Source organism: Micromys minutus, assembly GCF_963924665.1.
Source record: "Micromys minutus genome assembly, chromosome: 29".
Classification (NCBI taxonomy): domain Eukaryota; kingdom Metazoa; phylum Chordata; class Mammalia; order Rodentia; family Muridae; genus Micromys; species Micromys minutus.
Genome location: NC_137964.1, coordinates 2,356,541 through 2,643,745, shown reverse-complemented (window position 1 = coordinate 2,643,745; position 287,205 = coordinate 2,356,541). Strand labels below are relative to the sequence as shown.

The window sequence follows — 287,205 nt, the reverse complement described above, 5'->3', positions numbered from 1 at the left end:
TCCAGACAGAAGATAAAAGGTGACCCTCTGCACCCATTCCCCTCGGAGGCGGGCTGCTAGTCTACAAGTCTGGCATCCACCGTTCAGGCCTTTCAGTCCAGGCTGGGGGGTTGGGGGGAACAGGAATAGTGTGAGTTGGAGATTATACTGCAGTCAGGGAGACAGGAAGAAGACTGGGGCTGTGATCCCAGGAAGGGCTCTTGTCCCCCTTTTGAGGACATCTCCACTCCATAGAGGGCAGCTCTGTTTTTGCCAGATCTGAGTTTTTCGGGGGGGGGGGGGGAATTAACTAATTTATTTCTGAGACGGTGTCCCATGTAGTCCAGGCTAGCCTCAGACTTGCTCCGTAGCCAGGGATGACCTGCTGGACTCCTGATCCTTCTGCTGAATTCTGGAATGACAGGCACATACCACGGTGGGTGTCACGGGCTACCCGAGCCCCGCCTCTTTTCTACAGAACTGGAGCAATGCTTCTTAGGTGAGTTCCCCAGAAGTCTGAGGTCAGCCAGAAAAGCTGAGTGAGGGGAAATACAGATGGTCAGCTCAAGCCTCTTGGGAAAGAAACACACCCCAATTCCTAGTCTTACCCCTACCCCAGGCAGGAAGCAACTTGTTATGTCAACAAACAAACAGGGCAAAGCCACTGGAGCTGCCAAGGTTCAGAACCGCTGGGAGAGGGCCGCTCCACTCCCCTCCTCTGAGAGGCTGGAAGCTCAATGAGGGTGGGTCTCTGGCTACTGGAGAGAGCAAGAACCCAAAGAGATACCAGCAAGTCCCTCAGTCTCTGAGGGTGGCCCTGATGGAGCTGGCACAGTCTCTACCGGTCTATCTCTGCCAACTTGGTCTATCTCTACCAACTCAAGAGTCTGGGTTGGCTGTTCTGAACCTGCTAGATCAGGAAGGGGCCTCCCCATTAACTGATTAGTACGTGCTAATTAGCCCCAATTTGTACCCTCAGTCAAGGAAAGAGCGTCCTGAAGCTACTACACCTATGCTTCGGAGGATATGGGAGTGTTGGCTGGAAACCCCTTCCTCTTCCATCCATGCAGCCCCAGTGACAGTTGCCAACCGTGGCGCACGGACACGGCGCACCGCACCAAGCGATGCGTTGCGGCGTGCGCTGCGCCCAGCATCGGCGGACCCTGGGACTCACGCAGGGCCGACCATCCTGTCCCCATCCCCACCCACACCTCCCCCCCGGGGGGGCCCTGGTGAGTGGCCGGGCCGGTAAGGGTTAAGCCCACAGAGCTGGCGGCGCGGCCTAGAGAGGCGGCGGCAACCGGCAACCGTGGCTAAGGCGAAGGAAGGCAGCGGCCACGGTGGTGGCGGCGGGGGCCCGGGCGCGGGGGCGCGGCGGGCGGCAAGGGCGGGGGACAGGATGCGGATGCCGGGGGGACTTCCTGTGCCGGCCCCCCAGCGCCCCCGCCCCGGCCCGGCCGCTTCCCGCACGGACGCACAGCACCAGAGGGCGGGCGAGCGAGGGGGACCCGGCCGACCGCGGCCCCCGCCCCCCGGGCACCTGTGGCAGGTTATCGTCCCGGACCCTTGTCACCCGGTTCCCACCGAGCCAACCTAGGGCCCTAGTTTGGGCCCTGCTGCGTGCCATGGACCACCCGGACCAACCCTGATCCCTGCTCTGGATTTGGAGCCCTGCCTCCCTTCCCTGTCCCTACATGAGAGAGTCTTCACCAACTTCTGCCTGGGAACTCCACTCTGCACCTTGTCTTGGCCCAGGGCGACCTCGGCAGCTCTGACAGCGAAGACCCTGCAGGGTGCCCGTAAAGGGTTCTCCCGGGGGTGGTCAGAGTCTCCGTGGCTCATTCTAGATGGAAGTCCCTCCGGAAGGAGCTAGCTGAACAGCCGTGGCCTTCACCTTGTAGCCACTGGTGACCACACCTCCCCTAGCGCAGAGGCTGCCAGCAGCGGCGGCGGCGGCGGGAAATGCAGTTCCAGGTGAGGCCTGGCGGGAGACCCTTGCAGGCTCGCAGAGGCGCTTCTCTAAGGAGGGCTTCTAAAGCTAGAGGGAGCCGTAGTCACCTGGCATGGGGGAGTGGGGACTCCCGAATGTGCAAACCACTTCTTAAGAATGGACTTAGGACAGGAGCACAGGCCTGCAGAAGGCTCTGGACACCTACCTTCCCAGGGACCTTAGGTGACACTTGACCTATGTGGCCTTTGAAGCCTGGGGGATGGTCACGTTTTGTAAGGGGACCGGAGCTGTGTCCGTGGGTACCCTCAGGCATGCCATAAGCTTCCCAGCCTTGGGAGAGATTAGTTCCCACAGTCAGGGGCAAGAGGGGCCAGTGGTCAGCAGAGGTGAATCCCCATGTACACCCATCAAATAACAGCTCTGGCTATTCTGTGTAGGAATGGGGTCCAGCCACCCCTCCGCCACCCTTCTGAACAGCTTCCTTTGTTCCTCTTAGCACAGCCGGCTCCGGGAGACCTGGTGTGACCGCCAGGATGCAGCTGGGCCCAGCAACCCAGACTTTCGTGTTGGAGCTTCGCTGTCTTGAGGATGGGGGTCCAGGGCCTGACACCCTCTCAGGTGAGGGTTGGGGTGTGGAGGCAGTGGGGTCCCCACAGTTCAGACCACCACAGAGGGACCCCAAGTGTGACCAGCACACTCACCCCTGCTGACCCCAGCTACCTTGAAACTAGTCTTAGGACCTGTTGAGATGTCAAGCTGATGTCTCGCTAGGGAAAGACGCCTTGACAGATTCAGTAGCCTCAGCCCTGAACCCCACGCCTGGGCTGGTTCTAACCTGCTTTTCCCAGGTGTCCCCTGCCACCTGGGGTTAGAGGGGTTTTCCTCTGTCTCTAATGCCTCGGACACTGGCTGAATGGCTCCTTTCCTGTCCTCACCTCTATCCTGGTCTCATTTCCTCAACATCTGTTCCCATCTCCTCCCTCCACCTGCCACCAGAGGCTCCCAGGGTGTGGAACTTCCCAGTCCCCTCTCTGAGACCCATGCAGGGGTGGGCAGCCTTTAAGGGTGGACAAGAGTCAGTTTTCACATTCTGTGCCTTGAAGGTGACAAGTGACAGTGTGGGGGCAGGCCTGAATAGAGTTGAGAGGACCAGGAAGAGCTGTCAGGGGACAGGTGACTGGAATCCCAGAACTTGGGCGGCTCAGGCAAGAGGGTCAGAGTTTGACAGTTTGACCCATATAGTGAGCTCCGGGATAGGACTATATACAATGAGACAATATTACACACTGAGTGAGAGAGAGAGAGACAGAGAGAGAGACAGAGAGAGAGAGAGAGACAGAGAGAGAGAGACAGAGAGAGAGAGAGGAAGAGAGAGAGAGAGAGAGACAGAGAGAGAGAGGGAGAGAGAGAGACAGAGAGAGAGAGACAGAAAGAGAGAGACAGAGAGAGAGACAGAGAGACAGAGAGACAGAGAGAGAGTAAGAGAGAGAGAGAGAGACAGAGACAGAGAGAGGGAGAGAGAGAGAGACAGAGAGACAGAGAGACAGAGAGGGAGAATATCAGGAAAATTAGAATAAAATTAATTGAGGCCCTATGAATTGAACAAAGACTCTTTCTGCTTATAAATTTAACTCTAGCAGGCATACACTTCAGGTGACATCTAACTACATAGTCAATAAAATGCTTCTGTGGAAACTGCTGTCCCCGGAAGTCAGAGTGACCACGTGACCAAGCTAGAAATGAGGAGATTCACACCGAGGTGAGGTCTGTCCCTGCAGAGGAGGCACGAGGAAGGAGTGCGTGAGAGGTGCTGGTCTTGCTCTAGGGACAGTCCCATAGCTGTCTTCAACTACGACCCAACACCCAGCTGCCCTGTAGAAGTGTCTCTGAAAAAACAGTGTGCAGCAGGGGCGGCTCAGTGGGGAGAGCGTTGGCCCTGCAAGCTCAAGGTCAAGAGTTTGTAGAATCCAAGTGGAAGCATAGTTGTTCATGTCTGTGATCAGAACGCTTCCGCTGTGAGACGGGAGGCAGAGGCAGGAGGATCCTTGGAGACTCCAGGGCCAGCTAGCTTGGCTGGCCTGTGCGGTGGCAGAGGAGAGACCCTGCCTCAAAATGGAAGGTCAGGTCCAACGCCCAAGGTTGTCCTCTGACCGCTAAAGGTGTTCCCATGAGCACATGCATGAACAAACACACATGCACATATACACAAGACACACTGCTTTTAAAAATAAATTCAACAACGGTGATTAGAAAGTTTGTTTTTGTAAAATATAATTACGTGCAACTATCTGTGTGGGGGGGTATGTGTGATGTGCATATGTGTATTCATGTTTCTTGTCCGCATTTGGGTGCTCATACGCGTGGGTGTGTATGGACTTTCGTGCACATGCATTTGGAGGCCCCAGATTGATGTTGAGTCCAACTTGATCATTTCCCGCCTTATTCAATGGGCCAGGGTCTCTGAATTAAGCTCAAAGCTCGCCTATATGGCTAGTCCTTCCAACCAGCTTCCTCCAGAGATCTCTCCTCTCCACCCTCTGAGACTGGAGTCACAGGTGAGTTGCTGTGCCTGACTTTTCGGTTAACTTCTGAAGTACAGACTCCCTGCCTGACCCCTGGCTTCCCTGATACTTCATGGTTTCTAGAAATGACTTGCAAGACCTTTATAGAACTGGCTCATTATTCACAGACAAGGCGAATTTCACTTAGTTAAAGTGTGGCCATTGTCTGATGGTGGTGGCACGCACCTTTAATCCCAGCACTCGGGAGGCAGAGGCAGGCACATCTCTGTGAGTTCAAGGCCAGCCTGGTCTATGGAGCTAATCATAGGACAGCTATAGCTACAAAGAAATCCTTTCTCAAAAAACTAGATAGATAGATAGGTAGGTAGATAGGTAGGTAGATAGGTAGGTAGATAGACAGACAGACAGACAGACAGACAGTGTAATTGTAAATAAATGGGTTCAGAACTCAGCCAACAGAATAGCTGGTCTCCCTACACAGGGAGAAAGAGATGGACACATTTCAGGGAATGATGTCAGGAACCCCAAGAGCTAAGCATGGGACTTGTTTAAAGGGTGCTCAGTGGGAGTCTAAATGGGGTAGCCAGGGGGACTCTGGGAATGTTTGTCCTGTCACTTGCTCTCACATTTTTGAGTCCCTACTCAGAGCCCCTTCAAGTATCCTGAGTACATCCTTTTGGGGGTCTGGACCAGATCGCTGCCTATCAATTCTTCTGTCCTGGCTTCCTGCCATTTCCACTACAGGTGGCAGTGGTGGGAATGAAAGCCAGGAGGAAGAAGAGGTTCAGAAGGGGAGCAGCCATCCACAGCAGCCAGTGCTCCCATTCTCAGTCGGGGCCATTAACTATATTGAGCCAGAGCAGCAGGAACCACAGGACTTGCGAGTGCACCAGGTCAAGCATCGTTCAGAACTGGAACAACAGCACAGGCACAAGCTGTTGCAAAAGCAACAGTCTCAGCACCAGCTGTTAGGGTCCCAGCCAGAACTGCAACAGCAGCAGGATGGGCAACAGCGGCTGTCTCCGCCACAGCAAGAACAACAGGAAAGCTGGTCCATGCAGCAGCCAAAACCACAGCTGCAGGTGGTGCAGCTGCAGAGACTTGGACAAGAGCAGCATGCATTGCTGCTGCAGCACCAGACTATGCACCTTCCAAACCAAGCACAACAGCTGTTTCAACAGCAGCAGGAACAGCTGCAACAGCAGCTTCTCATGCAGCAGCAAGTACTTGAACTTGCACCGCAGCAGCAAGTGCTGCTACTGCAGCAGCTGGTACAGGAACAACTGCCATTGCAGCAGCCAGTACAAGAGCAACAACAGGCACAGCACCAGCAGCTTCTCCAACAAGAACAACTATTGCAATATCAGAGGCAATTGCTGCTGCAGCATGTGCAAGATCAAGCACTGCAGTTACAGCAAGTGCAAGAACAACAGCTGCTCCAACAGCACCAACTGTTGCAGCAGCAGGGACAGTTGCAACAGCAACACTTGCAGCAGGTATTGTTGCTACAGCCACAGGGACAGCTACAGCAGCAGCTATTGCTGCAGCAGCAACAAGCACAGTTGCAGCAGCATCTATTGCAGCAGCAACAGGCACAACTGCAACATCAACTATTGCTGCAGCAGGAGCAGCTGCAGCAGCAACAGTTGTTGCAACAGCAGCAGGAGCAGCTGCAGCAGCAACAGTTGTTGCAACAGCAGCAGGAACAGCTGCAGCAGCAACAGTTGTTGCAACAGCAGCAGGAGCAACTGCAGCAACAACAGTTGTTGCAACAGCAGAAGGAGCAGCTGCAGCAGCAACAGTTGTTGCAACAGCAGCAGGAGCAGCAGCAGCAGCAACAGTTGTTGCAACAGCAGCAGGAGCAGCTGCAGCAGCAACAGTTGTTGCAACAGCAGCAGGAGCAACTGCAGCAACAACAGTTGTTGCAACAGCAGAAGGAGCAGCTGCAGCAACAGTTGTTGCAACAGCAGCAGGAGCAACTGCAGCAGCAACAGTTGTTGCAACAGCAGAAGGAACAGCTGCATCAGCAACAGTTGTTGCAACAGCAGAAGGAACAGCTGCAGCAGCAACAGCAGCTGCAGCCTCCTCCACTGGAGCCAGAGGAGGAAGAGGAAGTGGAACTGGAACTCATGCCAGTGGATGTCGGGTCTAAGCAGGAGCTGGAGCAGCAGCGGCAGGAACTGGAGAAGCAGCAGCGGCAGGAACTGGAGAAGCAGCAAGAGCTGGAGAGGCAGCAGGAACAGCGGCAGCTGCAGCTGAAATTGCAGGAGCAGTTGCGTCAGATGGAGCAGCACCTGGAGCAGCAGCAGCAGCTGGAGCAGCAGCAGCAGCAGCTGGAGCAGCAGCAGCAGCAGCTGGAGCAGCAGCAGCAGCTGGAGCAGCAGCAGCAGCAGCTGGAGCAGCAGCAGCAGCAGCTGGAGCAACAGGAGGTGCACCTGGAGCTGACCCCGGTGGAGCTAGGCGCCCAGCCGCAGGAGGTGCAGTTGGAGCTGACCTCTGTGCAGCCAGAGCTGCAGCTGGAGCTGGTTCCTGCTTCGGGAGGTGCAGCACCGGCTCCAGCCACCGTCGTGGTGGCCCCTCCAGGTTATGTGGTGCTGCAAGAGCTCATGGTGCTGCCCGCTGTGGCCAAACCCACTGTGGTGGCCATCCCGGGCCCCGCGGGGAGTGCGGCTCTGACTCCCGCCAGACAAAGGAGGAAGCGGCGAGCCCGGGACAGGCCAACCATCTGTGGGGAGTGTGGCAAGAGTTTCAGCCGCAGCACGGATCTGGTGCGACACCAGGCTACTCACACTGGGGAGAGGCCGTATCTCTGCAGCGAGTGCGGAAAGAGCTTCTCGCAGCATTCCAACCTGGTGACCCACCAGCGCATCCACACCGGAGAGAAGCCCTACGCCTGCACCCACTGCTCCAAGCGCTTCAGCGAGAGCTCCGCACTGGTGCAGCATCAGCGAACCCACACCGGAGAGCGGCCCTTCGTCTGCGGCGACTGCGGCAAGCGCTTCAGTGTCTCCTCCAACCTGCTGCGCCACCGCCGCACCCACTCGGGTGAGCGGCCTTTCGAGTGTCAGGACTGCGGCGAGCGCTTCCGGCACAAGGTGCAGATCCGCAGGCACGAGCGCCAGCTGCACGGGACAGGACGCTCCCGAAGCCTGGGCCTCCCGCGGTCCTCCAGGACTGTGCCTTCCACAAGGTCCCAGCAGACCTCTGCATCTGGGAAGCACTGAGAGGTGTTAGAGCCATTCACACACACCCCGACCCTAGTTCCTGGCCTTAACCCCAGGCTGAGGACTTTCTGGGTATCTTGAGTTATCCTTAGGAAGGGAAGACTTTCATGTTTTCCCAGACCCCCTCCCCTGCAAGCACCAAGTTCACAGATTTACCCTCCCACCAAAACCATCTCCAGGTGAGGGAGAGAGACTGTCCAACTTGGTCCTTTCCTGGGAAAATAGGGCTGAGAACTGTTTGCTTCATGGCAAACAAGACGTGAGGTTTGATGCAACCCAACACTAACCAGCAATGAAATGAACAGAAATAGAACCCGGAGTGAACAGATCATTCTGAACACTCAAAGAGAGACTGGGAAGGGAGGAGCTGAGGATGGAGCTCAGCCTACTGTAAATCGTTTGCCTAGCAGAAAGCCCTAGGTTTCATCTCAAGCACCGTACAAACCTGGTGTGTGGACGAATGTGGCCCCAGCACTTGGGTGGAGGAGACAGGAGGCTGAGATTCCAGGTCATTGTCAGCCACGTAGTGAGTTGGAGGATAGCCTGGGCTACATGAGACCCTGCCTCCAAACAAACAAACAAAAAACTGGTCTTCAGGTTGTCACAGTGTAGTGAACTTGGTCAAGGCAGAGAATTTTCATGATGTAAATCTTGAAAGCATTTGTCAAGACGAAACGTACAAGGGTGGACGTAGTTCTGGGGCAGATGTCTGGCCTGTGTTCATAGACCAGGTCACAGTGGCAGTCGGGTTGGTGTTCAAATAAAAGCCAGAAAAGACGTGCTCTGGGTAGAAGGTCAAACCCTGCTTCCCAGGGAGTCCAGACTACAGGCGTTAGAAGCAGATTCGGGGCCTCTGTTGTAATATCCCCAAGCCATTTGTATGTCCTTACTGTCCCCTGGTATAAGAGCCCATGGCTGGAGCAGAGGAGCTTGTAAAGAACTTCCAGGTAGCCCCACCAAGCCTAAGCTGCCTAGATGTTGCCTAAGTTGTCAGCACCATATGACCCAGGAACCACAATCCCCAGGGCCAAGCTATGGGGAGGGGTGGCTAGAGGAGCCCCTGCCTCCTGGCCGGGGGTGTGGGGGAAATGTTGGGGACAAGGACTGGGGGTATCAGAAAGGCTGTAAACCATGCTTACCAAATCACATAGGGCAGGGACTGTCTGAGCTGTAGGTGGTGTTGGAAGGTGTGCATGTGGAAGAGGTTCTCCATGGTGCCCAGCCCCTTCCTGCCCCACCTGACCTCACTGCCCACTGTGGTTGCTTGGTTCCTGCCCTTTCTCTGCCCTCCCTGCAACTCCTTCAGTAACACAGCCTACCAAATTTTATACATGTGTTGGCAAGTGAGAAACAAAACTTGGAAAATAAAGTGGATAATACCGTGTATCCCGTCTGCGATGTGAATTTTACATTTTATGCCTCGCCTTGGAACCTCTAATCTTGTTTGTTTCTTTGAAACAGAGTCTCACAGAGCCTGGGCAACTTCTCTTGTTTGTTTAAAACAGCCTTGTGCAGCCCTAGGCTGGTCTCAGATTCACAATATTAACAGAAGATGGCCTAAGACTGACTTCTGATTCTCCTGCCTCTGCCTCCTGAGTGCTGGTGTACAAGTGCTGGAGATCTAACCTAGGGAGGTGTGTGCGTGTGTCAGGCAAGCGCTGAGCCAAGGGAGGTGCTTGTGTCAGGCAAGCACTGAGCCAACTGAAATGCATCCTCAGTCCCAAGCTCTGGATTCTCTTTTAATGAGAGTTTAAAAAAAATGTAGACCAAGTCATCCTTGACCTTGCAATAATTCTCCTGCCTCAGCCAGCCTCTTGGCATGTGCCACCTCATACTGGGATTAAAATAAACCCATGTGTGTGTATGTGCTCGTAAGACAGCTTTATGGAATCGATTTCCTCTCTCCACCTTTGTAGATTCAAGGGACTGGAAGCAGGAAGCCGGGCTTGTGTGACAGACAGCCTTGTGTGCTGACCCATCTCGCCCCAACCCCCTTTGTTTTTGAGACAGGGTCTCTCGGATGAACTTCGAACACATCCGTTGGCTGCGCTGGCTGGCTAGTGAGCTCCTGTGTAGGTGTTGGGGATCTGAACTGGGGTCCTGCTGCTTGCACAAGCTCTTTGTAGACTGAGCCATCTCCCTAGCCCAGAACAAATCTTTCCAAGAATGAAAATGCGTGGGTGTAGGCCGGTGGTTCTCACCCTTCCTGATGCTGTGACCCTGTGTTACAGCTCATGCTGTGGGACCCCCATAACCAACCATAACAGTATTTCCATTGCTACTTCTTAACTGTAATGTTGCTACTGTTATGGGTTGTAATGTAAATTCCCAATATGCAGGATACCTGATAGACGACTTCCGTAAAAAAACGTTATTCTACCCCACAGGTTGAGAACCATTGATCTTGCGCAACACTATGAACACACTGCCTCTGAATACGTTTGAAGATTTGTTGTTGCTGTTGTTATGGTTGTTTTGAGACAGGGTTTCTCTGTGTAGCTCTGGTTGTCCTAAACTTGCTTTGTAGACCAAGCTGGCCTCAAACTCGAGATCCTCCTGCCTCTGCCTCCTTCAGGAAATCCTACCGGAGTGTGCCAACACAAGCGACAATTTTTATCTTTTAAAAACACGTATTTATTTATTTAATGGATACGAGTGCTTTATCTGCGTGCGCATCTGCAGGCTAGAGGAGGCATCGGATCCCATGACACATGGTTGTGAGCCACCGTGTGGTTGCTGGGAATTGAACTCAGGACCTCTGGAAGAACAGAAACTGCTCTTTACCACTGAGCCATCTCTCCAGCCCCTGTTCTCATTATTTTGACTATGTGTAAGTTTGTGTGTGTCTGCACATGGGTGTGTACACATGGGTGCAAGTGGTGCCAGAGAGGCCAGAAGTGCCAGGTACCCCGGAGCTGGGGTTATAGAGGGCTGGGAGCTGCCTGAGGTGGATGCTGGGAGCCAAACTGGAGAGCAGGAAGTGTTCTATACCACCGAGCCAGCTGTCCAGCTTCCCCTGAACACATTTAAAAAGCAGGTCCCTCTTTGTGGCACCCCCTACTGCAGGTCAGATGTAAGAACTGAGTGATTCTTTAACTTGAGTAAACCGAGGTTACCCCCACTCACGTGCCTTCATACACCACACACATTCTCATCTCGTTTTTTGCCCTTGATGATGGCAGCAGATGAGACCTGTTCACAACACACTTGGGGGAAATGAAAGCCAAAGAAAGGCAGATGGGGGGGGGGTTCCAGGTTTGGTGGCACACACTTGTAATCCCAACACTTGGGAAGCAGATGCCAAAGGACAGTGAGTTCATGGCCAGCCTGGGCTACATAGCAAGATCTTATCTCATACAAAAGAGAGAGAAAGGCAGCCAGACATGGTAGTTCATGCCTGTAACCCCAGAACTTGGGATGCTGAAAGAGGACCCAGAGTTGGAGGCTAACCTGGGCTACATCGTGGCACTTTATATCAAAAAGAAAGTGACAATTTATAAATACTATAAGTACTGGTGTTACCCAAGAGAAGCAGAAGGCTGCAGTAAAAATAAATACAATGCAGTTTCCAAAGTACTGTTACATCATTGCAAGATTCAGAGGCTTGCAGAAAGCAGTGGACACAGGACCCCCTTGCTCTTTGTTTAAAAGGCATCCATAGACGAGAAACTTCCCCATCCCTACCCCTGCCTTGGTGCTGTGGTCTGGGGAAGAATGGAACTTAAAGCTTTGTTGATGCTCGACAAAGGTCAACCTCTAATCTATGCCCCCACAGTCCCCCATGAGAGATTCCAGGCAGGAGCTGAACCTCGGAGCCACCCACCCCCTTACTGGTTCCAGACAGGGGCTCTGCCACTGAGCCATGTGAGTTCTGGGCAGTCCTCCCTATCCTCTTCTTATTTTGAAACATGATTTTGTCCGGGTTGGCCTGAAACTTTCTCTGTAGCCCAGGCAAGCCCAGGATTCCTGATCCTCCTACCTCAACCTCCCGAATGCTAGAATTACAGGTCTCACGCCCAGCCTCCAATAACAGTTCTTTCCCTCTGCCTTTAAAAAGACCGCTGGTAGAGTGCTGAGTGACTGGCTGAAAATCAACAGAGTAGAACTTAAATTGTCCCATGTTATGAGGACTGGAGGGCTAGTCCCTAGAGTTCTATCTCAGGATATGTCTGCTCTGAGGTCAATAACACCCTTGCTTTGCCTGTGACTTAGTCGAGCAGTTCTGTTACTGCTGACTCAACCTTCACAGGTTGTTGCAAGCTCTCTAGACGGGAATAATTTTATTTTAAATTTATGTATGTGTATAATGTGTCTGAGTTCATCACCACATATGTGCAGGTGCCCACTGCGGCCAGCAGAGGGCGCCGGACTCCGTGGAACTGCTATTGCAGGTGGCTGTGATCAGCCAATGTGAGTGCTGGGAACCAGACTTCAGTCTGGAAGAACAGCAAGAACAACCACACCGGCGCTGGTAGATTATGAACTGTGTGTGTGTGTGTGTGTGTGTGTGTGTGTGTGTGTGTGTGTGTGTGTGTGTGTGTGTGAGCACGCGTGCGTGTGAGCGTGTGTGTGTGTAATGGAGACCTCAGGCAATGGGTGAGAGTGAGGTGAGAAAGATTTCTCAGGAGACAGGCTTCACTGAGCAGCTCCTTTAATTGGGGAAACAGAGGCTATTTCAGCCTTTTGGCAGCAGCGATTTACATCATTACCGGGGCTGAGGTTCTAGGACCACCTCATCTGCATGAAGCAGAATTTCAGGTACTTGCTGACATGACTTTCTGAGGAAAAGGAAGGTTTAACCTGTCTGCAATTATGTGACCTCCTCTGGAGGAGATGAAGGTAGGGGTCATAGACTATGCGCTCTGTCAAGCAGGCGGGGGTGGGGCGGGGGCAGTGGCAGGGAGGGAGTAGTTCTCACTCCTACTGTTCTCAAGATGAGATTCCCGGTGTTGGATGTGACTTGACCCCACTCCTGCTCCCTGGTCCACAGTGCCCAAGCCCCACAGAAAGGAATCGTTTTAAAGCAATTGTACCAGAACAACATCTATGAAATCTAGTGGACTTCAAAGGGAAAATATACATTTTGGCATCAATGCAATTTTCTCGTTTATATATGTGTGTGTGAGTGTGTGTGTGTGTGTGTGTGTGTATGCGCGCACACACACACATGATATGTACAAGGCAAAGGACACAGAAGCCCCAAATACACTCATGTGACAGTTAGCTGGCCTAGTGGCACAGCCTCTCATCCAAGCTCTCTGGAACTTCAGGCTGGAGGATGGCAAGCTCAAGGCAAGCCTGGGCTATGGAGAGACAGCTGCTGTCGCCTGCTCTGCCCTCCACACTGGCCTCGGTCAGTGACGGGACTCCTGCCAACCCAGCAGTTTTCTGGAGGCTTGCTCTTTGTGACCACTTTCCTGCCACTCACCAAGCAAAGGGAGGACACAGGCAGCCAGGAAGGAGCCGGTCATTTCAGCACGAGGAAGAATTCAGTTCACATACAGTAGCATCGGGCTGATTCCAAGTCTGCTGGAATCCCCCAGATGCAGACAGGAGCTGTCCTCGGAAGCCACCTACACGCCCTGGCTGGTTGTTCTGTGACAGAACTCTTCCTGGGGAGACACAACACATCTACTCACCCTAGGAAAGGGAACCCACAACAGACAAAAGTACAGACACCCCTAAAGTACAACCTTGTGCACCAGTGAGTTTCATTGAAGTAACTTACAGGACTGTGGGTGTGGGGGTCACTTACAGGAGCAGAAATGACTCAAAGACAGCTGCATCGCTAAAATGCAAGTCCCTTGGAGCAAGTTCAGTCTCCTTCATTAGGAAAACTCCAGCCATCAATCCAGCAAAACAGCAAATGGCAGTCCAGCAATGCAAACTCGGCCGCAGGAACCACCAGCCCTTGTGGGGGCTCTTGTATTCATTCCCTCTCACAAGTCCCAGAGTTCCAAACCAACTATCTGCAGCTGGCGAAAACACGCTCCTTCAAGAGCATAAGACAATCGTACTTAATGAGTGGACAATCTGAGGCAGCCCCATCTCCTACACCTAGGATTATAACAAAAATATTTACATAGCTGAGTTTTTAAAGAAACCAAGATTCTCACTATATGTCCTCCTATTAGTTAAAAAATGGCTTTTCTCTAACATTAATAAACTATATACAATAAGAACAATTCTGAGAACTATCAGTTAGGAATTATATTTACAATATCCAGTCCATTTGTGTTTGGCAACCTTGGAGAAAGTACTCCGCTATTTATCCTATCTTGGTAGGTCCAAAGTTCTGTACCGAAAGCACTTTCTTATAACTTGCATTTGTCAACTTAAAATCTTTTTAGACCTTAACACATTTTCTTAGATCCTAAACAACTTAAGATTTTGTCTTTAAATTTTCAATAAGGGAAATGGTGAAACCATAACTTCCCAGTCTCTGACCTCATCGGAGACCAGCGAAGGAAGTGCAGAGCCAGCAGCTCCCACAACTGAAAAAATGGCGGAAGCTGGCTGCCGGGCAGCACCACGGTTTGCTCTATGGCTGGGGTGTCCAGCCTTTGGCCAGCAGGTAAAGAACATCTGACAACTTCTGCGAAGCAGGGAGTCTGAAGAGGGGTTGGCCAACCTTGTCTCAGCAAAGCTGACCAAGCGACTTCCCAGTGTCCTACTCTCGGAAGAGTTTGCAGATCTAGCTAAAGTAGATCTGAACACACAAATGCTGCTTGTTTGTAGCTGTTTACTTTCTGCTTAACTTTGAAAACATAAACACGAGGCTAACATAAAGCTTATTTCTGTAATTAACTAAACTAGTACCCAACATGACTAAAAATGAGATTGTTTATAGGTGGCCGACTACTAACTTGCATTTCTTAATTATTTTAAACGGTTTGCAATAGTAGCTTTCATAAGACTAGAGCTTTACATTTTCAATACATTAAGAAAGAGCCAATATATACACACACAGACACACACACACACACACACACACACACATATATATGGCATGTTATAACAAATATAATCTTAGATTTCTATAAAAAAAATCCATACCAATGTAAAATATTTGAGACTTCTTGCTGCTTTCTTAGTGTAAAGGGAGATAAAACAATCCACCCTCTTTGTTCTCTTTTAAAGGAGTTGCAGTAATTTTTAAAATCCCATCATCGCTGTTCCCACCTCCCTTTTCTTGTGTCCCCATATGGCTATGCAGAGACATTCTCAGTGACCCAAATGCTCTTCAGATCAGTGGGCTCTTTATTGCTGTTATTTTGTTTTGTTTTGTTTATAACCTGGTTATTCTTGTCTGCAATGCCTCGGACTTTTGGCTGTGGAGCCTCAAGCTAGGGTCCCAAAGTTTCCCGACAGCAAGTGATTACCGTGTCCGCTCCTCCTGGACCCGCATGCACCTCCTCTCCGGGGTTACCTCCCCGGAGAACGGAATGTTTTAATCCCTGGGGGAGCTGTTATACAACACCTTCTCACTTCTTCTGAAAGGATTCCTGAGCCTTGGAGGGGGTAGCTATACATGTCCACCTATGACTAAGAAATGCCCGCCATCCCAAGGCGACAGTCCCTTGTTCTCAGGAGCTTCGCCAGTGGTTGAATTGAAGGTGGTAGCAGCAGTGCCTCATGGGCTAAATCCGAATGTTTAAAAGGCAGTTTGACAGGCGCATCACATTCATCTAAGAAAACCATAGAAGTTGCTCCCCCCCCTGCCCCAGTACCTATGATCCCCTACATTTTTTTGTCCTGGCTTACAGTACAACACAGGAACTTCCTCCTGTGGAGTGAGACTTAAATCCACCTGGAAGAAGGCTGTTAACCCAGCCACAATGGCACAAGCCAGCTCATCCTGCCTGGCACGGTGGTGGTGTTTTAGCATATATGGTCCATAGCCAAGTAGGAATCTTGGTGACTGTTCTCCGTCAGCAGCCTGCATGGACCCCTGTCAGTGTGAAAGCCAGGCAGCAGGGTGGGGGGTTTCCAGTTCAGTCCCGGCTTTAATTTCTCTGTCTTACAGCCAAAGTATCCCCAGCAGCGTCTTCAGTAACAGGGATTTGCCGTCTAATTCCCGCATACAACCAACAGCGGTAGCAAAAGCATTTTTGGTTTATGGGATCTCAAGGGCATCTGTAGTCGACAGCTCACAGGGAGGCAGCCCACCCCTGGCAAAGTTACTGCTTGTGGGAGGGTCCTTTGTCCTGTGTAGGGTGGTAAGGCAGGGGAAGCAGCATTGTACCTAGTTCTCTCTCAGTGACTTTCCAAATCTGCAAACACTCAGAGGCATCATGGCACATATACAACACTTTTTCCAGGGGACGGGCAGGACAAGGCAACATCCGGAGTTGCTGTCCCTGATAACCCCGACGCAATGCTCTGAAAGGGTCTACTGTCTGCTGTTATCTGCTCTCAGTAATTCCAGTGAGCCCAGAGGCTCACCACTAACAAGGCAGGTCTGACACAGCTCGGGTGTTCCCTTCGTTTGTAGCAGTTCCTTCCTCCACAGGTCAAGGCTGGGAACCTTGGGTAAGTGGTCTAACCTAATCACCTCCTTATAATCTTGAGTCATCCTCTCTGAGCCGGCATGTTTCCATATCCCGGAGCTCTTTCACCGAGCCTCCCTCCCTGCATTTCTTTACCCCTGATAAACTCAATGGCCCTCAATTAATCTACAGGGCCAAAGGCGAGTATGACCCCGCCCTTCTTGCTCAGAGTGGCCCTAGGCTGCCACTGTAGCTATTCACCACACCTGACTCAGGGAAGCCCTCACTGGACAAACTGTCTCATCCCCCAGCACAACCTTTTGCTGGAGAGAAAGATTCCCTCCCTAGTCTAGGGAGGTAATCACCCACTTGTGTTGCTCTGTCATGGACGTCTTCCATGAAAACTTTATACTTTTCTAGAAACTCCTCAGCACAGTTTGGCTTTCTGTCATTTTCTGCCCTTAGGAACTCTGGCTGGGACACAAACGTTGCAAATTTGTCTGTGTTGCCCAGACACAGCTGTTCTTCCTTGTTACTGTCTTACTGTGTCTTCTAGGTGGTGCCTTACTTATAAACTCTTTCCACATGCTGCTCTAAGTCACTTAGACTGGCTAAAGCCGGACCTACTCTATAAACATCTTATGCAGCAAAGCCACCAAAACTCCAGGCCAGCCTTGAGGTCCCTGCCCAGATCAGCTTTTTCCTTGGCATCTCCGTGAACACCTCTCTCTGGTCCAGTGAACTGGGGTTCAAACACAGCCCCTCTTATTCCTGGTTCCCTCCACAGCATCTCCCTCTCCTTTCTGTTCCTTAACCTCTGATATTTGTAGGTCCTCAGACAGGGATGTTCTTAATGGCTTTGCTAAGTCCATCACGGACCAATTTCCTTGCTGCTATCACGGGTTAGGAAGCCTTTAGGAGGGATGGGAAATCCCATCGTTCAGTGAGCCTGCCCGCACGCAGCCAGACTGATCTCATCCACTCCCAAGCGCCATAGCGTCAGGGGCCAGGCTCTTCCGCTGCTTATTGAAAAGTCTCCCTGGGTTCCAGCAGCCCAGGTACCAACGACTGCAGTTTCTTGCCCTGGACCGCTGTGTCATAGAGTATAGATCCCCCCTTTCATTCTGTTAAAACTCAGACCTGAGGGGAAATTCTGTTGCTTTTGCCCGGTTTTCTTTCTCCTCACTGAATCTTCCCTGGGTTCCAAGTTCTTAGTTCCTAACTAGGGCTCTAGAGCACAGTGCTAACTTGAACTCACTTTTTCTTCTGCCCCCAGCCTTAAGAAGAATCAAACCAGCACCCCCACCTCACCTTTTCATGAACGCCGTTTACTCACCAGGGCAGAGGCTAACGTGGAGGGTGATACCGTTCTCCCTTTACACAATCCCGTTCCTGCTTGGCTGCTGTCTCAGCCTCCGATGTACTCCTAACCACACGCCAACAGTGGCTTTGAACCTCTGATGTTGCTGTCCACAATCTCGACTCTTGCACACTAGCACAAAAATTTCCTCTAAACTGTCAGCTGTTTCCAGGGCGTCTCCATACTCACATGGTGGGCTCCACTCAGAAAGCAGGCATGCCACCTCACGCCGCAGAGATGAAGGCTGCCATCCTGGCTTTCTGCCCACAGACCCTAGTAATCCTGATGGCTCAGCCTCAGTTGCAGGTCTCCTTACATATAATTAGAACCACGCAACCAGTGTCATACCTAAAGACACACTAACACACACCACACAAGAAAAGATGACTCTATTGGAATTTCCTTTGCAGATGCTTCCTGTCTCAAGTTTCTCAGCAACAGCCTCATTTGCATCCCTTGCTACCCACGGGCAAGACCAAGCACTCAATCCTACCCAACCTCATCTTTGGTTCTATTGTGTCCCTGTTCCGTCTGGACACCAATTATGATGTATAACAAAACTTTTCCTGGGCAGACACAACACATATATCTTCTCACCCCTGACATGCAATCTGGTGAACCAATGAGTTTTCTCGGGATTACTTACAGGGATATGGGTGAGGGCTTACTTACAGGAGCAGAAATGTGAAGGGTGATAGTTTAACAAAAGCTGGGAACCCGGAGCTCACTGTCCGTCTGCAGGCAACTCAACAGGCTGAATGAAGCCTTTCCAAACGACTGGCTCTAACAGCTCTCTAGGCAGCTCGGATGGTTTCCACCTCTGCAGCTTGTTAAGTGTAACAGCGTTCCTTCTGAGGGTTTGCAGCCTGTTATGTCTAGAGGTCTTTCTTCTGAGGGAAACTCTCAGCTTTAATTATTGACCCTGGCAGGGAGGGGCCTGGTGAATCTGGTCAGTTTCAGGGATCTCTGGAATCTATTTTGAGGTGTTTACATACCTGCTTAAGGGACGCTATGATTTGTTTATTTTATGGGGTCCTATATCTCTACCTGTCTTCCAATTCTTATTCCACCCGGGTCCCTTTCAATCCCACAACATTAGGTAGGGGAGAAAGAAGGGAAAGGGGGGCATAGACTCCTATGGGCTACTTCCTGCTGATGGGGGCATTGGGTTCTTTGGGGCAACATTAATCCTTTTTTTTTTTTAAATCAGAATATTCAACAGTTCACCAAAACAGCAATTCAGCAGCAGCAGGAACCAGCAGGGACCAGCAGGGACCAGCAGGGACCAGCAGGGACCAGCAGCCATGGAGGCAGCAGCAGGGAGGAGCGGCAGCCACACAGGCCCTCTCAGGCTTTTCCCATTTATACCCTCTCCAGAGTCCCCAAACTCTGCAGAGGCAGAGTCCCCAGATTTTGCAGTTGGCAAAACTTATGCCCCACTAGAACAGGAGGAAATCATAGTTGGGGGCTGTGGACAGCCCCATACCCCACACCTGGGATTAAAACAAAATATATTCACGTAACAGAACTGAGGTTTAAAGAAACCCAAAACTCTCGCTAGAACAGACTGTTTTAAGGAATATCCACACCAGCTCGGTTTTTAGGACCTGCACAGGGAACCAAAAAGCCTGGCTCGGGAGCACGTCCCCACGTCCCCAGATCAGACAGACAACTGTAGTGCCAGTTTGTCTAGCCTGTACGTAGATTTATTCAATGTTGCGTGTATGAGTGTGTTGTCAGCATGCATGTATGCACCATGAGCATAACTCGTGCCAACAGAAGTCAGAAGAGGGCACCGGAGCCCCTGGAACTGCAGCTACAGATGACGGAGGTGCTGGGAACCACCCCCGAGTCGTCTGCAAGGGCAGCACGTTCTCCGAAGCACCCCAGCGATCTATCCAGACCCTGTAGTGCCCGTTGGAAAAAGAAAGGACGGTGCTCATGGCTACGATGTAGCTCAGTTGCTAGGTTGTCTAGCATGAAAGACCCTGGGTTTGGTCCCCAGCTACTACAACTAGGGAAGTGGCTCAGTGGGAAGAGCGTGTACCACACAGGCATTAGGGGCCGAGCTTGAATCATCAGAACCCACATAAAAAGCTGAGTATGTTCCTGAAAGCCCAGTGCTACAGGGAGTGGAGACAGGAGGATTGCTGGGAATTGATGACTGCCAGCCTACATTCACAGAAAGACTCTGTCTCAAGGGAATAAGGCAGAGAGTGCTAGGGGGACAACTGACATCCTCTTGCCGCCTCAGTGTGTGGGGACACAGTGTGCACATATCACACAGACACACCCAGGCAAGCACACACACATACACACACTGAGACACAGGCACAAACAAACACACACAGGCACACACTCACACATAAACACACACACACACACACACACACACACTCATACACCAAAACACATACAAACACAGACAGTAAAAATGCTAAAAGCACATTTACTTCAGGGTTAGAGACCTGAGGAGAGAATCAGCATTAGGAACACAGCATGGGCCGTGAGCTGGGGCAGGGCAGGTGTCACCAGATGGAAAATCACCAATGGGGGTTCTGGCTAGACAGACCAAGGATGGCGCTTGTGCAGGCAGGTGAGGCTGACAACTTATCAATCATTTAGGGGTGTGGGAGGGTTTCATCAGATATTGAGTTTGGGGCTTACGGGATAAACTGACTGAACAAGATCTTTGTCACTATGGGGATGGCAATGATGGCGTAAAAGCAGAGGTTGAGACAGAGTTGAGGACTCTCAGGGGGCCCCTTAGGCGTTCCTGTGTCTTTAGGCAAATACTCCACCCGTTTCTTTCTCGGAATTGGTCCAATCCTGTCTGGTGGACCCTCTGGCCACTTTGATTTATATGCAGTGAGAAAAGAGGTGGCCTTTGTCCTTTCTGCTCCCCCGGCCACGCCCGAGGCCCACGCCATGCAGTTGCTCTCAGCTGGGGTGTTACAGTGGGCTCGGTTGCTGGGCAGGGCAGTAGGGGGACAGATGTGGCCGTGCTAGGAGGCGGTGGGACAGGAAGTGGAACTTCATCCAAATGGAGGACGGTCCTGTTTCTCATGCTGGTGTCAACAGGCCACACCGCAGACCTGGAACACTCGGGAGTCTAAGGGGGAATCTGGTTCACGTCTTCATAACATGTCACTTTGTCATCAGGGTTGCCTCAAGAGCTGTGTGTGTGTGTGCACGTGTGTGTAGAAGCCAGAGCATACTGTTAAGTGTTTTCCTTGGTCACACTCAGGTTAGTTTTTGAGGCAGGGTCACTCACTGAACCTGGAATTCACACTCAGCGGACCTGGCTGGAACCAAGCTCCAGTGGTCTTCCAGTCTTCCCTGGAACTCTCTTCCTCATCCCTCCATTATCAGACAGGGTCTCTTATTCAGTCTCGAGTTTGCTGGGCTGTCTACACTTACTTCCAGCAAGCCTGTGTTCCTCTAGTCGTCCTCTTCCCTGCGTTGGAATTACATGCGCATGCCACAATGCCTGACTTTTCTGTGGGTGCTGAGGCTCCCAGCTCCGGCCCTCGAGCCTATATGGCAGCCCTTTGTCCATTTGTCCCTGTACCACCTCAACGGCTTTTACATGTCTTCTTGCTGCTCCCCAGGACTCCTACGTGACACCTCACCATCTTGGCAAACCATGACCTCTCTGTTGTCCACTATGTTGAGGGGGTATTTGAATCACCCCGAGCTCCCACCTCATGCTCTCATCCGGGGCCCACTCTGGCCCAGTCTCTGGCCACCTGTCAGGGAGGCACAGGGACCCTCTTGACTTTCTCTCAGCCCTCTGCATGGGGGTTTTGTGGTAGATAGACCTCATAGTCAGCTTGTGGGTTTTCTTGATTCCCTGAAGGGGTGGGCTCTGCCTTCACTGCTTTGTGACCACTCCCAACACCTGTGTCTGCTGGTGACACTGGGCAAAAGCTTAAGCCCAGGATGGAGGGACAGCTCTTTCCCAGTGGGGATAGATATGTGATGTGTGCTTATGTGTTCATGTGTATTTGTTCCTGTGGAGGTCAGAGGGCAACCTTGGGTATCTTACCTTAGGAGCCTCAATATATTTTTTTTAATTAAAATATTTTAGGATTTTTGATTGCATGTGTGTGCATTTGTGTACATGGGAGTGCAGTGCCCACAGAGGCAAGCAGTGTAGGTTCACCAGAAGCTGGAGATAAGGTAGCCGTGCGTCAGCCACCTGAAATAAGTACTGGGAATGGTCCCAGGCCTCCGTAATCCGCTCCATCTCTCCAGTCCCCCACTTTGCTTTTTTTTTTTTTTTAAAGGATTTATTTTTATTTTATATGCATTGTTGTTTTTCCTGCATGTGTGTCTGTGTGAGGGTGCATCTGGAGTTACAGACAGTTGTGAGCTGTTAGGTGAATGCTGGGAATTGAACACAAGTCCTCTTGAGAGCAGCCAGTGCTCTTAACGGCTGAGCTTCCTTCGAGTGAGGTCCTCACTGGAACATTCGCGTCACTCACTGGACCAGGCTGCCCAATGAGCACCAGGGATCCTTCCAGCTCTGCTCCTCTGGCACAGGACACGTGGGCACCACCATGCCTGATGTTTCACATGTGTGTTCAGGAGGAAACTCAAGTCCTCACACTTGCACGGCAAGCCCTTTACCAATAGAGCCCCCCCCCCAGTCCTACATCTGTTTTTCCCGCTTCTGCTCTCTTGGGGTGCACAGGCCTAGGCAGGCCCCATCCCCAGGCAGGCTGCCAATCCCCTCTCTTCTCTATCTCTGTAAGCATCTTGTGGCAGTTGGACAAGTCCATGATCCGGATGGGCTCGACCTCCTTTCTTCTTTCTCAGAAACGCATCGTCCTCTTTAGGTTTCTCATCGAGTGAGATTGGCTTCTCTTCCCGTCCTTGGGTTGGAGCCTATGAGGTATGTTACAGGGAGACAGGTGATTGGCAAGCCTTGGGCATTTCTACACTCAGCTCATGGGAAAAGCAGCACTGGACAGGTGGACGAATATGTGAAATCCTGGCATTAGGGACCAGGAGGTCAAGTCTATCCTGCGCTACGTAGTGAAACTATCTGCTCTAACTACTTTTTTCTGCTGCTGTAACAAAACATTCTGACCAAAAGCATCTTAGAAAAGGATGTATTTTGGCTGACAGCTTACAGTCTGTCATCAAGGGAAGCCAAGGGAGAAGCTGGAGGCAGGAGGTAGAAACCATGGAGGAAGGCTGCTTACAGGCTGGTCCAGCTACCCTGTTCTACACAGTTCAGGTCCATCTGCCTAAGGGTGGTGCCGCCCATCGTGGGCTGGGCCCTCCCACATCAACTGGCAATCAAGAAAATGCACAGGCACACCCACAGGCCAATCTGATGGAGGTAATTCCTCAGCTGAGAGCTCTTTTCCTAAGTGCCACGACTTGACTGCCAAGATGAGCCATCACCCTATCTCAAGCCAATCAGTCAAACAAAACAAAAAGTGGCACACACACACACACACACACACACACACACACATACACACACTCTCTCTCTCTCCCGTGATAGTGTGATGATGCAGCCAGGATCCCTCACTAGAATCTGCCATGCTGTTTGAACTTCCAGTCTCCAGAACTGTGAATTAAATACACTTGTTTTCTTTACTCCCTTCCCCTCCAAAAAAAAGTAGCCTCAAATTCCAATCGTAGGTAATACTAATGTCCTATTTGTTTTGCTTTCAAAGGAATTAAGAGATGGAATCCAAAGCCTTGAGTGAACTCTGCATGCATTCTATGCACACCCCCAGATCCTCACTAGTGGTTTCTAGGCAACTGCTCTTCTCCTGAGTCACACCCCCAGCTTCTCATTGGTGTGAATTCTGTGTAATCAGCCTGCTTCACTTCAGCCCCTCACTGGGGGTTATAAGTCAGGCCCAGTAACGCTAAGCTACCCCCCCAGCTTTTAATATTTTTGGAGATGGGAGGTCTTACTAAATTTCTCACGTTGGCTTTGAACTCGGGACCCTCCAGAGTATCTGGGATTTCAAGCTTGCACCTGCGTCTGGCTGCAAGATTCTTGTAACACATGGTCTCCATTTGAAGATCTGTTTCCCCACTTTCCCAGCTGCTCACTTGACAACAGGGCCCAAGAACGAGGGGAGAGAGCACAGCATGGAACATGGCAGGAACACACACATCCATGGAACATGGCAGGAACACACATTCATCACCCACTTTGGGTTTCCCAGAGGGTAAGATTGGCTCCTCTTCCCTTCCCTGGGTTTCTAGCTTTTCAGTTATTCTGCAGGGAGGCAGATGATTTGCTAAGTAACCCGACTGCATAAAAACCCAGGGTGTGTAAGAACGTCATCAGAGGTAGCTCTCGTGCACACATGTAGCTTCTGACCACGTGCGCCTGCAGGAAGGAAGGGTGAGATTCTGGTCCCTAGAGAACCCACAGGTAGAGGCAGGGGTTAGAGCTTGCCCTAAGATGAATAAGGCTGTGAATCCTAAAGCGTCCAGTCTACATGGTCTACAAAGAAAAGCAGGAGAGTTTCACAAAGACTTTTCAATAGAAGGGAGAGGAGGGCAAGAAAGAGGGAGAGAAGGCAGAGGCTAGAACCCTGGTCTCCCCAGGGTCATGTCCAGGGTCAGTTTCTATAGGTATCTAGGGCATTCACTTCAGACAGATGGCCATTTGAGGCTACAGAGCACTGCCCAGAGTAGCTGTAAATGTATCATTGGACTGTCAAGGTTTGACCTGTCTAAAGCCATGCAAGGCTACTTCCCAACATTCTTGCCAGGCCTCAGGACAGATTAGGGAGTTGAAGAACCTAAATCAATTCTGGAGTCAATCTCCAAGCGTTCCTGCATTTGACTGCTGTAGCCCACCGTATTCCCTCATGCCTTGAATAGGCTGCTCCTCTGTCTGCCACCCCCTTATCAGCACAGTCATGCACTCACAAGTAACGCCAGAAGGGATCAATGTCCTGGCCACAACCTTGCCCATATCAGGGTCAGACAAGCGCTGCCTGAATATCCACAGAGGGTCACTACCCTTCTCCACCATCACGAGATCCAGGGAGGGTCCGGTGGACAGGAGGACAAGCTCCGGGCAAATCCTGGCACGCACAAAGGCAGACCCAGCCTGTCGTCCGGAGGGAAGAGATGCTTGCTGAGGCTGGCATGATGCTGTGGACATCTGCAAAGGTGGGCAGGGGTCTCTTGAAACGTAGAGAAGCAGGTAATACAGGAATGCTCATTGTGGGTAGCTATAACCATCTTCCATGTACATGGGGGTGCGGCGCAGCAGCTCCCAGTCGACACTCAGAGCTCCGTGACGCCCCATGACCGGAAGTGCCCCCCCGTGGGCGCGGACAAGGCGGGGCCGGCGGGCGGCACTTCCGGTGCCCACGCGCCGCCGCCTCCTCCGCCGTCGCGCAGCTCGCGGCCGTCACTTTGTGTAGTGCGGGGGGGTCCCCGGTGGTCACAGCCCCCCCACAAGTCCGTGTCTCGCTCCGGCTTGGCCGGGCCCGGGCGCGCGCGCGGTGAGTGGGGCGCGCGGACGCGGCAGGTGCGCGCGGGCGGGACGCGCGCGCTGGGGGCGGTGGCGGCGGCAAGGCTGGCCGTCATGGATGCTCGGGAGCAGGAGGCCTCGGGTGTCCGTGGGGAGATCGCGGGACTGCAGGGTCCGTCCTTGGTGGGGTCGGAGCTGCAGCTGCAGGAGCTGAATCTTCCAGGCCCCTAGATCCCCCAATACCGGCTGGGCCTGCGCGGCACGTCACAGATGGCTTAACACCCCAGAGGGGCACAGACTCCAGCGTGGGAGGGGGCGGGCCTGAAAAGACGTGCACTGCACCTTTGCAAGGTGCTAGCGCCGCCTTCCCCATATAGGGGCGGGAGCTGGGCCAGAGCCGCCCCCGCCCCCTGGAGAGACACCTTCCAAGGAGGGTTGTCACCACTCTGGCGCAAGCACGAATGCTAAGTAACCCCCACCCAGAGGGAGGGAGAAGAGGGAAAGACTTTGTTCTGCGCCCTACAGCCAGTTTTGTGACTTTAAGGGGTCGTGGCCCAGTCCGCTTGTCTGTAAATGGAAGCTGGCTAGACTGCTCTCTGCTAAATCTGATGCCCTCGAGGTGGATGGTGGAATTTATGCCTAGGTTTGGCAGAATCAAGGGTGTGTTATGTGGACACAAGGAGGGAGAGAGGAGGTGCAGGTACCAGCGAGGATCAGCCCACCTTCTCAGCCTGGGTGGGTGGCTTTGGCATTTTGTCTTGGTTCTGTCTCTACTGGCTGGTCTTGGAGGCTAGCTGGCCTGGTTGAAGAGCTTGATCTGAAGGCTATCCACGGAACAACCCTGGAGAATAGGATCTCCAGAAACTGGGCAGATGGTGAGGATTGTAGTGAACAGGGAAGGACATTCTGGACAAAAAATCCTGAAGGGACCTAAAGTCAGTGGGGGACTACTGAGCGGGAATGAAGGTAATTAGATACAAGTGTGCTTGCACGGTCCTGAACACAACACAAGCTCCTTCACATGGGTTCCCCTGGACTTGGGACTTTTCTGGAGTTCCTAACTTTTCAAACTTTACCATTGTGTCTTTGCACACTTCCTTCTTATGGACCATGCTACACCCCACTCTGAATGTCTGCAGCCCTGTGCCCCAGGCTCAGGTTTTAGTGGAAAGATGGGTTGAAGTGCCCCAGGGGTTTTGCCTGATGAAGCCATGAACTTTGTATTCTAATGTGGGATGAGAGGTAAAGGAGAATGGAACAGGAAAGCATTCTAGGGGCAGATTGGCTGAGTGGGGCTGAGAATATCTCAGGAAGAGGAGTACACCCAGGGCCTGAGTTGCAAGAATATAAACGGATCTACCCATGGTCATACTGGTTTTCAGAACTTGTGTTCTGAATCCTGGGTCAGAGCACCTGGAGTATCAGGCTTTTCTTGGCTTCTGCCCTGTCTTCCCATGGACATTAAAAACCTTAGAGGCTTTTAATAGTTTTTTCCCTCCTTCTTGCTCTGTCCTGACAAGAGGCAACTCAAGGGAGGAAGCATTTGCTTTGGCTCACAGTTTAAAGGTACAGACCATCACAGTAAGAAAGACACAAAGGCCACAGCATGAAGCAGCTGCTCACATGCCATCCGCAGTCTGGAAGCAGAGGATGCTGGGGCTCAGCTCACTCTCTCCTTTTCATTCAGACCAGGGCCCCAGCCTAGGGAATGGTGCCGCCCACATTTAGGGTGTGTCTTCCCACCTCAGTTAACCTAATCTAGCCGTTCCCTCACAGACATCCCAGAGGCATCTTCTCTTCTGTAACTTCAGATCCTGTCAAGTGTACAACAGTAACCATAACAGGGCTTGTGCATAGACTCGATTTTACCCACCGTCCTCTTTGGAAACAGACTCTACGTGGCTTCTGGGGTGGGGTTTAGTTTGGTTTACCTTTCCCTCAATCTGTGGCTGGCCTGTTGTGGAGTGTGACAATGATTTAAAAAAAAAAAAATCCAGTGTCCATATCATTAACTATAGATCTCTGGGCTATGTCTTTAGTAAGTACTGGAGTGACTACTGTGTTTCTGGGATAGGAATTAGGGGGAGGAAGTTGGGATTCTTCATCACTCATCAATTGAGTACTCTTTAGTAAAGAAAATGTGCCTGCTGCCTGGGAGGAGACAAGGCGGAGGTGGGCTGCCTCCTCTTCCTCTTCTTTCTTATGCATGTAGATAACAGGTCAACATAGCTGTCTTCCTTGGTCATCATACTGAGGCAGTGTCTCTCTGATCCCAGACCTTATCAACTCAGACTGCCTGGCCAGCGTGGCCCGGGGCTTAGTTTACAAATGGCTCTGTGTTCTGTATTGTCCCCCACCCCACCCCCTGCTGGAGGATTGAATTCAGGTCTTCATGCTACTGTGGCAAAGACATGAATTGCCTCCCCAGCTCCAGTTCATCTTTCCTTGGGTCCTTGCAGACAACAGTCTGGCTCTGGGAAGTCTGAAGTTGCTACTGTGGTAGCCAGACAGGTGTTACTTCTGTGGCTGTCTGGGCTCAGCTTGACTTTATAGCCTTAGGCCTGAGTAAGTCCTTCACTAGGTCTAGGTCTGAGGTAGGGATGGTTGGGACATCTCTTTCTTAGTGTTCTCAGTACCTCTGTCTCTGCCTTTAAGGAATCTTTCAACACCAAAGAGCCCTGGAAGCCTCGTATGCTTCTCTTAAGCCTAGTCATATGGCCTCAATCTTTGAGACAGGTGCTTCTGAATCTAGCTTGAAAAAGGGGACTTGGGGTGTCAGGAGTCCCAGTCCCTGGATTTGACACTGACAGGGATGATCAGAGAGTTCCAGTTGCTAAAATATGGGCCAGGGTTCATTTAGTTTTGTTTTGATTGCTGTGACTGTGTGTGTGTGTGTGTGTGTGTGTGTGTGTGTGTGTGAGAGAGAGAGAGAGAGAGAGAGAGAGAGAGAGAGAGAGAGAGAAGTGTGTGGAGGCTGGAAGTCAGTGGTTCCATCGCTGTCCACCTTGGGTTTTCTGAACCCGGAACTCACAGAGTTTGCCCCCTCAGCTGACCAGCAAATCCTACGGAACCTCCCATCTCTGTCTCCACGGTACTGGGATTATTGGCATGTACCTCATGACCAGATTTTACATTCTAAAGAACAAACTCAGGTCATCATGCATGTGAAGCAAGTATATTACTGACTGAGCCACCTCCCTAGTACCAAAGTATAGATTTTAATTTAAAGAATTTATGATGTTTTGCCTCCATGTATGTCTGTGTACTACGTGTATGCCTGGTGCCCACAGAGACCAGAAACTGACATGGGATCCCTGGAACTGGAGCTAGAGATGGTTATGAGCCACCATGCGGGTGCTGGGAATTGAACCCAGGTCCTCTAGAAGAGCAGCCAGTGCTCCAAACCGCCGAGCCATCTCCCTAACCCCTAGAGCATAGAGGGTTAGATACAGGTGAACCCAGCTAAACAGGCCGCTCATGTGTGTCCAAAGGAATGCTAGGCACAATGGTCCGACTGTTCTCCTGGCCCCAGGCATCTGTTTACCTGCCAACCGTCTGGTTTTAAGCATCCTGAGGCAATGCTGTCTGCTGGAGGTGTCTGGTGTGGCCCGGGATTTCAGGATCTTTTTGGAACCTAGCATTCTGGGTTTCTGCCTTGTTTTGCAAAATAGTCCCATTGAGATCTGAGATACATACAGGGCAGGTATTGGGTGACAGGGTGTTGAAGGGAGAAATAGGAATAAATTCATGAAAACCACAGGGCTGGGTGAGATGGCTCAACAGCTAATGACACCCACTGTCAAGTCTCATGTCCTGAGTTTGATCCCTGAGACCCGTGCGGTAGGAGAGGACTGACTCCTTCGAGATGTCCAGTCCCCACGTTTGCCAAGGCATGCACCATGACTCCACAAATTAAACAACAACAAAAACATAATAAAAAAGCAAATACAACTGCCCTGCCCTGGAGATCCATTGGGCTGTTCTTTTGTAGACAAGAAACAGTTCAGTGGCTGCAGGACTTCTGCTCCCATCCCCTTAAGCCCGTGGCTCTAGGCTTCAAGCCAGATGCAGCTAGACTGAGTCTGTGGCGTCACTGAGGAAGAAGGACCCTGTGAGCCTCTGAGGTGTTGACATTTCAACCATGTTTATTCTCTGATCCCCAGTGTGAAGGAGTGTCACCTCACTGTCATCAGTGACAGCCAGACCATCTCTGTGACAGATTTGCACAGCACTCCTGGAGACAGGGAAAGACCAGCAGCAGAGTAATACATTCTCATGGCCCTCCCTCTCTTCCTTGACTTACAGGCGCATTCTGAAACAAAACAAGATCCTCTTCTGGCCCTGCAGCCCCCCCCCCCCCCAAGCCTGTAAGTGCCCATTGTCGACAGTACTGGGCCTGGCCTGGTTCGTGTGCGCCGAGAGCTGGGTAAGCCTCTTGGCTTTCTGTGTGGAACAGGCTGCCCCCTGTAGGTTATGCTCACCCATCAGTAAACATGGATCCCTGGGGCTCTGTTGCCTGCATTCCATGCTTCTGGTTCTTGAGGGTAGACTGGGTTGGAATAATGGGTGACTCACCCAGGAACAGGTTGGAGCTACAACTAGACAGACACGTGGCTGCTGGCAATTGAACAGAAGCCACATCCCAGAGGCTGGTGGGGAGGGAGCTCCTTAGGTAGTGTTTCTGGGCGCGCCAGTTGTACAGCCTCCGATGGCAGGCAGAACTCAACCCCACCACCCCAACCCCCAGCTCTTGTGGCCTCCTCTGCAAAATGCTTCTGTGTTTCAGGCCGCACGGAGGCTCTTTCCCAGGGACGATGGCTGCCCTTTATGCTGTGTCAGACTCCCCAGCTACCCAACTGGAACCAGCAGAAGATGGGTCAGAATGTGATGCTGACCCCGAGGAGGAGGAGGAAGAGGAGCAGGGGAGAGAGAAGGAAGAGGTAGTAGAGAAGGAAGTGGCCACACAGGTGGCGGAGGTGGAGGACAACTCTGCAGACGGTGGTGGTGGTGATGATGGTGATGTGGAGGTACTGGCAGAGGAACAGACTCTGAGCTTAGGGACCCAGGAGCGGCTTAGCAATGGTGGTGATACCGAGTCACCAGCTCTTCAAGGAAAAGGTAAGAATGAGGACTGAGAGGCTGGGGCCATGAGGGGCGACTGGACCCATATCTGAAGTGTGGGAGGATCCAGGAGCCCCACCCTGCTTGCCAGCCAGGTACCACTGGCTCTGAGCATTCTTCCTTTCAGCCCTGCCGGCCTCCCAGGTATGTCCCACTACCCAGGATGAAGATCTGGAGGAAGAGGAGGAAGAGGAAGATGATGAGCATTTCCTCACTCAGGTGAGCTGCTCTCTACATGTGCAGCACTGGTCAGCCTCTCTGTCCCCAGTGGCCTTACACCGTGGTCTAGAGCCCTCTGTGGGTGGTGCATCAGTGAGGACAAGGCATCAGGTTCCAGGCCCAGCCTTTCTGTGCTGATGGTTTTTCCCAGGCTGTCATATTATCTCAAGCAGTCTAGCTACCACCCACTCAACTGTAGAGGGCATGGCTGCCCCACCCCCCACTCCCAAGTCAGGTCGGGGTCTTTTAGAATGACTATCCCTTTCCTGGGGTCTGTTTTTCCTCTGTTAGGTCAGGTGTTGGCACCCATATTCAGTTTGGTTGGTACCACCTGTCCATCCTAATCCTAGTCAATGTATTTGCTGGGACCAGTTAGTGTGACAGGGAAGGGTCAGAAGGGTACTCTGAGTCTGAGGTTTTCATCTCTGGGTAGAAGATGGGTCCCTGTCACAGCGTGAGAGGCCCGAGAGACTGCAGTGCCATCTGGACACATGTAGTCCCACCAATGATGGGATGCTGGGCTATGTCCCCACTGTGTTTTCCGAGCTTATTTCAAATGGGTGTTGGAGGCAGGGCATCCCTTCAGCCTCTCTCCTGGGGCTCTGTGTTCCTTAGGGCCTGGTGACTTTTGAAGATGTGGCTGTGTACTTCTCTCTGGAGGAGTGGGAGAGGCTGGATGTGGACCAGCGGGACCTCTATCGGGAAGTGATGCAGGAGAACTATGGGATCCTGGTCTCCCTGGGTAAGGAAGGCCTCGGGAGGCACCGCTCTGAGGGCCCTGAGGGCTTAGCTTCACGGGCACCAGGGTTCTGGAGCGACCAGCCCATTTTGGCTTCTGGGTGCAAGGGGTCTGAAGTAGGCAGAGACATGCTGTGAAGCTGTTGGTCCACCAGCCTTTCAACGGTACAGCCTCAGAAGCGTCTAGGTAGGAGCAGAAAGGGCGGGTATCCTGATGGAAGGTGCATGGGTGGGTGTGGAAGGAGAGCTGGGTAAGGAAGTAAGGCTTCTGGGTTGGACTATAGGAGCTCAGAGCAGAGGTGGGAAGGGCAGAGAGCAGAGGATTTGAGTGTGGACAAGGATGGCTTGGACCCCATTGGGACAACCATCCCTGCAGCTATCATCTGTCCCTCTCCTGGGCAGGATACCCAATCCCTAAGCCGGATCTGATCTTCCACCTCGAACAAGGAGAAGAACCTTGGGTGGAAGACGGCCCTCATCCTGAGGAGGGAGATGTTGTCACTGGTGTCTACACGGGTGAGTGAGACACCAGCTTTGTGGGGTTTCCGCTAGTGTCATTGCTCAGCGCTGGGCCCAGCATTAGCCTTTACCAAAGCAAGCACTCTGCAAACCTGTACCTGGTCCCTCTACCTCCCCAATGCGGTTAATGCTAGTGTTTTGGGGTCTGGAGTGGCTATGAGGAGACAGGGAGGCTGCTGTGAGGAGACCCTGCCATCAGCTCCTGGTCTTCCTGGTCCAGTTTCACAGAGGTCTAAGGGCTAGTGTATGTCCTTAGAGAACCTTAGGAGCCCAATTGAGGCTGGCTGGCCCACGAACTCCAGGGATCTGCCTATCTCTGTCCCTCCAATGTGTGCCACCATGCTAGTCCCTCCCTTTCTATCTCGCCCTCCACTGCCTTGCACTGGTTCAGGCTCTGAGCCCCACATTATTCATATGGAGATTAAAGATTCTGAACTAAACCTGTAGATTCCAGCCTGAGCACGCTGGGCTCCCAGACACATGGAATATGCCGTGGGTTCTGCATGACTCACAAGGACTTTGATGGAGACTCTTGCCTGAAAGGTGTCTCTTTGAGGGCTGGGGTATCATCAGCCGAGGGTGGGGTTATCATAGAAATTATATTAAAACAAGAAGACAGGAAACCTCACTCTGGTAACATGCCTGTGAGTCCTCACAGCAGCTTTCTGAGGGGGAATGAGGAATGTAGCCTTCTTTCAGATGAAGCCCCAAAATAGGGAGTATTCTTGAGGACCCAAGAGGGACTTAGAGAGAGTGGGACACAAGCCAACAGTGGCCAGCCTGTTGAGAGTAGGTTCAAGGTGTGCCCTTGTGTTCCCTTGAAGGGTCCATGGGAAGGGTCTGGACCTTTGCAGTGCAGGTGACAGCAGGTAACAGGTGCCACACAGCCGTACACCTGGACAGGAACTGGAGTCTCTGAGAGGACTGGCTAACTGGGTCAGTGGCTCTGTGTCTTCTGTGGCTAGCCATGGTGTTGGAGCTGGTGGCCTGAGATGTCTCTCAGCCCGGCCCTGTCTGCAGAGTATCAGTTGGCAAAGGATCCATGAGCATGTTTTAAACAGTGGTTTCCCAGCTTCCCAATGCTGCAGCCCTTTAATACAGCTCATCGTGTTGTGGTGAATCCCCAACCAAAACATTATTTTCACTGCTACTTCATAACTTTAAGTTTGCTGCTGTTATGAATCATGTGAATATCTGTGTTTTCCGATGACCTAAGTGACACCCATGAAACAGCAGTTTGACCCACAGGGTGAGAACCACTGTTTTAAAGCATATATCTTAAGCTTGGTGTGTGGGTACATGCTTTTAAGCCCAGCACTTAGGAAGCAAAGGCAGATGAATCTGCTTGGGTTTGATTCCAGCCAGGGCTACAAAGTGATACTGTGTCTCAAGAATTAAAAAAAAAAAAAAGAAGAAGAAGAAGAAATCATTCGTGGGGTCAGAGGACAACCCTGGGCACCAGTTCCCGGCTTCCACCTTGTTTGCAACAGGGTGTCTGGGTGACTCACCACTCACACAGGGCCTGCGAGCTGGCTGGTGGGCTTTCTAGGATTCTCCAGTCCCTCCCAAGGATTAGTGATTAGACTCAAGAACTGTGCCCGGCTTTACATTGGCACTAGCGATTTGAACTCAGGGCCTCATGCTTTCATGGTGAACACTTTACTTGATGAGTTATTCTCTCCAACCTCAGGGCATGTCTGATGAGTCACATGACTGCCCATAGGGGATCCAGACGTGATGGCAGGATCAGGGGGAAGCTCTGGCATAGTGAAGTCCTCGGGTCTTCCTTCTTTCCTCTGAGGATACTGAGCAGTTCATTGTCTGCCTTTCTCTCTTCCTTTTTATTCGTCTCTGCCCAGCAGTGCCATCTGGGAACAGACTGGCTGAGTCTGTCAGGACAGATACGAACTGTCCCTAGGCTGGCCATCTGGATTTCTAAATTAGTCTTGTAAGACTGTAATTTTCTCTCCTCGGTCCCTTGTGAGTTCAGCTGCACATGATGTGTGGGCCCCTGGCCACATTCCTTCACTCAGGTGTTGTCATTTTCTCTGTGATACTCAGAGTCCCACTGCCCTTCAGCCTGGTCTCTAGGTACCCACCACCTTCGACTCTCCCCTCCTGCACGGTCCAAACACAGTCATCCCAGGACCCTTTGTCCGTATGAACACTCAACTGGAGCAGAGAACACAGCTGGAGAAAGCATGCTCTGAGCAGCTGCTGCCACGGGTCTGTGTTACGGCCTTAAGCAGTCCCCACTCTCTGCTGCAGGCTTCTGCCCGTTTTCCTTTCCTGATGTGTCTGTCCGTGTGTGCACTTGTGCATGCATCCAGAAGTCAACACAGGAGGTCTGCCTTATAGAGACAGGGTTTCTCACTAGGATCTGGGGCTTCGTGATTAGGCTGGCTGGTGCGCCCGGGGATTCTATCCATGCTCGCCTTCCCAATCTAGATCATAAACACACTACCACACTGGGCTTTTCACATGCATGCTGGGAATTGAACTCAGGGCTTGTGCCGAGTGTTAGGATTTCCCATCTTCCCAGCCCCATTCCAGGAAGTAAAGGACAGAAAGGAAACACAACACTCAGGACTGGGTCAGTTTAAACATTACGGTGTATGCAGTGGATACATATGGATAGAGATGAGGTTCAAGCAGCATCGAGAATCCAGAACTAGCAAGTAAGCACAGCTGGGGTGGGGGTTGGGGCGTGTGTGGAGCCCCTCATGTGACCCTCCTCAACAGAGAGCAGCGGTTGTCATGCTGTGGGTCGAGATCTCTTTGGTGTCACCTATCAGATTCCTGTATAGCAGATATTTCCACTATGATTCATGACCAAGCAAAATTCATTATGAAGTCACAGTGAAATAGTTTTATCATTGGGGGTCTCCACAATATGAGGAACTACATTAAAGGGTCAGTGTTAGGAGAACTGCTTCTTTAGAGAGTCTCTTGATGAGGTTTCAGGTAGCTGTGCCCTGGGGGATCCTGTGGAGTCTTCTAGTCCTAGCCAGGGTACAAGGGGCTGGAGTCCTGTTGTTTCCCAGGTCCCTGGGCTTGGTGCAGGTGGGGTGAAGAACGGAGAGAGCACCTGGAGCAAAGGGGTAGAGAGGTGTCCGGGTGCTGGATGGATGCTCTGATGAGGGATTACTCTGCCCAAATCCCTGTGACAAAGGTATTGATCTGGGCATACCTAGCTGCAGTTAACACTAGGTATGTTATTGAATCTGCATACCACCCATCAAACATCAAAGCCAAAGAATTGCTGGTCTTTTAGAGGCCACTCACCAGCAATTGGGGGCCAACCCAGTGCCCATCCCCAGAGAAGGGCTGCCTGCCTCCAGACCTGTTCACTTGTTCACAGCTTGGCTTGGAGGTTACAGAAGTGTCTTAGTCAGGGTTTCTATTCCTGCACAAACATCGCAACCAAGAAGCAAGTTGGGGAGGAAAGGGTTTATTCAGCTTAGACTTCCACATGGCTGTTCATCACCAAAGGAAATCAGGATTGGAACTCAAGCAGGTCAGGAAGCAGGAGCGGATGCAGAGGCCATGGAGGGATGTTGCTTACTGGCTTGCTTCCCCTGGCTTGCTCAGCCTGCTTTCTTATAGAACCCAGGTCTACCAACCCAAGGGTGGTGCCACCCACAATGGGCTGGGCCCTCTCCTCTTAATCACTAGCTGAGAAAATGCCTTACAGCTGGATCTCCTGGAGGCATTTCCTCAACTGAGGCTCCTTTCTGTGTGATAACTCCAGCTTGTGTCAAGTTGACACAGAACCAGCCAGTATAAGGAGCCTCTTAGAGGTCGATTTCTAGGCTGTAGTTCAGACACCTCCCTGACGCTGCCAGTATCTATAGACTTGCACACCATTTTAGTATCCTTCCTCCCTTGGGGACTGTCCCCAATAAGGAAAGGAACTTTCCCTGAGCTCATCTCCAATTGGAGATGGGGCGGATGGCATGAGGCAGGTACATGTTTTATTTGGACACTTCGGGATAACAAATTGCTAACAGACAGAAAATGGCAACCTGACTAGGGACCTCTGCGTCTGTAACACCCTGTCAGGACCAATGGTTCTCCACTGCTGTTCCTGTCAGGCTGCCTCCAAGACAGCCAGTGCCCCACCCTGTAGCCTTGGAAGGAACTGGTTGCTCAGGGCCTCTGGAGTAAAGGGCCCAGCCTGACTCATGCAGTCCTTGGAGAGTGCAGCAGACTTGGGGCATCTGCCATGGGAGATCCCCAGGATTATGCTTTAGAGGAACAAACCAGTGAGACTCATACCACCAGCTGCTGTGACTCGGTGACATCTGTAGACATGGGGGAAACTCGTGACAGCCACAGTTCTGAGGCTGTGTTCCCCTCCACCAGCTCCTCTCACCTTTCCCTTACCATGAGCAGGAAACCGGCTTTACCAGGGTCTGGGTGTCCCAAGCTCAGGACATCGCTTGTGAAGATGGTCTTGTGGCCATGCTGTGTCATTTGGCTAGACAGTGGGCTTTGAGCCCGTGTCTTCCTGGAGGCCTCATCCCCTTCACCTACAGTCAGATCCTTGGAGCAAGACAGCCCTCACCCCAACTTTACTACCTGTGGGTCTGGGTTTAGCCCTCAAGGTCACCTTGATGCCCTCTGCCTTCTAGCAGTTAGTCAAGTTTCACAGCAGGCCTAATGAATCCTCACCTGAGACTTACAGATGTTACAGATGTGGCTGGTACTTGAGATGGCGTTGAGCAAACACTCTGAAACAGGAAATGGGGGAACAAAGCTGATCTCCTTTGGGGTTCTCCTCTCCCAGAAGCCCAGTAGCTTCCTGAGGTGTCACCTTGGGATAGAGCCACCAGAGTGGCCTCTAAACATCACCGAACACAATGCAGGCCTCATGCTTGCTGGGCGGTGGTCACTGCCAACCCAAGGCAGCAGTGAGATCGCTCAGGCCTCTCAGGATTATCCACCCTACAGAGCTTTGTGTGGTGGAGTAGGGCGCAGGGGTGAGACATTCCTGCTATTCCCAGACTCTAAAGTCCCAGCTTACGCTCTCAGCTCTTGCTAGAACTAGGTCCTTGAGAGTTGCAGACGGGCTCAGAAACCCAGGGGACTGTATTCGTTCCTCCGCATTAGCTTCTCTGCCTTACTGAACTCATGGGCACACGGCTGGCCACTTCTCATTACTCTGGTGGCCGTGTTGGCAGCTGGAGGTAAACTCAGTTTAACCAATGTTTCTATTTAAAGCCTCTAAATTATATATTAGCACAATAGTAAGAAGCTTAGTGTTACAGACTAAGAGAAAATGAACCCATTTCCTTGCCATATGGACAGCATGCTTATTCTTATCTGTGGCGAGGCCCGTGCAGCTCTTGGTGGCTTCATGTATGTGGCACTGTGCTATCGTTCCCTGTGGATAACATCTAGAATGCAAGGAGGGCTGATGGGGTGCAGTGCTTGACATTAGAAGCCAGCCCTCACTTTTTGAGACTTCTTGGCCCAGTCCCTGGCTTCTGTGGTCCAGGCTCATCCAGGCCCGTGACAGTCTAAATGGGACAGATGTTTTCCCTCAGATGCAAGTGGGTGGGAGCCCAGCCCTTCCAGTTGCTACATCTGAGATGGGTATGATGAATGACCCGGGGAGGCACACAGGTGCTCTAAACACTTCCAAGTGCTGTGGTCCAGTGTCACTGTCTCTCCTGGGCGCATCATGGTGGTGTTGTTAACAGGCTCATTTCATGAATGAGGTGGCCCTACAGACCTGATTCTAGAGCCCTAGGTCCCAGGAAGGGCAGTAGAGTTAGGCTGTGTATCCCGGTGGGATTGGCATGAAGTCCCAGGGGTGCTCACAATACATGCACCCTCTAAGCTGCCCAGGGGTTCTGCAAATGCAGAGTTCAGGAAAATGAAGCCCAGGGGTGACCTGTAACAGGGAGGAACTCAAGGCCTCATATGCACAGCTCCTGGGGACTCTAGGATGAGTGCCCACATGGTTCTCCCTGGCTAACCATTTGTGTTTCTGCTCTCCGGAGTAGAAAGGAACTAAGTCCCTAGCTGAAGACAAATAGAGATGTGCTGAAGGGTGGGCTTGCTGGATGCTGGGGACTGCAGGGCCCCAGGTTTCTCCCCAGTGTTTCTCCTGCACACAGGAACCCGCTGATAACTACCCACACAGTCTCCTACCCTCCACAGACTGGAAAGCCCCAGGTAAACCCCACCTTTCCTGGCCATGTGTGCATATTGGACTTCCATGAAGTCCCTAACTGGGGGAGGCCGGCGTCTTTCCTGCAGTGGAGCTGGCCAGTATTGGCTGTGGTTTGCACCACACCCGACTTTAACGAAGCAGGTCTGTTTCAACAATTTCAGGATCTGGCTGTCATGGAAGCCAATTTCCCTGCCAAGACAAGCTGCACCATTCTCTTCTCTTTTTACTCTTTAGGAGCCTGGTTCTGGAACGATGACATAGAGGACCACGAGGAGGAAGATGATGAGGACTTCCTTGCTGAGATGGCGGAAGAGGAGAATGAGCCCCCCGGGATGTGGTCTGCAGCCTATGGAGTGGGGGATGTACCTGGGACTTGGGGCCCCGATGACTCAGATGCGGTGCAGACCCCAGAGGGTTGGGGACCCAACCCTGGCAGCCTTGGTATTTTGGCGGAAGAGGTTGAGGCAAAACATTTCCTATCCGGCCGGGAGCCTGGGGAGAATTTTCTGGTGCCCTGGGCATTTCCCGCAGTGACTGTCCCCATCGGATGTCCAGAGACCACTTGCGATGTGTGTGGCAAAGTGTTTCCACACCGTTCGCGCCTGGCCAAGCACCAACGTTACCACGCGGCGGTCAAACCCTTCGGTTGCGAGGAGTGCGGCAAGGGCTTTGTGTACCGCTCGCACCTGGCCATCCACCAGCGCACTCATACCGGCGAGAAGCCCTTCCCATGCCCGGACTGCGGCAAGCGCTTCGTCTACAAGTCGCACCTGGTCACGCACCGTCGCATCCACACGGGCGAGCGACCCTACCGCTGCGTCTTCTGCGGCGCGGGCTTCGGGCGGCGGTCCTACTTGGTGACCCATCAGCGCACGCACACCGGCGAGAGGCCCTACCCGTGCCTACACTGCGGCCGTAGCTTCAGCCAGAGCTCAGCGCTTGCCCGCCACCAGGCCGTGCACACCGCTGATCGTCCTCACTGCTGCCCGGACTGCGGTCAGGCCTTCCGCCTGCGCGCCGACTTCCAGCGTCACCGGCGCGGCGGCGGCTGCACAGAACCCAGCAGCGGCGATGGCGCACGGATGGCTCCACACGAAGTGGGAATGGCTCCCAACGAGGTAGAGATGGCAGTCGCGGCTGTAGCCACGGCGGAACCCGAAGAAATGGAGGCCGGGCCCGCAGAGAATAAAGAGCCTGAGGCTGGTGTGGCAGATGGAGACACTGAGGTTGAAGTTAGACAGGACGAGCAGGTGGTGGTCGCTGCGGCAGCAGAGGCGACTGTCCCCGACAGCAAGAAGGATCCTGAGCCAGACAGGAGGTTCCGTGAGATGGGCAACGGCCTGGCTGAAGGCGAAGGGCCTTCCTCGCACCCGTTTGGCTTCCATTTCCCCATGCATCCCAAGTCCTGGCTGCATCCGGACCGCTTCTCCATTCTGGGGTTCCCCGAGTTCTCCGAACGGCTGCAGACCGATGGGCGCCTTCTGTCCGGCTCCCTTGGCCCCCCGCTATCACTGCAGGGCATGGGGCTGGCTTGCGACCCGTTCCGCAGCGCAGGCCCGGGAGTCGGAGCCGATGGTGGCCTGCGAGCATTCGCGCCCGCCGTCGGCTCGTTGCTGTCGGAGCCCCCGCCTGCCGCGCTGGCGGAGGAGGAGAGCCCGTGGATCTGCTCGGACTGCGGCAAGACGTTCGGGCGGCGCGCGGCGCTGGCCAAGCACCAGCGCTACCACGCGGGCGAGCGGCCGCACCGCTGCGCCGACTGCGGCAAGAGCTTCGTGTACGGCTCGCACCTGGCGCGCCACCGGCGCACACACACGGGCGAGCGGCCCTTCCCGTGCCCGGAGTGCGGCGCTCGCTTCGCCCGCGGCTCGCACCTGGCGGCGCACGTGCGCGGTCACACGGGCGAGAAGCCGTTCGTGTGCGGCGTGTGCGGCGCGGGCTTCAGCCGGCGCGCGCACCTCACGGCGCACGGGCGCGCGCACACGGGCGAGCGACCCTACGCGTGCGCCGAGTGCGGCCGGCGCTTCGGCCAGAGCGCGGCGCTAACGCGGCACCAGTGGGCGCACGCCGAGGAGAAGCCGCACCGCTGCCCGGACTGCGGCAAAGGCTTCGGCCACAGCTCGGACTTCAAGCGGCACCGACGCACGCACACGGGCGAGAAGCCGTTCCGCTGCGCCGACTGCGGCCGCGGCTTCGCGCAGCGCTCCAACCTCGCCAAGCACCGGCGCGGCCACACCGGCGAGCGGCCCTTCCCCTGCCCAGAGTGCGGCAAGCGTTTCTCTCAGCGTTCGGTGCTCGTGACACACCAGCGCACGCACACAGGAGAGCGGCCGTACCTGTGCTCCAACTGCGGCCGGCGCTTCTCGCAGAGCTCGCACCTCCTCACGCACATGAAGACGCACCGCGGGCAGGGAGGCGCGCCGGCTCAGAACACCTCCGCCAAGGCCCCGGCGCCTGCCAAGGCAGCACAGCCTCTGCCTCCACCGGGCTCGGGCTCCGGAACGCTGCTGGAGTTCGCGGGAGGAACTAGCTTCGGCTCCGATCCCGCCGCGTTCGCCGGGCCCTCGGGCACCTACGAGGAGAGCATCCTGTGAGGCCTGTCGAAGCGCGCGGTGTGTCCGCCGGCCTCTTCGGAGGATTCCCACTCTTGGGTGCTCAGGTCCCTCCCGCCCCAAGTTTCAGATCTCGCTAGGGTGCGCAGGGCCGCCATCCTGAACAAGACGGACCCATCCCTGGATCTGTGCTGCAGGGATGGCGGGCAAGACCTATATTCATCACGGATCCGGTTCAGGTGGCCCGTGGAGCCCCGCTGCTTTAGGAGTCCGTCACGGGCTCTCTGGTGCATTTGGGTGTTTTGGTGGGTTTGTCCTTACCCATTCTCCCTGGGAGATTTGGGGACCATCTTCCTGTCACTTGAGTGAGTCCAGTTAAGTTTTCAGAACCTAGTTTGTGACAGGCAGGATTCTCAGTAAGTTTTCGGGGAGATGGAGGTACCAACAGAGAAAACGTTTTGTCGACTGTAGGCATTATTTTCCATCTCTTATATGACCCGAAGAGTGCTGGAGTTGAGAAAGCAAGATACCAAATGGGTAGCCAGGTTGCAGATATTGTCAAGGGCCCTGGGGAGTTGGAAGCCTTATTCTTTTGAAATCCTCACTCCAACCCCTAAACACAGGTCTGACAAGCCCTGGCAACAACATAGATTTGGTATTACTAACCCCTATCAGCCTCTAGTGGCTGCAAATAGCACACATGGACATACTTGGGGTGCCTGGTGTGGGTTCCTACAGACTTCTGTTTCCTAGCAGATCCCTCCCCTAGAGCAGGTGGCTGCGGAGCCCACAGCACTGGGTGGATCCAGGAATCTTCCCTCATCTGTAATAAGGACCCTACATCCAGTGTCTCTGCCACGGATGGGTCCGTGGCCCACGGAGGGATTGGTGGCTTGCACAGTGGTTGTTCACATAAGGGATTATGTGGACCTGAGCTCACAGCACCTTACTCTGCAAGGCCCCTGTACAGAGAACAGCTAACTTCCAGCCCAGACTGTTGGCATCTGTGGTGCGGCTCACAGGAGCCCCTCCCACCCTTCATGAATTCTGGGCCAGTGTGGCTGGGGCTAGAGAAGTCAGATTTCCACCCAGCTGCATTCCCTTTTAGACCTAGATCCTTTGTTGTAGCATAGACATGACCTTGGGGCCCAGGAGCTAACACGCAGGCTGCTAGGTGTTGGGTGGGTAGTCCATGGGTGGGAAGAGAGAGCGTGGGTGGTGATGGTCAGAATGTAGCCTGACCTGGTGAGGTCGAGTGGGGAGGAAGACGTGGGTCCTCGTTGTTTGGCAATGGATATCTGTCCCTTTTTTCTCTTTCCATGTCTTCTGGGACATGAGCTTCAGAACAAGCCAGGACAGGGTGGTTCTCGAGGGTACCATCCCGTCCCTCTTAGTCTCCAACCATTTCCACCCTGCCCCCTCCCGTGGACAGGAGGACCTAGCTTTAATAAAGATGGAGAAATGCGTTTTCAGACTGGACTCTGATTTTGCCTCACCTTGGTGCCTATTAGCGACACTCTCCCTGGAAGGCCCATTTCCTTTCTGACCTTGTTTGCCCCTTTGAGAAGCCAGAATCGATCTGGCTTCAGGGATTGGGCCTGTGTCCACCACATCTTGCTCACTCTGCCTGGAATTTGGAACAACACCCTGGAGGCATGACTGACTGGCTAACCTTCCAGGTTTAGAGAGAGGGCCTAGTCTCTTTTCTGGGAACGCAGACCCCTGGCCTGGTCTTTTCTCAGGGACTCCAGTGCTAAATAGGTTACCTACTCCAGATCCACAAGGGCATGACCACCCCATTGGGCTCAACAACCCACTTTAAACTGCTGCTCTCAGTCTCCCAGATGATCTTTCCCCAGTGGGTTTGAAAAAAAAAATACAAATATTACTTGAGACATGAGGATACAGGAAACTAGTATTTCCGTTAAAATAATAAACAGGCCAGGCAGGGATGCAGTTCAGCTGGTACACAGTTTGCTTGGTTGTCCCACTTGTCTCCAGAACTCCATAAACCAGGAACTCTTGCCATCCTAGCATCCGGGAGATGCAATCAGGAGGATCAGGAGTTCATCATCTTCAAGTCCATGAGTTTGAAGCCAGCCTTGGCTACACACAGAGACCCTACCTCATAAAACAATCTAATAACCCAGACTGCCAGGAGGCAGATGCTTTGTAAGATGGAAAGATGGTTGAAAGGCCAAGCAATTTCTTGATGAAGCTCACCATTGACTGCAGCTGGAGCTTTTCATGTTGTGTCAATCCTAAGGCTGGGAAAAAACAAAAGGTCTCGTCATTCCCAAGGAGGGTGAAGCCCTAGTGGCCTGTGAAATGTGGCCGACTAAAGGTAACATTTGGGGGACTGCGCCTGGCTGATTCCTCCCCTGGCCTCCATTTTTCATCCTGATGTCCCTATTTTCTCAGCCTTTGTCTCTGTGGACACTTACCTCCTCTATCTCTTTTCTGCTTATTTAACAGTTTTAGATTCAAATAAAAGTTTATCTTCCTTGTTCATTATTACCCGCCCCCAGATTATAAGGTAGACATGAACTAAGAACTCTGATGGTATGAAATGTCTGTTTACCTTCATCTCCCTGACAAGACTCATCCTATCCAGTACCCAGGCTCCTGGGCACACACACGTCCATATGGAAATGGTTCAGATTAACAATGTGCTTTAGATACTGTTCGACAACTTGCTTTTTTCCCCACCTCAGTGTACTATGTAGAGTTCATGGTCATACATGCCTATATCCTAATACTTGGGAGGCAGCAGTTGGAAGATCTTAAGTTCTAAGCTCCAGAATAGAACAGGATACGCAGCGAGCTTAAGTCTCAACAACAGGGGGCATGAGAGGGCTCAGCAGTCAGCACTGGCCACTCTTCCAGAGGACGTAGTCATATCCCAGCACCCACGTGGCAGCTCCCAAGACTTCAGTCCCAGGGACCTGACATCCGTTTTTGGCCGCTGCAGACATGGTGAATGTATGTGGTGCACAGACATACAGATAGAACAGTCATGCACACAAACAGAAGCACCAGAACAAGTTAAGCTACATTCACTTCATCCGTGTGCCTATCTTCCCCAGTTCAGAAGTATTTGTCTCATTTTACCCGTTACAATTAGAACATGTGTCTCCTGGGTTTTTGTCTGTTTTAAATATGTGGGGCTACATAGATGGCTTGGGAAGTAAGGGCACTCTTAGACAAACTAGCTTCAGTTTCCAGCATGGCTAACAATCATTTGCACTTTTAATTTTAGGGGATCTGACCCCTCTTCTGACTTTTGGGGGATCCTGCATACATGGTACACAGACATACACTCAAACTGTGGATGTATATGAATATGTTTGCACGTGTTTGCAGGCTCGAGGCCGATGTTAGATGTCTTCTGCAGTCACTCTCCACTCTTTCTTTTCTCCCTCCCTTCCTTCCTTCATGTCTGTCTTTCTTTTTTTCAGGCAGAGTTTCTCTGTGCAGCCTGAAACTCACTCTGTAGTCCAGGATGGCTTCTGGCTTTGAACTCACAGAGATCCACCTGCCTCTGCCTCCCAAGTGCTGGGATTAAAGGCACACGGCCACCACCATCTTTTTTTTTTTTTTTTTTTTTTTGAGACAGGGTCTCTCACCAATTTGCTGGCAGGATAGTGCAGTCCAGGGATCCTCCTGTCTCCCAACCCCAGGAAGAACTGTGGGTCAAACTCAGATTTCATGTCTGCATAGCAAGTACTTCATCGACTGAGCCGTTTCTCCCCAACACCTTGAATGTTTCTCTAAAGGCTGTACAGAGAGAGCCTTATGCAGTAAGACTCCAGTCAGGTGTCCTTTAGCGCCTGTTATCTCTCATTCCTTCTCAAAGGATGCGTCGCCTGCTCTGCAATCCCTGACCGTCTCTAGTCCATGTCCGCATGGTTCTTGCTTCTACGCCAGCTTCAGGTGGTTAGCAACAAGCCAGATGCTTCCACAAGCACCATGAACTGGACATTCAGCTGAGGAGGGGGCTAGAGAGATGGTTCAACTGTTATCAGATAGTTGCAGGCAGTTCAATTCCCAGCAACCACGGGGTGGCTCACAACCAGGCACAACTCTAGCTCCAGGGGACTCAATATTCTCTTCTGACCTCCACGGACTTCTGTACACATGTGGTACACATATGTACAGTCAGGCTCGTGCTCGAGCACACACACACACACACACACACACACACACACACAGATTAAATGCCCTTCAAAAAAAATCCAATGAAGGCTGGAGAGATGGCTCAGTGGTTAAGAGCACTGACTGCTCTTCCAGCGGTCCTGAGTTCAAATCCTAGTAACCACATGGTGGCTCACAACCATCTGTAATGGGATCTGATGCCCTTTTCTTATGTCGGAAGACAGCTACAGTGTATTCACATAAATATTTTAAAAATCCAATGAATAGATTTTGTTTTCATTTTTGTACGTGTAAATGCACATGGCCCTACATTTGGGACTCTGCATGTGTAAACCAGAAATTGCTGTCTGGAATCATCCGAGATCACTCCTCCACATTATTCATTGAGGAAGGGTCTCTCAATTGAGTGGAGCTGTCTAAAACAGCTAGCCAGCCTGCTCTGAGAGATCTCTTACATTTGCCTCTGAGGCTAGGATTACAGGTGGGCCACCACACGCTCCTAGCATTTATTTGGGTTCTGAGGACTTGAACTCTCTTTTGCTTGCAGAGCAAGTATCTTAGCCACTGAGATATCTCTTCAGCCCAGCTTATTTTTCACAGTCATCTGCGTGGTAAGAGAGATTTCCTTGTAGGTTTTACGTTAAGTAGAAGCATTCTATAAAGCTTGCCATAATTTGGGGGCAGTCGTGTGACTTCCTGGCTAGAGTTGTATCACAACTGCAGAGGTGACAAGAATGAACTGGACAAATCTGGGACTCACACACCATAGTCTTGGTGGTAATGCCATGTCTTTTCTGTCTATCACGGGTTGCTGAGATGGCTCAGTCAGCGAGTTGCCTCCTGTACAAGTGTGAGGACCCGAGTTCCAATCTATAAAACCCATGTGGAAAGCTGGGGGTTGGGCAGAACAACAGGTAGATCCCAACTAATTTAGACATGTATCTGCAGGCTTCAGGTCCTTGTCCCCCAAATAAAGGAGTGATGGAGAGAAACCTGGTATCCCCCTTGGACCTCCACATGCACAGTGATGCCTATTGTCAGCAAGTTATGATACAATTGTGGGACCTTTGTGCATGTGGCTATCCACTGCAGGCTGGTTGGTCTGCTTGTCTTGCCTGTTTTCCAAGTGCCAGGATTACAGGTGTACACCACCATGCCTTGCTGTAGATATTTCAATAAATATGCTAACAACCTTTTGTTTCAATCCCAAACTAAACCACTTAGCAGACTTTAGCAAACTCACAATTATACAAGGTACGGGATGCCGAGCAACAAAATGCTGAGTCTCATACATGAATGTGACCTTTTGTATAATAGATAAATTGTTCAAAAGATACGGGCTATCAGGAGAATTATCTGAAAATGAACATTAGATCCTTACCTTATACCATATATCATCAAATAATATAAGCAATAAGCCACAAGTGAGCTAAACTACCCAAATAAACTTGATGTATTAGAAAATGGAGTAAACCTGAGGTTGTCAGTTTCGAAAATTACATGGGTCACACTGGTGGCTCACACCTGTACTCCCACAGTTCAGAGATTAAGGCAAGATTACCACCACGAGTTCAAGGCCCATTAGGGCTGCAAAGCAATGCTTGTATCTCAAACCGGACAAAAGAACTCAGTGGGCAGAGTGCTTGCCTCGCCACTGTGAGGACCTGAGTTTGAATCCCAGAACCCATGTGAGAAAAGCCAGATGCAGCCATGGGTGGCCACAGCTATGGGTGGCCGCCACCACTGCGGCCTGCTGTGCAAGGAACAGGACTTGAGTGCCACCCCCAGGTCCCATGTACAAAAGCTGGGCATTTGGGAGACCTACCAAGGGGAACTACATACAAGTGACTCCTGACACAGGCTGGGGCCAGTGAGACCATGTCACAGCAAACAACAGAGACAGTACCCAAAGAACAACACTTGAAGTTGTCCTGGGGCCTCCACACACATGCACACGTGTGCACATATGAACACACAGGGGAAAAAAATCTTACAGGCCAATGACAGGACAGCTCAAGGAAGAATACACATTTGTTTCAAGTTCATTTTCAGTGCTCAGATTATTCACATACAAATTTACAGACAATAAATCTCTCTATTGACGCATCAAAATAAATGATTTGCCTAAAGTCCACTTCTGAATTGCAGAACTCCTACAAAGTGTAATGCGGCACCACGTAGACTGTCCTCTTGTTACTGACAGAACGTTCCTAAGTCACCTGGTTTAGAAACAGTTTCCTAGAAAAAAACATGCTGCTTTAGTGGCTCTGTGAAATCATTCAGGTCCCAGGTTACTCCACTTTCTGTAACAACCGTGACTACACACGGTTGGCAGTCACTGCATCCAGACAAGGCGATGTTCACTAAGCTTCTGCTTCTTTGAGGAGACCCTTTCAAGAAATGATCTTTGATATCTTTTCTAACTCTCTGAACATGGGTCCGAGAAAGGATTAGCCCCAGCAATTAAAACTTCCCAGGAGCTGCCTCCCATCATCCGAGGAGGAATGCGCTCAGATGACTTGTGAGTCACGGTGGGAGCGGCAGAAGGCACCGGGTGAAGTCTGCCACGGTCGTCTATGTGCTCATCTCCGAGGGACAGGACAGCAGAGCGTGTCCACAGCCACGGCACACACTGCACTACCCAGCCACTATGCTCCGCGAGCAACATCCACATACGTGAGCCAGCAGCATATACAAATGACAGTATCTTAGTTGTTCAGAGTGAGTGCCGGAGCGACTTCTCACCTTTGTAGACTCTGGCTTAGATTAAAATGATCTATTCAGGTTTCTCTTTTATAGATATATTTCTGTCTTTGCTATAGTTGGGGGGGAAAAGCCTGGCTTCTTTACAGAGGATAGAATCCTGTGACAATGATCAAATGCATCTTAAAATCCAAGGAAAAAATAAGAGAAAAAGCAAGTTCCTAACTTCCAAATAATACTTCAGTGACAGTGCAGATGAAGATGGGGAACTTAGAAAGGGAAATCTCACGTTACAAAGTAAAAACACGACACTTTTCCAAGCTTGATTAAAACTGAACATGAGACTTCTGTGATGGTTACTGAAACAGAAACAAGAAACCCCAAGCCCTATGTTCCCGGGGAATCATTTACCAGTTTAGTGCGGCAAACTTGGCTAACCAGACTGACAATTTTACATCCTGTATTTAGAGGTGTACTTATTTCTAGCAGAGTATTTCTTTTAATTTTTTAAAAAGATTTATTTATGTATGTGAGTACACTGTAGCTGTCTTCAGACACACCAGAAGAGGGTACTGGATCCCATTACAGATGGTTCTGAGCCACCATGTCATTGTTGGGATTTGAACTCAGGACCTCTGAAAGAGCAGTCAGTGCTCTTAACCTCTGAGCCATCCCTCCAGCCCCTGTTTTAAATTTTTACAAAACATCCTTTAGTATTAGCAGTTTCCAGAGGAGTGGGCTTCCCACATTCCTTCAGTTGAGTCGGTTCCCTGATGAGCAGGTTGAAGCTATGCTGAAACACACTTAGACATTTGACTTCTGTGTAGTCTGCTCTGTGCTCTTTCCACAACCGTGGTTCCTGCCCTGTGAGTTTCTGATAAATCTATTCCATATAGACTTGTTCGTGCTCATTTGTGTGAGCTCTCTGACACAGGTATCCTTTGGTATGTGGGAGTGTGGTTCTGAGACCACCTGGACACCAAAGTGTGCAGATTAAGTCCCTATGTAAGATGACATCGTAATCGTGTACACCCTACATAACCCTCCCATGTACTTTTAACTCACCTCTAGGTTATTATAACACTTAAAACCATATAAATGCAATAGAAAGAGCTGTTACACTGTACTACTTAGGGAGTAAAGAGAAAAAATAATCTGTACATATGCAGTACAGAGAAACCCTCTTTCCTATGTAGTTCCGGTGGGCTGAATCCTTGGAGATGAAACCTACGGGTACTGAGGGCCAATTGTACAACAGGCTCAGCAGCAGACAGGAGTTTCTAGTCTCCTGAGGTCTCGAGTCTGACTTTAAAGGAGCCTTCCCACATCAACCCCACTCCCGGTCCCTCTCCTATGAGTTCTCTGATGGCTATTGAATGCTGACTTGTGGTAGAACTTCTTCCCACACTCCATACATTCGTAGGGCTTCTCTCCTGAGTGGGTTCTGTGATGCACGGTGAGGTAGGACATCCGAGAGAAGGCTTTCCCGCACTCGTTACACTCGAAGGGCTTCTCCCCGGAGTGGATCCTGTGGTGGATGGTGAGGTAGGACATCTGGGAGAAGCACTTCCCACACTGGTAACATTTGTAGGCCTTCTCTCCTGTGTGTGTGCGCTGATGTCGGTTAAGGGCTGAGTTCTGGCAGAAGGTCTTCCCGCACTCGCCGCACTCGTAGGGCTTCTCCCCGGAGTGGATCCTGTGGTGGATGGTGAGGTAGGACATCTGGGAGAAGAACTTGCCACATATGTAACATTCATAGGGCTTCTCCCCTCTGTGAATTCTCCGGTGTCTACAGAGGGCTGAATTCTGGTAGAAGGTCTTCCCACACTCGCTACACTCGTAGGGCTTCACTCCTGAGTGAGTTCTGTGATGCACCGTGAGGTAGGACAACTGTGAGAATAGTTTCCCACACTCGTTACACTCGTAAGGCTTCTCTCCCGTGTGCACCCTCTGATGCCTCATGAGGGCCGAGTTCAGGTAGAAGGTCTTCCCACACTCCGCACACTCGTAGGGCTTCTCCCCCGAGTGGGTTCGGTAATGCACGGTGAGGTACGACAGCCTGGAAAAGAACTTCCCGCACTCGTTACATTCGTATGGTTTCTCGCCCGTGTGCGTCCTCATGTGGGTGGTGAGCGTGGACTTGCGGCAGAAGCACTTGCCACACTCACTGCACTTGTAGAGTTTGACGCCTGTGTGGATCTTCTGGTGGTCGTTGAGCGCTGACTTCTGAGAGAAAGTCTTTCCACAGTCGTGACAAACGTAGGGCCTCTCTCCTGAGTGTGTCCTCTGGTGCTGAGTGAGGTGTGTCTTCTGGCAGAAGGATTTCCCACAGTAGCTGCACTTGTAGGGCTTCTCTCCCGAGTGGGTTCTCTGGTGCTGAATGAGGTGCAGCTTCTGGTAGAAGGTCTTCCCGCACTCGGTGCACTCGTAGGGCTTCTCCCCCGTGTGGGTCCTCTGGTGGACAGTGAGGGTTCCCTTCTGGCAAAAGGACTTCCCACACTGATTACACTTGAAGGGTTTCTCTCCTGTGTGCGTTCTCTGATGGATGATGAACTTTGACTTTTTGCAGAAGGACTTCCCACACTGCTGGCATTCATAGGGCTTCATTTCCATGAGAGAGTCCTGGTGGGCACTGAGGTCTGACATCTGCAGAAAAGCTTCTTCAGACACATTCCAGTCACAGGGCTCCTCTGCTAGGTGACTAAAACACACAGTGCTCTTTGGGAAGGGTTTCTGGCACTCAACATATTCAAAAGGCTTCTCCAAAAAGTGAATCTTCTGATAAACACCTTCTTCACTTAGGGTGTACTCATCTCCATCTCCCTGAAATTCATAAGACTCATCTCCAGGGTGCGTTTTCTCAAGCTTACTGTGGGGGAGGGGCTTCCCACACCCCGCACACACATTGGGCTGCAGCTTGGCATAGCTTCCGTCACTACGAATGAATGCGGAGACACACATCAAGCTCTTCTCACAGGAGTCGCATTTAGGGAGGACTTTGGCTGAGGGGACGAACTTTGTTTCTACGTCAGTGTCTTTACTAGAAGCATCGCGCAGGCTTCTGTAGCTGAGCACAGCTGAGTCTGACTGGGTCTCTTCCTCTTCCTGGACTTCCTCCATCAGGCTGCTCACTCGCCAGAGCTCATCTGAAAAGAGGCAAAAATGAACCAACATGTGTACATCTTCCTACTTAAGACACTGAGACTGAGACAGGGCCTCTCATCTGGTGTCTGCCGCACAGCACCACCAGGGCTTGCTCACTCTTTTGGAATAACACTGACAGAGCCCACTGGTGAGGAGGAGAGCAACCAATCACACACAGCACCTCTGGCTACTTTGGAGTATTTTGTTCACAGACCCAGAGCAACAACAAACAGGTAAAGGTGATGCTGGATAAAAGGCTGATGGAAGAAATCTTAGCAAACAGCAAGAGCCTTCAGGACAGCCAGGAACAACGGGAGAGCCTTCAGGACAGCCAGGAACATCATTGCACAAGAAAGAGAACAAGATATATGGAAACAGGAACAAGCACCGTTCCCTGTATCAGTTCACACTGGAAGAGAGAGGTTAGAATCTACGGCATGGCTGACCACACTGCCACACTGTACAATGTCTCTATTCTGAATCCTTCCATGATATTTTGAATTTCCTTCCCATGTGTCATGTAAGTTTTACAGCTAAACTTTCCTCATGTTTAGAACCCGGGACCTAGGCATTCACCTGGAAGGAGAGTTCTGGACCACTTATGTTCAATAGGAAGTATCAGATGGCACAGAAAAAGATGTCAGCCACTAAAAGTGTTGATTTAAGAAAAAATATTCTACCAGTGCTGTGGTTTAAGACCATGAAATTTACTACTGTTCTTATCCTGACCCATATCATGTGAAGGGATGTGGGCCACCCAGGGGAAGTATCCGCATGGCAGCAGGAAATGAGGGCTTTATGTTACAGGGTTGCTGTGAGATTGTAGGAGTCGAAGTGCTTAGAACAGCACATGCACAAGACACACATTCAAGATCGCTCGAGATTGTTCATCCCACTTTTAATCTACCAATGACCGTGGTGGCCCACTGTGCTGGTTTGAACGAGATGTCCCCTGTAAGTCTTGAGCATTTAAATGCTTGGTTTCCCAGCTGGTAGCTGTCTGGAGAGGATTAGGAGGTGCGGCCTTCCTGAAGGAGTGTGTCACCAGGGGCAGCTTTCAGGCCATTTTGAGTGAGCTCTCTGCCTCCTGTCTGTGGACTGAGCTCTCAGCTGTGCCACCTAGTGCCATACTCCTGCTTGTGACAGCAATGGACTTTCCTTCAATGTTGTCTTAGTCACCATGTTTTATCTCGGCAATAGAACAGAACTAGGACACCCATTCCTACACAACCCGCCGCAGTTTCCTGACCCTGAACTTGAGTTTCATGGAGCATACGGACCCCTCAGTGTGCTTCTCCAATGGTGATGTTGTTCTCACTTATCTTAAAAATAATGGAATAGACCAATCTTATTCGATGTCATGCAGATTAAGACACACATTATTAATTTAATCTCCTAAATTTACAGCCTCCCAGAATCCACCAGTATCAAAAAAATCAACACATCTCTACCTGAACCCAGTGCTGACCTGAAGCCAGGATTAGTCAGAACTGAAAACATTCTGTTCCAGGAAAAACAAGCTACTAATTCAACAAAGATGGCCGCGAAATGCACGGGAACCAAGATTTGCTTTGGCAATCAATAGTAACATCATTATGTCCTATCAAGTCGGCTGAGACAGCTCACAGTGCCACTGTCCTATGCTAGGATTTCCGGGAAGCCAAAAATTCTTGGCACCCCGGCACCCACAAGTCTCCATCCCTACTGCTCTGCTGTTTGACTTCTTGCCCACGTTACAGCAGAGAGAAGACTGAACAACGGCAGGGGTCGGGAAGGACTGAACTTCCAGGGGTAGAAACTTGAGCTCAGACTTACAAACCTTACTACTCTATCCTAACGTAATCTATCCTAATGAAACATACAGCCTGCAGACATGAAAAATCCATGAAGAGAAGACAATAAGACCACCGACCAAAGGAGGTCAGTGAGTGTTCCAGGAAACCACTGCTTTATAGGTAATATGGAGCCGGTGCTGTGTTAAGCCTTGGAAGACAAAGAACTTAAATAGGTTTATTTTGTAAAGGATATCTCCCTCCCTAGACTGTGGAGAGCCGTTCTGGCACCCCTAAACAGTTGATGGTGGAGTATTATTAATTTTATCCCAGGACATTTTGGGGCTGGCCAAGGCAGGAATCTGGCCTCTGTGCTGCGCCCGCTAAGGGTTATTATCGAGCAGATCTGCATCTGTAGCTCTAGGCAGGTTCTAAGAATAAGGCTTTAAGGAAGTGCATTTACATCTGTAGTTTGCTGCTGTTTAGAAGGCAGCAAAGGAAAGTACATTCGTATTTGATGCTCCAGGCTGTATCCTTAGCAATGCAGGGTAGATTTTGGAATGTAGGCACAGCAGTATCCATTCTTGTCTCTGACCTTTTCACCTGACCTCCAAGATTGTTAACTCCTGAAAAATACATGTTTTAATTGCATGTAATTAAAACAGTTTTAAAAGAGAGGACAAATAAAAAAGTTTCGCTTCTGCAACAAGGCTTTGGCCTCAAGTTTGCAGAAGTCATATTGCAGCTTTAACTAACTTATCTTTTTCTTTCAATCCTCATTCCATTTCCGGGTGGACCTCTTGGGAGTTCGAGCTGGTCTCAGACACTAGATATCTCAGATGGAGAGTCATTCCAAGCCAATTAGGATTTACAGGACACCTTTCATACTTACATTACAACTATATAGAGGGTAAAGTAAGATATTTCCTAAGGAAAAATAGCCCATGACTCTGGAGACCAGTTCCACCTGATGAGCAGATATTCTAAGAAACTGTGTGGGCCATGGTGGGGAACAAGGACAGTGTGACCAAGCGGCCAGGGAAGACGAGAAAAGTGCTCAGCCACCGTCGGCTGTGAGTTCAGGATCAATTTTCACATACAGCAAGAGCAAAAGAAACACAGGCAATTATCAGAGAACAGATGGTAGGAATTGTACAGAATGGCTGCTACCCTAGCGTTGGGTCGGCAAAACCAGACCGAGCTGATGGTGGAGCAGCCTCTGTGGCATCATCCAGCCGGGACGCAGGTGGAGCACAATCCTCTCCAGAGACTTAGGGAGGGAAGACAAATGACTCAAATGCCATTTGTGTACATGACACAAGGGCACATCCTTTAAGGGCCTGGGAATAAAGCTATGAGTGGCACATGCCTTTACTTCCAGCACTCAGGAGGCAGAGGCAGGCAGATCTGAGTTCGAGGCCAGCCTGGTCTACAGACAAGTTCTAAGACAGCCCGGGAAACACAGAGAAACGGGTCTCTAAAAACCAAAACAAAACAAAACTCTATGTATGAGCCGTGGGACTGGATTTCACCAATGCATGCACTGCTGAAGAACAAGAAAAATGCCAACAGAGGGAGAGGCTGGGGTCACACGGGTTAAGATAGAAATTCTTTAATCTGACCGTAAAGAAAATAAAGAGGTGGGAGGTGAAATGGCTCACTTGATAAAGGAGCTTGCGGCTTAACCCTAACAACTTAGGTTCATTCTCTAGATCCCACATGAAGGTAGGAGAGAGTCAGTCACAAAGTTGTCCAGTGACCTAAGATGTGTGCTGCTGCTAAACCCAAACACACATGCTCCCAATAATGTTAGTAAATAAAACTAACTTAACTGGAGAGATGGCTTATCGACTAAGAGCATCAGTTGCTCTTCCAGAGGACCTAGGATAGGCTCCTAGCACACACCTGTATCTCCAGTCTGAGGACAATTAACACCTCTTCTGTCCTCCACAGGCACCAAGCACACAGTACACACATATACATGCAGGCATATATACATGTGGAAGATCAAAATAAAGGTTAAAAGAAAAGCCCTCAATGGTTACCAAGCGCTGAAGCACCTAGAAGGCAGGCCTCGAGGCACGTCTGTGGGGATTACCCAGGCAAGGTGGCTTGATGGGAGGGAACCAGTCCGTCCCTGAGCCCCACCTCACATCTCTCTCCCCTCCTGACTGCAGATGCAGTGTGAGCAACCACTTCAAAGTCCAGTTGCTGTGACCTCAGGACCGTGACGGACTATATAGGCCCTTGATCTGGAGTCAAAAAAAAACCCTTTTCTCCCTTAACTTCCTTTTGTGGGGATTTTATCCCAGCCAAAGAAAGTGACTGATACAGAGCCCCAAGCATTTCAGTCAAAGAGAATGAAAAGAAAGCCAGGGAGTTAGCAACCTAAGCGTGAAGAAGGCTGTCTTTTGGTGATATACTTATGCATGCCCAATGAGAGAAAACCACAACAATGATTAACTCAAAATGACTTCTGTTCTTTCTCCCCCCAAAATCCAAGGTCTCTCTGTGTAGTCAGTCCTGACTGTCCTGGAACTTGCTCTGTACATCATCCTGGCCTAGAACTCACAGTGATCCACCTGCCCTGCCCGGAGCGCTGGGATTAAAGCCGCACACCTCCCACCGACAGCTAGGAACCTTTGATTTCGGGTAATGATAGCCAGGGGGAAAACTATAACCACTCTCATGGGGGAAGGAAGACAACTTTAGAGGCGACTAGCTACCTCAGAAGTCTCTAAAGCTTGGGATGATGAGAATGTTCCTGAGAGGAACTCCCCAACTACCGTCTGCTCGCTGTCCCACGAACACACCTGGGTCGCTCTGAGGTGAGAACGCTTCTTCTACTGTCCACGGCTCCTCTCCTTGTTCCAGCTTGTTGATAACGTCCGGTTTGATAATGTGATACCCTGTTAATGAGAAATGAAAAACCACTTGAGCCTGCTTGCGCGACTTCAGGGTTACGCCACTGTGCCAGCTACGCACCCCAAGAACCCCAGGGCTTTATTTTCACAGAAAGGTCAGGACCTTCCGGTGGTCAGAACAACTCAAAGTTAAAGGCATGCGCTCTGGTGGACATCCCACATCTGAGCACCTGGGAAGCACGTGGTCCTCACCCACGGAGACGAGGTTGCTGTAGGTCTCCAGCATCACATCCCTGTACGTCCTCCTCTCCTCAGAGTCCAGCTGCTGCCACTCCTCCTGGGAGAAGGCCACAGCCACATCCCTGAATGACAGTGGGCCCTGCAATGACATGGTCAGAATCAGATCACACAAAGGCACTTGGACAAGATCTCACTGAGCTCCCTGGTAACATATGCAGTTAAGCATGAACACCGGACACCTTACTTTATGTTACTGACTGCGAGAGGAAAGCATGCTTACCAAAAGCACAATGCCTCGAGACTCTGAGAATATGAGAGTTTGGACTTCCAGAAACCCAGCACATGCCAGGTGGGCATGGCTGCCCACCTGTAGTCTCAATCTTGGAAGTCCAGACAGAGGCTCTCCAGAGAAAGCTGGCTAGGAGACCAGCCATACTGGAGAGCGTTGAGTTGGAATAAGAAATCTTTCCCCAATGAGTAAAGTAAAAGTGTGACTGATGAGTCCCAACAACAACCTGGGCCTCCACATGCACTGATGCATGCAAACCATGCATATACACAAATGCACGTCAGAAAGAAAGGAAAAGCCCCACTGCCTTGGGGCTCATTTATACACATTAAAAAAGCACTGGGCGGGGCTGGAGAGATGGCTCAGCGGTTAGAGCACTGGCTGCTCTTCCACAGGTCCTGAGTTCAAATCCCAGCAACCACATGGTGGCTCACAGCCATCTCTAAGGGGATCCAATGCCCTCTTGAAGGTACAGTATACTCATATAAATAAAAATAAATAAATCTAATAAAAAAAAGGAGCATCGGGCTTGAACTGTAAGCCAGGAACAAACCTGGCTGCTGGAGACTCAAAAAGCAACAGAAGCAGTTCCCACCACTGAGGTGCTCAGGCCCAAGGGACACCCATGCAGTCCTAGGTACACCCTGCGCTTCCAGATGCTCTCCATCTTGCCCGAGTATATGAACTAAGATGGTGCCCCACCCCTTACTTCCCTGGCTACTCCCCATGTCCTCTGCTGCTAGCTCTTCTCTCCTTCGGGAGTCCGGGCACCGGCTGCTTTGATGGAGAGCCTGCCTGCCTGGACTCATGAACGGTTTAGCTGGCCTCTAGGTACCAACACTTCCCACGTTATAACTGCTCATCCAAGTCCCTCCTGCAGGCTAGACACGCTTGTCCCCATGCTTCAACATTCTGTACTGCACACCCTCTCAAGCAATCCCAGAACTTGTTCTCACATTCCCCTTGTCTCCTTCTTCCTCAGCTGTCACTACAGGCAGGCTGACACACCCACCTGGCATTTCTTAGGGGTTTCTGAAAATCTGAACATCAGTCTACACACTCCTGGGGCAAATGCTTTAACCACTGACTACCTCTCAGTGCTTAACGTTTGAATAAACCGCTTCATTCACAAACACCAGTGGGATCATGGACTCTATGGGAAACACTTAGCACCATGGAGTAGATTCCGGTGCTATCTGTGCTATTGGTTACCAAGTATATTATAAACATCCACTAACCATACAACAGTGATGCTTCAAGCCAGTGACCTGTGAGCCTCTTTTCAGAAGAGAAAGACGTGAAACCATTGCTTTGAAAGACACAGAGTGTCTTATAAAGGAAAACATGAGGTCCATTGAGAAGGCTCGGCAGATGAAGGTGCTTGCCACCAAATCTGACAACTTGAGTTCAATCATGGCCTGACTCCTAAAAGTTGTCTTTTGACCTCCACACACCCAAAATGCCATGTGCACATGGACACCCACAAAATAATTCAAACAAACAATCAACAACAACACCCAAACCCAAATAGTAAGATAACACTCGACCACAGACAGATCATGAATGTGAGCTGACAGAATCTGCCTTCAAGTGATGGATTCCTCTTATATTACAAGTACCCAGGGACCAGCTCTTTACTGGGAACACATTCAGGATAAACTCATCCACAATCTGTGTGTTTTATTTGAGACTCTCCCACTAAGGGAACACAAATGAACCTCGGGGAAGGAACCGTCTACTCTTTGGTGAATGCCGACACCTAGGAGATTACATTGGCATTTGCCATCGAGTAATTAACCAGTAACTCTAGCCAAGGGGACGAAAGGTTATTTGAGGGTGGAAAAAGTCAAATGGGCCTGTCACTGAACTTCTGGGTCACTGAAAGTCATCACCAGGGCCAGGGATGGTGGCATACGACCCTGGCTGAAGAGCTCCAGGCTGCCTGAACTACATGCCGAGAGTCTTGAAGCAAGCAAGGATGCAAAAACAAAAAATTGAAACAAACCAAAGAGAGACTACCCAGACCGAGGAGAAAACTGAATGTGGTGGTAGAAAATGGGATCTGAATGCACTGCATCCTTGGGAAATTACAAGCAGGGCAACAGAACGGAAAGGAACAGGAGGTGGCGCAATAACGGGGGAAGGGACCAACTTATTTAGATGCATGGAGTCCGTTAGGTGTGGTCTGGACATATTCCACAGAGGTGCTCAGCAGGCAGCTGGCTGATCCATACGTTAGCCAACACAGAGCTGCTGGGGAAAGCCAGGAGAGCCAGATCTAAGCAGGGTAAAAAGAGCCACATGGAAGCAGAAGACATTCTAAATCTAGGAACAGGGTAGCAAGACAGGCATCACAAAAAGAGAGGAGCCTACAGAGGCTGCTAAAGGCAGTGTGTGTGCGTGTGTGTGTGTGTGTGTGTGAGTGTGTGAGTGTGTGTGAGTGTGTGTGTGAGTGTGTGTGAGACTGTGTGAGTGTGTGTGTGAATGTGTGTGAGTGTGTGTGTGAGACTGTGTGAGTGTGTGTGTGAGACTGTGTGAGTGTGTGTGTGTGTGTGTGTTAGAATACCACTGGAGAGCTGGGGCTGTGGAGTCCATCAGAAGCCAAGGCAGCAGGAGCCACACCATATCCACAATCAGGAAACAGAGAGGGAGGAAGACATGTTTGCTGCAGCTCAAGTCACCTTTTCCCGTTTAAGCTGTCCAAGATGCCCAGGGAATGGTCTTGTCCAGAACAAAACAGGCTTCTGTGACGAAGACAATGCCCGGCAGGCATGCCCAAGAGGCTCATCTTTAGATCTGGTCAAGGTGTCAACAACAGCATCATAAGGACTTGGTATGGCTTATGCTAGCCACAGATATGAGCTCAACAAAGCTTACTACTGTCCACTGTTCTGTCTAATTCTAACTTCTAACTATCGCATTTATTTTCCCCTTTAGATCTGAATTGTCCTTTGCCTCTTCCGGTGCAATAAACCAAACTAGACAGTGGAAACAACACCAAACTTACCAAGGATGTGTTCATCTTCTGCTGCAGCAGGAAGAATCTGCAGGACTAACGCAGTCGGGCCTGGGGAAGGAAAAACAGCGTCATCCCAAGTGGGCGTGGAAAAGGGGGAATCTCCTGCATAAGAACCTCCTGGAACACTCCCAGAAGAACACCTATGGATGATGGCCTCCTCGCCTTTAAGAGAGACTGGAGAATTGCAACCGTGTACCAGGACATTCGGGAATGAATGAGTGCAGCTGTCGAGGTGAATTAACAAGAAATGCTAATTAAGTAATTGACACTTGGTATGGGATACAAAATACTCACAGGCTGCTTTGAAAACAAAACAGTTAACCTGGTGGGAACTGTATTTATATAAAAGTACGTGATACTGTGACCACGACTTTAATACTACAGAAGGAAAGCCGGCCAAAGACTTAGCACGCCTACTAACAAACCTACGCGTGACCTCGCTTATGTCACCACCATCGCAGACCCGCAGTCTTCCCCTATGAACATATACAAACACAAACTTTTCCTGAACTAGACCATAGGATGCTGCAGGGATAGGCTCGGGAAAACTAACAGAAAGAGCAAGGATGCTGAACGCATCATGAGACCCTGAAGCTCTGGGAGAAAGAAGTGTCAAGTGAGGTACCAGTGTGGACAGCGCCTCTGCAGCTGACCCCTCCTACGCCTGCACGACTCCGACAGTCTACGCAGCTCAAAGCCGTCAACACGACCATTGCTACCGTCCCAGATCCCGCAAGCTGAGGACAGCAGGGAGCCAAGGCTTGGTGCAGATCGCTCAGGACCCCGCCAGCAGTCTCAGGCCCCCGCCAGCAATCAGACCGACCTAGCCTTCCCTCCCACGGCCCCGATCTGCACCCTCAGGCCTCACCTAAGAGGCCGCGCCGGGCCCGGGTCTCGACGCCCCGTCAGCCCGGCCCTTGGCCTCCTCGGCCTGCAAAGCCGCGTCCGCCCGCTGCTGAACCGGACGCACCGGCCTCGGCTCCGCAGGCTCCCGACTTCAGCTGGTGAAGGCTAAACCTGCAGGTGCGAGCGTCGAGACTCAGACCGCAGGAAACAGCGCAGCGGTCGTGCGCTTGCGCGAGCACGCACACAAACAGAGATGCGCACGCGCAGCAGCGCCTCGCACTGGGCTGGTCCCTGTGGTCTTCCTCTCAACCTTGTTGGGGGAGGGGGACCTCCCAGAAATCTTACGCTTCTAGGGATCGTCGCACAAGTCTCCTCCTTTTAGCAGCTTGTGGGCGCTGAGTTGAGAGCAACAGTAATGGGAGCCCAGCGGTCACCATCGTGTTTGTCCTCACTCCCTTTGAACCTCCGGGAATGCCTGAGGGGTTATATCCAGTTACCCAGACCTCTCCGGGCCAGGGGCTTTTAGATAAAAGGTAGATTCTAACAGATGAAAGAAAGAAAACTGTGTCGCGCTCTGTTTAACCGAAGTGCTAGAAGTTTCCATCAAACACTAAGCACTAGAAATGCCCAGCAACGGTTTTGCTGGATCACACAACACATGCATAAAAATTCTAAAAGCAACCAGAAGGCACATAAAGTGGGAGGGGAAAAAGTGTTTATCAAGCCCATTTAATTTTTGTATTAAGGAAAGATTTCATATATACAAACATACGGAGCAAGGGCTACCAGTCAGTAGGCTGAGATCCTTCTGCTTGCTCAGATAGAATTGAGTAGCCAAGGAAACATTCCATCAGTGTGGGCCGTCTGGGGTCCTGCAGTCAGTCTTTGTTTTTCCATTTTCATCACCTCACCCTCCCACAGCTCACCTGCTGAGCCAGTAATACGGATCAAAGGTAGGTGAAGGCTGCTGGAGAGAAGGCTCTTGTGGAGCCTCAGGCTGTAGCCGGGGCAGAAATGGCTGCTTCCCTCGAACACATTCCAACAGCAAGCATCTGTGAACATTGTGCCCCTTCCCCAGGGGGAGCAGTGTTGGAAGTAGCTGAGCTTCTAAGAAGATATTCTGGTTGCTCTGAGGACAGTCCACCGGACTGATTGGCTAATGGCCTTCTGTTTCCCACATGCAGAAAGAGTCTTGCAACTATTGATTATAGAATCAAATGCTTAGCTTCTTTAAAGGAAAAATAAACGTTAGCATGGGTGCTCATAGTAAAAGCTTATTATTAACATCAATAGTCATTCAATACTATTTAATAGTGTTCTATACTCAGCTAAATACCCTTGGGAGAGCTGGTCGTTCCATCTGCTGAGAGAGAGAGGGAATGTCTCTGTGTGTCTGTGTGTGTGTCTGTTTGTGCCATATCTGTGTGTATGTGTATACCTACTGTCTGTCTCCCAATGCTATACAAACACTTGCCTACTAAGCTACATGTAGCCCTTTTATGTGTCCTTTCTGTTTTGAGCTGGCTCACTAAGCTACCCAAGCAGGCTTGAACCTACTCTGGAGCCCAGGCTGGCCTTGAACCTGAAATCCTGAGTAGTTGTGACAGTTCTGCACTATCACTCACAACTTGCTAGGGAATTTTTAACAAACAGTTAAGATGGGTCAGGGCTGGAGAGGTAGCTCAGCAGTTAAAGAGCATGCACTGCTCTTCCTGGTGCTCAGAGAACCCAAGCTTGGCTCCCAGCACCAGTGTCTGTCCAACTATAACACCTGTAATTCCAGTTCAGAGTATCTGATGCCTGTGGTTTACAAACATACACACACACACGTACTTGCACACGCATGCCACATATGAGCACGTGTATGCACTCATGCGAATACATGCATATATACATTCACACACATACATTCACATGTGTGAACACACATGCACAAATGTGTGCACATACATACACACATACACACTGTCCATATATATTTTTTTCAATCTTCATAAATTACCAAAGTGGGTCAGCTAGATGCCATGTAAGCCTGTAACTGGACTTCAATTCCCAGATCCCATAGTGGAAGGAAAGAACTCCCAAAAGTTGTCCTCTGATCTCTCATATGTGCTGTGTACACACTCATATAAAACAACGGTAATAAATCAATTTAAAACATAAAACTACTATGAAAACCAACATAAACACATTTGAAAGCCATGTGGTCTTAAAGACAGGGAAAACAAAAATCTCCCATACTTCAGCAGATGTTCCTCAGTGAGTGTTTGTGCGTGAGAAGCAACCACTTCAGAAATCTCTGTCACTATCCTTCCTGTCCATCTTAAGGCTCATGGTTCTGGGCCACAGGCAGCTAATGTTGGCTGTCAGCCTCTGCAGTTCAGTACCGGTTGGTGGCAAAATGTTGAGTTTCAGTTGTCAAATTGATTGGGTTTAGAGCCACCTAAAAGATTGCCTTAGTTTCTTTTCATGTTGCTTAGATAAAACAGTCCAACAAAAGCTACTTACGGGAAAGAAGCTTTCTTTTGGCTCACTATTCAAAAGTGGTCCATGATGCTGGAAGGAAGTTGACTTGGCTAGTCACATCGCATCTACAAACCAGAGGGATGACTATGTTTAACTTTCCTCTCTCTGTTTATATAGTCCAGGATCCCAACCCAGGAAAATGGTGCTCTCCAGTTGAGTGGGTCTTCCTAACTCATGAAACTAATCAAGATAACTCTGCATGGGCTCACCAGGAGACCATCCCAACCTGGATAATCCCTCATAGGCTTGCTTGTAGGCTTGTCTTCTGGGTGATTCTAGATTCTGTCAAGTTGGCAGTTAGCACTGACCATCACAGAGACACACCACTAGGTGTGTCTTTGAGGGAATTTTCTGAGAGTTTTTTTCTGAGGCAGGAAGATCCACCTTGAAATTGGCAACACCACACCATGGACTTAGGGTCTTGGATGAGATGTGATCCCCACACACTACTGCCACCACCCCTTTGCCATGATGGGCTACAGTTCTCCAACTGTGAGCTCCAATAAACCCTTCTGTTCTGAAGTTGCATCTGTCAAATATTTTGTCCCCACAATGTCCTCAAGTGATGGAACTGTTTGGGGTGGTCTTGGAAACTTAAAGCATGGGCTCTGGATGGAAGAAGTAGGTCCAGTGGAAGCCAGGGGGATTTATTGGGACTACCTGGTCCCTTCCTGTCTTCCTCTTTCTATTTCCTGTCTGCCGTGCAACGAGCAGCTATCCCCGACCACACATTTCTTCTTCACAATAATCGTAGAACCGCACAGCAGAGGGGCCATGCACTGAACCCTTTGAGATGATGAGGTCAAATATAATGTTCCTCTTTCAGGAGTCTATGTCAGGTACAGTGTCACAGGAATATAAAAGCAACTCACAGAAAAAACTGGTGCCAGGAAAGTGGGGCAGTTGCTGTGATTAAAAACTGACCTTGTGGGTTCTAAACCTGTGGAGCTGGCTTGAAAGAGAAATTTGAGAGTCTCGAACTATACAGTAGAGAAGTTTAAGGATGTATAAACCCCACTGGGTAAGAGATCCTGGAGTGAGTTCAAAACATAAGACTTCCAGGAAATACACAGTGTAGACTGCACGCAGTTTCAAGTGAGAATGAGATGTTTATTGAAAATTGCACAAGAAGCCATTTATATTACATTCTGCCAAGAAACTTGTGAATATTTTGTCTGTGCCCTGAGACTTTGTGCTAGTTGTTTATTTTTGGTTTTATTTATGTATTTTTCACAGGGCTCCAGTATATATCTTTGTCTGGCTTGGAACTCACTATGTAGACCAGGCTGGTCTCAAACCTGTGAAAGACCATTCTGTCTCTGCCTCTTGAGTGCTAGGGTCATAGACAAGAGCCACCATGCCCACTTGCTCTGAGGTTGTGGAGCTGTGATAGTTGGAGTTGCCACAACTCTAGAATTATCTTACTTTAACTGGTGTCAGGAAACTCATCTTACTCGTGGGTAGGGCTATTCCCTAGGCGGGAGATACTAGGCTATATAAGATTGGAGAAAGATGGCTAAACACCCTTGTGTATCATCCACTCTCTGCTTCCTGACTGCGGACGCAATGTGACCAGATACTTACTTCAAGCTCTTGCAGTGGGAATTCACTGACACAAAGGACTATACCCTGCCTACAAGTCAGAATCAGTACTTTCTCCCTGTTGCTTTCCTTGAGGCATTTTTAAAAAAATTATAGCAACAGACAAACAAACAAACAAGCCCAAACATTCAATGCTGTAAAGGAATTTTAGGGACAGCATAGTCGTTAGACTATGGCCTGGTTATCATAGGCTGCTTTTTAGCCAGGTTTAAAAGTAAAGTAAGAGTAAATGCGGAGCAGAAAGACTTATGAAAAGGTTTGTGGTTTGGTCAGAAATGTATAAAGATGAGGTTAAAACAGAGGTGGTTTGTGAAAAGCAATGCTGTGGCTGGGAACATCCTACCCAGCACCTGATGCTGTTTAGCATATCCTGTTCTAAAACTCTCAGCAGTGGAGCAAAAGTGGGAATGCCGTGACTGCAATCACACCTCCCAATGTCAATGGGCACTTTGCATGTTACCACAGCAGGCAGAGGATGGGAGCTTGTAAGCCACTGAGTGTCCTTGGCACTTTGAGTCTTTCTGGTCATCTGTCCTGTGACCTATCATGGGTTGCCTTCTTGGGCACTTTGATGGTTAGATTTGTCTACTTGATACAATCTAGAATCATTTGGGAAAGGAGTTTTAGCAAGGTGGATTGTCCTTTGAGCACCTCTGTGGGAGAGCATCTCAATTAAGTTAATTGATGTGAGCCCACTGTGGGTGGTACCATTCCCTGGGAAGGGAATTCAAAACCATTTAAGAATAAAGGAGTCAAGCTGATCACAAATAATGAGTGAGCATATGTGCAATTGTTTCTCTTTGCAGATGGGCTGTGCCTAGCCTTTTGACACCTTCTTGACTTCACAATGATGGATAGTAATTTACCGGGGGTTTAGCAGCTTCCTTTACTTAGTTGCTTTTTATCAGAATATTTAATCAGAAATATAAATAGGTAGACACTGAACATCTGCTCCTTTGCTAAAGGATGCCACCCTTCTGCCCAGGATCTCTCCTTCCTCTGTGGCTTAGAAACACTCCATTTGGCAGTGAGTCTCAGGACTCGCCTCCCTTCCAGGAATCTAAATCCAGAGATTGTTACTTTTTATATATTTCCCCTCTTTGCAAACTTGACCAGCCAGAAAAGTCAGTGTGAATCCGGAGGTTCTACTGTGATCGTAGGCAGGAAAAAAATTCTCCATTAACAAGCATCTTCTACACCCAAGGGCCTCACTAGATTTTAGGAGTCATAGAATTGGAAGATTTCTTCAAGGGTTAAAGACCATCACACACCATAGGACAAATGGAAACTTTATAGGAGCAGGCCCAGCAAAGCACAGAGATACTAGGGGTAGAAGGCCAGGCTCAACTTTCCTCTGAGGGCTTCATGTTCACACGGACATTACAACACTGGTTCAAAGTTCCCATCAGAGAAGAAACTCCAGCCTGTTACCACTGTGCCATGTCAGATCTTCATCAGGTTCCTCATGAGCCCCTCACGGACCCTATCCTGCTATGTTCATCTCTAGTGGTCTTGCTTTCTTTAGAATCCCCATTGCATTCTCCAACTCTAGATTTCCAAACCTGCACATTCATCCTCGGAACCCATCAACCCATCAGTTACACATGTTGTCTTTCAAACCGGTTGCTAGGCTGGAAGGCTGATGACCTCACAGGCTTCCGCCCCTCCTGATTGGAAGAGCCAAACTCTGTGGAGCTAGGCAGCAACACCTTCTCAGGGCTGTCCTCCACAGTTGACTTCTCCCTAGAATATAGGAAGAACCAGGAGTGGATTCAGCCAGAGTCTGGGAAGAAGGCGGGGTAGACACAAATCTAGAATTTGATAGAAGGGAGGGAAGAGAGCTATGGCTTCCAGTGAACCTTCTTCACAGTCTGAGGAACAGTGTCCTCAGCTGAGCACCACGATGGCCTCACCAGTGATGGATGATATCATCCCAGGACTATCAGGTGAAGTTACCAGGGTGAGAAGAGACATGATTGGGTGGCAGGAAGGAGGAAGGCCATGGAAGTAAATAAAGAACGTGGTTCCCTGGATGCCAGGAGGAGAGGGCAGGCAGATGGGATGTGGATGTCACATAGGTTGAAAACCTATAGAGCAAGGAAGGGGAATGAGGAGTATAAAAAGATTTTTCCTCAGGAGGCAGATTTCTGTGTTTGAAGCCAGCCTTGTCTACAGAGCAAGTCCCAGGACAAACAAGAGAAACCCTGTCTTAAACAAAACACAAAAATAAATAAGTATATTTAATTAAGTTAAAGAAAAAAAAGCATTCGAACCAAATGGAGAAATGAGGTATAATGGGGAAGAGACTGAGGTTTCAAATGGGGGTGCACAGAGGGAAGGAGAATCTACCATGTTTCAGGGCTCTGTGAAGAGAATGCAGCCCCTAGTATATACGCTGCAAAGAAGACAAAGAGAATGGTCTTGGAGATGGAATGAGTGTAGGAGACAGGATGACCCCTAATCCTCAGAACAAGCAGAAACATCAATCTGTCAGTTACACATGTTTTATTTCAAACTGGTTGCCAGATTGGAAGGCTGATGACATCACAGGCATCCGCTCCTCCTGATTGGAGGAGACACACTCCATGGTGGCAGGCAGCTCGGTGGACAACAGCATCTTCTTGGAGTTTTCTTCCACTCCCGACTTCTCCCTAGATGGGGGAAGGGACTCCAGGCGTGGATTCAGTCAGAGTCCAGGAGGAGGGCGGGATAAATCAGAGTCTGGGATTTGGGGAAAGGGGAATACAGGCTGGGAGAATCGTGACTGCTGGCCAACTGTCATTGTGTTCTGAGGAACAGAGTCCTCAGCCTGGCATCACCAGGCCCTCACCTGGGGTGGTGGTGGATGGGGAGATCTCAGGACTGGCAGGTGAGGGGACAGAGTGAGAAGAGATGTGAGAGGGAGAACATAGGGAGGAGAGCACAGAAGGAAAGGAGGGCCCAGGATGCAGGGTCGGAGGCAGGGAGGACAGGGCAGGAGACTCAGGTGTCGCACAGACTAAAACTCTGTAGAACAAGGGAAGGGGTTAGGCAACAAGAATCAAAGACAGGACAGAGAAGAGGGGACACAACAAGAGACATTCTATTTATGGGACAATATGTCTCTAATGAAGAATCTTGAAGGAATGAGAGAGGGGACAGGCACAAAGTGAGGGAGCAGGTAGATGCCACCCCAGAGGGAAATGGCACTGTGGCTTGGGGAAAGGCAGCAGCTGAAGAGGTTTGGGGTGTTTGGAGTACTGTGGGGCAGGGTGGAGATCCTCAAGCCTGAGCTTGACACTGGGTGGGCTTTCTTCACATAGAATCAAGGGTGGAAGCCAGTCCCCAGCCTCCATCCAACAGCCCAAAGAGGAAGAGAGACTTGTCATCAGATTCTGAGGATGACCTGGCAGAGCTACTGGAACCTGATCCCCAGCCAGTGTGGTCAGTGGAGACACTGTGTGGGCTCAAAATGAGGCTGAAGAGGCAGCGTGTGTCTACAGTGCGGCCTGAACACCACAAAGTCTTCACCAAGCTGCTCGGTAAGAAATGCCCACACAGCTCGCTCCTTAAGCAAAAGAAGGAACTTCCAGTCAACCCCCTTCCCTGTGGAAAGTCTGCCCTCACAGCCCCGCACTCTGTCAGCCTGAATGACTTATGTTGAATTTGTTCTCAGGGTCACATAGGTGCCAAGGACATAGCTAGAGTGGATGTCGATCCACATGAGGGCGAGAAAGTTGGTGCTCACCAGGCCTCTGTAACTTTGCTCTTTCTGACTTTGCTGGGCTGAGGTGTCTTCACGCACACACAAGCACAGTCATGTTCCAACCCTCATATGACAGCAAATGGGACTGTCAGCATACGTGCTTCTGGCTCATGGAATGGTGCATTTGCTATAGTGAGGGAATATCACAGTCTATTGAAGCATCTTGGTCCTGTTTACCACATTCCCAATTCTAGCTTGATCCCAGAGCCCCATTCACAGTAACTATATCTCAGTGTGATATGACATGCCTGCCACTGATACTTTAACTTTGCTCAGTGCCTGTCTTTGCAGTAGCAGATGCGGTCATTGTGTATTCCTCTTCTCCTGTAACTAACAGTGGTGTTGATCTTTTATTAACCCAAGCCAATTCTGCATCCCTAGATAACCGGTAACCACAGATTCTTAAAAAGCTCTCATGTGGAGAAAGAGCCTGAGCTTCACAAGCCAGGCCTCCAGTGTCTGCACTCCTCTTAGTATCCCTGTTAGACACGCTCCATTGAGCTCTGAACACCATGTAGCTTTTCTAGCCTCAAATTCCATAATCCTTGCCTTAAACAACCTGTCTAGTACATCTTGGCAACAACACTACTCCTGGCATTAATCAAAAGTACCTACAGAAACATGACATTTACACACACACACACACACGGCACCAGGCACACAGTATTTGTTATTAGATCGGTTTACAGGATATGGTGTGGACAGTCCAACAATGTTAGGTCGCACACTGGTCCTGACCTGACCTGACCCCTCCCCAGGGAGCCAGTTCTCCTGGATCCAGCTCCCAAAACGTTCCTGTTCACACTGTAACAAGTGTGCTTCCTTCACAGAGGATCCCGTGGTGAAAAGATTCCTGACCTGGGACAAGATGTTCAGGGTGTCAGACAAGGTGAGGGGTCCTGCTCTGAGCTGGCCTCTTGCTCCTGTCCTGCCTGGGGAAGGACCCCACTAACCCACTCTCCTCTGCCCCTCAGTGGTTCCACCTGAAGCCACACGGTCCTGGCCCTTGATACCCTGCCAATGTCTCTCTGCAAGGACTGGCAGCTTCATACAGAGTGGACAGGAGGCTCCTGCCTCACTGGGGACCTTGGAATCTGAGCCCAACGCCACCATCTTACCCTGGGAATTGTCTCTTCTCCCCCCACAGCTCTCTGGGGTCCTTTGCTCCAGCTGGACAAGCTTCTCCTTGTCCCTGCTGGCCTAAACCCTCCCTCAGGACTGACCCAGAGCCAGCCATGCTCATACAGGCTGCAGCCAGCCATGCAGTCATGCAGGAGCAGCAAGGGCACCTGCTCATGCCCCTCCACCTCCCCTTGCCCACACCGCAGGCACCAAAACTCCAAGCTCCTCTCTGAACCTCATGCCTACCTCTGCCACCCTTCCTCTGTCCCTACATTCCTCCTCTCCAGGGTGTGACCTCTCCTCTTGTCTCCTCTCTCCACCAGTATCTCCTGTCTATGGTCATAGCTTATTTCAGCCGTGCTGGGCTCTTCTCCTGGCAGTATAGGCCAATCCACTTCTTCCTGGCTCTGTGAGTATTTTCATCTCCTCCCATTGCTCACTGCCTTGGTGTGGGGCCACAAAACGTGGGCCTCTGGACTCTCCTTGCAGCATACATGTTCGTAAACTATCTTTACTAGTGAAAACTAACTTATACCAGTGAGAAATTTAACAAGGGCTGGGAAATGTTTCAGTTGGTAATGTTGCTTGCAATACACACACAAAGACTTAGGTTAAGATTTTAGGCCCCTGGCTGGAGCGATGGCTCAGCAGTTAAGAGCACTGGCTGCTCTTTCAGAGGTCCTGAGTTCAATTCCCAGCAACCTCATGGTGGCTCACAACCATCTGTAATGGGATCTGATGCCCTCTTCTGGTGTGTCTGAAGACAGCTACAGTGTACTCATACATACAATAAATAAATCTTAAGGAAAAAAAACCTGTAGTTTCCCATTACCAATTAAAAAATAACCTTAAGATTTTGTTGCCCCCACACAAGAAGGTTGTCCAGGTGTTAGGAATTCCAGTGCTAGGGATTCATGTAAAGGAGGATCATTGGGGGTTTAGAGCAGCACCCCTCACCTAACTGATGAGACTGAGGTCTCAGGATGTCACCCTGCCTTATGAAACAAGGTGGGTTGCTTCTAGGAACAAGTCAAGCTTGACTTCAGCTATGTTTAAATGTACAGTTGTGTAGCCCGAACCGCCAAACACATAGTGCATCCACACAATCAAAAATTCATAGAAAAAAGAAACAGGAAACACACAGTCCTTTGTAGGGAATTAACCCTGTCCTCAAGCATGAAGGTGGTGCCTGTGTCCCTTCCTTGACTCTCTCCCTCTGAGTCTTTCTTCTACCATACAAACCAAGACCCCTGTCAGCCACTGAAAGGGGAGGATGACCAGGAAAGGAATCCAGTGTCAGTCCTGAGGCTTAGGTGCTGAGACTGACCTGATTCCAGGGTGTGTACCCAGCATAAGCCCAGGGAAGTGGAAAGGATGGAGAAGGGAACCCTGGGATCATCTCGTGTCTAGTGGGACAAGGACAGCATTGGAATCTGGAGGCATTTGTCTCCATCAGCTCCATGTGACAGGTGCCTTCAGATGGACTCTGTCCACAGTGGGATGGTCCCCATGATGCTGGAAAGGACTACTGCCATCCCATAAAGAAATGCCCCCCCAGCATTGTTTGGATCCTGCGTGGTAAAGAACCATAAACTCCCTGATTTCTTCCACAGGTACCTGGCCAATGACATGGAGGAGGACAACCAGGCCCCTAAACAAGACATTTTCTACTTCCTCTATGGGAAGAGCTATGCCCAGCGCCCCATGTTCCACAAACTGCGCTTCCAGTTCATTCGGTCCATGAACTGGAGGAGCTGGGTGTCCCGGGAGGAGTGTGAAGAGGTGTGGGGTTTGGGGGGAAGCATGGGGTGCAGGGTGCCAGGCTGGGCAGATAGAGAAAGGAAATGGGGTTGAATGTGGGAGGTGGAAAACCTTGAGGCTAAACAGGCAGAGTAGAGGGTGTCCCTGAGGTGGGTCAGCCATTGCTCAGGGAGTTGTTTCTCCAGATCCAGGCTTACAATCCAGACCTCTGGGTGTGGGCACGAGATCGCACCAACCTAGAACCCTAAAACTATGAAGGCCTGAGGTCACCGGCTTGAGGAAGGTATGTTGCTGTCCTTTGAGGTGTGGACTCCTGTCTGTGGTCTAATAAGGAAAGTCACTAAGCCCCCACTAAACCACCCTCATCCCCCACTCACCCCCACACATTGAAACAGCCCAGCATTGCTGTGTTTAAAGACAGGATCTTGGAGAAATGGACTATGTGATAGAGGCTGTCTTAGTCCAGCTTGGGTCAAGTTGACACAAAACCAGCCAGTACAATTTACCCCTTGTCAACTTGACACACAAACATATTTCCATTAAGCCTCAACCCTTACTTTCTTATGCATCCCCAAGATCTAAATAACCTAAAGAGTCCCACAGTCTTCACAAAATTTTACATATTAAAATTTCAGTCCCTTTAAAATATCCAATCTCTTTTAAAATTCAGTCTCCTTTTCAATTCAAAGTCTCTTAACTGTGGGCTCTGTTTCTTCCTTCAAGAGGAAAAAGTATCAGGCAACAGTCACAATCAAAAGCAAAATCAAACTCTAACCATCCAATGTTTGGGATTCACTCACAAGTTTCTTCATTCCTCCAAGAGCTTGGGTCACTTCTCCAGCTCTGCCCTTTGTAGCACACACTGTCTTCTAGGCTTCACCCGCCTGTTCTCCACTGCCGCTGCTGTTCTTGGTAGTCATCTCATGGTACTGGCATCTCCAAAACACTACTGTCAGTCCTGGGACATTAATTGCAACCGAGGCTGCACCTTCACCGATGGCCTTCCATGGCCTCTCACAGTGCCAAGCTTCAGCTGCTCTTCATGACCCCATCATTCCTTTAAAACCAGTACCACCTGGGTGACTCTTACACATTACCAAGTCCAGCCACAGCACAAGGAACAACCTTGGCCATCTCTGGAACACAGCTTCTTTGTGTTCTCAGAAAACACTTTTCAGAAGACTTCACCTCAATGATTTTGGTGTCTCCTTAATCACCACTAATTTCTTAGCTCCAGCTGACCAGCATCAATAGTCCTAGTAATAAAAAGGTTTTGCTTTAGTTGTTCTGGTATCTTGTTAATCACAGCTGATTCTTCAGCCCCAGATAACCAAAACCACAGAATCTTCAAAATCAAAACAGCAACAGCCCTGGCAAGACTCTTTAATCTTCCCTCTTGAAATTTCACAAGCCAGGCCTCCATTTTCTGCACTGTTTTCAACATTATCTTCCAAGCTACTACTGAACATCCCACAGAGCTCTTAATATCCCAATGTCTCTCCTAGCTCAAAGTTTCAAAGTCCTTCCACAGTCCTCCCTAAAACATGGTCAGGTTGCCACAGGAATACCCCACTTCTGGTCCCAATTTGTCTCAGTCAGGGTTTCTATTCCTGCACAAACATCATGACCAAAAGAAAGCTGGGGAGGAAAGGGTTTATTCAGCTTACACTTCCACATTGCTGTTTATCATCAAAGGAAGTCAGGACTGGAACTCAAGCAGGTCAGGAAGCAGGAGCTGATGCAGAGGCCCTGGAGAGATGTTACTTACTGGCTTGCTTCCCCTGGCTTGCCCAGCTTGCTTTCTTATAGAACCCAGGTCTACCAACCCAGGGATGGCTCCACCCACAATGGGCTGGGCCAGGGATGGCTCCACCCACAATGGGCTGGGCCCTCCCCCTTGATCACTAGTTGAGAAAATGCCTTACAGCTGGATCTCATGGAGGCATTTCCCCAACTGAGGTTCCTTTCTCTGTGATAACTCCAGCTTGTGTCAAGTTGACACAATACCAGCCACTCCAGAGGCCATTCAGATGAGCTCAGAAGTGGGCACTGTTACAAGGACTTAGACTGAGTAGACATCTTTCCACCATGTTTGTTTGACCAGCCCAAGGGCTAATTTCAATCTGCCACTAGGTTTACAGATTTGGGCAGAAGATGACAAAGATACTTGGTTTTCATCCCATGTTAGTGGCCGAGTTCCAGATAAAAGATTGCAGGGTCACTTCATAGGTTAGGGAGAGCAATCACTGCAGAGGCTCATGGATCAAGATGTTAACATGGTACTGATTTTTACAGCATGGTTAGATGTTCAGATTTTAAGCAACTGGTGAGGACTGAGATGTGATTTGTTCCAAGCTATATTCTGAAAGTGAACCTTAGGTGTCTGCTGTGAAGCACAGTGCTGCTGTCTGTGCCTGGCATTAAGCAGATCAGGTAACTTCGAGAGCCAAAGTTACCAAAGGTTGAGAGTCACAGTTGAACAAGATTCATCAGGGTTCAGATTAAGAATCAGGCTTAAGGGGGTAGAGAGATAGCTACGTGGTTAATAATAGTTGCTGCTTTCTCAGAGAGCAGGATTTGACTCCACATACTGAGTATGGGTGGCTCATAACAGCCTAGAACAGACCTAAAAGTCTTTAGCAGGGGATCTGAAGTTTTCTTCTGGCTTCTGTAGTCACCTACACACACACACACACACACACACTTTTAAAGAAAGGATCAAGTGTTAAGAGGAATGGTGGTTCTGCACTAGAGCCTCCATGTGTTAGCCCCGGCATCTGAGCCCAGCACCACAGAACAAATAGACAAAAGAAAGAAGGGTTAGAGTTAAGTTCACACTTGCCAAGTGCTCCAGCTCCAGTTAGGACTGACTATGACATAATCGTTCCTGCTTAGAGAGTTGCATGTACAAAGTCTGACATGGCTTCCTGCTTCCTTCCAGATTCGTGTCTTGAAGAAGATGCTCTATGCCAGCATTAAGGACTAACTACCTTCTGAGGGAAACCTACAAGAAGCCGGACTCTTTTAGGAGTGGAATGGAATCACCACATTGTGCTCCTGGTAGCTTGGACACTTGTAGTGGGTTCTGGACGGGGCCATGAGAAATCAGGATTCCTCCAGGTTCCATTCTTTCCAGAGGCACCATTTAAATGTTATCCCAGATGTCCTCAGTCCCTGCCTCCTCAACCATAGCAGCAGAAGGCCTGTGGTTTCCTATAATTGGTCTCCATTTCTCAGGCCCTTTGAAGGAGGCACCTCAGGGTTCAGATATGGAGGGAAGAACCTTCAAAATACAGTATTTGATTTATATAATTGTAACTTTATATAATTGTAACTTTAACATATCACAAATTTTATTGAAATATTAGTATATATAACAAGTTGTTGTATTATTAATAAACTTTATTATATGTTGACTACAGAACAATTAGCATATTAAACATTTTATGATAGTTACTGTTTTGAGAACATGCTGTTCTCATATTTTATAATGCCTCTTATAACTTTTATATATGCGTAACTACTTCACTCACTAGAGGAATTTTGTCTTTTTTATCTATTAAACTTATATATCTATTTGTCTTATATCTAGGTACCATAACCCTATATCCTATGAATATATTTTTGTTTATTTGGTATTTTGTCTCCATTGTTGCATATGAACATTAAACTGTGGCACTTTAAAACACTTGGACATATTTGTATATTATTTTTAAGAGGGTTTGTGTTTGAAAGAAAATCCATGTTATGAGGTCCTTCTTCTGGTGACAGACAATAAAGATGAAATGTTTTTCATGTTCTCTATGTAAGTCACAGTGATGGCTGTGTTCTCTCTCTCTCTCTCTCTCTCTCTCTCTCTCTCTCTCTCTCTCTCTGTGTGTGTGTGTGTGTGTGTGTGTGTGTGTATGTGTATGTTATGACTTCATGCTCACCTGTGTTTAGTTTAGTGTATATGTAAGGATGTTTGTGTAGGGGCAAGTGGAGGTTTTCAGTTGGTTTCTGATGTCTTCCATGATAGCTCACTACCTTATTCATTAAGGGAGCGTCCCCCTGAGGACACAGAATTCTCCAATATACTGAGTCTCTCCAGCTTCCTCTGAGGACACACAGCTCCCATCTCTGCTTTCCCAGAGCCAGAATTACAGAAAAGCTACCATTCCCACCTGGCATTTACAGGGTGTGGGGATCCAAACCTGGTCTTCAAGCTTGCTACTCAGAAGGCAAGAGCTTTAAGCATTGAGCTATCTCCTTATCTGTTACTCTGATCTCTCTGATGCCTTTCTCTTGTGTATCATTTGTCTGACGTGACTGTGTGTCACATCACTGAAATTAATGAAGAAAAAAATGAATGAATTTTTCTACAAGGGCAGAGGGCCTAATATATAAAAAAGACTATATAATAATTACCAACCTATAGCAGATAAGGAGAGATCTTGTGTGTACATCTCTGTGTGTATTTGTGTTCATGAAGATGTATACACATGAGCATGCAGATGAGGGCAGAAGTTGGCATCCGGCCTTTTCTTCTATCTCTCTACACGTTTTTGTTGTTTCCTTTGTTTGTTGTTGATTTTGGTTTCTGTATAGCCCTGGATGGCCTGGAACTCATTCTGTAGACCAGGCTGGCCTTGAGCTCAGAAATCTGCCTGCCCTGTCTCCCAAGTGCTAGGATTAAAGGTGTGGCCACCACCACCCAGCTACACATTACTTTTTAAAAGTTCTCTTTACATCCTGATCACAGCCCCCTCTTCTCCTCCTCTCAGACCCAAGCTTACATGACTCTCCCCTTCCCCTGTTTCCCCCTCCACATCTCAGAGAAGGGGAAGCCCTCCCATGGGTACCAACCTGCCCTGTCACTCAAGTTGCAGTAGGATTAAATACATCCTCTCTCACCGAGGCCAGACAAGGCAGCCCAGCTAGGAGAAAGGGGATCCAAAGGCAGGCAACAAACTCAGAGACAGCCCCTACTCCGATTGTGAGGGGACACAATGAGGACCAAGCTGTACATCTGCTACAAGTGTGTAGGGGGCCTAGTGCCAGTCCCTGCGTGCTCTTTGGTTGGTGTTTCAGGTTCTGTGAGCCTCCATGGCCCATGTTAGTTGATTCTGTAGGTCTTCTTGTGGTGCCCATGATGCCCTTGAGCTTCCCCAATTCCCTCCCCTGTTCTTCCACAAGTCTTCCCGAGCTGGTTTCACTGTGGACTGTAAAGCCATAATGAATGTGCCCATCTAGGCAAGGCTGAACAGACTACATTTTAGGAAAGATTCTTGCTATTAATATGCTTTTCCTGTTATTATTAAACATATATATTAATCATTAGGTAGTAGCCCACCCTTTTGGTCAGATTTCTGCAGATCAATGAAGATGTGCTGTCTTATAGTGATGCTATTTAGACAAATAGACAATTTCTTAATTTTTCATGATGATCCTATAAGAATTTCTAAAATGATATTAGTAATTAAGCTCTTTTATAATCGGACTGATATTAAGTCCTCTCTGATAATCAAAACTGCAATGAGAACTCTGCCAGTCTTCAAGTGTCACCAGTTAATTGCTTCTGAGATAACAAGTAGGCATTTACAACTTAGAACACATTCCAAGAGGTTGTAAAACAATTAACCAAAGGTCATAAAAGGGAATTAACAAGTAATTGTAGGTGCAAGGACAGAAGATAAGATATTGACTGGGTTTATCTATACAAAACTTCACTAATAACTTAGTTACAAATATTATGGTTTTTAACTCTTTATGAACTTGTTGCATGAGTGACAGAAAATTAATGTTTAGCCAGATAATTACTCTTAATAAAAACATGTGTAAACAACTCTGTTGTAAACTTTTTATTCAGTTCATAATTTTAATTTGTGTTTGAACTTCTGTGAACTTTTATTAAAACAATCAAAAAAGAATACTTGAAAAAGCCATATAATCTATGTCCCTAGAAAAGACTAGGAACAATTGCATTGCATGGTATTATTTTATCAGAGCAGGGGAGAAAACAAGACTTGGAGGAGGAAGAGCGACAGCGGAGTACAGTAACTTAGAATTTAAAACGGAACTTAAAAATTAGGAGAGCAATACGCAGAATGCAGAGAGAAAGAGGGACAAAGAAGCTGCAGAGAAAGCAGAAACAGCAGGTAGGTTTCTCTTTGCCATGGGACAGAGCAAGTCTTTTCTTAACAAAAAGGCAGGCTTTCTCTTACTAAAGATAAAGCTTTCTTCTTACAGACTTGGGTTTAATTTATTTAGCAATAAAAGGGTAAATGTGTTTTCTTTCTCCTTGTAATAAAGATTGTAGATCATTTTTCATCCAGAATGAACAGGTTCCTTCTGCACTGGTACTTGATCTTCACTCCATATGCATATATGTAAGTATCGATGTGTGTATGTAAGTATGTAATTATGAGACAAGTAAGTAGCTGAACCCAACTGGAATGCATGGAGGTGTATGAATATGCGTGCTTGAGTGTGTATATAAATGTATGAGAGTTTATGCATGTAAAAGTTTTTCCTTCTGCAAGTAACTCTTTTCTCCTCATTCAATAGTTTGTTGCTCCAAACCTCCCTCCCATCTGACAAATGAGAGGCAAGGCTTCTGGGCAAGAGAGAAAAATGTCCTAACAATTAATCTTTTACTTAATCCCCAGTTGTTGGGCTACAGGTGTTAGTCACCCAAGCAAATAGTTTTTAACCTCGGAATAAGCAAGTCATTAGGGTTTTCTTAGAAGCCAACAGCTTTCAGCATTTAGCATAGTTAGAAAATTTAGGCCAGAGACCATCAGCCTCCTCCTTCTTCTTCTCCTTCCTCTTCTTCCTCTTCCTCCTCCTCCTCCTTCTTCTTCAGATTTATTTTATGTTTAAGTACACTGTAGCTGTCCTCAGACACACCAAAAGAGGGCATCAGATCCCATTACAGATGGCCATGAGCCACCAGGTGGTTGCTGGGAATAGAACTCAAGACCTCCGGAAGCACATTCAGAGTGCTCTTAATCACTGAGCCATCTCTCCAGCCCAAGACCATCAGTCTTTAAACCTACCTCTATGTTCTGCACTTTGTCTTTCTTCATACTGTTCTAGTGCTGAGCTAGCTTCCAACACTGGATGAGGCCTCTCAGAATACAGTTATGCTAGGCTCCTGCAAGCATAACAGAGTATCATTAATAGTGTCAGAGGCTGTGTCTCTTCCATGGGCTGGGTCTCAAGTTGGACCAGTCATTGGTTGGCCATTTCCTCAATCTGCTCCATCTTTATCCCTGCACATCTTGGAGGCAGGACTAATTTTGGGTCAAAGGTTTTGTGGGTGAGTTGGTGTCCCAATCCCTCCACTGGAAGTCCCACTTGGGTACAGGAGGTGGCCACTTAAGTCTCCATGTCTCAGCTGCTAAGAGTCTCAGCTTGGGTCACCCCTTAGACTCCCAGAAGCCTCCCCACCTCAGATCTCTGGCTCTTCCTAGAGATGCCCTTCCTCCGATTTCAGTTCTCTCTCCTGGCCCTCTCTGCCCCCCTTCTCCCCACACTGATCCCCACATTATTCCCCCCCCTCTATCCCCCCTCCCACCCAGTTCCCTATTCCCTCCAATGTCTATTTTATATCATTTTCTGAGTGAGATTCAGACATCCTTCCCTGGACCTTCTTTGGGTATGTTGATTATAGGATGGTTATCCTGTATTTTAGGACTAATACCCAGTTATTAGTGAGTACATACCATGTGTGTCTTTCTGGGTCTGGGTTACCTCACTCAGGATATTTTCTAGTTCCATCCTCTTGTGTGCAAATTCACAATGTCTTTGTTTTCAATAGCTGAGTGGTATTCCATTGTGTAGATGTACCACATCTTCTTTATCCATTCTTCAGTTGAGGGACACTAGGTTGTTTTCTATTTTTGACTATCACAAATAAAACTGCTGTGAACATAGTTGAGCAAGTATCCTTGTGGTATGGTGAAACATCTTTTGGGTATATACCCAAGAGTAGTATACCTGGATTTTGAGGTAGAACTAATGCTGATTTTATAAAAAAAATTGCCAGACTGATTTCCAAAGTAGTTGTACAAGTTTGTACTCTTCCCAGCAATGGAGGAGTTGTCCCCTTGCTTCACAACCTTGGCAGCATGAGCTGTCACTTAATTTGTTGGCCTTAGCATTCTGATGAGTATGAAATAGAATCTCAGGGTTGTTTTGATTTGCATTTCCCAAATAACTAAGAATTTTGAACTTTTAAGTGCTTGTCTTCCAAAGAGATTTTTCTGTTGAGAGTTCTCTGTTTAGCTCTGTAACCCAGTTTTAATTGGGTTACTTGGTTTGTTGTGTCTAACTTCTTGAGTTCTCTATATTTTGGATACTAGTCCTTTGTTGGATATAGGGTTGGTGAAGATCTTTTCCCATTCTGTATGCTGCTGTTTTCTCCCATCAGTGCTGTCCTTGGGCTTACAGAAGTGTTTCGGTTTCATGAGGGTCCTATTTATTAATTGTTGATCTTAGTGCCTGAGCTATTGGTGTTCTGTTTAGGAAGTTGTCCCTGTACTAACATGTTCAGGGAAGTTTCCCAGTTCTGTTAGATTTAGTGTGTCCAGTTTTATGTTGAAGTCTTTGATCCACATGGGCTTGAGTTTTGTGCAGAGTGATAAATATGGATTTATTTCTATCCTTCTACATTTAGACATCCAATTAGACCAGCACATATTGAAAAGATGCTTTCTTTTTTTTTTCATTGTACATTTTTGGCTTCCTTGTCAAAAATTATATCTCCATAAGTATTTGTGTTTACTTCTGGGTCTTCACATAGAGTCTACTGATCAACCATCTGTTTTTATGCCAATGCCCTGTGGTTTCTATCACTATTGCTCTGTAATGCAGTTTAAAATCAGAGATGGTGACACCTCTAGAAGTTCTTTTATTGTTCAAGATTGTTACAGTTATCCTGTTTTTTTTTTTTTTTTTTTTTTTTTTTTTTGTTATTTTGTTTTTTTGTTTTTTCCCATATGAAGTTGAGAATTGCTTTCATGGTCTATAAAGAATTGCATTGGAATTTTGATGGAATTGCATTGAATTGGTAGATTGTGTTGTGCCTCATTCTTGAGCCCCAAAAGACCATCAAGGAGCCGACTCTGATGCAATCACACTAGGGTCTCTTTATTTCACGCTTGAGCTCGGACTTCCTCACTGCTGACCTGGATGCAGCAAGACAGGACGGTGAAGCAGCCTTGAGCCTCCAGCCGGACAAGGTTTTATAGGACATGGAGAGCAAGTAAGAGGGGTTCCAGTCAGGGAGGCATCTAATTGAATGTGATGAGCTGACAGGTGCTCTGAAGCAAAGCCATGAACAATTACAAAGGGTCTGAAAGTGCATTTGAAACAACTAGACTAATCTTGGTTGACTGTTGTTAGGAAGTAGCTATGGAGTAACTCTGGGGTATGGGCCAAGGACAAGCCATGGGGTCCTTCCTGGTTCAGGTGCAGGTTAAGTTCTCGGGCTCTTCATTTTAAAAGAAATTTTAAATGGAGGCTGGTCCCAAGATGGAGTAGGTTTTGCCTCTCAGTTGCTTTTGGTACGATGGTAGTTTTTGCTATGTTAATTTAACCCTACTGGTCTATGAGCATGGGCAATCTTTCTATTTTCTGATATCTTCAGTTTCTTCAGAGACTTGAAATTCTTGTCATACAGGTCTTTCACTTTCTTGGTAAGAGTTGAACCAAGTTATTTTATATTATTACACATTATTTTTAAGGATTTGTTTATTATTAGTTTGTGTGAGTGACTATTTTGCCTTCATGTATGTTTGTGTACCATGTGTGAGCAGTTTCCACAAAAGTCATAACAAGACATTGGACCACCTGAAGCTGGAACCAAATCTAGATCCTTTGTGAAGTCCGGAACTCTTAACTGCTGAGCCATATTGCCAATTCAAACCATAAAACTCACGCAAAGATGGGCATAGAAGCACATGCTTGTAACCCCATTGCTGCTGTTGTGAGACAGGAGAATTCCCACAGGCTCGCAGGCCGGGAATAATCAGTGGTGAGTAGCAAAGAAAGCCTGTCTCTAACAAGGAGGGAGGCAAGGATAGACACTGGGGGTTGCCCTCTGACCTCCATGCTTGCCATATCATGCCTGCACCTGACTTTGTATATATTAATCTGCCTACACACATACATGCACACACATACACATATACAGACACTTAAATATCAACTAAAGTATAAATATTCAATTTATTTTGATAATATTTGGGAAATGAGTGTGATCATTGTGATGATTAGCTTTAAATGTCAAATCAACACCACCTAGAATCATTGAGAAGAGAGTCTCAGTGAGAGACTGTTCCACTGATAGCCTGTGGCCATGTCTATGGGGGATTGCCTTAATTGATATGATCCACCCACTATGGGCAAAGCATTGACAAACCAAATCCCTAGGCAGAACATTCTGAGCTGTGAAAAAACAGCTGAACATAAGCAAGTCAGTAACTGAGCATGCACACACTAATTTCTTTCTGCTGTTGACTGAAGGCCCACAGCCAAGCATCAGGTGGAGCCCAGGGAGTCTTGTGGAAGAGTGGGGGATAGAAGTGGGCAAGTCAAAGGGGTCAAGGACACCACAGGAAAACCTACAGAGCCAACCTACAAGGGCCCATGAGAGCTCATAAAGGCTGGGTCACTAACCAAAAAGCTCCCAGGGATGAGCCTAGGGCCCTTAAACATTTGTAACAGATGTGCGGCTTTGTCTTCATGTGCATCCTCTGACAAGTGGAGTGGGGGCTGTCTCAGTTCCCTGTAATCGGATCCCCTTCCTGGACTACCATGTTGGGACTCATTGGTAGAGAATGTGCCTAGTCATGCTGGGACTAGATATCCCAGGGTGAGATGGTACCCAAGAGGGGCCTCCCCCTTCTCTAAGAAGAAGGACAGGGGGTGGTGGGGGAGGGATTTGTAGGGGTGAGTCTGGGTGGAGAGGAGGAAGGGGCTATGATCAGGATGTAGAATCAATAAAAATAAATCATATTAAAAAAGAAGGCTGATCTTGACTGGCCGTGTGATTGCACTGAGACTGGATTTGGGTGGTGGCTATGGGCACGTTTCCAGGCAAGCTTGGGACGGATCTAATGGTAAAATGCATACAGTCTGGATGTGGGAAGCTCTATACAAGAAGCTGAGGGATTGGCAGTCTGAGAGAGGAATGAGGTGCCAGAGATGGTGTCAGCATCCGTGGCCATGAGACTCCAGATATGCTCTGTCTCTGCCTGTCTCTCTATCTCTGCCTGTCTCTGTCTCTGTCTCTGTCTCTGTCTCTCTCTCTCTCTCTCTCTCTGTGTGTGTGTGTGTGTGTGTGTGTTTGTTTCTGTTTTCCATTGTTTTTTAAGGATTGCTTGGATTACATTTGCTTGAGTTACATGTCTGGCTTTTGCATAGTTTTTATCTCCTGCTTGCATGAGAAATGCTTTTACACAGTAATCCATCTCTCCAGATAGACATGCCAACCTTTTCAGGCTTTCAAGGTCTGTAGCCTTACATTGGGCTACATCATGGATCCTTTTTGCACTGAGGCTTGCAGACTTTTAGATTGAGCTGTTAGTAGGTTTTCTAGCTCTTCAGCCTGAAGATGACCAGGGTTGAACTGTGCATCATCCAACTGTGTTAGCAAGTTAAAAAAAATCCCTTTTATAATTATATATGTATACACCTTTTTGTTTGTTTGTTTTAGTTATGCCCTGACAAAAAGAACTTAATAGGAAGGGAGAGTTTATTCTGGCTCACAGTTCAGATGTGTAGTCCATTACGGTAGGAAAGTCAAGGCAGCAGGAACCATCAAGCAGCTGGTCACATCACATCCACAGTCAGGAAGCAGAGAATGATGGGTGGATGCTAGTGCTTGGCTCTTTTTTTCCTTTTTATACAGTCCTGGCTCCCAATCTAGGGAATGGTGCCACCCATATTGGGCAGGATCCCAGCCTTGGGATGGTGCTAGCCTTGGGAGTGGGCAGGCTCCTAGCTTAGGGATTGGTACTTCCCACAGTGGGTACATCTTTTCACCTCACTTCCCTGATGAGCATCTTGCTGGGCCTCTTTAGTTTTGTTTGCTTATGACTGATATAATGTTCCCAGGTGCTCCCTTCTCCACTGGCTTCTGTATTCTCTGACACTTCCACCTCCAAGATGCCCTCCCACTCTGCACTGAGTTTACAAAGCATGCATGACCACACCCTTCCTTCTGTGGGTGTTAGTGGTTGAACTCAGGTCCTTGTGCTCATGCTGCAAGAGTATATTACTCACTGAGCCTTCTTTAATACTTTTCTATATTAAAAATAATTCTAACTCAGGTTCTGGGGATGTATCATAGTCGGTAGAGTGTTTTCCCAGCATGCAAGAAACCCCAGTGTCTTAGGGTTTCCATTGTGTGAAGATTCACCAGGACCAAGGCAACTTTTATAAAGGGAAACATCTAGTTGGGGCCGGCTTACAGTTTCAGAGGTTCAGTCCATTATCATCATGGCAGGAAGCATCCAGGCAGACACGGTGCTGGAAAAGCCGAGAGTTCTACATCTTGATCTGAAGGCAGCCAGAAGAAGACTCTCTTCTGCACTGGGTGGAGCTGCGCATAGGACCTGAAACCCCACCCACACAGAGACACATTTTCTCCAACAAGGCCACACCTCCTAATAGTGTCACTCCCTGTGGGCTAAGTATTCAGACATATGAGTCCATGGGGGCCGTCACTATTCAAACTGCTGCACCAGGGTTCCACCCTCCAACCTCAGATACTGAGAGTGAAGGCCTGCAAGGTCAGTGCACCAGGGGTGGAGGCAGAAGGATCAGGATTCCAAGTTACACATCCCAGCTGAGGATATATATGAGGCCCCATCTTAAAAACAAAAACAAAACAAAACAACCAACCAACCAACCAAACAAACAAACAAACAAACAAACCCAGCAGAGAGAGAAGCAAATAAGTAAATGACACCAGGATTCTTAAGAGTTAAATTGATCACATGAGCAGAATCCTGTTAGACAACACTAAGCAGCAAGCAATTTATATTGACAGGATCAGAAGGCTTGAGAACAGAAGGAAGTTCACCTTTACCGTCTTCCGCTGCAGGAAATGCTGTGTGGTGTCTTTCAAAGGCACATAACATGGGAAGACTCAATGGGCAACAGCAACCAATCCTGATGACCTAAGTTCAACCCCCAGGCCTCACACAGGGGGAGGAAACCAACTCCTGAGACCCCAACTGTCTTCTGACCTACACACACACACACACACACACACACACACACACACACGTAAAATTAAAAACATGACATGAGAAAGCAGTGAGAAGGCCATCACACTGGTTGCTCTTCCAGAGGACCTGGGTTCAATTCCCAGCATCCACTTCCTGGCTCACAACTGTAACTCTGGTGCCCGAGGATTCTATGCCCTCTGCTGGCTTGTGTGGGTACTGCATGCATCTGCTGCACAACAGGCAAAACAGCCATACATGTAAAAGAACATAAAGTACACAAAGGAAATAAATAAGAGGGGCAGCCTTGGCCTCTGCAGAGGGATGAGAGAATCGGTGTTGACAAAAGAGAATTCATTAAAAACACTTTCGAAATACATATTACCTTTAAATCAAAGGAAGCTAGTAACACTTCTTCACATCTCAGTAATAACGCGTAAACTTCAAACAAAGATTCAAACACGAGTAACAAGTAGAATCTATGTACAGTTATAATAAATTTTTAACAACCCACACGGCATAGTGGCACACACCCTTAATCCCAGCACTGGGGAAGCAGAGGCAGGTGGATCTCTGTGAGTTTGAGGCTCACCTAGTCTATGAAGCAAGCTAAAGGCCAGGCTGGGCTATATAGTGAGGCTCTGCCCCAAAACAAAATAAAAAACAAAATAAAACAAATGAAGAAAAACCATAAGTCTCCTCCTAGAGTGAAAATACTTACATGCATGAATGTCATTCATCACAAAACTGTGAGAACTGCGTGCTTCCAAATCCACAATATTTTAAAATCATCCATAATAAATAATTCTACGATAAACCTTCATAGATGCCAATTACATTTATGGAATATATTAAATCTTTCAATTCCAAACATATGACTCAAATGCTATACTTTGAAGGTTCTTCCCTCCACATCTGAGCCCTGAGGTGCCTCCTTCAAAGGGCCTGAGAAATGGACCAATTATAGGAAACCACAGGCCTTCCGCTGCTGTGGTTGGGGAGGCCGGGACTGAGGACATCTGGGATAACACTTAGATGGGGCCTCAGGTAGGGTACGGTGACCAGAAGGAGAAGCCAAATACTCACAGAGCCAGGAAGAAGTGGATTGGCCTATACTGCCAGGAGAAGAGCCCAGCACGGCTGAAATAAGCTATGACCATAGACAGGAGATACTGGTGGAGAGAGAAGACAAGAGAGGAGAGGTCACACTCTGGAGAGGAGGAATGTAGGGACAGAGGAAGGGTGGCAGAGGTAGGCATGAGGTTCAGAGAGGAGCTTGGAGTTTTGGTGCCTGCGGTGTGGGCAAGGGGAGGTGGAGGGGCATGAGCAGGTGCCCTTGCTGCTCCTGCATGACTGCATGGCTGGCTGCAGCCTGTATGAGCATGGCTGGCTCTGGGTCAGTCCTGAGGGAGGGTTTAGGCCAGCAGGGACAAGGAGGATCTTGTCCAGCTGGAGCAAAAAACCCCAGAGAGCTGTGGGGGGAGAAGAGACAATTCCCAGGGTAAGATGGGTGCCTTGGGCTCAGATCCCAAGGTCCCCAGTGAGGCAGGAGCCTCCTGTCCACTCTGTATGAAGCTGCCAGTCCTTGCAGAGAGACATTGGCAGGGTATCAAGGGCCAGGACCGTGTGGCTTCAGGTGGAACCACAGAGGGGCAGAGGAGAGTGGGTTAGTGGGATCCTTCCCCAGGCAGGACAGGAGCAAGAGGCCAGCTCAGAGCAGGACCCCTCACCTTGTCTGACACCCTGAACATCTTGTCCCAGGTCAGGAATCTTTTCACCACGGGATCCTCTGTGAAGGAAGCACACTTGTTACAGTGTGAACAGGAACGGTTCGGGAGCTGGAGCCAGGAGAACTGGCTCCCTGGGGAGGGGTCAGGTTAGACACAGGAGCAAAGGTTATAGCAGACATGTGTGGCAAGGACTCCACCTGAGACTCCTGGCAGGATGCTTAGAATACAGTGGCATGTATGCATGCTTAGATGCCTTTTGTATGTAGTTCTAAGATCATTCCAGGGTCTGGCATATACTACACAAGGTTCCCATCACTGAGCTACACAGAACCAAGGACCAAGATGCCTCAACAGCAGATCATACAAATTGGTGTCATATGAGAACATAAACATGGACGTGTTTTGTTTGTGTGGGTGAAATGCCCCAGCTCAGCAAAGTCAGAGTTAAATCACAACAGGGGCTGTGAGGGCAGACTTTCCACAGGGAAGGGGGTTGACTGGAAGTTCCTTCTTTTGCTTAAGGAGCGAGCTGTGCGGGCATTTCTTACCGAGCAGCTTGGTGAAGACTTTGTGGTGTTCAGGCCGCACTGTAGACACGCGCTGCCTCTTCAGCCTCATCCTGAGCCCACACAGTGTCTCCACTGACCACACTGGCTGGGGATCAGGTTCCAGTAGCTCTGCCAGGTCATCCTCAGAATCTGATGACAAGTCTCTCTTCCTCTTTGGGCTGTTGGATAGAGGCTGGGGACTGGCTTCCACCCTTGATTCTATGTGAAGAAAGCCCACCCAGTGTCAAGCTCAGGCTTGAGGATCTCCACCCTGCCCCACAGTACTCCAAACACCCCAAACCTCTTCAGCTGCTGCCTTTCCCCAAGCCACAGTGCCATTTCCCTCTGGGGTGGCATCTACCTGCTCCCTCACTTTGTGCCTGTCCCCTCTCTCGTTCCTTCAAGATTCTTCTTCATTAGAGACATATTGTCCCATAAATAGAATGTCTCTTGTTGTGTCCCCTCTTCTCTGTCCTGTCTTTGATTCTTGTTGCCTAACCCCTTCCCTTGTTCTACAGTTTTAGTCTGTGAGACACCTGAGCCTGGCTTCCCTCCTCATGTCAATCTTCAAGAACTTCCATACACAGGTTGCCATGGAGATGTGGTCCTGTTTCTTCTCATTGCTGCTTAAACTGATGGGGATGGAAAGATGACTTCATAGCTAAGAGCACTGATTGCTTCTCCAGAAGGCCGGGATTAATTAATTATCCACATGGTGGCTCACAAGCACCTGTAACTGTAGTGCCAGGAGGAACTGATGCCATCTTCTGGTCTTCAATGGTACTGCACACATGTGGTGTGCTCTCAGGCATGCAGGCAGCACACACATATAAAAGTAAATTATATTCATGTGCTGCATGTGTGTTTATATTCATACATGTGTGGATATGCATGTGTGTGTATTCAGAGGCAAACATCTGGTCTTCCTCAGGCACTCTTCACCTCATTAAACATTTTAATTTCATTTTGGGGGGTTAGGTTAGCAGGTATGGAAGCCATAGGACAGCCTGCAGGAGTTATCCCCCTCATTGGATCCACATGGGTCACGAGAATCAATTTGAAATGGTCAGTGTGGCAACAGGTGCCTTCACCCGTTGAGGCTGGAGAGATGGCCATGAAGTTAAAGTGCTTCCCAGGCAAGCGTGAAGACCTGAGCTCAGATCGCCAGTGAGTGGGTGTGGCTTGGATCTGGGTGGGTGTGGTGACCTGTCTCTAGAGACCAGGATCTCTAGAGCAAGCCCAATAGTGAGACTACGCCTACAGAGGAGGCTTTGGTTTGAGAGCCCCTGATCGAGAGGCCGAGACTCACTAACAGAGAATGAGAGTTCTCAACCTTCCGCATGCTGCAGCCCCACAGTTCCTCATGCTGTGGTGACGCCCAACCACAGATTGTTTTGGTTTCTAGTTCATAACTGTACTTTTGCTACTGTTATGAATTGTAATCTAAATATCTGATCTGCAGATGGCCTTAGGCAGCCTCTGTGAAAAGGTCGCTCAATCCCCAAAGAGGTTTCTATTGCTAGGTTGAGATCCACTGAGGTAGAAGAATGATTGAGGGTAAGTTCTGACATGGGCCTCCACATGCATGATCGGGCACACACATGTAAATGGGCATGAGTGGACACATATGCATCCATGCACACGCAAAATGAGAAAAGTTCGTAATAAAATGATGGGCAGTCGCAAAGGGGGCATGTTTGTTTGTTTTAAGTATATGGGTGTTTTGTGTGCACACCCGAATAGGTTAGCAGATACCATGGGACTACAGTTATAGATGTTTATGAACCATCATATGAATGCTGCAGGAGAAGTCAGTGCTATTAACCATTGAGCCATCTCTCTAGCCCTCAGTGGACATGTTCTTTACAAGCAAGATGCCTATGAAAATCACCAGGAGATACCGGTTCACACCCAAAGAGGATGGCTGAAATTTAAAAAAAATTGGAGAATACCAAGTGTTGGCAAGAGTGTGGTGAGCACTCGGTATCGCTGGTGGGATTGTGAAATGGTACAGCCACTGTGAGAAATGAGGCGGTGGCTCCTTAAGTGGAACACGGGATTACCAGGTGACTCTGCAATTCCCCCGCTGGATAGTACCCAGCAGACGGCTACCAAGGAACGCACCCGGGAACTTGAACACAGATGTCCACGGTAACCTTGCTCTCCACAGGCAATGACACTTGGAGTGTCTCTCAGCAGATTGGGGGTGTGTGCCGGCAGATGCGTGCTTAAGCAAAATGTGATTTATCCACACAAATATAGAACCTTAAGATTAGCTGAAGGGCAGGAATGTGGCTCCATAGGTAAAACGCTCTCACAGTGAAAGTGGGAGAGCTTGAGAGTCACATACCCAGAGCTGAAGTCCAAACAAAACTAAAGGGCTGGAGAGATGGCTCACTGGTTAAGAGCACTGACTGCTCTTCCAGAGGTCCTGAGTTCAAGTCCCAGCAACCACAAGGTGGCTCACAGACATTTGTAATGAGATTTGATGCCCTCTTCTAGTGTGTCTGAAGACAGCTACAGTGTACTTATATATAATAAGTAAATAAATCTTTTAAAAAATGTTTTAAAAAGCACATGAGGTTATTAGCGTTTTATTTAATTTCATAATCTTTCTTTAAAATGTGTTTGTATTGATATGAAGCGTTTATGTAACTGTATTTATAATCCATGTATTCTTGCAAAAGTACATTACTTCCCCCCCCCCCTTTTAAAACTTATTGTGTGAAGGGTGGAGAGATGGCTCAGCGGTTTAGAGCACTGACTGCTCTTCCAGAGGTCCTGAGTTCAATTTCCAGCAACCACATGGAGGCTCACAACCATCTGTAATGGGATCTGATGCCCTCTTCTAGTGTGTCTGAGGACAGCCACAGTGTACTCATAGAAATAAAATGAATAAATCTTTAAAAGATGTATTATGTGTGTGGATATTTTGTCTGCATGTTTGACTGTGCCCCATGAGCATATAGTGCTCGTGCGTGCCAGAGCAGGGTGACAGATCCCCTAGAATTGGAGTTACAGTCAGTCGTGTGACTCTGTGTGGGTGCTGGTAAACCAATCTGGGTCCTCCTGGGAGAACAGCCAGTGCTCTAACCACCAAGCTTTTGCTTCATGAGATAAGGACCGTCAGCCGGGCAGCTCAGTTATCGGGCGAGGTGAGGATGGATCTGGGAGAAGGCGCAGCCACCCTTTCTCCTGAGACCATGTGTGCCCTGCAGCATCTGAGGGGGATTAGCGATGCTTCTGTCTCCTGCTGGTGGCTCAGTAGTTATCCTATGGTTGGCCCTTCAAGGTGCTCAGAGGTTCTTCTGCAATGAAACTGTTCCTCTCTGTATCGGTGCGGCAGAGACCTTTTTCTTTTGACAGACTTTTTAAAATTAAATTTGACGCCAACATCTTCATGAAGAATTAGGCCAAGAGCACCGTGGCATTATTTCTATAAGAAATTGATGAGTTGTTCATCATAATGTACCATCTTGAAAACTGTCATTGTCACCTGGCCTCAAATATCATCTTCCAGAGGTCACATTACAGATAGCTGTTTTCTTCTTTCTTTATGTTCTTTCTGGTTCTGTTTTTAGAGTTTCTGTGCATTAGACGTGTGATCTAGAAACCCACCATTTGTGTATTCGCTTCCTTCTTTGTAAAGCATAGCTGGTTATTTCTTGTACCTAGTACTTGAAGGAAGTTTGGTTACTCCAGAATAACACACAATTTCCTTTCCTTCTAATAGAATCTTCCTTTTATTTAAGGAGTCCCAGGCCAGGACAAGATTTGGGACTTAACCCAGCAGGCGGTTTCTCCAGGCTCAAAGGGAGTGAGGACAATGAAGAAGGTAAGAGCAGGACTGGAGGCAGCCATTGCTCTCAGAGCACCGCCTCCAAACTGCTGAGAGGGAGGTAGATTCTTGCCCGAGGAGCCCTAGATTCGGTGGCGCGCAAAGACTTCTGGGACATAGAGTTTCTGTGCAACTCCAGGGGAGAATGGGGAGCTTTGGAACTGGGACTTCCGGAATGATGCTACACATGCGCGTCGCTGTCTGTGCGCGTGCCCGTGCGTGTGCGGGGCCACTGCGCCGCTGTGACTTCCTGCAGGTCCAGTGTCGAGGCCACTTTCCCTTCCGCAGCTTTTACTCGCAAAGCTGGAGTCACCGAGCTTGCGGTGCCGAGACCGGAGCTTCCGGGGCGGCAGCGAACGGACTCCGCTGTGCGTGCCTGGGAGGCCTAGCCAGAGCTCCGCACCGAGGCTAACGGGGGCGGCGGGGCCGCTTGCTCGGTGAGGCCCGAGGGCGCCGATCGATCGCGGCTGCGGGAGGGATGCTGGGCCTGGCTGGTAGCGTGTCAGTTCACCCAGGCTCCCCACTGTCTCCAGCACGCGTGGTCTGAGAGATTCGAGCTGGTCCGGCTGACAGCAGGGCATCTGTGCGGCTTTGGGCTGCATGGACTGTCCCGAGGACGGTGTGCTAGCACTGAGGAACTCGGATTCCCAAGGTGTCACCCAGCGTCCATCAGCACCCTTGCTCTGTCTGTGGGTCCTTCCCACCCCCGCCCCGAGTCTGCCCTTGAGGCATTGTAATGCTCTGGTGCTCAAAGTCTTGCTTCTTTCTGCTCGTGGAAGACTGAGTCTGTGACGGTGTGTGACTTTATCGAGGTTGTGCACCAGTTTGTTTATATGAGTGCCATTGTTTCCAGTGTCATTTCTTAGCCCTTTAAAAAAATGTGCAGCAGTAACCAAGTTTACATGAATAGTTAGAAAACAAACCACGCTTTATTACTGTTTGTCGGACGTCTGCCCATCTGGACCATTTTTCCTTTTTCCGTTTTGATTTTTTTTTTGAGACATGGACTCCCTGTGTCGCCCATATTATTCTGGTAGTCAGTGATCCTCCTGTCTCAGCCTCCAGAGAGCTGGGATTACATGTATGTCACTTCATGGAACATGGATCCCAGATATATAGAGCCCAGAATCTTCATTCACTGCGACGTATTTTACAACAGTTTGAATAGGAAATAAAATACCTGTACCATTTTGTACCTGTACACCAGATGCCTGTGGATTAAAACAAAACAAAACAGAACAAAAAACAGTGTAGTGTTCATCTTAGAACTGTACTCCCCACCCCCGTGCCACCACCTGTTGGAGTTAGGTTTGTGATTTCCTTCCTATCACCTCTTTAAGCGTGTAGGCTGCGATTTCATTTGATGCAAGAAACATGGCTCTGTGTAGACCAGTTAATCCCTGATTTCAGTGACCTTTTCCTCCTGCAGGTCAGTCAGCATTGTCGACGGTTTCCCAGGAGGAGCAGAAAATGAGCAGATCAAAGGTGAGTTTTTCCCATTTGCAATTTTTTTTTCTGACTCCTTTGTAATATATTTTGGGAGACTTCCATGAAGGTATGTTGAGAATGGTATTGGAGTGGTAGTTCACGAGCGTCTTCTAAAGGGATCCGATGACCTCTTCTGGCATGCAGGTGTACATGCAGTAGAGCACACAGACAAAATAAACAATCAGTAAACAAGTAGAATGGTAGTGGAGAAAGGAGTCAGTGAAGGAGACTGTAATATAAAATCTGTGAGAGTAGCGGCCACCATGGTCTGTTGTGTAGACAGTCTGATAACTTTAAGCTAGAAAACTAGTAACCATGACATCATCTGCAGCTGCTACTGGGAGATGCCATTTTTGTTCCTTATGGGTATTAAAGACTTGTAGGTCTTGGAAATCTTTCTTTATTCAGGTGGGCATGGTTATGGATAGTGCTCCTAATAACAGCATTTGAGTCCTGTATTCTCCTTGCTGGGTCTGTGAGCAGAAGTCCAGCTCCCTAGGAACTTGTATAACATTTTTTTTTTCCAGAGACCAAAATGTCACAAGCCAAATGCAATATATTTCTGTCTTTACTTTTTAAATCCCTGTGATAAAGTGTACATTGCATATTAGGAGTTACTAGTCCGATCAATCTTTTAATAATGTTTTCTTCCAGGGACCATGCCCCGGCTCTTCTTTCTTGGTTCTGTCTTGAAGCTAAGCCAATGGGAAGAGCATCGCTGGGGGCTAGATTTTAAAGGTTGCTGTGTGATAATAAAACATTTACATATCTTAAATCTTAGTCCTTTGCTTCTGTAGCTGCCCCGCCTTTTTGATTCCTCTTGGGTCAGAAACTGCAAGATTCTGTCATTTAGCACCTCACTGAAAAACAGCAGGGATTAATTGCTAGAACCTTTACCCTTTCGTCCAGATCTCTCTTGCTTGAGGGATGTTTGGAGCAATAAATGTTTATCTAATCAGGAGAAGAGAATCACCATCCCAGAAGGAAAAACTTTTATATAAGCAAATATGGATTAAACTCATGTAAATTTATATACAGATTCATACACACACATTCATAAATCTCCGATCTTCAGTTGGGCCCATCTTTCATACTACCTCATAATTACATACGTGTGTTTGTGTGTGTGTGTGTGTGTGTGTGTGTAGCAGAAAGACCAAGCACCAGTACAGAAAGAACTCACTCATTCTGGATGAAAAATGAGCTCCAGTCTCTATTGCATAGAGAAAGAAAAAAAAGGAAAAGCTTCTACCCTGTTATTGCTAAATGAATTAAACCCAAGTCTGTAAGAAGAAAGCTTTGACCTTTAGTAAGACTAAGCCTGCCTTGTTATTAAGAAAGGACCTGTTCTGTCCACAGTAAGGAGGAGCCTGCCTGCTCCTTCTGCTCTCTGCAGCTTCTTCTCTTTTCCTGTTCCTCTGCATTCTGCACATGGCTCTCTTAATATTTTAAGTTGTCTTATAATTTCTAAGTTATTCCAGTCTGCATTCTCCTTATCCTGCTCTGATGTAACAATGCCCTTGCTCCCAACGCAATGTTCCCAATGCTCTCTCTCCAGTGTCCTGTCTTCCAGTGTGAGCATTCCCAGTCCTTGGTACTTTCTAGGAGAATAGATTGCATGGATTTCCTGAGCATTCTCCCCCGCACACCCCCCTTTTTAACAAAAGTTCACACGTAAATTGAATAAGAAGGTTACAACAGAGGATGCTTACAAGCATTTCCGTTAAGACTAGTTATCTGGCTAAACTTTCATCATCTGTCACTCGCTCAACAGGTTCATGGAGAGTTAAAGATCATAACGAAGTTATCACTGAAGTTTTGTATAGATCAACCCAGTCAATATTTTATTTTTTGTCCTTGCAACTTGCACCTATAGTAAACCATTAGTTCTCTTTTTATGACCTTCGGTTGTTTTACAGCCTCTTGGAATGTGTTCTAGGTTGTAAATACCTGCTTGCTATTTCAGAAGTAGTTAACTGGTGACAAGTGAAAACTGGCAGGGTCCTCACTGCAGTGTTGACATCAGAGAGGACTTAAGAGCAGTCCTATTATAAAAGAGCTTAATGATTGCTAATACAATTTTAGGAATTCTTATAGGATCATCATGAAAAATTAAGGAATCATCTATTTGTTATATAACATCACTATAAGACAGAAACCTGCTCTAAGGGGTGAGCTAATACCTAGTGATTGTTATATATATTTAATTATAACTGGAAAAGCGTATTCATAGTAGGAGTGTTCCCTAAAAGGAGTTTTTCCTCAGCCTTGTCTAACGGAGCAAATCCATCTTAGATTTTAATCCATGGCAGAACCATCTTTAAAAGATACCTGCTAGCTTTTAGCTTCTCCTAGGTGGCTCCTGGCAGGTTCCCCCACTATGCCTCCTATGGTTTTAATCTTTTTTCTGCTTTTTTTTTCTTTTTAGAAGCTGGGCAGTTTATTTGTTGTTTCTAAGTTTGGAATGGATCCCCATTGTGTTACCTTTAAATTCCTTGCATGCCTTGTGAATTGGTGGTTTTTACAGAAAGATTCATCAGATTGTGTCCATTTTTGTGGTTTTTTTTTTTTTTTTTTTGAGACAGGACCTTATGTAGCTTAGACTGGCCTCCAGAATGCTATTGTAACCTGAGAGTGACCTCGATTCTGATGAACTCCTGAGCCTCCTGCCTCCCTGCCCTCAGTGCTGGGATCACAGGTGTGCACCATTGTACCTGGTTTGTCCGTCCTTCTGGCCAATCCATTGTCTTAGTTACTTTTCTGTTTGTATGTTGAAGATGTACCTCAACAAAAGCAACTTTTTAAATTCTGGCTCATGGTTCCAGAGAGCATCATGGAGGGAAAGGCAACAGAAGCTTAATTAAGGAAGCTGATAATTTATAATCTTTCTGAAGTTAGGAAGGAAGGAGGAAGGCATGTCCACGCATATGGCTCCCTTTGTGTTCCTAATCCAGGATCCCAGCCAGGGAATGAGGCACCACAGCAGTAGGATTGTCCCACCTCAGTTAATGTGATCAAGGCAGTGCCAATGGGCCCATCTTCCAGGTGACTGTAGAGTCTGTTAGATTGACAAACCTGCATCATGATAGTTGACATGTTATGTGCCCGTGTTTGTCATTGTGAGATTATCATCTATGAAGTGATGGCTCTTGTCGCAAAGTCCTTAGGGAAGGCGGAATGGTAGCTCACCCTTAGTGTCATCTTGACTTCCCGTATAAGCTAGGATATTTTTGTGAAAGTGGACCCCTTACTTGGGCCACATCGCTCTCTAAGATGCTTTAGAACAACCATGTGAGCAGCATGTTTGATGTTATCCTGAGTCTGTGGATTTGAAGTCTCAGCACATTGTGTGATTGGCCTTGATATTTAAATCTTTGCAGTTTGGAGGCCAGGTGATCCTTTAACTTGGTTTTTAAGATCTTTGTAAACACGTCTTAAATATTTGAACATTCAACATTTTATTTTATTATAAAGTGATTTCAGATTAGGAAACATAGAAAAGTTACAGAGAAACAAAAGAATTATACAAAGAAATCTTTTGTTCCATTTGCTCTAAGGTACCATTTTTTTAAACAGTTTTTTAAAACTTTGTTTTGTATGTGCCTACATGCGCGTGTGTGTGGGGACCAGTGTGTACCATATGCACATGAAGCTCAGAGCACAACTTGTGGGAGTTTTTCTCCCTCCATATGGGTCCTGGCGACGGAGCTCAGATTGCCAGGCTGTATGGCAAGTGCTTTACCCAGTGAGCCATCTCACTAGCCCTAACCATGCCAGCTTCACAGGAGAGAGACAGAATAAAACCCCGTCACAGTGACAGAGTGGTCACCGATCTGGAGGACATTCCAAGTACTTGGCAGATCTTGTGTGTGTGTGTGTAGTTTTTTTGTTTGTTTGTCTGTTTTTGCAGATTCAAATGGAAAAGTCTTATCCACAGAATCACAGAATCTTGGCCGTAGAATTATGAGTCATACATAGAATTATAAAGTCCCTACATCGTCATAGAGCTCCATACACAGAATCCTAGCACCTGCATACACTGCACAGACATACATGCAGGCAAAACGCCCATTCACATGTCAGAAATTACATCCTCTTTCACATATCAGACTAGTTTTTTAATGTTGACTTGTTTGTCTTGATGCTTGTCTTTTTGTGTACTCTATTTTAGCTGATGATTCTTGGTGTTTTATTTACATTTATGGGAGAATTTTTTTCCTTTGGGGTACTGGAGATAGAATTTAGCATCTCCACTCTAGGTAAAGAAAGATAAATCAGCAGCTAATTCGGCTGTGCTCCAGTTGCTCCTGAGTGACTCACCTCTACAGAGGCAACAGCTGCAGATGCTGGAGGTACCAAATGGCTTCCCTGCTGCTGTGGCATGGGCGAGAGAGATGGCTTAACAGTTAAGACTTGCTGCTTTTTCAGAGGATACAGGTTGATCCCAGCACCCACATGGTGATTGACAACTACCTGTAATCCCAGTTACAGGCAGTCTAACACTGTCTTCTGGCCAAGGGAACTGTGCACATGTGCACATATATACATTCATACATACACATACATACTAACTACATACTAACTACATGGGAAACACTCAGACAATAGTAACATTTAAAAAATACTCTAATGGTTGAATTTAGTCATGCCTTAAGGTGGATGCCTTTAATCCCAGCATTTAGGAGGCAGAGGTAGGCAGATTCCTGTGAGTTCAAGACCAGCCTGGTCTTCAAAATGAGTTCCAGAACAGCTAAGGCTGTTACCCAGAGAAACCCTGTCTTGAAAAACAGACACACACACAAACAACAACAACAAAACCAACAACAATCACAAAACCCTCTGATGAAGCAGTTTAAGAGAGAGAGGTTTGTTTTAGCTCACACTTCTAAGTTGTAGTCCATCACAGCAGGGGAGTCAGCAGCAGACACTTGAAGCACCTGCTCTGTTCACATTGCATTCCCAGTCAAAGAGCAGGAAGCAACGAATGCCCGGCCCACCTTGTCTTTCTATAGTCCGGGATCTAAGCCAAAGGGATGAAGCCGCACGTGTTGGGCTTTCCTGCTCCATTAACCTCATCAAAATAATCCCTTGTAAGAATGACTAGCCTTTGGCCTGTGTCTCCAGTAATTCAGGGTCTCATCATATTGATGAACCATCGCACCTAATTAAATCGGCACTGGGTCATTTTGTAGAAGTAGCGAGTTCACAGAGGGGAGTAGTTTTGCTCAACTTTGGGAAACAAAAAGCCTGTCTAGTGTGGATGGATTTGAATGAATGTCCTGGTTTGTCTGATACAGTCTTGAATTTGGTCTATATTCCTGATAATCACATACAGATGGTCATTTATCTCATGCAGAAATGTTTGAACGACTATGTGTAATCTTATCACACAGCTGTCCAGGGAGTCCTGTGCTTTACTCTCTGGGATGACCAGTTGCTCCTTGGTAGCCATGAGCCAGCCCCATGAGGGAACTCTGCAAGGACTCTGCTGGACAGTCTGCTGTTTGTTTTGACTGCAGACCAGTGGCTTTTATCTAAAGCTGTTCCTCTTGTCCACAACTCTTCTGTGTATCAAAAGGTTCCACCGAGAAGTTCCTAAGGCTGGGACCTGATTGCTCTTAAAAGAATGAAATGTGGTTTTCTGTTTTTGTGTTGATATTTGTCTGCCTATGTGAGCTTAAATGCACCATGTGCATGTAGGAGCTTACAGAAGCCAGGAGAGGGCGCCAGAGCTCTAGAACTGAAGTTGCCAGGCAGTTGTGAGCTGCCGTCATGGGTGCTGGGAACTGGACTCAGGTCCTCTGCAAGCGCAATAAGCACTCCAACAGATGAGCCATCACGCTAGCCCCTGGACTTTGGTTTTTGAATCAGGAAGACAATCACGTGTGGTTTGTTCACTCCTAATTTAAAATTGGCCCTCACTGTCAAAATATGCCTGTAGGAACGTGCCCTTTTGGTGTCTTTGCACTCCCTTTACGGACTAGTGCTTGTCCGTCTGTCCTTTTTCTTAGCCCCTCCCCCACACCCCCTTTCTTGTATATCTTACTCTGGTAATACCTTTGGGCTTGGTTACAGAATGCTGCAGGAAAGAAATGTCCGAAGAGGAAGCTGAGATAAACTCAGATGCAGTTGGCTTTCAGGTGAAATGTGCAGAAATCAATGAGCTGGGATCTGGCTGGCAAGTTGACTCAGCGAGTAAAGTCCCACCCACACCACACCTGACAACTTGAGTTGGATCCCCTAAACCCACACGGTGACAGGAGCGAACTACCTGCGGGGTTTCCTCTGAGCCCCACACATTTGGTGCCACATCCTTGCTACAGTACATTTCTTAAAATTTAAAACGGGGCAAAAACAGTAGAACAATGGGAGGAAAAGAAGCAGGGCCTGAGTTGGAAGTGTTCCACCATGAAGGGACTCAGAAGGACTGTCCCCTAAGGAGACCCAAGGCGGTGACAGTGTAACAGGGTGCATATGTCTGCTGTATGTGTGCTGTCTCTTCCTTGGGCTCTCAGGCTCTTGAGAGCAGAAATTAAGGCTCTTGAGAGTTTTGCATATTTTACAGCCTTTCCAACTTGCATAATCCAGTTGAAGACTGGGAACTCAGCTGTCGTGTCTCCGTTTCATTTCATGTAGCTGTGATAAAATACCCTGAGAAAGGCAGCGTAAGGAAGAAGGGTTTGTTTAGCTCCCGATTCCAGGTTGTGGTCTCTAACTCTGGACGGCAAGGCAGTAACAGAGTTAAGCAGCCGGTCATGCTACAGCCACGGTGAAGAGCAAAGAGCGCTGGACCAATGCATGCCTGCCACGCTCAGCTCGCTTTCTCTACTCTTCTGTCATGCAGGATCTCTGTCCAGGGAATGGTGCCACCCACAGTGGGTGGGTCTTCCCACTTCAGATAACATAGGACACACTGCCCCACAGGCCAGCCTTGTTGGACAATACCTATTGCACCCCCTTTCCCAGATGAGTCTAGATTATGTCAAGTAGACAGTTAACTGTCACATCATAGTTTGCCAGGACAACATGTTTATAATATGATGTTGAGATTTCCTACAACAACATGGTTTGTTTTCCTTCCAGGCTCTGTAACATAAAGTAAGACATACACTGTTGATGGTTAACTGTACCAGTAGCTTGAGAAACGCTTGTTCCCCTGTGCATTTTATATATGTCCTGATTCTGACCATGTTATTGCAGGGCCCACTGTCATTCAGGGATGTGGCTGTGGCCTTCTCCCAGGAGGAGTGGCAGCAGCTGGACTCTGAGGAGAGGACGACGTACCGGGATGTGATGCTGGAGACCTATAGCAACCTCGTCTCCGTGGGTGAGGACCACGTGCTTTCTAAACACTGTGAATTCAAACAAGTGCTAAGACTCAGTCCTTGTGTGTACGCATCGGTTGTATCTTTACTGCCGCACTGAAAGATCCTGTGTTTTCTCCCTTGTGGTCCTGGAGACTGAACCCAGAGCCTCCTGCATGTTAGGCTTGTTAGCTCTATACACAAAAGACTCTGCTTCTTCTTAGTAAACACAGGCAAAGTGTTGTGTAACTTGTGGAGCATCTTCCTACACCCCAGCGGTTCTGTAGCCAGTTAATCCAAAACCTTTCCTTTTCCTGTTAAACAGGGTATGACGTCACCAAGCCAAACGTAATTGTTAAGTTGGAGCAGGGAGAAGAACCCTGGACAGTGGACGGAGACCGCCATGCTCAGAGGCATTTGGGTAAGTGAATAGAGTGGAAGATTTAAAAGTGTTCCTTTTTAAATGAATTAATTTTGTAGGGAAACTTCTGAAACCTGATGCTTTATAGCAAACAAAATTTAGAAACATGGAGATTTATTTTCAGAATTAAGGAAAAGATTAAGGAAAAATCTATGAGGTAGGACAGCAGGTTAGGAAATGTAAGTCAGGACATGAAGAGATTAAAAGCTGAACCTAGTGAGCATTTGCTTTGTATCACAAATGTCTACGCCCTGGCTGCTCTCTACTGGGAGGAACGTGAAACTTTCAAAGTGTTTTTACTAATGTGTCAGGTCAAAATGCAAAGGTTTCACTGAATGTAGTAGCTCAGGTCTGTAGTCCAAAAACTCCAGGTAAGGCAAATTGCTGAGCAGCCTGGGCTAAATAAAAACATACTGTTTGAAATAAAAACAAAAGCAAAGATTTCAGAAGTGTCTAAGGTGTAATTTCCCGTGAATGTAGATCCATTGATGTAAATGCAGAACACCAGTCTTTTTGTGTGGTGACGTATTACCATTTTATAGAAAGGACAATCCGTGTCTCCCAAACATAGGCCATATTAAAACATTTCCTTTTCATATACCCAATAATAATTTCCCCTGCTTCCCTTTGCTGTGAGTCCTCCCGCTGCAGGTCCTCCCACATCTGTCAGCATCGAGTGCCCTTTCAGTAACTATGCTTTCTGCTCATCGTTTCAAATCAGGTCAGAGTTGTAAAGATAATATTTGTAGTGTAAGGTGCTTGTTTCCATTGTAAACTGATTCTCTTCCCATTTCTTACCCACCCCACATACACACATGCTACAGCTTACACATTATAAATCAAAGGAAAAGGAGACCTGTACATTCATGATAACTTTTACTCACAGATTGTCCACAAATGCGACACCTTGGTGCCGTCCCTCTACTTGTGTTGACATTTGTTCAATTTTACTTCTTTTCAGAAATCAGTAAAGTTTATGACCCCAGAGAAGGAATCCAGGAAAATGGGGAGAGACATCTGCAGAGTAGTGAAGATCTCCACAGGTGGAGCGCGGAGAAGAGGGACAAGTTAGATGAAGCCTGCGCCCAAGAACCACCCCTCACCTCCCCCAGCTCAGATGCTCACAGCTGTGTCTCCTGTGGGAAGGCTTTGGAGTCTGTTTCAGAATTGATTAGCAGTGATGGAAGCTATGCGGTAGAGAAGCCCAGCAAGTGTTTTGAGTGTGGGAAAGCTTACAGAGAAAATCCTGATGACTTTAACCAAAATGAAGGTAACTCTTCTCAACAGGATGAAAGTATTTTGCAGAAAATCACCATGTTGGAGAGACCCTTTGATTATGAGTGTATGGAAGCCTTAGACAATGAAAGTGTTTTCATGGCTCATGAGAGAGTTTATATGGGGCAGAAGCCCTATGAATGGAATGACTCTGGACCAGACTTCATCCAGATGTCAGACTTCACTACATATCAGAGATCTCAAATGGAAATGAAGCCCTTCGAATGTACGCAGTGTGGGAAGTCCTTCTGTAAGAAGTCTAAATTCATCATACATCAGAGAGCTCACACGGGAGAGAAACCATATGCTTGTAGTGTGTGTGGAAAGTCCTTTAGTCAAAAGGGAACCCTCACTGTACATCGGAGATCACACTTAGAGGAGAAGCCCTATAAGTGTACGGAGTGCGGAAAGACCTTCTGTCAGAAGCTACACCTCACACAGCACCAGAGAACTCACTCAGGAGAGAAGCCCTATGAATGTGGCGAGTGTGGGAAGACCTTCTGCCAGAAGACACACCTCACTCTACACCAGAGGAATCATTCAGGGGAGAGACCCTATCCATGTAGTGAGTGTGGGAAATCCTTCTCCCGGAAGTCTGCCCTCAATGACCACCAGAGAACACACACGGGAGAGAAGCTTTATAAGTGTAATGAGTGTGGGAAGTCCTACTACCGGAAGTCCACCCTCATTACACACCAGAGAACACACACAGGGGAGAAGCCCTATCAGTGTAGTGAGTGTGGGAAATTCTTCTCTCGGGTGTCGTACCTTACCATACACTATAGGAGCCATTTAGAAGAGAAACCTTACGAGTGTACAGAATGTGGGAAAACCTTCAATCTAAACTCCGCTTTCATTAGGCACCGGAAGGTCCACACAGAAGAGAGAGTTCAGGAGTGCGGTGAGTGTGGGAAGCCTTCCCGGCTGCAGTGTCCCCCTGATCACACGGATGACCTAGGAACAAAGCACTGTGGGTGTGAGGAGTGTGGGAAGACCTTCCTTGAAGACCCGGCCTTCAGTGGGCACCAGTCCATCCCCGAAGGGGAGAGAATTTACGACTGTAACATATGTGGGAAGTCCTTCTCCGACTTGTCCTGCTACACTGTGCATTACAGAGGTCATTCAGAAGAGAAACCCTTCGGGTGCAATGAGTGTGGGAAAACCTTCTCTCATAATTCATCCCTCTTTAGACACCAGAGAGTGCACACGGGCGAGAAGCCGTACGAGTGTTGCGAATGTGGAAAGTTCTTCTCTCAGAAGTCGTATCTCACCATTCATCACCGGATCCATTCAGGAGAGAAGCCCTACGAGTGTAGCAGGTGTGGGAAAGTGTTCTCTCGGATGTCAAACCTCACCGTGCACTACCGAAGCCACTCAGGAGAGAAGCCGTACGAATGTAACGAGTGTGGGAAAGTCTTCTCTCAGAAGTCGTACCTCACTGTGCATCACCGGACCCACTCAGGAGAGAAGCCTTATGAATGTAACGAATGTGGGAAAAAATTCCACCACAGATCAGCCTTCAATAGCCATCAGAGAATCCACAGAAGAGGGACTGCAAATACGGTAAATGCAGAAAACCTCTGACATCTCAATTAAAAACACCAAACACTTGCTAATAGTGAACAGTAGAAGTCCAATAGGTAGTCAAGGGTGGGTCGCCCCCCCCCCCAATTTTTAATATATGTGGTGCTGGAACTTGAATATGGGCCTTTTACATGCTATAAACATTCTGCACTGAGCTGTACTGCAGCGGCTCACAAGTTGAGCATCTGTGCTCTTGAGTGCGAAGTCCTAAAACAGTTCTTTGAACCTGAATTTGCAGAGAGGAATCTGTAAAGATTCAGAAAGAAGCAAACCATGACCATATAATTTATGGGACGCTTGGTAAGTTTTACAGGAGTGAAAGGTTGAAAGTATTTAATATTTATTTGTATTTAAACTGTATTTACATATCAGGGAGTTTGCTGAGAACTGTCAGCTGATGAGTGTAACTTATCTTGGAAACGTCCGATAAAAGCCATATTTCTGATGTGAAAACAGGTGCTTATGGAAAGGATGCAAGGAGCTGTCAGTTCCAAATAAACTTAAAAAATGAATGAAGCCAGCAGTTGACCACGAGAGTGACTGAAATCACGGCACTTCTGTTTTCTAGAAGTGCAACTGAACAGGGATTCTATGCAATGTTTTGCAATGTCAGCGGTGAATATTTTGTAGAAACATGTGAAGGATTAAAATGACTGACAGTGGGATATGGGTGGAATATGCTGTGTGATGGGGAAGTACATCATTTTCTATATCGGTGCTTGCCAGTAGAGTGGTTTTTGTAAAAAAAAATTTTTACTGGAATTGAGCAAAAAGTTTTTAAAAATACTATTTTGATAAACTTTGCTGTCGTAGTCAGTGTTCTGTTGCTGTGAAGAGACATTCCGGCTATGGAAATGCTGGGAAAGGTAAACATCTAATCAGGGCTGCTCTGAACTCCAGTTTAGTCCACTGTGATGGTGGGAAGCATGGTGGCACACAGGCAGAAATGATGCTGGAGAGGTCTCTGAGAGTTCCACATCTGGATCCTCAGGCAGCAGGGAGAGAGCTACTGGGCCTGACTTGAGCGTTTGAAACCCCAAAGTCTACCCCCTGGTGACACACTTCCTCTAGCAAGGTAACACCTATTTCAACAAGGTCACACCTAGTGCCACTTCCTAATGACCCAAAGTCCAGATCTGTGAGCCCATGGGGCCACTCCTATTCGAACCACCACATGTGCAGACATAACTTGGGGTTGTGTCTGTTTCACTTGAAGAGTGTATGTACTATAAACATGCTGTTGTTTCTGTTGATTGCCTCCTATTTCCAGGGCTTAGAACACAGTGTTCTCTCAGACATTTTCTGGTTGATGCTTGATCCCTTGCTAAAAATGTTTGATTACCTACCATTCCTCCATGTGAGAATCCTGCAAGCAGTCCAAATCAATACTCAGGATTCTCTTCTGATTGTCATTACTAGCCTCTCATTGCCCTCAGTAGATGTGTCCCAAGACCCCCTAGTCAGTACTTTCACTGATTGGCAGCTTACCCCGGAGATAACCAAGACTACAGATGGTCAGGCTGGAGGTTAGGAGGAGACCCTACAATAACTTGATTATAGGGGTTATAGAACCTGAATTTAAATGAAGCAGGTGCACATACTTGTTCTGAAAATACTGCTCAATCAGACCCTCCCTAATCCAAGAATACAGTAATATTGACACTTAATAAAACATGGCCCACCACCAGTGATCCTACACAACACTGCACAGGAAGACCTGACCAGGCAAATAAGGGAACGAAAGCAATCAGGGAAGGAGTGGGACTTTTCTCCAGCATGGCCTTCACATAGCACATCCCAGGGAATATTCAGACATCAGAGTTTTCAAAAATGAGGAAACTGAACAAGGTCCTTGCATACAAGGTCATTTTTATACCACAGATTTTCAAAAAAAAAAAAATGTTTTGAGAGCAATACCTATTTATAACAGTCTTAAAGTGCATAAAGAAAAGAAAAATGCATTTTCAAGAATTATGTCTAGGGAAAAACTGTGGCCACACAGTAGGGCTTCTTGTGGTTTTTCAAGAGAAATAAAATAAATTTTATTGGAAATTCTCTGCATTTACATTTCAGATGTTATCCCTTTCCCACAATCCCATCCCCCTCCCATTGCCTCATGAAGGTGCTCCCTCCCCCAACCACCCTCTTCCACCTCAGCACCTTGGTGTTCCCCTACACTGGGAAAATGAGCCTTTGGGGGACCAAAGGCCTCTCCTCCCTTGATGTCAGTAACTGCTGTCCTCTGCTGCATATGTACCTCAGGCCCTGGGTCTCTCCATGAGAATTCATTGGTTGGTGTTTTAGTCCCTGGGAGCTGCAGTGGGTTTGAATAGTTGATAATTTTGTTCTTTCAGCTCTTTCAGTCCTTTCTGTAGCTCCTTCGTTGGGGTCCTCATGTTCAGTCTGATGGTTAGCTGCAAGCACCCTCCTCTGTATCAGTATGGCACTGGTAGAGCCTCTGAGGAGGCATCCATATCAGGTTCTTGCCAGTAAGCACTACTTGGCATCAGCAATAGTGCTTGGGTTTATTGGGTGCATATGGGATGGATCCCCAGGTGAGGCAGTCTCTGGATGATTTTTTATCCAATCCATGCTCCTCTTGAATGTTTTGTTCTTCCTTCTAAGAAAGACTGAGGCATCCACTTTCTGGCCTTCCTTCTCTTTGAGCTTCTTAAGTTCTGTGGATTCCTTGGATATTCCAAGCTTTTGGGGCTGGTATCTGCTTATCAGTGAGTACATACCATGAGTGTTCTTTTGTGACTGGATTACTTCACTCAGGATGATAGCTTCAAGTTCTATCCGTTTGCCTAGGAATTTCATGAAGTCATTGTTTTTGATAGCTGAGTAGTACTCCGTTGTGTATATGTCCCACGATTTCTGTATCCGTTCCTCTGCAGTTTCCCCTGTAAGCCCACATGAGGTGGAATCTCAAAACCTAGGTATTTTGTGAAATGAGCATGCTGAATCTAAGGCATAGAGCCAACAGTTCAATAATTACCAAAGCTAACTTGTAAGAAGTGCTTGAGGGTGGAGGCTGGAGACAGACAGTGCAGCAGTTACAAGTGTGTGTTCCTGCAGATGGCCTGGCTTCGGCTTGAGCTTGGCTCCTGGCACCCACGTGGGGTGGCCCACAACCACCTGTAACTTCAACTCCTGAGATGCAACATTTTCTTTTTATGGGTACATACACACGCAATACATACAATTAAAAGTGTTTTGTTTTTAAATGAGTGTGGTGGCTTCAGACCTGCAATCTCAGCATAGAAGAGGCAGAAGGCATGATGTGACTTCAAGACTTAGGTGACAGGAGCGTGTATAAAGTGAGATGCTGTATCAAAGCAGGATAAAGCAATTGCTATTCACCAGTGTGGAAATGTTCTAAAACCATAGACGCGATGGCATATGTGTAAACTGACCATGGGAATAGAATATCACGCAGGTCCTGGAAGTGTGGGTCATCTGTCTTAGCAAGTGACACTTGAGAGGCAGAGATTTCACTTCTGTTTGACGTTTTGCCAGTTGTGTGTATGATGGACAGCAAAACCAAATTGGGCAGTTTGTTTGTGAAGTGTGAGCTAACATCAGAATAGGAGGGGCACACTCAGTGATCATTCCTAGTGATCCCAGCACTGAGGGGCAGAGACAAGTGGAGGTCAGCTTTATCCACAAACCCAGGCACAAAGCAAGACCCAGGCTAGTCAGGACTAAGTAGTGAGACCTGGCCTCAAAAAATTTAGGTTTTGTACCTTTAGTGCAGGCAGTGCTCTAAGCAAGGCTGCAAAGGCTTTAAGACCTAGAGGTTTAATTGAATTAAATTTGTGGTTACTAAGACACTATCAAGAAAGTGGATGGTAGGGACTGGAGGGATTATTTGTTCCTGAAGAGTACGTAATGCTCTCCAGGTGACTTGATCGGGGCATCTCTTAACCATCTGTAACTGCAATTCCACACCCAACAGCCCTGGTCTCTGCACTCACTTGCACATACATAGACAGAATTTTAAATAATTTTTAAGCAAATGGGATGGGATGGAGAAATGGTTCAGCGTTTAAGAGCACTTGCTGCTCTTCCAGAGGACCTCAGTTAAGTTCCTAGTACCCACAATGGGTGGTTCACAACCATCTTTACTCAACTTCCAAAAGCCTCCTCTGGCCTCATTTAAAAACCCATTCAGTGAAATAGTTAAAACGGAGGCACAAAAAAAAAAAAAAAAAAAAAAAAAACCAGGAATTTTCAAGAATGTTTCAAAAAGAATGTTCAACAGCAAGAATCTCAACAGAAGCTTTTTTCACAAAATAGGTATTTATTTTTAATTTGTGCATGTGTGTACGACATGTGTGCAGGTGCCTTTGGAGGACAGAAGGGGACATTGGATCCCCTGAAACTGGAGTTACAAGCAGCTGTGAGCCTTCCTCACACAGCTGCTGAGAACTGGGCTTCATTCCTCTCCAAACACTCAAAGTTACCTAGCCACCCCTCCAGCCCAGGAACAGGGCATACGATAAACTACTTTGGAAAACATTAAGCATTGTCTTAAGTTTCACTGCTGGGAAGGGACACTGTGACCGAGGCAATTCTTATAAAGGACAACATTTGATTGGGGCTGGCTTACAGGTTCAGAGGTTCAGTCCGTTAGCATCATGAAGTGTGCAGACAGGCTTGGTGCTGGAGGAGCCGAGAAATCTACATCTTGATCCGAAGGCAGCCAGGAGACTGTCACACTGGGCATAACTTGAGCTACAAATGAGACCTGAAATCCCACCTCCACAGTGACACACTTCCTCCAGCAAGGTCACACCTCATAGTGGCCACTCCCTATGGGCCAAGCAACAAAACAGTGACTCCATGGAGGCCAAACCTGTTCTAACCACCGAAAGTCTGCAGCTACCCTTTGACCCAGGCTGGGCAGAAACACACACACAGGCACACACTAATGCACTAAAAATATACATAATGTGAAACTTCGAAAGAGAAACCATCCCAGAAGGCTCAGGGCTCACATATGGTGTAGGATGAACAGATGGAAGATTCCCGCAGTGGGAAAGGATGAAGTCTGGACAGCCACATAACCGAATAAAGAAGCCTAGGCACGCATACACACATGCTGCGATTCTCTGTGAAGAATTAAAAATAGGCAAAACTCCCATGCAGTCAGCAGCACACCATTTACCTGCAGCTCAGGCTTATGGGATTGTGCATCTGGTTCCTGTGGTTGCCTGTGTATAAAGCTGGTGCTGAACACCCCAGTGTGTCCTGCACTGTGTCTTTCTCTGCATATATGTTACCCTTTATTAAAGAGGATTTTAAAATTCACAACTGGCTAGCCCTTGTCACCTGCCACTCACCCTACCCCTCTGACGTCTAGTGATACACTGTATCAGAGTGGCTAGTTTTTATAGATATACAGGACCCTTCTTCATGGTCACTTTAGCTTTGGTGGAATCTGCGATGATGTTCCGCACCAAGCCCTTGAAGCCTTACCACCGTGGTATATTTTGAATAAAATATTTAAAAAGGTCAAAGGGCCAATAAATCTTTCTTCATTCCACATTTTTACATATATAATATGTTTGGTAGTTTGAAATGTGTCTGAATTCTCTCCAATATAGAAGCTAATGTGTATTCTTTGTTTCTATCAAATTGGGGGTTTCATTGGTGGTGGGTTTTTGTTTTGTTGTGTTGTGTTTTAGAGACAGGGTCTCACTCTGTATCCCCGGCTGGCCTGGGATCCACTATATCACACTCACAGAGCTTCACCAGCCTCTGCTTCCCAAGTGCTGGGATTAAAGGTGTGCGCCCTCATGCCAACTCATATCTATTGTTACATTTCTTCTGTGGTGTGTATGTGTGTCTCTGTATGTGTGTGAATCAACTGTTATATTTCCAAGCTTTGAAATTTTCATATTTCTACACTTCAGATGTAACTCTCTTTAGGGCAAATATAGCAGTGTACTTGGTTCGATGAAGAGTCATGTTTAAGAAATGTTCAGGAGGCCTGCAAGGTGCTTCATTCAGTAATGGCTCCAGCTGCCCAACTTACCAGCCAGAACAGTTTCTGGAACCCACACGTGGAAGGAGAGAACCAACTCCTGCATGCTACCTTCTGACCTCCACACTGCGGCCATGGCACATGCATGTCTTCATACATACGTATGCAAAATAAATTAAAACCGATCTAAAAGGTTCTCAGGCAGTCAGTGTGGTCCCAGTCCTGCCTGTAATCCCAGCATTGAAGTGGGTGGAGACAGGAGGATGGCTGGGTTGCTGGCTACCTGTTCAGCTGAAAAGAGCTCCAGGTTCCAAGGAATCAGGTGAAGAGTGAAAGAGAAGGCTGTTGGAGTCCCCCTCTGGCCACTTGACGAACACATAAGAGACTTCAGAAAGAAGAACGGACTCCGTGTATGCAAAATGGACAGAGAATGGAAAGAAGTAAGAGACCATGGGCCACCAGAGTTTTGACAGTGATTCTAGTGGCAAAGGGGGTCTGCAAAGGACCAAAGAGCAAATCCAAGCCTATGCTGAGCAAGACGCTGAGCACCCTGCCAAGGTGTAGTTCTCAGCGAGTGGGTGTGACTGTTTTGAGGGCATGGCCATTGTATAGCGCTGTAGTGGGTGTGTGTGCATGGTTTCCCGTGTGGTCAGAGTGGGCGTGTCGGCTCATGTTCTAGGGGCGTGGCTCTGGGTGTGGGGCGTGGCCAAGACTTGCAAGCTGACTCGAGGAGACCCTCAGTTCCAGAGCCACAACTGTCCGCACCTGACAAGTTCTTGGGCACCTGGAGACCGTTAACCAGTCTGAGGGCTGACACAGGGCACCTCGGAAGTGAGAAGGCAGTCTTCCCGGTACCAGAGAGGAATGGACGTGGTGTGCAGAAGCGGGAGGGAACAGAAGCCACCTGGGTAGGGAAGGCCTCTGATCAACAGTCCATCCTTCTTGCAGGACCCTGTCCCAGGGTCATGTGGCCACCGCTGTTGCTACTGTTTCTGCTGCTTCCTGCTGCCCATGGCGCCCCCCACCCGGCTGCCGACCTCCAGGAAAACTTTCCAAGCATACTTGAAGGTTTCCACCGCCCTGCAGTGGGTTTGTGGGTGTGGGAAGAGAGGGCCTGCAGAAAGGGAAAGAGGCAGTGGTAGGCAGAGACCGATAGGAAGAAAGAATATTGGCGAGGATGTAGAGGATCGGGTGGGTAAGTGGTAGAGAGGAAGCTAGTTCAATGAATGTGGTCTATTACTGGATGCTTAACAGCCTTTGGTCTCCCAAGAGACCGTCGGCTGTGCAGCAATGGGTTGCTCTCCGCTCCCATGTGTCTCCCTACACATGGCCACAGCATAGGGACCCTGGCCAGCTAAACTTCCCACTCTTCTACAGAAATCCAAACTGAAGGAGACAGAGGCATGTGGAGGGAAGACAACCCATTTGCTGGCTCCCGCTGTCCTCCTGGCTCATGAGTTGGCTTCTGTGTGGTCCAGAAGCTGGGACGAGGACCTGTAGCCTCATGAGGGCCTGCCAGGCCCAGGATCGGGAGCTCCCCACTCCTCTTCCCATAAACCCTCTTCTGGTCTCCTCCGGGGCCCTTCAGCTGCTGAAGGGGCTGAGGGTGGACACCTGCATCCTAGCAGGGGACATATGTGGAACTCACCAGACCCACCTGCAGCACATTTTCAAAATAAAAGTAAATTCTCAAGTTTATTGTGCTCTTTGCTTTTGAGACCAGTCCCCAGCTCCCAGCCAACCAGCTCCTCCCAGCTTTGGACCTGACATTCCCCTGCCTCAGACATTGATCTCTGCAGGTTTACCTGTGCATTTGTGGTTTGCCGTCTCTCACAGCTGCAGCTGGTGATTGATCTTCTCTCCCCCATAGTGGGATGCTCAGCTTTTAACCTGGACTGAGGAAGATGGTGCTGAGTTAGATGGTAGAGATTTCTTGCACTTGGGGGGTTTTAAGACGCTGGGGTGTTTTAAGACAGGACCTTGTGATGTAGCCCAGGTTGGCCTGGGACTCTCAGTCCTCCTGCCTCGGCGTTGAGATTACAGGTGTGTATGTACCACCATGATCAAGTCAAAGATGGCCTCATGAAGTAACACAGCAGCTGAGATACCATGACAAGGGCAACTCTTATAAGGACAACATTTAATTGATTCCATTATCACCAAGGCAGGAATATGGCAGCATCCAGGAAGGCATATGTGGTTCAGGAGGAGGTGAGAGTTCTACTTCATCTGAAGGCTGCTAGGAGAATACTGGCTTCCAGGTAGCTAGAATGAGAGTTTTAAAGCCCAAACCCACAGCGGCACACCTACTCCAATAAGGCCACACCCACTCCAATATGGCCACACCCACTCCAACACGGCCACACCTTCAAACAGTGCCTCTTCCTGAGCTAGGCAAACACAAACCACCACAACAGGCTCTCTACCACTAAGAAGTACATCCAGCCCCTTACTGTGGGTGGGGATCGGGAGGGTGGTTAGACAACTGAGCTACATACCCCAGCCCCTCATTGGCGGGGGTGGGGTGGGGGGCAGTCTAGACAGCTACACTACAACTGAGCTCTACCCCATCCCTCTAATCTTTTACTTTAAAACAGTCTCACTGAGCTGTTCAGTCTTGCCTCCTGAGTAGCTGAGATTACAGATGTGGACCACCAGGCCCAGCTCTTATGAGATATTCGATAGGGGGTATGAGGAGCAGAGTCTGGACCCCATAGAACAAGCCCTGTTACTGGACTTTGTCACTGATGTCATCCAGGCCGTAGAGCAGGCTCCTCATTCCAGCAGCTGATGACCCATGAGGCTTTAGGAGTTCTGGGCTGGCCACTGTCTGTGGCCTAAGTTCACCGACTTTACTGTTCTCACCTCTCCATGAGCCCCTGAGCCCAGAGTCTGCATGAGCTGAGAGGTCTCATACAGATGAGTGGTTATGATGGCTTGGGGCCAAACCCATAGAAAATTCTGGATGGGCCAATGAAATCTTAGCAGCAGCCAGGTATGAGCTGTTCATGGGCAAACCAATCCATCCATAGGACACAACAGAGAAGTGACTTATGTCTGTGAAGTCAGTGCTTGGTTGAGGAGTCTTTGAAGTCATGTAAGAGGTCCTATTCATCTTCAGGAACTGTACCCAACACGGAGAATAAGGCAGGAGTTTGAGGGAAGAAGAGGACAGACAGATGCCAGGGACCAGCCTTAAAATAAGCTGAAGGCAGGTTGTCTGACTTTCATTTCCATTGACTATGATAAAATACTTTGACAAAAGTAATTCAGAGGAGAAGGGTTTGGTTTGCTTCAGAGTTCCAGTCCATCAAGTTACAGTCCATCTGTCCTAGTAGGGAGGTCACTGTGGCAGGCGTTAGTCATACCAGAGTCATAATCAGAAACAGAAAGCAATGAATACAGCAAGCATGTGCTCAGCTTTCTTTCTCCACTCTCATACAATCCAGTATTTCCTGTGTGGGGATTGGTACCGAACACAGTGGGCAGGTCTTCACACCCCCAAAAAATAAAGACAATTCCCTTCATACATGCCCACATGACAACCTAGTCTAGATAATTCCTCATTGAGAGTTTTTTTTTTTTGTAAAAAAGATTGTGTGTATGTACAAGTGTTTTGCCTGCGTGTATGTATGTGTTTAGTGCCTGCAGAGGTCTGAAGAAGGTGTTGAAGGACTAGAGTTACAGAACGATATGAGTTACCAGATGATTACTGGTAATTGTACCGAGGTCCTCTTCAAGAGCAACGAGTACTCAACTTCTGAGCCATCTCTCCAAATCCTGAGGCTCTTCTGGGGTGATCCTAGGCGATATCGAGCTAATAGATAAGAATAATTGTCACAGGTATATTCAGAGATCAGGCCATAGTTAAGCACACACCTGTGACTGCACGACAGACCACATTTCAACACTGGCCGCTATCCTGGTGCTCTTGAGACGAACTGTGTCCCCCACACAATTTCAGGAGGTGGAGACTTTGAGATCTGCTTAAGTCATGGAGATGGGCCACCAGGAATGAGATGAGTGCCTTTGTAAGAACCTAAGGACTGCTGACATGGCTAAGCGGTTTAAGGGGCTTGCAGCCAAACCTGACAACCTGAGCCCAGTCCCTGGGATGCACATGGTAGAGGAATAGAACCGACTCCTGAAAGTTGCCCCCTGACCTCCATAGGCATGTACATGCATGTACACATACAGAAGAAGCACATAAATATAAACAGATATTATATGCACATGTACACACAGAATAGAGGAATAAATAAGCGAATACTTAAAGTAACAGCCTTAAAGTAACAGCCATAGAAAACGTTCTCACCAATCTGTGTGATGTGAGGAAGCAAGTATCTTCCTCCCTTCCTTCTAGGCTGAGCTGCCCTGGAGAGAAGCCTAGATTTCCTGGAGAGACAGCTAGGGACAGAAATTCAGCCGGCTACACCAGTACACTGAATTCCACCCACACATGCAGAAATGGGCTGGAGCACACAGATGCTGTAGAGCACAGATCAGCAGTGACTCAGAGGGACTCACTCCTCCCGGGAAGCATGAACCCTCTAGAGATGGCATTGTCACTGCGGGACGCTGCAGTGGAGTATGAGGTTTGCTGGCGTGTGTTTCTCCCAGCTCTGAGGCTGGGAGTGTGGGGTCAGAGTGCAGCACTGTGAGGTCCCGGTGACAGCTTCCACAACGCCGAGTGTGGACATAGAAGCTCTCTTGGACTGTTTTTTAAACATTAACTTTCACTGATGCGTTTGTGTGTCAGAGTGTGAGCCACACATGTGCAGATGCCCAGGGAAGCAGAAGAAGGTATTGGATTCCCTGGAGCTGATGTAAGCAATCCAGTGTGGATGCTGGGAACTGAACTTAGGTCCTCTGGAAGAGAAGCAAGCACTCTTAAGCACTGAGCCAGAACTCCAGCACCTGGGACCACCTTTATGAGAACATTAATACTCTTCATGAAGGCCCCACCCCCATGGTCTAATCACATCTCAAAGACTCCACTCTTTCACCCAGGAGCTGGCTGATGGCTCAGCAGGTTAAGTGTTGGCCACAAGAATTTGAGGAACTGAGTTCAAACCCCCAGTGCCTACTTAAATTGTATGTGTACCATATTCATCTATAATTCTAGTGTCCCTAGGATGGGGATTGCATCAGGAGACTTCTTGGATGTTTACTGTCTAGCTATCTAGCTAGCCTGGTGTTTACAGCAGAAAACAAGAGTCTCTACCTCATTTGAGAAAGAAGATGAGAGTCAACACAGCATGTTTTCCTCTGTCTTCTAATACACCAACACACACACACACACACACACACACACACACACACACACATGCACCTGCTCCCATCTGAGACTGCATTTCCCACTCTGTAATTGGAAAGAGGATTCCCGGCCCCCCTGAGCATGTTTTTCAGGCATGTAGGGAGAAAGGGAGAACATTGCAGCTCTCTCGCTCCATGAAGCTTCTATGACAAGGTCCTAAAGAGGACCCCTAGAGGAAAGCCCTTTCATTTCCAGGGAACTGACATAGAATGCTGCCTTCGGTAAGTGGCACTTTCTTATCCCTGTCGATCCCTCCCCTCAGTGACCGGTACACAGATGCATGAAGGCTAAGGCAGAGTCACCAACTTTGAGGGTGGGAGACGGGCTCTGACACCCAGTCCCTAACAAATTCTCCACTCAGTGGATGGTCCCTTCACTCCATCCCCATCCCTTTGGCTGTACAGACCCCGTCTTAATTTCCCATTTGTCAGTAGTTAGCCCATATTTCTCCCAGTGATCTAAGTCTTTCAGGAATTCCTCTCCTATGCCCCGATTTTTCTGCTAACAGTTTCAGAGTTCCGGGTCTTATGACGAGTTCTTGATCCGTTTCGAGTTGGGTTTTATGGTGCATGAGAGATAAGAATAAGTATTTTTAACATATACCCATCCAGTTTTCCCTACACCATTTGTTGAAGATGCTGTATTTTCTCCATTGTGTACTTTGGGCATCTTTGTAAAAACAAACAAACAAACAAAACAACAAGCAGGTAGCTATAGTTGTACAAACTTACATGTGGCTCTTCTATTCGATTCCACTGGTTGGTATCTCTCTGTGGCAGTACCAGGCTGCATTTGCCCCCATGAGTCTGTAGTTTAAGGTGAAATTGAGTGTAGTGTTAGCTCCACGGTATTCTTTTTGTTGAAGATTGCTATCCGGTGTCTTTTGTGCCAGTTTTTGTCTATTGTTTTTATTTCTGTCCTGAGAGCCATGGGGGATTTTGATTAGGATGATGTTGAATCTGTAGACTGGGGAATATTAACGCTTCCCACCCTTGACCTTGAGAGGTCTTTCAATCTTCTAGAGCGGTGGTTCTCAGCCTTCCTAATGTTGCAAACCTTTAGTACAGTTCCTCATGTTGTGGTGACCTCCAGCCATGAAATGATTTTCGTTGATACTTCATAACTGCAGTTTTCTACTGCTGTGAATATGAATCGTGATGTAAAGAAATACCCGTGTTTTCCGACGGTCTTAGGAGACCCCTGTGAAAGGGTTGGTGGACTTCCAAAGGGATTGAGACCCACAGGTTGAGAACCATGGTTCCTTTTTTTCCTCCATTTTCTCCTTCCCCCAGAATGTTAAAGCTTCCTTTATAGAGGTCTTTGACTTCTTAGTGAGTTTTTTTTTTTTTTTTCCTTGAAGCTAGTGTGTCTGGGAATGTTTCACTGATCTTTTTTCTCAAGATGTCTGTCATTTTGCAGATAGGAAGAAAGGCCATAGATGTCTGTATGTTGATTATGTATTCTGCCTCTTTGCAAAAAGTGTTTATGGGCTCTAGTTTTTGTTTGTTTGTTTTTTGTTTTTTGTGTTGGTGGAGTCATCCTTAGGGTCAGTTATATAGAACCAGGTTCTATATGCAAATAGGGATCCTATGATTTCTTCTTTTCCTACATGGATTGTTTTATTTCCTTCTCTTATCTAACTGCTGTATCTAGGACTTCAAGTACCATATAGAATGGGTCTGGAGACAGTGGATACCCTTGTCTTTTTTTTTTTTAAAGCCAAAATTAAATTTTATTTCACATTGATAGAAACTGTGAAAAACATGACATTTTCCCACATTACAGCACACAAATTTAACGGAATATTTCTTACCCCAAATAATTCTTTACAGATAGAATAACTGAAGTAAATTTTTGTTCTTCAAAGTAAAGCAAAATATAAATGATTGTTTGAAATTGTTTTAAATCCAGACATAAACATTCAGCCTCATTGTTAACATTCTATCCAGGACATACCAAATGATCTCCATCAGTTAGCACCTGTTTATAAAGATACTTCTTCTTGGTTGGTTAGAAAACAGCAGGGAAAGCAACCGTCCTGAAATAACCTTAATTTTTACAACATATTCAACTGTGTGGTAACAGTTATAAATATGGGTTTTATATATGTGAGTTCTAACCAGTCCTTATTACCCATGAATTAAATAATTTTCACCAATATTTTGAATATGTAGATGATTTAAAATCAAATGATTATTATTTTAATGTTTGCACAGGAGAGTGATTATCAAAAGCTCCTTCGCTTAAGATAAAAATTTCTAATTAGTATGTTACCCAGATAAAAATAAAACAAAAGTTTGATTGTTCATCTTGAACAGTATTTGGTTTTAAGCATAACATGTACAGAAAATGTAAACTTAAACTCTGCTATAAGATGTTTAAGAAATTATATTTTAAACTCAGTTACAAGTATTTCTAAACATGCCAAGATATTATTTACCCTTTTAAGGTTTTTTAACAGAAAAATAAAACTACAGAATTATTACCAGGGCTGAAGATTCTCATAACTCTAAAGCCTAAAGGTGCAGTTATTTGAAATATGTAAGCTTAAGTAATGTTTGGTTTCTTTTCACATTACCTATATTGAAAATACTGTATGTCTGTGTTTAAGAATGTCAAAATAATACATAGGGACAGATTTTTTAATGACAGACAGGCAATATTAGTTTTCTATGGAAAATCAAAAAAGAGCCTATGATTTTTCTTCTTGAGGAGAAAAATTACATACATGGGGGAAAAAAGCCTGGTCCCCAATAGAAGGGCCATCAATTGAAGAGAGCGGTTTTACTTTCTGACACTTAAAAGCATTGTCCCTGTTATTAGGGATAATGCAATACCATGGGATTCGTAGGTACTACAGTAACATATGTATGAACACAAACCAAAATACACACACTGCACAGTGACTGAACAACTGTGGGGTAAAACTGTAGTCTAACTCACAGAATTATAAGTCACTTGCATCTTAGCAGCTTGTTTAGACCTGAACAAATTTTCAGAGTATAGTAATTTTTAAATGATGTAATAAACTCTGCTGTGTTATCTTATTTTGTTAAATGAATGACAAAGAAGCGAGTTGCTTCACTTACCTACTGTAATACTAGTATATTCTGAGCCATATAATACAAATATATGCATAGAAACGTAAAAGGATCAAACATTTCCCATGAGGGAGACAGCACTTAGTCTGTATCATTGATATGTATTTGCAAAACATTTTAACACTGCGAACATTAGAAGTATTATGATCAGTCATGGGAAAAGGTTTACACTCTATTACTGTGATGCTGGTGAGCTTCTGCTCAAGGCCCCTCCCTTTGTGACGTCAATCAATTGGAGGTAGGAGCTTATCAATGAAGTGCTTGACACCCATCATTTCCTGTCCGCATGAGCTGCGCATCAGGCCTTCATAGATTTTGAAGGTGACATTGGCTGGATTTACCAATGCCTTTAGTCTTTCAGCAGAAAGAGAACCAAACATTAGGGAACCAAAGGGTCACAATCTCCATGGCGCTGGAGCACAGAAATATCTCGGTTAGCACTATTGATAGGTCCCTGTGAAAACGAAACCGGAAGTGGAAGCCAGCAACTGAGTGCAGCGACACCAGCCAGTTTCTGCTGTGTGGTGAGAGCGGTGTATAGGGACAAGGTGCCTCCCTGAGAAAATCCTCCCAAAATAATCCTGTGAGAAGGAATGCCATTCTTCACTTCTCGATCTCTCAAGGCTTTTACAGTTTCTGCTACCTGTTGGCCTTCCGGGTGGCGGGCACAACGGCGGGCATCAGGGAGGACATGTTGATGCACATCTACCGGCTGGTGGACTGGATACCCTTGTCTTATTCCTGATTTTAGTGGAAATCTTCCAGTTTTTCTCCATTTAACATAACTTTGGCAATAGGTTTTTCACATGTAGCCTTTATTTTGTTGAGGTGTGTTTTGTGTACTGAGAATTTTGGTTATTAAAAAAAAAAAAGCTCCAGTTTGCTATGTGAATATGATTTGTTTAACCCTAGATATGAGATATGGGCTTGCTTCAGGTTGTCCACAGCTGCTAACCACGAGTGTCTCCTGCTCTAGGAGGGGTGTGGTTTCTGCTAGCTGCAAATTTAATGAGTTTAATTTTGTGGACTCTAGAGAGGGAATAAATGCCAGAGTCCCGAGAGGATCTGAAGAAGCTCCGGAGAAGAGGGAGGAGGAGAGGGAGGAAGGAGGAGGGGGAGGGAGGAAGAGGCAGAGGAGGAGGGAGGGAGAAAGGGAAGAGGAGGAGGCAGAGGAGGCGGCTGCTGCTCCTGGTTGCTCTTGTTGCGGTTTGTCAAGTGTTTATGAGCAAAGAGATGAGAACCTGGAGATAGATATCCTGACAATGAAGATCAGACTCGCCCCAAAGAAACCCCCTTTCCCCTGTAACCGCTCTCTCTCCTGCCTAGCATTGGAGGGTTGGAAGGGATTAGAGAGGAATAAAGGTTGGAAGGACAGCATATAACAACCCAATAAAATATCTTTAAAAAGCATGTTGGCAGTTGCCTGCTGCTGAATCTTCAGAACTTCGGTCCTGAAAAGATGCTGGAGTCTGTCAAAGGCTTTTTCTTCATCTGTTGTGATGATCATGTGATTTCTGTCTTTGAATCCACTTATAAGATGTACGTAAGCTTAGATTTTCTTTTTCAAAACCTATTTATAATAAGGGTTCTCAAACACTCCTTCTAGCCCACCACCCAAAGGTAGAGGAGAAAAGACAGTAAATAGAACAACGGGATGTGGACCTGTTTAGAAGCAATTTTTTGGGGTGATTTCAATCTCTGTTGTCAGGATCCAGTAGTGTCAGGACACCAAACACAAATCAGCAGGGGAGGCACCATCCAGCAGAAACCACCAGGCCTCAGCTGAGTCAGAAGGAGCCACCAGAACCAGCAAGGACACCAAGAGAAGTTCTCTGCTGTGCTCCCCTCAAAGAAGTGAAGATCAGCAAGGCTTCGAGACCACCGAAGCTTCACAAGTAAGCACCATCACTGTCTGCTGAGTCCTGCTTAGGCTCTCTCCAACATCATGTGTCCTCTCGAGAGGACACCCCGTAAGTTTGTATCACGTGACACAACCAGAAACGTCCACTTCTGAGTTGTTGCATTTCTAAATATGAGGACTTCAAATCATCCCTGTGTCTCTGAAATAAAGCTAACTTGATTAGGACAAATGGTGTTTGATGTGCTCCTGTACTAGGTTTATAAGTGTCTTGTTGAGAATTTCTGCATGCATGTTTATCAGGAAATAGACCTATAATTTCCTCTTTTGTCGCCTTTATCTAATCATGGTCTCAAAGTAACACTGGATTTGTTAAAGGTGTTTGGAAGTGTTCTTTTCTTTTGTGTTTTACTAAATGATTTGAGAAGCATTGATTTGATTCTTAAACTGTCTGATAGAATTCTTCAAGGAATCGGTCTGGGCCTTAGTCAGGAGGGCTGAGCATTTTTCGTTTCGCTCAATAATTTATTATTTTGAGAGAAGCTCTTACTATGTATGTAGCTCTTACTGTCCTAGATCCCACTATGTAGACGAGGCTGGCCTGGAACACACAGGGATCTGCCTGCCTCTGCCTCCAAAGTGCTGGGATGAAGTGTGAGCCGCCACGCCCCACTGGTTGGTGGTTTTCTACATCACTGCTGCTTCGATCCCACTGTCTGTCTACAGGGTCTGTGGATCTTTCTAAATCGGTGGTTCTCAACCTCCCTGCCTTTTCAGTCCTCCGCACACTGTGCTGACCCCCAACCATAACACTATTTTTGTTGCTACTTCATAACTGTAAGTTTGTATTTTAAACCATAACATAAATATCTGTGTCTCCTGATCATCTTAGGAGACCTCTGTGAAAGGGTTGTTTGGTTTCCTCCTCCGAAAGGGTCAAGACCCACAGTTTTTGAACCACTGATCTAAATTACTTAACTCACCTTGGTTCATCTTTGGCAGGTCATGTGCCCCTAGAAACTCGTTCTACTTCTGGATTTTAGACTCTGTTCTATTTTTCTATATTTCTTTATGAAACAGCATCTACTCTGCCGCTCAGACAGGCCTTGGACTCCCAGCGGTCTCTCTGGCTCAGCCTCCCAGGTGCTAATATTACACTCACAAGCCACTATGCCCGGCTCGTGCAGAGGACGGATGCAGCCCCGAAGGAACTGAGTGTGGTTCACATAAGTAAGCACAGCCATGTCACAGACTTCAGTGCAGCCCCTGGGCTGCAGGAACCGCAAGGTCTTCCCAGGGTCGGAATAGAGATATTGATTAAGGTTGACTTTTAATTAGAAAGTTAGAAACAGTCAGGCATCTTCTCTGGTGACGAGGTGATCATGACCCATGAGACTGCCCCCCTACAGGGACCCACTGCAGAGATTAACTAACCCACCTCCTGTTTATGCTGCATGGGATAAACAGTCTCCTGTGTCCATATATCCATGTGGCTCCACCCAGTCACGTGACCCACAGGACCCTAGCTTTACCTTACTTGTGTATCTTACTCTCCAGCCAGTCCCAGTTAGGTTTCTAGGACCTTGTCATGGGGCTGCAGTAGGCTTGTGTGTCTGTTTCTATATTTTTTTTATTTATTCTTTGCCATTTTTATATAATACAATGGATTTTTGTCACGTCTATGCCCCATTTTACCCTTCAGTTCTTCTTGGACGTCCCCCAACATGTTCCTTATACAACCTCATGTCCTCTTCTTTATTTTTATTCTATTTTTAAGATTTATGCATTTTATTTTGTGTGTGTTTCCCCTTCATGTATGGATTTGTTCCATGTTAGGCATGCTTGGTGCCCAAGTCAGAAGACTTCAGATTCCCACAAACTGGAGTTACAGATGTTTGTGAACCACCATGTGGATGTTGGGAATTGAACCCAGGTCTTCTGCAAGAGCAACAAGTGCTCTGAACCACTGAGCATCTCTCCAGCTCCATCTTCTTTATTTTTTTATAACCTGCAGAATCTGTTAGTGCTGCCTGTATGCGCCTGGGTTTGGGGCCATCCACTGGAGCAAGGATAATCTACCAAAGGCCACAGCCTGAAGAAAAATTACTCTTCCTCCCCTAGCAACAACCGGCTGCCAGTAGTTGCTCAGCTAGGAGCGGGGCCTCGTGAGCTCCTCTACTGTCTCTGAGGCAATTTCAGCTGGCTCGATCGTGTGCAGGAAACCACAGCTACTCTGGGTTCAGAAGACCGCATTTCACAGTTCTCTCTCCCATCCCCTGGCCCCATATTCCTTCTGCTCCCTTCCCAGGATGTGCCCTGAGCCTGGAGTTGCATGTTGCTTATATGCAGTGCTGTCCTGCTTTGGTGACTAGATGCGTAGCTAACGTGTTTTGAAGCATAGATTTGCAGTGCCTTTGGTGCTGTTACTGAACAAGCTTCCGTGTACTACTTTGGAAGCACCAGGATTCCCTGGGACTATAAGGATGTTGAAAGGGATTTAGACTGGATTGTAGGATCTATAGACTTGACGTGAGACTCAGGTCCTCATGAGTGCAGGGCCGGTGCTTTCCTCTGAAGCCATCTTCCTGACCTCAAGTTTCCATTTACATCCACTGCACTGGGAGCAATCTTGAAATATCACACATGGATGTCAACTTTTGACAAGTGTTTTTCTGAAATCCCTGAGATGATCACACTGGGTTTGTGTATTAGCTGTGTTGGTATCGAGTTTCTCAATGATATAGCTGCATACGTCAGCCATCCTTGTCTTCCAGAGATAAACCCATTTAGTACTATATACTATTGCATTTGATTTGCCAGAGAGTTGGGAAGTGTTTGGAAAAAGGGTTCATGTAGCCCTGTCTGCTTTTGAACTTGCTCTGTAGCCAAGGATGTACTACTCCTGAATCTAATGTCTCTGTCTTTTGAGTATCGTGAGTCCTGTGGCTAGTGTGTAATTGAAGGGCTTTGATAGTCACTCATTAAGTACATTAGCCTGGAGCTTTCCTTTCTTCCCGTATTTTTGGCTTTGGCATTAGGAACATGCTAGCTTCATAAAAGTAGTTGGAAATATTTCTCTCTATATTTTCGGTAGGGTTTAAGAAACATCGGAATTGATTACTTTTTGAATTTCTTTTGAAGATTTACCTTCATTGTGGTGGTGACAGTGGTGTGTGTGTGTGTGTGTGTGTGTGTGTGTGTGTAGATATTTACATGTGGGTGTAGGTGCTCACAGAAGCCAGAAGAGGGTGCCAGATTCCCTGAAGCCAGAGTAACAGTGGTTACTGCCAGATGTTGATGCTTGAAACGAAACCTGGATTCTTCTCAAGAGTAGTGTGTGCTGTAAACTACAGCGCTGTCTGATGGTGATCAGATCTGCAGACTCTGCCCCTCCTGTTTGGAGACAGGATCTCACTGTGTAGTTCTGTTCATCCTGCAACTCTCTGGCTTTGACGGTAGAGATTCGCCTGCCTCTGCCTCCTGAATGCTGGGATTAAAGGTGTGATCCATTATCCCCATGCAGCTCATTCTTTACAAATGTTTGGCAGAATATACTAGAGCCACATAGTCCTTGACTTTCCTATTGTAACTTGATCTTGTTAGCTGTTTGTTTCCTTATCCGTTCTGTTTTGATAACTTCTGTGTTCCTAGCCATTTATTTTCTTCTATGTTATCTAATTTGTCCTTATAAAGTTGTTCAGAATAATCCCCTATGAGCCTTCTTATTTCTTTGGCATCTGTTATGATGTCTTTACACCCTGGTTTTATTTATTTGAATCTCCTCCCAGTTTTTTCTACCTATTTAACCTAAGGTTTGGTGAGCATTCTTGGTCTCCTATTTGGGCTCCTGCACCCTCTTGTGGCCTCCATGTGCACTGCACACACAAGGTGCACATACAGACAAGCAGGCAAACACCCATGTACATGAGATAATAAATTGAAGAATCATTTTTAAAAATAAAAAACAAACACCTAGCCTTTTAAAATTATTTATTTTATATATATGATTACACTGTAGAAGCCTTCAGACACACCACAAGAAGGCATCAGATCCTATTACAGATGATTGTGAGCCACCATGTGGTTGCTGGGATTTGAACTCAGGACCTCTGGAAGAGCAGTCAGTGCTCCTTACCACTGAGCCATCTCTCCAGCCCACCTGGTCATTTTATTTAAAAAAAAAAAATGATTTCAATCTCTTTGTTAAGCTTTTATTTCATTCATGCATTCATTTCTCAATGTTGAGTCATGCTTTTGGGTGTCTTCATGACAATTATTCACATTTTTAATTAAGATATTTCATTATCTTAATAGTATGGGTGTTTTGCTTGTATGTCTGTTCATGATGTATGTGCAGTGCATCTGTAGGCCAGAAGAGGGCATCAGATTCCCTGGAACTGGAGTTACAGACTGTAGTGAGCCTTCAGGTGAGTGCTGGGATTGGAACCAGGTCCTCTGAAAGAACAGTTAGAGCTCTTAATCCTTGAGCTATCTCTCCAGCCCATTGTTTTGGATTCCTACTCAGGTGATACAGAGATCTCTTATTTAGGACAGAGTCCTGGATGTGATGGTTTGCATATGCTTGGCACAGGAAGAGACACTATTAGAAGGTATGGCTTTATTGAAGGAAGTGTGTCCCTCTGGAGCTAGACTTTGAGATACTCCTCCTAGCTGCTCAGTCTGTTCCTGGCTTCCTTTGGATGAAGATGTAGAACTCTCAGCTCCTCCTGCTCCATGCCTGTCTGGATGCTGCCATGCTCCCGCCTTGATGATAATGAACTGAACCTCTGAACCTGTAAGCCAGCCCCGATTAAATGTTGTCATTTATAAGTCTTGCATTGGTCATGGTATCTGTTCATAGCAATAAAACCCTAACTAAGACACTGGAGTTCTGTTGTGTTTACTTACCAGTGTCCTAGTGCCTTTGTTTGTGGTGTGTGTGTGTGTGTGTGTGTGTGTGTGTGTGTGTGTGTGTTCCTTGTAGCCTCATGCTATTATCTGTGCATTTGAAGCAGCAGCTGGGGAACTTGGAAGACAGCTCAACAGGTAAAATGGCTGCCACATAAGCATGGGGACTTGCATTCAGATCCGCAGCACCCATGGTTAAGCCTGGTGCTGTGGTATGTAGCTGGAACTTCAGTGCTGGGGAGGTAGAGACAAGTCAATCTCTGGGGACCAGTGGCCAGTGAATCTAGCTCAGACCTGTGAGCTCCTGCCAGTTTCAGCTAGAGACACTGTCACAAAATACAGTGGAGAGCAATTGAGGAAGACCCTCAACATCTATCTCTGCCTGCACACACACACACACACACACACACACACACACACACACACTGTCCCAGGTTCCATGGACTGGCTTGGGCAAATGAAGAGTTTTGCCAGCAGATTGGGTTGTGTGTGGCCATAGAAAGGGCTGCTGGGGTGGCTGGTGTGATGAAGGCAGCTGGAGTCCTCCTCAGTTCCTGTCCTGTGGGGAAACTTGTGGCTGAGGCGACTCACTCCTCTCTGGGTTGTGCTGCCTCTGAGGATAAGATGATACAGAACAAGCAAAACACTGTCTCTCTTTCTTTCGTCTGCATTTATTGGAGGAAGTATTTTCTTGTTATAACTTCATCGGTGCGTGTGCACGTGCACGTGTGCGTACACACTGAAGAGTAGAGGACAAAGCTGCATGTCTTCGTCAATCACCATTCCCCACCTTTATATATGTGTAAACAGAGTCTCTCACTGAAGCTGGAGCTCTCTGGTTGATTCAGGCAGGCTGCCCAGCAACCCCAGGGATCCTCCTGTCTGCTTTCCCAGTGCCGGGATTACAAGTGTGTGCTGCCAAGCCTCTCTTCCTACACAAATTCTAGACCATCAGACTCGGATCCTTAGTGTACTTTCAGCAAGCATGGGCTTCTTCTTCAGCCCTCCAGACCTTTAGCCCTTCCTCCAGACCTCCAGACCTCCCTCCAGACATCCCTCCAAACCTCCCTTCAAACCTTCCTCCAGACCTCCCTCCAGACCTCCAGCCTTCCCTCCAGACCTCCCTCCAGCCCTCAGCCCTCCTTCCAGCCCTTAGCCCTCCCTCCAGTCCTGAAGCCCTCCCTCTAGCCCTCCCTCCAGTCCTGCAGCCCTCCCTCCAGCCCTCAGCCCTCCCTCCAGCCCTCCGGCACTTCATGGCTTCTTATTTGAACTTAGGCTTTCTCAGAGGATGTTAATCAGTGGATAGATGTCTAACCATTGTTTGCTGGGGATTTACTATAGTCCATGTAGCCCCAACTGTCCTGGAACTCACTCTGTGAACCAGGCTGGCCTCAAACTCAGAGATCTGCATGGCTCTGCCACCCACATGCTGAAAGGTGTGGCCACCACCCAGCCTTTGATGTCACCTTTAGTTGAGGTTTTCTAAACCAGGAGACTCTTGATCACTTCTGAGTTCAAACTTTTGGTAAATTTTATAAAAATTTGAACATTGAAGTAGGGAGTTTTCTTTCCTTTCTCTAGGGAGCTTCTGCTCAAAGTGCTCTGGGCTACTCTTTCCTCTGGGGTCTGGTCTCTGCTGGCTCTTCCTGTTGCCAGATGGCCCTTCCCGTCTCCATGGACCAGACGTTTCAGGCTCTCCCAAGATACTCAAGTTCTGGTTTCCCATGTTTCTCTGCCTCCAGTCCCTCATGTTTCAACCTTCTGAGACCCCAATACTCTTCAGACATCACAGTGCAGAGAGGAGGTGCTAACGAGACTCTGGGGCTTTAGCTCAAGCTAGACCCTTAAGTGGGCCCTGGGAAACCCATTAAGCATCTCTTTCCTGACTTGGAGTAAGAATCTCACCCCTGCTTTGGAAGAAGCTGGAATATCAGGGGAGTCAGAAGGTGGGGCGTGATAGGGTCAGCCTGCCTCTGTTTCTACAAAAGCTTTCCATGATTCATACTGTTATTTCATAGTTTTTGCTCGCATTATTTTCAGTTGTATTGTTTGATGTGGACTTTGAAGAATGGGTACATTTCCAGGTGTGAAAATGGTATTCTGATGCTAGAGGCACATGCGTGAGATCTGGGGGAAACTGAGCATCAGGAAAAGTTCATGTTGTTGGAAAACCTGTCAGTGAAGCTGAGGCAGAACACAGGAGTGGGAGGGAATTTGAAAAGTAGCTGTGGTGGGACTGCGCTGTGCTGGGTGGGCCTTCTAGCCTGGACCCAAGTCACCTCACTGATGCAAACCTCAAGTTCTAAGTGGGACTTCTCACTGCTGCCAGAGTCGATATGAGGATAGAGGCCTGGCCAAGCACAAGGTTAGGAGTCAGAGGTGGCAGTGCAGGGGCTTGGGTCTTCTCAGGTTAATAATATTCCACACTCTGGTCGTTCTTGCCCAGGAATGGCTCTCTGCAGAGTGCAACTGCCACGGGTTGAAGTGCAAAGCGCCCGGTGGGATTTTCCAGTGGGAGTCTATGCTTCCTGAACTCCATGGTAACTCTGTTCTTCCTTCCCTCTCTTCTCTCTCACCCCTTCCCTCCCAATCTCTCTCTTCTTTCATTTTGAATTTCTCTTTGCCTCTCTAGTTCATTTTTTCTCTTGGCCCCCACATCTTCCTCTACCTCTATCTCTTTTCTTAATCTTTTTAGCCTTCCACTCTGAAATATGTCTCCTCTTAAACTTCTCTCAGGTCTTTTAGTCGCTCTCCTCTCTCCCATTCTCTCCTCCATGTCGCTTTCACAGACACACAAATCTTTGTCCTACCAGACTGTCTGTCTGTCTCTCAATATCTCCTCTCTCTTCTTCTCTGTATGTGTGTTCATGTGTCTGTCTGTCTGTCTGTCTCTCAATATCTCCTATTTCCTCTCTTCTTCTTCTCCTCTGTCTCTGTCTGTCTGTCTGTCTGTCTGTCTCTCTCTCTCTCTCTCTCTCTGTGTGTGTGTGTGTGTGTGTGTGTGTGTGTCTGTCTGTCTGTCTGTCTGTCTGTCTGTCTCCCATCCCTACCCTTGCAGCCCAGAATCCTCTGAGTCACTGATTGGCTGTTCCATCAAAGGCACACATCTCTGTCCAGCAAAGACTTCTTTATTCTCATATATATGAGTAGAGTATAGCTCTCTTCAGACACACCAGAACACGGTATTAGATCCCTGTTACAGATGGTTGTGAGCCATCATGTGGTTGCTGGGGATTGAACTCAGGACCCCTGGAAGAGCAGTCAGTGCTCTTAACCACTGAGCCATGTCTCCAGCCCTTCAATTCCACACCTGCCTGCCATGCTTTGTGAGCAGCCATAACCAGCCTAACATCCAGGTTATGGTCTTTCCAATTCTGCATCTCTGTTGTCTCTTTGTGTACCTCAAAGTCCTTTGTTTGATTTCATTTTCTCCTCAGGTGGATGGAAAGATACGGGCATATGAGGGGGGGGGCAGCAAGTCCTTCTCTCCCCTACCCCCAATATCCGCATTGGGAAAAATACTAGGGCAAGGAAAAGCTGTGTGTCTCCCCTTTAATAAGTCACCCTCTCTGGTCTCAGCTCCTTCCTCTATGAATCAATAATAGTGCCTATCACATAATTGTCTTCCTTTCCATCAGTGTTTAGAGCAAAGGCAGAAACAGGGTCACTGAAGAGTAAATTGGAAGTGATGTCAAGACCCAGGAAAGCGTGAAACTGTACGGATGGGAGTGAGAGAGAAGGGTTAGAATCTGTGTGTAGGTGTGTGTGCGTGTGCATGTGTGTGTATGTGCGTGTGTGTGTTCATGACCATGATTGTTCACGTGGTAGTCAGAGGACAAAAGGTCAGTCTTTATCTTTTACCTTACTTTGAGGTAGGGTTTCTATTGTTCACCACTGCATACAGCAGGCTGGCTGGCCTGCCAGGGTCTCTATTGCTCACCACTGCATACAGCAGGCTGCCATCCCGTGCATGTTCTCCTGTACCCAGCTCCCTACAGGAACACTACAAATGAGTCACTACCTTATCTGACTTTTACTCGGGATCTAGGGAACTGAACTCAGGTCCTTGGGCTCACACAGCAAGTGCTTTACCCAGTTCCCTTGTCCAGAACATGCATGAGAGTCTTGGTGTCAAGGCAACAGGTGAATGGAGCCTGGATCTGTTACAAGCCCCTGCCTTTCGACCTACTCTCTTCCACACATTCCTCTGTCTGTGCAGATAAACATTTGCATGTGAGATGCGGTGTGCAAATGTGCAGTGGGCAGGGAGCCAAGGGAAAGCCAATCACATCTTTATGTGTCAGCCTTGTCTGTTCTTTATCATTCCTTTATGATACAAGATTTCACTATGTAGCCCTGGCTGCTCTGGATTCACTGTATAGACTAAATTGGCCACAAACTCATAGAAACCCTCCTGCCTCTGTCTGCCAAGTGCTGGGATTAAAGGTGTATCTCACCATGTCCAACGTTTCCTTTAATATTTATTTGATTGGTTTATGTGTGTGCACATGTGTACATGCATGTGTGTGCCCACACACACACATACACACACAGACAGACAGACACACACACACACACACACACACACACACGTGTGCATGAGCAAATGCACACTGCACATGTGGCAGTCATAGAACTTCAGAGAATCAGTTCTGTCCTGCAAATGGGTCCCAGGGATTGGACTCAGGTTAACCAACTTGGTGGCAAATGCCTTTACCCCCTGAGCCACTTTACCAGCCCTGTTTGTTTGTTTAATCCACTGGTCCATCCTAACTGTAGGAACCCTTCTGCCAGGTGCATCACACACACACAAAACAATCACTGCTACCACCCTGTGGGCTGAGGACGCTGCTGGTGTCAGAGAAGATTGGAATCTCACTGTGATTGCTCATTCGAGGTAAGTATGATCAATTGAATTGTAGGTGAGCCCCAGTGTCTCATCAGACCCCTCAGTGAGGAAACTGGCACCTAGGGGAGAAACCTGACTTGGGAAAGATGACACATCACATCAGACAGCTAAGGGCTTGGCTCAGTTGGATAGTGCTTGCCTTGTGTGCACAGGAGCTAGGCATGACAGCACACGCCTGTCACACCAGCACTCAGATAGGAAGAGGTACAAGATCAGGGTCATTCTCAGCTATGTGGTGAGTCCTAGGCCAGCCTGGGCTACATGAGACCCTGTCTCAACAACAGCAACGTACCACATCAAAGACCAAAGTTCTGACTCTAGTTCCACACCTTAGTTATCTGAGGCTACCCCAGAACATTTTAGAGATCACTGTTACCCGAGGCTGCCCCAGAGCAGAATGCATTATGCACAAACACACATGTACAGACAGCTACACACACCAAGATCACTAGGAAGAGACTTTGTTTGCTTTTAACCTTCATTTATTCATGTGTGCATGTGCATACATATTAGTGTTCACATGTATGTTGCAGCACACACGTGGGGGTCAGAGAACAACTTGCGAGTCTTCCTTCCACCATGTGGGTCCTAGGGACTGAACTTGGGTCATCAGGCTTGGCAGCAAGCACCTTCACCGACTGAGCCCTCTCACTGGCTCAAAAAAGCCTTTGGCTTAGTTACACTGGTCAAAAATTCTTCTAAGATCTGTCCAAACTGCCACCATGTAATGCCTAGGTTAACACTCCCAACCTACCCACTAACTGGCCTCCATTTTCTAAATTAAGCCAATGTCTTTCCTCTTTTTTCCCCTTTCCTTCTCTGTGGTGCTGATAACTGAACTGCCTCGAGGCTTCACATGTTTGGCCCATGTTCTACCATGTTCTACCACTGAACTGGCTCTGTAGACCAGGCTGGCCTCAGACTCAGAGATGAACCTGCTTCCGTCTCCTGAGTGCTGGGATTAAAGGAGATAGGGCCTCATTGTGGAGTTCAAGCAAAGCCCCGCAAACTCGAGGTCCTCCTGGCTCAGCCTCCCAAGTGCTGGAATCATAGGCATTTGCCACCCCACTTGGCCTTCAGGCTTGTTCAAGGGCTCTTGAAAAAAATCAAAATGTCTTTTAAACTTTATTTTTAACTGGTAAATAAAAACACAAAATCAGAGAGAAGGGTCGGTGGTTAAGAGCACTGGTTGCTCTTCAGGAGGACCTGGCTCACGTGTCTAACAACTACCTCTAACTCCAGAGTCAGGGGAGCCTATGCCCTCTTCTGGCTTCCTCGGGTGCTCTGTGTGTATAGCGCATACACACAACGCCCACACAGGTAAAACAAAAACCTTTGTTAAAACATAAAAAAGTATGTTTCAGCCCGGTGGTTGTGGTACATGACTTTAACCCCAGCACTTAGGAAGCAAAGGCAAGCAGATCTTTCCAGCCAAGCCTGGTCTACAGAGTGAGTTCCAGGACAGCCAGGGCTACACAGAGAAACCCTGTCTCAAAAAGACCAGAATATAAAAATTTTTAAATTTGTAATTGGTTTATTTTGAAAATAAAAACATATCCACAAGCTCAACTTCTTCACGAAATAGCAGACTTGTAAGAGACATAAAGGCCTGACTCTTGTTTTGCAGTGGGCTCTGGCTTGTGTCCAGCAGAGCAGCTCGCAGTGGGTGTCAGACGACTGACCTTATGCTTCCCTGTGTGGCTGAGCTCTCCAACATGACCTTAGGACAGGAGCCTCCAGTGAGGACAGGGACCAGTGGCTAAGGACAGAGGACAGCTGCAGTGATGGTGGGGTTTTACCTCAGCCTGCTCTCCCGGTCTCATGGTGGAGAAGGTAGGTGGGTGAGCAGGGACCTGACCTTGACAGTCGAGCTTCTTGGGAGAGATGAGCTTGAGCTAGCTTTGTGTGTGTGTGTGTGTGTGTGTGTGTGTGTGTGTGTGTGTGTGTGTGTGTGGCAGGGTCTTTTGCTTGCCCTGTACCTTATGTGTCCTCCTTAGTGCTGGGACTACAGGCTGTGTGGTATAGAATTTAAAAAGAATGGGACTTGGGGATTGAACCGTGGTCACCATGCTCACAAGACAGTTTGTTCCCATCTCTTGGGCCATCTCTCCAGCTCCAGAGCTTGAGTTAGTTTTCAGGAAGTACAAGAGATATCCAGGAAGCTGCAGCAGAAGGTTTTAGAGTTTGAGGCCAGCCTGGACTTTCAGCAAGGGGTAAGGACGTCATCTGATGGTAGAACACTTGTGTAGCATTCAGAAAGGGTCCTGGTGTGAGGATCTATCTGAATTCCCTCTGGAGGGTCACAAACACACACCAAAATGATGGTGATGGTGGAAAGGGTGATGATGGTCATCGTGGTGATGGTGATGGTGGAATGAAGATACTGAGGAAAAAAGTTAACTCGTGGAGGATAAGAAGAGGAAGCGTGGGAAATGCACGCCATAGTTGGTAGCGGAGTATGGAAATGGATCAATCCTAATAGTCCAGGGAGGCACTGGATAGGAAATCGATAAGTTGACCATCCCAGCCGAGTCTAATAGTCATGGTGATAGGAAGTGAAAGATGGTGTTTAGGGAGAATTCAGCAGAATGTGGAACAGTTGCTGTGGGGGAGGGGGAGGCCAGGGGCTCTCTGAGATTCCGGGGCTGGAAACTCAGGTCAGGATCACAACTAAGAGCAAGAGGGAGTGCCAAGCAAATGTGTGAGGCCTGAGAACCAAGTGATTGGTTCCTCTACTCTCGGCAATTCGGCAAATAACACAGACTGCTCAGATTGTCCATCCCAGAACACTGAGGTTAATAGTGGCAACTGTGGCTTCAGAGAGTGACACCAGCCTGCCTGGGGACAAGCTCCAAGTGCAGCCTTGGAGGTTGAATAGAGGTTTTTGTGTTTGTGTATGTTTTGTTTTGGCAGTGCTGGGGATGGCATCCAGGGCTCATGCCTGCTAGATGAGTGCTCTACCAAAGAGCCACACCCCAGCCCCTCACTGGGGGACTCTAGGCAGGGGCTCTACCACTGAGCCACGCCCCAGCCCCTCACTGGGGGATTCTAGGCAGGGGCTCTACCACTGAGCCACACCCCAGCCCCTCACTGGGGGATTCTAGGCAGGGGCTCTACCACTGAGCCACGCCCCAGCCCCTCACTGGGGGATCCTAGGCAGGGGCTCTACCACTGAGCCACACCCCAGCCCCTCACTGGGGGATTCTAGGCAGGGGCTCTACCACTGAGCCACGCCCCAGCCCCTCGCTGGGGGATCCTAGGCAGGGGCTCTACCACTGAGCCACACCCCAGCCCCTCACTGGGGGATTCTAGGCAGGGGCTCTACCACTGAGCCACACCCCAGCCCCTCACTGGGGGATTCTAGGCAGGTTTTCAATCACAGACCCGTGCTCCCAGCCCTTCACTGGGAATTCTAGATGTTGATTCTGTACTAGTCTTGATAAAAACTCACTGTAGTTGGTGCTATGATATCATTAGAAGGACAATCAGGGGTGGTGGTGCACACCTATAAACCTAGCACTTGGAAGGTTGAGGCAGGAGGGTCATGAGTCTGAAGCCTACCTGAGCTACATACCTTACCTCAAGAAAAAAATAAATCTAGAAATATCTCAGTGCTTGTTGCAAGCATGAAGACCTGAGTTCAAGCCCCAGAACCCACATTAAAAAATCAGGCATGGTGCTACACGCCCATAAGGCCCAGAAAGGAAGGTTCCCTGGGTTTATTGGCCAGGTAGTTTAGCAGAATTTCCAAGCCCCAGATTCAGTGAAGGATCCTGTCTTAAAACTAGTTGAAGAAGGACTGAGGAAGCCACCTTTTGTAGACATGTGTTCTCCACACACCCATGCACACACAGACTTGTATGCATGTATGCATACATACAAATACATATACACCAACTTTAAATTGTGATGTTGTAAAGAATTGTATTGGGAGTGAGGGGACCCATGAGAGTGAGCTGTGACTATCAGGAGAGAGAAACGAAGGTCACAAGAAGCAAAGGAAGTGTGGTATGAAATTCCGGCAGCAGGGCATGCTCCTTCATTACACTTTTTTAAAAGGTGTATTAACTTACTTACTTTATGTATATGACTGTTCTATCTACACATACACCTGTGTGCCAGAAGAGGGCGTTGGATCCCATTCCAGATGGTTGTGAGCCACCATGTGGTTGCTGGGAATTGAACTCAGGGCCTCTGGAAGAGCAGCCAGTGCTTTTAACCGCTGAGCCATCCCTCCAGCCCTTCCTCATTATACTTGTAGGTGCAGGAGAGAGAATTGATCCAGGATTACTTATTTCCAGTTCTGGTCATCTCTGTGTCCAGAAGAAAGGGAAACCGTAAGTCAAGTCCAAGTAGGACCAGAGGGAATTTGGCATGTGAGTGGAACCACTCAGGGCGCCTTTGAACACAAGAGTGTGGAGTGAAGGGGCAAGCTCCGTCCTGACACAGGCTTACCTGTCACTGTGACTCAGTTCGTAAACACAGGGCATTGCCCATAAAGACCTTTGGCTATTATCAGGTGGACTCAAGTTCTGTTGGCAGCTCACAACCACCTGTAACTTTACCTCCGGGGGTTCCAGTGCCCTCTTCTGACCCCCACAAGTCATATGAACACATAAATATACATAATAAAAATTAGTAATAAATCAAACAACCATAGCGTGGGCTATAGAGACCTGACAGGGCATTCTGGGTCCAGGAGAAGGAAGGGGCACCTGGGAATTGGGAGAAAGGTATCTGCCATGATGTTTTTCTCTGGCTTGTCCCCCACCAGGCCCCTCCTTGAGCCACTGGTCTGAGCCCAACTGGACAATGCCACAGGAGTTTGTTATCCTAGGCTTCTCGGGGTGGCCCCAGGGCCTCCGAGTGCTGCTGTTCTCTCTCCTCTTACCACTCTACTTGGCCACTCTGGCTGGGAACCTGCTCATTCTGGGCCTGGCCCTGGCTGAACCCACCCTGCACACACCCATGTACTTCTTCCTGGGCTCGCTGTCTGCAGTAGAGGTGGCCTACACCCTGGTACTCACTCCACGAATGCTGGCTGGCTTCCTCCTGCCTCCTGGTGGCCAGGCAGTGGCACCCTCCACCTGTGCTGCCCAGATGGGTCTATTCGTGGCTCTGGGTGGCTCTGAGTGCCTGCTGCTGGCGGCCATGGCCTTGGATCGTTATCTGGCTATCTGCCGCCCTCTCTACTACCCTCAGCTCATGACCTCGGGGCTCTGCTGGGCCCTGCTGGCTTGCTGCTGTTTGGGTGGCTCAATCCTAGCCTTAGGCCTTACCACTGCTATATTCCAGCTGCCTTTCTGCCGTGGTGGTCTTGTCAATCATGTTTTCTGTGACCTCCCAGCTGTGCTGGTGCTGGCCTGTGGGAACCGGGAGCTTCAGGAACACGTGTTACTGGCCGCCTGCATGCTTCTGCTGGTGCTGCCTCTAATTCTTATCTTGCTGTCCTACACCAGGGTACTGGTGGTCATCCTGAGTGTGGGGGACAGCGCTGGCCGCCGCAAGGCCTTCAACACAGTGGCATCCCATCTCACTGTGGCTGTGCTCCACTATGGCTGTGCCACAGCCATGTATGCCAGACCCCTGAGCAGCCGCTCCCTGGAGGAAGATAAGTTGGTGTCGCTCATCTACATAAACCTTACACCATTGCTCTACCCAGCCATCTACACACTGCGCAACCGGGACATGCAGGGTGCTCTCCAGCGTGTGGTCGGCCAGAGGACAATGGGGGTGGGCCAGCAAGCTGAACTTGTCTAGCAATGGATGCCAGGTGGTACTGGGGCCACTGATGGAAAGAGAGCCACTCTAGAGAAATCATCCACATCACCTGCCTACTGAAAGCTTCCAAAGAGAAGCTTGATGGAATCCAAAGTCCTCCGTTAGCAGGTTAGCAGTGTTCCCGCTTCCATTTAGAATGACATAGCTCTTTGCCGTGGGGAAACATCCTGTAAAGTGTGATGTTCAGCAACACTTCAGGTCTGCATTCACTGAGTGCTGGTGGCATCTGCTGGCCAAGATGTGACGACCAAAAAATGGTATTGGGAACCAAGTATGAAGCTCATACCTGTAACTCTAGCCCTCAGCAGGCAGAGGCAGGAGGGCTGAAAATCCAGGGCCAGCCTGGGCTTGTACAGGGAGATACTGTCTTAAAACAAGACAAAAGAAACTCCAAATAGTTGGTGGGGGTGGGGAGTGGCTTGTACCTGTAATCAGAGATCATGGGAAGTGGAGGCAAAGGTCCAAGGTCCTCTTCACAGCTACGGAGCTTGCTGGAGGCCAGCGTGGAGTACATGAATCCCCATTTTAAAATTACACAAAGGGCCAGGCTGTGGTTACTCATGCCTTTAATCCCAGCACTGGAAAGGTGGAGACAGGTGGATCTCTGTAAGTTCAAAGCGAGTCTGATCTACAGAGAGAATTCTAGAACAGCCAAAGCCACACAGAGAAGCCCTGTCTTGAAGAAAATAAAACAGAACCAGAAAGGGCCAGGTGTGCAGGGCCACACCTTCAATACCAACACTGGGGAGGCAGAAACAGGTAGATGCTAAATTTGAGGCCAGCCTGGTCACATAGTAAACTCCAGCCAGGGCTATATAGTAAAACCCTGTCTTTAAAAAAAAAAATAGAGAAAGAAAAGAGAAAGAGAAGGAAGGAGGGAGGGAGTGAAAGAAAGAAAATTAGTAAAATTCAATCTTGAAAATGTCATTGGAGCCCACCAAAGGCCACCCAGGGGCAAACCTACTCCTGCCTTCATGCTCTAAGTCCTACCAAATAGCAGCTCTTATTAGATGCACGGAAAGCTCACGGAAGCATCCTGTGCACTATGAAAAGTAGAAATGGGTGTCCACAAATGTGGGCCAATGAGAGGGCTCAGTGGGTAAAGGGATTTACTGAGCAAGCCTCACAACTTGAGTTCAATCCTCTGGACGCATGCAAAGATAGAGATAACTCATCCTATAATATAATCTGACCTCTACAGACCTATCAGGGTCCACACATCCCACCCCACGTACACATGCGTACAATGATAATAAATCTTTTTTAACTATCTGCAAATGTAGACTAACTATAAATAACCTGTGGTATATCTGTGGAATATTTGGGTCTTGTATTTGTGGCCTACTATACGGCCATGGAAAGAAAAAACTACTATTGTCAGAAACAAGCAAAAATGTCAACACAAACGTAGCACCAAGTCTGTAAAGCAAGACTGAGTATACACCAAAGAATCCCATGCAGGTGGAAGACAGAGACAATCCTCTCAAATGACTGGTGTCCAGAGACTGGTGGGACACCTGGACTGGCCAGAGATGTATTAGGAATGTTGTCTGGGGCTGGAGAGATGGCTCAGTGGTTACGAGCACCAGCTGCTCTTCCAGTGGTCCTGAGTTCAATTCCCAGCAACTACATGGTGGCTCACAACCATCTGTAATGAGATCTGATGCCCTCTTCTGGTGTGTCTAAAGACAGCGACAGTGTGCTCAAATACAGAGAATAAATAAATAAATAAATAATTCTTTTTAAAAAAAAAGAAGGAAAAAGCAAAACAAAAAAATTAAAAATAAGTAAAACTCTACATATATATCCATACATGCATAATTATATATTAATCATATCTACATCCCCGACTCCTCCCACCTAAAGTAGAGTTCTTATGTTGCAAACTGCTTCTACTTTTTGGGTTTTACAAAGGAAAATCGAGATACTGAAAAATGGGAGAAAACACTGACCATGTTGAACTGATGAATGTGGCTCAGTGGTAGAGCCCCTGCCTAGAACCCCCAGTGAGGGGCTGGGGTGTGGCTCAGTGGTAGAGCCTCTGCCTAGAATCCCCCAATGAGGGGCTGGGGTGTGGCTCAGTGGTAGAGCCCCTGCCTAGAATCCCCCAGTGAGGGCTGGGGTGTGGCTCAGTGGTAGAGCCCCTGCCTAGAATCCTCCAGTGAGGGGCTGGGGTGTGGCTCCGTGGTAGACCCCCTGCCTAGAATCCCCCAATGAAGGGCTGGTGTGTGGCTCAGTGGTAAAGCCCCTGCCTAGAATCCCCCAGTAAGGGGCTGGGGTGTGGCTCAGTGGTAGAGCCCTGCCTAGAATCTCCCAGTGAGGGGCTGGGGTATAAAACACTTGTCTAGCATATACCAGGTTCTGGGTTTAATACTTAGTGTTGCCAAAAGTAAAACCCAATAAACTTATTTGTAGCAGAATGCAATGGATTCCTGTTTTGGTTAATGCAAAGCCAAAACAAGTGTGAAAAAGAAAAGGAGGCGGTTTTATTATTAAGGCCATGAAGATGGTACAGAAGATAAAAAGTTCTGACTAGCCATACAAGCCTGATAACACAAATTTCATCTCTGGAACCCACCTAGGAAGCAGATTTCGGTGGGAGATATCGGTAATGACAGCAGTCCAGCAGCGAGATGGGAGGTAGAGTCAGGAGAACGGAGAGTTCATGGACCAGCTGGCCAGAAGTACTCACTACAGCAGCAGAACCGGGAGAAACCATGCTTCTACAAGGCAGAAGCTGAGAACCCACTCTGTACAATGATCCCTCCCCACTGCTGCCAGACAGGGTTTCTCTGTCCTGGAACTCACTCTGTAGACCAGGCTGGCCTCAAACTCACAGAGATCCGCCTGCCTCTGCCTGCTGGGATGAAAGGTGCGCACAACTGCCTGGCTGTAAAATGATTTTCTTAAAACTAAGCCTGGCATTTTGGGATTAGGCAGGGATTTAGGGAATCCTGATGAGGAACATTATTCCAGGTGCTGACCAATCGGAAAGCAACCAGAGGTGGTGGCCTCTGCCGATTGTCGGTGCGCACAGTCAATGATAAACCAGGACTGGCTTTTCATTAAGTAACGGAGAACCCTCCCCCCCAACCCCAGCAGCTTCTCACCCACCACACAGAGATAAGACAGAGCCACGGCAGGAAAACTGTGGTTAGAGGTTTTCTTCTCAGGCTCCCAGAGCAGAGAAAATCAACCACATCCGGTGGTGAGCTGTTTCCCCACTTCTAAAACACACAATCTAAGTATGGTGTTGCCTGTGGCAGAACTGATTGATCCTCTGGCCTTGCCTAAAGCCCCCTCAGCTCCTTGTAAGTTTTCTTCTTTATTTTAACGAGGCTTGATGGGCTGCTGGCATCCACCTGTCTCTGTCCCAGTGGTGGGATTACAGAAAGTGCAGCCAGGGTGGCGTTTTAGGTATGGGCTGAGGACTCCGGCCCTCCTGTGTGCAAAGCACATGCTTTTATCTGCTGAGCCACCCTCTCTGCAGCCCCCTTTAAAGCTAGGAATGACAGATACGCCTCACCAGACCACTGGTGACCTCTGCAGCTCTTGGGCTCTAACTCATCTTGTTCAGATGCTCCCTCCAGAGTCCCACTGACCAATTCACTTTCAGTTCTTTTTGTGCGTGTAGATGTCTGAGAGGGTATAAAGGCCTTTGTTTGCACCAGGCCTCTTCAGTCACGTCCTACCTTAGTTTTCAAGGTAGGTTTCACCGACCCCAGAGCTCATCACTTTGTCTAGACTGGCCCGACAGTGAGCTTCCCAAGCGCTCGGATGACAGGTGCACACTGCACCCTGCCAGAGAATTAGCCTCAGGTCCTCAGGGTGGGTGTGTGGATGCACAACTTTAATCACCGCACTAGGGAGGTGGAGGCAGGATCTCCATGAGTTCAAGGCCAGCCTGGTTTACACAGTGAGAGACCCTGTCTCAACAAAATAAAACAAATTTTAAAAACTTATAAAAATCCTTGGCTCAGGGATGAGGAGCTGGTGCAGTGGGTAAAAGAATTTGCCACATAAGCCTGGCAGAGTTCAATCCCCAGGACTCAGGTAAAGAAGGGGAGAACTGACTCCAGCCGACCTCTGACCTACACACACACACAGTATATATCATAAACATGTGATTACATTTTAATTCATTTTAACTAATCTCTGGCTCAGAATTTGTCCTGGCTGAGAAACACTTGCTGAGCATATGCAATGCTCTGGGCTCAATACACTACAAAAAATAAAATAAAATAAAATAAACTATGAAAAAAAACCCAACAAATACAAGAACGGACTTCATTGTCCATAAAAGTAGAAACGAAATGAACTTAAATATATGTGAGGAACTTATCAGTCATAGTTGGATATATGTATGGGATCTTCTGTGTGACATTTAGGACTTGAATATAACTCATAACCCAGAACACGTATAATTTTCATTTGCTGGATATGTCTTTTTTATTAGAAAATGATATATCCCAAAAGGTAAAATTAAATCTATATTTATTTGTAAAAAATACATTGTATGGACATTCTCAAAGAATTAATTAAAAATTACTTAAAATTAATCTCTCTCTGTGTGTGTGTGTGTGTGTGTTATCAGACATCAAACAGCACTGTTCTCAAAACTAAACTCAAGAAATATCAGGTACACATTAAAGTTATTTTATATTTGTAATTCATTTGTGTATGTGTGTGCACTTGCGAATGTGAGCATATGAACCACAGCAGGTGCATGGTGGTCAGGCTCAGGAGGCACAGCTTAGAGAAAGCTTTGGAGGAACCAGACTTCATAAGCACAAAGGCCTTTCTTCAAGGGAGGAAAATGGCTGGCGTCTTTCACCAGAAGGCTGGGGTACTTGCTGTTCAACACCCTGTGATCTTTTGCTATTCGGTGGAGCCGGCCTTCTTGGATCCCGATATCCCGGCACTGTTTAGACCTTATCCTGTGTCTCTCAGTGAATGGAGCCCATCCTTATGGGAGAATCCATTGTACTTTGCATCCTCCATCAATACAATCCATCCGTATGCTGTTACAAGTCCTTCCTCCCTAGACTCCAGCCCTGACAGTTTATCAGACAGTAGAACTCTTCACAAGTGCTTGGCTCCTTTGCAAGGGAACTTAGATGTATCTAGGCCTAAAGCTTTGTTGTGGTAACTGTCATGGGACCATCTCTTCCCAAAATTTTACTGTAATTAAGCGTGTAAGAAAAATAAACTGTGAGGTCAGACTCAGAGTTTTGACCCAGAACCTGATAAATCGGGGCTAACCTGAGCTTCATTCTACACCTCCCACAGACCGCTTCCATGCCAACGGTGAGACTTGCAGGGTCCCTGACGGTCAGGAGACAACTACAGGAGTTGGTTCTCTTCTTGTAACATGTGGGACCTGACGCTCAAATTCATGTAGTCAGGCTTGGTGGCAAGAGCCTTTACTCACTGAGCCATCTCGCCAACCCTAGTTCCACTCTTCTTAAGGAATATCATAAATATTTATCAGATTCAAGATCTCTATATTTATTAAAGTTGTTTGTTGGTTCTTAGTAATTTACATTTTTCTAAAATAAAGTCCTATTTAATTTTGAGTATGTTGTATTAAATGATGTCTAAAAGTCAAAATGCTAAGGGCCAGAGACATGGCTCAATAGTTAAGAACACTGGCTTTCTTGCAGAAAACCCAGGTTTGATTCCAGCACCCACATGGCAGCTCAAAGTCTATAGTTCCAGTTCCAGGGAATCTGTGTCCCTCTTCTGTATCTGAGGGTACTGCCTGCACATGGTACCCAGGCATACATGAAGCAAAGCTCCTATATACATTACCTTATTTGGAGGGGGGTTGGAGGTGAGATGGGGTTTCTCTGTGTAGCTCTGGCCATTCCAGAACTCACTCTATAGACCAGACTAGTCTTGAACTCACAGAGATCCACCTGCCTCTGACTCCTGGTTGCTGGGATTAAAGGCATGTGCCACCATTTCGAAACTGACATAAATGGTTTTGGGTTTTTTGGTTTTTTTTGATTTTTAAAAATTGGATATTCTCTGTTTTTACATTTCAGATATTATCCCCTTCCCCCGTACTCCCATCCCCTCCCCCTCCACTTGTTTCTTTTTCTTTTTCTTTTTTTTACAGACTTGATGCAAGATTTATTGAATGTGATTTGGTAGGGTACAGGAGAGCACTGTGGAAGCCTTCAGGAATGCAGGGTTCTCCACTTGTCCAGAGGACCACGACTGGGGATATATGTGACACCCCAGCCATCAGGAATGAGCCGTTTCTCAGCAACCATGTCTTCAAACTCATCTGCATTAAACTTGGTGAAGCCCCACTTTTTTGAGATATGGGTCTTCTGGCGCCCAGGGAACTTGAACTTGGCTCTACGCAGAGCCTCAATCTTGTGTTCCTTATTCTGCAGCTTGGTACGGATGGACATGATGACCTGGCCAATGTGAACCCTGGCCACTGTGCCCTGGGGCTTCCCAAAGGCACCACGCATACCTGTCTGGAGCCTGTCACCCCAGCACAAGACAACATCTTGTTGATACGAATGACATGGAAAGGGTGGAGCCTCACCCAGATATGAAAACCATCCTTGCCACAACTCTTTACCATGTATTTGTTGGCACAAATACGAGCAGCCTCCAATGCTTCAGAAGAAAGTTGTTCATATTCATCTGACACCATGTGGCCACAAAGTGGGAATTCATCCACTTTCGCTTTCTTCCGTCCCAAGTCAAAGATTCGGATCTTAGCTTCGGGGACACCACGGCAGAAACGAGACTTTGGGTCAGGCTTGTTCTTACAATCTCGGTAACACCGGGCAGGGCGGTGGCCCATGGTGACAATAGGATCGTCGGTGGCGAGCCAGAGTAAAAGAGCCCTCCACTTGTTTCTATGAAGGAGCTCCCTCTCCCAACCACCCTCTCCACCTCAGCACCTTGGCATTCCCCAACACTGGGGAAACACACCTTCACTGGACCAAAGGCCTCTCCTCCCACTGATGCCAGACAATGCTGTCCTCTCCTATATAGGCAACTGGAGCTGACATAAATGTTTTTCATTGTAAAAACTACATCTAAAGTCATACTATTTTTCTTGGCCAGGAATAAGTTTATGCTTACCTCCCCTGGATCAATTATGACTTTTTTGTTAGGTGTTTCTCATTTGAGACACTCTTGTTCTATCAGCCAAGCTGCCCTTGAACTCACTCTGTAGCCCAGGCTAGCTTGGAACTCAAGATTCTCCTGCCTGAGTCTCTCTAACCTCTAACCTAATGACTACAGGTGCAAGTGGGTAGAATTTAACTTCCAGGCTAGCCTTGGCTACATGTCTGGTTAGTCTGTTTTTACTAGTTTTTAAAAACAAGCCAATTATTTTTATTAATCTTCAACTTGTTCTAAGAATTTATTCTAATTTTTATTTGGACACTGTTGGGGTTTGGGAGCCAGCACACAAACCATCTGTACACCAGTCTCAATTAAGAGACCGTTGAGACAGGGTTTCTCTGTGTATTTCTGCCTGTCCTTGGACTCATTCTGTAGACCAGACTAGCCTCAAATGCATACAAATCTGCCTGCCTCTGACTGAGTGCGGGATTAAAGGCATATGCCACCACTGCTGGGCCCCACTGTCCTGTCACCTCACTTGCAGGCCACTAGTATCTCCCAAGCATCCCAGCATAGAATATTATCAGTCTAAGAGATGCCTGGCTCCATCTCAAGTCCCTTTAATCCGCACAGAGGACCTGTGTATCTACTACTCAGCTCTGAGCATTCTAATGACTGGGATGGCATAGCTCATTTCTGGGATGGCAAAAACACAGCACCATCAGGTTAGAGCTGGCTGCTACATGCTCACATAGTAACCCCATATTCCACCACTGGGGATGCCAATGGAGAAGTCAGGGCTGATGGGGAACAGCTTCCCAGAAGAGTCCTGTTCCACTGCAAGCCAGCAGAACCATTTGGCCTATCTGCAAAACAATGGGATGTTTTTGTTGGGGTTCAAACAGTTGGCACACAAATCATACATATGCCTATCTCAGTTAAGCAAGAGTTGTTTATTGAGTGCACACGATAATACTGAACATCCAGGCTTGTCTGGGATCTGAGACCCCCAAGTGAGCACTTGAGACCACCCAGATCAGAGGACCAGGCTCAAGCTTAAGTCTGAGTGTGTGAAGTGAGTGGGTGTGTCTCTGTTCTTTTACTTTGTTTCTCAAGCAAGGGAGATCACCGAGAAGGCTACTGAACAGGACGGTAGGCTAACAGCAGGCAGACGTGCCATAGTAACTGTGGGAGGTCTGGAGGACACTTCAGATTCCCTGGAGAGTGTCGGAAGGACTCTCCTTCTTTCTGAGCCTGCAGGTATAGCAGGAGGCCAATTCCAGCTAAGTCACCCTCTAATTCACCTGAAGTCTTGGAGGGTTTAGCTTTTGTGTTTGTTAGTTATCCTATTCTGTGTTCTTGTACGGATGTGAGACAGACTGAATTTACCTCGATGAATAACTTAGTGACTCACTGGAAGGAAGTTAAGGAAAGAAGAGAGAAGCTGTCTGTTGTATAAAAAAGGGCAAATTCGTCACCCTATGCTACTCAGAGTGGCCTGCCTTTGGTGTAGGGTGGCCCTCCACAGGGACCTTTGACTTGTCTGTAATCAGGACAGTTGAAGGGAGAATTTTTAGATAGGGACCACATGTTTACCCTTACCTTCCAAGTTATAATAACTTGGAAAGTCTAATGGAGGACAACCCCCTCACCCCTGTGGATAAAAGCCTTTCTTTCTCCAAGACCCACCTTGCAGGTTCTGGCCATCAGGAAAAAGAAAACAAGAGGAGAAACCTAGACCTAAGAAGAAACTGATTCTCCAAGATCCTTCTAGAGCAGGCCTGGTGCTCTTAGACCCTCTTCCTCCATATCCCCCTACCCTTGCCCCATGGCCCCACCAGCACCAGCACTGGCCCCGGGATCTTTGGCCCCATACGGGAGCAGGGTCATTCTATCCGCCCCCCTTTTGTCCCCCCCATTCTATCTCCCTTGGAAGGAGGAGTGGGAGGAGACCCTCAACTTCCCGGTCTGCCATGGAGACCTGAAGTCAGAGAGTCACCTCCCCTGATACCACAGTGGGTCTCCCACTGAGGGCACATGGGCCTCTAGATGATGAGGGCAATCAGGCTGTGCAGTATTGGCCATTCTCATCTGCTGAGCTATACAACTGGAAGTCTCAGCATCCCCCTTTCTCAGGTTATCCCAAGGGTTTGATTAATCTCTTTGAAACTGTCCTGTTTACCCATCAACCCAGTGATGACATGCAATATCTTATGACAGTCCTCTTCACCACCGAGGAGAGAGAAAGGATCCTCAATGAAGCATGAAAGAATATGCCCCTGGACATGGGGGCACCCTCGGAAAACCCAGCCGTCATTGATGTAGGATTCCCTTTAAACCAACCAAAGGTAAGGAACACCTGAAGGTCTACCACAAGCTGCCTGGAGGCCCACAAATTTGACCAAGGTACGTGAGGTTAGACAGGGATCAGACGAGTCACCTGCTGCCTTTCTAGAGTGGCTCATGGAGGCATTTCACCAATATATACCCTATGACCCCAGCAGGAAGGAGCACAAAGCTACTGTGACTATGGGTTTTATAGACCAGGCTAGTAGAGAGATCAGGAAAAAGCTTCAGAGGCTAGAGGATAAGTCGTTGAGGGATTTAGTGCAGGTTGCTGAAAGGGTCTACCATAACAGGGAGACAGAGGAGGAGAAGGAGCAGAGAAAGGAAGAAGAAAGAAGATGAAAAGAAGGTGAAAAAAGAAAAGCAACAGGAAAGGAATTTATAGAGAATCTTGCCCACAGTAGTTAGGGAAAGCAGAGAAGAGAGACCAAAGAGAAATGGAAAACTCCTTGAAAAGGACCAGTGTGCATATTGCAAGGAGAGAGGCCACTGAGCCCGAGAGTGCCCCCAACAAATGGAAGTGGGATGGGGTGGCGGGCAGGAAATCCCAGGCCTTGGGAAAGTACCCCCAAATGGCAAAGGTGTAGGCCCTTGGGGAAGAGGGTAACCTTGGAAGTTAAAACCCACCCAATTCTTGTTAGATACTGGGGCCCAACACTCGGTCCTCCTCCAAGCTGGATGGGCCAGCCTCCAGCAAAAATTTGTGGGTCCAAGGAGCCACTGGGACTAAACAATATTCATGGACTACCAGAAGAATTGTGGACCGGGTATCCCATTCATTCACGGTCATCCCTGACTGCCCCTATTCCTTGTTCTAGAGATTTGCTCTCCAAAATGGGGGCTCAGATCCACTTCCTTCCTGAGGGCCCTCAACTGAGGGGTCCTTCTGGAGAACCTGTCCAGGTTCTTTTTATTAGACTGAAAAAAGAATACAAATTGTTTTAGACCAACATCCAAAAGACAGAGGATATTGCTTGGTGGCTGGAAAAGTTCCTTCTTGCTTGGGCTGAAATGATTGGGCTAGAACATGCGTGTCTGCAGGCCCCTAGTATAAGAGCATAAGACCCAGGCTGATCCCATCTCAGTATGTCAAGTACCCGATGTCGCAGGAGGCACGAGAAGGTGTTAAGCCTCACATTGACAGGCCGCTACAACTGGGGGTCCTGTACAAATGCCACTCTGCTTGGAACACACCCCTGTTGCCTGTAAATAAGCCTCGTACTCAGGACTATCACCCTGTTCAAGATCTGAGAGCCGGGAGCCGCTTCTTGGTTGATGGCCAGCGGAAGGCTTGGAGCTGTAGTGGTATAGCAGGTAAGCCTTCGCGTGCACAGGGCCGCTCATCACCAACAGGGACTCCTCACCTCGCAAGGCAAGATCACCAAGAACAAACCAGAGATAGTTTCCCTACTACAGGCCCTTTGTAAACTGACAAAAGTGAATATAATCCATTGCCCTGGGCACCAGAAGGGTGAGGACCCCATAGCTAGTGGGAACCGCCTAGCAGACCCGGTGGAAAAGGAAGTACAGATGAAAGAAATAAAGACTATCCTCTTGACAAACACCACCCGGGAGAAGAGAGCCCAGATTGGAACTTGAGAAATGGCCACCATCTGGGTACACTGATCATGAGCTTAAGTTGAATAAGGGTGCCCCACTAACATTTGGACAAAAATGGACACTGAAAAACACTGGAGGGAAAAACCATCCTACCAGAACATCAGGCCCTTGGACTGCTTATACAAATGCACAGATAGACCCACCTTGGTAGTGGAAAACTAGAACAGGCGATCAAGTGGCCCGGTGTAGTTATTTTAAATTTAGAAAAACTAGCAGACATGACAGCTAGAAATTGTGAAGCTTGTCAGAAGGTAAATGCCTATCCCACTAAGGCACCATCAGGGAAAAGGCTAAGGGGTAATCATCCTGGAATATTTTGGGAAGTTGATTTTACTGAAATCAGACCAGGAAAATATAAGGGTATAAGTACCTTTGTAGGTACTTTTTCTGGATGGGTAGCCCACCAAGAGAGAACCGAACAGGTGGTTGTGAGGAAGATACTAGAGGAGATACTTCCTCAATTTGGTATGGCTAAAACCATGCTCAGATAACAGACAAGCCTTCATTTCTCAGGTAAACCAGGGAGTGGGTAAGTTTCTGGGGATAGATTAGAAGTTCCATTGTGCATACCATCCCCAAAGTGCAGGGCGGGTAGAAAGGGTGAATAAGACCTTGAAGGAGACCTTAACCAAATTGTCCTTAGAGACTGGTGCAGACTGGGTGCTGCTCCCTCCCATGGCACTGTTTAGGGCCAGAAATACCCACTATCACTTCTATCCAACTTCTTTCAAGAAATGGGAACCTCACTCTCTTGACCCCCTCAGAGTGACTTTTCAGGCTGACAAGGATCTTATATCTCGATTGCGAGCTTTCCAGACCAGCCACCAGGAATTGTAGTCTAAACTTAGTGACTGTATAACACAGGTACCCCAGAGATTCCACAGGAGTGCCAAGGATTGACTATATGTTAAAAGGCAACGTGCTGAAAACTTGGAAACAAAGTGGGAAGGGCCATTCCTGGTGTTCTTGACCACCCTGACTGCCTTTAAAGTGGATGGAGCGGTGTGAGCAGTTCAAATGGAGTGGTGGATCCAAGAGCCACAGTGGCAGAATTCCCACAGCACCAAAGTCATCCTGCAGGAACTGCGGCGCTTGATGATGTCAAAAGGGAACATGAAGGAAGCTGCCACAGCCTCCAGAAGGACAGTGTTACAGCAACTAGTCACCAAGGCCCCAGCCTCCCTCCCCATCCAACCCAAGTCTTCATGTTCCATAGTAGTGAATTTTCTAGATACATCTGTAGACCTCAAAGTGCTGGAGAGGAGGCCCCACTCAGACTTCATCCTGAGACACTGTTCTGATACTAACTCCTTGTCCATTTGAAACACCTTAAGTTGTGCTGTGTAACATCATTGTCGGGTGTAACCGCTGTCTGCCTGGTTGAACTTCTGGGATCAAGAAGGTGTGTTGAAATCGGTTTCCTCTGGGAGCGGTGGGCACAGCTAACGCAACTGTAAATAGACACATCACACAGTCACCTGCTGCTGGCACATGGCCTGGGTACGCCTTTGCCTGCCCCGCCCTCCACCACAGCTGTGTGGTGGCCCTTAGAATAGATGGGAAGGCTTCAGGTAGCAGCTGTGGAACTGACCATTGCTGGGCTTGGGGCGCTTTGGCTGCACCCCTGCTTTCTTAAGTCTTAAGTGATGCCCCACCCAAGCCATGGTTCCCACTCCTCCACTCCTACCCTTGGCCAAAGCTTAGATTGTATCCTCTTCTCCCACTGAAATTGGCCGTGGGTGAGGAATTCGGGGCTTCCCGTCTCCCCACCTTTATCAAGGGGTGCTGCTTTCCCCCTCCTCGAGTCCCCTGTTGCCCGTCACCACCCAACACTCGCTGTGGCCAGAAGCCATCAGATGAGGTTGGAAGAGCCTGGCCTCCCTCACTTAGCTCCAGACCACACTCCTTCACTGCCACCAGCCTGGAAAGTGAGCGCCGGGTCCTTGGCCCTGCCGCCACCATCAACCTTGAGTGTTGAGCTCAGGTCTAGAGGTGAACAGAGCAGTCACAGGGTGACTCAGACAGGCCAGCGCTCAGGATCCTTGGTGCATATATGCCTAGAGAAAAGCCAGAGAGTCCTCAGTGCACATGGTTCTGAGCTGGTTTCTTTTCCCATAATTGCTTTGCTTTTACACATTGAAGAGGTTTGAACTGGGCTCTCAGTCACCCTAGCCACCACTGGTCTGATGTGAGCCCGACAGCAGGACACTAGGCCTTGACCCTGGGGCTCAGGTTTCAGACCCTCGGCAGGGACCCAGAGGAGCTCTGTGTTTGCAGATGTTTGCAGATCGGTGGGCCTGGCCTCCTGGTTCATTGCCACGTTCCCCACTCTCTTCAGGACCACTAAATGTTGAAATGTGGATGCATAAGGAAATAAAGGCAATTTGTTGTGTTGCAAAGGGGAAAAAATGAATTACAGATTATTCATTTTATACTATGTTCTCCTATTTAGGTTGATACTCTATCATAATTAGACTCAGATAATACATTTGCATCTCTTTTATTTTCTCTCCCCCCCCCCCCAAGACAAGGTTTTACTGTGTAACCTTGGCTGTCCTAGAACTCACTCTGTAGACCAGGCAGGCCCTGAACTCACAGAGATCCACCTGCCTCTGCCTCCCAAGTGCCACCACTGCCCAGCACATCTGGGATTTTACAAAAACTGTTCTACTGTGTCTTTAATTCTCTCTCTAAAATTTTCAGTGTATATGTGCTTCTAACACTTGATCTTTGCCAAAAGTGATATCCACTTGTTTTTAGTTAGTTACTATTTGAAATACTTTTAAAAATCTAATCTGATAATATTGGCTTATTTCATATATTTAAAGGCCTGAGTTGGGTTTTCTGGCACCACATGAAAGAAAGGAGAAGAGAAGGGAAGAAGAGACACAAGGAGGGAGAAATGATAGAGGGAGAGAGAGGAAGAGACGGAGACAAAGAGGCAGCATGGCGCTGTTTTACCCCCATCCTGGGTCAAATCTTCTCGTATCAAATAAAGAGAGGCAAACCCCCTCCACTCTCCTCACACTCCGCCCTGACCCTGCGTATCTGTCCTTCCCAGGTGCCTTAAAACAGCATACAGGAGGCCAGACAGGCTGCTCAGTGGTTAAGAGCACTGGCTGCTCTTCCAGAGGACCTGGGTTCGACTCCCAGCACAGACGTGATGACTCACAACCCTCTGTAACTCCTGTCCCAGGCGATCCCACTTCACCTTCTGGCCTATAGGAGCACTGCATGTGCTACACAGACATACACGCAGGCAGAACACACACACATAAAATTTAAAAGGGAGAGAAGAAGGAATACTGTATAGTAAAGGCCACTGAGGAAAGGGCCAACCCCATTTTGCCCCTGGAGGCATTTTAAGACTTTAGAGCAGGGATTGAGGGAAAAAGAGGAAAAAAAGAATAAGAAAAAAAATGACTTTAGCTCTAGGTTAGGTTTCTATTTAGTGTAAAGATCAGTTTCTGTTTCTGTGAATTAGGCTGTGCCCGACCCTGTCGCATGTTTTAGGATTCCTTTTACTGCCTTGGTCTTGCGTCTGTGACCATGCTTGCCGGTAAAATTCCCTACCTTGCAGTTTTGCCCTATAAAAGAGGTTTGAGAAATTGTTCTCCTGAGCCCCGCCTCAGAGGGAGACAGCTGCAGACTTAGTTCTCTGGTGTGCACACTGAAGCTTCCTTTGATCTGGCCATAATTTGAGGTTGGTGGTCTTTCTCCTGGAGTCAGTGTGATGAACACAACCATCTCCTACCCGCTGTCCGTCTCAGTCTGATAGTCAAGTCGCTCACACTGCCCCACTATCACTGGCTTTACAGATCTCAGATCCATCTTGTCCTCTCAGGACACCTTCAGCAGCTGTAGAGCAGGCTGGCCTCACACTCACAAATTCAACTCCTGCCTTCCAAGTGCTAGGATCAAAAGCTTGTTTTTGTTTTTCAAATCAGCTCAGACCACTGAAATTAAAAAGCACTTTTCTAAACCCTTCCAGTTTTGCTTATTGCTCTGCATTTACTGTTGGCTGTAAGATGGGGTCAGCAGCAGCCACGAAAGATTATAGACAAAAGGAATAATTTCTAAAAGGATGTGTCCACGGCCTTTCTGTAGCAGCCCCTCCTCCCCCTGGATATCCAGCCACGGGAGTAGACAGGAGCAGCGTTCGGGTACCTGGGTGGACCACCAAGCTACAAGTGAAGTGATAGAAGGTAAGTCATCCTTGGGAAAGAGGAGGTGATATCTGGGCAGTTTTCTGGGGTTTGTACTGTCATGGAACCTGTGAGTCTCCAGGGGACCATGGGCTCTGTGGAGGTAGAGCTGAAGGAGAAATGGTCGGTAAGAGACCGGGAGAGATCTAAGACACACACTACCTGTAGCATCCTTATGCCAGCTGTACCACTCAAACCGGAGCGTGCACAACACAGCCAGCTCTGCAGGGGCCAGCAACCAGCAACATTACTCTGCACAGCCAGAGAGCAAAACTGGGCTTCTGAGAGCAGATGGGATAGCAGTTGCCATGGTTCTGCCTGTAGTCCGGAAGTATGCACTTCCGAGTTGGACCCCTGAAAACAAGCCTAAGCGGCCCCTCACTATGGATGAAGAGCATACAACTCCCAAAGGTCACCGCGGCACACTGCGGCAAGGCACTTCCGGTCATCAATGACGCATTTTCGCTTATAGCCTCGATGGTCCCCGTTATAAGACCCGGTCCACCATCCCCGTTAGCTATGTGGCCTGATCAGAAGACTTTCATAGCGCTCCTGGTCCCGGAAGTTGTGATGCTCCATATGATTATCACGCAGATTGGCCCCGGAGCCATCTTGTAGAATTAGCTGTCAGAAAGACCTCAACACTTGGGGGCAGTAAAGCTGACTGAAAGGTCTACTAATCCAAAGCAGCGGTTCTCAACTTTCCTTTAATACAGTTCATCGTGCTGTGACTTCCAACCATAAAATCATTTCATTGCTAGTTCATAACTAATTTTGCCATGGATCATAATGTGAATATCTGTGTTTTCTAGTTATCCTAGGCAACCCCTGTGAAACGATGGCCCCTTGAGAGGAGACCCTGTGAATCACAGGTTGAGAACCACTGGTCGAGAGCACTTAATGCTTTACAGAAGACCTAGGCTCAACTGCCATTCAAAACTTCAGTTCCAGGAGATCCTATGACCTATGTGGGCACTGGGTAGCATTACGTACACAATAAAAAATATTTTTCCAGGACATCCAAGACTACAAAAGGATGACATGAAGAGGGAAGTGGGGAGGAAGAAGTACAGAGGGAGGAAGATGGATGGATGAATGAATGCAGACTGAGCTCAGGAGTGTTGATAATCCCAGCACGCAGGAAGCTCATGCAGTTACATCTGGAGTTCTTGGTCAACTTAGGAAATAAAGACCCTATTGCAAATAAATACAAAAAAAGATAAACTATTACATGAAAAAGTTAAATGAATTAAAATAAAAAAACAGAGTCATAGGCTTTAGAAGAGGTATTCAGAGCTCATAGGAAAAATAAAACATGCTTGAATGGCAAAAGACAGTGTGAATGAAGGTAAAGACATGCCTGCTCTTGGATAGATTTAATTTCCTGAAGACATCCATCTTCTCTGGGTGCATCAATAAACCAGTCTTGAGCTCAGTAAAAATACTATTCATTTTCTTCATCTTTAAGTTTGAGACAAACTGAGTATCATTTGAGAAAATATTAGGGAAATCCAGCAAACTCTTGAAAGGCAGTGGGGTTGCCATATATTGAGACATATTTTAAGCTTTTGTCATTAAAGCAAGACACTGCCATTTGGAGACACCACAGGGAAGCATGGGGGGAAAAGTCAAATCTAGAAATAAACCCAGCTACAGATGCAAAGCCAGCATGTAATACAGGCAAGAAGCTGGATGAAGGACTCCAGTGTGAGATGGCCAGATAGCCAGAAACAGAATGACATCCAGCCTTTGTCATATCCAGTGGACATTTGAAATGAACCAAAAATTGAAATGGTGGAGGGGGAGAGAAATGAAAAGAAAAACCAGAGGCCGGAGAAGTGGGTCAACACTTAAGAGAGCTTTCTGCTCTTGCAGAGGACCCAAGTTTTGTTCCATACCTACAGTCAAGTGGCTCACAATGCCTGTAACTGCACCTTGAGGGGACTCAACACCCTCTTCTTCTGCCTCTTTCTGGGACTTGTGCTTGCACGTACACACTCACACGTGCACTAATTAAAAGGTTTTTTTTAAACTTAAAAAATAAAACCATACAAAGAGAAAAATAGCCAGGCAGTTGTAGCACAAGCCTTTAATCATAGCATTCAGGAGGCAGAGGCTGGTGGATCTCTGTGTTTGAGGTCCGCCTGGACTACAGGGAGAGTTCCAGGGCAGCCAGGGCTACATGGAAAAATCCTGTCTGAAGAAAACTGAACCAAACTGAAAAACAAAAATAAATAAACAACAACAATAAAAACAAAAAAAAGCAAAATATGTAGAAATTCTTCTACAATTTGGAACAAAGAAAAGTTCTATTTGTTTGTTTTAGTGTATTTAAATACAGATGTCTTCAGACACTCCAGAAGAGGGTATGAATCCCATTACTGATGGTTGTGAGTCACCATGTCACTGCAGGGGATTGAACTCAGGACCTTTGGGGGGGCAGTCAGTGCTCTTAACCTCTGAGCCATCTCTCTAGCACCAGAGAAAGGGTTTTCTTTATTTTGGTTGTTGTTTTTTATTGTTGTTGTTTTGTTTGAGTCATGGTCTCATATATCCAAGGCTGACCTTGAGCACTTCTATGTAGTTAAAAATGACTCTGAATACCTGATCCTTCTGCCTCTAGTTTTCCAGGGCCAGGATTACAGGTGTGTATACTTGGTCTATGTGGTGCTGAGTATAGAACACAGGGCTTCATACATGCACCCTACCGTTTGATCCTCATCTTCAGCCCAGGAAACTTTCTTAACAGTATCATTCAGGTATGTAAAAGCAGAAAAGAGGATTTACATAGAATAAAATAACATGAGCAAAGTTAAAAGACAGATGACTTACAAGGAAGGTGTGTGTTGTATCCTGTATCATAGACAGAGTAATTATCGATGCCAGGTAGTTCTTAGGGTAAGAGGAAGATGGCGAAAAGCTTGTCATAGAAATGGACACTTGGGGGAGCTAGCTGGAGACATGGCCCAGTGGTTAAAAGCTTTGACTGCTCTTCCACAGGTCCTGAGTTCAATTCTCAGCAACCACATGGTGACTCACAACTGTCTGTAATGGGGACCCATACCCTCTACTATACTGTGTGGAAACACAACATCCATATGGACACTTAGCCCAGGGAGACAGCTCATTCAGTAAAGTGCTTGATGTCCAACTGTCAGAACCATCTAAATAAAAAGCCGGGAATGAGGGCTGGACTGTGGAAATCTCAGTGCCAGGCAGTCTAGTCAGAGTTCTGGGCCTTTGGGAAGTTCTACCTCAAAACAGACACAAAACAAAATAAAACTAACTAAAAAACAAGTTGGGCAGCCCTGAGGAAAAATACCAGTGTTTACCTGTGGCTCCCAAGCATGCACATACACACACACAGACACACTCACACACACACACAACTACTTGTATAACTCCAGCACTCAGGAGCCAGAAGCAGGGGATTGTGAGGTCTGTTACTGAATGGAGAGCCAGCCTAAATAAATAAATGCCAAAGAAAAAGAGGGAAGAGAAAAAGATGAATCGGCTGTGGGCCAGCAAGATGGCTGTGGGTAAAGATGCTTGCTGCTGAGCCTAAAGATCTGAGGTCTATCCCTGGAAACCAACATGGTAGCAGGAGAAAACCAACTTCCTCAAGTTGTCTTCTGAACATCACAAGCTCACACAGACATGCATATGCACCCCACATGCATACCCTCAAAACAAATACCAAAGAGAAATCTGCTGCAAAGCTACTCTTGACAGAAAAGGTGAGGATGTCAGCGATTGCCTTAGCAACAGAACATGCTGTGCATTTGAATCATCTCATCCCCGTAGCAACACAGAATCATAGTCCTTTGGAGCCGGGTAGCAACAGCGCTTGTTTAGGCCAACCTCTTAGAAGAAAACAAGAACAAAAACAAACCAAGACAGATCTGTTCACCGCCCCCCCCCTCATGCCCCCATGGTTTTCAAAGCCTGTTTCTCCTTGGAAATACAATAGAATGTTGATACAAAAAGGATGAAAATGGGAGTAAACACTTTGCTGAATCTCTCTGTCTCCTGCCTGGCCAGTACCAGGGATACAGGCACACAGACCACTAGAGCTGGCTTTTAGGTGGGTGCTGGGAATTGAACTCAGGCTGCCATAAATGCTCTATCCCCTGAACCACTTTCCCAGTTCCACTCTGCTGATTTTTCAGCCAATTTAAATCTGTAGCTGTGTTACTAGGTACAAAGGCAATTTCTTATTTGTTTGTGTTTGTTTTTTGACTGAGGGAGGAAAAGCAAGCTTGTCCGGGATGAATGGGGAAGTGTTAGTGTTGGAGACCACAGAGCAAGGACCCCTCATTCATTTCTCCCTAAACACAAACGAGGTTACACCTTTTTCTGTTTGGAGGATGCCAGGCAAAGCAACTGCTCTTCCTGCCTGTCAGCTCTAATTAACTATTGTAATACGAAAATATTTTCTCTGCAGTCAAGACTCTTGTGGGGTTGGAGAAATGGCTCAGTGGTTAAGAGCACTGACTGCTCTTCCAGAGGTCCTGAGTTCAATTCCCAGCAACCACAAGGTCACAACCATCTGTAATGAGATCTGATGTCCTCTTCTGGTGTGTCTGAAGTGGAGATATAGAGATAGATAAATAGTCATAGATATAGATATATAATCTTTAAAAAATTGTCAACCATGTTTTTGGGGGGGGGGCGTTTTTTTGTTTGTTTGTTTTTGTTTTTTTAAGACTCTAACTTGTGGCCTGGAAGCAGGTCAGATGCTTGTTTCGTTGTTCATTTATTTATTTATTTACCTAATTACTTGTTTATTTTGAGACAGGGAGGCTCCTTTATGTAGGCCCCCACTAGTCCAGAACTTGCTATGTAGACCAGGCTGGTTTAGAATTCACAGAGAACTCAACAGGACTTGCCATCTGTGGACTGGTGAGGTACCATTCTTGGAAATCACCACCTTGTCCCAACAAGCAACAAGCAAGATAGTGAACACTAGAAACTTAGTTACTCAGCTCAGATTCATCAAAGGCCTGGGGCAGTAAACCCAGGACCTCAGACAGAGCGACCAGGAAGTTGACAAGTACACTCACCTGAGCAGAAAGCTCTCTGGCAACCGGACACAGGCAGGAAAACCTCACGATGAGTTGCTGAAGTGAGCACTACCCAAGGGGACGTGGCTGCTGGGCTCAGGACTCTCTTGTGAGTTGGGACCTCTGGGATCTGGAGCAGGGTCCGACAGAGGGCGCTGGGGTACAGGGAAACCCTCCGGAGTCTACAGGTGGGAAGGAAATTAAGCCAGAGCACCTGCTCTCAAAGCACCCTGTGCTCAGGGTGCTTTACCTGTGCCTTACCTGTGGGGCTTTAATCAGATCCCTCATAGACCTAAAGAAAGGGGGGTACAAACCCATTGTCATACATGCCCACTCCCACCCCCTTTACTCCCAAGCCATCCACCTCCTCTCCGATGGTTAAATCTTGGCTGGCAGTTGCTGTGAGTGTGCTGTGGAATCTAATCAAAGACAGTTCCTGGGGGTGGGGGCATTATTTCCAGGATGGAGTAACTAAGAGGAAACGCCCCTCCACCTGAGTGGATGGAGCGTCCAGTAGCAACTGGGGCATAAAGAGGTCTGAGGACAGAACAGTGCTGTTTGCTTGTTTGCTTCACTTCCTGCTGGCGAGTTCATCCATCCCATGGTGGCTGCTGCTGCTCCTGTCACCACCACCACTGTTCATAACTGACATTGGGACATAACTTTTTTTTTTTTTTTTTTGGTCTTCCACTAATGACCAACAGGTCTCCTGGAATCCTCCAGGCCTTAGGTGTCGGTCATATTGGGACTGTGGAGGCACTCAGCCTCATGGGCTGAACAGCTACAGGTGTTCCTAACCTATCCAGAATGTAAATGGCAACTGTTGGACTGGCCAGCCTAAATCAAGTAAGCCAATCTAATAAGCCTCTTGTGAACACACTGCATTCATTCTGTATGTTCTGTTCCTCTGGAGTGACTTAACTCACTGACTGGGGAAGAAAAGTAAGGGACCTCCTGTCAGAGGGTAACCGAGTCCAAGGCTGAGAGCACAGGCTGTAATTGTATCTTAAATGTCGGTTTTATTTATCTGATGTAATTGTCATCTTGGAGGTTTTCTGCCTCCTTCTACTAACCTAGGCCTAGTCCTGGAAGCTTCTAGTCTCCATATAATCTTATCTAGACCTAGAATGTTTGCAGCCTCTGAGACTTGCTGCTAAGTAAGCTCACCCTTTCTTGTTCTTTCTGAACTCTAGCCCTCTGGTTCAAATCAGCTGTTCTGTCTCAAACTCCTCTCCCAGCTGATTGACTCAATCTGTTGTCCTTTTTTGGCCTCTGAATTGCTCTGTTTGGCCTCAATAACTCTAGCAATCTGCTCCTTCTCATTCTCTTGCTCGATCTGTCTTTCCCTGTGTCTAGCTCGTTCTCTTCAATCTGTCTCTGTAAAACTCTCTTGGTGACACTGCCTCCTTCTCCCTCTCTACTGCACTGTTCTCCCTGGATCTGCTGTATCTGTTCTATACGCTCTTCCTCCTTTACCAATGTAAGACTTGAATCAAGCTTTAACTATCAGGAGACTCCCTTGAATGGGACGAGAGATCGGAGATTGATGCAAAAGCAAGAGGTTTATTGTTCTAGCACGCTAGGGTTGACCTACATCCAGAGGAGAGGCAACCCCGAACTCCCCATTAGTACAGTTTTTATACATGTTGTAGAGGATGGGTTACGGTGATGGTGATTAGGCATACAAGCATTGGTGGGGTCATTTTGTTGTAAGACCCCAAGGAGTTTTAGCTCAGAAACGCGACCCACAGAACACAATTAGACAATAGACTGCTGTAATAACAAGAGGTTTTTATTCCATGTACATGGCGTTGCTCATCCTCGCAGGGAGAGTCAACCCCGAACTCAAAAAGCATACATCTTTTATACTTTTTTGTGAGGGGAATGAACTACTATTTTACCATTGGTAAGCAGTATAATTTTCAGAAAGAGGAGAGGAAGGGGGGAGAAACTTTGGCAGTAAGGTTGTTGACAATCTGCAGTTTTCCTTTGAATTCAGTACAGGTAGGGGTAGGGGAACTGTTCCTAAAGCAGTCATTTTTGTTTTGTTTTAACTCAGCTTAGTCAGCATAGCCTGACCTGTCCACTAAAACTTTGTTTTTACATTTTCAGAACCTTGTTTATATATTTCAAAACTTTGAGGGGTTTTGTCCTTGTTTTGTTTCTCAGAATTGGGTGATTAGAGCATGAGTTAATTATGACATGTGTCAGGACCCTATCTATCTAGGGCTTTCTAGAGGGCCAGGTGTCTATCAGTCAGTATATTCTGTGGTTTATTCCTGAGAATTACTCTGGGCCATTGTTTTTATTTGTCAGGCACAGTTGGGATCTCATAGCCTTGGGATGACTGGAAAGTCTCTGGGTCTGACTTTAGTCATTTCTGTGTCTTTAGGGTCTCACATTCTAGTAAATTCTGACTTTGCCTACTTTCTCAAAAATGGGTGTTTTGAAAAAGTCTCAGAGCCCCTATAAACTTTGTCTTCTATATTAATTTGACCTTTGTGGTGATTGGCTGCTGCTGACCTGGGCCGTGTTGGGGCTCCCGACCCACACTCCGGGGGCTTGTGCTAGATAAGGTTGGGACACTTCTTCCCAGATGTGGGGGTTGCAGGTGGGGGAGGATTGCCCCCACATCTGGGAAGAAGTGCCTCAGAGGCACTCTAGAAACTGTGGCCAGATAAGACTGGAACACTCCCTCCTGGAGGGGAGTAGTCACTTGAAGCTCTGAAGCTGGTGGGAAATTACTAGCCTTCTCCTTTCACTACCTGTCTCTTCCTTAAGTAGTTTCCTTTCCTTTTATTTCTTGAGAGAGTTGGGCGTATCCTATTCTGTCAAATCTTTCTCTGATTTGTTACTTTGTCTGCCACTCAGTTAGACATCACTTTGAAATGTGGGTGTTTCCTTCTACAAACTCACTTTACCTTCATTGTTTGGAATTACAGGTAAGTACTAAGGATGTGTCCATATTCCAAACAGAGGGAAAAAAGGCATGTGCTAAGGGATGAGCTACACCCTAACCAGAAACTGGTTCAAATAACCTATAACCCATACTGAAATCATCAGAAGCTTTAAATAAGGGTTAGAGAGAGGCCTGTCCCTTCCCCTACTCCCACTTTCCAACCACCACTCCCTCCTTCCCTTCTTCTCTCCCTCCATAGCCTGCAATGAGTAAGGAAAATAGCAAACTTGGTCAGTGTGTTGGCACACACCTTTAACCCCAGCACTCAGGAGGCAGAGGTAGGAAGATCTCTGTGAGTTTAAGGCCAGCCTGGTCTATACAGTGAGTTCCAGAGTAGCCAGTGATATCCTGCCTCAAAAGAAGAATAAAACAGCCAGCAGCAAATAGAATATGTTTGTTGCCTGATGCCTGGTCCCTCATCTGAGTACTAACCAAGCCTAACTCTGCTTATATTCCCAGATTGGGCACAATCAGTGTGATATGGCTGTAGACTGGAGTTTACTGGTTTGAATTAGAACAAATACTGTGAGGTTCGAATTGGACCTCTACTGGGACCTCCTGAAATGAGATTCACAGGGCCGTGATCGATGCAAAAGCGAGAGGAGCTTAATCATTCCAACATGATGGGGTCATCCCACTTCAAGGGGGAGATGACCCTGAGCAGATTCTAAGGGGGGATTATATACCTTGCAAACAATTGGGGCAGAATTTGTACAATGGCAACTAGGCAGGGTACTATGCACATTTGGTGGAGCAAAACAACTTTCTTTCTTCTTTTTTTCTTGTTTCAAGTTTATTTGTAAAAGCAGCATAGGACACTGGTCATCTGCAATAGTGTGTAGGTGGGTGTGTCACGACAGTCTGTCCGTCTGTCTTCACTTTGGCAGGGGCCTTTTCTACGGAGCCTTCACAGGGGCCTGGGCACCTTTGGGAGCCTGAGCTGGAGCCGAAGCCTGGGCCTCAGCTGGAGCTTTGGCCTCTGCCTTGGTTTGAACCTTGGGCTTTGGTTGGCAGAGCCTACGACCCTTGGCCATGTAGCTTCGAATCTTCTTCCCAAGCTTGGGGTGAGCGATGAAAGCCAAACGGCTGAGTTTGCAGCTGGGGCCCTTTGGCATCTTGGGCTTGATGACCTCAGGCTTCACAAGGGCCTTGATGGCCGCTGCGCGTGCGCTCACTGCCTTTGCATTGTTGGCCTGCATCTTCTTCAGACCTTTCTTGTTGTGCTTCTTGGCAAAACGCATGTTCCTCAGGAACTTGGGATCAACCCTCTTAAGAGATTCGTATCTTTGTGACCGGGGTTTCTTGATGCCATTCCTGTGCCATTTGCGGGACTGGTTGTGGGTGGTGTGGTTCTTGGACTTGGCCATGTCTGCACGGTAACCCGCAGCTCCCGCAGCGCCTGGGACCCGCAAAACAACTTTCAAATCAATTCATACAGCACTTTCCGAGAGGAGTCAGTTGGGAGTTGCAGGTAGCTTTGTGTGATAGTTTGGCTCACAGCTGTTCCAGGAACTAAACTCACTTTCTTCCTGGAAAGGAGGGGCCCTTATGCTCGGAGGTTTGTGGTGGAATTTTCTCACTGGCCTTAGATTGACCCCAACTCTGGCTCTTTCAATACCTCATTAGGATGAGTGGCTCATATTTTGAATACTTGGCCCCTAGTTGGTGGAACAGTTTGGGAAAGAGTAGGAGGCATGGCCTTGTCGGAGGAGGTGTGTCATCACGGCAGACTTTGAGATTTCAAAAGACTTACCACTGCTAATGCGTTCTCTGCCTCCAACTTGGAGATCAAGATGTGAGCTCTCAGATGCTATTCCAGCTACCTGTTGTCAAGCCTTGGCTCCATTATTGCAGGCTCAAACCCATAAGCCAAATTAAACTATTTCTTTTATAAGTTTGAGTGGTGATGGCACACACCTTTCATCTCAGCACTTGGGAGGCAGAGGCAGGTGGATCTCTGAGTTTGAAGCCAGTCTAGTCTATAGAGTGAGTTCTAGGATAGCCAGGGCTACACAGAGAACCTTGTGTCAAAATTTTTTTAAGTTGCCTTGCTTATGATGTGTTCACATCAAAAGCAAAATGACTGAGACACTGGATCTCTTTGTCTCCGTGAGGCTTCTTACAATCCAGAAGGCTCTTCCTAGCCTTTAACTTAAAAAAAAAAAGTGTGTGCATAATATCTGCATGCATTCAAGTACATGTGCATGTGTGTGTATACATGCATGTGGAACATAGGTCAGAGGTCAATTGCAAGTGTCTTCCTCAGCCATATTTCATCTTTTTTCTTCCATTTCCTTACTACTGTGTGTGGGGGAGAGGGAGGGAAGAAGGGAGGGAGGGAGAGAGAGAGAGAGAGAGAGAGAGAGAGAGAGAGAGAGAGAGATCAAACTTGTGAGATCAAAGGAGCTGGAGCTGGTTCTTTTGGGAGATCAAACTCAAGTCATGAGGTTTGGTAGCAATCCGATTCCACTGAGCCACCCCCCACCTCCTACTGAGGCAGTTTCTCACTGAGCAAAGAACTCCAGGGGGCCTCCTATCTCTGCCCTACTGCCACCCCCATGCTAAAGTTACAGACCATACCTGGCTTTTTTTTTTTTTTCTTTATCTCTTTTTGAGATGGGGAGAGTTATTCTCTATGTAACCTTGGCTGTCCTGGAACTTCCTTGTAGACCAGGCTAGCCTCCAACTCAGAGAGATCTGCCTGCCTCTGCCTCCCGAGTACTGGGATTAGAGATATGCACAGCCACTGCCAGCCATCTGGCTTTAAAAAAACAAAACAAAACAAAACAAAACAAAAAAAAACCATGAGAGCTGAGAATCAAACTGGGCTCTTTGTGTTTATGAGGGAGGCATTTTATTGATGGACCCACCAGATCTGTATACTTAGCTTTTTGACATAGAAACAAAAATATGCCAGAGAGACAAAGATGTCCTTCTTTCTTAGGACCCAGCCTTGGAAGCAGCATAGTATCCCTTTCATTGGACCAGGCTAGCCACAAGGCCAGCACAGGTTCAAGTGGAGGAAAGTAGACACTGTTACTTAGTGGAAGTGTAACAAAAGTCACTTTGTTAGTTGCTGAGTCATGGGAGAAGAGTGGCTCACGGGGAAGGGAGTTCTTGTAAGAATCTGGTGACATTTGTCCCTCCTTGAACAGCTGCCTCTGCTCTGAGAAGACAGCCCACAGCACTTCTGCTATGGAGCCGTGCAGCCGAGTGTGGCTCACACCCAGAACAAAGGATGCCCTTTATTCTCTTTATTTTCTTTCACAAAATGGGATGGTAAAGAGCAGGTAGGGGAGACACACCGTGAGATGGCTCAGAGCACAGGCACTTGCTGCCAAGCCTGATGCACTGGGTTCGATTCCCAAGACCCACGTTGTAGGAAAGAACTCATTCCTGCAAGTGGTCTTTTGGGCTGTATATACATATGCTACTGCACTCATTCACACACACACACACACACACACACACACACACACGTAAAAGAATTAAAAGGTGGAAAACAGCTTAGGAGCTTGTCTAAAGTACACAGGCTCTTCATTCTATTCCCACAAAAAGGAGAGCAGGAGTTTCGGTTCCGTGGCTAAGAGCAGCAGAGGACCGGTGTTCGATTCCCAGCACCCACGTGATGGCTCACAGCTGTGTGTAACTCCAGTGCCAGGGGATCCAATGCTCTTTTTCTGGCTTCTGAGAGCACTAGGCAGACACTGTGCATGTGCACAGGGGCGGAATAATATATCACAAAATGAGAGAAAAATATTAAAATTTAGTTAAAAGTAGCAGTTTGGAAACTGGTATAATGACCTCTCTACCTTCTTAGTTTTTAAAGTTTTATGTGAATGAGCGTTGTGCCTACATGTTAGTCTGTCTACCACATGTGTGCCTGATATCCATAGAAGCCAGATTTCCTGAAACTGGAGTTATAGAAGACTGTGAGCCACTCTAGGGGTGCTGGAAAATCCAGGTCCCCTGAAGGAGCAACAATTGTTCTTGACTGCTGAACTATCTCTGCTGTCCCACTCTTAGTTTTTAAAAACTCAGAAGTTATCATCAGGGGTTAGGGAGCCGCCTCCATAGCAAAGAGTGGAAAACGACAACAACAGCAACAACAAGAATGTCGGATGTTGACCTCTGACCTCCACACACACCTATGGGCACATGCGCGGCACACAAAACAGAAATAGGTAACTGAAAAAAAAGAAAGTCACTTTATTATGTACAAAAAGGAGTGGTTGAAAGGAGCTTGCCCTGATAACAAAATCAGAACACTTCTTTCATCTTAATCTCCCTAGAGTTAGGAACAGAATCCAAACACAGATGTAGTCTAACAGAAGATGATACGAGGAGGCTTAGCTGGTGGTGTCTGCCTCTAATCCTAATGCTTGGAAGGCTGAGGCAGGCGGATCTTTGAGTTTTAGGCCAGCCTGATGTACAGAGTGAGTTCTGGGACAGCCAAGGCCACACAGAGAAACCCTGTGTCAAAACAAAAACAAAAACAAAACAAAAAACCCAAAAGGGGGAAAAAACAAACAAAAACCAAGACAATATGGTTCCAGGGCTGACTAGATGACGTAGCATAAAGGGTGATGAACCTAAGTCTAACCCCTGAGACCCACATACAAGATGGAAGAACTGACTTCTGCAGGTTGTCCTCTGACCTGCCCAAATGCCTACCCGAATTAAATAAATAAACAAAATGTGCATTGAACCCGGGTTCTATCCACTCTTTCTACTTAGGAAACTAATGGAGAGCTCTGACCAGGAGCATAACCAAAGTACTGATTTCGTACGTATGACCTAATCACAGTAGCTTTATTGAAGTGTTGACAGATTTCACAAGATGCCAGCAAGTCACATGTGTTGCCACCTTGGTATCCAAGAAATGGGAGATGGTGAAGCTTACAAGGTTGGTGGAAATCTCAGATTCTAACCCTTCCCAGAAAGCTCAGATGTTATCACTGGAAGCAAATAGCGGCCATGTTGTCAAAACAAGCAAGCAAACGAAAGGCTGAAATATGCCCAGATTGGAATTGGCATAGTTTATCATAGTAATTTTTCCCCTTCTAGAACCATGTGTCTTGGGGAAGGAAATTAGTTCCTCCTACAACTCAGATGATAAGAGCAGAAACCCTTTTCTCCAGGAACCATTGTGTTTTGTGACTACTTCCTCTACAGGTTTTGGTTTTACTAGTGTGATACAACACTCTGATAAAAAGCAACCTGAGGGGTAAGGGTTTACTTTAGCTCACCAGGTGACAAGTGACGGTCCATCCAAACAGGGAGGTGACGGTGATAGAAACTTAAAAACAAAAACAAACAAACAAAAAACCCAGTCTTGAGCGGGAGATAGGGGCTCAGCAGTTAAGAGCACCCATGGCTCTTGCAGAGGACCCAAGCTCAGTTCCCAGCACCCAGATTAAGGGCTCCCAGCTGCCTGTGACTCTGCCAGGGCTCTTCTGCATCCTCGGATACAGTCCTCATGCATATATGCACATAGTTTTTTTTAAAAAGTCATCTACATCCACAGTCAAGGGCAGAGACAAATCAGTGCATGTATGCACAGTGTCCAGCTTGCTTTCTCCTCTTTCTGAATTATTTTTTAATGTGTACACACATGTGTCCCTGTATGTATAATGTATGACACATGCACGGAGATGTCTTTGGAAGGCAGAAGGTTTCAAATCCCTGGAGTTAGAGTTACAGGCAGTTATGGGCTACCAAACATGGGTGCTGGAAATGGAACTTGGGTCCCCTATGAGAGCACTGAGCACCCTTATCCCATGAGACATCTGTCCCACCCTCTTTTCTATATAGTCCAGGACCTAAACTCAGGTAATGGTGCTGCCCACGGTGAGCTAGGTCTTTCCACATCAGCTCTGCAATCAAGACATGCCTCCAGGTCAACCTGATTTAGACAGCTTCTCATTGAGACTCATACATGTATATGACGAATTCCATTTCTTCCTTTCCCTGTTCCTCCCTCTTTCTCCCTTAAAACCCCTTTCTTCTCCATGAATCTCCCTTTTACCTCCATGTATTTTTTTAAATGTGTGACCCGCCGAATTTAACTAGGATCATTACATGACCTTAGGCACTAAAGACAATGATAACTTTTCCCTCGGCCACCATGAACTGAGACACAGTCTCCTGGTGAAGCTGAGAGCTTCCAGAGCTCACCCAGTCTGCTAGCCTGACTGGCCAATGTTTCAGAGACTTGCCTGTCTGAGCCTAGCTGGGGTTACAGATGTCATTGTTCAGCCTTTACTAGGTGCTGGGTAGACAAGTAGACACATTAAGTGTTGGGATTCTGTAAACCCCACCCCTCAGTTACTTAGCAACAGCCAAGTATACCCCACCCCTCAATTACCCAGCAGTGGCCAGGTATGCTCCGCCCCAGTGACCTGACACTATAAAGGAGCGGCTTGACCCCTCCTCTCTCTCTTGGCCTCTCCTGCCCTTGTGCTCTTGCAGCCTTGCTCTCCCATTTCCCTTCCCCCCTCTCTCCCATGTGCTCATGGCCGGCCTCTACTCCTACTTCTCTCTCTCTGCCTCTACCACCCTCTTAACTCTCCCATGACCTGAATAAACTCTATTCCGTACTATACTGTTGTGTGGCTGGTCCCTCAGGGAAGGGATTCCCAACATGGACCCCCCAGAGGCATCTCCCTTGCCCTCAGGCCTCGCCGCACCTCCATGGGCCATATGCCCCCCACTCTCTTCATCCTTCCCCTAACATTAAGAGCTAAGCCAACTCCCCAGCCCCGATACCAGGCCTGACTGTGTATGGTAGTTCTGTGAGTTTGTAAATTTTTAAAAACTGATAGAAAGTACATTTAATCTGGGCACTGTGTATAAATTATACCTTAATAACATCAATTTTCTTTCTTTTGCAATAATGGGCCAGAATGGCAGAAAATTACTGCTTCTGAAAGCAGATCCAGTTCGGGTATAGTTTCCTCTGTGACAAGACCCAGCATTAAGCTGATGACAATGGCCATAGCTCTTAGGAGCAGGATAGGACACATACTGGACTAATGGTAGCCCCATGGTACTGAGACTAGTTTCACATGCTGAATGAACATTGATGTGAAAAGGAAGAGAGGTGAAATTGGGAAACACTGAGGAGCCGGGGAGATGGCTCAATCAGTGGAAATGTAATCAAGGCTCCCCTTAATAACCACCTGTATTAGTATTACAGTGTGTCAAGAGCAGCCCTCTAAGGTAACAACATCTAAAAGCATTCTCTACCTCCCTATCAGGCCCCACCTCCTTTCCTACTGTTTGGACTATAAATGTCTCCTAAAGGCCTGTGTGTTAAAGATTTGGTCCTCAGGGTGGTGCAACTGGACTGCAACATCAATATTTTAGACTCTGGTGACAAAATAACCTAAAAGAAGGATTTTTAAAAGATTCTCTTTTTCTTTTATTCGCATGTGTGTGTGTGTGTGTGTGTGTGTGTACATGTTCATGTTGGTGCCCATCAAGGCCACAGGAGGATGTCAGATCCCCAAGGAGTTACAGGTGGTTTGAGCCATCTGATGTGGGTGCTGGGATCCAAACTCGGGTCCTCTGCATGAGCAGTAGCCATCACTCCAGCCCCAGGAAGAGTTTGATTTACAGTTTGAGGGTACAGTCCATGATGGAGCTGGAGTGTGACGTTCCTTTGTGCTCACAGTGAGCAAAGAGAGATCAACACAGACACTCTACTTACTTTCTGCTCCTTGTGCAGTCTGCAAGGGTCTTCCCACTTCAATTAACCTAATCTAGATGGTTCCTCACAGGTATGAACAGAGGCTAACCTAATCTAGATGGTCCCTCATAGGCAAGCTCAGAGACTTTGTCTTTTAGGTGATTCTAGATCTTGTTGGGTTGAAAATCAGCATAAAACATCCCAGAGCTGGTGGAGTCCAGTTCCAACTGTGTAGGTCATTGAGGGCACACCTCTGAGAGAGAGTGTAAGTGTTGTGAACAAGCAAAAGAAACGTATTTCTAAGTACTACCATTTCATTTTTAGACTCCATTCAATCATAGAGAGAGGATCCCAAGCCATAGGGGAGCTGGGACTTCCCTACAGCCGAACAGCTTCTGTTGTGAGCAGTTGTCTGAGTGCAGACATCTCAGGGACACTGTCTCCATCCCGCTGGCAGGATCAAACAAGCTCATGTTCCCAGGCCCAAGAATGAACACCTAACCCACTCCTCCAAAGGTTTTCTTAATTGTCTGTTAACCAGTAAATAATATACATGTTGCTGTTCTCTAAGGCAAGGTTCATAAGTTGTAAAAATATATAACCAACTGCCTGCTATGCCCTAATTGACTGCATGAGGCTGACCCACTACTTTGTCCCCTTATCACTCTGAGCTCGGGATCTAAAGTCTAGGAGAATAAATTAAGGACCTTGAAGCCAGGTGCCCTGGTAGCAGCCCGGTCTCTAGCAGGTGCTCCCTTCTTAGCTGGTTGTCAAAATACAATTGGACAGCACTGCAGCTTCCCCTACCCCCCACTTCCTGTTCACGTTGTGTTCCCATCTTTAAAACAAGTTGTACAGTCTCCCTGAGGGGACACAGTTCAGATCCCGACCTGGCTACCTCTCTGTGCGCTCAGAAAATAAAGCTTTCATTTTGAAACTTCTGCATCTGAAGTGAATTTTCTCGGCTTCCACCCAGAACTGAACAGTAAGGCCCCCATCCTTTACCTTTCTCTTTTTGTGTGTTTTCTGGCCATGAGGTAAGCAGTTGCTCTGGTAATCCATTGTCATTTGGATCACCAATCAGAGACCAAGGATTTGATTGGCCGGGTCTTGGACTGAAACCTGGAAAACAAAGTCTGTAATAACCTTTTTTCTTTATAAGATTCTCTCAAGTATTTTGTTACTTGGACAAAACAGACAAACAAACAAACAAACAAAAAACCCTGAATAACACACCTTTTGGGTGTTTGTCTGTTTTGTGCCTTTCATTTGATTCCTTGGTTGACTTTTTTCAGACAGTCTCACTCTGTAGCCCTGACTGGTCTTCCTGTGCAGAGCAGGCTAGTTCTTCTAACCTGTGGTAATCCTCTTACTTCTGCTCCTGAACCTGGCTTCCCAGGTATGTTGCTGGGTAACAGTTCCTTCCTAGACTAAAAACAGGGTATCCTGCAGGGAAGCTCCTTAAACAAAAAGCTAAACAAGTCAAAAGAAACTCTCCAGATTCATGGGGTCCTTTCCTGTCAGCATAAGCAATAAAAGCTGAAAGTCCTTCTCAGAAAAGCAGAGCCCACGCTGCAAAGAAGATTCTAGGATGAGCAAAGCTACAATAGAGACCAGCTTCCTGAAGAAGCAGAAACCAGCTAAGCTTCTCGGGAGAGGTTTAGACCAGCTGAAGCACCTAGAAAAGGACAATCTCCGACCCGGTGAGCCGCCCGCAGGCTGTGCTGTGTGCTCCAGGTCCCCGGCTTTGGGAGCTGTCATCCATGCTGGAGTGGGCTTTGGTGATGCAGCTGTCTTCGAGTCATTTCTGCTCCTATAAGCAATCCTTTACCCATATTCCTGCAGGCAACCTCAGTAAAACTCACTGGCTCACCATGTTGGACTTTGGTTGTATCTCTTCTTTGGTCTGTCACAGGGTCCTTATCTGACAGGGAGCAGAGGTATGGTGTTGTGTCTTTCCAGGAAAAGTTTTATCACAGAACATGTATGCCACCACACCTGGTTTAACCACCCTTGTTTTACTGTGTTTCCCCAGAACCTTTCTCCCAGTTATGATGCTATACACCTACAACCCAGAAATTCCAGCATGTGGGAGAAAGGTGGAGGCCAGCAAACAACAGCGATAAAAAAGTAACTGGATCCTAGAAACATGACCATATCCCTGTCACCCTCCTCCTTATGCCACTGTCAGCAAGCCTGCTCTTCTGGTATGGTCTGACTATGTGCTCTAAAAGTTCATGGATTGGAAGCTACTCCTTAGTTCTGTATGTTATTGGTATTTGGAAATGGAGCTTTTGTGGTTTGATGAGGTAACGATGGTGGGGCTCTCACAATGACACGAGTAACTTTATAAACAGGAAGAGACACCCAGGCCAGCACACATACTCTCTTGGGTAATGCAACACCTTCTGTTCTATTATGACTCAGTAGGAAGTTTCTCTCCTGATCCATGCTACATGCTCCCTTTGAACTTCCTGGCAAGATCACAAGTTCAAGGATGGGGCAAGCTATGTGAGTTCAAGGCCAGTCTAAATAACCTAGTGAGATCTTCTCTCAAAATTTAAATAAAAGTGAAAAATAGGACTAGAAATGTAGCTCAGTGACTGAAAGATTGTCTAGCATGTGTGAGGGCCCTGGTTCAATCTCAGAAACACACATACACACACCATATACACATACAACATATACACAAGCACACACACTCATCCACACACACAAGCACACACAGAGCACACATATACACATATATACAAGCACATATAATATACACATACACAATCAATCCACACACTTGTACATATACAACATATACACGCAAGCATAGACACACAGAGCACACACACACCATAAACACACATAAGCACACATATATACACTCATACACACAAACATATACACACAAGCACACACATACATATACAACATACAGAACTGCAGAGCACACAGATACACAATTACACACACACACACACAGTGCCTTAAGGTTTTTTTATTTAAAAATTTTGAGACAGGATTTCTCTGTGTAGCCCGGCTATACTGAATTCACAAGTGCCTCTGCCTCCCAAGTGCTGGGATTAAAAGTGTGGGTCAGCACTGCCCGACTGAAAAAAAAATTTTATTTTATATTTTTTATTTTGATTTTATGTGTATGAGTGTCTTGCCTGCATATATAGTGGTGCACAATTTACATGCTTGGTGGCCACAGAGGCCATAAGAGATCGTCAGAGATCTTCTAGAACTGAAATTACAGACCACTGACTATGAGCTGCAGTGAGGGTTCCATGAATTAAATCTGGTCCGTACTCTTAGCCACTGAGCCAGCTCTCCCGCCTTGATTTAATAGAGCTTGAATTGAACTTAAGAATGCTTTATTCTTCACCAAATACCCTTGGAGGAGAGTTGGGTCATTTTACCTGTCTCACCTGGTACACAACACCACCTCAAGAGGGGATAGATAAGTGGTTAATCGGTTGATTCCATGGCTAGCTGGCTTGCAGCCTGGTTAGGATAGTGACCCTGGGGTTCAGCTGTTCTTTTGTCTTCCCGCAGCAAGGGGGAGTCAAGGATCTGCAGTTGTGGAGCCTTGATGGAGGCCGGCTAGGCACCCATCTCTATGGTCTCGCTCTCCAGGTCCCTCCTCCCCGGCCCTCCGTGTGCCTCTATGGTTCTTCCTGTCATTAGTCGGGAGGGGGCGCTGCGCGCAGGCGCGAGGTGGACGCTGTGGCGAGGCCGGAAGGAACGCAGTAGCGGCCTCGGCGGTGGCGGCGGCAGAAGCAGCGGGCAAGGTTTTCAAGCTGCTGTTTCTGGCGACTTGAAATTGAACTCCCCGACGCCGAGCCGCGCTCGCAGAGCTGGACTAGCTGCGTGGCGAGTACGTGATGGGCGCGCGCGCGCGGTCTCCCGGGGCTGCGGGTCGAGCGAAGAGAGTGGCCTCTCGCCGGGGCGCCACTGGGGTGGGGGCGGGGGCTGAGGGGCCGCGTTTGCGAGCCCCGGGGGCTCGGGGGGCCGCGCAGGGGGTGTCGGGAGGGGAGCGACGCAGACGTCCGCTAGCCTGCCAGCTCCCCTCCCGCCACTTTGGAAGTTTCTCGGGCCGGCCTGCTGCGCGGGGGGCGTCGAGCCGCTGAGAGACGGTTCGCTGGCTGCCCGCTCTGGTGGACGCGCTCCCCACCGCGGCCTGGAGAAGCGGAAGAGGCGGCCGACTGTTGACTTTGAACTCCAGCCCCAGCTAGTTTGGGCCCCTTGGAGTCCAAGTTGACGCCTGTCATCCCAGTCAGCGCTCCGTAGCAAAGGGGACTCGAAACTCCTGCAGTCCAGAGTCCTGGTGCGCGGTGGGAGAGAGCGCTCCCGTGGCGCGTGGCACCCTGGGTGAGCGGCAAGACCCACGCTCGAGTGGAGGCGGCCCCTTGTGGAGCTCATCGGTGATCCCAAACTCCCTGGCTCTGTAAAGGGTGCATTGACCTGGGACCCTCAACTCCATTGTGTTAAGTGTCTTGGAAGCCATCTCTGATGGGGTTTATCTTGGTTCTGTTTTTTTTCTCCCTTCCTTTCTTTCATCCTCTCTCTCTCTCTCTCTCTCTCTCTCTCTCTCTCTCTCTCTCTCTCTCTCTCTCTCTCGCTCTCTCTCTCTCTCTCTTTTTCAAGAATTTTACTGCATAGCTGAGGCTAGCCTGAAACCTGAAAAGTAGACAAGGCTGGCTCAAGGGACTCAGAAATTTGCATGCCTCTGCCTTGGTGTAGGTCACTGCGTCCTGCCTTTATGTTGTTATTGTTAGTTTAAGATAGAACCTTAACTGTAGCCCTTGCTAAGTCTGGAACTCAGATGTCTGCTTGCCTCTGCTTCCTGATTTTAGGGATTAAAGGCATGTGTCACCTTGCTCGACATTTTTCTCCTACTCAACAGCTGCTTTACCCCTGAGCTCCACACACCCCTTGCCTGATTCTTTTGTTTGGTTTGGTTCAGTTGTTTGAGTGGGACTAATGGATTTATTGGGTTTTCCTACAGAGCAACGGTGAAAGATTATGTATTAGGAGCCTGTGTGCTCCTGAAACATCTGCATCAGGGTCAGGTTTCATCCCACTGTGGATGGTGACCTTATGAAAGCTCCACCTGCTTGTTATGAGAAAGGGCTTGTCGTGGCCCTTGCTTGGAGGAAGGGAGGGACAGTATTTTTATGACCTTAATTTAGTTAGCTTATTCGAATTAACAAATAGACAAGCTTTGCATTCGGTTTGTATCCAAATAAAGTGTGTAAAGGGTAGAGAAGAGTGGGGAACTTAGAGAAATGGCTGAGGCACTGGAGTTTGGACACCCGTGAACCTGTTGGGTTAGCCACTTTAGGCTTATTTGAAAAGGACGAGAGCAGCTAGTGAAGAGCTGTTGAGGAGAAATCTAATAAAGTGTGGCTGGGGAGATTGAAAGTCTATGAAATCTGCTGAGTGTTTACCGACTACAATGTGAGGTAATGCTTTCCATGTTTACTGTGCTCTAGGCTTTATCATAGTCTAGATCCTTCCAGAAATATAAATTCTCATTTTGTCATCACTTTATCTGTGCTAAACGAATTTATTTGTTTATTTATTTATTTATTTATTATTTATTATTCGAGACAGGGCTTCTCTGTGTAACAGAGCCTTAGCTGTCCTGGATTCTCTTTGTAGACCAGGCTGCCTTCAAACTCTGAGATACTCCTGCCTCTGCCTCCTGAGCTGGGGCTCTTTTTCCAGAGGACTTAGGTTCAATTTCCAATTCCCACATGGCAGCTCATAACTGTCTGTGTAACTCCAGTTCCAAGGGGTCCTATACCCTTACACAGACACAGATGGAATTCATCTTGATGGAGAGGTTTCCCTTGTAGGCAGATTCAGAAGGTTCTTGAGGGAGATGCTAACAAGCAGTTAATTGGCAGCAGAGCTAAAATGGACACTGTTTACAGTGGAGTGTGATTAATGGAGAGTAAATACATACAGATTCAGGCAAAGCACCAATAAACACAAGTAAAAATGAATCATTAAAGAAACATTTAGTATGTATATGGACACTTGAGTGCATTTAATGGTCAGAGGACAACTTTTGGAAGTCAGTTTTCTTCTACCATATGGGTTCCAGACATGCAACTCAGGCTGTCAGGTTTGGCAGCAAGTGCCCTTAACCTGTTGAGCTAATTTACCAGCCTTAGCACAACTTGGTGCTACGTGTTAGATATAACTATTCTTAGTCCTGTAAATAATGTAGGTTCTCTAATAGCTTTTGTTGTGGGGGAGGGGGAAGGGAGGTGCTGAAAAATGATACAAAGGTCCAGGGCTGGTTCTAGAACTCAGTTACACAATTAAAAAGTTTTTAAATAAAGTTTTCTTTGACAATTTCATGTATAATGTATTAATGACTCTCCCCCCCATTCCCATTTCCACAGTCATGATTTTTGTTTGTTTTCTTTTGTTATCCACTGAGTTTAGCTGGGGCCATACACATGAGCATGGGTGGGAGCTATCCAATGGCTAGATTATTTTCCCATTTATTTATTCCCTTTACATTCCTATCTAAGCCCTTCTCTCCTCCTAGCCCCCCACAGCCCCTCTACTCATTCCCCTCTCCCCTTCACCCCTGAGAAGGGGGAAGCTCCTCCCAAGGAACCAACCCACCCTGGAACCTCAAGTCACTGCAGGACTAGATATATCCTCTCTCACTGAGGCCAGACAAGACAGCCCAGTTAGGGGAGCAGTTTCCACATGGAGGCCACAGAGTCAGGGTAAGCCACCACTCCAGTTGTGGAGTGACTTCTATGAAGACCAAGCTGCACACCTGCTACATATAGGATGTGGGGGTTAGGTCCAGCCCTTGTATGCTCCTTGGTTGATGGTTCAGTCTCTGGGAGTTCCTAAGGATCCCGGTTAGTTGACTCTCTATTGGTCCTTAACCCCTCCAGGTTCCTCAATCCTTCCCCCATCTCTCACTGACCTCTGATGTTGGGCTGTAAGACTGCATCTGTTTCAGTCAGCTGCTGGGTGGAGCCTCTCAGAAGACAGTTATGGTTACACAATTCTTGCCTCTAATTATTCTGCTGTACCTTCACAGTGTCTCAGATCAGTTTCTTGGTTCCTTGTCTCTAGCCTTTAGAAGTGTAGAGTAAGGCATGGTCTTGTACTTTTGGAATTTAAAAGTTCAGCAAAAGATGTTAATGTAAAGTGTAGTTTCCTAGATAGTTGGGTTGACATTATCATGGTATTTGAGGGACTGAGGGATGTTTTGTGAATGAACATAGAACAAGGACACTTAAGGGATAGTCAGAAAAAGTTTTTCTCTGAGGAAGTAGAAGATTGAGGGATGGACAAAGGTAATTTGGCCAAAGAGAGGCAGTCTCACTCAGAGAATTCAGCCTGAGATCAGTTTGGTGAAAGAAAGTTTGGTCTAATCAAGGAACCAACTCATCTTGTTAGAGGGTGAAGAAAGAACTACCAGGTGACATTACTTGGGTCCGGAAACACCTGATGAGCCATGGTTTTTGTACTGTGGAAAGGTCTTGGGGACTGTCATGGTGATGTGTGTAATTTAAAAAACAGCCAGACATGATGGCATATGCTTTTAATCCTAGCAGAGCCCAGTGTGGTCTACATAGTGAGCTCTAGGTCAGCCAGGGCTACTTAGTGAGACCTTGTCTGGAAAACAAAACAACCCTCAGTGCTATCAAAATATGGAGCCTAGAAGGCAAAACTTGAACTAAAAGTTAAGAAACAAAGTGTGATGAGCCCCTGGACAATTGATTTGTTAGATCTTTGAGGATTAGGGCTGTAGCTCAGGAGTATGACACAGCACCTACCAGGCCCCAGGTTCAATTCCAGCACTGTGTCCCATCATCAAAAACAAGTCAAAGGTGTGAGTGATGGTGTTTACTTACCTGCTCCCATTTCAGAATATATTTTCTAACAGCTAAGAAAACTCTTAGCATTTTGTTAATTTTCTCTAATACTGTCTTGTGCAGGCCTCAAACTCACAGTGTAACTCAGGATAACTGAAGAGTAGACTGTTCTGCCTCTTCTGAGTGCTGGACTCAAAGATCTGTACCACCAACCAGGTTTATTCAGTGCTTAGAATTGAACTCAGGGCTTCCTGGATGTCAGGCAGTGTTCTGTGAGCCACAACACCCCAATCCCTTACCTTAAAATCTTAAAAGGCTAACCTTGGGGCTGGAAAGAATGGTTCAGCTACTAAAGAACAGCAATAGCTCTTTAATAGCTGATCTTGATTTGGTTCTCAGTACTCATGTGGGGCCCATAAACACCTGTAACTCCAGTTCCAGGGTTTTCAGTGCCTCCTCTGGGTGTCTGCAGGCACTAGGTACACATAATACACATACAAATATGCAGACAAACATTTGTATGCATAAAATAAAAATAAATAAAGCTATAAATTGTTTAGCTAACTAACCTGTCTGAATTTAATTTTTGGTGTGAATCCTAGTGTGGACAAACATTGATAGTAGGATTTCTAGATTTTGTTTAAACTGCTTACATTTATCATTATCTACACACTAATATTTGTAAATATGGATGCTATTGTGCCTAATTATTTCACTTTGTATATTAAAACTAATGTGCTGTATTCTTCAAATTCTGAACTCATCATCTTGTTTGTTCTTAAGGGCTTTACTTTTCTGCTGCAGCCTGGTCTCAGCATCTAGGTCAACCTAGACTCCTTTCTTTCTCTTGTCCTGATAGCCAATTCAAAATCCCACTAAGTTTGTACTTAATACCTTGTGTCCACCCCCCATCCCCTTACATATTATTATCTCTGGCTCTTGTTTGCTGGATTTCCTGGCACAAAATGTCTCTACTTTCTCATTGCAGCAAAGCTGATTTTCCTAATGTGTAGCTGTCATTGTTCTGTTTCCCATTGGCTCAAAAATATAATCTGAACTCTAGTTCATCTTCCTATCAACAGCACAAACTACCCCCAAAAAGGCTTAATACCACAGTTTAGTCTGTTTCAGGAGTCTGCATTTGTTTTGAGTGTGGTTCTTGACATGTAGATCAGGCTGAAGTTGCTGTGATCCTCCTTGCTTATACATCCGGAATGCTAGACTTATAGGGAACCACCACCACATCCAGCTTTTTTACAGTTGTATTTGGAGATTGAAGAGGGCTCCCCTAGCACACATTGTCAGCCAAGATGGTCATGGTGGGCTGATCAACAAGTCCCAAGATGGTTTCGTCCCTTACATGCCTTGTCAGAGGTTAGAGACTGCTGGAAGGTTTGGGTTTTACTGTCTATGTAGTACCCAGGGATTTCCATATGACTCCAACTGACCATGCAGACTTCTTAGGAGATTTCAGCTCCCAGATCTGTAGAAAAAAAGCTTTAATGCTCCTAAAGCTAAACTAAACTCTGACACAGGTCTCAAAAGTGGTTGGCCTTGCTAAACTGTCCCTGTTTGTCTGTGTATGTGTGCACATGTGTGTTGTGTATATGTAGAGACCAAAAACCAACTTCTTCCCCAGGAGCTGTTCAATTTGTCCTCCCATTGCCAGGAACTTGTCAAATAGGCTACCCTGTCTAGTTAGTGAGCCCCACAGATCTACCTCCTCGGCACTGTAATTGCAAGTTTGGGCCATCATACATGACTTTTTATGTCAACACTGGGATCGATGGGGTCTTATGCTTACATAGTAAACACTGTTAGCTGACCTGTTTCCACAGTCTAAATTGGTTTATTGCAGGAATAGCACATATAATGTGCTTGATTTATATTCTCTAGCCGCTCTAAGTTCTTTTTTTTTTTAAAGTGTGGGTGTTTTGCTATCATGTATGTCTATACATTGTCTACAGAAGTCAGAAGAGGGCATTGGATCACGTAGAACTAGAGTTTTAAATGGTTCTTGGCCATCCTTTTAAGTACTGGGAATTGAACTTCAGTGCCCTAAAGCATCGAGCCATCCTGCCAGCTTACACTGCTCCAAGTTGTTTGATGGTGTGTGTGTCTGGGGGGTGGGGGTTTGGTTTAATTTGGTTTGGTTTGAAACTGGGTTTCTTTGTGTAGCCCTGGCTGTCCTGGAACTTGTCTCTGTAGACTAGGCTAGCCCCAAACTCACAAACCCCAAACTGCCTGCCTCTGCCTCTCAAGTGATACGATTAAAGGTTTGCACTGCTACTGCCCAATAACTCCAAGTTCTTTAAAGCAATGTCCATGCTGGATTATCTTTGTATATTCCTCATGCATTATAGTATCTTTGTCCTGTAGCAAACCCACACAAATATTTGCTGAGTTCTTTAATGTTTTTAAAACTATTGTTGTGACCAGTGAGATGGCTCCATGAGTAAAAGTGTGTACTGTTTAGACTTGTGACCTGAGTTTAATTCTGGGACCAATAGAAGGAGAACTAACTTTTGCAAGTTGTCTTCTGACTTTCAAACCTGTACAAATAATTGTGATACATTTATAAATCATTGGTAAAAAATATCAGTTTCGCTGAAAAAAATCAGAAAATATGTGGACATAAAAACAGTGACGTAAACCTTTAATGTCTTTAAAAATATTATTGTTATTATTCATTTTTTAAAGATTTATTATTGTATGTGAGCACACTGTAGCTGTCAGACACACCAGAGGAGGGCATCAGATCCATTACAGATGGTTGTGAGTCACCGTGTGGCTGCTGGGAATTGAACTCAGGACCTCTGGAAGAGCAGTCAGTGCTCTCAACCGCTGAGCCATCTCTGCAGCCAAACCTTTAATGTCTTGATTTAACATCAGGATACACAAACATACCAAGTATGGATATGCAAAGAGTGATTAATCTAAGCAATTAGTGCTAGAACCTCACTGTTGCTTTAGGAAACTGGAAAGAGGCCTGGAAGTTCTTCCCTGCTTTTGCCCACTTCTTACTGGAAGATAAAAGATCAAATCATTGCATTTGAAATTCTTAGTTGGGAGATAAATTGCACTAATGTAATCCCAACCTTAGGATGGGGATGGGACTGAGATGGAAGGATGGCAGGATCAAGGTTTCTTAGTGAGACCCTGTGCTAACTAATTACCAAAAGCTTCGTTACTCCAGAATCATGCTGCAGCATGACAGGCATATTTATGGACAGTATTCTGGAACACAGGAACATTCCGTTTAGTGGTCTGGAATTGGGCAATGTGACTTTAGGAGTATGTGAAGAGAAAACCAGGAGAGTGACATGGAGAGGAATGAGAAGAGAGTGACTTACTTGCTAGAGACAGCCCCAAGTATAAGTACTCTGGTGTAGAGATGAAACCGCAATTTTCGAAATCAGTTGAAACATCTATGTAGGAAACACACAGAGCAAATTTGTGGCTTAATTATAATGTGAACTTCAAGCCACCACCTGGGTTGGAAATAGACCCCCCCCCCCCCAGGAATTATTCATCCAAGGTCCTGCCTGCCTAGTATTCTATCCAGATTATAACTGGTACCCTCCTCCTAAAACCATTAGTCTCTCTCAGTCGCTTTCAAGAGTATATAAGTCTTGTCACTCAAGACAGTATCCTTAAATATTATTGTTTAGCCTTACCCACTTAAAAATGTGTATCTTAAGCATTTCTTGGTTCCCCTCCCATATTCTTTTTCTTAGAATTTATCTATTGTTAAATTTGAACCTCTAGACCTAAAATTTTCCAGTCTTGATAAATATTTGTTAGCCTTAAAATATCATTTTCTAATATGAGCCTTTTTATTTCTCTACATGTCTTACTCTTGGTAAATACTGTGTAAAAGAAAAGTTCCACTGGCTTCTATTTTAAAATGTGGCTTGACCAGACTTGGATTCTGATGGCTTGATGAGGTAACATTCCTTAGATGGGACTGAATCTTGTCCCTATAGTGATTTCTCTAGAAGCCAGTGTTATTGTCTAGTTAGAGTTAATTGAGAGCTGAAAAATGTTGATCTCTTTATTGAGATTTTATTTGTTTTAGTTAGAATACTTGTATAAAGAAGCCACTTTTCTATTTGGCCACCCAGTGGTATAATTTATGTAGAAAAAGTAAGGGAATTTCAAATTATTTGCCCTTATTTACCAATCTATTAATTTATTTTATATGTTTATTTCTTTATGGGTTTGCTTGCTTTCTGAGACAGGGTCTTACTATGTAGCTCTGGCTGTCCTGGAATGCACCAGGCTGACCTCAAACTCAGAGCTCCATCTGCATCAATCCCCAGAGTGCTGGGATCAAAGGGGTGTGTGGTGCTGCCACAGATATCACCCAGCTAGTTGTCAGTTTCTTTTCTTTCTCTCTGTTCTACATTAGTTATAGTCTCTTCCCCTTCCTTCCTTCCTTCCTTCCTTCCTTCCTTCCTTCCTTCCTTCCTTCCTTCCTTCCTTCCTTCCTTCCTTCTCTTTCTATCTTTAAAAGTAGGGTCTAATAAGCCATGGCTGGCCTCAAGCTTACTCTGTAGTTGAGGATAACCTTGAATATTCTGCCTTTGCCTCCCTAATGCTGGGATCATCACATTCAGCTTTCATTTGCTAGATAGTGTATCTGTTGCTTTTCATCATCTGAACATGACCTTTATAAAAGCTAGTGGGATAGTTCAGTTGGTAGAGTGCTGACTGTGAAAGCATAGGACCTAAGTTTGATCACCAACATTCCTGTAAGAGACTGCAGCAGCAATCAATAATCCTAGTGGTGGGGAATTGGAGCCAGGTGGCTCCCTGGTGTTTGCTGGCTAACCAGCCTAGCCATATCGGTGAGTCCCAGTTTTCAGTGAGAGAACCTGTCACAAAACCCAGTGATGGACAGTGCCTGAGGAATGACACCCAAGGTTCACTTCTGGCCTCCACATATACACCACACCCAAAATTATGAATGCTAATTTATACACACTGAAAAATTTCATACCAAATCAACACTCACTCTTACTGAAGCTAAAGATGTTCTGTTTTAGGCCAATGGGAGCTTATTCAACCTTGTTTTATAGTTCTCTGTCAGTGTCCATGTTCAATCTCCTGAAGAAAAGCCTGAGAGAATTCAGAAGATGATTAAAAGATTGAAGACGTCTACTGAATCGTGAACAAATATTAAAAGTTAATAAAAATTAAAAAAAAAAACCCAAAACCTGGTAATTCAGAGCCTACAGCCAGGCAGTCCTATAGACATTTAAAGTCCGGAAGACTGTCTTCTGGAGCTAAGAAGCAGCAGCAACAGCAGTTTTTAAAAGTCCTTTGGCCTCTTTGGCTACAAGCAAGGCCATAGGAGAAACTGATGTTAATTAGCTCATGTGACTCTTAGTGATGCAGCCATATTATCAGCATCGTTTGTACCGGTTCTCCCATATAGGAGTGGTGGGAAATTTGAAGAGACTATGATGTTTTGTCTGTCTGTCCCTTCCTTATTTCTCAGCTACACTGTCTGTTATTTTTACTTTACTGTGAAGGCATTTTATTTACTCTGGACATTATTATACCATTCTCTGAGCCCCAGAGCAGATGTTGCCTTAGGTGATTTCCTGTACAGAGGAAAGTGTGCTTCAGAATCAGGCAGCTATGGATCTGAATCTCATAAGCTTCTCTAAGGCTCAGGCGGCTTGTGGCTATTCCCTCCTGTGTGAGGTCTAAGTGAAGCTGAAGGGCTAGCACAGGCATTGTACACAGGAGCCTAGAAAAGAAGCCGATGTGCTGCCCCTCTCTGAGCTCTAGCTTTGCTTTCCCACACTCTGCAGCCTCATAGTAACTTACCTGTGAGCTTGTCCTTTCCCAGCTCAGAGCTCTACCATGGTATGCCATGCAGTCTGCCAAATTGCTGCTCTTCCTATCTCACTCCATGCCCAGAGACTGAAGTCCTGATCTTTGAGGTTATAAAATGTATAATATGCCTGACAGAATATTCCCTAGGTATACTCAGACAGAGGATGAGCTGCCTGTTTGTGTCCTTGCATTTATGTTAAAATGACATCTGTCCCTGCAAAACTGATCAACAAATAATGAAGTAAATGTATCAATTTTTGACAACTCAGGGAAAAAAAATCAGTCCCCCTGAACTCCCAAAGGGCATTAGGACTCACAGGTTGAGAACTACTGCTTTATGTCATTATTTTCTATTTCTTGAAGTCTTTGACACTTCTGTGGTACGCTGTTTGTCTTTTATGACTAACCTCTCCTTAACATCTTGTCCAGTATAATCTATATACAGTGACATGACCAGATAATTGAAGGTACAGTTGGACTCATTGCCATCTCAATCTGTCTCTACTGATGCATGTAATTGACTTATGCAATAGACTACCTCTTCAAGTCTGGAACACTTCTGTTGCTTTCCTTCCACAAAGCAGCTTTTGATTTTCTGTCATTATAAATTAGTCTCTCTAGCTAGTTAGACCTGTAATCTCAGTGTTTAATAACTGAAGTTGAAGGATTACTGAGTCAAGGTCTACATTGGGTGCTGAGTGAGACCCTGTCTCAAAAAGAAAAAACAAACAAACCTACATAGTTGTCTCCACCTTTAATCGCAGCACTTAGGAGGCAGAGGTAGGAGAATCTCTTGTTGAAGGCCAGCCAGGGCTACACAGAGAGACTCTGCCGCAAAAAAACAATTTTTGGGAGGACTGGAGAGATGGCTCAGTGGTTAAAAACATGACTGCTCTTCCAGAAGTCCTGAGTTCAATTCCCAGCAACAACATGGTGGCTCACAACCATCTGTAATGAGATCTAATGCCCTCTTCTGGTGTGTCTGAAGACAGTTACGGTGTACTCAGAAATAAAATAAATAAATCTTTTTTTAAAAAGCCAAACAGTTTTAAGTCAAAAAAGAGGTGTATATTTCTGTATGTAATAGGAGTATAGTTCAGTGGTAGAGAGATTACTTGTTTAGCACATGCAAGGACTTGAATTCCCTAACACTTCAGTTTGTCAATCGTAATTTTAAAATTTTAAAGCTTTGTTTAAACCACTAGATTTTACTAAAACACTTTAGTAAATTTAAATCACATTGTGAAACTACTGTAACACTTGGGATATGGTGGCGCATGCCTTTAATTCCAGACTGATATATAAAGAAAGTTCCAGGATAGCTTGGGCTACACAGAGAAACCCTGTCTCACCCCCCCCCCCAAAAAAAAATGAAAGAAAAGACTATAATGTAAATAATATTTTCATTACTATTATTTTTGGTACTGAAGATTGAACCTAGACTCTCATCCCTACTAAGCAAGAGCTCCTCCACTGAGCTTTATCCCAAACTCATTGATTATCCTGCCTCAACCACCAAATTCAAAGGATATTAGGTCTGTACTTCCTTTGTATGTTTTTTTTGTTTGTTTGTTTGGTTTTTGGTGCTTAAAGACAGGGTTTCTCTGTATAGCCTTGGCTGTCCTGGAACTTGATATGTAGACCAGGCTGGCCTTGATCTTCCTGTCTCTGCCTTCCAAATACTGGGACTAAAGTTGTGTGCGGATACTGCCTAGCTTGTCTGCCATTGTTAATGCTGTCTTCTCTTCCTTTTCAGACCTTGAAGAATAGATGATCACCATGTTGGGTTATTAGCAATCACATATGTTTATATCTGAATTTGAAAATGGCAGAGGGAAACAACAAAGAGGAGGTCATTCACTTGAACAACTTTCACTGCCACCGGGGAAAGGGTAAGTTGCTTGTCCTTCTCCCTTTACCCAGTACTTTTTCTTTAGTGTGGCAGCAGTATCTTCTTCGAAGTGAACCTGTTTTGTAACATTTATTAGCCAGAGTGATTCCACTGTTAAACCTAAGACTGTTAGGCATAAAATGTCAAACTAAACTTATGTCAAATAATGATACATGTAGCATAAATGAAATTTAATGACTCAGCCATAAGTAGACCCGTACTGTAGGGATTTGCTTCTGTAAGGTTTTGAAGGGAATGACAGTCACAGGAGCACCTGGTCAAATGGAGAACACCATCGGCAGTGCTAGGCATTCTTGCTCTCACAATACTTTATTTCTTTTCTTTTTTTGCTATAAGATTCTGGCTTAGCCTTACTGAAAATGTTAGGACATAGATGTTTTAGAGACCTTAACATTTTGACAAGCTCATTCATTTGCAAAGAACAGGAGAGTTCCTACATTTCCATAACATTTCCTAAATATATGTGAAATTTTCTGTCAAATCTGAATGTACAATTTTTTATACTTGGTTTGAAAGAAAAAATCGTATTGTTAGATAAAGAGAGTCCTTAATATATTCCCTTTTCGTGAGTACAAATTCCATGAAGAGGCTAAGCTAGCTTTTTTTTTGTAGCTGTGAAGATGATTTTTTTCCTAGTATGAAATAAGCCATATAAGTCTTTAGCATGTTTGAAGTATAAGAAATGTAATTAAGTAAGTAAATTTAGGGGAAACAGAACCATTCAAATTATACAAATTACAGGTACAAAAGAAATACTGATTTTACAATTTTGTTAATACTGTATTACAATTTGGTAGTGATCGTAGTTGTAGCTTCTGTGATTCAGAAAGTTAGAAATCTTAGCTGTAATTTGTACATACACATGCTTATTTCTGACTTTTGTATATGCATATTGAACTAGTATTAAAATTTTTATTTAGTCCTTGAATACAACTAAACAGAATATTCTTCTAAAACTACTAGGCAAGATGTGGTGGTGCATGCTTTAATCCTAGCACTCAGCTGGCAGAGACAGTTAAATCTGTCAGTTTTAGGACAGCCTGGTCTACATAGATTTCCAGAATAGCCAAAACTACATAATGAGACCCAGTCTATAAAAAACTAGATGGATAGGTAGATAGGTAGGTAGGTAGGTAGGTAGGTAGGTAGGTAGATAGATAGATAGATAGATAGGGTGACTGACTATGTTTTGGAAAGTTACTCACTTCAGAAATTAATTTTTTTCAACAAATATAAACATGTTATGCCCATCATGAGGATTTTTGTCAGGTATGTAGATTTAGTTGGTTTATGTCAGCTGCATTAGTAATATTTCTTGTGCCAATCTTTTAAGTTTTTTTTTTTCTTAAGAGCTCTGAAAAATGAGCATGCAACCTTAGAACTGTGACATGACCATTTATGCCGCCCTATGAAGATTTTCCTGAGATTCTACTTTGCCGTGCCTAACTCCATTTTGAACTCAGAAGGCCACAACCTACTTGCATTACTACTCAGTTTCCTATAAATAGAGCCGTAGCACACTTTTTTTTGTTTGGTAGAATTTCTTTGCCCAGAATATTGGAATTAAGACATAAATCAGTTACAGAGTTGTTTTTCAGATTTATTTATTTATATGTTTAAGTGTTTTGTCTGCACGTATGACTGCACACCAGAAGAGAGCATTAAATTTCATTACAGATAGCTATGAGCCTTTTTGGTTGCTGGGAATTAAACTCAGGACCACTGGAAGAGTTGCCAGCGCTTTTAATCACAGAGCCGTCGCTCCAGTTCAAGTTCTTGTTAAAAATCCTTGTATATGTGAAAGATGAGAATAGACCTGGGGCTGGGCAGTAGTGGCACACATATTTAATTCCAGAAGTAGGCAGATCTCTGCGTTCAAGGTCAGTGTGGTCTACAGAGTAAGTTCCAGGATAGTTAAGGATATACAGAGAAACAGTGTCTCATAAAACATAACAAAAGACTTCAGACTGACCTAAAGGAAATCCATGTTTTAAAGAAAACTTAAGGCACAAAAAAATGTGCCTGTATTGTATATCAAAGCTGGGGAGTTAGGAGTACAAGTCAAGGGTCAGCAAATATCCAGGTCTAAATAGCAGACCATATGTCTCTGTAGCATCAACTTAGCAATACAATTTGTTTCCTACGATTGAACATATGCTTACCCTGTGACTCAGCACTTCCATTCCTAGAATGTCCCCAACTAAAATGAGCACCTCAAAGCATAGACGTAACAGCAGTATCCAAATAGCCCACATTAGCACCAACTCAGATGTCCATGAAAGGAAGAGTAAAGTGTGTATGACATATTCACAGAGCAGATTGACATGCAGCAAAGAGAACTGTCATCACAGCAGTATGGATGGATCCAACATGTGATTTACAAGAAAGTGAGACAGGAATTCCAACCAACCTAAACTACTCTGTAGAGTTAGACATTCCCCCCTTTGAGGAGGATAGAGGACAGTGACAAGAAGACTGCTAATGGTCTAGAAATATTTCCTGATGTTGTCAAAGTTACATGGTCATCTTGTGACTATTCATGGAACTAAACCCTTGGTTTGTAGTGTGTGCTTGCTTAAGCTACACAATGAGCTCCATACTAGTGGGAACCACAGTGTAAGACCTTGTCTAAAAGGAAAAGCAATATAGAAACAAAATCAGGGCTAGAGATAGATCTCAGTGATAACACTCTTGCCTAGCATTGAAAGCTCTGCAACCCTGGAAGATGGCTCAGTGAGTAAAATTGTCTGCTAAGCAGGACCTGAGTTCACTTTCTTCTCTTAGAGAAGAGATTCTGGTCCATCAGAATCTCCATAATTCCCAGAATCCAAAATACCCAGCAACTATATGGTGGTTCATAATCATCTATAATGAGATCTGGTGCCTTCTTCTGACCTACAGACATACATGTAGTCAAAATTAGTATACATACATAATAAAGAAAATAAGTCCAAAAAATTCTGCATGGTTTTTTAAAAAAAAAGAGAGAGCAGGCAAGTTAAATTGCTCAGTGTCACAGACACCAAATGATTGTTCGGTGATGGTAAGTGTTTGATTCAAATGGAAATGCTTGCTTAAGTAGTTTCTATGTATAGTTAGCTGATTTTTAAATCTTAAGTGAATATATTACTATTTTTGAGTGATGATTCTTTCAGATATAGTTGTTTAAATTAACAGACCAGTCTCATTTCTACAAGGAGTAGACATGGGGAGTCTCTAAAGAAGCTGGCAGTTCTATGACAGTGTCATTATGAAAGAATTTCATACATGAGAAACATTTGCAGTTGACATGAGATCTTAGCTCAGGCTTCTATATCTTTCTAGACCTAGAGGATGGCCTTGAACTTTTGATCTTCCTAGTGTTAGAATCCCAGGCATGCGCCAACTGAAAAGATTCTTAGGAACAGATTAAATGCCTGTATTTCTAGTACTCAAAAGGCTGAGGTTGAGGATTGCCAAGTTTTGAGTCTAGTCTGGTCTTCATTGTACCAAGCCAGACAGCCATGGCTATAGCATAAGACCCTGTTATAAACCAAACCCAAAGCCAACCAAACAAAAAAACTCTTCAGATTTCTCTCACCTAACATAAGAAAAAGTTGATACATCTTGAACATTTTGCCTGGTATCTCTAATTGTTATTGGCAAAAATCAACCTGGAAACTATTCTTACTCCTTGAGTCTGTGTGCACTTAAGCTGGTAAGTTAACTGTTGAGACTTGGCCAACTGAATAAGCTCCTGCTGACCCCACAGTGATCATGTTTTCTACCTCCCTGTAGAATGGATGGCTGTCAGAGAGGGGCCCATCACCATATCTGACTCCTCTGATGAAGAAGGGATTCCAATGCTGGTTACCCCAGCTGCTGAGCAACAGGAAGACGACCTGGATGATGATGTCATTCTGACAGAAGTGAGTGTTTTCATACTGCCCAAAATGATAGCCTGTTCCTATCTATCTCTTGCTTTAACCCTCTATGTGGTCTGTGCCCTTTCTCTGTCTGTTAACACATTATCACTCTTATTTCTTTGCAGTTAAGCTGAATTATATATAATGTGCCTATAACATAGAGCTTAATTCCTTCATAGTTCTTAGGTGTCTCTACCCCCACTTATGCTATTCTTGATAGCATTTTTATGAACGTGATGCTGACTTTTTGAAAATAGTTTGAGTTTATTTTAATTATTTAAGTCCCCCCTTTTTTGTTTTTTCTTCCCTCTTCTTTTTAGACAGGGTCTCATATAGTTCAGCTGACCTGGAACTTGTTATATAGAGTAGGATGACCTGGACATTATATAGACTCCGCTACCTCTGTGTTCTGAATTGAGTGCTGAGATCAGGAATGTGCACTACCACACTGGGCATTTAGTAAATATTAAAAAATAGTAAATGGTTTATCTCTCTACCAGCCCTGAGGTCTCACTCCTCAGGCCCAGTTTTAGTTCAAAGCTGCGAGCACCTCTGGCACCCAGTCCAAGCCGCCTCCACAGCCCAACTTACTTGCACAACTCCCTCCCCTGGCTGTTTTCTACCTCCTGTTCTCTGCCTCTGTCCCAGGGAGTTTCTCTACCCCAAAATCCCACAAACAGAACTCTGCAGTCAATAACTTTTCATTTGGGTTTATATGTTCAACTCTAAATCCACAAACCTCTACACAACAAGATTGCATCAAATAGACAAAGATACAAACTGCCCTTCTATATGAGATATTAGATCTGTAAAATCCTTAATGTTCATAGCTTTTTAACACCAATCAATCCCACCTGGGTCTAGCTGGTCCTTGGGAAACTCCATGTTGCCACGATGATCTCTACCCTCCATCCTCTGACCTCTGAGACCTCTCCTTTCTCCACCTCCCTCACCCCCCCCCCCCCCCCCAGTCACTGGCTTTCCTTTATTTTACTAATTAAAATGGGAAGGTTCAGATGATATCACCTCTTGAGTACTTGACTGGGCAGCTCTTCTTGGGGAAGTGGAATTAACATTAAAATACAAACAACTTCAGGACAATCTACGGTGTATTTTCCCTGTTTTCTTGATTTGATAAACTAACCATTGTTTTCCTTTCCTTTCTTTTTTTAATTAATTTTTCTCAAGATTTATTTTTATTTTTATGTGTTTGCCTCTGAGAATGAATGCCACATGTGTGCACGTGTCCTTGACCAAAAGAGGGTATTAGTTGGAGTCACTGGCATTTGTGAGCTGCCTGATGTGGGTGCTGAGAACCAGGCTGATCTTTTGGAAGAGGAAGAGCAGGAAGTGCTCTTTAACAGCGGAGCCATTTTTCCAGTTCATTTTCTTCACCCAAGAAACAACTCTGAAATTTACCTAGTGGTGCTTGCATTTGTTTTCTGCTTGGTATTTTGTAGCTTGTTTCTTATATGATTCCTTTACTACTTTAGTTTTTCATTGTGTGTTTAGCCACTTTTACTTTTTCAAGACAGGGTTTCTCACTAGATCAAGCTAACCTCTAACTCACAGAGATCCACCTGCCTCTGTCTCCTGAGCTGCTGTCACACCCAGCTGCATGCTTTTTTTACATCTCGTTATAACTGAATGGCTTCAAGCATATTGTGCATGCTTTTAGATCACATAAATGGTTTATGGTTTCAGTGTAAATTGAGAATTTTGCAGATATCTTGTTTGTGTATATAACCAATGGTGGTCTTTTGCATTGTGCTTTTTGACTGTCATATAGTAGTTGTGCTGTAAACATTCATGTACAGGTTTGTGTGTGACTATAGATTTCGTTTGCATATACTAAGAAGTAGAGTTGCTGTGTCACTTAGAAACTGCTGCAGCCTGCCAGCAGCTATACTATCTTACATTCTTACTGACTTCTAATTTTCTCTAACTTCTTGCCTATGCGTGTGTGTGTATATCACAAGTGTGTGGACAAATGTGAGCTCCCTTCACTATGTAGACATGTGAAAATTTTAGAGGGTTGCTGTCTTTTTCCGTTGTTCTTCACCTACCTTTTTGAGGTAATATCTGTCAGTGAACCCAGAACCCACCATTTTGGCTAGACTGGCTGGCAAGGAGGTCGTATCTCTGCCTCCTTGACATTGGAATCACACATCTACTGTCCATCCAGCATTTTATCTGTGTGTTGGGCATTAAACTCAAGTCCTTGTGCTTATGTATCAGTTTATCTAACTGGGGAGCTGTCTTTCTAGCCTCTACTAAAGTAAATGTGGATGGTATTTATGATGCTGTACATTTTTAATCCCAGCACCTAGAAGGCAGAGGCAGGTATATCTCTATGAGTTCAAGACTAGCCAGGAGTATACCATGAGACCCTTCCTACCTTAAAAAAGAAGATGGGATAGTTTTTTCCCTCGGGATGCTTCTGGCTTTGTTTCTTTTCTATCCTTTCATTATAAGTCCAGAAGCAGGTATAGATGCAGGAAGGACATTGAATTTTTATTATTAAAATTTCATTTTTTTCTTAGACACATAAACCTCAGACTTCCCGGCCCAATCTCATCAAACCAGCTGCCCAGTGGCAAGATCTGAACAGATTGGGAGAAGAAAGGCCTAGAAAATCTAGAGCAGACTTTGAAGCAGATATCCACAGCTATTTTTCTTTTTGTAACAACTCATTGTTTGGTTCTGGGGCACAGGATGATTCTGAGGATGAATACGGTGAATTTCAGGATATTGAGAGTGGCAAAAAAGAAGAAGAAGCAGACAAACCTGGACCAAGCAATATGCACACTGCAGACAATATTGCCAACCCCAGTTTGGAGCAGAAAGTCATTATATTGGGAGAAAATGGTCTTCTTTTCCCAGAAAGTGAGCCTTTAGAAGTTCAGAACCAATCATCTGAAGACTCAGAGACAGATATCTTATCAAATTCTGGAGAGCCAGCTGCCTCAGTAGATGACCAGCTAATTGAAGAAGAGTACTGGCTTGACCGCCCATATTTCCACGCTCTGAATCCACAGCCTCAGGAGAGAGCAAACCAGGTGGTGCCCCAAGAGCGACATTCTGAGTCAGAAATGGGCCCAATGTTTTTCCGCCATGATTTCCCAGAGCCAGCTTTTCCAAGGCCAGAACCCCAGCAAGAGGGTATTCCAGGCCCCGCTTCTCCACAACCAGCCCATCCTCTAGGAGAGCTTGAAGACCAGCAGTTAGCAATTGATGAAGACCCTGGGCCAGCCTTCCCCCTGCCAGGACCTCAGGAGGCCAATTTGGCAAACATGTGGGGACAAGAAGCTGCTGAAGTAGATCAAGAACTCATTCCACTATTAGTGAAAGAAACGGTAAGTTGATTTTTATTAAATAATGCTATATCACTAATACTGATACTCTATACCTTTTTTTCTGTCATTGCTTTAAACAGATGCTTTGTGTAAACTTTATTTTCCTACGACGTACATATCTAGGGTAAAGAAAGAAATCCAGATAGCTGTACAACCTGCAGCCTAGCCTGTGCACTCTACCTCTAAGAAAGGCTCTTGGTGCTAGTTGTACCTGATGGTGCCTGATACTGGCATTCTTGTAAACTCCTTGTGTGTCAAAGGCCTTATGTTCCTGTTTATTGGATTTCCTAGCTCTGGGCCATCTAATACAGCAGCCAGTAGCTCCTGTGGGTATTATAAATCTCTGACAAGTGTTCCATTCTGTTTCCAGTGCATCAGTCATCTTAATAACCATGATCTGTAGGATGTCTGCAGTAGGAGCAAAGCGGGCCTTTGTTTTTTGAGGTTAGCCTTTCTGAGCTTGCCTTCCCTGGGTCCCTTAATTTGCCAGGTCTTTTTATTTGACCCTGTGGGGGTGTGAGCTTGAAGGCAGGCATGAGGTTTGTGCCTTTATCATCACTAGCTTGTATTCTCAGTATTTGTTGGAAGGATGGAGAGTGGAGCTATTAAATGAGACAGGATAGATGATCTTTAAAGGCCTTTGTAGGCCTCATCCATGCCCTCTGAGCTGGGAACTAGGAGCTGAAAATTTATTTTTATGTTATGTACATTGGTGTTTTGCCTACATGTATGTCTGTGTGAAGGTGTCAGATCCCCTGGAACTAGAGTTATAGTTGTAAGCTGCCATGTGGGTACTGAGAATTGAACCTGGGTCCTCTGGAAAAGCAGCCAGTGCTCTTAACCTGAATCTCCTCTCCAGCTAGTGCCTGTATGGATATTTTTAAAGATGTTATTGTTGCTGCTTTTTAAGACAATGTTTTCTCTGTGTAGTGCTGGCTGTCCTAGAACTCACTCTATAGACCAGGCCAATCTTAGATTTAGAGATCCACTTGCCTTTGCCTCTCAAGTGCTAAGATTAAAGGCAGCTCTAGGGGCTGACTTCTAAGCCAGTCACAGAGCTGCTTAACTGCCATCCTCAGGTCTTTAGGCATTTTGTATACTTTCTGCCATTTGATTTTTATTTCCTTCTAAAACCATTCTAAAAAAACAAAATATGAATAATATTTACTCTTCCTAGGAAGCAAGATTTCCAGATGTAGCAACTGGATATGTTGAAGAGATAATTCATTTGAAAAATTACTATGATTTGAATGTGTAAGTATTCTACCATGCCTGCTTCCTCCCTCCCTCCCTCCCTTCCTCTCCCCTCCAACAAGGCCACACCTCCTAATAGTGGCACTCCCTATAGGCCAAGCATATATAAACACCTGGCTCTATGGTGGTCGTTCCTGTTCAGACCACCACACTCCCTTTTCCTCTTTTTGGTGGTAAAATATAGGTAATATTTTGGCTATTTTTGAGCATATAGTTAAATGACATTAAACACATTTCTTATTACTGTATAGCTCTCTCAACTGTTGATCTTCAGAAATGGTATCATCTTCTCAAACTGAGAGTCTATCCATTGAACACTTAACTTCTTCATCTCCTCTCCCAGCCTCAAAGCTCACCGTTCTTTTAGTCTCAGGGAATTTGATTAAGTATGAAATTGTACAGCATTTGTTCTTGTATGACCAAACAGACCGGGAAAAGAAAGGTCCTGAAGTAGACTTTGAAGAGATATTTTCCGCTAGTTTTTATGCCTCTTTAATGATCTTGGTTTTTTATTTGTTTTTTTTGAGGCCAGGTCTTACTGTGTAGCCCTGGCTGGCCTGGAATTTAGCTTCCTCTGCCTCCTGAGTACTAAGATTAGCAGTGTATGCCACTATATCCAGCTTATCTTTGTCCCCAGCATATGTTCCCTCTTGTAGGTCCTCTTACGGGCACCTTAGTGAGAAGAGGACCCTAGAAAGGGATGCCTTTTCTCTGTTCTCTTCTGGCCATATCTGTCATTACTGTTAGGAGGCAAGAAAGGAAATGGGTGAGAGTTTTAAGGACAGGGTTCTACAAGTCCACCATAGCAAGGAAAGGAGAAAACACAGAGGAAATCTTAATTCCTTATGAGCTGACACTTTCTGTTACTGAGGCCCCACCCAGGCTAACCTCACCTTTGACTGCTGTGCTGAACTTCTGTCAAGAGCCACTGACACATCATCGTGGGTTAGCTTGTGCTATCTCATCTTAGCGTTGAAGTATTTCAACAGTGATGTAGAGAAGTATGTTCACCAGTGAATAAAGAAAAGCCTGGTGGGTTTGTTACTAAGAGAATCTGTCCTATAAGACATGGTCTGCTAATCAGCCTTGGAGTTTGTTAATGAGCTGAGACTGACTCAGTGGCTGGAAGCTTGCTTTACTACAGGATACAGAGGACATTTATTTTGCTCAGCAACTAAACCTCATAGCAAATGTGTTTGATTGTGAATGTGAGTACACACTTACTCCTGTGCTCACGTTTTCTTGAAGAATGGCTACTTTCCTTCTATGCTCTTCCATGTAGTTAGGTGGTACTCCTTTCGGTGTCTTCTTCTTGAAGATAAAGCTCAGAGGAGTCTGCTTTTGTCAGTGTGCTCAGTGTTTTTGCTTTGTGTGAGCCAGTCTGTGTGCAGCCTCAGTGGTTTAGGACTTAAGCCTCCTGAGCGCTGGACCCATGTCTGTGCCACCATATCTTGTAGAGTGAAATCAGAGGACTAATGTCTTTATTATTTGCTAGTTCTTCATGAATACTATATCTCAACTACTATATCTCAACTTCTTCCCCTGCGTTGAAACAGTGTCTATTTTAAAACTCTCTTGCTTGCTTCGACCCCTGAGTGTAGGGATTTGTCCTGTGTGTCTAGAGACATTTTTCTCTTCAAGTATTTTATGATTCAGTGGGCAAGTATGGGATTTGGAAAGTACTATGTAGCACTGTGTGGGGTTTTTTGTTTGTTTGTTTTTTGCAGACTTTGTAATTTTCTTCTGGAAAACCCAGATTATCCAAAGAGAGAAGACCGAATTATTATCCACCCCAGCAGTAGCCTGCTTGCTAGCCAGGATGATGTGAAGGCAAGTATTCCTGTGGCTTTGCCACTTGGACCTGATCTGCTGTTGCTGCCCTCCCTGTCATCCTGACAGCAACAGAGTGCTGTTAGCACAGGGCTTTAAAGGCAAACAGGGAAAATAGCATTTCATGTCCGCACACTCCCTGAAGGTTTCTTTTTTAAATCATCCCATTCCCATAAAGAATTAAGCAAATCTTTGCGCCTTTAATCCTGCACAGCAAGTTAAAGGAAAAGAATTAGCTAGTATTATTTGTGTTGTTCTAATAGTTGTTTTTCTTAATGTTTTATAATTATGAACTTATATAAAATTTTAGTACTCAATATGAATTGTTGGTATACCTTCTCTATTGTTGGTATACCTCTGTCTCTTAATGCTATTTATTAGAATACTTTGATCCTCAATTGCAAAACCATTGCTGCACTTCCCTGCAAATACTTCAGCATGCACATAGCATTGTTTCAACGATTTATTAAGTACACAGTGTTTTGCCTGCGTATATACCTATGTGCCAGAAGAGGGCACCAGATCTCATTATAGATGGTTGTGGAGCCACCATGTGCTTGCTGAGAACTGCTCTCAACCTCTGAGCCATCTCTACAGCCCACAAATAACCATTCTCAAAAGAATTTGTGTTCAACCCATTTAGCCAAATCCCATATTAATATGTCAAAAGTTTCACAACTTTAATATTTAGTCAATAATTGCAATCTACATTAACGTTGAGTATGTTGTGTAGTAAAAACCCCCACCCAGATGATTTCTTAATGTGTAGCTTCTGCTGGCTTTGCACTCACCAAGACAACTGTCACCAACACCCACCCCCACCCTTTAGTGCCAAAATCAACAGGTAAGTACCTTTCTTCAGTTTTGTTTCAGTCTGGACACACTACAGAATAATTATGAGCCCAAACAAGATTCTTTCTTGTAATATATACATTTTTTAAAGATTTGGTTGGTTGCTTGCTTTGTTTGCTTTTCTTGGCTTTTTTTGAAACACGGGTCTCTCCGTGTAGCCCTGGCTGACTTAGAACTAGGTCTGGAGACTAGGCTGGCCTCGAACTCACAGAGACCTACTTGCCTGTCTCCTGAGTGCTGGGGTTAAAGACATGCACCACCACTTCTCATCCTGTCACTTCTGTGGGCTGGGGCTGAGTGTGTGCACCGTGGTGTGCATGGAGTCCCTGAAACTGGGGTTACAGGTAGCTGTGGGTTGCCTGAGGTGTGTCATAGGAATCAAACCCAGCTTCTCTGGAAGAATAGCAAATGTTCTTAACTGTTGAGTCCTTGTAGCCAGCGTCTGTCATCCTCCCCTGTCCTCGTGGATAAGTGTGCTACCTCACCTCTAACTGTATGCTTTTTGTTTCATTTCAGTTGCCTAAAATAGACTTTTTTGACTATTCCAAATTGACTCCACTTGACCAGCGCTGCTTTATCCAAGCTGCTGACCTCTTGATGGCTGATTTCAAGATGCTTAGCAGCCAGGACATCAAGTGGGCTCTACATGAGCTCAAAGGACACTATGCAATCACCCGAAAGGTGCACCCTTGGGCTTCCTTCTGGGGTCATTCTTTGATTCTCCTGAAGAGACAGGAGGTATAGATTACAGAGATTGGGGTGGCTTGTGATGGCAGAAAGCGTCAGAGTTTTTCAGGGGAAGTAGCTACTGATTAGGAATCACTGAGTGAGAAGTGCTACTTAGAAACAGGAAATTTCAAGTCTCCACAAGGCCCTCTGTGATGATATTTGTTCTGTGAAAAGCAGGGTGTGACCTCTGTCTACCTGTTTCATAGTTTGTTCCGCTATATCAAGCTCCTAGTTAAGGGTTTCCGGTTGGTTAAGTCTTTCATCTATAGGTTCTCAGGGTCTCCCTTTTGCTTCATTTTTTTCTTGATCCTATAGGTTTCAAGAGTCTGAATTTTTGTAATCTGTACCTCTAGGTGTTCTTAGCTGGTCCCTGTGTCCCCTGCATTTTATCTAAAATTATGGAACTTATATATGATAAAACTTTTTCCTCCCTGAATTTCAATGCAATGTCTGAGATTTGAGCAAATGTCTGGTACATGCTGAGCTTCAGTTTCTTGCAGTATGGAAAGGATCTCTTGTACATTCATTAGAAGAACTAGATGATAGTGTAAAGCTATGATTTTGATCCCTGGCTCACGTAGTCTCCCTAAATTACTTCTGGCCCTAGCATACTTTGTAATTCCAGTCCCTGGGGATCTGGCATCCTCTTGTGGTTTCTGTGGGCACAGCATGTACATGGTGCACAGATATGCATGCATCTAGGCAGAGCCCCCATACATGTATCATAAAAATTGGCCTTTTAAAAAATCAACTATTGCTTAAATGCCTTCATGAGCTTTAAAGTGGCAGGTTGAGGCTGCGTCTGCTCTCTTGAGGTAGCTCAATTCTTTGATCTGCTTTGTAGCATTTGCCTTCATGGTTTGAGCATAGGCTTATATTTAACCAATCAATTTGAACCTTTTTCAGTTCTCTCATGATAAGAACTCTTACACACATACACATCTATCTTTTTGAGACAGTCTCGATGTGTAGCCTGAGATTTGTTTAGTCTGACTGGTCTTGACATTCCTCTGCTTCTACCTCCCAAATGCTGGGATTAAGGGAGGGCACCTCCTCACCCTGCTTGCTTTGGGGAGGAAGGTCTCACTGTGTAGCTCTGGCTTTCCTGAAATTGGCTTGTAGACCAGGCTGGCTTCAAACATTCTCTCGCCACTGTCTCTGAAGTGCTGGGATTAACCTGGCTCATACACCCTTTTTTGTACACATACTTTTTTGAAAATCTCTGTTTTCAGGGTTTACTTTGGGAATATATTTGCTATTAAGACAGATAATGTACTCTTCATTATGTTTTCTTTCTTGGGTGTCAGGATTTTGTAGTTAAATTAAGAGTGGCGGTGACAGTAGGCTAGATACATTCTTCAGCAAGTTCAGAGGCAAAAACGCAAAAACCAGCAGCTTTTTTCTTGGGCCCTTGCTGGTAGGTACTACCCACTCTAGGAAATCTCAGTTAATTTCCTCCCAGAAATTTCTTCCAGGAAATACCCTTATATGTCTGTCCAGAAGCTTTTTGTTCTTCTTGTTGTTGTTGATTCTAGACTCATTTGTTGATTCTAGATTCAACCAGGATTGACCATGACACCTGAGGTTTGCATACTCAGGCCTATGAACTTCTCCAGCTTGAAATGTTGATTTCCACTCAGCTTTTTGTTGTTGTTACTGTACTGTAAAGTGACTATCATTCAGTTTGCTCATTGCCTGCCCAAGCTCATGCACCAGGGATATCAGATGAACACTTACAGGCCGTCATTTAATCTAGTCTCTTAAGTTGGTTTCTCTCTGGGTGTCCCATTTCTCCAGGCTTCATGAATTTCTTCTGTCATGTGGCTTTCATAGTCACCTTAGTTTCCGCAGGAGTTGCGTGTCCCCTATCCTTTCTTCAAGGCTCAAGGTTCTTTCTGTCCCTTGGACTTGAAGGCATCATGCCTATTGTACCATTCCTCATTCTCTCTCTTTTGAGGCAGGGACCTGCTGTGTAGCCTCCTTTAGCTTGAAACTCACGATTCTCCTGCCTCAGCAGCCCTCTGCCCCAATCGCTGGAAATACAGGTGTATACCCTTTCTAAGTATCACTCTCCTTTTTTTTTTTTTCTTTTACTTTTAGATCTTCTAGGTATCTTTTAGGGCAACTTTGGCCCTTGTTTTAGATGTCTTAAAAACCTTACCAGACTGTTAAAGGAAGAGCTTGGAGACTCTTTACCTAACTGTACAACATTTTAAAAGATAATGGTTTCCTGACAAGTACTGCATGCTCATTTTAAGTGGGACTTTCTCACTGCTATGTAAAACAAATATAACAATCTGCTTAGGGCTCCAGGCTGGAATTTCTTCTCTCTCTTCAACACCAAGCCAGTGCACCACCATTCAGGAGCTCTGAGCTCACTTTCCAAGTAGTACCTCTGGTTTAATGGCTGAATCTTCAATTTAAAAAAAAAAAAGTACGTGAGTGTTTTACCTGCATATGTGTCTATTTACTACATCCTTGCCTGGCCTGGGGAGGTCAGAAGAAGGTGTCAGATTCCCTGCAGCCACAGTTATAGACAGTTGTGAGGCTCCATGTGGGTGCTGTACATCAAATCCAGGTCCTCTAAGAGCAGCCATTGTTCTTAACTGCTAAGGTGTCTTTCCAGCACCTGAGTACTAAGTTGTGACTTTAAGATTAGTGCATTCATGTTTGGAAATTCCAGAAAGAAGAATGGGAAATTGCACACCCAAAGGAGAGCAAAAAAGTAGCATGGTGGATGTTACCCTTAGCAGGCTTTGGGGTTCTCCAAATCTGTATTAGGTGACATTGTCAAAGAAGGGAGCATCAATTCCTAGACTGTAGTGTCAGCAAATTTAGCCTTATTGAGGTTTGACTTGGGCTAGCCCTTCCTCTAGAAGCCTATGGAACATCTCTTGTCCTCCAGAGGCTCACAGTCTGGTAGAAGAAGTCACATAAAGCAGAGAAGCAAGCAAATTATTATGCTCTTGTGACTGAGATGTACTGTGAAAGAAGAAAAATGCAGTATGTTTATAGAGGACTTAACAGTAGGCGAGGAAGAAGGTGGCATTGCTAGAGGGAGGGAACTGAAGAAACAGGCTTTGGAGGGAAGAATAAGTTGCCGCGCTAATGAGTAGTGTTTATAACAGCCAATGTTACATGTTTGAATGGACAGAAAAAGTTAGAAAAATGGCTGCAGATGGGATTTTGAGAGCTAACAGTTTACAAAAGACAAACCTGCATCGAGATACCTAGAGGATATGTCAGGTAGAGTGGGCTCACAGTGTGGGGGAGGAAGGGCCTGCAAAGGAATGAGGAAGAGTGGGTGGGAGCTTTAGCAGGTCTTGTTGCCAGGAGGACTCAGGTGGGAAGATGTGCTTGGCCCCTTGTTAGAATATGGATTGTTTAGAAGTTGTGTTGGAAGCCTGGCTTCTCAATTGTGTTCATGCCCCAAGGGAGGGTAGGTAGGAAATAGCAAAGAGGGTGGGGATAAGAGCTGAAAGAGGTTTGAGGTCTTTTTAAGTGCTGTTAGGAAACATCTGAGACATGATGAAGCCAGGTTTGGGAAGGACACTGATTTAAGGACTTCACACTGTCACATACAGTGACGAGCCTTGATCTGTGAGGAGGGAAGCTTAGTGGAAGCTAGACAGACTCTGCTACCAAAAACACTCTGTGGGCTGCTCACAAGTATTCCTATAACTTAGCTGTACTTATGCATGGATAGTTTTCATTTCCTGGGTCACCTCTTAATCTGTTAGAAAGCATTTAGGTGGTGGTACACTGGGCAGAGCTGGCATTGTGAGGGAAGATGAGCCTCACAGATTGCCTCCTGTTTACTTGTTCTTTATGATGGTAACCTTTCCCTTCTCGATTTTTAGGCCTTTTCTGATGCCATTAAAAAATGGCAGGAGCTGTCACCTGAAGCCAGTGGAAAACGGAAAAAAAGGAAAGAAATGAATCAGTATTCTTTTATAGATTTCAAATTTGAACAAGGTAATGGGGAAGCTGAATGTTGGTGACAGCATGTAAAGTTGTAATACAGTGCCTTTTTTGAGGTCACTGAAGTGGGGCATAGTATAACCGGGGGTTTACAAAGGCTGGACAGGCACAATGTAGAGGCAGCAGCTGCAGTTGTTGGTTTTCCCTTCCTTGGGTACCTTATTCTGTGTATGGACTGACAAGAAATGCTGCTAGTCATGCACAGACACTGCTTTTGAGATGTGAGAATTGGTTGTATATCTGACTGGCAGACTGATCAATAAACAAACACAGGCCATTCTAGTTTTATCTGTAATAGTTCAAAACTCTAAAGCCACTATCTTTATAAGGTTTATAAGATGTGTACTCATGGTGCAGTGCTGTCAGAATAAGAGAGGCTCTGCAGTTGGTGCTCACAAAGAAAAAATGTGGAAGGAAAAGTCTTACCACAGACTAAACCTGATGAAGCATGCAGTCTCCAGTGGCAAGATGAGTTGTGGGAACCCTGTGCCCTGCTACAGGACTGGGGGAGTGCTAAAGTTGTTAATGACAGCATGGTTGGCCTGAATTCCTAGTGAGTAGTTGTCCCTGTGATTTCACTTTGTGATATGTCTTCTAGGTAACATAAAAATAGAAAAGAGGATGTTCTTTCTGGAAAACAAGCGTCGACACTGTAGGTCCTATGACCAGCAGGCCCTCCTTCCAGCTGTGCAGCAAGAGCAGGAATTCTATGAGCAGAAAATCAAAGAGATGGCAGAGGTAGGAATCTGTGTTCTGATCTTGGAATATGGTTTTGGGGTTCTGGTTTGCACTGCCTGTTGGAGTGTGGAGCATGACTGGCATTACGAGTTCCTTTGGTGCTAGGGATACAGATGGGCCAGGGCTCATCACTAGTACCACGTGCACTCCTTTATAAGAAAGGTGTGTTTGTTCACGTCCCTTAAGTCTAACACTGAAAGCTAAAGCAGGAGAATCTTGAGTTGAAGGGTTCGTTTTTTTCCCCCTGTACTAGGCACTAAGCATTCTGCCACTGAGCTACAATGCCAGCCCCAAATTTTCTTTTTTGGAGTGATTCATAATACAGTTTAGTTTGCTTTTAGGGCTTTTGGTTTGTTTGTTTGTTTGTTTGTTTGAAAGTCATGCTGTAAACCAGTCTAGTCTGGTATTTATTTAATGTGGGGTCCAGACTGGTATTGAATACTTGGAAATCCTGCCTCATTACTCCAGCTGTTTAGGTTAGAGGCATGAACCTCGGGTGCTGAGTTCCCAGAGACCCAAGCCTGTGAGATCACGAGTTTGTTTGTTTGTTTAGACAGGGTCTCTTTTTGTGTAGTCCTGGATGTCCTAGAATCCTCTGTGCAAATCAGGCTGAATTTAAATTCAAAAGCATCTACTTTCCTCTCCCTGGAATTAAAGGTGTATACAACCTTAGGTCGCATTCCTTAAAAGATAGGATTTACTCCTTTTTTTTTTTTTAAACCATGTTAAATTTGTAGCAAGCAGTAGTGACTGAGCAGTCTCCCTGCACTCATGTTTTTTAAGATGCTAATATTATCCATGTCTTGGAATGTAATACCTGCTACCTTGGGAGCCAGGGCCAAATTAATAAACTTTCAAGGCTAGCCTAGATAATAAGAGAAGGCCAAGGATGTGGCTGAGTGGGAGAACATTTGACTTAGCAGGTCCTATGTTCAATTCCCAGACCACCATGAAAATAATAGAACATGCCAGTGTTAGTCAGGCATGGTGGTGTACACACATGTAGTCCCTGCACTTGGGAGACTAAGGTCAGGGAATCATAAGTTCAAGGCCAGCTTAAGCTGTATACCAAGACCCTATCTCTAAGAAAAAGAAAAATGACTTTCTCATAGAAATATCTTTAATAACGAAAGCCAAGGTAGTGTTTGTTGCTGTTGTCCAGCAAATTTTGAAGTAATTCTGTAGAGTAAGAAAAGAGAAGTCCAGGAATACTCTTACAGTGAAAACTTACCCTGAGGAAAGGCGCTTGTCAACTGAGTTGAGAGTAGCTGAATCTGCATCCCCCCCCCCACACACACATAATTATCTCTACCACCACAGAACATAGAAGAAAACAACTGAAAGGAAAATTACTGATTAATCAAAATTGAGTATTTGGATACATATTCTCTCAAAATGAAGTGATGGTATATATGTGTGGGGAAAAATTATACATGTCAAGTAGACATTAGAGTTTGAAGAAAATGTTCATCTTCATCCATCCAGCCATCAGAAAATCACATTTGTTAATACCACCATGGGAGGTTGCAGAGATAGCTCAGAGATTACGATTAAGCACTTGGCTGCTCTTCCAAAGGACTTAGTCTCAATTCGCAGCACCCACATGGTGGCTCACAACTGTCTGTAACTCCAGTCCCAGGGCATCTGGTGACTTTCTCTGGCCCTCTATGGATACCAGACCCACATATAGTATACAGACATGCATATAGGAAAAGTGCCTATAAAATTAAATTACAGACCTAACCAAAAAATGATTTTTAAAATGGATTATCTGCCATTTATAGTCATTATTAACCTTAGGTTCAAATTGTCCTAATCTGGTAGTCTCTGACCACATCTTTGCTTTCTGGCATGGTGAAATGGTCTGGTTTCTCTGGTTTTGTCTTAGTTACACTTTATATTGTTACTTCTATAAGGAGGAGTTGTTTGTTTGGCTTACATTATTACCATATAACCTTTCGTCATCTAAGGAAGTCAGGACAGGAACTGAAAACAGGGCAGGATCCTGGAGGCAGGAGCTGATGCAGAGGCCATGGAGGGTGCTGCTTACTGGCTTGCTTCTCATGCCTTGTTCAACCTGCTGTCTTGTAGAATCCAGGAATACCACTCATAATGAGCTGGTTCCTTCCCCATCTAATCACTAATTAAGAAAATGCCCTCTAGGCTTGTCTATGCTTGATCATATGGAGGTGTTTTCTTAATTGAGATCCCATTCTCTCAAATGACTTTAGCTTGTGTCAAGTTGACACAAAACTATCCAGCAGAGAACTAGACCTGGAAAATTTCTCTGAAGTGCTTTCCTTTTATATTGGGTTTTTTATGCTCAGATTTCTGTTTAGAATTTGATGTACCAGTCTTACTGTTTCTTTCATTTTTTTGGTGTGTATGTCTATATGTCTGTGTCTGCTAAAGAAAGTCTTGACTCTTAATGGCCTAACAAATTCCCACCAGATTAGAGTTTAAAATCAGCTAGCTGAGCGTAGTGATACAGACCCATGTCTCTCAGGCCCATGAGAGACAGAAGCAGGGGAATTTTTACCCCAGAAGCTCAGGACCAGCTTGAAGAGCATTAACAAGACCATGCTCCAAAACAAAAATGAAAAATACACAACAAAAACCATGAAGTCACTTGAAACAAGTGTGGTTATGCCATTAAACTTTTGCCTGTTATTTACTTCTAGGGAAGTGGCCTTTGTGCACATGGTGGGGGAGGGTATCTTGCAACAGTTTTGTAACAGTTTGATTTAAGTTTAAACTATTAAGTAGGAAATGTCCAGATTCTTCTTTTACTTCCTCTATATTCTTACTCATTTTAGTTTATCTTAACAGAGTTCAAGCAAATGTGTATGGGTATTTCTTTCTTTCTTATTCAAAAGATAGACGGAAATACTTTTTTTTTTTAAAAAAAATAAAGGAAATAGGGTTAGCGAGATGTGGGTAAAGACACTTATAAAGCCTGTGATCTGAATTTGACTCCAGAACCTATGTGAAGGGTTCTGACATGTGCCTCTACACACACACACACACACACACACACACACACACACACACACACACACTCTCGGATATTGGTATCAGTAACGTGCTCTTCACCTTCTAATTCACTTGACAGTGCATCCTGACAGCCATGTGACATAGTCATATAACCACACGTGGATACAACCATAGCTATAGATGTCCTCCTCTTCAATTTCCAAAATTGCCTGCTAGAAAATTGTCAGGCGTTCATACTTATGCCTCAGGGCATCTTGACGACAGAACAGACATAGTGGCACACAATTTTAATCTCAGCTCTTGGGAGGCAGGGGTAGACAGGTCTACATGAGTTTGCAGCTAGCCTGATTTACATAGTAAGTTCTAGACCATCGAGGCTATGTAGTGAAACTGTGTCTCGAAATTAAAGTTTTGGCCAGGCATTGTGGCTATTCCCTTAATCACTGGAGCAGGAGGGAGACATGCTTTTCATGAGTTTGAACAGCCAGGCCAGGATTACATAGAGAGGCCTATCTGGGGGGGTTGGGGAGGGACTTTACGGTTGAGTTTATACCACTTGCTTTCTTTATGGTCAGCTATTTTCCTTCTTCTGCAGCAATACACATGTAGCTTGCTTCCCAACTTAACCTGCAAATTGTACTGCCAAATTTGCTTTTGTCCCATGTAGCTTTCTGTTTGCTTATGCTGTTCTTTGCTATTCCAGAGTGTTTTGTATTGGTGTGTTCTTTTTTTTTTTAAGATTGATTTATTTGTTTTATGTATGTGAGTACATTGTAGTTAGCTGTCTTCAGACACACCAGAAGAGGGCATCAGATCTTATTACAGATGGTTGTGAGCCACCATGTGGTTGCTGGGACTTGAACTTAGGACCTCTGGAAGAGCAGTCAGTGCTCTTAACCACTGAGCCATCTCTCCAGCCCTGTTGGTGTGTCTTTATTCACTCTACATTTATGCTCTGGTAGCTTTCTCATCTACTAAACAATGTTAACTAAAGAGATACCTTTAATAATGTGCATAAGGTGAAATCAGTGCTAATGACTTATGGTTTCCTTCTACATTCGTATCTGAATGTGTGATTCTTTTGTTCTTTAGCATGAAGACTTTTTGCTTGCCCTGCAGATGAATGAGGAACAATATCAAAAGGTATTTTGAAATCTCACCAAGTTAATTTATTCTGGGTTTTCTCATTTGGGCTTCTGAAAGCAAACTTTTTTATATAATCTCCTGTTGACCTGTCAGTTTGCAGTTCACTCAAGTCACAGTCAGCAACATCAGCTAGAGGAGGCTCTATACAAGACCAATGCAGAACTAAGAGGAGATAGATGTGCTCTTAAAGAGCATGAGCAAAAATCCATATGGCCCTTTAAATGACCCTATGTTTTTCAGTGACAATTGGCTCTTGGACTTCTGAGAACAAGAAGGGATATAAGATTGAGCAGAGGTTGAAGGGAGGAGGGAGGAAAGAATTGTAGAGAATAGTATTCGTAGGCAGAAGTCCAGGAAACAAACGGGTAGGTCAGAGAAGAAGGAGGAAAGTTGAGTCGGGCTAGAAAAGAGCAGAATGAGAAAAGAGGTGAAAGTGAACTGGGCTAGCAGACTGCCAAAACAGTTGGTGACAAGTGAGTCAGGGGAGCTGAAGTGAGCCAGAGAAGATATTGTTAGGAGACCAATAAAAGAAAAATCTACAAACAAAATTTATAGAGACAAAAATATTATAAAGCAAAGAGACATTTAAAAATTTTTTTTCCCCAAAAAGCTACAGAAATCCACTAGTCAGTTCTAGGAAGAAATGTAGAACTCCAATTTACTGTATGTAGCTTTGGCCAGGGTTTCTATGCTGTATCTGCCAACTTGCTTGCATACCAGAGATTGAGCAGCCTGCAGACTGGCTCTGTCTCGTCAGCAAACCTGACATTACATGTATTTAAGGATATGACAAATTGCTTTCCTCAGTCTCTTAGCCAAAAGCAAGGGCTGGCTTAAGGTCTCTTCACACTCCTGTCTTCTGATGAGAGGAACAAAGTCCAGCTTAGAAAGCTTCTGGGATAAAGTGTCATGCTGTTAACCCTTTTATAGTCACATCAGCATCTGTTGAAGCGGCTGCTCTCTCTGTCTTCAGTGGTGTAGTTACACTGATATCCTGCATTAGGCTTTCAGTTTTTGTTTTGTTTTGTTTTAACCTACTTTTGAGTGATAAGTAGCCCTGGGTGGCCTCAGACTCTAGCTGTCCTTCTACATTGCCATGGTACCCAGGGTCTGAGCTAGGTTTAGACAGCAGAAATGTTTCTTGTTATTTGATGTCTCATAGGAGTTGGTGTTGACCTTATTGTGTGTCTGGGGCAAAGAACTGTGTATGGCTGTAGATGAGACCTTACTTCTTTGTGTGGTTTATGGGGGCATTAACATATATCTTTTTTGGCTTATAGGATGGCCAGCTGATTGAATGCCGCTGCTGTTATGGGGAGTTTCCATTTGAGGAGCTGACACAGTGCGCTGATGCTCACTTGTTCTGCAAAGAATGTCTCATCAGATATGCCCAAGAGGCAGTATTTGGATCTGGAAAGGTAAGTGTGTCTTTGTATATTAGCTTGCTCGCTCTATCTACCTAGCTACGCCTCTAACTACCCCTCTACCTACCTACCTACCAGCCTACCAGCCTACCTATCTACCAACCTACCAGCCTGTCTACCAACCAACCAACCAACCAGCCTATCTACCTACCAGCCTCCTGATCAGTCTGTTGACCTAGAGCTTTAGAACAACATTTGTAACGAACTTGAAGTATAAGCATTTCTCTGAGTTCTGATAACTTCTTTAAATAAGTCAACCAGGCCTAATGAGCAGGTCATGAAAACCCCAGTTTGTAGTCAAGAGATCGATGGTCCAGAGGCTTCAACCTATAGATTCCTTAATCTCCACAGATGGGTAATTTCAAACCTGAATTGACTCACAGTGTGTGCAATACACTTACTTGCTTGCTAGTGGAAAGAGATGCACACGTCCAAGCTGGAGGCTGAGGCTTTCCCTGCCTGTCCTCAAAGAGTGTTTCTCAGTATTCCTGGTCTTTTAGAATTTCAATTTTTAAAGGGTATAATTATTTATCAAGTCAGATTTGTCTCAGGATTTACACACCCACGGCAAATTTTCAGTGAATCATAGGAAGTATACAATGCTGATGGGTCATATAAGCAGTGATATTCAAGGCTATTTATAAGGTTATATTTTGTATGTGCACACTCGCGAGAACACACACACACACACACACACACACACACCTCTAAAGAATAAGAGGCCAAACATCTGAGAAGTGATAGGTACAGGATGTTGGACAGATTGGGTGTACGGGTGACACAAGTACAGTACCACATGTGAGCATCTATAAAAATAAAAGGCCATGGCCACGTTCTCAGTCACTGTGTTACTTTTTCCCTCTGTCTCCTCTCGTCTTTTCCTTTCCTCTTGTCCATCAGTACTGGGGAACACAGAGTCTTGAACATGTTAGACCAATACTGTACTGCTAAGCTATACCTCCAGTCCTACTTTAGTTAGTTTTCCTTGGAGACAGTGTCTCACTAAATTGATCAGGTTGGACTTGAACTTGTGACCCTCCTGCCTAGATTACAGCTGGATTACAGGCTTATGCCAGTGGCTCACTTTTACTTTGCTATGGTTGCTAGAGGAGACATAAAATACTACTCAGTTCCTTTTAATATTGATTTGCTGGTGTTAAGTAAAATGGACTTTGGAGAAATACGATCTTAGATTTACTGTGTCTTTTTAAAGCAACTATAAAACCATTAAGTATGTGAGAAAAGGCTAATGCACTTTCATATGCTCAAATAAAATGAAGACTCATCCTGGACCATCAATCTCTTGACTACAAACTGGGGTTTTCATGACCTGCTCATTAGGCCTGGTTGACTTATTTAAAGAAGTTATCAGAACTCAGAGAAATGCTTATACTTCAAGTTCGTTACAAATGTTGTTCTAAAGCTCTAGGTCAACAGACTGATCAGGAGGCTGGTAGGTAGATAGGCTGGTTGGTTGGTTGGTTGGTTGGTAGATAGGTAGGTTGGTAGGTAGAGGGGTAGTTAGAGGGGTAGCTAGGTAGATAGAGTGAGCAAGCTAATATATAAGCTCCGTCTCTGTCAGAGTTTGGAAATCTCACCATCCCAGCAAGGGAATGGAGTTTTGATCCACTTCCTGTAAGCCTCTGGTCTTGAACACCCAGAAGTTCTCCATATCCTGTCTTTTGAATTTTTAAGGATTCCTTATTACATGGATAAGATTGAAGTATCAACAGCTTATAGAAATAATTAGACAAGAGCCTGATAGTCAGAGAAACCGCCAAGGTTTTTGTATTCAGACCCTTCCTGGCCTCTCTGTGATGTGACCCCATTTGAAATTGAAGGTCACATAACAAGTTTAGAGAATTGCTTTATTGGCTGGCTCCAATACAAAAAGACAAGAAAGAATTACAGCATATGTAGTTTTTTTTGGATTGGTCTTGAAGAGAAATTTTGTGGCCTGCTTTGGGGAGGAAAAAGGAACAGTTGAAAGAGAGGCATGAAAGGGTCAAAGGGACTGTTTGCACAGGCTGACAGTACCCAGCATTATAGCAAATAATGGTCTCTCAACTTTATTACTCAAAGTTGTTTTGAAGCTGCTTCTGGAACCAAGGACAAAAGGTCAAATACTTTTAACCTTATTCTAGTCAGTGAGGAAGTAATAGGGGCCTTGGGAACCATGATTGAAAAATCAAAATATATATGCAGTTTGGAAGAGACCAAAGAGAACTCATAGATAGAAGCCATGTGGGGGTCCTAGACCAAAAAGGCATAAACAGAAAACCTGGTAAAATCTGCCTCAGCTTCTTCCCCTGGATAAAGGAAGATGTGGAGTGGACTAAAGTCATGTGTTCTTTTTGGAATCTGCCTTTTTATTCTTACGGTTCTTCAGATGTAGCAAGTTTCCCCACCCCCTTTTTTCCTTTCTTTTTGGTTTTTAAGAAACACAGACTTTCTCTGTGTAACATTCTTAGTAATGATGTGTTTGAAAGCTTTTTGAGCCATGGGCATATAGGCTAAATGTTGATTTTGGGTGCCTGACATTCTAAGGCATTTTCACTGGATGTGGATATAAAGTTGCCCTCATTCCAGCATGAGTGGGAAGAGGAGATGGGGATATTGCTAGTCTATATGCAAAGTTTGCTTCAGGTCTTCACTCAAGGCCACACTTGAGCTCTGCTGTCCCTGAACGTTTCCCTTGCTATTGATTTCCAGAGAAAGTCAGAGTAGAAACCAGAACCACTCCCTCCCCATTTCATACCCAGCTACCACCTTCCCCTTCCCTTCCCAGAGGGTCTCCAGCTTTGCAGACTCTACAAGGGAAGCAGCTTTCTTCAGACACTGAAGCCAGGTTCTTCCAGCTCACTGAGTTGTGTCACCGTAGCCACTGTTGTTCCTTCTTGGGCTGCTGGAAGTCTTCTGGTAGGATCAAAGAAGGTCGTTATGCTCTGACTGATGTCTTCTTTAAGTTTAAAGAATGGCTTCTTAAGAGAAGGACTTTGCTACCTTCATATTTCTGTTCTTGTGCCTTCTCTTGAAAGATGTTTGATATCTTTTACTCTTTGTTTTTCTGATTTCCCTGGTTAACTTTTTGCTTTGCTTGCTTACTTTATTCTAGTCAGAACTCAGCTGCATGGAAGGCAGCTGCACATGTTCCTTCCCAACCAGTGAACTGGAGAAGGTGCTCCCCCAGACCATTCTGTACAAATACTATGAACGGAAAGCCGAAGAAGAAGTCACAGCAGCCTATGCTGATGAGCTTGTCCGGTGAGTTCTGAGAATCCACTCATTCCCCAAGGTAAAGTCTGCTTTTACCAAGCAAGAAGATTCTGTCTGGATTTTCTGGTACTTCTTACTAAGAAATCAAACAATCGATTAGACTTTATAATGAAAACATCTATCTGTGGACTCTACCTACACACCTTACTTATCACCTAATGTTTTATCCTGTGGGCGAATCACTGAGCCCTGGGAGGGAGGAAAAGTAGTGGTTATGAGGAATCCTTGAAAGCTTGAGGTATGTGTGTGGTTGACAGCAAGTTTAGACTTTGGGATGGTGTTTCTGTTTTTTCTTGTAAATGCAAGTATAGGAGGCAGCTCAGTCTAGGCTGTAGTGATAATGAAGAAATACAAAGTATTGTTTGCCTTGCTTAACCCTCCATCTTGATAGCACATTCCCATAGACCCACTTTAACCATCTTGAGTGATGTCACTTTCTTGTTATTCCAGGTGTCCCTCCTGCAGCTTCCCTGCTCTGTTGGACAGCGATGTGAAGAGGTTCAGCTGCCCTAACCCTCGCTGCCGAAAGGTAAGGAAGACAGTGGGCTTTTTTTCTAGCACATTGCTTGAGTTTTAGCTTGCACTGTCTGGCAGCCCATGTAGGTTGTTCTGTGATCTGCATGCTGATGTATAAGAATAGTTTGCCTCTTCTTTTCATGAAGCAAGTGAAGATTTGTGATAGTAGTTGGCATAGTTTCAGAGCTGAAATTGCTTGTGGAATTCCAGTTGCAAAGCTCAGAATTTCTCTTCTATGTCATTTTATAAAAGACAGATGCTATAATACAAAATGTGTTTTCTTCTGCTTTGTCGTGTATTTTGCTTGTTCTTTTCCCTGTCCTATGCTCAAATACAGTGAGTGCACGCTTGTGCATGTGCGCGTGTGCACACACACACACTTCCTGTAATTTTCAGAGTCCAAGTGACACTTCTTTGATTAAAGGCTAAGCACTATGTCATAACTTGTAGGTTCTCACTTGAGTTTCCTTTCTTAAGAGTCAGTCGTTTCAAGAGAGGCCAGAGCAGAAAGTGGCTCACTACCATCTGTAATGGGATCTGATGCCCTCTTCTGGTGTGTCTGAAGACAGCTACAGTGTACTCACATACCTAAAATAAATAAATCTTTTGAGGAGAGAGAGAGAGAGAGAGAGAGAGAGAGAGAGAGAGAGAGAGAGAGAGAGAGAGAGAGAGAGAGAGAGAGAGAGTGTGAGAGTGCAGGTTGGCCATACTTCCACAAAATACACTTAAAGAAAAAACTCTCAACTGAAAAACAAGGGAATTATAGCACAACTTAAAAGGGCCAACATGCCAGGAAGACAACCAGTTATAAATCATGATCAGCCTTCATATTCATGAAATCTGTACCTGTGTAGTCAGCCAACTACAGATAAAAATACCGGAGGGAAAATGGCTTCTACATTAAACATATGATAAAGGGCATCTTCCCTCACACCTCTAATAATTACATATAAGGAATTATTTCAAGTATGGGAGGATGTGCATAGGTTATGTACAAATGCTGTTGCAGTTTCTTATAAAGGACCAGAGTGTCGACAGACTTGGGTATCCAGAGGAGTTATTAGTTACTTTTTTATTGCTATGATAAAACACCATGGCCAAGACACATTATAGACGGAAAAATGTTTTGGGGCTTATGGTTTCAGAGGGAAAAATTCCTTGTGGCAAGGAGGTATGGTGGCAGAAGCAGAAAATTGACAGATCACGCCTTCAACAGTAAACAAGAAGCAGGGAGTGCAAACTATAGTATAGGATAAGGCTATATGATCTCAAAGCCACCCCAGTGACATTCTTTCTCCAGCAAGTTTGCTCCTCCTAAACCTCCCCCAAGCAGCACCACTGCTGAGGCCAAGTGTTCAAATGCTGAGCCAGTGGGACATTTCTCATTCAGACCACACAGGGGCCTTGATCTAGTTCATAGGTACCAAGAGATGACTGACGATATGCACCCAGTGTCAATGCCCAAACATGCAAAGCAGATATGAATAGAACTGAAGGAAGTAATAGATTGCCACATACAAACAGTTGAAGATCTATGACGGATAGACAGCCCAACAGAAGACGACTAAGAAAGATGCAAGTTTCGGTGACATTCTGGACTGGGTGACCTAACAGATCTAACAGAATATTTTCTGCCTATCAGAAGCAAAAGAGCCCTTTACAAGCATACCTGAAGCTTTCTCCAGGACAGAATGATAGGTCACAATGCAAGTACTGACTTAAGATTGTCATTATACCAGGCCAGGTGTCTTTTCTGACCACATGGAGTGAAACTAGAAATCATCAGTAAGAACACAGGACAATTCAAGTATAGGAAAAGTTTCTCTGCTGAGATCAAGAACGAGAGAAGTTGTATTAGTTACAAATGCTCGAAATAACCAGCTTACCAAGAGAAAGGACCTATTTCACCTGCTTTGAAGGTTAATTACTTACAAGTTTCTGTTGTGTTTGGCCTTGGTAAAGGCAGAATGTCATAACAGAAGCTTTTGAGCAAAACCAGTCACCTTACAGCTAAGGATCAGGAAGTGACAAGAGTCCCACAGTCCCTTTCTGTGGTATCAGACACTCAAGCACACATGCTCTGTGTACTTCTGCCTCCAGTAACCTAAGGATGTGATAATATCAGTCCTTGAGGGACAGTAAAGAGCTAAAGTATAGTAGCACCAGCTCTTTTCATATCTGTTCAGCATGATATCAGAGGCCCTAAAGAAAAAAAAAAAACGTTTTTACTCTTACCAAAAACGGGGAAAGTTATCTGTTCACAATTGGTTTGGGGTTTTTTTTTTGTGCTATTAATGGAACCCAGAGCCTCACATACACTACCTTGAAAAACAGCAAAACTGGAGTTCTCAGATTTTATTTCAAAGCATGCTACAAAACTACAGTTTCACACGTGCAGCTGGAACACTTACATATAAAATAGAAGTAAATAAACAAAAACCCTTTCAGGCTGTCGGGCCTGGTTTTAGTTCCTCTTCCCACTGAGCCATCTTACTTGTACTAGACTACTTTTTTGATTTTGTTTTTCAAAACAGAACTTCTTTGTGTGACCCTGGCTGTCCTAGAACTTGTTCTGTAGACCAGGCTGGCCTTGAACTCAGAGATCTACCTTCTTCTCCCTCTTAAGTGCTGGAATTAAAGGGATGTGCCATCATCATCCAGCAGGACTTAAAGGTTGTAGTTTTTTGTTTGTTTCGTTGGTTGCTGTCCTGGAAATCTGTAGACTAGGCAGCCCTCTGGAGATCTACCTGCCTCCTCTGTCTTCCAAGTGCTGGGGTTAAAGAGTATACCACCACCGCCACTGGGTGGAACTAGGGATTTAAATTTATGTCCTGAAATTATAAAACTCTAAGAACAAAACAGAAGAAACTTCCTAACATTGCTAATCTCTTGGTACTGATTCCCTGTATATGACACCAAAAAGAAAGCAGTAAAAGTAAAAATAGACAGATGAATGACATCAAACTAGACTTCTACACCTCAAAGGGATCAAAGCAGAAAGAAGGCCTATGGAAAGGAACCTGCACTCTTTGATGCCTCATAGAACACATGTTAATTGCAGCATTGTCCACCATTACTGTAAAGCAGAAACCATTGAATGACCATTCACAGATTAGTGGCTAACAACTATAGTATATGTATCTAATGGGATGATCTTCACCTTGAGATAGAAATACTGTTTTATGAAATAACAAGATGTGCTTTGAAGACATCATCCTAAGTGAAATTAGCAAGTTCCAGGAGGATGGATGCGGCATGATTCCTTCACTCACATGCAGTTTTTAAAGTAGCCAGATGCAAGTAGCAGGAATCTGCACAGAAATTGCCAGGTCTGGGCATGGGGAAAATAGGAATTACTGTGTAGTGAGTAGCTTGAATCAGGCCACATGAAAAGTTCTTGATACCTGCTTATACAGCATTTTGCTTATAGCTAGCAGTTCATAATGGACTTCACTTCATGTGTTCTCACAGTTTTTGCAAAGGACAGGGCATTTAGTTCACTGCGTCTTCCCCTGCTAAGATGGGAAGGAAACTACACTCTTTAGCCATAATTGAGAAATGGCTCTGGTGCTACAAAGCTTCATGTTTGTCTCAGTACCAGTTTCAGATCCCAAGGATCAGAACTGGCTGGGAATCTAGAGAAGAGGAACAAGCTCAGCGTAATCCCAGGCCCGGATTGTATAGGTAGAGGTTGGATGTGAGTAAGGCAAGGTTCAAGTGAGTCTTCTGCTTTGATCACTGCATCAGATTTAATGGGAATCTCATGGTATTTCAGCAGAAAAAAATTGATGTTGCTTTGTACATGTAGTGGTTTCAAGATTGAAGTAAAGTATCTAGACTGTTTTTCCCCTGGTGCCTACCAGTAGGGTTCTCAGTGCACATTTGCTAAGTGACTAGCTCACCAAATCTGAAAAGACTGATGTTGAAGAAGGAGCTTAGAATCTGGAGTTTGATGCAGTTTTGAAAGGACAGTGGCCCAGAAGGGAGATGGTTACTGTGCAAATGTTGGCTGGTTCTCAGATCTTCCTTCTGTTTCTTCATCTTATTTGCAGTGCCACAGTGAAGAATGCAGTACAGGATAGTATAGCTTCCAAGACCATCTGCTTCAGAAAGTAACCGTTACCTATAGATAATGCCACTCTTGTTGTAGGTTCTTTTTCTGCTCTTGGAGGAAAGTGTCTGTGGAGATCAAACCAAACCTATAATAAATAGACTGCAGAGAGGTATCCATGCTAGGCTTTGTGTGAACTGTGGAACAAGCTGCCACTAGATGGCACTAGTGTTTCACAAGAAAAGTGCCTTTTTCCCCCATGCGTATTTCCAAAATAGATGTGTCAGCATAACCGTCTTGTAAGCAGCATTGACAGAATTCTTTCAGGTTAGTGCTAAAGCAAACCACTGCCTGCATTTGGATTTCACAGCAGAGATACCTGTGCTATTAGCACATCTGCCTTTTCCTTTGTACGTGCCCCAGTTTTATTGGTGGCATCCTTTCTCTTCAGCAAGATGGCTGAACAGGCAGTTAATCCTTGAGGATTTCACATGTGTAAAAAATGAGCCATGAGCTAATTTTGTCCTATGTAAGATCAAAGGCATCTGCTTTCTCATTGCAGTGTTTGCCAGTAAGCTACACTCCAGTTGGAGTTTCAGGAACCTGTCACTCTGAGATAAGGTGTTGATGGTGATGCATTATCTAGAAGAGACTTAGTACCCAGAATCCCTGAAGACAGGCTCTCATTGATGTGATGGGATGGATGTGTCTGGACCTTCATTTCCCTCATGTAATCTTATATAAAGCATTCATCAGCTTGATTCAGCATGTTGCTTTCAGCAGTGGATAAGTGTGTGTTTGATGATGGAGTGGAAGAAGGTAAATTTTGACAGGTTCTGAGATGGTTTCCAATAATGTATGGAATATTTTTTCTTAGGTACAAACATCTTCCTCTTGAATCTCTTTCTACCCTCTTAAACCCACAAGTCTGCTTTGTATTCTACAGTACACATAGAGCTCTGTAGAAAGTTGGCCAGAGAATTGAGGTATAGATTCATCAGTCCATAGTAAGCAAGTACTAAGGAAGGAAAGACAGCCAGTGTCAAGAGTTGTATGAAAATAACATGAAGAAAATCTTGTTTGGATTCTTTCTGTGCACACTGAGAATGTGACCTGGTTGTGTAATTACCCATTGCTGCCCAAGATCACTTGAGTTTGGCTTATTTGTCAATTTCCACCTACACATCCTTTTCCCTGTTGTTCTCGTTTACAGTTGTCGGGTACCATGCCATCCTCTGCAACCTTCAGTGCTCTTTACTATAATGTCTATGAAATATTAGCAAAATTTACATCTGCAGTAAACCAGCTTGTTGGTTGGGTGGTTGCTTGGTTTGTTTTAAAAGAAAAAGAAGGCAGGAATCTGCAGCTGCCTGCAGTAGCTGAATGGCTGTGTGGAGAGAATATAAATTATCCAGCTGTCATTGCCAAAACAACTCCAGCTGTGGTACCAGGCCATTGTCACTTAACTGGCCACACACTAATGGGGCAACCTAGTGAGTCTGCTGATACCTGGACTAAACCAACCTTTCACATTATCATCCACAGATGATGAAGCTTCATTTTCATGTTTCTTCTGTCAGAGAGGACCTTTAAATCAGGAAGTTACAGCGACAAGAACCAAAAGTCTTGGTGACAAAAAGATTCTTAAGCCTATAAGTAAGGGTTCAACTTACTGGGATAAAATCCTACTACATTGGAGTCAGAAAGGGAGGAGTTAGAATAGGAAGTCTTTGTTATGAATGTGGTCTGCTCTTCCTACAGTTTCCAGAGGTTCTACTAAAGAGCTTCAGGTCTCTGGTGCTGTGGTGTTACTGGGCTTTCTGTGTGTACAATTTGGAAGGAACAGATCTCCTGACTCACTGGTGGTCACTACAGAGAGATTGCTAAGTGGACACGGAAACTTGACATCAGGTGATATACAGTGGTAGAGTTAGAACCCAAAGCAAAGCCCCAAGGTCATAACTGGAAGTCATCCGTCCGTCAGACAAGCAATAACCAACACAGTAGCACAGTAGCAAAAGGTTTCAGAGTTGTACTGGTTTTGCTCAAATTTTTTTGTCAAATTCCACTTTTAAATTTCCTATAGCAGGGGTTAGAAAGATAGCTCAGTAGTTAACAGCACTTGCTGCTCTTGCAGAGGACCTGGGTTCAGTTACTAATGCACCTCTAAACTGTCCTTAATCCCAATTCTAGTGATGTGGTGCCTTCTTCTGTGCTTCATGGGCACCAAGCATACACAGTGCACATACATGTATTGCAGGCAGAATACTTACATACATAAAGTAAAAATTAATCTTAAAAAGTTCTCTGTAAGAGCAGCACTATACATCTGTTCTTCATGGGTTTCTTGACCCTGAAATGATATTTAACAGTTACACATAGGCTTTTCTGCTAACTTTACATGTCATTTTAGTCCTAGAAACAGCTAAACATCCAGACAACAGGTGTGTGTGGTTCCAAGAGTGAAAAATGCACCAGTGGGTAAATACTGTTTAGCTCACGCCCTCATCTTCTCACCGTGAGTTAAACAAATCCCACAGTTGCTGTTATTTGCAATGACTGTTTAAACGGGAGAAAGATAACTACCCACACATAGGAGAAGAAAATATAAATTAAAACCTTTTCGTTTTCTTTCCCTTAGCCCCCAAAAAAAGTTTTCACCTGCCTTTTCCTGTTTATAGCCATCTACACAAGCTTAGCAATCAGCAAGAAATCTGAGGGCCCCAGGGATCCAGCAGCAATTCTTCTGGGCTTTGAGTGTTTACCTACTTGCCCAGGAACTGGCTTTTCTCTGGTACTTAGTTTTTCAAACCCATGCCGTAGCCTGCGATGGTGGTTAAAGTGTTACCACTTCCCAGGAGACAGATCACAGAACCCTCTGTTCCAGTCAGTCAACAAAGCATGTCTTTCTCCTCTCAGCACTGCACAGCACAAATCCTTTTGGTATACTTTCTTGGTAAGCTATCTGTTTTGAGAGTTGTTTTAAAGACTGTTGATGATATTTAAGTTAGTATTCATTGATGAAGAAGTCCTGTGGGCTCAGCCCTGTATACTGGGTACTTGTGAGGGTATGGAAAATCAATTAAACTCATGGCTATCTGCAGAAAAGGGGCAGCACATTGTTTACCATGAGGGACTTAGATTCCAGTTCCTCCCCTTCCTAGAATTGTGATCTACACTAAATATTCCCCTGACCACATTTCCACTCTCTGTAAAGTGAAAACTTTGCACAGCACTAAGAACAATAAACAGTGTAAAGCAGACAACACTAAGGTCCAGTATCTGTTGCTTTATGTTATTCCATAGTGGCTGTGAGCTTGAGGGGCCAATGAGAGATAAGCCCAGTAATGAGAAGAATTCTTAGAAAGTTGGGCCTTCTTTCTGATTTTTTTTAAATACAGGTTACTGCCATGAGATTATTATTTGGTCAGGCATAACATCCCATCAGAAAGCAAATGTCTCATCACTCACCTTGTATTTTAAAATTGGGTTCAAAACACTCATTTCTAACCAGCTTTCAATCTGCCACACCATAAAAGGGATAGGTAGATCTGGGTTTTGTTTTGAAACAGGGACTCTTTATATACCTCATAATGGCCTTGAACTCATCTCAGCCACCTAATGCTAGAATTACAAGCCTGTATTACCAGAATTAGTGAGGAAGACTTTACACCTCCCTGGACTAGGCATATTATAGCTTAGTAGTAAAATGTTTCTCCAGTACAGCTAAGCCTGCAGGTTCAATCTCCAACACCATGAAAGAAAGGAAGGATGGATATGATTCCTACCCACCTACCCCCACCAACCCAAATTACCCTGGCTCCGAAAAGGCCCTAAGTACCCAGAGAAAGGGTTATCCCGAGGAAGGCTGCCTGTGGACTGCTGCTGTCACTGCAGTCTGTCCTGTTCACAGCTCTGCTGTACTCTCTACTGCATTGCTCATCGGTTTCCCACTGGCACCCAGAGGGGTTTGAATGTCAGGAACTGATGCTCAGAAAGGTATAGGAAGGACCTGAAAGAAAAGTTGACAGCACACTTTGCTGGACAACTCATAATTAGTTACAAAAAAGGATAAAATGTGTTTGTCTGTGTGACTTCTTATTGTTCTTTTTTTTTTTTTTTTTTTTTTTTAATGGAAGGCCTGACCTTTGCTTGAAGTCCAGGCCTCTTCTGCCCCACAAGAGTCCTTCAAGTCAGGCTGCTATTCCTTCCTTCCTCTGCTGTCCTTGGAGCAGGACATATCTGCCACCTCTTGTTTTCACTATGTGCTACCTACAGAAGAAGACTGGATTTTTATCAGGTCTTTGTTAAAATAGAACCTGCCCCTCTTTGAGTGCCTTTTGGTCACTGGTTTAGCTTTGCTTTTCAGGCTCATCACAGCCCCATCTCATTTGCATATTCTATCAGGATCATAAACTTCCAGGGGGATCTTTCTAGAAACCACACACCAGTTTGCTTAGCCACTTTCTATGTTTTGTTAAAGTTATTTAATGGAGTTTTTCTGTGCTTCACTGAAAGATAAATGTGTTTTGATTGTCTTTTTTTAAAAATCCCTTAAAAATTGTTTTCAGCAAACTGTCTTTATAAACAATAATATAACCCATCTTATCTTCACACTAATTGTGAACTACCAGGTATCAGCACTTTAATTATTTTTAGTGATCTCATCGCAATGTCCTTGAGCAAGGGCTCTGTAAGAAAGAGTACGCATGTGCAGAGCATATGCCAGAAAGAACAGGTCCCTCCTTTGCATTCTCAGCACAGAGCACTGCAGGGTTTCCTGCTTTGCCAGGTAAAAGATATATTGTTGCTATGGCAATACCAGAGGCAGGAAGCTCCCTAATCCTGGAGGGGCTGTGTAAATCAAGGCAGAGGACATGGGAGGGAAATGGTAGCAAAAGAATAGGAGAGCGTTTACTGAGCAAAATGGGAGCAACTCAAAGACTATAGGTGCTCTTCCTGGATTTTGCATTTACTCTGAATTCAGGGCTCTTTCCCAGGTGCAATATGGCAGCCATGAAATGGAAATGGCCTCTGACCCCTTAGTCCTCCCTGAAGTAGAGATGGAAAATAGAATAGGAACAACTGCTCCTCACTAGCTCTCACATACACTATGACTTTTCCATAGGCCACAGTTAAAAAACAAAGTCTCTCTCTGGCCTGCTACCTCATTCTGAGCAGGGTCAGCTATCCTGGCCTGGAAAACCTCACTGCCTACAACAGGGGAAGATGCCGGTTTCTTTGAAACTGCATTGCACTGTGTGCTCTCTGTCTGCACTGCATGGTAATGAACCCTGTGATGACTTGGTAACCTTGGTAACTCAGTAGTAGTAGTGGAGAAAAACAGAATCTCATCTGCTGAGGTCAGGGCCCAGAGTACAAAAAGAAAAGAGAGAGAGAGAGAGAGAGAGAGAGAGAGAGAGAGAGAGAGAGAGACAGACAGACAGACAGACAGACAGACAGACAGACAGACAGAGTTAGTGGGCAGCACCTCTGTTAACTCAGTATATGTAGTCACGACTTCCTGACTTGGGAGCTTGACATTGACCTCGGGCTAAAGTCTAGATACACATCTGATGGGGCTCTCCCCTAGTGTGTGTGAGCGACTTTATGGTTGCTTGCAAGTAATATCGATGGGAGTCAAACCTCTTTGTATATGCTTGGGAAGGTTTTATTGTGGTAGTTTTCAGAGTCTTTATCTTTTGAAGATAGTCACTGAAATGTTTATAAATGAACCACGTAGTCTGGAATTTGTTTCATGACTGTACAGGAGAGAATGGAAGAAGATGAAGGGGCAAGATAAGCTAGGATTGGCCCTGAGTTGATCATTAGTGGCTGGGTGCATGGGATTCTTTATATTATCTGCCTTTGCGTTTTCCTTCCCGATCTTCACTAAATGTTGGGGGTGTAGCTCTGTGGTAGATCCATCTATCTGCCTAGCAATGTCCAAGGACCTGGGTAGTGTAGCACTACAAGCTAAATAAAACACAGACAGTTCCATGTCTTCCACTTTGTTATGTCTGTGCCCTTGCCTGCTTTGCTTTGCTAGTATGAGTGTATATCCCTCACAGGGAATGGAACTACCTTACAGAACGGCTTGTCCTAGGGTTCAAGTCAGTACTTTTCTGAGAGGAGATAATTGGTAACAGGAAAATAGCAGCGACTGTGTATGCAAGGGCAAATGGCTCATCATCCTAGAAGAAAGGGTTATGTGTCAGAATTCTACATGAGCGTCTGTGCTCTTTGATCAGTACCTGAGAGGTGGAGCAGGTGGAACCTATCAGAGTTACACACATGGAATTCATGCTGGCCCAAAGAGCTTCTGTGTGGAGAGCAGACAGGCTGCTTAGAAAGACTACATCGGGTGTGGCCTCCTCCTCCCCCCTTCCTTACTCCTGTAGGCTCTGGTGTGACTTCACTGACTGTTCCATCTCCAGGGCAACTTGCATGCAAATTATTCTACCTGAAGGCCAGAAGAGAGACCAGATAATTTTTGAGCATCCTTCCAGCCCAAAGTCAATAGTTTTTAGAAAGTTGAGGTTGACATTTGCTTTTCAAAAAGAAACAGACTAAGTCTTGTCAAATTAAATCCCAGTAGCCTCATAAAAAATACTCCCCACCCCACCCCACCCCCCAGTATGTTTTATTTTCCATCAGAGGTTTATGTGAAAACCATTTTGGCTTCAAAAAGCTCCCTGTGCCTGAGAAGCTGATCTAGATTTTAGCCCAAAGAGAGTAAAATAGTTAGTTCTTTTCTTGTCTGACTAAAGCTTGTTCTTTTGCCTTCCTCTCCTTTCCTGTCAGACTAAAAACACTCCTGGTTTCCACTATCCTCACAAATTTGAGTCTTTCTCCTCACCCTATGAAAGCCTTCCCTTTACCCCCAAGGCCAGGGCTTGTGCTCACTTCCAAGGCTGCCTTGCTACTTCTTACCCAGAGTAGCAGAGCTGCTCTTCTTTCCCCTCTGCCTCTCTTCTGCACAGAGGCAATGGAACACCACAGTTAAAAGAAGTTTGGTAACTCAACAGCTGTGCTGGAAGGAATGCTATAGACCAACTCCTAGACAGCAATGGGAGACAGTGGAACTTCCAGGAAGAAAAGATCACCAGGATTTGTCACACCGAGGAAGCCACTATGTATGAGCTACATCCTAGCTTGACTGTGCTGCAATAAGTCATAATGGGTGGAAACAGAATTATATTGTGTCAGAGGATTACGTGAGCTGAGCTGTATTCAGAGTCAGCAAATAGACAACTATGACCACAGTGGAAGGAAGTACAATTAAGCAGAAAAAAATAGACTCCAGATCATGGACTATGACAGTGTAAAGTCATAGGTAAAAGGAAGGTAAAGTCAATTCTATAGATGCCAGAGAACCATTATAGGTTTCACAGTGGGTTCATGGTGTTTTAGGGGGAAACCTTTAATTCTGAGAGGAAGTGGCAGATAGAGATCTTCAGGGAGCCTTGTCAGAGTCTGAAGGCACATGGTCTTCTAGTCTTAGATAAACTTTCTTACTCTTTGTGAATATTTGCATGGGTATTTTTCTGTTCCAGAAGGCTGAGGTGGAAGTAGCTAAAGAAGCACCAATCTTTTGGATTTTAGTTAAACTGGAGATGTCACAGAGAGTGGCTTTGGGTCATACAGGCCAGTCCAGGTCTGTGTGGGATACAGACTCCACATTGGTGCCCAGAAATATTGTTCCTCCTTCCTGTGATTTCTGTGGTTGTCCCATCAGCAGACTCCTGGGCAGTTGGTGTGTTCCTACAGTTTGACAGGCCAGCTTCCCCCCTACCCCCCATCCTTGGGAACTTTAAATGTAGGAGAAATTGTGCAATCATCACAGTTATATGCTTCCTACCCCCCATTTTAAAAGGCTTGTTTCCCAGCTGAAAGCATGTTGTATAAGCTTAATTTCTCTCACTCAGATAAGCTTAATTTCCCTAACTCTTGATGTGCCTACAGAGAATTGCCTAATTCTTCTTTTGCAATGTGTATCTGCAGCTGGGAAGCCTGCTTTTTTTTTCTGTAGGCCTCTTGACAGAAATGCAAACAGTTTAAGGCCCTGTGTTGCAAACTACTGCTTTATCAGCAAAAGGGCCTGGGACATTACTGTGCTTTCATAGGGTGGACTTATCTGCGGTGGGTGGCTGCTTTCTTGGCCCTCTGTCATCTGAGGTTACCTCCCTGCCAGACCCTAGTCTCAGTAGCTTGTGCCCAAGGTACACGGCTCCAGTGATTGGAACTCAAACCTCCGGGCATCTCTACTTGGGCCTTTCACATAAAGCAAGACTTTTTTTTTTTTTTTTTAATGCCTTGTTTTTATAAAAAGAACATTTCCACAAAACCAAAACTCACCACTCCTCATAAAGCCCATTCACAAAGTAAGGGAGGGTGCCTCCAGCAGTTGGCCAGGCCTGTTTTCTTTCTTAGCAGATGCCTGGTATGTACCATCTAGCCAAGGGCAACTGAAGGAAGAACACTGTTCTGTAGCTGCCAAAACCACAACAAATGACAGCTTTTCCTTCTGTCATCTCTGGGCCCCAATGCTGGGCAAGTAATTCATTTTTCTACCATAAAAGGGCAATGAGATTTTCTCTGTAGCGACCATGCCTGCTGCACCATGGGGAGAAAGCTGAGACAGGCAAGGGGTGCTGCTTTGTTAAGTCCTGGTCTTGCTTAGTTCAGGCTCCAGCATGTCAGTAAAGGCAGTAGGACTCATCTGCTTATTCTCTGTCTGTAATAAGACTTGAAGTCTGCCCAAGTGTGTATTGTTGACATTTGGTTCTCATGGCTTATAATTGTAGATGCCCAGTTTTTTAAAAAGCCTTGGGAGATCCTATATGCCAGATACCCTCAGTGCTCTCAGCCAGTATAAATGAAGGTCTTAATTGGTGGGTTTTTGTTAATCACTGCAGGCCTTTGAAAGTATAAATATCTTTGTGAAGTGTTATCCATTTAAATCCTAGGATCTTGTCAGTGATAATAAATGTTAGAATCAGTATACCAGTATTTTTAAAAAGTAAATGCTCATGCCAGATTTGGTAGGGCACATCTGCACTCTTAGCACTTTAGGTCAAGGCAAAGACGATCAAGTAGTTTTAGGAACCTTGGCTACATGAAATACTGGCTCAAAAAGAAACATCAAAAGAGAAAGCAAACACTTAGCTCTTTTGACACCATTATAATACTTTGAATGGGGAGGGGAAGTTGGCTTAGTGCTTAGGAGCATGTGCTGCTCTTGCAGAGAACCCAAGTTCTCACAACACCCAAGTCAGGCAGCTAACTCACAGACACCTATAACTGAAGCTCCATGGGAATCTGATAACCTCTGACCTCCACATTCACCATACACACATAAAAATTAAAGTTAATAAAATAAGTATTTTTAATAGAATGCTTTTGAGATAGTTGTTGTGAAGTTTCTGTTCTGTGTTCCCCAGCCAGAGGACTAGGATGAGCTAGGCAAGTGTCAAAGAAAAAAAAAAAGTTGCTTCAGCCAGCACAGGGGTGTCTTACAAAGTGCTGTTGGCTTTGTCTTTTAGATCTCCATTCTGACCAGTTTCATAGCGGAAGCTGGAACTGAGTGGAACACAGTCTTAAGTGAATAAAGGTCAGCCAAGAATCTTGCTGATCTAGAATTTGGGAGGGAAACAAGACTTCACAAAGTTGGACATTTAGTACCCAGATGGTGCTGCTTGGGTCTGTATTCAACTGGCTCGCATTGGGAACTGAATCACAAGTCATTCCTGAAAGAGAGAGTCATTTCAAAAAGAGAGAGTGAGGCAGCTAGAGTAAAGTATCACATACCTATACCCATTCAAAGCTGCAAGTCTAGCTTGAAGCCTCACTGTGACGCAGATGATTAGGTAGCTTTGTTGCCTGTTTTCTCTTTAAGACTTTTCTCAATTCCTTTTTCTCACCAGCCCAAACCTGAGGCTTTGCATATCCAAGCAACAGTTCTGCCACGAGGTATATCTTCAGCTCTTAACTCTTTTGATCTATTATATTGCTAATTAATGTGATAGCTCTGGGTTATCTCAAGATCTATGCTGGCCTGGGAATTCGCAAAAGGGTGGGTGGCACATTTCATTGGTCCTCTTGGCTTGCTTCTGGAAACTTCTCCCTGTCTAGTCTCCACTCCCTCCCCATCTCGCTGTATACCCCAGGCTGGCCTCAAGCTTGTGTGCTCTGCTCTGCTCCTCCACTTGAATGATGAGATCATAAGTATCAGCTACCACACCTAGCCTTTTGGGAACCCCCTTTTTTTTCCTTTCTTTTTTTTTTTTTTTTTTTTTGTCAGCCGCAGCAAGAAAAATTATAAATTCTGATTAAGTCTAATTTTTAAAATTGATTTCTCAAGCAAATAGCATTTCCTTCTGGTACTGATACTCCCTCCCCATCCATCACTGTCTCTGCATGCTTGTGCATCCTGACCATGTGGCGACCACTTAAAGAGATATCAGCCAGCTTGCTTCCTAATTTGGTTACGGTATGCTCCAAGCACTCTTGCCTAACCTTAGAAAAAACGAAAACACAAGGAATAGCTCCCACAGAACAGAGGGGAATTTCCTCTTATCAAAACCCCACAGTTCCCTTCTTACTTCCTCTATAAAGAAGAAGTAACATTTTGAAGAGGTGGTTGCTTTCTCTAAAGTTCCCTCTTGAAGCTTGGCTTCTTCCTCATCCTTAATTCTCCCCAAGTTTAAGTTTATTCTTAAGGATGTCCATTTTCAAGACCAGAGTTAATGATACATACCTGAAATCCCAGCACTGAGGAGTTAGAGGCAGGAAGAAATTGAGGCCAGCCTGAATACATAATGACCATGTCAAGAAAAAGGGGATGGAGAGAGGAGAGAACACTCCGTTTTCTCTCGGGATAGTTATGAACAGAGAGCAGTTAGTGCATTAATGCTATGGCATACGGTAGGTAGGAGGCAGCAAACTTCCTACGAGAAGCAAGAGTAAATATTTTAGGTTTTATAGACCATACAATGTGTCAGATGGCTCACTTCTGTGTTTATCATAAAAGTAACTGGATTGCAAGTAAATAGGCTGTGTTTATAATTATTAGAATTATAATTACAAAGTAGGTAGAAAGTCGGATATGGCCGGCATGTGGCTGCCTTTAGTACACTCTTAAGGGAGAGAACAAGGGAGTCGTTGGTGGGCTCAGTGTGCTAGTGTTGGGTCATTTTGGTTTGCTTTGATACAAGGCCCAGACTCAGAGTCCTCCTCCCAGGGGCTGAGGTCACAGGCAGGCACCACTGTAGGTGATCACTCTACATAGGAATCTTAAATGGGATGAGAGGGTTGTTTGCTGACATGCATAAAGCTGGTTTGGAAGGCTAGACAGACATGAGTTGTTAGGAGAAGGATGAAGAGTGTGGGGGGCATATGGCCCATGGAGGTGCTACAAGACCTGGGGGCAAGGGAGATGCCTCTGGGGGGTCCATGTTGGGAATCTCTTCCCCCTGAGGGACCAGCCACACGACGGTATAGTACAGAATAGAGTTTATTCAGGTCATAAGAGAGTTAAGAGGGTAGTAGAGGCAGAGAGAGAGAGAGAGAAATAGAGGAGTGAGCATGTGGAGGGAGAGGGGGGAAGGGAAAGGGAAGAGGAGGGGTAGGGGTGGGAGAGCAAGAGAGAGGAGGGGGCAAGCAGCCCCTTTTATAGTATCCGGTCAGGGCGGAGCATACCCTGGCTACTGCCAGGTAATTGAGGGGTGACCTATCCCTCCATAGGGAGGCCTCCTGAGGGTCAAGAGAAGAAGCATGTACCCAGTCTTTGTTTTTAACAAAAGGGTTATATTTGTCCTCAACTCATTCTGATCTTTTAATTTTTTTAAGAATCTATTTTTGTGTATGTGGATATTTTGCCTGCACGAATGTCTGTTGCACTGTGTGTATAAGCTGCTGTGTTTATACTGGAAATCAAACCTGGGTCTTGACTGCTGACTTTCCAGCCTTCACTCAGTCTTATAAAGCTAAAGAACTTTTCCATTTCAAGAGAACTCAAAAAGACAGAAAATGCAATTGTCAAAGTTTGTATACTTCTAGTTTTATGTCTGTGTCTCTGGTCCCCATGATTTCCTACAAGGCTTTTTTAAGTACCTGAAGAGGACTGCTGTGCCTCAGAGCTTCAGTCATGGGTGCTAGGTTTGTATGAATGTAGACTGTACCATTTGCAGCAGCTGCTTTGGAGCTGCCACTGACATGCTAGGTGCAAAATGTAATACAGCCTTTATAATTGGGATTCAAGACTGCTTCTAGTGGCTTCCCTTTCCCACAGACACTGCTCCTGACAGGCAAGTCAGGATGAGTTCTGAGTCAAGAAACGTTGCCATGACAGGCTTTTAAAATAATCTGGTTTGGGTTGTGAGAGCAGCTGATAGAGTTGCTGCTTTCCTGGTATGTGACACAGCTTGCTTTTTGGTATGTGCTGAAGGCTGAGTAGCAAATCCCTCTGCTGAGGGGGCAGTGTGGGGTATAAACCGCTAAAGAATTCGCATATGGCTGTGGCCTCCTCCCAAGCAGATGCTCTTCAAATAGCCAAACTAAGCCTTTCCCAGGCATAATTTACAGGCTTTTTGCCATCATTCAGTTTGTCTACAAAGCTCTGTAGGAATGTCAAAAGTGGGAGCTTTTGAAACCCCTTCTTAAAGACATGAGGTTTGTGGAGCCAGTAGCAAGTGTCTACACACACACACACACACACACACACACACACACACACACACCAGGAAGGCAGTAGCAACAGCATGAAAGCTGTTCTAGCAAAAGAAGGGAGCTGCCACCCACCCAAGCTGCTGTTCTTAGCTGTGGCTAAAAACGTGGTCAGCAGACAAGTTCTGCTGAACAAGCAGATCTCATCGTTTATGAAATAAGTTGTTTCAAACGTTGTAAATAGGTTTGAAAGATGCCAACATAGTTTCCTCTGACCTCAGTTTTATCCACTGGCAGCTCTGCAATGTCAGTGAACTCTCTGACAAGTGGCCAGGAATGTGGGCCTACCCCAGACAGAAAAAGGCATGCCTTTAGTCGCTGTGCCACGTAGAGCTTAGTACTCCTAAGGGAGGGTGGGCATGTCAAAGGTCCCTTTGACACTGGCACTCTCTTTTCCTACATACATACATGGGCACCTTTTTCTCCCCTTGCCCTCAGCTCATTTCTTTGCTGCTTTTATTGAACCTGAAACATGTTCCATGCTTCCGTATTCATCGTACTCCTGCTCTTCCATTATCAATGGCCCGAGAGCAATTCAGCCAAAACCCTGACACTAATAAACACTTTTTAGAACCTAAAAGTGAGAAGAGAGTCTTCCTTCTCTCAATCAATGGGGTATCTTTCTGTTCAGGGTGTGGCTGGGTTTATCTCCCCTCTCCTCTAGACAAGCAGGCCCAGCTTGGTTGGAATCAAGGTACTTGTTAGTTTGTAACTTTGAGCATGAGTAGTTTAGAGAGAGAGGTGTGCTTCTATCAGAACCTGCAATGTCACAGAAGGTCCCTGAGTGAGGACAGAATTCTTTGTGTATGAAAGAAGCAGAATGCAGAGAAGTGGTAAACACGCCCTGACTCAAGGTGCTTGGATAAGCTCATGCAATCACCCTGTGTCACAAACCATAGTGGTTCCCTAGTGATTGTCTGCATTGTGCAAGTGCGATTGGAATACCTGAAGTGGTTGGGACAGAGTTGTGCTAGCAGAAAGTGCACATACAGAAGAATCCAGAGTTGGGGGCAACCTGGGATACACAGTGAGAGACTCTGTCTCAAAAGATAGGTAATTTAAAGACGATTACAGGGCAGAAACAGACAGCAGAATAAAGTCCAAGAGCAGAAGCTCAGTTCTTGAAAAGATCTCCATGAAAACAAGGAATTACTGATTGTGGGCCACAGGAAGGAGTAGCGCTAGATACTGCTCCTTGCTCCCCAGGCTCCCTGTCCTCTTTTCTTCTCCCTTCCCTCTACTCCACTCCCTCTTTTTTCTTTCTTTTCTTTTCTTTTTTTTAATCCTTTAAAATGTGTCTTTGTAACCAAGGGTGACCTTGAACTTCTGATCTTACTGCCTCAAGTGGTGGGAGTATAGGCATGGCTGCTTTATTCAGTTTATGCCATACTGAGTGAGGAGGACTCGGCATCATGCATGCTAGACAAGCACTCCGCTACGGAGCTATATCCCCAAACCCCTTTCCTTTTTCTGTGTTATACTCAAATATGGCCATGCTTGAGGGAAAGTCCTGGGGTGAGTCATGTCTCCCAAAACCAAAAGTAAATCTGTCACTTTCCCATGTCTCACATAGCAAAAAATGTAGTTGCTGCAGTCAGCACAGGGTGACTGATGCCAGCCTCACTGCAGCCACTGTCCTTCCTCCCCAGTCGTATTCTTGGCCCTACAGGTTGGCACGGAGGTTCCTGAAGGCTTTTGTTATGCTTTATGGTATTGAACAGGAGCCACAGCAGTCCAGTCTCCCATAATCACTGAAGACAGAGTGAGCAGTGCCTTCTTTGTCTTTAGTCTTTTAATACTTGCTTTTCTTCCTACATTCAGTCAACTTTGGCATTCAGACACCTGAGTTTTAACAATTTTTGTTGTTTGTTCTCCAACTACCTGTGCTAGGCTTACAGGTAGGCACCACTATACCCAGCCCTAAGCAGATCCAGGCGATCATGTGCCGTAGTTACCTAAAGCAACCCTTCATTGATAAGAAAGTCAAACACATGGAATTGTTAGTCATCAGCAGAGTTTTCATATCCCAGTCCAAAAAGCACAAGACATGTAAGTGCTAACACAGAAGTCTTTATTAAAGTCTCAGAGCAAGACATGGAATGCACTGTGTGAGCTTCCTGCTCCACTTCTAAATATACAGATCTATCTTCTAAATAGAGGCATAACTTTTTTTTTTTCCTATAAGGAATTCAGCAGCTAAAGGTTGGCTTGACACAAAGAATGTCCACTCTGTTATGCCTTTATATGCTTTTAGCCTGCACATGTGTTAGCAGAGGTTTTTTTTTTTTTTTTTTTTTAAAGTCAATTTGGCTGAACACTTCTCTTGTTCTTCCTAGGAAATGAGTGATAACCTCCCCCCTTTTTTTGGCTCTAAGTACTTGAAGATGTGATAGAATTTGTAGTTCACTTCAGTTTCATTTACTGTTAAATTACATTTGTGTTCCATTTTCTCTCGGTCAATTAATAATTAAAAGATGAGTAAACATTGTTGGAACTGCTTTCAACTTCACACAGTTTTGTGCTTTTAAAAACAAAAAGAAAACCTGTTTTCCCCACCAGCCAGTGATGTTAGCAGAAATGTGCTGTGCTAAGACAGTGCCTCCCATTTTCAGGTTGGCCCCTTCCTTCTAGGAAACAGGAAGCCTGTGACAGGCTCTGCTTGTGGTGTTAGCATTTCAAGCCACTCTTCATGATCAGAGCAAATCCTTGATCCCTTAGGAAAATGGCTTCCAGTAGAGGCAGCCTAGCATGGATGGAATCCTGGGTTTCTGGTTTTCAGCACTGAATACACTGGGTATTCTGGCATATTCTCATAGTCTTAGCATTCCCAATGAGTTTTAGGACAGCCAGGGCAACACAGAGAAACTCTGGTTGGGGAAATAGGGTTCCTAATTCTTTTAGTACCTTTCCTGTTCAAGTCCTTAAAATACAAATGGATTCTTCCTAAACTACTTTCTGGATGGGTGGATAGGTGAGTGTGTTTGATTTTCCTGGTTCTGGGACTCTTTACATTTGGGATATCTACTTATTTCAGAATCTTGGAAAAAGCAGAGGGGTCCAGTCCAGCTTATATTAGAAAAGACTTCAGTATCACTTAAGTCCATGGTGCTAAGGAGAAGGTTCTTCAGGACTGTCTTTGCGTCAGAGATAGCTGCCTGTGAATTCTTTAATGTCTTTAATTTCACACATTTCTTAATTTTCAGCTTTTAATTTGGAACCTGTTGTTCCTGACTGGCACAATCAACTGACCATGATAGTGAATCCAGTTGGGCTGGTCAGGGCTTGTGCTTTCATCTTTAAGACCTTCTGTAGGTAACAGTCTGTTGCCACAAACAGCACTGCCTTTGATGGCTCCTTTGGCAAGTTTCCAAAACCTTTCTATTGTATTTGAAAAAGTGAATGATTCTAACAGAACAGAGTAGTAGAGTTGTCACTGGAAAACTCAGTAAGTAACTCTGCCTGCCCATGGTTCTGATAGTTCCCAGCAGCAACTCCTGATCACAGGAGAGCACTCCCTCTGATTTCCTCACCAGAGAGAAACAGGAGTGTCAATCCTGTTCATCCCTCCCTTCCCAGAGTACTTAGGAAGAGACCAGAGAGCTTGTGGCAGTCTAAATCTCCTGAGAGTTTTCAGGCACACACTATTCCTGCCATGGAAGGCTGGCTACCTGGAATGTTCTCCTCCAGGATGCATTGTTGGGGCAGCCATCTCTCATGGCTGACTATCAAACAGAAGTGGACTGTGAGGGCTGGGAAGTCACTGAGCTTAACAGGACTCCAGTGAGGGGAGCTCAACTGCAGAAACAAGTTGCTGGTGCTGGGGGTAACTCAGAGTCCAGGTCAGATTGCAAGAAGGAAGGGGGTGGGGGGAGTCCTTAAAAGAAAATCTGTGAGGGCTCTGGAGTATTACTTAGCAGTCAGTCGTTTGCCTTACACTGAGTGAGGCGCTGGACTTAGGCTCTTAAACTAAAAAAGAAAGGAAGGAGAAGGGGGAAAATGTTTATTCAGGCACATTTTTAAAGCGTAGTATGGGCCAAGATTGTATCTGCATTCTTCTCTCATTTTTTTTCATGGAATTTTTTACATAGTTTTCTACAAGGTCAGGACAGAAATACATGCTAATGCTACAGATTTTTAAAATGCACATTTTGAAAGTGTTTTTGCTTTAGTCCAGGCCTTCTTAGCATACATATTTAATTACAAGGCATGAGGATTAATGGGGCTTTGAATATTTAAAGCTCTTCTCCTGAGATTCTTTTGATTTAATTACTCCTGAGATTGGCGTTTGCAGCCTTGGTGACTTGCCATTTGGATGGGAGTGTAAGAGGAAAGAGGAGGAAGCAGTGACTTCTAACAGGTCTGGCTTTGGGCTTCTTGCTTCCCCATGGTGCCCCTCCCCTCTAGCTTTCAGCACAGCTCTTTGTCTCCTCTGTCTGGGGAGGAAGAAGAGGGGTAATAAGAGTGCCTTTCCAGGGCTCCTCCCATAGCACTGTTTGCCACAGCAGTAGTGCTTAGTGTGCATCCCTGGCCCTGGGGAAGTAGGCAGCAGAACAGTTTCTCTAGCCCTGTGTCTGCTTTCCCTGTTGCTGTGATAAAAAATAATCCCAATCTAAGAAAAGGTATGTCTGTTTGCAGTTCAAGAGTCAGTCCATCGTGGTGGGTAAGGCAAAGTGGCTAGAGCTTGAAGAAGTTGTTTGCATCATGTTTAGAAAGCTGAGCATGATGAATGCTTGCTGCTGTTCAGCTCTTTTTCTAGACTCTAGCCTAGTGCCACCACGATAGATGGGTCTAACTATCTCAATTAATGTAACCAAGGTAATCCCCACAGGCCCATCTTTCAGGGAGTGCTAGATTCTGTCATGTTGACAGTTAATGCTAACCCTTTGCTTACCCAAAGACTCTTTAATCCATGTAGTCAGAGTCCTCAGGGGCATAGAGAAGAGGCTATTTTTTTCCCAGCTCATTTCTGTCTTTGATTGTCCACGTGTCTGTAGTGGTTGTGACCACGGGGAACAAAGCAGCAATAGATCTACTGCTCTTGCCTGATTTGGCTCCTGCCAGGCCCACTGTGTCCCCAATAAATAGGGCTGGGGGAAAGCAAAGGACTGGGCAGAAGAGCCAGTGCTGTTTAGAGTTGTAACTCACAACCAATAAGAGACCACAGGTACCTTGTCACTTAGAGACCTGTGCTTTGGAAAATCAGGCCCATAGTTGCTGAACATTTGCCCTGTTCAGTCCTGTGCCTTCTTAAGCTGCTTGAAAGCCTGTGGGGTAAAGAAACCTCAATTCTTCACAAATTTATCTGTGTACCCAAGCCTCTTTGCTTCTTGGGGAGCTAAATAAGTTACCTAACTTAGAGAGAGAATGTCTTTGAACACATGTATTTTGAAAATTCCACATCAGGAATCTTTGATGGAGAGAATTTTTTGAATTTGTGGCCAGCATGGTCTGCATAAAGAGTTCTCAGGCAGTCGGAACTTCCCTGTGAGACCCTGCCTCAATAACAACAACGGTCTGATACTGTGTGTCCACCTGTGTCTGCCTCCATAATAAGACTTTTCAGTTTACTAGAGGACAGAAGCCACAGAAGTTTTAGTTGTTTTACTTTCCATTCATGAGGTGCCTTCAACAGCTACAATGCCAGAAACGCACTAACTATGGACTAGAAACATTACATGGGCATGTAAGTTCATCTGCTGCCCATCCATCAGCCAGCCTTGGTCTAGAAACTCTGGGGAGCTGTACTGCCCAACACCTTGAAAGTGCAGTTGGTGCCTACCTTAGTCACCAGGAGTTTTTTCCTTCACAAAAAGGCTTCCACAAAGCCCAGCCACAGATGCATGTGCTGTACCAGAGCCAGGGCCAGCTTCAGTGTTGCCTTTGTGTTCTGCTCTTGCCTCAGTCTCCTTATTCGCATGTCAGCCTGGCCTGCCTTCTCCTCTGAAATCCTGGTGACACCTTGGCACTGTCTGTAAATACAAGCAGTGCAAATCTCAGGCCCCTGCAGGAGCTGGAATGCAGTCTTGTTTGTTTCTTCTCTGATAGCTAATAGGTTGGGAACTGGGTTGGGAACTGCTTAAAGGTCAAAAAATATGGGTTGACTACCAAGATTCTAAGTTAAGAGCACTTCTTTGTGTACATTCATTCAGAAAATTATGGTGGTTAAGTTTGGTGTGTCCTATGTGTGCAGCTACATATATTATTAACCAGGCAAATAACATTTTCCTATTTAATCTAATAATTTATCTATCTATTTTAGCTAATTGTGCTAGGATTTTGTGTTTCCCATTGGTGGTGTCTTATATTCTTGTGTGTTTTCGATCTGTTTTTCAAGCTGCTATTAGAATATTTCTTCAAAATCTAAGACTGATAGTGTCAAAAAAGGCTAGAACCTGACTAGAATCACAAAGATTCCTTTGGGGAAGATTACAGTCCAGGGTTGCCATGGCAGTCCAGGCCTGAAGTGATTCTGGCTTCTGATGTGGGCACTGATCAGAATAAGGGATCTGAGATGTAGGTAGAGGTGGGGTATGAAGAGTTGGCTGGTAGGTGTGGTGTTGGGGATGAAGGAAAAAGAAGCATTAGGGAGGTTCACTTGAAACTGGATTGTAGCCTTAGGTGATCCAGAGGAGACAATAGTTTTGTGGGGAAGCCAGCATATCAGAAACTTGATTTCACACTGTGTTGGGGTACCTGTTGGAATCTACTCAAAAGTGTTTAAATATCCATTGAGCTCTAGAGTAGGCCTCAAACTCCAAAGAGAGGTATACACTAGCTCTGCCCCATCTGAACAGACACAGACATAAGGAGCAGACCATGTTCTTTGCAGAGGCTCAAGATGAAGTAATCCTAACTCTGGTACATACAAGAACCACCAAAGCAGTGTGACCTTGCTGTTAAACATGAAGAGCAGGGTAGAGGACTGTGGAGGAGCCTTCAGAAAAAAGATGTTGTGTAGAGAACAATCCTGGGGATAGGAAACCTCTGTCATTGTAGGAATGAGTGATATGCCCATATTAAGAATGTAGAGAGATTCCTTTAAGCAATATCAAGGGTCTTGACCACAGAAATTGACAGGACCAGTCTTTTTTTTTTTTTTTTTTAATTATAGCAGTTTGGTGAAAAAACTGAAGAGACTTGGAGACCTGCACATGGTCACCATTTCTTTTGTTCTTAGTGGGGACTATGAAGCCACCTTGCTAACCTACCCTGAGACTCTTGACTGCTCTATAGAAAGACTGATCTGAAGGTTCCCAAGTTGCTAGAGTGAGGCTGGCTTTGTCATCCAAGCATGATGTCCTGACTACTGGAGTCAGTTCTACCATAGGCACTTCTAAAACTGTACTAACTCCCATGAGAACAGTTATGGAAAATGGCAGCAGGCGACTAAAGGCCTTCTGTCAGTAGTGTGCATCTGTGCCTCTACCTTTCTCCCACTTCCTGAAATAATACATTCCCTGGGCAGATTCCATAGCAGGGATGTTCCATCTTGCTTGCTTGATTCTAGGGTTCTTAATTTTGTGGTCCATTGCCATAGCTCCAGAACACAGTTCTTCTCAAACACTCATCTCATGAAGACTCTTAAGGGCTCCCTGAGCAGCTTTCCTGCTGCCTGAGCCCTTTGCCAAGTTTCTCATGCTAGTTTCCCATGGTGCACCAGCATCCTCATTAACTCATCATATCTTTGCTTTTATGTCAATATACACCCATCACCTGCCCACCTCTTGGACTGACCACATCACTCTTTGCCCTATACCACACTGTTCTGGAGCTGATTTGCCCCCAAGTCATAGTACTAAATAGAGTAGAGCAGATCCTTTGTTCAGAACCCTTGGCAAGGACTGGCTGAGGTCCTGTTGCCTGTGTTTGATTGACCTTCCCTGGCACCTCAAATTTCAGCTACAGTTAGTTCTTCCTTGACCATTCAAGGGTTGCAGCAACTCCTAAAGAGGGGTGAAGATTGATGGCTTGGTGAATGGGGTTCAGAACTGAGCAGTTCCTTAAGAGATGGCTGTCACTGTTCCTCTCTTCCCAGTCTTCCTGCTCTAGTTAGTAATCTTTAAGACACTGTCTTCCAGCTAGATATAGTACTACACTTCTCTAATTCCAGCACTCAGAAGGTAGAGGCAGGTGAATCTGAGTCGGAAGCCAGCCTGGTCCACATAGTTAGTTCCAGGAGCTACATTAAAAAACAAACAAAGATACTATCTTCCTGTGACACGGTAAATTTCCTTGTGGCCCTCCTCATTGTCTTAGTTGTTGGGGGAAGTCATTGATGAAATAGCTCTTGCTATATTTAGCTCTGTGTTGTTTGATCTGCAGACCCGTTTGCAGTTCTTTAGTACTCTTGCTGTGCCCTTCCACAAGTTGCTTTCTGTCTGGTCCAGTTCTCTCTTTCCTGGTGGGCTGGGTCTGTCCAAAAACATGTGTCCCATCTGTATGACGAGTGGCCTCTCCAGCTCATCACATTGAACAGGGTCACTGTATTAGAGCAGAAGAGCCAGGAGCCCAGATTGGCATGGTGATAGCAGCAACTGTAAAACAACAGCATTTCTTAGTCCCTGCCAGGGGCCAACCATTCTGCTGGATGCTGATCAGTTCATTTATATGAGCCACTTGCTCAATCAGGGCTGCTGCTTAGTGAGTGGCTAAGGAGATCACTAGGCTCTGGGCTAGACCAAGTAAGCCGTAGTCTGACCTGCAAGATGAAATTGTTGCATTGTGTTTGACAAGATAGCGATGTCCCTTGGTTTTTAATGATTGTTAAATTTGTTTTTGTTTTCTCTTGAAGCCCAACACAAGCTTTACTGTTCTGAAGTCCCCCTGAAGTAAATAAAATATCTTTCAGAAAATACCATAGAAAGCACATTAGCTCTATAAAGCTCTCTTGCCTGTTTCAGTGAGTTCGAGCATTGTGAAATATTCAGTGAGTTGAGAGTCAGTGGAGAGCTTCAGAGCTGGTAGCAACAGGAAGGTCGCGTTGTGGTGGTTGTTGTTTTTAATCTTAGGAAGAGTTGACAGTTACTAAAAGCAGCCAGCAGAGGGCCCAGGAAAAGTCACAGGAAATCTGACTCTCTTCTGACCTCCACAGGCACTACACACACACATAGTGTACAGACATGCAGGCAAAACACCCATACACATAAAATAGAATAAAAATAAAATATAAAAAAAATTGAGGAAGATGATGCTTCTTGCTTGAGGCTGAGCAGCCTCCAGATGAAGGGCATCTACTCCTACTTTGACTGTACCAGTTGAAAGTGAACTCATTAAACTGGATGTGGTGGCAGGGGCTTGTACTCTCAGTACTTGGGAAGCGGTTGTGTGAGAATTGTGAGTTTGGGACCGGCCTGTCTCAGTGGAAACAGGGGAATGGCAGTGTCACTATAAGCCTTGCATACAAATCTATTATAGGATATGTTTAGCCTGTACAGTATCTTACTGAGATCAGGCCCTGTGTTTCTTAAAATCATTTTATGTGTCTTGTATGTCTTGGTTTTATTGTGTTACTACTTAACAATGATTTCTACCCATGGGAATAATGAACCTTGGGTGAGGTTTATCCAAACTCTCTTTCCCACATGGGCCCACACCTGTTCAAAGACCCAAGGTCAGCCTGTAATTAGAAGCATGGGACAATGACTGGAGGGGAAATGCCTGAACCTTGAGACCAGTGACTTTTGTGTGTGTCATGGCTCAACTGTACCAGGTGTTTAGATGTCTTTTTTTTTTTTTTTCTTCCCAGTTAGGCCAGAATGGGGCCTCAAGTGAGGATGGACAGACGATGGGTGGGGAAACACACTCTCTCTCTCTCTCTCTCTCTCTCTCTCTCTCTCTCTCTCTCTCTCTCTCTCTCTGTGTGTGTGTGTGTGTGTGTCTGTGTGTGTGTGTCTGTGTGTGTGTCTCTGTCTCTGTCTCTCTCTGTCTTCTATGTTCCAAGAGTCCCCTTTCGGGGTGATAGCTAAACCAGCCGGGCACTGGGACAGGACAAGGCAACTGAAAATAACCTTGAGCACAACTGTAATTGCTGCCAGGAGGTCCTGTATTTTTTTCTGCTGGTAGAGTTTCACTTGGTTTGGAGCCTTACCATTTACACCTACTGTTAAGACTCATACTTCCATCTTTAAAGTCAAATGAAATCTTAAAGTATATGTCGGGAGAAACAATCCCTTTGACATGGGAAGAACTCACTAAGGGGCACCCAGGCCTCACCTGGTTTCTGCTTGCATAGGTTTGAATGAAGAAGGATGTGAGTCATGAGGAGGACATGCTGCCACTTATAGATCCAAGGTAGTGTTTTGTGGGTGCAGGCTGATGTCAGTAACCCTTTAAGGAGGCCAAGCAGTCAAAGTGGAGCAGTAAGAGAATATTCTCATGAATGGTGAAAAGGTAGGAGGAACTTGAGGCTAGGTAAGGGCCACAGCACAGTGCAGTATATGTACATAGCAGCTCTGTGTGTGCACTCAGGGCCATGCTATTCAGGTCTGTAAAGTGCATACCCAGAGATGGTAATCTGGGCCTCTAGTACGTATATACCCTGGGTCCTCTCTAGTAATATATAGTATTGTAGTTACCTATAACACATGAAACCAGATTTCATATAAAATTCCCAGTTTCTGAGTCTCTTTTAAATTTAGAAAATGGAAATGGATCCTGCCTGGTATCTGCTGGCCGTGCCTGTTGTTACAGATTTTCAACTGCTGTTGCTGCTTCCCACAGTTGTCAATGTAGACAATGTTCTGCTAAAAGTCTAGAGACAGTCTTAATCACCTTTAATTTCTACTTCTCAACTGTGTCTGACTTGCTTGAATTAAAAGTGTTGAAATGGGTACTTAATCACACTAAGTACCATAACTACAGATTTAATTCAACATAAATTCTGTGAACTCTGGAACCTTCTCTGATCTCAGAGCATGATCCATTGTCAATTCCTGTTGAAGTAAGTCGGCCACATAAATTCTGTTGTCAGGCATTACGTTAAATGTGTGAAGTCTGGATGCCTTAGTTTTCTACTTTTTTTTTTTTTTTTTTTTTTTTTTTTGGTAGGCTGGGATTATTTGCTATAAACATCAGATCAGAGTAATTTGTAATCGCAAAATTGTTACTTTCAAGCAAACATGTTTAGAGGCAGCTGCTTCCTGGAAGCCTGTGCTCATACAAACAGGAAAAGCAGTTGGTGCCTATCTTAGTTTTGGAGAATTTAGTAATCATAGTCTCTACAAGTAACTTTCTGTTCATTCCCAAAATTGTGATAGAATATCTTCAACATGGTTTAGGCTAGGAGGACACAATTCATGAAGAACCCAGCTTCTCAACCTTATCACCCTTTCTGCTGCTACACAGGGCCCTAGCCATGCCCTTTCCCAAAGCTTTGAAGGCTAGAAATCCAAAATAAGGGCTTGGCAGGGCTAGTTTCTCCTAGAACTTCTCTCTTTAACTTAAAAAACCCAGACCTACATCTCCAGCCAAGCTATTCCATTTCCCAGCCAAGACAGGTTTTCTCTGTGTAAAACTGACTTCAAACTCAGATCTGCCTGGCTCTAGCCACAGTTTTAAATATATATATTTTATTATTTTTAATCACAGGTATTTGTATGGGAATGTACACATGAGTGCAGGTACTCACAGAGGCCAGAAGGTGTCAGATCATCAGGACCTAGAGTTATAAATAGTTGTAAGCTACCTGGTGTGAGTGCTAGAACTGAATTCTGGTCCTTTAGAGGAACAGCAAGTGTTCTAAATCATTGACTTATCAGTTCCTACCTGAAGCCATCTTTCTTACTTTTTGAGACAGGATGCTCAGGCAGGCCTATCATTTGAGATACTCATACACTCCAACTGGTCCTTGCTCTTATATATGTGCCTCCCTAGTGTCTTTGTGTGTGTGTGTGTGTGTGTGTGTGTGTGTGTGTGTCCGTCCGTCCGTCCGTCCGTCCGTCCGTCCAGATTTGTCTTCTCTAGAGAACATAGCTGGATTGAATTAGGGCCACAGTGCCAGACTCATTTTAACTTTGCACCTTTTTTTGTGTATGTGAGGCAGCAAGCGTATTGAACCCAATGTCTTACACATACTTACACACACTCACTGAGCTATTCTTTGTACTTTAAGAGTCAGGTCTGAAAATATAGTTATACTCTCAGGTACTGGAGCAAAGCTCAACCCATGAATTATATAGGGACACATTCAGTTTGGTCCCTTGACATCTACAAACCAACATTTTGTCTGTGGTTGGGAAAACCACATAAAGCTAGCATGGATATATTTGGGACTACAGTTGAGCTAAAGGAGGCTAGTAATACATCAGCGCAAGTCCTGACTCTCGCTTGGTGCCTCAGCTTTCACACAAGTATGCAGCAGAACTGCTGAGCCTGAGTAGATTAGCCAGGGCTGTGAGCAAGAGTTATACTGTTCTTGGTGACACTTTGTCCTGTTGTCCATCTGTGTCATTCTGAGCTGTAAGGAAAAAAATAAGGATGAAAACAAAGAGACGGCAAAGGGGTCTGCAGAGTCACTCTAGGCCTTCACCTATGAGAAAGAATCAGCACAGGCTTCATTTGTAACAAAAGTTTATAGCCCTAACTGACCTGGAGTTTACTATGTAGACCAGGCTATCCTGGAACTCATGTTAACCCTCACGCTTTAGCTCCCAAGTCCTAAGCCTGGTCTATGTTAGTGTTCCAGGACAGCTAAGACTACATAGAGAAACCTTGTTAAGAACAAAAACATAAAAAAACATATACACATTTAACACTCAGAGACCAGCAAGGGCTACATAATTAAGATCCTGTGCTTTTGATCACAGTACTGGGAAGACAGAGCTCTGTGAATTAGTTCAGGACAGCTAGAGCTATGCAGTTAAGACTATATCTCAACAACAAAAATAATTAAATCAAAGTCTTTCTATTAACTCAGTAGACTTCATTTGGAGCCAAATGGGTGAAAGTTTCATGAACATTGTATGAACTCTGCTAGTCCTTTATCCATAATGAGAAGAAAAAAGAAAGACCACAACTTCCCTGTGATTACTGATGTCAAAAATGAAATCTCCAGAGAATGCACCTGATGGTATCAAAGTGTCAGCAAAACCTTGTCAAATGAGGCAGGGCTTCCCAGATGGCAGTGTGCCGAAATCACTCTGTCATCTTGTCACAGTGCCATTCTGACTATTGGGGTTTAGAGCAGACCTGGCCTTTGTGCCATCTGTCAAGTTCCCAGATGAAGACACAGCTGCTTGTCCTGAGTATTGAAAACTATGTGACCAGTGTTTCCACCTGGATGAACTATCTCTGGCCACTTTTGAGAAGCACATCTCAAAAGAATAAGCTAGCAGCTTATCATGCTTGTCCTTAGTACTGAATGGTCAGAGAGGTAAAGACTTAGCGGTCAGAGAGGCAGAGCCATTGAGTCCGTGTTTAGGACACCCTGCTGAGTCCAAGGATATACCCTCATTGGTCCTTGCACTGCCCAGAAGATAGCAGAGTCAAGGCATTGAACTCCAGCCTGTCTCCATTGCTAAAGCCTGAGCTCACACACATACTGTCCTGTTCCTCAGGAGATTGGGCAGTAAATGGGGAGACTTGAACCTCAAAAATAAAAGTGGAAGGAAAACCAGTGAGACTTTCCGGTTAGCAGCCCCGAAATACACCTGAAATCAGGACTCAGAGTCCATGACTACAAAACAAAATTGTTTTGTCATTTCTACCTCCAGTATGTTTATCTAGGATGGGGAACAGTAAAATATGTTTCATAAAACACACCTGTCTGTCACAGGGAACAGCAAAGTAAGGGAAACTTGGGCTAGCTCCTCAGGTAAAAGCACTTGCTACAAAAACCCAAGGACCTAAATTTGATCGCTGGAACCCATGAGAAAAAGTGGGATACAGTGGTGAGCATCTATACTCGCCACACTCCTGCTGCAATGAGAGAGTCACTGGACACAGCACAGAAACAAGACCCTGCTTCAAAACAGGTAGAAGAGGCAACTCCTGAAAGTTTCCTCTGAACTTAGCATGTTCGTTGCACGTGCATCACACTCTCACTACACCCATGAGCAAAGGAAAGTGGAAGGGTTTTTGTTTGGTTGGTTTGGTTTTTGGATTGATTGATTGATTGATTGATTGATTGATTGATTGATTGATTGGTTTTGGTTTTAGTTTGTGTTGGGTTGGGTTCATATTTTGGTTTTGGTTTTGGTTTGCTTGGTTTGGTTTTTTTGGTTTGGTTTTGTTTTGTTTGAGATGGAGTTCTCAGTGTAACAGCCATGGCTGTCTTGGACTCGATTTGTATACTAAGCTGGTCTCACACTCACAGAGATCTGCCTTCCTCTGCCTCCCAAATGCTGAGATTAAAACTGTGCAACCACCATGCCTGTCATTGAGATTCCATTTTTCTTAAGGTTTCATAAAAATGTTCAGTAAGGATCATGGTCAGGTAACAAGAGATCAAGCTAAGCCAGGACAGGTTCTCTTCCCCAAAGCCCAAGTCTTAAAGTAAAAGAATGTCTGTAGAAACAACAAGATGAGGCTTTGGCCTTCAGGATGCATACGTGGGTGGTGTGGTGGGCAAGGTAAGAATAGCCAGGACAGAAGAGTAAGGAGAAGCTCATGCTACACCCATTTCCAAGAACTAGTTCTTCTATCCCATGTTCTTCCAGAAATCAATAGCATACCAAAAACATAGTCAGGAAACCTACAGCCACCAGTTTTATATATAGATTTTCCAGCCTAAATATAGACAAAAGTTCACCTGTACCAGTAGGATAACTGTTAATATATACTAGTTAGATGTCTATCTAGAAGGTCTTTATTTTATTTTTTGTAAGTTGGAGCTGAAGTTTGTAGTTGGTCTTAGGAAACTGCATCTAATTTATTGTTTTACCTTACATGACTGTTGCAACTCTTAATTCATCCATGATCACAGAATTGGACCCAGGAACTGCTGTGTTCTGGCTGTTGGATGGTCTCAGAATTAAGCCACTTCTCTGTGTCTGTAGCTGTTCCAAGAAGCTCTACTCCAGCAGGGCTTTGGGTTTATACCATTCTCTCTGTCCAGAACACTCACCCTACCCATACCCAGCACATCTCTGTCCAAATCTCCTCAAACACTCCACATGATATCAAATGAAGCACAGCAGTATTTTGGAGAACAATTCTCATAGAGCCTGCAGATGTGTTCGTTTGATAGGGTGCTTGACTGGCATGCACACAGCCTTGCATTCTATCACCAGTTCCACATAAACTGGATGTGGTAGTACATATCTGTAATCTTAGCACTCCAGGGTAGAGACAGGGGATTAAAGACAGCCACATGAGACCCTTGCGTCATAAAACAAGCAAACAAACACTCTATGCCATGAGCCTTTGGAGTAAGGGAGATCCTTATTGTGAAAAGTTGAGTTAATGAAATGTTTTGAGTAGAGTCACCAGTGGCCATGTTGTGGGCCTATTTTAGGAGCAACACTGGTTCCCTCAAAGATAAGTAACTGGCCTGAGTCTGCATCTCTTATATTTTTGGTTGTGAGCCTAGCCTTTAATGGCTGAGCCATCTTCTAGCACAAGTCTGCATCTCTTGATTCACTTAAAACAGGACCACAGACTACACAGACCCACATGAGAAGTTGGCATGCCACTTGCTGTTACTGTCAAGATACCATCTCATTGATGTTTTCCAGCTTAGTCTTAATGATTATTTTCTTTGACAGTGTCATGAGCATAGACCCTAAGAAATTGGTATAAGCCTAGTCATACCTGGGCACTAGGTCCAGGAAAATCAACGCACTTCTAGAGCATGACTCATGTTGAATGTTGGTTAGAACCAATAAAGCAGCTCCTAGTCAAGTGCAGTGAAAGAATATCTACATCTTCCTTTTCCCCCGAGTTATCAGGATATGCCCATATCTTGCAGCCACAGGCAAAACTATAGGCTCTCCCTTCCCTCTCCAAAGGGGGAGATGGAAACATGCAGGTTGAGAAGGGTCAGCCAGTTGAAGTAGCTGTTATATGTTTCTTTCTCATCCCTACACTGAGCAAGACCTAAGCTAACCAAGTGGTTGAAGCTTCAGGTAGTTCAACTATAGTTCCTGGTGCAGGCTGGAGCTTGCCTTCTACATGTCTGCTTTTGTATCACACTCTTGATTTCCAGTCCTCAGTGGAAAGAAAGTGGAAGTGTGTAAGCTAGACTAGAGAGGCCACTAAAAACAGTCATGAGGACTCCAAAGGCCCGGCAGTTCTGCAAACATACAGAGTAGTACATGCAGTGCCACACATGATGGACTCCAACTGCTGCCCCAGACCACAGCTCAAAAGAGTCAGTGGTAAACCTTGATGCCTTAGCTACTAATTATAAGGAAAAGATTGGATTACAGGCCCAACAATAAGAATGTTTCCCAAATGGTTGAAAATGAACAGTGCAGACCTGTACAGGCATCTAAGAAATACAGAGTCACAGCAGTTCCAGAACTTCCCATTGGTTAACAGGTCCAGTCTTTCTGGGTGGGTTCTAATTCCTATTGCTTTGATGTTCTTAGCACTCTAAACATTTAGTCAATTTCAAACAATGAAAATAGATCCCCCAAATCTAACCAGAGTAGATCAAATCATTGGGGTTACATAGCTAACAATACCTGTTAGAGCAAATATAGAAAGGACTGTATATCTGAATTAGTGATGACTTCTACCCCAAAACATGCTACATGCTATCAGTTCTGTCCTTTTTAGCCTCCCCTCTTTTTTTCTTTTGTGTGTGTGTGTGTGTGTGTGTGTGTGTGTGTGTGTGTGTGTGTGTACTAGGGATCAAAGTTAGGCCTTGTATATGCTAAGCAAGCACTCTACCTACCACTTAGCTACTTACAAGCTCACTCTGTGCTTTTTTAAATCCACTCCCCTTAAACTTTATAAGTGTTCTGTATGTCCTTGGATATGTATCTTGAGAAGGTGAGCTTCTCAGCTTGTGGGGTTTTGTAGGATTATATTTCATGCAACAGAACTCTGTACTATGGTTCTTGTTCTGTTTTCTTTGCCCATTACACTATTGGGGTTAGCATGACTTTAATATAGGTTGTAGGCTGCCTCCTGAGGTAGTAGACGACTGTGACTTGGCCCAGAATGGTGCCTGTTTGGAAACATATACTTAAAAGGTAAAAGGCTTGGGTCATCTTTGACCTTCTGAGATACTGACAGTGGAACCTGAGTTTGCTGGCTGTTCCTGCCAAGCCTAGATTCTCAGCAAACTCTGGGAATCCCAGAGTAACCTAGGCAGTGAGTAAGCTTTTTGGTTTTTGTTTTTGTTTTTGTTTTTTCTTGAGTTTCAATTATCTTAGTTAGGTCCTTCGATTTCTACTACATCCCCTATTCCTTAGCCACAGTTAAGCCCCTGTTCCTGTCTGGTGTTCATGCAGAATTCTTCTTTCTCCCAGTGATCACAGGGATTTCTTGGTATATGAATGAACCTCAGCCAGGTGGTAGTGATGCACTTGGGAGACAGAAGCAGGTGGATCTCTTTAAGTCCAAGGCCAACGTGGACTGCAGAGTGAGTTATAGCCAAGGCTACAGAGAGAAGCCCTGTTTCAAAAAACAAAAACAAAACAGAAAAAGAATGAGCTTCACAGCTGGACTGTAGTAGCACATGCCTTTGATCTCAGCACTTGGGAGGCAGAGGCAGAGAAGATCTCTGAGTTCGAGACCAGGCTGGTCTACAGAGTGAGTTTCAGGACAGCCAAAGCACAGAGAAACCTGTCTCAAAACAAACAGAAAAACCAACAACAAAACAAAAATCGGTCAATAAATGAGCCTTAGGTACTTTTTTTAAATGTATGTATGTCTGTATGATGGTGCCAGAGATCCTGGAACTGGAGTTACAGATAATTGAGTGTTGGGTATCAAACCTAGGTCCACCGGAAGAACAGCCAGTACTCTTAAACACTGAGCCGTCTCTCCAGCCCCCTCGGGTACTTTCTTAAACCACTTCTTGAATGATTGAATCTATATTAGCTTAGGAACATTTTTGTTTAACATTAAGTCAGGACATAGGTATGTAAATGTTTAACTGAAGTAACAGTTTAACAAAACAAGTTGGTATGTAGAATGCACACTTTTCTATCCTAGTGCAAAGTCCACTAGTCATAATCTTGTGGAATGACTTCATAACCCACCAAAGGGTTGCAGTTCTTAAAAATCTTAACTGCAATGACTTTGACCCCACCAACTCTAGCTGTGTGGAGCCTGTGTAATAAACAGATACCTCTAGAAGGGACTGAGGCATGGCCTCTGCCCTCCTCCCTTTTCAAGGCTACACAGAGGTGAGCAAGGCCTCAGTCTAATGGAGGTGAGGCTCAACCCTGAGAGTATTCTCCCTTGAAAGGGCAGCACCAGGTAAAGGTTCTTTAGAATTAGCTATATATTCAGAATTGCTATCGGGAGACTCTACCTTGCCAGGCTCTAGTTATCACCTGCCAGACCCAAGCAGCCTCATGCCCTCACATCCCTGGCTTGATGCTCGTGACTAGTTATTTCCTTCCTCCTCCCAGTTCCCAAGACATTACAAAATATACCACCTTAGCTTTTGTACACCTTACTTCAGTACAGGTCTTCCCTACCACCCACTTCTGTGAACTTGAGTCCTCTACCCAGATCCTGCCAACTTCCTTTTTGGATTTATCCCCTTTGTAATTATAATGTTGTCTCATTTGTTTTTCACTTACTAGATGTGTCATGATCATCCCCCTCCAGTGTAACTTTCTGACAGGCACGAGGTTCTTTATTCGTTGTATTCTTTTTATTCCTCAGAATAGGACCTATAGTGCCTAGAAGGAATGTGGATGGATGTTTTTATAAGCGTCTCTGTAAATTTTTACTTGCCCAGGTGTTTGTAAATAATCTGCTGAAGGACCTCAGAGAAACCAGAATGTTTTTAATAACTTCTGGGAAGGAATTGGTGAGTCTGATTTGAAGTCAATTCTGATAAAGGTACACTGAATTGTTACTAATGCCATGAAGGCTTTACCAGTAACTTTATCTCAGAACCCTGATCCCAACCATACAGAAGGAAGAACCCTGTGACCATCTTTAAGAGTCCAGTCTCCAAAGTAGGGTAGATGGAAACCAAATTGTTCTTACATTCTTTTGTCACTAGAGGGCAGCATTAGGACAGAAACCCAGATCTTCCTGAAAGAAGTGCTTGACTTTCTAGCCTTATGGGGAGCTCCATAATGGGGAGCAATGCTGAGTGGTTCCTTTACTGAGAAGTAGTCCAGTGTCTATCCAGTGCACACATAACTTTAGCTTTACTGTGTGTTAATAGAGTTTCTAAGAATTAAGGAGGTTGAAGTTCTGAGGGATGGTTTGTTTTGAAACAGTGAAAAACTCCTGCATGTAGAATGCAGCTTCCTGGAAAGGTGTGAGCTGATAGTCAAGTACCACTTTTTAGAAAGAGTGAGAGAAAAGCAGGGACATAGAACCCATAATCTGTGAAGTTGAGCTCAATTCAAGGCCAGCCTGGGCTACAGTGAGACTTTTTTTAAATAGATAAGTGCTGGAGAGATGGCTCAGCAGTTAAGAGCACTGACTGCTCTTCCAGAGGTCCTGAGTTCAATTCCCAGAAACCACATGGCTCAAACCATCTGTAATGGGATCTGATGCCCTCTTCTGGTGTGTCTGAGGACAGTGATGGTGTACTCATAAACATAAAATAAATAAAACCTTTTGAATAAATAATGAAAGGTAATAATGATAATTTTAAAACATGACAGTACCAGGCGGTGGTGCATACCTTTAATCACAGCACTTGGGAGACAGAGGCAGGCAGATCTCTGAGTTTGAGGCCACCCTGTTCTACAGAGAGTTTCAGGACAACCAGGATTACATGGAGCAACCCTGTCTTGAAAAACCCAAAAGAGAGAGGGGGAAAGGGGGAAGAGGAAGAGGGGGAGGAGTAGAAGGAAGAACAAAGAAATGCTATAATCGTGTGTAAGTCAGATGCTCCAAGAATTCAGGGAGAGAGGAGCATCTTTTTTCCAGGTCAAGGTTTCCCAGATTCTCTGCTGTTTGAAACAGTTATGCTGTGGGTAGATGTATAGGATGTGGACACTGGCAAGAAACTATGGGACTTGGCCAAAGTACTGGCTAAGCCAGTTGGTTGTCTAGACTCCTCGTTCCAGGTCTGGATCACACCTCAGTCCCTCTTCCATTCTCTCTGTATGCAACAACTTTCCCAAATAACCTCAGGATCAAGCAACAATGGCCTGACCTCACTATGCTCAGTTCTCAGGGGATCCCAAGACCTGGTGATGGCCCACCACCCAGAGGAAGATGGAGAGGGCAGGACTTCATAATGCCCTTCTCTCGGCCCTTTGCAGAGAGATGCCCTGACAAATGGGTTGGCATTCTGTAGCACTGGATGAAGAGGCAAGAATGGGCGAGTGAGGAGTATTTTCATTCCCTTCAATACAGAAATCACCATTTCAAATAGCACCCTGAACCAGAACTTTGACCCAATTTTGTGATAGTAGTAATCATCATCACCAGCAAATTCTTACAGCTGGGCACAGTGACACATGTCATAAAGTCCCAGGACTCAGGAGACAGACACAAGAGGACTGTGATCTATATAGACTTTCAAATCACAAAAATAAAAAACCCTAATGGTCAGAGTCCTAGTCACTCTTGCAGAGACAATTGATGGTTATTCACAGGAAGGGTCCAGGGTTGTCCAGTCATGAGGAGTAACCACTGATCCTTGGCTCTCGTGTGGAATGCACACATTGAGCCTGTCTTTCTTTGTATGTGTGTTTTTCTGTTGCATCACCAGATGTGCAGAGTTGCTGAAGGTGGGAGGAACAGCTACTTCCTGTGGCCAGTTTAAGGTTCTTTGATTAGCGGGCTCTATGATGATCTTTAAAAAAAAAAAAAGCCTCAGATTTGATCTCATTCCATCCTGCTGTTGTTCACTGGGTCATTCTCAGCTCTACAGGAAGCTTATTCAAGAAGCATTTTCCTGTGCAGCTGCAACTGTTCTTGCAAAGTGCCCTTTGGGAAAATGTTTGTATTTTAAATACCTGGTAGCTATAATTTGTAGTTCTAAAAATCTGGAGTACTGCCCACCCCTTCTTTTTTAAAGATATATTTTTTTATTTATGTTTGTGTGTATGTGTAAACATGGGTTGAGTTTATGTGCACAATGGGTGGGCAGGGCCCAGGTAGAACAAAGGGCATCAGATCCACCATCACCACCTCTGCCACTTCAGCCTTCAAATCATACTTCCCTCCACTCCACCTGACTTCTGGCTCCTCCCTATAGCATTTAGCACCAGCACCTTGCTAACCCAGGTCTCTTTTCAGCGTCTGACCCCTTCACACCACACCACTCTGCTCCTCTACCATGCCTAAGCATGCACTTTCCTATCCACTAACTGACTCCTGTGCACCTTCAGCCTCAACATCTCATTCTTCACAAATCTCTCCAGCTTCTAGGCTGAGTGGCTAAGGCTGTTTCTGTGCCATGCGCTGCCTAACAGAAGGCAGACACTGAGTCATGCCCACTGTTGCAGCTATAACATTTTACAAGTAGTAGAAACTTTAGCCCTGACTCAGACCTGCTCTCATCCTGTGCCATTCACCTGTGTTCAACCCAGATAGTGTCTCAGGACAGAAGCTCAGTAACTTTCTAGACTTGCCTTCTAAATGCACATCTCTTGGGGACTCTATTGCTCACTTGTTAACTGTCTCCCTACCTCTGGTCTCGAATTCTAAAGTACATACTTTGCCTGTGTGCATACTATCCTTGGCTACATGGCACCCACTACCTTGGGTCCCGAGGAGCAAACTCAGGCAATCACAAATACTCACTGAACTATCTCACCAGCTTTATTTGTATTATTTTTACTTGATTTTTTTAAAGATAGGGTCTCATTGTATCACCCAGGCTTACCTCAAACTGCTAATCCTTATGCCTTCCCCGAGTAGCACCAAATCAGCTTGTCATGCTCCGTACCTTGAAATAATTTTTATTTATAATACAAAACCCATCTGTGTTCATTGAAATTTCAACTTATGAAGTATGTCTCATGCTTACAGATTATGTCTCGTTGTTGAACTGCTTGATTCAAGTATTCAGAATGTTGGATACTTGGGTATTGTGGCTGCCAGAGCCCGGAAAGGCACCTCACCAAACAGTGTAGTTCCAGGCTGGGGAAGTATCAGTTGTGTGGAGTGTGTGTTCCTTGAATAGTTTTAGTTTAAGACACTAGTTGGGTGTGGTAGCATACAGCTTCAACCAAGCACTCCTGGCAGAAGCAGGTGGGTCTCTGTGAGTTTGAAGCCAGCCTGGTCTACATAGTTTCAAGACAGCCAGGGCTCTTAGAGAGTTTCTGGCTCGAAAGAGTAAAATAAAAGACATCATGTGGGGGGGGGGGGCATCATCAGTTCCCTAGAGAACACTTGTCACCACCCTCTTTCACTGGGTACATGTGGATACATCCATACTATGTCATGGAATGTCACTGTGCCCCCCCCCCCTGGTTTGTTGAACTCACCAGCTACTGAACTTGTGGGTGAGGATCAGGCTCCTTCTGGTGTGCCTGGAAGAAAGGAAGTCCCTGGAGCCTCCAGTGACTTCCACCAAGAAAGGAAGCTTGCTGAATCTGCCTGAGCTTTGAATTAACTAAGCTACATTGATTTTCATGGCTTCCTGTGTATTTCACACTCTTTAAATCAGTATCCTTCTAAGTCCTCCGGTTCTTAGCCCATGTGACTTTTGGGGTGGGGAGGACTGGTGTCTTCAACAGCTGGAGGTCTCAGTTGGCCTGAAAGCCTTTGTCACTGTGGTCCCTAAAGTTGACTAAGCATTAGTAAAGTCATGTGTCTCATGTTTCACCTGGAGGCCTCAGGGAATTGACAGTCACAACCTTGGTGGCTTTTGAGTGCCTTACATGACAACAGAAAGATGGAATTTCTCCTGTTGGGTTTAGCCTTGTACCTTAGAGTTGGGTCTGCAACTTGTTTTCTCCTGGCAAGCAAGTTTAAAGATTAAACTGGAACAATCAATCAAAAATAAGAGAGCAAAAGGCGAAAGATTTATACTGTTTCCATGTTACATTGCTTATGGTAACTAGTGGGATTTTAATGCATGCTATCAAACCTCTAAAAGAATTAAGTACTGACAAAAAATATATTCATATAGTGTTATGCCAAAATGCCTTTAAAAATCTGTATATGTATCCCTCTTTTTTTTTTTTTTTTTTTAAATAAAGTTGCAAGAGAGAAGACAAAAAATTCCTGGTCCTGTTTACATATCCAAAATAAATAAATAAGAGAGCAGTTTGCCTGGTTTTCTGATTCTGAGATAGGATTGAAGATGGGTCATTAGAATCTGAATGCCTAGAATACAATCCACAATGGCCTAATTTGTTTGTTTGTCTTACGATGAACAAAATGAATAAAAAAGATGTGTGTGCGCGTATTTGTGCATGCATGGGAGTCTAAAGATCAGTCCCTAATGGTATGCCTACATCTTGTTTTTTTACAATGGGCTCTCTCATTGAAGGATTGCTGATTACAGTGGGCAAGCTGGCCATAAAGCTTCCAGGATCAACCTGCCCCTTCCTCCCCAGAATTAAGATTACATGCACCCTTTACCATGCTTGGCTTTTTTTTTTTTTTTTTTTTAATGTTGGTTCTGGGGATCAAACTCAGGTCCTAATTAGGAACTGAGCCATCTCCTGACCACCTGTGGTTTTTTTTTTTTTTTTTCTTAGCATTTCAAGGGTCCACTGCCCAGTAAGACTTAGGCAGCAGGCTTCTAATGACATAAAAAGCAGCAGCTGGTAGCAGCTCCTCTAATGAGTTACCTAGGTTAGCCAGCACCTGAGTCCCCTTCCCCTCTCTTTCTCCTGTGCTGAAGTCACCAGGAAAGGGATGGTCTGGGAAGCTCACACCTGGCTGTGTGGACATGTTCTGTGCTTCATGTTGGTAAGTTACTTTTGTTGGGTGTTCTACCCTCAAATGGCCTCTGGCATCTCTCATTCTCCCGAGTTGAAAGAACACGGTTATTTTTACATTACTGAAGCTTCTTGGAGTTGAAGAACAAAACCTAGCTGAGCCTGAGAGAAAAGAATTACAGTTTAGTACACACTATTTAAAGTTGATGCAGAGAGCTTCATAACTCTGCCCAGCCTACCGTGCTTATCTTATTTTAATTGTGGGTTTCCATGTCTGGCTACAGTGCCTCTTCAGAATACAATCGAGGTTTATTCTATGGGGCCCCTGGGTCCTTCTCTGTGAAGAAATGCAACTGTCAGGCTGACCACTATGGTACTAAATACAAGCCAGTGGACTTCGCTGTACATGTCATGAACCTTGGCTGTTTTGTGGGCTTGGGCAGCTTAATGGGGTTTCTTAAGAAGTCAGGCCATGATTTAATGACTGACTCACCAGGACTCCAAAGTACTGCCTGCCTTCTATTGTTTCCAAGCTGTCCTTTCTGGTGGGCGGCTCTGTTGGTTTTGTTTAGGAAGACAGGATCCAAACAACAGCTCATCTATTTTCCAGCTGTTGTTTATGCCACTTTCCTGGAACAGTTCCAAGGTCTTTTCTTTTTCTTTCTTTCTTTTTTTTTTTTTTTTTTAAGGATGGTTTTTTCTATGTAGCTCTGGCTGTCCTGGAACTCTATATATAGATCAGGCTGGCTTTGAGAGATCCACTTGCCTCTGCCTCCTGAGTGCTGGGATTAAAGGCATATGATTCCATGCCTTTAAAAGACCACACAGTGTCTTTTAATAATACTTTTGTGCAACTACAAAACTCCTGTTTTTAAATACACTTCTGACTTAGCTGTTTTCTGAACGGAATGCTAGCAGTGGAGAGAGAGCATCTACATGGAAGCAGTGACACTGAGATGTCTACTGTCCCAGGAACTCATCTCTTCCTCAGCACCATTGCTCAAGAGTGTGCATGTTCCAGACTCCCAGAGCTGTTCACGTCATTTCTATCTCTAAAATTCAATGTTCCTCCTGTTCTTGGCACATATATGACATATACAGATGAAAGGTACAAAAGAGGACTGGAAATATACCTCTCTGGGTAGAGTGATTGCCTAATATGAACAAGGCTTTGGCTCCACCCCACCGCCATCCATCAGGAGCCATTAGGACTTCAGTGTCCTTGCAAGCTAATTGTGTTTGCCCCACTAAGCTGTCCTCAGACTCCATCTTCCTGCTTGCATTTTTTCCCAAGTGCAGGTGCTACCAAGGATGGTGCTGTCATGGCTGTGCCTTTTGTAAAAGTGATAGTCTGAGGCTGGAAATATGGCTCAGTATGTGTATAGCACTTGCTATGCAGGCCTGACAACCCAGGTTCAGCCCTCCAGAACCCACATAAAAGCTGAATGTGACAGCTGTCCATACTATCGTGAAATGGGAGGTGGAAACTGGAGAACAGCCTGGAAGTTCGTGGGCCAGCTAGCCTAGAGTATGCAGCAGTGAACAAGAGAGTCCCTGTCTCAGCAGGATGAGAGGCAGGTTTGTCCTCTGGACTCCATACAATATGCACACTTCTGTGCAGTGGCGGTGTCTATACTGCAGGTACCGTCCTGAGCCGCAGTCACTGGTTGCTCTTGGAAAGCTCAGCTGTGAGAATTGTTTCTAGAATTGCCTCGAAGCTCTAGTATAGCTAAGCAGCATCTGCCTTGCCCCCTCCCTGCTGAGCTTGCTTTCTCATGGACCACCATGGTCTGGACCTTCCTTCATCTCCTGGCTAGATGGCCATACTAGCTCCCAAACCCTTTTTTCTCCTCCCAGATTATTTTGTGTTCATAAGTGTTTGGGCTGCATGCATATAGTAGTGCCACATGTGGGCTATTGCCCACAGCGATCAGAAGGAATTGGATCCTCTGGAACTTCTAGAAAGTTTTAGGTTGTCTGTCGTGTGGGTGCTGGGAACTGAAGCAACAGGTGTTTTGGATTTTTTTTTCCGCTCCTTTGGTTTTTAGAGATAGGTGTATCTGTGTAGTCCTGGCTGTTCTAGAACTCACTTTATAGACCAGGCTGGCCTCAAACTCAGAGATCCACCTGCCCCTGCCTCCTGAGTGCCACCGCCTAGCACAAGTGCTCTCCACTTGAACCATGTCTCCAGCTGTCTTTTTGAATACTTCATTCTCTTCTCCCTCTAACCTGTTTCCCACCAAAAATGCTCCAATAAAGTCAAAATCTACTCATATTGCCTATATGCTTCCTGATGCTCTGGTTTCAAGATGAAACTGATAATTAGGTCTCACAAGACTCTACATGGACTGGCCATGAAGCCTAACTAGGTCTGCTTGCATCATCTGTACAAGCCACAGTACCCAACAGCCCAGCTTTGTCCATCAGCCTCTGGCCAGAATGCTATTTTCTCCAGTTCCTTCAAGTGTCCCCTGCTGCCCCAGAAAGGCCAGAGCCTAGTAAGCTGACACACACCATCTTTTCTTGTGCTATTTTGTGAGTTGCAATTCTTACTTCAGCTCATGATCATTTGCTTAGTATTTTCTTATGTTCTTGCTGTTAGCACAAGATGATTTCTGTAAAATAAAATAAAGGGCAATGATGTATGGGTGCACACACATGCTCCCAAGGCAAACACTTTCTCCCAACTGAACTATCTCCCCCAGCTCCAAGGTCATGACCTTTTTCAGTTTGTATTTGTAAGGAAACAAGATCATGAAGGGTTACATTTATGTTTACAAATGATAGGTGACAGAAAGAATGTCTTCCTCAGTTCCCATGGTCATCATAGTCTAGACTATTCCTCACTTCTAAATCAAGAGCCCTGGCTAGAAGAATCATGGAAGGGTAAGATCCTAACAGACAAGCCCTCAAATAGCTCACAATATTTTACAAGTCTGCACTCTATCTACTGTGATGTTTCTAGGTGACTCTTTAGCATTTTAAATTAGATGATGAGAGCAATGCTTTCTTTTAATGGAAAAGAGAAAAGTGGCCTGTGCCTTCTAAGCTTCTGCTGTCGTTCTGTCTTTAGAAAAGGTTTTGCTCATTAGGACAGCAGCATGCAGACTCAGAGCCCCAAAGAAGTACATTTCACGGGCATTTGTGAACAGGCTTGAGTAACACCCACTCACCAGGAACTGTCTTTGTATCTGTCTTTTGTCCTCAGGAGACCTGTAGGAAGTGTCAGGGACTCTGGAAAGAACACAACGGCCTCACCTGTGAAGAGCTGGCAGAAAAGGATGACATCAAGTACCGGACATCTATGTGAGTAATGGGATGGCAGCTGTCCCTGCAAGGAGCAGAGGGTTCTGTGGCAAGTGTCAGCTCAAGCCACCCCTGCATAGAGGAATCTTAGGCAGGGTCCTAGTCCCAGAGCATATTTGTTTCCACAGCCCATAGCTATGCAAATGATATATGGAAAGTCAGGCTTATATATACTTAGTAAAAATCAGCCATCTCTCTCCTTACTGTCTAGTCAATCAATAAGCAAGTAACAACAGGTCTTACTGCACTGACTGACGTTGCTTCTGCCTGTGTCAGGGAATACTAGTGGCCTGAGATAGTGGGTAGACTTACCAACCTCCAGAAGGCAAAAGACTATCAGTAATATTAATTACAGGCACTGTGTGTCACTCCCTATGTGGCTGAGCAATTTCTAAATGTTAATATATGGTAATATAGTGCTAAAGAAATCTGTTTCTCTCAAACAATCCAGCGTTGCCAGACTGATGGGCAGTGTCCCGTTGGATCACTTAGAGATCCAGGTCCTCTATCCTCTGACTGCTACTCCCTATGTATGGTGTTAAACTTTGCATGGTTGTGCTTGGGCATTGATACATTTTTACTTCATAGAAAGGGAGGAAAGAAACAGGTTATTAATAGTAGGTAACTTTTTCTCAAATTGGAAGTAATATAAAATGATGTATACTAACTATATGGGGACAGCTTGGCACTATATGTGGCCTCTAGGTGGATGATTTCACCTCAGTCTTAAATATGAAGAATGGGGGTTGAATTGTTTAGATGATGAAGTGGATCATGACATTTGAAGCAGTTTGCAGTCTCTAGGTCTGCATTGCAGATGGGTCCTATTGTCCTCACTTTGTATCTGAAGCATCCATTGTCACACAGATAATAAGTGGCATAGAAGGAATTTGAACACAAGCACTTGGCTTCTGGCTGTGCTCTGTGTCATCATAATGACCCCCATGATGAACTTGGGGTTTCTTTCAAGTATATTTATAAAGTTATTGGCATTGAGGTGGTGACATTCTCACAGTGAACTCACTTGGCTGGGTACTCTTGAACTGGAATGCTTTTCCTGGAGGTAGTCAGACAGATGCGCTATAACTGGACTTGAAAACAAGGACTTGACCTTGTGTTGCTTCCTTTAAACATGGAGGGAGGGGCCCTGGGCCAGAGAGTAAGGTAGCCCCTGGAAGTTTAGAGCAACCCTTAGCCTGCAGCCCCCAAAGAAAACCTTGATCCTCAACGTCTAGGATCTAAATCTTTCTAACAGTCCTGCCATGTGGCCTGCAGACCATGGATGTTTCTCAGAGAGTCTGTGGTTGCTTTAGAATAGAACTCTGTTCTGCTTCTCTGATAACCCTGGACACCTGAAATATGCAGGACCATCTCGTCTTGGTGGTCCTCTAAATTAACAGACCATCAGAATGGACCATCTGATGCATGTCTGTCAGTTTCAGAATCCCAGAATGCCTTTCAAGTATGCTTCACTGTGTGTGGAAGAGAGTGGAGGTTCACAGCACATGCTTGCTTTTGGGAAGGCTTTCTTGACATGGACCTGGCCTCCAGACTACCAGAGCTTTGTAGAGATGATACATGCCACTGTCCCATATCGGTGCATTCTAGATCACCTGCCACTTCTATTCATCAGGTCAGATCTGTGTGTTACTGAGTCACAGACTAGTGTATTGTCTTGGTGGGTGACAGATAAGATCCTTGTCAGCTGCTATTCTCTACCATTGGACAAAGGAATAAAAGCATTTTCCAGATCAGTAACTGTGTGCCAGTTGCCAGGAGCTGTTTATTGCTACAGTAAGACTAGCATCTGGAACAGCAGCTGCAGTCATTCAATGCCTGATGAGCTTCAGCAGTATACCTGGCACACGACTCTCTTCAGCCCATTCTTCTCTACAGGCCACACAGAAACAAATAACTTGTGAGAACCAATGTTCTAGGCCTTGAAGTCAGCGGTAACTGCAGTTTCTGAGATGCCCGTAGGAGTTGGATGCTGTTGTTAGGTAGCTCTGATTTGCCCTCCTCACTATGTAGCCCTTCCTCAGTTGACCCAGGGGATCCTATCTGTTAACAAGTAGCAAAAATAAGAAAGCTCACTGTGACAAAGGGAGGTGATGTGAGGCAGTGCTCTGTTTGGGGACCCTGCAAGAAACTATTCTGAGCTGTGTATGGTGGCACAGGCATATAATCCCAGCACCCAAGAGCCTGAGGTATTAAGAGTACTGTAAGTTTGAGTCTATACCGACCCTATTTCAAAAATGTAACACACATATACCCCAACTCTCACAAAAAGAAAACCACTATATGGAAGGCTAGGAATATAGCTCCCCTACAGAACGTATGCCTGAGTTACATGAGGCTTCGGGTATAGTTGCATGTTTCTCCTAAAGGTTCGTGTGCTAGAAGCTTTGCTTCTGATGTGGTGGGACCTTTAAGAAGTAGGGTCTACCAGAAGGAAATTTGGTCATAGAGGGTGGGGGCACTACCTTTTGGACAAGATTAATGTAGTTCTCACAAAACCAAGGTAGTCCCATCAGGACAGGCTTTTTACAAAAGAGTAAGCTTAACAATGACAGAGTAAACTTACACTGAGGCTGGGATATGTGGCACAGTGGTAAAGTACTTACCTAACATATGCAGGGAAAAGCAGGAGGACTACATAGAGTTCAAAACTAGCCTTGGCTGCAAGACAGTCTAAATAAGCTGAAAAATTTTTGCCCCAAAACAAAACAATCTCTGCATCATGGTGTAACCTGTGATATCCCAGCCATAGGGAGACCCACAAAGAGAATGATGGATTCAAGGCCAGTCCTAAGTAGACCCTCTAAACCAAAGAGGAGCGATAACCCTGTGATATGCTATGCCTATTTCCCTGCTACTATGAACCACTCACCTCAAGATTCTCACCACAACCAAGTAGATGTCATTGCTACATTCTTGAACTTTTAGAACTATGAGCAAAATAAGCCTCTTTCTTTCTCTTTGTTACAGCAGTGGGAATCAGTAAAATACGCCTTAGTTTTGTGATGGTGAGAGCTGTGGTAGCTTTCCTATGTTTCTATATGTACAGATGGCTTACTTCTGTATGTGTATATGCAGACCTATGTGTGCCTGATTTCCAGGAAAGTCAGAAGATGGCTTGGGTCTCCTAGAGCTGGAGTTACTGATAGTTGTGAATCACAGTGTAGATGCTAGGACTCACACCCAGTGTCCGCTGCAAAAACAAGTGCTCTTAACCACTGAGCCATTTCTCCAGCTTCAGCTGCTTTTTTAAAACTTTACTTTTCTCTATCTTATAAAAATATTTAAGCATCCAACTGATGGTTCAGCTTGGTGATTGCTTAGAAGCGTGAGGCTTGAGTGGTGTACTGAGCAACACACACAAATGTTAGGTAGAATTCCACAGTAGAAATACTAGGGAATAAGCCCCAGCAGTTTTTCACCATACTTTGTCTCTCTGTTGTTCTTGTTTGAAGCCCTTTATATTTTTAAGCAAATCTGTCCTTGGCATCGTTTGTTTCAGCCCAAAGTACTTGGCTCTCACATAGCATTTTCCACTGTCATCATTAACAAAATTTGTCAGTGAGTCTGCCGTGTCTGTTGCCAGATTCACAGTCCCCCAGTTGTCAACAGAACTTCAATCAGATCAGGTCCATAGAAGATCTGCCTGTCACATGAGCTCACCACACAAGCCAGCCGGCCCCAGACCCACATCTCTGCCTCTGAAGTGCTGGCTCAGCTTATCATCTTGGTGCCTTCTGATAAAGACAGCTTGCAGAATGCTTTCTACACTGACTGCTTGCTCCCTCCTTGTATCCCCCTAGGTTAAAGTAAGCTAGGTGTCACTGTTAGGGGCCTTTAGTCACAAAGGAGCTGAGGTGACACATAATCGGATGCTCCTAAACAAGTGTTAGGCCCCAGTGCCTTAGAGTTGATGGTTACATGACAAGTAGTTTTAGTCTAGGATTGAAGAGAGCCATGCATGGTGGCCTACACCTGCAGTTCCAGCATTCAGGAGGTAAAGGTAACAGTATGAGAAATTGTTTTGTGAGCACTGTTAAGTTTCAGCACCTGAGAGGCAGAAGCCAGAGGATCTCAGTGAGTTCTAGGACAGATAGTCTACAAAGTAAGATTCAGCTAGGACTACATCGAGAGACCCTGTCTCAACAAGAATGAATGAGTTGTCACGTGAACTCACCCTAGAAGGTACCGTCTTGGGGAACAAATGAATTTACTGAGTGTGCTTATAAAGTGTGGGTAAATCCCAAAATAGCCATCCCACCAAAAGTCTTACCTCAGAAGCTATTTCATGTAACTGCATAAATGAAGTCCAATTTTTCAGTTAGACCTTCACCCTCTATTATTACTTTCTGTTTCCCTTCTTGAGGGATGGATGGATGGATGGATGGTTGGATGGATGGATGGATGGGTGGGTGGATGGGTGGGTGGGTGGGTTGGTGGGTATGCACACACATGGAAGCAGCAAGCCAGCCTTAAACTCACAGAAGGCATGCACCACCACACACCTCTTACACCCCCCAAGACTTCGCAACTATTTCATTGTGAACAGAATGCCATAGAGATTAGAGGAAAGTAGAGAAAGGAGTGGCTGGAATCTCAAGTTAGCATCCTTTGTGGGTATTCACAGTTACTCAGATAAAATAGTGAAGTTTGTTATGTTGTTATGCTCAAAGGACAGCATTCTTTGGTTTTGGGGGGGGGGCAGTGAGTGAGACAGTTGTCTCTCTGTACAGCCCTGACTTTCCTGGAAAACTATGTACACTCACCTGCCTCCGCCTCCTGAGTACTGAGATGAAAGGTCTGAGCCATCATGCCCAGCAGATTTAGGAGATCTGTAAAGAGACAAACTGGCAGGACTCTGTTGATGGATGGGAATGTAAGAGTGGGTGGAGTCGGTAGTGGTTCTCAGGGTTCCAGCTTAAGGAAATCAAAATGGGAGTAAATGAAGGTTTCACATATAAGCACAGGGAATCAGTCTCAGAACTAACCAGAGTTTTTTTCTTTAAAAAAAAAATTAACATATTCGAAAGTGGTGCTGCTAAAAATGGTGGTGTATTGAGTTGAGAAAAGTACACCCTTCACACTTAAGTAGCCATTAGCCATGCAGAAGCTGCCAGATGCAAATTTTAGGGCTGAACAACTTCCCTGTGGATTTTGTTGCGAGGATTTTTAAGACAGACTGGTTGCAGCAGCCTGGGATCTAGGTTGCATGAATGACCAGGGACCTGGGAGCCAAACTTCAGACAAATCCTACAAGACTTCTGGTTGTGGCCATGTCAGTGATAGATAAAAGGCAAGCAGGAGCCTTAGCTAGGTAGAAGTGCAGAGTCAGAGCCAGCCACCAGGGATTAGGACAGCAGGCCTACTCACCGCCTTCCTTTCTGGGTTTTTTTATCTCTCAGTTCCAGCCCTGACCACTAATCATAACCCCACACAATAGGAAATACAGTCCTCACAGAAAGAGCTTTAAAAGGCTTCAGCAACTGCCAAGCCTCCAAGAAGCAGTCTGGTTTGCAGTTTTCACTTACAGTATTAAACATAACCAATTTTCAACAACAATTTGCAAGGCACTCAAAGAAACTAGGGGAATGTGGCCTATTCACAGGAGGAAAAGCAGTGAACCTATTATACAAATGCTTAAAAATTGCCAGGCATGGGCTGGAGAGATGGCCCAGTGATTAAGAGCACTGACTGTTCTTCCAGAGGTCCTGAGTTCAATTCCCAGCAACCACATGATGGCTTACAACCATCTATAATAGGGTCTGATGCTCTCTTCTGGTGTGTCTGGGGAATGCGATAGTGTACTCATGTATATAAAATAAATAATTTTTTTAATTGCTAGGCCATGGTGGGATGTACCTTTAATTCAAGCACTCTCGAGGCAGAGGCAAGTAGATTGAGGACAGCCCTGGTTACACAGAGAAACCCTGTCTGCAAAAGCCAAAAAAAAAAAAAAGCAGAGGGAGTGATGAGCAGTCACCAAAATGCTTGTTGGCATTAGTCATCAGAGCAGTACAAGTCAAACTGTAACAAAGCACTATCTTGAATTCCCCCACCTCCATTTTTTAAAAAATGAAAATCTATTGTCTTTGTCAGAGAATAAAAAGAAGAAACAACGTCTTTCTAGATGGAAGAAACCAGTTCCACAGTGAATAAGCAAGAGTATGACAAGACACCACTGAAAATTACAGTGATTTTTCAGCTTCAGTAAAAACTATGAAAATGTAATAACAGATTTGAGCAAGCAAAGGAATGAATCAGAGAGGGCCAGCAGTGTAGCTCAGTTGGTCTGCTTTATATGCAGTGCCCTGAGTTTATTTCCCAGCATGGTGTAAACCTGGCTATAGAGGTGCATACCTGTACTCTCAGCACTTGGAATGCCAGAACAGAAGGATCTAGAGTTTAAGGTCATCTTCAACTAAATAGCACATCTCTGAGGTTTACATTAGACCTTGTCTCAAAAAACAAAGAAAGAAAAGGGCTCAAGGTGACTTATGGGTAAGAACTCTGGCTGTTCTTTCAGATGACCCAGGTTTAATTCCTAAAAGCCATCTGGCAACTCACAATGGTCTATAAGTCCGGTTCCAGAGAGGATCCAGTGCCCTCTTCTGGCCTTGGAGGGCACTGCATACATAAGTGGTACACTTACATACATGAAGGCAAAACATTTAATACACATAAAATAATGAATAAATTGAAGAAAATGATAAGTCAGATTTTTGAAGATTACTGAATTGACATTTTCCAGTTGGGAAAATGGGAAGAAGAGAATAAAAAAGAGGAATATATAGACCCTAAGGGACCTGTGGCCCATTATCTGGTATAATTCCTATTAAGAGGGTGCAAAAGAGGCCAGAGAGAATACTTGAAGAAAGAATGGCTGAAAACTGTTTAGATTTAGGGACATGAACCAGTGTCTTTAAAAGCGCTGAAATAAGACACATGAGAATCAAACTGCTAAAAACCAAGAGAAAGCAGACAAGTGTTTTTTGGTTTGTTGGGGCAGGAATTCGTTTGTTAGCTGATTCTGAATACTAGAAATTTAACCTAGGGCCTTACATGTGCTTGACAAGTGTTCTCCTACAGAACTAGCCACAGCCCAAATAGACAGAGATCATGAAACTAACGAGAGACTGCAGCCCAACCCCAAAACAGGTCATTTCAGTTAGGTATTTCTTTAAGAAAATGAGCAGAGCCAGGAGTGGTGACAAAATAACTGTTAGGGTGGCTCCACCAAAATGACTGCTTGGTTTTGTTCTGGGTGAAGAGGAATGAGTTATGTGCTGTGTGTACGTATGTGTCTTCATTAGTCACTCTTTTTTTTTTAATTAACAAATATTTTTATTTGGATGAAATTAATGTCTCAGCATTTAAGAACGTACTGCTCTTTGTCCTATTGCTTTGATGAATCACCATGAGCAAAGCAACTTGAGAAGGAAAGGGTTTATTTGGTCTACACTTCCATACTCATTCATCATCAAATGAAGTCGGGAAAAGGAAAAGAACCTGGAGGCAGGAGCCGAGGTGAAGGCCATGGAGGGATGCTGCTTACTGGCTTGCTCCTCATGGCCTGCTCAGCCTGCTTTCTTACTGAACTCAAGCCTAGGAATGGCAGCACCCACAATGAACTGGATGCTTCTTCATAGATCATTAATTAAGAAAATGCCCTACAGCTGGCTCTTATAAAGGCATTTTCTCCATTGAGATTCCTTCCTCTCAGCTAACTGTAGTTTGTGTCAAGTTGACATAAAATCCCCCAGCATTCTCTCAGAGGACCCAGGCCATTTCCTAGCAGCTACATAGTGCTCACTACCTCCCACTACTCAAGTCTGTGGGGTTCAGGCTTTTTTTTTTTAAAACTTCATGGGCACCAGACATGCACATGGTACACATATATACTTACAAGCAGAACACTCATATACATAAGATTAAATAAGCCATTTTTTAAAAAAAATTACGTGCAGGGCAGGGTAGGTACATCCTTAATGCCAGCTTTAGGAGGCAGAGGCTGATGGATTTTTGTGATTGAGAGCCTGGCCTACATACAAAATTCAAGGCTAGACAGAACTATACAATTGAGACCCTGCCCCTTTTTTTAAGACAGGTTCTCTGTACTGTAACTTAGCTCTGAAGACCAGACTGTTCTAGAGCTCAGAGATTCACCTTTCTCTGCCTCCCAGATACGGAGATTAAAGAAAGGCATGATGAAACCCTGTCTCTTAAAGGAAAAAAAATGTATGCAGACACACAGCTTATGAAGGTCAGAGAACAACTTTCAGTAATCAATCAGTTCTCTCCCTCTACCATCTGGGTCCCAGAGACTCAGGTCCTCAGGATTGGTGACAATCGTCCCCACACTCTTAAGGCATCTTACCAGCACTTGACCCTATTTTTTGAGGCATGGTTTTTCACTGAACCTAGAACTGAAGTAATTCAGCAAGACTAGTTGACCTGTCTCCAGCTCTCTGGTACTGAACTGACTGACATGCATAGCCACACTTGGCTTTTTTGTGGGTGCTAGGAATCTCAATTCAAGTCTTCATGCCTGTATATGGCAAGCACTTTACCAACTAAACCATCTCCTCCAACCCTACCCTAGTTCTTAATTTTTTTTTTCTCTCTTAAGATTTATCCATAATACCAGCACTCAAGAGAAAGAGGTGGGGTTCTATAAATTTGAGATCAGCCTTGTCTACATAGGGAGTTAGAGACCAGCCAGGACCACAGAGTAAGTTGTTGATGGGGGAAGAGAAGGTGTGGAAAGAGTAGGGAGAAGGAAACCCCCAAGATTACGTCCCATTGTTCTTGGGTAGTAAAGCAGTGATGTCAGCTGGCTGCATAGAGGATGTCCCTGAGTCTTCCTGTTGAACATGAGGTCAGCACACAGAGGTAGCCTCAGCTTAGGCTTCTCTTCCTGTCCTGCTTCTGGAAGCACATCCTATGAGACTCTTTCCTGCCTAGTTCACAATCTTCTTGCCAGACCACTCTAACAACAAAAGCAACTATGGCTTCTTAGTTCCATCAGGCAGCACATTCTCATAGTAGCAGTCCTTTCTGTATAGGCCCATTCTGGCCTTTCTATTTGTTGTTCTTGTTGATTTAGAGGAGGTGGTGGTGGTGGTTGATTTTTCAAGACAGGGTTTCTCTCTGAAGCCCTGGCTATCCTACAACTCAGTCTGTAGACCAGGCTGGCCTTGAACGCAGAGATCTGCCTGCCTCTGCCTCCCAAGTACTAGGACTAAAGGTGTGCTCCACTGCCCAGCAGCACCTTTAGTCTTAACAAGCAACATTAAGAAGTGTCTTCATGGACTGGAGAGATGGCTCAATGGTTAAGAACACTGACTGCTCTTCCAGAGGTCCTGAGTTCAAATCCCAGCAACCACATGGTGGCTCACAACCATCTGTAATGGAATCTGATGCCCTCTTCTGGTGTGTCTGAAGACAGAACAATGTACTCATAAATAAATAAATCTTTAAAAGAAGTGTCTTCGCAGTTGCTCAGTAACCAAACTCCTTGTGCTGCTCTCAGCTGGCAGTAGTCATAAAGTCATTTTAAGTCTAGTCTCCTAAACACACTCAATTCTAGCGCAGAGGCAGACACAGATAGAGCTCTGATCATCAGCCTAGTCTAATGGTGAGCTCCAGGCCAGCCTAGGCTTTCTAATATCCTGATTCAAAAGATTAGTTAAACTTGGTCTCCTAGTCAACAAAACTTAGAAATCATTTTGTTCTTCTGTTACTTGAACTGGGTGTAGATTCTTTCCAAGCTAAAGTTCTGCTTCTCTTCCTTTCAGGTCACTAGCAGATTGGACCTCAATAAGTAGCAGCCAGTGTCGTATTGCATTTTACTCTTGTTAGGTACATAGTCTGATGTCTGGGTGACAAACTGCTGCAGTGTGTGAATAGCTGAAGTGCACGCAGTAGAAGCACTTGCTGCCTAGACTCACCTTTAGATCAAATCACATCCTGCTGGACACCCTTTATCTCTGTAGCAAATCTGGTTTGATCCTGCCTCCCTCCCCTCTGTCTCCAAGGTCCTCAGTGTAACAGGGAAAGCTGAAGGGTATTGGTTTGTAGTTGGGAGCAGCAATACAAAATACCAGCATAGTAAGAAGTATCCTGGCAAAAGTAGTGTGCCCTTCTTATCAGTTCAGATGCTTCTAGAAACAGTCTCACTGTTGGGGAACTGTAAGAATGTGGCTTGGGAAGTGTACTCTGTCAACAGGGGAAGCAGTAGACTGCACGTAGGATTGCTTACTCCCAGACCAAGTATTCAGAGATCTAGGATATATAGGCTTGGAATTCCAGTTCTTAAATCACTAGCTTTGCACAACTTAGATTTGGTTTAGGAAGGAGCCGTGTTTCTTCTCCCTGTTGTCAGCCTATAGGATTCCTAGAATGAAGAAATCATTTTTCTAAATGTTAAATGCCACACATTATATCCATTATCTGAATTCTGAAGCTACTGTAGAATATTATGCTCTCAATTTAAAAGTGAGGAAACTGGGTCTCCAGGCAGTTGGGAAATTTACCCAAGCTAGTACAGTTGATAAACTTGGAGCCAGTTCTCAGACTCCAAAACATGGACCCCTCCACTGTCTGAATGTCAGGAAAGGGCTCAAGCAGTCCTTACAGATGGGAATAATAAATCTTAATGACTGTAACCATTTTATTGGCCTCACCTTCCCTGAAACTCCAATTGTTGTTGTTGTTGTTGTTTGTTTTGTTTTGTTTTTCTCAGTGAAGAAAAAATGACTGCTGCTCGAATTAGAAAGTGCCACAAGTGTGGAACTGGCCTCATCAAATCCGAAGGCTGCAACCGCATGTCTTGCCGCTGTGGTGCCCAGATGTGCTACCTCTGTCGAGTTCCAATCAATGGCTATGACCATTTCTGCCAGCATCCTCGATCTCCAGGAGCCCCTTGCCAGGAATGTTCCAGGTGTTCCCTCTGGACAGACCCCACTGTGAGTAGATGCATGCATGTCAGTCCATTTTCATATATGAGAAAAAAGCCATACGTTCCTGTAGTGAAAAATACCTTGTATTTACATGACAGGTTTAGACTCATGGAAAAACACAAGAAATTGTATAAACCAATAATCACAGGGAAAACTGAGAGTGTCATCAAAAACTACTCATCATAAGATACAATGAGTGTGGTGGGCATGCCCTGTAGCCATCCTTAGGAGTCTGAGATAGGAGAATCACTGAACAAGAGAGAGTTACCCCCATCTCAGAAGTCTGTGCACAAATCGCTTCAGTCCCCTAGGTGGTAAACATTGTCTCTGCCATCTAAAGTGTCACAAAATGGGAGAATTGTGGACAGCACACTGCTCCCACCAAATCCCCCCAGCTTTCCCTGGAGAGTGCTACAGAATCCTGGGGAGCCTGCAGACAAACGTGACTACACACCAGCGATTTCAGCACTCAGAGGACATGACAGGACAGGTACAAGTATAAGGCCAACCTGGGCCATGTAGGGGACCCTATCCCAAACATTTTTTAAAGGAAAGAAAAACCAGATAAACATGTTGTAATTCTGCGATATAGTATATTGTAGAATTGCAAGGGCAGGTTAATATTAGCAGCCTTCTTAATGTAATTCACCATACTGCTGCAGTTAGATGTTAACAGACTAAAGGGACTCAGACCTTCATTCATGATTCCAACTTGGAAAAATACCATCATTAGAGCACATGCCTAACATGCATTAAATCTCCAGAACCATAAGAGAATAATAAAAAGCCAGGTGGCACACACCTTTAATCTCAGCAGTTAAGAAGCAGAGGCAAGTGGCTCTTAAGTTCCAAACCAGCCTGGTCTACAGAGCAAGTTCCAGGACAGCCAGGGCTACACCGAGAAGCCCTGTCTCATAAAATAAAATACCAACAACAACAATAGGGGCTAGAGAAATGGCACAGCAGGCAGCATGTGCTGCTTTTGGAGAGGATCTGTTCAGTTCCCAGCCCCTACATGGTCGCTTATAGCCATCCCTGGTTCCAGTTAGGGGTCTGCTACATCCTTCTGACTTTTGTAGGCTCACAGATAGAAGTGTGGGCAAAACAATCATACACACAAAGTTGTTTTTAAGACTTTTAATAGTACCAGGCATGCAAATCCTACTGAGCAGGCACATCTCTATGAGTTTAAGGCCAGCCTGGTCTACAAAGCAAGTTCCAGGACAGCCAGGGCTACACAGAGAAACCCTGTCTTGGGGGAAATTTAATAATGTTGGTGAGCACCTATACTCCCATCACTGAAGAAGTAAAAAGAACTCAGAAGTTCAAGGTCATCTTCAACTCTGTTTAGATTCCAGACCCTCATAGGGCTATGCAAGACCACCTCTATATATCACAGGGGGAATGGAGAGATGGCTCTGCAGTTCAGATCACTGGCTACTCTGATCAGAGTCTCAGATCAGAGGACTCGGGACATGCCCAACACCTATTTGTTGGTTCACTACCTCCTGTAACTCTAGAGGTTTCTATACCATCTCTGGCCTTGAAGGACACTCCACACCTGTGGTACACAAACATATGTACAGGCAAAAGAGCTATACACGTAAAATAAGTAAATCTTTTTAAAAATGAAATAAAATGACCCTTTTTTTCTAAAGAAAAAAGAAAAAAAAACCACATAGGAGCACTTAGGAGGCTGAGGTAAGAGGATTATCTGGGCTACATAAGAGCCTATCACAAAACAACAAAAGCAACAACACATATATTCATCAGCTTGGTTTTGGGGGGTTTTGTTATTGTTGTTTTAAGATTTGTTTATTTGTTTGTTTGCTTGTTTGTTTGTTTGTATGAGCACACTGTAGCTGTCTTCAGACACACCAGAAGAGGGCATCAGACTTTATTACAGGTGGTTGTAAGCTACCATGTGGTTGCTGGGATTTGAACTCAGGACCTTTGGAAGAACAATCAGTGCTCTTAACCACTGAGCCATCTCTCCAGCCCAATGTACTACTTTTTAAAAGATGTTACGTTTAGAACCACATTTCAAAATGCAATTATGTATGTCAGTTTTCTCCAAATATGGAAAAACTGTGAAAGAATGATGTGTAGAAAACGTTACAGATAGCTGGGACCACAGACCAGTCGCCACAAGGCCAGCTGGCAAGCAGGACTGAGGATTGCTGGGCCAGCATCAGATGGCAAGGGTGTAGCCTATTTCAGGGGCTGCTTTCAACTTGGCACTTGTTGCTGGTCACCTCAGGCTGCTTACGGTTGACACAGTTTCCAGATACCAGAGCTGAAAATTGGTGCCTTAGTATAGTCTTCTGGTTTTAGAAATTGGCATTTACTAAAGTATTTTGAAAACTCTTGAGTCAGCATGCTGTCACCCAAGGCAAAGACCTTTTTCTCTCTCTGGTGTGGAAATGTACTGCATACACAACCACAAGAGGCAGTCGGGTCACAGTCAGCCGCTCTGGTGGCCATGGACAGGGTAATCTTAAAAGCTGGTTTGAATCCATGTTAAAAAGTTCTCAGGCGTGGCTGGAGAGATGACTCAGTGGTTAAGAGCACTGACTACTCTTCCAGAGGTCCTGAGTTCAAATCCCAGCAACCACATGGTGGATCACAACCACCTGTAATGAGATCTGATGCCCTCCTCTGGTGTGTCTGAAAACAGCCACAGTGTACTCATGTGCATAAAAAAAAAAGTCTCAGAACCACCACAGTGGGAAAGCAGAGATGCTCTGGCGGCTGTGCGTGCCTGCCTCAGTAATGCTTTGTCAGAAGCAGTGTCCTATGGCTCATTGTGCCAGTGCTCAGTTGAAGAACAGCCTCAGGAATTACCTGGTCATGCAGCTCACAGCCCAATGAGACCTCTAGCAGGGAGGTGCCTCCAAGGTGGTCTCTGGAACAAAGCAGAGATTTTATGTGTAGAAAGTCTAATTTTCCCAAATTGCTAGTTGTGGGGAGGCAGCCTACAAGGGAAGGGAGAGAAGGACTATGCCTCAGGTACTTTGATATGGGCCTGGTCATTCTGCCAGCTCCTGTCATTGCCTGTTCTTTCTAGAGCCTTACTTATTTCTAGAAACAGCACAGTGGGCATTGCCACACAAGGTCAGGAGTTTAGCAGCCTGGGCCGAGCTTGTTCTCTCCCGCATGCCTCCTCTTCCCCTACATGAAATTCTGTTTTGCACCCTGTCTGCCATAGCAAGTACCTGTTCCTGTTTTCTTGTTGAATTGCCATCTTGTAGCCTGAGGCAGATTCCGTAGCACGAAAAGAAGGTCAGGCAAATAGCAGTCCCTCTGATTTCCTCTGGACCATAGTGGAGATTTTGTTCCACTTGTCCCATTCCCATCAAACCAGGGATCAGCCTGCTCTCCTTGATTTTCACCAGGAGATGGATTGAATTCCAAGCCAGCATCTGCTGAGTCCTCTGAGAACACAAAGCCATTCAGACTTGCCAGGGACAAAGCTCGCACTGTCCTGCTCCCAACCTCTGCTTCATTAACCAGCAGGCCAGGAAGAAGCTCAAATTGTCAGCAGGGAATTGTTCTGCACAGCTTGGGGTGAAGAGAAGTTTGAGCCCTTAATGACTAGAGGTGGTCTGGGAGCCTCAATGGACTCTGTTCTAAGGGCTTAGGTGGTGAATGACAGCTCTTTCTCTGTTTGCTACCACAAGTACCTTGCAGTGAGTATGCCAGAAACAAGTCACAAAGCATGCTGCCTCCTTTGGGAAGAAGAGAAAACAGGCGTGATATGGGACAAGGGACATAGCTCAGTGGTACAGTGATTGTATAGCATACAAGGCCCCAAGTAAGAGGGGGGGAGCAGGTATTGCTCCGCAGTGCAGAATTGTGCAGACGCAGAACTGAAACCCAGAATTGAATTCTCCTTATCTGTACATGGCTGGGAATGGGGCAGCCAAGAGAGGAAGCTGTGTTCACAGGAGCATCGTCACATGGCAGGATGCTTTAGAAGAGTGGTGAGATTGATGGCATGCTCTGTAAGTGCCTGAGTGGGCTGGGTTTAGTTCAGAGTACCGCCCACTCCACCCCCAAAGGGTCAAAGACATAAGAATTGTTAAAGACATGGCATGGTACCCAATATCTTTAATCCCAGGTCTCAGAAGGCAAAGGCAGGCAGATCTCTGAGTTGAGGATGGCCAAGAATAAGACCATTTCTCCAAAACAAAAGAAAAAAGAACTTATTATTATTATTATTATTATTATTATTATTATTATTATTAGCCTTGAAAATTGATTTTAAGAGTCAGGCATGATAGTCCATGTCTACCTGTATAATCTCAGCATTGGAGAGAGAGAAGAGGATCACCATGCACTAGAGGCTGTCTCAGAAATACCCTAAAATCACAAAGTCAGGGTTTTTCTTGGATTTGGGTGTAGGAGTCTGTTCTGTGGTGGTGATGTTTTATAGTGCTAGAGATAGAAGCCAAGGCCTGAGACCTGCTAAGCTAGCACTTCACCTCCAAGCTACATCCTGAGCTCTTTGCTGCTTTTAGTTTGGGGTTTTGTTTTTTGAAACAGGATCTCATTTGACAGTCCAACTGCCTCATCTGCCCAAGTGCTGGCACGACAGGTGTGAGCCATCACACCAAGCTTCTTTGAAAATGTGTGTTTGGAGCGAGTTCTGAGAAAGCACTAGGGCTTTCCTGCCAGCTCGTGGGAAGTGCCACAGCACCTGGCTTAGCGCCATCGTGTGTTTGCTGCAGTGATGTGCTAAGGCACCTGTGTGGTCCCAGACTCACAAGTGAAGTCAGTGACTAGTAACTCAGCTTCTACACCTACACCAGGTCAGCTGTCCCCAGGTCCTGCCTTCTCCCCTCAGTGCCCTCAGCATCTTGGAGACTTTGGCTCTTGTAGTCCATCAGAAAGAGGACAAGGGGCTGCAGGAGTAGATGCAAGAGGGGTGAAAAGAAAAAGTAGAAACCTAGCAAGGAGCGCTCTCTCGTGCTGACACCTGGGAAAACTAACTGCACCTCACCAGCCACCACCACACCTGAGGGTACAGGAGCGTCATGAGCATACTAGAGACTAAACCCCAGTCTTCTACAAAAACTTGACACTCTAAAGCTCTAGACCATCTCTAGCACCTCATCATTCTCCCTTAACTTTACTTTTTTTTTTAAAGATTTATTTATTTTATGTATGAGTCCACTGTAGCTGTCTCTAGACACATCCAAAGATGCCATCAGATCCCATTACAGATGGTTGTGAGCCACCATGTGGTTACTGGGAATTGAACTCAGGACCTTAGGAGGAGCAGCCAGTGCTCTTAACTGCTGATCCATCTCTCCAGCCCAAATTTTTATTTTCTACAAAAATAAAAAGGAGGGCTCAGAATGTAGGTCAGTTGGTAGAGTACTTGCCCAGCATGCATGAAACCCTCAATTCTGTTCTCTTCAGATCCTAGCATGGTGGTACATATATCTACCATCAGTCGCAGGATTCAAATGGAGACAAGAAGATAAACCGGTCAAGGTCTTCCTCGGCTACCTAGTGAGTTCAAGGGCAGTCTGGGTTATATAAAATCCTTGCCTTAGAAAGAAAGAAAAGTGACCCCACCACCACCCCTTAGAACAATGGTCACTGTTAGGCAGGGCCACACGTGCTGTTGGTTGGTTGGTTTGTTTGTTTGGAGACGGTCATTATTATGTTACCCTGTGGAACTTTCTATGTAGACTAGGTCTACCTCAAACTCACAGAAGTTCACCTGTTTCTGCCTCCCAACTGTTGGGATTAAAGCAGCAGCCCAGCTTTATTGAGCTGTTTTTCAATATAGTCTGACTGCAAACATGTACAATAACTACCCATCATTCACAACCTCACAACCTCCCCCTTCTGAGCCTGCTAGTGGTGGCCATGCCTTTAATCCCAGCACTCTGGAGGCAGAGGTTGGTGAATTAAGTTCACAACCAGCCTGCCTAGTCTACAGACTGAGATCCAGGACAGCCAGGGCTCCACAGAGAGATATCTGGAAAAACCAGCACAAACCAACAAAACTCCCTTCCTGTAAAATGTAAGATTCTCACCGTAATACACTGACCTACTCTTTGCTCAGAGCTCAGCTTGTTGCTGTGTGTCCTCCTCAGTAACTGAGAGAGCAGTCGGCCTTCACATCCCTCATGAACCATTTCAAAACCTTCTAGCAGTAGGTTGTAGCCCATGCCTTTAATCCAGGCACTTGGGATGCAGAGGCAGGTGACTCTGAGACCCTCTCTCAAAAAAAGGCTTGTAGTCAGCAGCTTAGAGAGCTGGCTCCATTGTTTCTGAAGAACAATACAAAGAGGCGCATGGGAGTGGGCGTCATCACTGAAGCATTTATGAAACTTCCCTCACAGTACAGTGCTTTTGGAATGGTAAGTGGGACTTCGCTGTCAGCATGGCAGGGAGGGACATTAGTTTCCAGTTTTTGCAGATTAGGAAAACTGTCCAGGATCCTGGATTTGGTGAAGCCAGAGTAAAAGCCCAGGTCTTCTGCTTCTTCCACAAATAGATGGCCAAGATGTGCCCATGGGGTCTCAGTCCTATGAACCAAGTAGGCCTTACAGTAGAATGTGGTGCTCAGTGGACACCTTCTCAGCTGAGCAAACTACAGATGGTAGAAGAGGCCCTGCAGCTCCACCTCCTTGATGGGACTACTGGGTCACTAAAAGACTCAGTCAGGGCAGACAGCAGGTCCTGCCTTGAATCAAAGCTTAGTATATTCCACACTGCCTCAGGTCCTTGTGGAGGAGGCGCCCCAGTCAGAGGCATTTGGATGCTTGGCTTTTGTGACTAAGAAGATGGCTGCTGAAGCTAGAGGCTGGTCTGGAACTGTCTAATCTCTGCTCCTCCCCAGCACATTTCTATTTCCCTCTGCACAGCATGTGCCTCCCTAGCTGGGCTTTCCCCTCCATCTCCCCCGCCCCCATTTCCTGTTGTAGGTAGACAGCTGGAGTGGGGGTTAGGAGCTGCTGTTCTAATGAAGTCCCACAACTGAGCTGGGAATAATTTGAAACTAAATCTCTAGCCCTTTGGAAGCCTTTCATGAAATCCTTGCAAGTTTATTAACAGCAGCTGTGGCCACACATGACCAGATTCATGGGGGGAAGGGGCTGGATCCAACAGCAGCAGACTTGCCTGTCATCTTTTTAGGGGGAAAGAAAGCTAAGTCAAGTCACATGAGCCTGGCCAGCAGGCAAGCAAGTAATGACAAATCAGACTAGGGTTTGGGTTCATAGGGTCTTGGAAAGGAAGGTCTTAGCAACCAGCTGTGCCTGGTGATGGCTGTTAGGAGCTGACCTGCAAACACAGCCTCTGTCTCCACTACTTGCAGTTTCTCTTCTGCGGTTTCTTTGTGCAAACCCCACTATGTGGACAGCTGTAGTGCTTGTGGTTGAGGGGCCAGCAGATGCCTTTGCATTTCAGCTCTTAATGAAAACTTCTCTGGTGATTTCTACCTCACTTCCTGTGAATTTCTAGAACAGCTGGGCTCTGCTTTCTCCCTCAAACTCTGGACCCAACTTCCCACCCACCTGCCAGCCTTGTAGCCTTGCATGTAAAACAAGCCTTTCCTGCTGCCGTCTGTGTCCTGCTGAGCTCAAAGAAATCAAGGATGGGAAATAAAGCCTCTCCCACCCTCCCTTTCTTTATTGAAAGCACTCTTCCAGGGAACTGCTGGATGTGAGGCACCACATTTCACTTTCATCTTTTGTCCTTGACCCTGCTGTTGGGGTGCCACAGCCCACCCTGGGGTGCTTCCCATACTTTCTTCCTCATTCTCTCCGAATGCAGGTGATCTAAGGGCTTGCTTGTTAAGATAGCTGTAGGGGTCAAAAGTACAGGCACTTCATGATTGAGTTCTGTGACACCCTGGTATGTCCTCACCCTCTTTCCTTAACACTGGCCGTCTCCACCCACTTCCCTATCAGCTGTCCCTGCTCTTCAGAAAGAACACAGACAAAATTCTTCAGGCCTATAGCATTCTTCTAGAGCCCAAGAGCCAGGGAGAGCATTGCCGGACTCCTCTCCACTGTTGCCTGTGACCAAGGCAGGCAGATTGGGGGTGGGTGTCAAGATAGCCTGAGGTCTGTAGAGCACTGGGGTCTGTAAGTCTAGGCCACCTACCCTTTAGTGCCCTCTGACTGACCCTGCCAGTCCCTGTGTGAGAATAGAAGCCATGGTGCAAAGTCAAGCCAGAAGAAAAGGGGGAGGGGACCATTAGAAATATACCAGAATGTTCTTAGGAGTTAGTTACTTCTGGTAAGTTTTTTGAGTTTTGTTTGCTGTTCTGTTTGAGGGGTTTTGTTTGTTTGTTGTTTGCTGGCTTGTTGGGTTTTATTTGTATTAACCCAGGGCCTTGCTTATTCTGTACATTCTATCGCTGAGCTAGACTCTTCACCTCAGCAGTTGTGTGTGTTACTGTAAACAAGACCTACCAGGGGACCTTCAACTTGGGGCTAGAGACCCAGGCTTGGGGTCTAGCTCTAGTTCACTCCCCAGCCTGCTTTTTCAGAGAACTGTTGTACCAAAGGAAATGAAGGGTTTCCGATGACTGATCGTGAATATCCACTTAGCACACCTGCAATTGTGGAACTGCCTTTATCAGGCTAACCTGTGAGCATGTGCTTGAATGAGTACATACTCTTCCTCTTTTATTACTTACTTATTTACTTACTTATGTTGATACAAGGATTCACTGTGTGACTGTAGCTGACCTGGAACTCACTATGTATACCGTACTGACTCAGAATCACAGAGAACCACCTGCCTCTGCCTCTGCCTCCCAGTGTGGGATTAAACCATCTACCCCTGCACCCAACAAATATATATAATACTATTTTAAAGGTGTCTTGAGAAAGGATCTCACTGTAGAGCCTGAAACCTGCTATGTAGACCAGGCTGGTCTCAAGCCCAGAGATCCACCTGCCTCTGCCTCCAGTGCTTAGATAAAAAGGTGTGCGCTCCCATTGCCTGGCTTTTTTTTTTTTTTCTTGTTTTAAGATTGTCTTTATGTGTTTGACTCTTTTGTGTGTGGGTGTGTGTTACAGATGGTTGTGAGCTGCCATGTGGATGCTGGGAACAGGTCCTCTATAAGGGCAGGTAGTGTTCATAAACCACTGAGCCATCCCTCCCTTTTATTATTTTCTAGTGTGTGTATGTTTGTGCATACACAAGAGTTGGCAGTGGTCATGAGCCCCTCCTCCCACCGTGGGTACTGTGAACCAGACCAAGTAAGAGAAGCTTGTACCCCAGGGTATACTAGCCCTTGACCCTCTTATGTCCAATAACCCAACTAATCATGAGTAAGGATATTTGGGAACAGGAAAAACAGCATCTTTTCGAGCAAGGCAGAGCCTGAATGAAGTAGACCTGTGTAAACTGTGGTTTGTGTGGCCAAGTGCTCAAGGCTGGAAGGTGGGATTACCCACGTAGAACCTCAATTTCCCATAGACTTGCCTGTGACAGGTCTTTCTTCAACTGAGGGTCCCTCTTCCCAGATGAGGCAAGTGACAGCCAGAAATAGCCATCACAGAGCCCTTCACTTCTTTGGGACAATCTTCTGAAAGGACAGGGCTGGGAGTGAGATCAGGGCTAGACTACAACCTGGATCTGGAGCCCCAAATTGTGTGTTGTACAGCCATATCTACTACTTGGCCGTGTGGCGATCGCCAAGCAGACTGCAGTTTCCTGTAAGTGACTCAGATGAAAGAACTTGAGGACTGTGATCCTGCTCATTCCCAACCTGTCGACCTCTTTCCTCCTATTGTTCCTATTTCCAGCAGCCCCACAGCAAGCCCTTCCAGTCCCTTACTCGGGTAGCCTAGACTGTCTCCTAGGGCCATCTGTTTTCAGACCAAAGGGCAGGAATCAAACCTGAACCCCAGCCCTTCCTCCTTTTTTGAACAGTACAGATTTTTCTTCAGTTGTGATAAAGTGGATATTAGATAAAAATTGTATGTCTGCCCAGCCTGCTTAGCTTGAGGAACTTAAACTGAAGGGAAACTGCTGGGTAGGGACCCTCTACCCAGAAAAGTGGGAAGTGACCAGAAGACACATGCTGGCTAAACAGAGACTTTTTTTCTCTCTAAAAAAATCCTTTCAAAGTTGTTAACACAGCAAAAGCCATCTGATGCAACCATTTGCTCAGAGTATTGTTTGTTTTTTTGCCCAGACTGTCCTGAAACTCAGACCTTCCTCTGTAAGAGTGGGGATCTGCACCCCATGCCTTGCTCATAGTTGAGATCTGAACTGCCTGACCAGCAGTTTACTGGTAATTCCTCCTAAATCATACCTGAGCCCATCGTTTTGGTAACAGAGACTGACATAGGCACCAAGGTTGCCTCCAGATTCCCAGACTGATTCAGGGCAAATAGTCCTAAGGAACTTGGCACCTCAGGGTGTGATCAAAACAAAGGAAGGAATGGGAGGAAAGGCTGGTGACTGTTTCCTGTGCTCAGGAAGGCCTCTTGATCAGCAGGCAGGGGTTGTGTTATGAAAACTTGGCTCATGCCCCCGCTAGTGCTGTGCAGATGGGGGGAGGGGGGAGGAAAGGCACTAGAGTTGTATTAGTCTATTCCTGCAGACTAGCCACAGGAAGCCTGAGGTGGACGTGAAGCAGACAGCAATATGCAGGTGTCTTTATACTGTCTAGCACCTTCTGTCTAAAAGGAAAAGCTCTCCTGTCCCTTACGTTCCAGCCATCCTCTGTGATAGACATTTCTGCCTCAGAGCTTAAGCAATTGGCCGGGAGAATCATGGTCTTCAAGTCAGAAGTGCTGTGTTCAAGCTCTGCCTTGTTATGAGCACATGCTATTTTTTTCTTCCAAATATTTTCCACCCATATTGGTTAAATTTATGGATCTGGAAGGCTAGCTATATTATTCTTCCTAATTAAAATAGGACTCTGAGGAGCCAAGATGGACACCCAGTCTTCTCTTCTTTAAAATGTCATAACACAAAGTCCATGGTGAAGAGCCAGCTATAACCTGTGCTTAAAACTGAGATGTGTTGGTCCTTTAAGGGGCTACACTGCTTCTGTCCTTACCTTTCCTATACCTTTCAGGATAATGCACGGTGTGCACGAACTAATTTACAAGTTAAGAAGGCAAGTAACCCTGCCCTGCTCTGTAGACCTTGAGGACACAGGAACATTTGGTATTCCTTAACTGGATGTTCTTCCTAATCCACTTCACCCAACAAAGTAACAGCTCACTTTCTCTGAGACCTCAGCTTTATGCTCTAAGGAAGTTAGAATAAACTGAGGAGTGGGGAGTGTTTTTTAAAACTAGGGTGTCATGTGACCAAGGTTAGTCTCAGATTTACTATGTAGCTCAAGATGACTCTGATCTCTAATTATCCTATCTCCATGTCCAAAGTGCTAGGGTTATAGGTGTGCTCCATCACACCAGACTCGAATGTGCGATTTCTAAGTACTGTCTTGCTCTATTAGAAGCCTTAGCTGTCTCCTTAGGAAGTACAGGCAATACTACATCTAGGTGTAGAGGGATGGAGTGTGGCAATACAGTGCTAACATTTACATTAATAAATGCTCAGTGGGGAAACCTCTTGCTTAAACTGAAGAAGTCACACAGAGGCTTGTATGGTAGCACACACTTAATAATCCTAACACTCAGGAGGTTGAGATGACTGTAAGGCACTGGCTACTCTTCCAGAGGACCTGAGTTTGATTCCCAGCATTCATATGGCTGCTCACAGCCATCTGGAACTCTAGGGAGCCAACACCCCTTCTGAGCTCTTTAGGTACCAGACTCATATACGACACACAGACGCTTATGCAGGCAAGGCACTGGGGCATATAAAATAAGAAGAAACTGTAGAAGCTGGGCATAGTGGCTCACACCTTTAATCCTAGCACTCAGGAAACAGAGGCCAGTCGGTGCTACAGAGAAAGTTCCTGGACAACCAGGGCAACATAGAGAGATTCTGTCTAAAGAATGTTTTTTTAAGATTTATTTATTATATAGTACACTGTCGCTATCTTCAGACACACCAGAAGAGGGCATCAGATCCCATTACAGATGGTTGTGAGCCACCATGTGGTTCTTGGGATTTGACCTCGGGATCTGTGGGAGAGCAGCCAGTGCTCTTAACTACTGAGCCATCTCTTCAGGCCAAGAATAAATCTTTAAACATCCACTGGAACATGTATTAGAGACATGTCCCAGCCTGTTCCCTTTTTGATGTCTCTAAAGTCTGTGTCCCACCATATCCTGTGGCACTCTCCTACTTTCCAAGTGAGCACTTGCCTCGTACTAAGTTCTTTACAGGCATTGCCCTATCTAATCCCTGCACCAGCCTCTTTAAGTATGACTTTGGGTATGGTTTCTCTGTGTGCTCCTGGCTTTTCCAGGAACTCTCTCTCTGCCACTGCCACCCTAGTGCTCGGATTACAGACCACCCAGCAACCTCGGGTTACCATGTAGAGAATGTGATGCATCACCTAGTGGGTGGGTGTGGTCCCAGTACTCCCCAGACAGTGGACATGGCATTATTTCAGTTTCTGAAATGCTTGACAGGGACTGAACTGTTGTTTCTCCCTTTGTCTGCACACCTGGTAGGTATGACTACATCTGTTGGCACACTGAGGTCAGCAGTCAGAATTTTCCCATGTCGAAGAAAACCTAATTTGGATCATTTCAACCAAATCTGTCACTCGCAGCTGAAGCCTGGAGAAGAGTGCTCACTAGCGTTGCTACAGGACCATCTCCCACAGCCCTCTTCTAAAGTCCCCTATCAGGCCAGGGAACATGCTGCATGGTGACACTCTCCATCTGGGTGGCTTTGTCCTGTGGGTCTGAAGTTCAGAGGTGGGCTTAACAGTAGTGTGTCACAACAGCATGCGGTACACATCTGTGGGATGAAATTCCTGACCTGAGGGACAGGATAGCCCTATGGTGAGATCACTGATTACTGCATGGCTGTGACCTGAGTCGCCTGCAAAGCAGATGCACAGACCTCTCTGCACTGTAGCCTCTTGTTCATCTCAGAACTTTCTTGAGCATCACAGATGAACATAGGAACACTAATGGCACTAGCTGATGGCTGAAGCAGGAGAATCACAAGTACCAAGCCAGCATGAACAACAGAGTAGGACCCTCTCGAGGAAAGAGGCCAGTGAGATCATGCAGGTGGTAGTCAGCCAGTAGCCCTCTGACCCCGCACAGGTGTCATAACATACATGCACACACCACATATTTCATAATCAAATAAATAAGTAGATCTAAATTTTAAACTGAAAGAGACCCAGCATTATCAGAGGTTGGCTGGGTGACTTGGTCTGAAGAGTTGCGTTTTTCCAAGAGCCTCTTACCTGACTGAAACTTGCCCTCATCCCCGTACTAGTGTTTTGAGACAAGAACTCATGTAACCCAAGATGGCTTAAACTCGCTAAATAACCAAGGATCACTTTAAACTGATCTTGCCTCCCAAGTGCTGGGTGTGCAGGCGAGCACCACACTCACTTTGGTTAGTGCCTGACTGGGTAGCCAGGCACGCCTAGGACTCCCAGCACATACACCTCTCCTTCCCAAGTGCTAGGATCAGAGGCATGCACCAAATTTAGCTGTTCATAACCCTTAGAGAGCGATTTCATATGTTCTCAATCAGTTCAGTTGATGTGTCAAGGTCTCCTGTAGTGCCAAAGCCTGCTTCTGGTGGACTTACCTTGAGACCTCCAGCTCGCCGGCAAAGACTTGGTGGGGCTTTTTAATTTTATGTATATGAGTGCACTGTAGCTCATTTTCAGACTATGTTGCCTTCTGACACACCAGAAGAGGGCATCAGATCCCATTACAGATGGTTGTGAAGCCTCCCATGTGGTCACTGGGAACTGAACTCAGGACCACTGGAAGAGCAGTCAGTGCTCTTAACTGCTGAGCCATCTCTCCAGCCCTTCTTTTGGTTTAAAATAGGGTCTCACTATGTAGCCTTCACTAGAACTCATTCTGGAGACCAGGCTGGTCCTAAACCTCACAGAGATCCTCATGCCTCTGCCTCCCAAGGGCAAAAATTCAAGAAAACATTGCACCACCACACCCAGCCCCAACAGTGAAGAGTCTTGTCTCACTGTAAACTAGAGAGCCACTCGGCAGGCTACTTGGGAGTGAGATGAAGCAAACGTGGGTGATGGCTCTGACAGTTCTCACCCAGCCACTCGTAATTTGTCTATATGCAAAACACCTCCCCCTCTGTCCCACCAAGGCCAAACCTCTGCTTCAGGGACACCACTTGAAGCCACAGGCAATTTCCACTCAGTAGGGCCTACCCATATTCAGAGAGGGTGTCCACAAACCTCCTGTGCCCAGAGCTGCAGCTTGGAGTTGAGGAATGCCTCGGGTTTTTAGCTTGTCTGTCGCCATCTGCCTCTGCTTTCATGCAACTCTGAGAGCCCAGACACAGGCCTTTCTAGCACAGAGCCTTCCTCATTAGAAGGCTAGGCAGCTGGTGATGGAAGGAGGAGGGTGCAGGAGATGGGACAGGGCTGCATTGCTCATAGCCACTCGACAGCGTGCTACAGGCTAACCCCTTGATGTTGCTTTTATTCTAGGAAGATGACGAAAAGCTGATTGAGGAAATCCAGAAGGAGGCGGAAGAGGAACAGAAAAGAAAGAATGGAGGCAAGTGTTCTTCCCGGACAGAGATGAGGCTTGGGGAGTCCCTGCCCTCCCTCAGGAGCTCAAAACATGGGAAGGCTTTGAAAGCCATGGGTTTAATTTGATTTGGACACACAAAAGTGTGTGTTTGAGCTCTGGAGGCAAACAAATAGAAGCCTGACTACAGAAATGGGCTCACACCGTGGAGGTTCACTAAGGGATGACAGCAAACCCCTGGGGCTCTGAAGGGGTATTTCACATGGACTATGTCAGGCTAAATAAACATGCCGCTACACTCTGCAAGGGATCACTGGGAAGCTGTAGATTTGCCCTTTGGCATCTTGCTCTGATGGGCAGTGGTGTCTTTTGTCTTGAATTTAACATTATCCAGCCTACTCTAAGAGCCACCACTTCTGGGCCTAGAGGAGCATATAGTAAGGGTCAGTGGCCCTTCCATGGACTGCCCCTAAAGGTGCCCAAGCCCCAGCAGAGTCAGAAGTGGCATGCAGAGCCCCAGTCACAGGCAGGAGTCTGCTGGCATTAGTCTGGTCTGTTCACCTTACTGAATCCCATCTCCCTTCCAGAGAACACCTTCAAACGCATCGGGCCCCCACTGGAGAAGCCAGCTGAAAAAGTGCAGCGTGTAGAAGCCCTGCCACGGCCTGTCCCACAGAACCTGCATCCTCAGATGCCACCCTATGCCTTTGTCCACCCACCCTTCCCCCTGCCACCTGTGCGGCCCATATTCAACAACTTCCCCATCAACATGGGTCCTGTGCCCGCACCCTATGTACCCCCTCTGCCCAACGTGCGTGTCAACTACGACTTTGGCCACATGCACGTGCCCCTAGAGCACAACCTTCCCATGCACTTTGGCCCCCAACCACGGCATCGCTTCTGACACCGAAAGCCCTATCTAGCCATGCTCAGTCCGCAGGAGGACCCAGTCTCCTCTTCTGAGTAGGGCTGGAGTCCTCAGTTCCCTCTCACGGGTAGGCTCATGTCCTCCTGTTCTTACATTTGCAAGATTCACTGCTCCTTCAGGTCTGATACCCTTTGGGTGCAGACTGTCACTGGGCCAGCACTAGGGCAGCTCCCTAGTTCTACCATCTTAGCAGCCAATTCAGTGACCTGACCATGAAGCAAGCCCTTTAATCATTTGCCATACTCCCTAACCCCAGCAGACCACTGAAAGCCCATGGGAAAATGGCCTACCATCCCCAGGCCAGGGCTCTCTCCTTGTTGCCTGAGGCCCACTCAGGTCCAAGGGCCTCAGAGAATCTTCTTGTGGAGAAAGTTTTGTTCTGTTGTTGTCTAAAGAGGTTGCTCCTATTCACGTAGTTTGAGCTGAAGTTTTTTTGTGCTCTACTCAAGTGTGTCCTTACCCATGGAAAGTCAGGTTGAAAGTATTTCCCCAAGGCTAACAACTGCTGAGAGCCAGTAGTTCTGACACTTGACATCAAACAAAAGGGCCCTTTTAGGAAGCTGTCATTTATTCTTGGGTTGCCCCTTTTCTGGGGCAACCTAGGGTGAACAGCATCTCTCTGTCCTAAGGTGTTTGGAGATTTTTCTAGCAGTGCAGATGACCTCATGGAACTGCTGCAATTGTCACAGCAATCCTCCTGCCTGCTCACCTGTCCCTCACTAGTTAACAGTGGATGCAGACAGGAGAGGTCCCAGCTCCCAGATGAGGACAGCTGACTTCCCTGCAGTCAGGTGAGAACCCAGGCCTGCATAGAGTCTTGGCCATGTCCCCACTCCCTGTGTCCCTCCTGTCCAGACCAGGTCTTTGTACTCTCCTCCAGTGTTTGCTGAGTAGGGCTAGCAGCAAGTTTCTCAGTTGTCCTTCCCTTGCTGTGGAGATGTCCCGTGTTCAGAGTGTACAGACTTAGAAGGGAGACGATGTCCCTGGGAAAGGGAAAGACTCCCTGAGGTGCCCATTGTCACTTGAGTGTGGGTAGGGCACACAGTGACTCAGGAGCCCTGCCATGGGTCACTAACTGTGATACTAGTCTGAATGACAGTGCCTTGGAAAGATGGGCCACGTGCTGCATGACAGGATCTTCCCAAGTACCTTAACTATTGTGTATTCGTGTTCTCTGCACTTCTCCAGAGGCCCCACAGGTGGGTGGTTACTCCAGGCACTGCCCCTCCAAGGCCTCATGAGCCACTGGACTGGGTGCCCAGTTCTAGGCTGACTCAGTACCTCTATCACATTGTTCCACCAAGAGGCCAGATGGAGAGACGGGCAGACTGGGGTAGCTGGAAGACCAGGCCAGGCAGGTGCCACCCAGAGCTTGGCACTCCATGAGGAGAGGTGAGGCCAGGGTTGTGTCCTTTAATATAGTCAGTCTGTGGCTGCAGAGAGGCTGCTGCTGCCTGTCTCCATCAAGGAGTGACCTCCCCCAACGTGCCAGCAGGGATCCCCAAGGCAGCTGCCACCTTAACCTCTAGGACCCAGACTGCTTCCTGGTTTGAGAAACTGCCTAGCCACTCCCGGTGTATTTGCCTTAAAACTGGAGAGAATCTAGTATTTGCACTTAGCAAAAGATTTCAAAGTTAAGAGAAAAGTGCATGATCTTACTTGTACAAAAGAAAAAAAAAATTAAGTAGATGGTTAAAGTTTTTCTTTACCTTTTGGTAGTAAAATAGAGAAACCAAGTCTGTTTAAGCTACTGTGTAAAAAACTGTATCATATGTAACTTGAATTTTGTGTAAATAAATGTTTGTGAACGCTTGCTCCTCTTGGCTCTGTTTGTCCCCACTCAAGTTACAGGTCCCCAGGAGCTCTTGGGTGCAAACCAGCACCATGCACCACCCACTTTTCCAAGGAAGGACAGAGGACTCCTAATGGCCCCAGTGTAGACCAGAAAGAAACCCCTTTCACCTGCCAGAGGAGGAACTTGATGCCTTGACTAAGTTCCAGCTAGAACATAGTAAGAAATCGTCTTAGCACAGGCAGTCAGTCCTTGGAGGACCCCCTTTCCCAAATGCTCCCAGTGTGACATTAGCTAATAGCCCTCTCATTCTGGACTAGCCTCATCCAGCTGATGGCTAAGAAAACAGCCGTGAGTCTGGCATAGGGTTTCCTGGCCTGGCTGGCTGGAAGGGGATTGAACTCTTGGAGACCAGCTACATGTACGCCATAAACCCACACCTTCACCACCACGTGGCCAAGAGGAAAGCAGAACAACACTCCAGGAAGACATTGCTTTCCTGCCCTCTATTTGATTGGTCTTGTTTCAAATCTGAAAGATTTGCTAAAGTAAAGCTCAGGAACAGAACTTCTCTACATCCCCAGCTTCCAAAGCAGTCACTGCCTACAGATTTCCTTAGCAGTCCAGAGCCTTCTGGAGCTTCTGTATTGGTGACACATCATCACCTTTGTGATGCCTGAGGCTCTGCAGCTGGGTCAAACTGCCTCTGTCCCCGCCCCAGGCCCCCTTTGCAGGTTCACACACTGCTGAGGCTTCAGGCCTTTGCTTTCATGTTTTTCGGGAATCTTCCCTACCACATATGCTTTCCTGGATACCACGTGCACTGAAGGAGCTGTTTATGACAGGGAGGGTCTCTGTCTAGCCCAGGCTGGACTAGAATTCATGATGTAGAGCCAGGCGACTTCATACACATCTGCCTGCCTCTGCCTCTCTAGTGCTGGAATTGAAGGTGCGTGCCACCAGTACCTACAGATTTGTTTTCTGATGCTTCATTGTGGATTTTCCTGATTTCACAAACATTGCCCTGGCTAAACAGATCTCAGGGCCTCCAGTGCTGTTGCCACTACACCCAAGATCCTCAGTGAACACCCTGTCACAGATGTTTTCCAAGATGGACTACCCCTCAAATGTGGAGGGGGCGGGGCTTGGTAGCTCAGGCGTTCCAGGCTGGCCTATATAGACAGCATCTGTAGGGTACAGGGCTGTGTACACAAATGTGACTTTAGAGATCAGGAGTTAGTCTGTTATTAACTGGTTCTCCATCTTTTACTGTGTTGTTTTCTTTTAATTTGGTGGGGGGGGGGTGTTTAGTAATTTTGAGTCAGGGTTTCTCTATGTAACCCTGGCTGTCCTGGAACTCACCCTGTAAACTGGACTGGCTTCAAACTTACAAAAATCTGCCAGCCTCTGCCTCTGCTACCCCAGGATTAAAGGCCTGTTTGGGGGGTTTGTTTTGTCTTGTTTTGTGACTGGCTTGCAACTCACTGTAAACTGGCCTCAGAGACCTCCAGCCTCTGCATCCCAGAGGCGTGCGCCATCATTGGAGACCTCACTGAACCTAGATTTCACCAGTTTAGCTAGGCAGCTGACTAGCAGGCTCCAGGAGTCCATTTTCCCCTCACTAGTGCTAAGACTACACATGCCTGCCCCTGCCTGGGTTTGCTGTGGTTTTTAGGTGGAACTTGAATCCTCATGCTTATGTGGACTATGCTTTGCTGACTAAATCGTCTCTCCAGCCCCTTCATGTAACATCTTTTGTTAGAGGAGGATTTGTGTGGTTCTTGCTATGATACATTACATGTGCTTCTGGTTGGTTGGTTTGTTTTTTGTCTTTTTTGGGGGGGAGAGGAGTCTCAAATTAGTCTTCCTATGAAGCCTGAACTTGGAGTCCTACCTTGGCCATGTGCCAGTGTGCCCAGCTGCCTTTGGTGTACAACACTACTATCCAGCAAGGGTTTTCTTCTCGGGGTGCCAGCCAAGCTCCAAGCACTCTGGTCTGGTGACCAATGGGGAGGCAGTCACTGCCATAGTCTTCCTCAGGCAGGAAATAATGAAGCATCAGTTGCTCCCTGACACTTCCTCTGCCAGGGGCTTTTTGTTTTACTTGCCTGGAAGGAACATGGGGGCAAAGGGGAGATGAATCTCTTCCTGTCAGTGATGTAAGCAGCTCCACTGTGGTAGCCCTAGGACGTGTGTCATTTTGTTCAGCAAGTCCTGCAGGCCACTGGAGTCTAGGCTCTGGGACCTATGATTTGTCACCAAGTAGGAATCAAGACGAATTGTAGCTGGGCGTGGTGGGACAAATCTTTCCCAGCACTTAGAAGGCAAAGATTATAGATCTCTGAGATCCAGACCAGCCCAGTCTACATAGTGAGATTTCCTATCTGACAAAACAAAGACTATTCTGGGGTGAGCATGAACATGTACCCTTAGTTTAAGCATTTGCCATGCAACCTTGACAACCCGAGTTTGATCCCCAGAACCGTATAAATACGGACGTGGTCAGATGTCCTCTGGGCTTCACTGCACATACTTAAAGCATACACTTACAGTAATAAAAAATAATGCCATTTTAGGTGGGCATGGTGGTACATGCCTGTGTAATCCCAGAAAGGCAGACAGACATCTGCATTCAAACCCCTTGGTCTGCTTAGTAAATTCTAGGGCTCTATAATGAGACTCTGAGGAGTGGGGTGGGGGGCTGATGACCTGGATGTAACCCCTGGACCCCATGGTAGGAGGTGAGAAACACTGAAAGTGTCCTCTGCTCCTCACACTTGCACCATGACACAAACATGCTCACATACACAGGCCATATATACACACATAACACGATAAACTAAAACTAACTTTAGCTGGGGGTAGCAGATCATGTCAACAATACCAACACTTGAGAGACAGAGGCAGAGAGATCTCTGCATTTGAGGCCAGGCAGTAACAAGCTGCAAAGCCAACTAAGGCTAAATACTGACTTCATTTCAAAGGAACAAACATTCAAGGATGACCTGGTGTGATCCACAGAACAGAGGCACAGGGGTGTTGAGGATTGCAAAGGGTTGAACCCAGAGCCTCACACATGCTGGATAATCATTCAACTGGGCTACACCCTCAGGGCTCAAAGGAGCATCTGTAAACAGGACAGTGGTAGAGCACACCTTTAATCCCAGTACTCAGGAGGCAGAGGCAGGCAGATCTCTGTGAGTTGGAAGCCAGCCTGGTCTACAGATGAAGTTCCAGGACAGCCAAGGCTACATAGAGAAACCCTATCTTGGAAAGCCTAAAAGAAAATTTAAAAGAACATTTTGTAGCTCCCTGGCCTCCATTGCCACTCGAGCCCACCCAACCTCTCAAAGTATGCTCTTTGTATACCCAAAGGTATTCCTCTTCTCCATTTTGACAGGACACGGGGCCAACCAGGAAGCCCAGGATGTAATCAGTTGACAGAGCCATAGGAGACCAGGACACTGGGTTCAGTCCTAGCTCTTGACCTCTTTCCCCATCTGTGGTACTGATGCTCCCACTAATAATCTCCTTAGGGATATTTTCCAAACTCCTAAGAGACCATGAACAACCACTTGGCTCAGCCCCAAGTCAGGGGCAGGTAGGCTTAGGAAATACTATTTGGAAGGATCTCTGTAGTGAACATGGAATCACAGGCCTATAAATCTCAGCACTTAACAAGACAATCATTATGAGTTTGGAGTTAGCCTGGGCTGCACAGTACTTTCAAGACTAGCCTAGGGTACAGAGCGTGACCTTGTCTCAGAAAGAAGGGGAGAAGAGGGAAGAGTAGGGGGAAGAAAGGAGGGTAGAGAGGGGGTGGGAATTGAGTAGAAATGGTGGCTCACACCTGTGATCCAACACCATAGAACTAAAGGCCAGGCTAGACTCCAAAGTGAGTTCAAGACTAGCCTAGACTACTTAGTGACACTATGCCTCAGATGAAGAGGGAGGGAGAGGAGAGTTGAAGAGAGAAGGGACAGAGAGGAGTCAGGAAGAAAATGTCCTTAGCCCAGAAGGGAATTTGCTGTGGATCCTATAAAATAGACTTGGTGAAGACAGTGGGACCCACTAGAAGTCACATGAAAGTTGGCTTAGTGTTTCATAAAGGCGGATGAGAGTTACTTTTGCCAGTGTCATAGTGTGCAAGTCACTCTGGACAGCTAGAGTCTTGGTTTTCACAGAGAGTTGCCGGAGTAGCCCTCTACCTTGTTAACCTGGGATAGGAAACTCTCAGAGTCTGGAGATGCTCACAGAAAGGTTTCCATTGCAATGGTATTGGAGGTTGTAAAGGTCTGCATATGCTCGGCCCAGGGAGTGGCACCGTTAGAAGGTGTGGCCTTGTTGGAGGAAGTGTGTCACTGTGGGCTTGGAGACCCTCCTAGCTGCCTGAGAATGCTCAGTCTGTTTCTGCCTTCCTTCAGATGAAGATGTAGAACTCTCAGTTCCTCCTGTACCATGCCTGCCTGGATGCTGCCATGTTCCCACCTTGATGATTTTGGACTGAACTTCTAAACCTGTAAGCCAGCTCCAATTAAATGTTGTCCTTTATAAAACTTGCATTGGTCATAGTGTCTGTTCACAGCAGTAAAACCCTAAGACAGATGTCATTCTTAACAGCCAAAGAGAAGCAGCCCAGCCAAGGGTGGTGATGAAGGCATGTCAACATAGACACTTTCCTCTCCCACTGAGCCACACCCCAGCCCCTCACTAGAGGATTCTGGGAAGAAAAAGAGAAAAGCCACTTAATTGAGGAGAGAAAAAAAAAGACTGATCAAGGCTAGGCTAAACAACCTAGTGAGACATTATCTGTTTCAAATAATAAAAGGTCTGGGGTGTGGCTCAGTGGTGGAGCCCCTGCCTAGAATCCCCAGTGAGGGGCTGGGGTGTGGCTCAGTGAGAGGGCTTACTTAGCATGATTGAAGTGCTGAGTTCAGTCCTCTACACGTGAAAAGCATTCTCTGTTCAGTTTTTAGTTTTGAGTTCCTAAGCCTGTACTCACCAAACTCAATAAGAACAGTGTCCCCTGCCTTTCTCTGCAAGGATCCTCCCCTTGAATCGCCCTGGCTCAGGCAGTGTGCAGGTTAGGTTCTGGCTGTCAGCTCTGCAGAAAGAGTATTGGCAAAGCGTGGTTCTCTAAGATCTGAGGCAAGAGCATCAGGAGCCCAGACACAGCCCAGACTGCACAGCGGTACCTTATATCGGAAAACCAAACGACTGAGCATGCATGGGTAGCACGTGCTCTAATCCCGCTCAGGAGGCAGAGGAAGGTGGATGGATCTCTATGTGTTCAAGGCGAGCCTGGTTTACATGGTGCGTTTCAGGCAGCTAAGACTGCATGCTTGGCTAGAAAAGCACTCTACCAACTGAACTACGTCTCATCTTGTTTGTTTTGAAACGGGATCTTATATGTAGCCCAGGCTAGCCTCAAACTCCAGAGTTTCCCCTCACACTGGGACTACAGGCATGCACCACCAAGCCAGGATTTCTGTTCTAGTTTGATTTGGTTTTTTTTCTTTCTTTCTTTCTTTTTCTTTCTTTCTTTCTTTCTTTTTTTTTTTTTTTTTTTTTTTTTTTTTTTCTGGCCACATTTATTAAAGTGTCAAATGAGCCAGGAATTGCCCTTCGAGGAATGTTCTCAGACATTTACACAAAGGTCCGTGGACACAGCAGCTCGTTCAGCCGTGTTTGTGTTAGTGATGAATGACACACAATGTCTGGGACAGGGAGTGGGGGGTGTCGATAAGACCTGACGTTCATCCACTCCCAGAGCTTGGAGTGACAAAGCAAGGCCTGTGTGTGAAGATAAGGAAAATGGACGTTTGTTAGGTGACATCTCAGGAGCCCAGGTGTGAGCACATAAAATGGGAACCGTCAGCCACGGGGAACTGTAAGACAGAAACAGTCACTGTGGCCAATACTGTAGTACTTCCTTAAAAAGTAGCCAGTCGAGGTGGCACATGCCTTAGTCCCCAGCACTACCGAGGCAGAGGCGGGCAGATCCTCGAGTTTGAGGCCAGCTTGGTCTACAAAGCAAGTTCAAAGAAAGCCAAGACTACACAGAGAAACCCTGATCTTAAAAAAATTAGGCTGACTATAATGGCACTTGCCTATAATTCCAGCAGAACTCCAGAGGCAGAGGCAGGAGGGTTACCAAAGGTTTGCGGCCAGCCTGGTCTACATAGAAAGCGACAGATCAGACAACCATACAGTGAGACCCAGTCTCAAGCAGCAGGGTTGGAGAGATGGCTCAGCAGGTAAAGGTGCTAGCCATGCAAGACTTAATATCTGAGTTTAACCCCTAAAAGCCATGTAGGGGTTGCTGTCACATGAATCTGGAGTCTCAGGACTCAGGACAGGAAACAGAGTCACAAGAGAAAATCACCCAGAAGCTCACTGGCCAGCTAGCATCAGCAGAAACAGCAGCCCAGCCTCAACAAGGTGAGAACTGGTTCTCCAAAAGTTCTCTGATCTCCACACCAGCACACATACACACACACACATGCACATATACACACACATGCACACTCACACACACACATAGATGTGTACCACTATGCTCATTTAAAAAGCATATTTTAAAACTAGCAGGGGTTGGAGAGATGGCTCAGAGGTTAGGATCATTTGCTACACTTTTAGAGGGCCCAGGTTCAGTTTCCAGCACTGGAGTGGGGCAGCCTACAACCAGCTTGTGAGTCTAGAACATTCTCTTGGGACCTCTTTGGGCTCCTGACACACATGGCATAAATGCACACAGACACAAAGATTTTTTTTTCAGGCTGGGGGTGGGAGGAGGACTTTTCAAGACAGGGTTTCTCTGTGTAGCCCTGGCTATCCTGGAACTTCCTCTATAGACCAGGCTAGCTTCAAACTCAGAGATTCGCCTGCCTCTGCCTCTGGAGTGCTTGGGATTAAAGGTGTGTGCCACCAACACCCCGCTAAAAGACTTTTTTAAACTAACTGTAACCCAGCACGCAGAAGGCAGAGTCAGGAGGATCACAAATTCAAAAGCTTCCTGAGCCCCCGAAATGAAGTGTTCTCACTAAACCAAGGGCTTTGGGCAGAGCCCTACAGCAGAACGCTCATCAAAGCAAACTCAAGACTGTCATGGAGGTCCCCAGAGAGTGAGCAGAACTGCCACGCACCACTGCACTCTAGAGAACAGAACTAAGCTGAAACGTGGACTTCTGTGCTTGCACTGACACTCGGGAACAGGGCTCAGAGGCACAGGCACCTGCCACCAAGCAGATCCTGAGCTGGATCCCTGAAAACCCACAGGCAGAAGGAGAGAACTGACTCCTGTCAGTGGTGTGTGTGTGTGTGTGTGTGACAGAGAGAGAGAGTGTGTGTATGTATGTATGTATGTGTGTGTGTGTGACAGAGAGAGAGTGTATGTGTGTGTGACAGAGAGAGAGTGTGTGTGTGTGTATGTGTGTGTGTGTGTGTGACAGAAAGAGAGTGTGTATGTGTGTATGTGTGACAGAGAGAGAGAGTGTGTGTGTGTGTGACAGAGAGAGAGTGTATGTGTATGTATGTGTGTATGTGTGTGAGACAGAGAGAGAGAATGTGTGTGTGTGTGAGACAGAAAGAGAGTGTGTATGTGTGTGTGTGTGTGTATGTGTGTGTGTGAAAGAGAGAGAGAGAGAGAGAGAGAGAGAGAGAGAGAATTAAAAGCACTGGCTGCTCTCCCAGAGGTCCTGAGTTCAGTCCCCAACAACTACATGGTGGCTCACAACCATCTGTAATGGGATTGTTTGGGGGTTTTGGGGTTTTTTTGTTTGTTTGTTTGTTTTGTTTTGTTTTATTTTATGAGTACACTGTCGCTGTCTTCAGACACACCAGAAGAGGGCATCAGATCCCATTACAGATGGTTGTGAGCCACCATGTGGTTGCTGGGATTTGAACTCAGGACCTCTGGAAGAGCAGTCAGTGCTCTTAACCACTGAGCCATCTCTCCAGCCCCCTGTAATGAGATTTGATTCCCATTTCTGGTGCATGTGAAGACAGAACACTCATAAAATAAGTAAACATTTTTTAAAATAGATTTATTTAAATAATACTATATATATGTAAGTGTCCTAACATTAACTGGCATAGTAATATCTGTAGAGGACACCATGGTACCCCCTTCTTTTTTGGGGCTCACTTCTTCAAGTACAGTAAGCTGGTGCCCTCTCCCCCTCCCCCACACTGGCTCTATCCTGTGTCTGCTTTCTGTGTGTGTGAGCGTTTGCCTTGACTGGGTGTGTCAGGGCCCACTCTGCAGGAAAGGGTGGCCCAGCTCCTAGGCGGATGGCTCTGCTTCCGGTGAGCTGCCCAGCAAGCCCCAACTCTCCTGTCCACGTGGCGACTCTGCTGTCCCTTCCTCTCTGGGTCTGAGTCCTCTCTACAGCACTTCCTGTCGTCTGTTCCCACACACACCACATGGCTTTAAGGCCCGGCTATGCTCCAACTCCTGCTTTAGGACTTAGGGGAGGGTTTCCTTTGGGGATTTTGTTGTTGTTACTGGGGCAGTGTTTGACAGAGCCTGATGTGGCTGCAGCTGCAGACACCCTTGACCTCCCCAGTCTCCTGCCTCCACCCTAGGTGCTAGAATTACAGGTCAGTGCCCCATATCTGGCCACCTTGATCACTTGTCTTATTGGAACCCCAATCTTTTGGATTAAATTTTGCCTAATGATAATTTTGTCCCTCTCTCTCATCTATCTATTCATTTCTCTACCTCTATCATCCATCGATCTCTCATCTCCTTATCATCTATATACCTACCACTCATCTATCTACTGTCTGTCTGCTGTCTCTCTACCATCTATCTTAGGTGCTTGGGTTGAGCCCAGGCCTCGAACATGCTAGGCAAGCCCTCAACCACTGAACCATGCCCTCAACTCGTTTTTGACCTCATTTTAACTCGTTCACCTCT

General features: G+C 46.0%; 8 protein-coding genes and 1 pseudogene across 12 annotated transcripts; 5 read left to right on the top strand and 4 right to left on the bottom strand.

Moving 5' to 3' along the window:
- Positions 1 to 2,434: 2,434 nt before the first annotated feature.
- On the top strand, positions 2,435 to 7,676 carry ZNF853 (zinc finger protein 853; the record flags this gene model as incomplete). The annotated part of the gene is made up of 3 exons (XM_080940695.1): positions 2,435 to 2,548; positions 5,197 to 5,948; positions 6,249 to 7,676. Exons 1-3 carry the CDS (start codon positions 2,464 to 2,466, stop codon positions 7,674 to 7,676), a joined length of 2,265 nt encoding a protein of 754 aa, XP_080796821.1. The 5' UTR covers positions 2,435 to 2,463.
- A 21,680-nt stretch (positions 7,677 to 29,356) lies between these two features.
- Positions 29,357 to 41,469, top strand: ZNF316 (zinc finger protein 316). The gene is made up of 6 exons (XM_080940563.1): positions 29,357 to 29,416; positions 29,777 to 30,108; positions 30,239 to 30,330; positions 30,946 to 31,072; positions 31,471 to 31,584; positions 38,003 to 41,469. Exons 2-6 carry the CDS (start codon positions 29,805 to 29,807, stop codon positions 40,357 to 40,359), a joined length of 2,994 nt encoding a protein of 997 aa, XP_080796689.1. The 5' UTR covers positions 29,357 to 29,416; positions 29,777 to 29,804; the 3' UTR covers positions 40,360 to 41,469.
- A 5,115-nt stretch (positions 41,470 to 46,584) lies between these two features.
- ZNF12 (zinc finger protein 12) lies at positions 46,585 to 59,540 on the bottom strand. 3 transcript variants are annotated; one of them, XM_080940429.1, is made up of 6 exons: positions 59,372 to 59,540; positions 58,492 to 58,551; positions 58,166 to 58,280; positions 55,208 to 55,334; positions 54,905 to 55,000; positions 46,585 to 50,321 (listed from the first exon to the last, which is right to left on the bottom strand). In XM_080940429.1, the coding sequence occupies exons 4-6, from the start codon at positions 55,239 to 55,241 to the stop codon at positions 48,484 to 48,486; spliced, it is 1,968 nt and encodes a 655-aa protein (XP_080796555.1). In that variant the 5' UTR covers positions 55,242 to 55,334; positions 58,166 to 58,280; positions 58,492 to 58,551; positions 59,372 to 59,540; the 3' UTR covers positions 46,585 to 48,483. The 3 variants fall into 3 exon arrangements, with proteins under 3 accessions (XP_080796555.1, XP_080796554.1, XP_080796556.1); XM_080940428.1 differs by lacking the exon at positions 58,166 to 58,280; XM_080940430.1 differs by lacking the exons at positions 58,166 to 58,280; positions 58,492 to 58,551; positions 59,372 to 59,540 and having other exon boundaries at positions 55,186 to 55,290.
- Positions 59,541 to 65,320: 5,780 nt separating this feature from the next.
- On the top strand, positions 65,321 to 70,345 carry SPDYE4 (speedy/RINGO cell cycle regulator family member E4; the record flags this gene model as incomplete). Its single annotated transcript, XM_080940570.1, has 5 exons — positions 65,321 to 65,423; positions 66,780 to 66,998; positions 68,053 to 68,111; positions 68,668 to 68,753; positions 70,291 to 70,345. The coding sequence occupies 5 exons, from the start codon at positions 65,321 to 65,323 to the stop codon at positions 70,343 to 70,345; spliced, it is 522 nt and encodes a 173-aa protein (XP_080796696.1).
- Positions 70,346 to 84,404: 14,059 nt separating this feature from the next.
- Positions 84,405 to 89,252, bottom strand: LOC308439261 (speedy protein E4A-like; the record flags this gene model as incomplete). Its single annotated transcript, XM_080941003.1, has 4 exons — positions 84,405 to 84,494; positions 85,053 to 85,111; positions 85,601 to 85,819; positions 89,219 to 89,252. The coding sequence occupies 4 exons, from the start codon at positions 89,250 to 89,252 to the stop codon at positions 84,405 to 84,407; spliced, it is 402 nt and encodes a 133-aa protein (XP_080797129.1).
- A 43,152-nt stretch (positions 89,253 to 132,404) lies between these two features.
- Positions 132,405 to 133,352, top strand: LOC308439260 (olfactory receptor 10AC1-like; the record flags this gene model as incomplete). The annotated part of the gene is made up of 1 exon (XM_080941002.1): positions 132,405 to 133,352. The coding sequence occupies one exon, from the start codon at positions 132,405 to 132,407 to the stop codon at positions 133,350 to 133,352; it is 948 nt and encodes a 315-aa protein (XP_080797128.1).
- Positions 133,353 to 139,555: 6,203 nt separating this feature from the next.
- LOC308439021 (large ribosomal subunit protein uL16-like) lies at positions 139,556 to 140,218 on the bottom strand (annotated as a pseudogene). The gene has a single exon. The product of its transcript is annotated as a large ribosomal subunit protein uL16-like (transcript).
- Positions 140,219 to 157,557: 17,339 nt separating this feature from the next.
- LOC308439160 (large ribosomal subunit protein eL29-like) lies at positions 157,558 to 158,028 on the bottom strand (the record flags this gene model as incomplete). The annotated part of the gene is made up of 1 exon (XM_080940803.1): positions 157,558 to 158,028. The coding sequence occupies one exon, from the start codon at positions 158,026 to 158,028 to the stop codon at positions 157,558 to 157,560; it is 471 nt and encodes a 156-aa protein (XP_080796929.1).
- A 10,058-nt stretch (positions 158,029 to 168,086) lies between these two features.
- RNF216 (ring finger protein 216) lies at positions 168,087 to 278,283 on the top strand. 2 transcript variants are annotated; one of them, XM_080940659.1, is made up of 17 exons: positions 168,087 to 168,222; positions 179,808 to 179,943; positions 183,741 to 183,871; positions 186,583 to 187,224; positions 188,402 to 188,478; positions 190,206 to 190,308; positions 191,677 to 191,841; positions 195,750 to 195,864; positions 196,469 to 196,608; positions 200,695 to 200,745; positions 202,029 to 202,166; positions 205,288 to 205,436; positions 205,899 to 205,977; positions 249,880 to 249,977; positions 260,737 to 260,959; positions 275,523 to 275,592; positions 276,153 to 278,283. In XM_080940659.1, exons 2-17 carry the CDS (start codon positions 179,877 to 179,879, stop codon positions 276,467 to 276,469), a joined length of 2,565 nt encoding a protein of 854 aa, XP_080796785.1. In that variant the 5' UTR covers positions 168,087 to 168,222; positions 179,808 to 179,876; the 3' UTR covers positions 276,470 to 278,283. The 2 variants fall into 2 exon arrangements, with proteins under 2 accessions (XP_080796785.1, XP_080796784.1); XM_080940658.1 differs by having other exon boundaries at positions 186,412 to 187,224.
- Positions 278,284 to 287,205: the final 8,922 nt, after the last annotated feature.

What these genes read in the sequence shown, in the direction of transcription:
- ZNF316 (XM_080940563.1), top strand. Translation starts at nt 29,805, where the DNA reads ATGGCTGCCCTTTATGCTGTGTCAGACTCCCCAGCTACCCAACTGGAA. An exon ending in ACCAGCTCTTCAAGGAAAAG is followed by an intron (nt 30,109 to 30,238) that starts GTAAGAATGAGG and finishes TCTTCCTTTCAG; the next exon opens with CCCTGCCGGCCTCCCAGGTA. An exon ending in TGGGATCCTGGTCTCCCTGG is followed by an intron (nt 31,073 to 31,470) that starts GTAAGGAAGGCC and finishes TCTCCTGGGCAG; the next exon opens with GATACCCAATCCCTAAGCCG.
- ZNF12 (XM_080940428.1), bottom strand. An exon ending in CAGCAACCTCGTCTCCGTGG is followed by an intron (nt 55,001 to 55,207) that starts GTGAGGACCACG and finishes TCTCATTAACAG; the next exon opens with GGTATCACATTATCAAACCG. An exon ending in CTCACCTCAGAGCGACCCAG is followed by an intron (nt 50,322 to 54,904) that starts GTGTGTTCGTGG and finishes GCCTCTTTTCAG; the next exon opens with ATGAGCTCTGGCGAGTGAGC.
- RNF216 (XM_080940658.1), top strand. Translation starts at nt 179,877, where the DNA reads ATGGCAGAGGGAAACAACAAAGAGGAGGTCATTCACTTGAACAACTTT. An exon ending in CACTATTAGTGAAAGAAACG is followed by an intron (nt 187,225 to 188,401) that starts GTAAGTTGATTT and finishes TACTCTTCCTAG; the next exon opens with GAAGCAAGATTTCCAGATGT. An exon ending in ACAGAAAAGAAAGAATGGAG is followed by an intron (nt 275,593 to 276,152) that starts GCAAGTGTTCTT and finishes TCTCCCTTCCAG; the next exon opens with AGAACACCTTCAAACGCATC.